A 243,793-nucleotide genomic window follows, 5' to 3' on the forward strand; every position below is an offset into this window, starting at 1 on the left:
TTGTATCTCCTCGGCTGGAACTGCTCCTGATGACTGCTCTAAATGAAAGCGTATGTCAGGAATTGTTTTTAACTGAGCATATGTTAAAATGTGCTCCTTTGGCTGCCCCAAGACAAAGACTAGGGTAGGTGCCCAGGCAGCGGCTGGGAACAGGCTGGAGGCAGGAGCCAGAGCAGGGCCTGAGGGCCCGAGGCTGGAAGCAGGCCGGGCAGGGGCTGGGTGCAGCTGTAACGGAGCCAGACCGGATCCCCGCACTCTCCCCTCAGCACCAATCAATAACTATTTGAATTTCTTTCATCTGAGCAGGAATAGCAACACAGGCAAACACAGAAAGGGAAAAGGCATTGATCCTTCCCAGCTGCTGCCAACCCCTCCCACTGTTCTCACACCCCCACCCCCATCTTGCCATCTGGCCTCCCCTCCCCCAGCCCTCTCCGCTCCACATCCGCTCACTGTCCCACACTCAGACATCCACAGGACCTTCAAGGCAGCTGGCAATGCGAGCACAACAACCGAGTCCATCCAGTTGGTGTACATAAGTCTCCACCTCTCAGCTTGCCCAAGACTGGACAAGCCCGGTCTTCCGTGGGTGAAGCCCACCTCCCAGGCAGCCCGGCCCTCATCCCCCATACCTGCTCCCTGACCCTGCTAGCTCCCAGCGTCCACCTTCATATTCATGAATCCGAGAGACAAAGCAGGGAGTTCATGATCGTTTTCTTGTGCAGAGCTTGATTTCAGATGCAGCCAACGCTGGAGTGGTTCCCTGAGGTGTTGGATAATGGATTTCATGGGGAGAGACTGGTGGCAGGGAGCACGGTTCGGGGAATGAGGCAGAGGGACTGACGGGAGATGACGGAGGCCTGAAACAGGATACGAAGGAGAAGAGAAGATGGATTGAAATGTATTTGTGATGTGAAATTAGCAGGGTGCGATGATAGGATGAGGGCGAGGGAGGACTCTGGAGTGATCCCTGGGTTTCCGGTTTGGGTGAGTGGGTGGGAGGTCACTCACTGAGAGAGGCAGCAGCAGGAAAGGTGGGTTTGCAGAGAAATATGCTGAGCTGATATCGGATATGTTGAGTTTCATGAAATGAAAAGAGCCAGGGGGTTGTTATATGAGTCTAAACCTCAAGGGGCAGCTTGCACTATAAATATGAAACAGACCTCCTCGTTCCTCCCCATCTTCTTGTAAACCCCTCGCTCCTTTGAGACCCTTGCCCTCAGGCTGTACTGCCCTCTCTCTTGTTCCAGTTCTCCGCTGACCATTTCCTCATTCAAGGAAGGCTTCAGACCCTGGGTGCCAGTCTTCTTTATACCCCAACTCATTCTTGACGTCTTGAGGGTGCAGATGGAAAATCCCTCCCACACGCTGGCTTTTCAGTCTTGACCTCCTCATCTCCAGGTTCCTCTCCTCCACACTTGTCACACTTCAGGGCTTGTCACTGCTAGGAACGGCTCCACCTCTGAAATCACTGGTTAAAAATACCTACTCTCTAATCAAAGTGTATTACCATTCTAGTTTCTTTCCATAAGTATCTTTGATCTCATTGAGATTCCAAGTCATCGGTCCCTCCACTTTCTTCCCATCCTTAAGCTCCCTCTATAACTTAGAAATTGTCTTTAGCTACATGTAATGGAAATCTAATTATAATGGCTTAACCAAATAGGAATCTGTTTTTCCTTCCCTAACAAGATGTAGGCTGCTTGAGGAAGTCATCAGACTCCTTTTGCTTTCCTGGTCTGCCACGTTTTGAGGGTAGCTTTTACATCCACTGTAGTAAATTGCACCCCACCTCTTGGCTTTGGGTTTAGCCATGCGTGAACCAATAGGATGAGGCAGAAAGTGACTATGTGCCAGTTCTCAGCCTAGGCTTTAAGAGACTTTGTGCATTTCCAATCGCTCTCTTGGGCTTCTTCCGTTACCCATGAGAAGAACATACCCCAGAAGAAGGATAAGAGACCCGTGGAACAGTGCCACCCCAGCTGCCACAGCCTGAAGCTGAGCTGGCCGACCCAGCCTTGCCTGGATCAGCTGAATTGCAGACAACCAGGAGATTCATGAGACACTAAGTTTTGGGGTGGTTTGTTTTGCAGCATTATTGTGGCAACAGTTAACAAATACACTTAGGATCTCAACATAGTAGCTTCCCCTCCAGCCTCTCCAACTCACTGGAGAAATAAAGAAGAACAAAGAGCAGAAGGCACATCCCAGAGGAGTTTTTCCTCTTTAAAAAGCCCACAAAGAAGCTTCATGCCAAAGCTTCTGCTTTTATCTCATTGACTAGAACTCTGTGATGTGGCCACCCTAAATGAAAGGGTATGTAGGGAAGTGAGTATTTTTAACTCAGCATGTTGCTTCCCTGAGCCAAATCAAGGTTCTTTTGGTACCTAACTTTACTTTCCTCCTCATCTACCTAAGACTTCACTTTCCTGTTCATCGAGCTTAGGTTCCATAGTTTGTCATTATAGCCCTTTTTGAATGTCCTCAACTCCCTTACCCATCTTTTCAGACATTACACTCACATGATAAGAGCCCAACCTTGAATGAGCCAAACTCTCCCTTTTTTTACAACTTGACCCAAGAGGCTGAATGCATTGAAGAAATCTTATGACTAGGCAACCTGCGCAACCTTGAATCAATGACCACTTACCAGAAAAAGCAATGCCTGGAGATCTTACTACGTTTAAACTCACCCTTACATTCTCCACACTCTCCCTTCAAACCTCCAATCTGCCCTCCACCCCTTCACTCTCAGCGAATCAACTTTCCTTTTAGTTCATAGAGAGACAAAAACCATCAGACTGGGAATTTCCTCAACTTCCCACCACCAGATCTTCCAACCTGATGGTATCTGCACTGACTTACCAACTCCTGCTCATTCTTCATGGCTAAGCCAGGCCTCCCAAGCTCAACTAGATTAGATTTCCTGGATTTAAAAATTCATAGCACCCTGTATTTCCACATTACAGCACTTATCATCATTATAATTATGCAAATATTTGTGTAGTTCTTGCTTGTTATCTCTTTACTCCATTTATGCACCCATTCACCAAACATGTGTTGAGTGTCTGGCATTGTTTTAGATGCTCGAGAAACAGCAACGAGCAGGAGTTGTACGTTCCCATCTATGAGCTCCAAGAGGGCAAGAACCACGATTGTGTTTGTCACCTTTATTTTCCCAGTGCCTGGCATCTACTGGGAGTTCCGTAAACAGTTGTTGAGTCACATGGCTTGTAAGGAGGGAGTTAAAACCAAGAGGTTAGATGAGCAGGTAATGAGTCCATGTCATAACCCTAGGGAGCACTAATATTTAAGGATAAAGAGAAAGAAACAATAGCTTACCAAGGACAGAGAAAAGGGACAGTGAGACAGATAAGAGGAGAACCAGTCACATGCAAGATCTCAGAAGCCAAGGGGAAGATAACTCATGAGAGAAAGTGTAATCAATTGCATCGAAGGCAACTGCTCCATCTCCGGTAATGTAAGGACTGAGCTGGCTTGTCTTAAGGAGAACACTGATTGCCTTTACCAGAGAAAAGCGATGGCAGCCAAAGTCAAACTGTTGTCAGGTGGGGAGTGCATGGGACTTCAGGAAGTAGACTCAACAGGCGTGAAATGACAGCTTCCTTGAGAAACTTGTCTGGTTTGTTAAGGGATAAGTTGGAGAGAGGATCTCATTCAGACTCATAGGATCATAGAGCTGGAAGAAGTTGGTCAGTAAACAGTGAGTGACCACTCTAGAGTGACTCATTGGTGTGTTAGGAGATATGGATCTAGTCTGGGTACACAACAGAGATAGAATCCCTGTTTAGTGAGGAGAGAGAGAAAATAAACACTTGCATAAGGAAAAAGATAATTTTAGGCCCTGGTAAGTGCTGTGAAGAAGATAAAATAGAAATAAGCTAAAGGGTGACTGGTAGGCCTTGTTAGTTCAGAGGGTTAGAGAAGGCCTCCTGAAGGGGGCGGCATTTGAGGTAAAGCTGAAACAATTCAAAAGAAGCAAGTGTGAAGACCCCAAGGTGGGAATATGTTCAATATGTCTGAGAAACAGCAAGAAGGCTACTGTGGTTGGGGTGCAGTAGGTGAGGGGAATGAAGTCAGAGAGAAGGGGAGCAGCCGACTCTTGTAGGACCCTACAGGCTGTGGTTAGATGTTGAGTTTTGTTCTAATTGGAACAGAAATATGACGTCAGCTGCTCTGTGGAGGAGAGACCACAGGAGACAAGAGTGGAGCCAGGGACACCAGTGAGGAGATGGTAAGTATATCCAGGCGAAAGAGCTTACAGCAGAAGAGACGGTGAGAAGTGTTCAGATTCTGGATATATTTATTGGCAGTCTGATAGACTGGAGGAGCTGGGTGAAAAAGCAAAAAAGAGGAATCAGAAATGATTCCTATTATTCAACATTGTACTGGACATTATAGCCAGAGCAATAAGGCAAGAAAAAGAAATAAAAAGCATACAGATAGAAAGGAAGAAATAAGTCTGTCTCTGTTTGCTGAGATATGATTGCCCACATAGAAAATTCCAAAAATCTACACAAAATTTACTAGAACATATAAGTGAGCTGAGCACGATCCAAGTATAGAAAGATAATATACAAAAATCAATTGTTGGTCTATATACCAGCAATGAACAGCTGAAAATTAAAATTTTAAAGGAACTGTTTATAATGACACCAAAATACTTAAAATATTGCCACAAATCTACCAAATCATTGCAATATCAGTACACTAAAAACTACAAAAACTGAAGAAAGAATTCAAATATAACCTAAATAAATGGAGAGAGATGCTGTGTTCATGGTTCGGAGGAGTATTGTTACAACATAAATTCTCCCCAAATTTCTCTGTGGATTCAGCAAAATCCTGATGAAAATCTCAGCGAAATTTTTACAGAAATTTGTAAGCTGATCCTAAACTTCATATGGAAAAACAAAGGCACTTGAATAGCAAAAGCAGTTTTGAAAAAGAAGGATGAAGTTGGATAAACGACTTAACATAAGTCAGAGTAATCGAGACGTTTGGTATTGGTGAAAGAATGGACACGGAGATCAACAGAACAGCACAGTGTCCAGCAATAGATTCCTACATCTACGAGCAAATGATTTTTGAAAAAGGTACGCAGGCAATTCGGCGAAGAAAGGATAACTCGACAAATAGTGCTGGAACACTGCACCTCCATATGCCAAGAAAAAATGAAAGAAAGAAAATCCATCTATCCCTTGTGCCATATATAAAAATGAACACAAAATGGATAGCAGAGCTCGTAAGATTTTTAGGGGAGAAAAAAGGGTAGATCTTAGGTTAGGAAAAGACTCCAAAGAATGTGACACCAAAAGCATGATCCATAGAAGAAAAGATTCATAAATTGTACTTGAACAAAATTAAAACCTTCTGCTCTTTGAAAGACGCTGTTAAATGAAAAGGCAAGCCACAGTCTGGGAGAAAAATATTTGCAAAGCACATGTCAGATAAGGAACATAGAAAGAACCAAAGAACTCTTAAAACTTAGAAATAAGAAAACAAATAACCCAATTTTCAATTTTGAACAGACACTTCACCAAAAAAGATATATGGATGGAAAAAAGACACACACACATGAAAAGATGTCCAACACTATTAGTCATTAGGGAAATGTAAATTAAAACTATAAAGAGATACAATCACACACCTGTGGGAATGGCTAAAAGTTATTTTAAAATGGGCAATACCAAGTGCCGACAAGGACGCAGAGCAATTGAAACTCTCGTATGTTGCTGATGGGAATGCAAAATGGTATAGCGACTTTGGAAAACCGTTTGGCACTTTCTGATAAAATTAATAACTTGCCATATGAACCATCAGTCTCACTCCTAAGTATTTACCCAGGAGAAATGGAAACTTATGTTCACACAAAAATCTGCATGCAAATGTTTACCGTGGCTTTATTCATAATTGCCAAAAAACAGAAGCCATGCTCATGTCCTTCAATGATTGAATGGATGAACACACCGCGGTATAGCCATACAAAAGGAATACTATTCTGCAATAAAAATAAACCTACTACTGATGCACACGCCCACAAGGGTGAGTTTCAAATGCATTAACCTGAGTTAAAGAAGCCAGACTCAAAAGGCTGCACACTGTTTGATTCCATTTATATCACACTCTAGAAAAGGCAAAACTATAAAGAAAGAAAACAGTACAGTAGCTATCAAGGGGCCAAGATTAAGGGGAGTGGTTGGTGACAAAGGAGCCCAAGAGATCTAGAGAGACGAGATGCTGGAAATGTTCTGTATCTTGATTTTGGCCATGGCTACACAGTTATATGGGATGGTGACAGTTGATCAACCTATGTCCTTAAAAGGGTGAACTCTGCTGCATGTTAATTTTACCCCAATAAACCTGACTTTTAAAAAATGATTTCTAGGTTTCTAGATCATTTCAACCAAATTCAAGCACCCAACAGAAGCTGGTTTCTAAGGAAGGGAGGAAAGGAAGGAAGAAAGTAAGTGGATACACACATGGAAGAATTGATGCATGAGCGGTGACTGGCTGACTAGCTGACCAGCTGGCTGGACAGACACATGGGCCATCATCAAAGTGGAGAGATGGTTTGGGCAGCACAGGACAGGAGGCTGCAGAGGACAGGCAGGGGGAGCAATGGCAAGAGAACTCACTGGACTTAGAATGACGCTGCTTGAGTCCGAGCCCCAGGAGTGTGACCTGGGCACATCCCTTACTTCCTCTCATATAAGTGGGAATAACAACCATCCCCTCCCGGCTGACCAGATTTATTCACTTAACAAATATTCATTTAGCACGAACTTGAGCCAGGCATTCTTTTTTCCCTGTATTCATTCATGTACTCCACACAACACTTTCATATTCCTTTTTCACAGAGGAGGAGTGGAGGTACAGGCAAGTCGAGTGACTTGCCCAAGGTTATCCAGCCAGCAAGTGGTCAAACTCTCAAACTATCCCACAGCCCCATCCAGAAACATGGGTCACCCCACCCACTGATACTAGGTTAAACCAGATGAAACTGCTCATATTTAGCCGCTTCTGACTTAACAAAAATGGCATTTTTTTTAAAGATTTTATTTTTTTCCCCTTTTTCTCCCCAAAGCCCCCCGGTACATAGTTGTATATTCTTTGTTGTGGGTCCTTCTAGTTGTGGCATGTGGGACGCTGCCTCAGCGTGGTCTGATGAGCAGTGCCATGTCCGCGCCCAGGATTCGAACCAATGAAACACTGGGCCGCCTGCAGCAGAGAGCGCGAACTTAACCACTCGGCCACGGGGCCAGCCCCATAAAAATGGCATTTTTATCTGGTTCAACCTATTAATACCGCTAATAACCACTGTTGACGGAGGGCTTCCTGGGCCAAAAGTGCCCCTACACGTCGCATTGATTACCTTATTTAATGTCCCCAAAAACACTCTGAGTCTTAATTAGCATCCGCATCGCACAGAGGAGGAAACTGAGGCTTAGCGAGGCAGGCGCCTTGTATACACTCAAACTGGCACAACTGAGATCTAATCCCGTCTGTGGCCTCAGAGCACAGAGCGCCTGTTTCCTGCTGGGGAAAAGCCAGGTGCTGAGTCTCTTGCCTCCCATTCTAGTTCCTGAAAGTCCTAGAATGTATGCTTAGTTCCTCCAACCTTCCTCCACAGGCCCACTCCCCACAGGGCTCAACAGATAAAGGAGCTGTTGGGCTGGTGGGTTCCTTCTTTATAGAAGTTTAGGACTTTCTAAATTCTTTGGCCTCATCTATATTTCAGGGCCCAATAGGTCCGGGATTATTGTCCCCTCTTTCTCCTCCCCACATCCCTCAGCCCTCTCTATCACTTCCTCCAGGGATCCCTAGTCCCTCTGAGGGCAGACTCCTGTGCCAGCCAGGCTATGGAAGGTTTAAGCATCCAGGGAGCCCTGTTTCAGCAGCTGGGACCCCAAGCCCTGGCCCCAGGCCCAGCCCCTGGCTACCCCCCCGCCCAGCTTTGGATGATGACAGGAAGGCAGCCTTGGTGACTGCCAGCTTCTTGTTCCTCTGCTGGTGCATTGCTGGGGCCTCAGTGACTCAGACCCCCCGCATGCAAGGCTGACCTCTGCTCCCGGCTGCTCAGGGCCCGAGCCCAGGCCCAGCTGAGCTGCTGCCCCAGCTCAGAGCTGGAGGAAATGGCTGCTGCTGCTATGGCAACGAGGCTTTGTACTATCTGCCCAGAACAAAGAAGGTTTTCTCATCCCCCTTTGGGTCCCAGGGCAGAGGAGCCACTGCTGTAGGGCGGAGGCTGGGAGGAAGCTCCATGGTGGCTGACAAGCCCTTTGCCCAGCATGCTGTGATCACCAGACAGCTAAGCAAAGCCCACTCCATCCCAGCCACTTTGGATGCTCAGAAGCTGGGAACGACAAACCCCTAGTCATTTGCTCTCTCCTGTGGCAGACCTCTGAGTAGCATTTTCCATCTGGGGCATGGGGATGCCCCCTAAGGTAGATATGTGAAAGAGAGTGCAGGGAATATAGAAGGCGGCCCTTTCTCTCGTCCAGAAAATCGAAGACGTGTGTGCTTGAAAGTATCCTAGTCCACCCACCCAACATTCAGAGAGGGGCAGGAATTCTCCTTAGGTTTCACAGCCGACTTTTACCAGGCGAGAACTGGCAACTGTTTCTCCTAACTCGCAGTCCAGTCCCCAGCCCAAGTACCCCACCATCTCCTGCCAGGTGCTGAAGCCTGGGATTCAGCCTCAATGTCCTTCTTTTAATTGTCACAGCAACCAGGCGGCTCCTGGGCACCCATTCTGACACCAAGGGTCCCAGAGAGGCTCACGGTGCTGGATCTGTAGCCAAATGGTGACCTCTGAGCATCCAGCAGAGGCCCAGCTTTGGAAGGGCATCAAAGTTATGGGGCAGTGATCCCAAGGGTGGGACAGCCAAGAAGTTCTTGGGTACTAAAGAGTCACTGAGGCAGGGGATCAAAGATATGGGTCAAACTTCGAATTCAGGACTGGCGGAAGGATAAGATGCACAAATAGGGTAGAAAGTCAAAGGCCTGGCAGAAGCCAGCACGAGCGACAGCATCCTGGGCCGGAGGCAGGCTCCCACTGCGCTCCAGGCCTTCCCTGGTTGCATCAGCCACCTCCAGCGATGACGCTGCTTCCTTTGGGCACCAATCGAGGGAATGCTGCAAGGAAGGCCATGCAAGTGTCTCATTTGGAATGCATGGTCAGGAATTGATCCTCTCCTAGGATGTTGCTGCTGTTTCTAAGTAAGCTGCTCAGTGAGTTTTCCTGAGCTCTCGCAAAAATAGCAGACGGCTGTGAGACGGGAGAGCGAGGTTCCTGCAGCGTCTCATGCGTGCCTCCGTGACGGCAGCTCTCCCACGCACTGGCTTAGCGACTTTGGACAAGACACTTCTTCTCTTGGGCTCATTTTCCTCATCTGTTAAACGCAAGGGTTAAGCCAGGAGATCTCTTAGTTCCTTCCCAATTCTGAAATTCTACAGGACCAAGATTCCAATTGTTTTATTTGCTGTTAAGATTTAAATGATTTGGGTTTCGGAGGGACCAGTGTGTAAGTATTTAGCTAGGCTGTCTCAAATAATTGTATAGACCTGGGCTTTAGGAAGGAAAAGAAATAGATATATATTCTCCATACCTCTGCTCTCAGAGTCAACAGCCCACTGACGCTGGAGTCTGAGTTCAGATCCTGACTCCACCACTTTCTGGTTGCATGACCTTGAGTAAGTCACTTTCCGAAACTCTCTGGGCCTCAGTTTCCTCGTCTTGTAGAATGCAGCTAATAATGGTACCTATGTCACTGAGTCATTTGTGTTTTCAGTGTAGTAAAGCATATAAAGTTCTCGGCACACTGTTTGGCAGATAGTAAATACTGAATAATTAAGAATGTGACAATTAATCCATGTTGAATGAATACATAAGTGAGCGAACGAATGAATGAATGAATGAGTGACTGAGGAAACCGCAGAGCAGAGGTGCTTGCTTCTAATGCCCACACCTGCAGCTTGGCTCAGGCCTGGAGCATAACTTCCACTCCAGAGCCACTCTGCAAGATCAGACTGAAGCCACCTTCTGTGGATTTTGCCTGAAGTCACACCCTCTGGGGACCACCTCCCCTTCCTCGCTCTGCTCTCCCCGTCCCTTATTGAAGTGCTCAGGCTTGCTTCTGGATTCTCCGACTGAAGACATCCTCTAGCTGCAATCCCAGAGCAGTATATGGAGGGAGAACCATGGAAGCAGGACCCAGCAAGGAGGAGGACGTCGGTGGGTGGGTGGACTGTGTGGGGCCAAAGCCACAGAAGTCCAAGTAGGATAAAGGAAGCCCCTTTCTCTGGGACTGTTCATCACCCTGTGGGTGGGCTACGCCCGATGACCCTAGGGGCAGTCACATGATCCAAGTTCAGGCAAATACTTCTCTCTCTTGAGAATTGGGACTTGGGGCTCAGGGCCAGCTAGTCAGTTTCTTCACAGGCCTGGAGCCATCCCGGGGGTAGATGAACAGCAGGCAGGGGTCCAGCAGGGTGGTCAGCCAAGGCCAGAGCACTGAGGCAGGGCTCCTGGAGCACAAAGTGGTGGAGGCCCAGGGAGCAGGTCAGGGCCTCAACACGCGGGCAGGGGATCAAGGACAGGATCCCGAGCCCAGGAAGGAGGAACGGGCAGCAGACTGGGAGGTCCCCAGGGACATTGGGCCAAGGCAGAGTCTCCAAGATGGGACTGGGAGAAAATGCCTGGCTCATTCAAAAGCCCAGGGACTTGAGGTGAGACACAGGAAGAGCTTGGGGGTACCCATGATCAGGGGACAATGCATGAGTGCTAGTACCCAGCCTCTGGACGCCTACAGACCCCGTCTTGGGGCAGAGCTGGGAGCAGAGCTGGGAGCAGAGCTGAGTCTGTGAGTGGGGACGGAGCAGCCCCCAGTGTAGAGAGGGGGCTGGAGGGCCAGGACAGGCCAGGAGACTGAGGACCACCCAATCCGAGCGAGACAGCCTGGCCGCCTGGCTCGGGCTGCCTCCTCGGCCCTCCAGGGTCCTCAGCCCAACAGCCTCAAATTATCCTGCCATTAGTGGTGAGCCATCCCTTCTGAGCACCGTGCCATTTCATCACACCATCTCAGCATCCAACATTAGGAGATAACTGCGCTCGCAACATATGTCATTACTCATTAAGGGACTTTTTCTGGATTATGGCTGGGGCTTAATGACTTGTTAAAGATGTTTAACACTTACAATTTTGTTTTTAATTTAGGAAGCAGCATGATCAAACTGCGCCCTGAGACTCACTCCTCGATTTGGTGAAATCTGGAGATGGGCCGGCTCCGAGGCTGTCTGTGCAGGGGAGGTGATCTTAAATTGAATTGCAGCCCTCCGAGGGGTGTTTGCCCCGTCAGCGGCTGCCAGGAGCTGACATGTTAATGGGGCTGAGGAAACAATGGGTTTCAGAGGTAATTGCTGAAGCAATGACTTCCAGGCAACATTTGACTTAAGAAAGAAGTGTTGCTGCTGCCTCGGCTGCCAGGAGGGGCCGGGCTGGGGTTCTGCCGCGGGCCTGTCTCCCGATTCCAGCCAGGTTTGCCTACCTGCGGAGCTCAGGTGGGTCTGCGCACTGCCGTGACCCCAGGTGCTGACAGGCAGCACCCTTCCCACTGGCCCTGGGTTCTGCCCATTGTCTACACTGGGAGCTGTTTCTCAGGGGGAGTGCCAGGCAGAGGGACTGGAAGAGAGAGTTCCTGATAAGGCCCTCCACGAGAAGAGAGCTCTGGAGGGACGAGGGACTCTTGTCCCCACCCCGCAGGAGCTGACTCTGTGGTTTGGGGTAAGCTGTGTTCTCTCCAGGTCTGTGGCCCGACCTGTACCACTGCTGCTGTGAAGCTTCAAGGAGATGCTCTAGAAAATTGCTTAGCTCTCAGTCTGGGCCATAGTTAAGTACACAGCATGTGACAAGAGTGGGCAACACTTAGTGAGCACGTTCTAGCTCCCAAAGTCCCTTCGAAGCCCTCCACACATATTAACTCATTGACTCCAGCCAACAACCCTCTGAGGTACGAGATGTTATGTCCATTTTATGGATGAAGAAACTGAGGCTCCAAGAGCTGAATCCGTACTTAAACAACTGCCTCCCACATTCTCAGCCAGCGCATTGCAGCCATTACTAGCCACTCACTGCTTACTGGTTGAGCGGCTCTGGGTAAGCCACTTTGTCTATGCACTGGGGCAATGATTACAGCATGAGCCGGTCCTGCTCACTGTAGGGTTTCAGATGGGCTTCTTGTAGAGTCCCCGGCCAGCCAGGAACACCAGACCTTCTGATACGGAGGAGCAATCTGAGGTCCCTCCTACCTCCTTGCTCGCAAAGAAAAAATCTAGGGAAGCACATAAGAAATTTTAGCAAATGTGCAGCCACCTGCAATAGGAAATAGGTGAGAGGTACATTCTGGGCGGGAGTGAGTTTAACTTCAGCCTTGGACAAAGAAGTAGGAAAGAGAAATGGCCCTTGAGCCTGGCTACTTGGAAGGACATGCCAGACTCAAGTTCAGAGAAAGGGACTCGGTCGAGAGGGAGGCCCTGAGTGAAAGCTGAGGCTCAGTGGAGGGATGGAGGCTCAGTAAATCATTTGCGTATGCATGCACGCACTCATTCAATAAACATCCATCCAAGCACCTCCGAAGCATGTGGCTCTTGCCGGGCAGTGGTGGAAAGACAGAGGGCCCTGCCTTCCTGGAGCTCACAGGCACCATCAGCCAGGGCTTGCTAAGCACCAAACTCCACCTCGGCCTCCTTCCGACCCTTCATCCTGAGTCTGCCAGAGGCCTCAGGTCTTGTTGAACGGCCATGGATTTCACCGGTCACGGGTCTCCTCACTGAACAGAAAAGGAGGAAGTCACCTCTCCATCACAATGGCAGCAACTTCCCAGGCTCCGGGCCAGGCCCAAGGAGAAGGGAGGTCAGCCGCCCAGGGCCCCTCTGTCCCGTCTTCTGCCACTGCAGAGAAGCCACCGGGAGCATCAAGGCTGGGAGGGACCCAGTTCCAGAGTCCTCCGGGTGCGCCGTGCCTCTGCCCTGAGCTGTTCTGGGAGGAGGGAGACTCAGGAGGTGGGCAGGCCCTTACCCACTGAGGATCACGGTCCACGAAGCTGGCACAGCTCCTCCACTGTGGGAGCCGCCAACCCAGGGATGGTCCCGACTGTTCCTGATGAATCCAGTAGAATTCTCCCAGGTCTCAGGAGACACCGCTATGTGAAACTTTCCATGACAAGAGTCACGAGCGGTGTCTTCATGTGGCCTGGAAGCCCTATGCCTCTGTCCTGGGCGCACAGCAGCCCCAAGGGAGGGGAATCCAGTGGAGGGGAAAATCCAGCTCCCCAGTCTAGTGTAGGGACAGGAAAGGTCCTCGAGCCATGGCCCAGCTTGCCACGCCAAGGCCTCCAAGGAGAGGTGTCCCCTCCGTGTTGATGGTCCCGCTTTAGCAATAGGGAAATGACTACAGGGAACCCAGACAGAGCAGAGCTTCCTGAGGCAAAGGGTAGGGCTGTCCCCATCAATATTCCCACCTCTTCAGGCCCGCGCCCTACCGTACACACGCACACACACATACAGGCACACAAACAACACCAAATGTACAAGCCAAACCTCCACGCCTTTCTCCCTGCTTTTCTTTCCTCCTAAAAAGCTTCACCATCCCCTCCCCAAACACTCACCCCTCCCGTCACAACTCGAGTCACCTCCTCTGGGAAGTCTTCCTGGCAACCTCCCTCCTCTGGGTTTTCACAGAACTTTGCACAAACATCTATTATAGGATGTGGCTGTTGGTTCACAAGCATGCCCCTCCCACAAGACTCAAGCTCTTTGGGATCAACTCTCTTGTTGTCTTTGCATCCCAAGGGCCAAGCAGAAGGTAGGGCATCGCAAGTATTCGAACATACTTGAAGAAGGAGAGGGAGGGAAGAAGAAGAGATGGAAGGAAAAAAAGCGAGAGGAAGGGAGAGGAATGGGAGGGAGAGGAAGGGAAGCGATGGGATGGGCAGAGAAGGGCAATCTAAGCAACCCGTTGTAGCCATCTCCTGCTGTAGAGGTCTACGCACCATCAGCTCAGGATGTAGTAATAATCTGACTACATTCCTTTTTTATGGAGAGAAGAGCCACTTGTCACTCTTCATGGCTCCGATTCTAGTTCATGGGTGACTCCTGTTCAGCCACTCACAGTTTTGCACAGTTTTTCTTTGTTTTCACTTTCCATCTTGACAGAAAAAGAATAAATGTATACTGTCACTGAGCAAACACAACTATGACTCTGTTTCGCTGGTTTTTTGTGGGGGTTGCAATTTAGAGGGAAAAAGTTTACTTAAACTTGCCGTGTTATGACAATAACGTCCCCTCAAAGAAAAACAAGGCCTTCATTGTGCACACCTCCATCAGGAAAACGTCAGCGCTGCAGCTGCAAGCTTCCGGATCACAGTAAATTGTTCTCATGTATATCTTATTGCTCTTTCCTGATTCTTCCTTACTAACCATTAAAATCACCAGTTTCACTATTTATGAAGCAAATTCCTTCTTTCATTCTGTTGCTATTCCCGTCATTACAGTTTTTTTCTCTCCAGGAATCTGCAGGGCAGGCGCGGACCTGTGCTTCCCCACACCCCCAGCTAATGCTATGCTTATGGCCAGAGGGATCCTGAAAACCAATGCTGCTGGGGCAATCTTCCCACTGGACCTGTGATGGACAAGGGTGAGGCTCCAGGGGAGGGGCTTGGAGACCCCAGACACTTTGCCCCCACCCTCTTTGCCCCCAGGAAGCCAAAGGCGCCAGAACATCAGCAGTGTCTGAAACGAGGCACAGACCTCAGAGAGGAGCCGGAGTCCTCACGAGAGAGGGAGTGGACATCATGCCGCCACTAGTGCGGGTGTTCAATTATGTTAATTAATCCCCCACGTAACTCACTTCTACAGGTGAAGAAGCCAAGGCTCATAGAGGTTAAGAAATGACAACTATTTCACAAATATATTTTGATGTCCGCTACGGACAGGCATGGGGGATGTTCAGAAAACAAGAAGGCAGACTTCTGTTCCTACGGAGCAGGCGTTCTAGCTGGAGGTGAGGGGCAATAAAACAATAACATAATCAATACGTAAAATAAAGAGCAAGTTGGAGGGGATCAGCGCTGAGAGCATGTGCATGCACGTGGTGTAAGAGGGCTTGGGAGTGTCTGCCATGGGATCGGGGGACTTGGGCCTTGGGACGGCCAGGGTAGACCTCACTGAAAAGCTGAGGGATGGAGTGAAGTGTGTGAGCCCCGTGGGTATCTGGGGAAGAGTGTTCTAGGCAATGGGGCATAAGGTGCAAAGGCCCTGTGGCTGGAATCATCAGTTAGGGGGAAGCCTCTAGAGAGGGAGTCAGGGAGGTCAACGGGGAGGCTGATCACAGGGGGCCTCATCATGGGGGTCTTCAAGCCATTGTAGACTTCAGCATCTACTCTGAGTGAAATTGGGGCACCACTGCCAGGTTTTGAGCACAAGAGAATTATGATACGAGTTGTATTTTAAAGGCTCTCTCTGGCTGCTGGGTCGAGCTACACTCTAGGGGGCAAGGGTGGAAGAAGTGCAGTGAGTTAAGAAAACTGTTGCAATAATCCAGGTGACATAGGTTGGTGGCTTGGACCGGGGCGCGCCCGTGGATGCAGCAAGTGAGAGAAGGAGAGGGCCAAGTCTTTTTGGCCTGAGCAACTGGCAGCACAAGTTCCTTTGAGAGGCTATTAGGCACCCAAGAGGAGATTTGGGGGCACACAGACATGAGTGTGGGGTTAGGAGAGTCTGAGAAGGACATCCACATTCCGAAGTCATGAACCCAAGACGGTATTTAAAGCCTTGGGAATGGATCAGAGCCCGGGGGAGGGAGGGTCATAGAGACATGATGGGGAGCTGGGGCTGTGGCACTCCGGGGTCAGGAGGCTGGAACCCCAAAGAAGACCCAGGGAGCATGGTCCATGAGGTAGGAGAAAAGCCAGAAAGCAGCGGAGTTCTGGAAGCCACGTGGAAGAAAGGGTGTCAAGGAGGAGGAGGAAGTGGCCAACTGTGCAGGGCTGTGAGGAGACCTTGTGAGCTAGGACCAGGAAAGGACCGGAGGGTTGAAGCCGGTGCGCCAGGTCCCCCAGCCAGTGAGCGGCGGAGCTGGGATTCGAGGCCAGGTCTCCCCACTACCACCCTGCAGGCTTTGCCTCATTCCCACCCTTTCAGGGAATCCGTCTTTCTCACTTAGATATTCTCACTCACGGCTGCATGGGGCTGCCGACATCTTGGCCAAACCCCAAGGGAGGCAGTTTAACATAAAACGTGGACTTTGGCATCAGACGTGTTCTGTTCAAAGCCTTACTTCTCACTGCGATGGGACCTCAGGAGGTCACTTCACCTCTCTGAACCTTGGTCTCTTCATCGGGAAACAGGAACGATCAGACCCACCTCTCAGGAGTAGGTGAGAGGGTGGCATAAAATACTCAGCACGGTCTCCAGGCACATGGTAAACAAGAATGGCTGGTGGAGGCACGGGCATCACCATCATCAGTAGGGCTGAGGGGCCCCCTTCCTCACCCCCTCCCTCCCTTTGTGAAATGAAGAACCCTCTTGCTTCCATTGACACCCCAAGTCACATGTGGAGAGCGCATTGGCCATGAGGAGTTTCTTTGCCTGGCTGAGCAGGGCGTACTTCACTGAGGCCAGTGGGCAGCAGCAGGTCAGACCCAAAGGGGCGTCTGGACCGTGGGCAGGCCCTGCAGGGATTTCTGTTCAGAACCACGCCTGGACCATTGCTTTATGAAGGTGGCAGTGAGTGGCACTCGTGTGCATTTCTTGGAGGGGACAGAGGCAGAGGGCAGCTTGGGTTCCTGCCCCCAGAAGCATGACACACTTAGCTTCCCCCCAGGATTATCAGGGGCTATGGGTTGGTGGCCTGTGTTTCCAGGGAACAATCGCAAGGGTGCTTCCAGCCTGAGAGCCATGTGTAGGGGCGGACGAAGATGTATGTTCAAACACGGGTTCAGGCACGTGTGTTTTCACATCTACACAAGCGTGGGGTGTACAGGGAGCGGCTGCACATACATGTGACTATTCATGGGCACCCATGGGTGTGCAAGTGGCTCCGAGTGAGCATGTGTGTGTGCTGTGCCACACTGTATTGGCCAGTCCTTGCACAAGCTGGTCTCTAAAAGAAATGATGGACAAAGGCCAGCGGTCTGAGGGCAGCACCCCAGAAGGAGCAATCTGGACCTGTTGGGAGAAGCTAAGTGCCCAGGGACTCTGCTGGCTGGGCTGTCTCCCACATCACACACAGGAATGAGCCTGTCACCTCCCCTGGCCTGAGCAGCGCTGTCCCACAGGGATAGCAGCTAGTGGGCAGAAGGTTCCCACCTAGGTTTCCGTGGCCACGTCCCAGGGGCCCTTTCTCCGTCTAGACCTGGTGATGGCCTCATGATCTTCACACTGAGGACGCAGGGTTTGGAGGAGCAGGAAATACTGGGCCACAGCCAGGGGCCAACCAGGGCCATCGAGGCAGAGCCGCCATTTCTCCCAACAAGCCCGGAGCTCTGTGCTTCCCTCTGCAATAAACCAAAGTCACAGCCGCCCACCTTCTGCCCTTGGAAATGAATCATTTAAGATTCCCCTTTCGTTCCGGAACCTCTCGAACGGCCTCATGAGCTGCGAGCGTGTCTCCCAAGGTAGAATTTAAGGCAGCTGCAAAATGCCTCGATATTTTCAGGGGCCTTATTGTGCTTAAACTCGTTAGAGAGGCCATGGAGTTAATTAGTATATAGATTTTCCCATAGAAAGCTAATTTCCAGAATGATTTGCAGCCACTGGGTCTGTAACAGGCTGCAATCTATTTTCTTCTCAACTTTTTTTGCCCAAAGAAAAGCCCAAATTGCAGTGGCCAGATGACTTCCAGGCCTCGGGCCCAGCCCCCTCCCTCAGGGGTCCCTGGAGCTCCCAAAGGCTGGCTGCTTCCCCCCAGTCCTGTCCAACTCACCAGCTCTCAGCCAATTGCCTTCATTTCCAGAGATGCCAGTCCTGGCCGGCCGAGCCAGCTTTGAGCAAGGAGTGTAGAGTGAATGGCTGAGGGGTTCTTGCAATGGTGCCCAGTGCACGAACCTGGGGTCAGATAGACCCGGGGACAGCCTCTTATTTAACCTCTCTGTGCTTCATTTCCCTCATTAGCAAAATCAGGTGAGTGGTCATTACTTCATGAGGAATATTATAAGGATCGTTATTAACCATGATTTTTAAAAAGGCAACATTTACTGGTGCTTCTGGTGTTCTAAGCCCTGTGCTATCAGTACTTTATATCATCTCATTAAATTTTTATTATCTCCTTATTTCCCGGGAGGAAATTGAGGCTCAGAGAGGTTAAGTAACTTGCCCAAGGACACACAGCTCATTGGTAACACAGCAGGGCTTCAAATCCAGGTCTGTCTGATTCCAGAGCTATACATAGGTGAAATAACGCATGAAAAGCAGTCGTTGCTATTATTATTGTCCCAACGAGTACAGCTACTCCTGTTACTTTCTTCCCAACATTCTGAGCCCTCCCTGACATTGCACAGCAATGAGATTCTGCCATCCCGTGCTCCTAATGGCAGAAAAGTAAGAGACTCACAGAGTCTTGGAGCCAGAAAGTCCCTTAGAGATTACGGAATCCGTCCCTCCCCCATTGAACAGGTTGGGAAGTTGAGACCCGGAAAGGTCACAGATCCGCCAAAGTCACCCACAGAGAGCAGGACAGGCCCCAGGACTGTTGACCGCCAGCCAACCGTCTTCTTTCATGCAGAGCCGGGGTCATGGCCATATCGGGACTCAGAGCTCCTCAGGGGGCCTCTCAAAATGTGAAGTCAGAGGATGAGCAGACCCCTGACAGCCGGGTGATGGTTTGGCTGGTTTCTGAAGCCCTCCGCTGAGTGAAGGCAACATTAGCCATCAGAGATCTGCGCACCTGAGAAACCTTGTCAGAAAATGTGACGACTTAGTGGGCTGAAAATGTATTTCCCTGCCTTATCACACATCTGGAGTTCCAGCAGAGTGGCCCCTGGGCTGGGGGTGCAGGCAGCCTCCAGAATTTGCACAGATATTGGTATTTATCAGAAGAAGTCCAAATGGAGGCTGAGCCAGGAGGGCAATGGGGAGTAAAAGCTCGAGAACATGCCGATAGCGATAAGGAAACAGAATCTGCTCATTCCCCCACACACCTCTCCCTCCACCTCAGACCTGCAGCCCTGTCTACTCCTGGCTTTAGGAGGTGATTATGTTTGCTCTTTCGACAAGTGATGAAGGGAGGGAACGTACTGGTTTCTTGGACTGGGGAAGCTTTCCCAGGGCTGGGCTTCCATCCCATGGGAATTCCACTTAGCAGACAATTACTGAGTACTCGGCACTGGGTGAGCTCCCACTATGTGCCACGCTCCACAGATGCCTCCTGTGTGCCTTGGCTCAGGATGGGGGATCACGTACCTACGCTGGGACCTAGGCTAGGCAGGCACCTACTGTGTGCCAGACCCTAGAATGGCTGGGCTGCCACAGTGTCCCAGGTCCTGTGCTGTGTGGGCCCCTCCAGCACGTGCTGTTAGAGCTGAGTCCTGGGGCATATGGCTCATTCAGGTGTCATCCCTGCCGATAAGGCATTGCAGTTTGTCCGGGAAGAAAGAGATAGGACCCAACAGCTAAAATACCCTCTGGGCCATCTTTTTCCAGGTGGCTTACACAGTCCTGTAGGGACGTAGCCGGGGGAGAGATCCATTCTGCAGGAGGCACTCGGGGAGGATCCCTAAGAAGGTCGCCTTTGAGGGAGCCCTTGAAGGATGAGCGGGAGTTTGCCAGACAGACAGAGCAGGAGCATTCCAGGAGGAGAGGTAGGGAACAGTGACAGTGCATGGCACATTTGGGGACTGGCAAGCTGGCCAGTGTTAGGGAGGAGGGGACGGGTAAGGCAACAGCAAGCGATGGAGCTTCAAGGGGAGGCTAAGGCCATCTCAGGAGGGGTCCTCCATGCTCTCAGGAGCCTGATGGTCTGCAGAGGGACCTTAGCGGGGTGGGTTCCGGGACCCCACGCATGCTTCAACCAGATGAGGTCCATCTTTATTTATTTCCTAAATTAGCCATCTGTGTAAGAGTACACTTGAAAATAGGATTCGGCAGCTAGAAAGAAAAGAAGGATGAAAGGAAAGAGGGAGGAAGGAGAGAGGAAAAGGTAAAGTGTGAAGTCCAAATTCCGTAGGCTGTAAAGATAAGGAATCTGAGGCCCCTAGAGGTGAATTGACACACACAGGGTCACACAGGGAATTCAAGGCCAAGCCGGGGGCAGAACCCAGTTCTGCCAGCTTCCAGCCACCATTTCAGTGTTTGGCCTTGAGCCTGTCCATGAGTGGAGCCCAAGAGAAGCATCTGCCAACCAGGGATGCCCCACAACCTGCAGGGATGCAACGGCTGCCTCTCCCAAGTCCCGAAAAGCACTAAGGCAATGGGCAAAACGCTTTCCATTTACTATTCTGCCACGAAAGTCTCCTAAGCCTTTGTGTGGATGTGCCCCCGCATCACGCAGGCCTGATGGAGACGGCATCCTGATGGGCAGTGAGCGCCCTGAGTTTTCCTGGTGTCTGAAGTACTGACTTCCAGCTACTCGGTCATTTTCAGGTGAGGAATCTGAGAGCAGAGGGAAGGGGCATCACATCCAAGGTCCCACTGTGGCAGCACGAAGCGAAGGCTACAGGCCAAGTGTGTGGGCCTGACCCCAGGCTGCCCCACTGTGCCTGCCATTGCTGAGTCCTATTGAAGGCTAGTGATCATGAGAGTGAATATGCCCCATGCTCGTTGTTCAGCGTGGCTCAGGGTGGACCCCTGTGTGAGTACCTTCTTGCTACAATCGGAACTGAACCAGACACATGAGCACTTCAGGCAAGTCAGGATTTGACCCACCTTCCATCTGACAGACTCGAAGGACTTGTTCAGCATTTAGGATGGGGAGAAACTGAGTCCTGCCTGATGAAGGACAGACAAGGCAGACGCTTGGCCTCTTCCACTTTGTGCCTTCTCCATCATTGTCCCAGCAATTCTGCTCTGCCCCAAACGTGCATACCTCCACTCAGTCCTCAGTCTGAGCGCGCAGTCCAACGAGACATCTTATCGCTGAGCAGCTTCTGTTCAGCCTCATCCATTGTCCTCCCTAGGATAAGTTCTGGCAAACATAATTGTCCCCATCTTACTACATTTCCGGTGGATTTGGTGCCCTGGCCTTGACCGATAGCGTCTACCACAGCACATAGATCCAGCCCCGACCTCAGGAATGAACATTTATTGAGCAACTACCCTGTGCCAGGCACTGGCCATCAGCTTTCCTCTCGGTCCTCTTCAAACTCCCACGACGGCCCCAAGATATAGGCATCATCATCCTCATTTCACAGATGAAGAAACCGAGTCTCAGAGGGATGTCAGCACTTGCCTGAGATCCCACAGCTCAGGATCTGGGTTTATGCCCAGTTCTGCCATTTCCTTAGCCTGCTCTGACCCAGGGGGTAGGACTCCTTTCTCCCTCCCTGTAGGGGCCCCATCTCCTGGGTGACCCAAATGGGCTCTGTAGCTACAGACTTGCCTTGAATCTCTTTGTGCCTGGGTACGCAGGAAACCGATCCCTTCTCCCACGGTCACTAGAAAACCCCGAGGTGGGTGTGCAGCCCTCACAACTGCAACCTGGGTGGGCTTCGTGGAGACCTCTGTCCTATAAGCCCCAGCTCCCCGCGGCACCCCTCCATTCCCAGACACTGGCTCCCTCATTCCCTTACTGCTCTTTAGCACCAGTTCCCCCAAGGGTTAAAAATGGGAGCCAAATAATTTATTTCAGGATCTTCAAAAACAAATTCAAATTTTTTTTAATTATGTCAAATTAAGGCCATTAAAAGTTAAGCTGTGTACCGAGAGCATTTGCCTGGGAAAGGTGCTGTAACATCATTATTTCTCCCCAAAACGCACTTACTGTACATTTCTCAAAGCCATCAGCCTTGATTGAAGGCTAATGAAAAAGCTGTCCTGCGTCAGTTTATTCCTTGTATCCATTAAGAATAATTACGGCTGAACAATTTTTGATGCCTGTAACCTTCGAAAGCGTTGCTAATGGCATTATAAATTGCTCCTTGTCCAATGACTACGGCGAGATGCTTAATTCAAAGGCGCTCTGTCAACAGGACTGATTTGTGTGGCTAATGAGCGCGTTTAAAACAACAGCCTCCGCTCATGCATCCGAATGTCAATAAGAGGACGAGGTTCAATAAGGAGGCTTGTCCGTAATAATTAGCAGGGACAAGTGCTCCGGATCAGGCCCATGGTGGCTTTCACAGTCCTGTTCTCAAGAGATCACGAGCATCCCTGGGGCCCTGACATGACTCTTCACTCCCCGGGGTTGGAACCAGGACCCAGAAGACCAGGGCAGAGGACAATGGCAGAGGAGGCGATGTTGACCTGAAAGAATGTCCGAGGCGGTGATAAGAAGTCTAGCTACCATGTGTCAAGCACTTAGTCATTCTTTTTGGAAACATTTATTGAGCACCTACTGTGTGCAGGTGCTGGGGAATACAGGGTAAACAGACCCTGGCCTCCCTGAGTTGGCTAGTTAGTGGGGCTGGCAGACAACCATAACCATAACCAAAACTAAGCCATAACCAGTGAGGCTGGTAAGTGTTGTGCTGGAGAAGCAGAGGATGCATGGAGAGCAACAAGCAGGGTGCTCCAACCAGCAGGAGCTGGGGGCAGTGGTGCCTAAGCGGGGACTGCAGGATCGTTAGAAGCTAGCCAGGCAAGGAGGGAGAGCATCCTGCCGTCAGAGGAAACAACCTCTCAGGAGGAAAAGATACAATGAGGAAACTGTAGGAAGCCCCACCTGCTGGAGTGGGAGGAGATAAAACTGCAGGGGGTGGCAGAGGCCCAGAGAGTGGGGGGTGGGGGACATGGGGTGTGGGTGTGGGGTCGACCACAGGGATAAAAGCATTTTAATGTGCAAGTCTCTCCCCAGTCTCAGAATGCCCTCTGCTTTCCCAGTCCTTCAAAGTCTCAGGGTCAACGCTATCTCCCCCAGGAAGTCCGCACTGATTTCTCCTTGTTTTCTTACCAAGCTACAACCTCCAGCTAGCATTAAAGCTGCACTTGTTAGCATCTCCTTGTTTCCTGTGTGTCATACAGACGCTCCTCTCCTTGAGAGTAGAGACAGAGTGTCTTGCTTCTTTCTTGCCCCGAAGGGCCAACCACAAAGTTGGGTATATAGATGGCCCTCAGTCAGGGCTTGTCAGCTGCTCCATTTAACCTTTCCTGGTATTCCCACTGCTAGTACTATTCCCATGTTAGCTTTTATTGCACAAACATTCTCAGCTAGGTGAAGTTGGGGACATGTGGGAGGGTCTCTGGGAAGGAGGAGTGGGAGAGAAGATGCCAAAGTTGGAGGAGGTGCTCAGAGATGAGACAACGTGAGTCCTGCCCCCCAGGGCCCGCCACCTTCCCCCTGGACATGAACGCACACAGCGCGTTTGTTAAACAGCACATCTTGGGGCCGGCCCCGTGGCCGAGTGGTTAAGTTCGTGTGCTCTGCTTCGGCTGTCCAGGGTTTCACCGTTTGGATCCTGGGTGTGGACCTGGCACCACTCATCAGGCCACGCTGAAGCGGCGTCCCACATGCCACAACTAGAAGGACCCACAACTAAAAATATACAGCTTTGTACCGGGGGCTTTGAGGAGAAAAAGGAAAAAAAATAAAATCTTAAAAAAAAACAGGGGGGGCCGGCCCAGTGGTGCAGCGGTTAAGTGCACACGTTCTGCTTCGGCGGCCCAGGGTTCGCCAGTTCGGATCCCGGATGCAGACAAGGCACCGCTTGGCAAGCCATGCTGTGGCAGGCGTCCCACATATAAACTGTTGGAAGATGGGCAAGGATGTTAGCTCAGGACCAGTCTTCCTCAGCAAAAAGAGGATTGGCAGCAGATGTTAGCTCAGGGCTAATCTTCCTCAAAAAAAACAGCACATCTTGCTGGGTGCCAGGGTCCAAGTCTAGCTCCCCGGGTTCTAGTTCTAGCTCCCATCCTCGTGGGAGGATGAGAAATGGGACCTTGGAGGCCCAGGAAAAGCATTTGGCTTTTACTATGCAGCTGAACCACTCCTACACAGGGAGTGACCTAGGCAGACAAGGGAAATAAAAAGATGCCTCTGACTACATGCGCAGAGTGGATTGGAAAGAAAAAAATCACAGGGAAAGAAAGTGGCCGAAAGCTCAGAACCCAGCGGCCTGGGTTCCATTCCCAGCCCCGCCTCTTACCGGCTGTGAGATTTTGAGCAGGAGTTACTTACCCGCTGTAGCCTCAGTTTCCTCCTAGGCAAGAGGGGAATAATAACAGAATCCACCTTCTGGTGATTATGATGAGGATCAAATGAGCAAAGGTGTGCAAAGTGTTCTGCATAGTCCCTGGCACTTAATTTGTGCTGTTATTCCTATAGTCACTGCATATCAGGCACTCAGAGAAAAATGGATCCTCGTTTTATCAAATGAGGAAACAAAAATGCAAAAAGGTGTAGTCACGGGCACACTTAGCTAGTATGACGTGTGAAAGCGTGGATCCCAAACCAGCACAGTTTCTTCTAACCCAGTTGCCTCTCCAGCACAGTGGGGGATGGTACACAGCAGCCAGGGGTGTGCATGTGTGTACACGTGTGCATGTATGCGTGTGTTTGCAGGTGGCAGGGTGCCTAGTGTGAGGACTGAACAGAGTGCAGCCACACACCACCGTCAGATGTGGGGCTTTATCCCGGGACAGCCCTGGGCCTGCCAAGAGAGCTCCAGGTGTTTGCCTGCAGGAGCCGAGGGGAGCAGACGCGGGGGTTGGGGGGTGGCCGCTCCCCCACCCGCCGGCGCCCCGGGCCTCCGGGAGCTCTCCAGGTGCGCAGGCAGCGGGCAGGCTTCAGAGGACAGGCTGTCATGATCTGTCTCCCCGTTTTGATGGCAAGCCTCAGATTTCTATCTGAGCAGAGAGGTGCTAGGAAAATCCCGGGAGGAAATGATAAATGGGGTGTTTGTTCCAATCAATCTCCAAAGAGATATTTTGTTCCGAAAACCCTTCACTTCTACTCCTGCCAAGAGAGAGAGTGCGGAAGCCAGTGTTCGGATCTGCGCTTGTCTTCCGTTTCCTCCAGGCAGTGGGTGCTGGGCAGTCCGTTTTCCCCCCCAGCGAAGGGAGGACGACTTTTAGGCCTTATCTTAGTGGCCTTCTCCACAACATCTGACACTTCTAACCTTAAAACGTTCCCTTCCTCTGGCTTCTGGGAAAACTCTTCTGAGTGGTTTCCTCGAAAATCTCTGGCTAATCTTTCTGGGTTTCCTAGGCATTGAGTTCTTTCTCTGCCTTTCTCTTAGCTTCCACGTTCCTCTCACTTCCAGCCTGTGTTCTCTTCTCACTCTGAGACTTCTCCTTGGGTGAGCTCATCCGTCCCCATGGCTTCATTCGTCACCTAAAGGCTACTGGCCCTCAAATCTCTCACTCCCGCCTGCGCTCATCCAACCTAGACCCACACAGCCAACTACCCTTTGAATATCTCTGTTCAGATGACTTACAGGGAATACAGGGTCAACATGTCCAAAGCAAATCTCCATCATTCTCCCCAACCAGCTTTCCTCCTGTGTTCTCCATCTCACTAAACAGTACCATCATCCATCCAACTGGCTGAGCCAGAAATTGGGAAGCAAGAAAGTCTGGCTTTAGATCCAGGCTCTGCCACTTACCAGCTGTGTGACCTTGACAAGTTACTTAACTTCTCTGAGCCTCAGTTTCCTCATCTGCAATATAAGGATAATAATACTTCCCACTTCCTGACTCGTTGTCAACCGTAAATGAGTTAGTATAGGTAAAGTTAGAGGAGTAACAGCCACATCCAATTAGTCACTAATTGGATCAGTTCTTCCCCCTGAATGCATCCTGACCCTTCTTCTCTTCCACCATATTGTCAATACTCCTAAGTTCAGGACTAACTTCAAAAATCGCCGAACTATTCCAGCTTCCATGGATCTCGCCCTCTTCGTTATAACCAGAGTGAATCTAGAGGACAATGACATCACAAGCCTTCCATGGCTCCTCGTTGCCATTGTGAGAAAATTCGAGTTTCTGAAGCCGGTTTTGTCAAACAAGGCCCCTCAGGGGTCCTGCCCCCCCCCGCTTACTTACCCAGCCTCTTCTCTTACCACCTGCTCTGAGCTCTGGGCTTGAGCCGTGTTACCTGTTCTTTTCCAAAACAGTCAGGCCTCTGGACCTTGCACATGCTGTTCCCACTGCCCTGCCCACCTCGTCTGAATTGCTCCTGCTCACTGTTCAGGTCTGGGCACAGGTGTCTCCCCTCGGGAAGGCCTTCTGTGGGGATGCTGTGGTGCACCACCCAGAACCCCTCTCAGGACCAAGGCACTCATGCCCCAACTACCGGGAGCAGGAGCACCGGCTGCTCCCTCAGGATGCACCCCTCCCTGGGGCCGCCCACGGCCAGTGACTGGTCAATGTGAGGGACAAAGGCCCAGCTCCCTTGTCTAATTCTGGACAACTCTGACCTTTCCAGCTCCAGGGCTCCTGTGGGATCAGCCGAGGCTTCCGGTGCAATGCTTGGCAGTCAAACCTCCTCCTTCCAGTCCTGCTTCCCTCACCTCCTCACAACTGTGGTTCCCAAGAACACCGCCCGGAAACTTTCTGCACACAAATCTCCATCTCAGAGCCCTTCTCCAGGGAACCCCACTTGGAGGCCTCCTAGAATGTCCTTCGACCTAGCCTGGGTTAGGGTCCCTGTCCTAGGGCCCTAAAACTCCTCTGCCCCGCTCTGTCAAAGCGCCTGCAACATGGAATAAAGTTACATGTCCTTGTGCAACCCCCACGAAGTGGAAGCTACCTGAGAGGGACCACACTTCCTCATCTGTCTCTGTAGTGTTTGGTTTGGTGGAATGGCCCCCTGATACTTAGACTCAGAGGTTTTTATGGAGCCATTTCAAGCAAGACTTTTGATGTGGCTTATAAAACAAATCCTGGAACCTTCCACTCTTCGTTATTAGCAAATAATGAGTAAGATAGACCTCCCGAAGCTTCATGCCATCCTTGAGCCTGAAGGATAGGGAGTCTTGGGGATAAGAGATGAGAAGAGACTTGAGAAGAGATGGGAGAGACCAGCGATAGCATAGGGAGCAGGAGGAGATGCGGTTTGGCGGGCCATGCCCAACAGCCACATGACGTGGTAACAGGAAACACCTCCTCTGCTCTTTGAAGGCACATAGGCAAATCAAACATGTCTCCGCGTTAGCCTGGCATATGCTGGCTGCTCCTAAAGGTCTGTTTAGTGGCTTCCAGTTGCCCCCAAGATAAAGCCTAGACTGCTTAGCAAGTCCCATCACGGCCCTCCCTCAGCTGACCCTTCCCTACTTTTCCCTGCCTTATTTCCTGCCATGCCCCCTCATGTATCTTCAGCTCTGACCCCCTCCTAAAACACATCAGCCTTGTTCACATCCTCCTGGCCCCTATCAGGCAGCTCCTGCCTGCCACACCCTTCCCCATTTTTGCTGTCCAGAGAACTCCCATTCAACTGAAGCCGTCCCCGGATTTCTCCAGGAGGTCAAAAGCCTCAGCTCCTGGGACATGGATCGAGAAAGTTTAGAGCACCCCAGTAGCTCTGGAGAGCATGGAGTTAGGAGCCCAGCCAAAGTCTCCAGAGATGAAGAAAGGAGAAGGTTCCGTGAACTGGGTGGTCAGAGCCTCAAGTTTCCATGTAGACCCCACTTGAGGGAGGTGGGAACCAACAGTCTTGACATCCACCTCACATCCGCAGGGTCCACAGGGCATCTGCCCCAGCACCAGCCCAGTCACTAGTATTTCTACTTCACAACCACCCTGAAGCCAGTGTGAATAGCAGCCCTAATTTTACAGATGGTCACTGAGGCCCCGTGGTCTCCTAAGTTCCTTCCAGCTCCAACATTCCTGATTCAATGACTCTTCTTGGACCTTACGCATGGGGACCAGCCATGCCTCTGGCCGTGGAGAGCCATGGAACCCAGGGCTGGTCCTAGCTCTGTAGTCTTCTGCTGGGAGCGCAAGACCTGCCCAAGGAGAGGCAACAGGACAGGGACAGAGGAGACAAAGGACTCACCCTGGCCCTTCAAAGCTGGTTGGCACTTGGAGACCCGGCCTGCCTTCTCTTCAGTTAGGGCAGGGCTTAAGCCACACTTGGTCCCATAAATCTCCCAGGGGCCCTAAGGCCAGCCTTGAGATGCCATGTACAGGATAAATGACAAAACATGCATGACTGGGCCTTTGCAATTGCAGTGTCACAGATACGGAACTTCTTATTATCGCTGCTATTGTTACTCTTGTGTTTTTTATTTTTTAAGGAAGATTCCTGGCATTCCCTTTATTCATAGAAACAGATTCAAGAGTCAGCCTGAATATAGGAAATTTCAAATAATCCATTAAACAGAATCTGTGATTACTTTTAAAAATATTGGTTTTTAGTCTAGAAAAATCTCAGATTTGTCAGGGATGAAAATAGAAAGAGAAATGATGAGGATGATTTTGAAGTTTTATTTTTTAATTAGCAAGTGCACATATTTTAATTCATAAAGCGTGTGTGCGTGCCAGGGGAGTAGTGTGTATGTGTATACACAGGTGTGCACACATATCTGAATACTTGTGTGTAGACACACCTCGGCTGTGATGCCTAGATTTTGAGTTCCCCAAGGGCAGGGACTCTGTCTTCTTTCCTGTCCCCCGCACAGAGCCTGGCACATGACTGATGCTCAATAATTACTTGTTGAGTGAAAGAAAGTGAAGACAGTCAGTCAATAAGAAAGGGCTGATGTAGCAGCCTTCCCCTGGGCAGCGTCTTGACGGGCCGTGACCTTCTGTCAGTTACCAGCAGCGGGGGTGGGGCAGGGGAAAGAAAGGGACTGAATTGCCAAAGCTATGATTCCACAAAAATCCAGGAACTATTTCCCAGGGTTGTCACTGCCACCCCCACTCTATCAGAGGTTGGCATCTTCTCAGTTCCCTCACACTTCACCCCCACCCCCAACACACACACACACACACACACACACGTGTGCAGCCCCTCCTTTAAGAGCCTGAACCACCTCTGTCCTCCCTGACACTGTCCTCTACAGTGCTCTGTGTCACTCCTCCTCACTCTGTGAAGACCTTAGCCCCTGGATCTTGGTCTACGTCCTGGAGGAACTCAGTGCTGGGACTGAACACCTAGCCAACCCCTTGAACGCTCAGGGCCTTAACTGTGCTGGATTGGGAAAATGGCCACACTTCTTTTCAGCTCCCCCCACCAAGAGGAGGAGCCCATTGGTCCACTCCTTGATTCTAAGGGGGTCTTATGACTCGCTTTGGCCAATAGAATGCAGAAGAGGCGATGCTGTACACATTCTCAATCTGGGTCTGAGTCAGATGATGAGAGACACAGCATCTGGTCACCCCCAACACCTTAGCCAATGCCAGTCAAACCCCAGACCTGTGAGTGAGGCCATCTTAGACCAACCAGCTCCAACCAACATGCCAGCTGACCTCAGACACATGAGTGGGCCCAACCAAGACCAGCTGAGCCTGGCCAAGATCAGCAGAACCTGCCAGCTGACCCTAGACTTGAAAGGAGTAATAAATTACTGTTATTTCAAGTCGCTAGGTCTGTGAGTGGTTTGTCATACTTCAGTGATCCCCCCGCGCTGCATCTCAGCCACTGCTCCATGACCCTTGCACTATGTCGTTACCCAGAACCACACTCCTCTGAAACGGGCAGATAGTCCAGCCACTCTCTGACCTGCGTCTGCCCATCCTCCAGCCCCTCACCCTCTTATTTCCACTATGCCTGATCTTCAGTCTCATCAAAACCACCAACTCTTTCTTCCCCTTGTATTTTCCCAGTCTGCCCTTTCTGTCTTTCTTTCCTTCCCAATCCCACCGAGATCCTATGGTCTGTTACATCATCCACTCTTTCGCTAAAGTCTTTAATTCCTTTAACTCTTGTCCTCCCCCCACACCCTTAGTGAAGCCCCATTTCTGGGTCAGTCCAACTGTCTACCTCTGTGCTTCGGCACCCGTGCCGGCAAACACTAGTGCAGGAAACCATCCAGCCACACGGGCATCTCTCCCACAAATTCATGGTCATCACCTGGGGCTCACTGTTGCCCAACAGGCCTCCGGTGTTTGCCTGGTTGGCTTCCTGTCATATGACCCTCTGAGACCTGGCCAAGCCTTCACCCTTCTCCTCCCTCCTTAATGCCCTACACACTCCACAGGCAGAGGCCACATCTCCCACTTCACCAAGAAAGGGGCCACCAACATCTTATAGCCACCTGTAAACTTGCCTCCCTGGGCCCCTGTCTTCTTCTCACTTTGCACAATCAGAAAGTCCCCCTTCTTCCTCCCTAAGGTCACTCCGGGGCAGTCAGTGTGTCAAGGTGGTTAGAAGCACAGCTTCCAGTGTCAGATGATCTGGGCAGGTAGAAAGGCCCTGCCACAGGCGAACGGCCTGGAGAGCGAAGAGCTGAAGGACCCGTCACTCTTCCAGCAGAGCATCTCCTTCTGTCTCTCTCTGTCTCTGTCTCTCCTCTTTCTCCCTATCTCTCTTGTCTCTATTTCTTCAAGTAAGTGTGTCTCTCGCTGAGGGTCTCATTCCATGTGTGTGTTTGTGTGTTTCTCTCTCTCTCTCCACACATACCCTGTAGAGTGGAGCCCAGGGTGGTGAAGGGAGATGAGTCTAGAAAGGTGGACTCAGATCTGATCAGGGCCTCACACGTCTCAATAAGGAGTCTGGGATTAATCCTGAGGGCAGCGGGGAGCCTTAAAGGATTTTAAGCCAGGGAAGGACACAGTCCAATTTGCATTTCAGATAAATCTCTGTGAGAGCAGAGTAGAGAATGGGATGAGAGTGGAGACAAAGAAACAAGCACAGGGCTGTTATGGGGATCCCAGCAAGAGGTGATGGAGCTGAACCAGGGGGGGCAGGCAGATGGCGGCAGGGGATAGGTTGGGGGTGTATTAGGGACTAGAGAAGACAGAGATGGAGAGACAGGGAAAAGATGCATAAGAGACAGAAAGGAGAGGGACAAAGGCACAGAAACAAGAAAGAGTCCATGGGACACAAAGAGAACAGAGAAAGGAACAGACAAATGGAGAAAGGAAGAGAAAGAGAGAAATTCCATCCATAAGAGGAAAGTGTCTAAGAAACATAACAGGAAAGTGGGGGGAGGGGGGCAGGGCTGCACGACTCTTGGCTCTCTCCCCATCTGTGCCAGGCCTCAGGTGCTGAGCCTGAGGGAGGAAGGGAGGCAGACAGAGAAGGGAGACGAGGAGTGGAGGAAAGGGACGCGGTGGGGAGGAAAGGGCCAGGGAGGCCGCAAAGCCCAGTGGCTACAGCCTCAGCCCAGCTCCTTAACGGGCTCATATCTGCAATTCCAGCCTTTACATGTCCAGAGACAGACCTTATAACTAGGAGCATATTTGAGTTTATTGAGCAAGGGAGCAGGCAGAGTTGGATATTTCTCGTTGTGGCTGTCCCCAGAGGCCCGTGTCCCGTTAGTAAACTGGAAAGATTCTTGGGGATTCATTCCCCTCCCTTCGAGATAAAGGGGTAGGAGAAAAAACTGAAAGAGAGAGAGGCTCGCCTTGGAGAAAAACACAAAAATTCAGCTGGAATGGGGCAGCCCAGTTCTCAAGAGGAAGGCCATCAATGCAGCTGAGGCCAATGACGCGGACCCCCGCCCTCCACTCCCACACGCCCTCCCCAGCACGGCTTCCCTTCCTCAACTCTCCTCCGGTCCACAGGAGGAGAGACATTCCAGTCCAGACCCTCGCAGACTTTCTCTGCTCCTCAGAGAGAAACGACAGCGCTGGGACCTCCTCCGGGAATGCAGTAAAGCCCTACCTCAGAGCCAGGCCGGGTCTGCAGGCTCCGTCTGCCTTCCACTCACGGGGTGACCCCTGGCAAAGCACTTGCCCCACCCTCCAGTTTAATTTTCTTCATGTCTAAGAGAAGGACGAACCTTCGTGATTGAACCCCTAGTTGCCACGTGCCAAACACATCTGCTGAAAATCATCTACGTGAAAAAACCTTCTGTAAACTGAAGAGTGCAGTGCACATGTGATCTGTCTGGGCAACCGAGGAGAAAACAGACCCCCTCCTCCAAAGAGTGCCTGTCTCATCCCCTGAAATGTATGCTTGGGTACCAGACCTCAGGCGCTGGCCCCTGACTTACGCTCCCCCTTGTTCTCTTTGCGCATGCCTTGTCTTTCTGCACGGCTAGAGATGAAGGGTCAAGGCTCTGGGAGAAAGCCCAGAGGCCAGGAGGAAATATACGTCTGAGCGGCCTCTCTCAGAGCTGGTCGATGCAGGAGCCCTCTGCCAGGCCATTGCCAGGGCTGGAGTCAGGGCAGGCCTGGGGGAAACAGACAGGGCGCTCCTAGGAAGAACCCAAGGGACAGACACTTGCCTGGGGAGAGCCTGGGCCATTTCACAAAGGAGAATGAGCCTTGAGACCATCCACTGGGAGGAACATTTAACTGCGGGCCTCTGGCCTAACCCAAGAGGGACAGCAGCCAAGGAAGGAGACCCGGCTGGTCATTGGAGGCCAGAAAAGGGGCCCTCACTCAGCTAGGAAGGCAGCCTCCTCAAGCCCCGGGGCCGCACCCACCGCACCAGATCCTTGGACAACAAAAGGAGCCGGCCGGCCACCTTTGGGCTGCTGGGGGCCCAGGGCCTGAGACAAGTGCGAGGAGGAGCGCTATTCTGTCCATAAACATCTCAATAGCGTGATTAACTGAGCATCGCAAATTGTAACCCCTTCCTTTAATGCACTTTCCCTGAATTACCGCGCGGAGCCGGCGGCCGAGGAGCCGTACAAATTGCTGGAATGGGCAGTTAAGCGGGGAGGTCGGAGGTTAAACGAACACGGTTGTTTATGAAGACACAGCCCGAATCCATTTGCATTTTAATATTCTCTCAGTGAGACGGAAAGCCACTTTGCGGACAGCTTGTTTGGAAATCCCATTAACGGGTTATTTATGGGGCTCGTGGCTGTGTGACCCTTGCCCTTGTTTTGTTAAACATGAACCAGACATGAATCAGACGGGCAGCGGGCTAGCTGCTATTGTTTCCCGTAGCACGAAATGTCATCCGATTCAATTATTCTGAGGCTGACACTTTCTGAATTATCACCCTCATAATGCTCAATTTTCCCTTTTTTCCCCTTTGGTCAACCTGATTATTTCTGTCTTTGTAGAAAGCTGACTCTCAGAGCAGCCATTTCACTGCCATTGGCTGTCCAGGGGGCTGGGGACGCCGCAGTCCAGGGCTGGATGTGGCCCCGGGAGGCTGCCAGCCTGGGGGACGGATGTTCAGGTGGCACTGGGAAGGGACCGACATGCTGGACTGCCGGCAGCCTCCGCACCCTGCTTTCTGGTCGGGGAACCAGCTCTGCGGCCCTGCACTTCCTTGAGAACTGAATTCTTGGGCTCTGTTGCCCAGGTCTCTGAAAAAGCCTTTTGATCAACACTGAAATCGATTTCTCTGAAAAAATGGACTGGAAACTTATCGTAAAGGAAAAAAGAGAAAAGCCAAGGAATATTCTGGCACTTGAGGTTCTTCATGAAAGTGTTAGTAGATTAAAAAGGCATGTAGGGCCTAAAGGCAGAATCTTCTTTTAACCTCAATGATATGGGGTAGGGGGCAGCGGGAAGTACTCAGAAAAGTGGGGAAGCACCCAGTGCAGAGTTTAGTCTCGTGCTCAAATATTCGCCATGTGGAGACAAATTCGTCAGTTCTGTGGTATACTTGCCTTAAAATGGATGTCATTTTGAAAATAAGGGATCCTGGTGTCCTGGACCCCAAGATCAGGCCTATGGCCTGGGGCCCTCTCTCCCCAGCACTTTCTGACCCCAGCACCATGGGCACAGGAAGAGCCAGCAAGAACATCCCACGGGCATGGTACCCGAGGCCTCTCTCTGGTTCGGGAAACCAAGAGCCTGTCCACCTGGCCAGAGCTCTGCTGCTCAGCCCCACAGTCCAGTTCCACGCAGGAAAGACTTGCTGGTCTGCTAGGCCCGAGAGCCAGAGCTGGGTGCTGGCAGAGGGGTAGAAATGGATGCCCATCACCTGTCCACTCTCCTGTCATCAAAGTTCTTATTTCAGAGCAAGGAAGGACTTCAAAGGGCATCCCAAAATACTGGGACACTGTGACCCAGGGAAAGGGACAGAAGGAGCTCCAGTTTACAGTTTGCTAGGGAAAGAGCTGAGACACGAACATAGAGCTTATCTCCTTGGTGGGGCCCCTGGAATGACACAGACACTGGCGTGGCACCTGTCTGTCTGGAATAAAAGAAAAGCTAGAGCCCAGGGAGGAGTCTTGGGTGGGGCCAGGAATAAGAACGCCAGCAGCATGGCAGCAGGTGCTGTGTCTCTAGCCCGCTGCCCCACCACCTGGCTTTCCCTGCCTGGGGGCTTTCTCTGGCTTCTGGAGCCCACTTTGACAACTTCCAGATAGAGGCCAGAAATGCCAGGAAATTAAAACCACCTGGAGCAGCACCCCCATGAATGACGTTTGGCCTTTGGTGTATACATACCCCAGCTCCATCACCCATCGTGCAGCCGAACTCTAAGATGTGTTCTCTATGCTGCTCCCAGAGTTCCTCTGGGTCCAGTTGCCCACAGAGGTGGCTGCCTTGCCTTGGGCATCTTGTGTCCCCTCCCCCCCCCTACCTTCACCTGGTATTCAAGTCATCTTCTGGGGGATCCCAAACTAAGACGGTTATCCTATCTGAGGGCTTCCTACATGTCAGGCTCTTAATTTGCATCTCCTCTCAAATGAGCCATGAAATAGGTGCTATTATGACTCCATTTGCAGATGGACAAAACAGAGGATAGAAAGTTAAGTTCTTGTTCAGGGTCACAGACCTGATTGGTGGCAGGGCTAGCACTCTAATCTAAGCAACAAGACCCCAAAATCTGTGCACCTAACCATTTCACTAGACAGTAGGTCCAGGGTCACAGCACTTGAAGGGGGTGGGCCCCATTGTCTGGGGGGCATCTGAGCTCAGCAGTTGGACCACTCAAGGCTGCACCCACAGGGGGTCAACCCAGGGAGGGCATGTGTGGGCCCCGCCCTCGGTGCCCAGGTGTGGGGACTGCCTAGGGAGCACCTGCATCTCCTTGGGAACTCTCTTCCCACCACTTTCTGCAAAAGCCTTTTGACCAAGTTTAAAATAGATTTCTCCTTATGAATTGGCCGTCTGAGGAATTCTCTTCCAGCGGTTAATTCAATCTTAATAGAAGCTGATTTTTTTCTCCCAGAAGAAAAGGGAACAATACATCTTTAGAACGGGTTTATAAGTGTCATGATTTTTCTACTAATTTACACTGCATTCTCTGCTTTAAAATGTGAAATTACCTCATTGTGTCTCTGAATATCCTCCGCGCTTGGGCCTGAAATTAAGCTCGCCGTAAAGAAGCCTAAATGACCACAATTTGCTGTGTGAAATGCCCTGATTGCAAGTGCCATCCTGAGCCCCAGCACAGCCCGGCTCACTCTCTCTTGCTGATTGCCCTTCCCCGGCGCCTGTGCCAGATACACCTGGTGCTACCTGCCTCGTGGGGAGGGGTGGCGGGGGAGTCACAGCAGGCAGATCTCCTGTCCCGGCAAGCAGACGTTGCCCCCCACCCCCCACCTCCCAGGAACAAAAGAGCATACACTACCTGCTCAGTCACCAGAACTTGTGTTGGGTAAACAGGGTGGCCCTGTTACCGCACAGAATTGGAGTTCTCTGCCTGATGCACATAAACAAGCTAATTAATTATGCATCAGCCTTCGGGGGAGAAATCAGCTTTTATTCTTCGAGATCAGTCTGCAGGAAGGCAGGGAGCTCGCGCCCTCAGATCTGTCTCCCAGATTCAGGATTTGGGGTGAAATTTAAGAGGTTGGGGAGAACCGGCTGGCACACGGAAACACTGGTGGGACAGGTTTTGATCAGTGGGCTTCAAGCATTTAGGGTAAGGTTTTCAATGTTTATGACAGGATGGGGAAGGAATTTAAACGCCGGATCTTCCTGAATGAGGGATAAGAGTCCAACTTTCAAGTTCCGGTCGTGTCCAGTCCTTGGGTTCTGTGGGAAGGACAATCTTTGGTCTGGATGTCATTTCAGACCACAATTTCTTCTTTTGCACATGCCCTGGCTACGTGACTTTGCAGTTTTTCTGAAAGACAATTCTTAATCACTCTGTTGATAAGAGATGAGGTCAGTCGAATGGGTCCTAGAGGGCCCACGGCTACAGCCCCACGATAGACGTGGTCCGTATGTCACCAGGGCGCTCTTAACCAATGTCTTATAGCCAGCACAAGTTTTTCAAACGCTCAATGACACCATGATTGTCCCTCATCTGTTGCTCTGTGGTCCCCAGCTCGTAGCATCTCCTGAGAAGATTCAGTGTCATCAGGTTCCAGGCCCTTGAGGCACCGGCCCTTGGGCACTGTAAGGTCTGGAATCAGACTCCCCGAGTTCAAATATAAGCAGTACCACTTGTCTGTGCAACTTTGGGCAAGTCACTTCGCTTTTCTGCGTCTCGGTTTTCCTCACCTGTAAGGCGGAGACAGTAATATTACATACAGTTAACACAGTTGTCAATAGGATTGACAGAATGTAGTTACCACGTCTGGCTATGCTGGATACTCAGTAAAAAAATATTCATGGGTATTTCAAGCCACATATTCAGGTATGCAATAATTTTAACTTTATTTTTCTATAATGCACACTGATGTCTACTCCAAGTGGATAAGTTTCCATGTAATTAAAAAGATTCTCATTTGGGGGAAAAATAAGTTGACCTGGGAGTGTCAAGAAGCTGAGGTTGGCCCAACACATCCACTTCGTCCCAAGTGTCTAGAAGCAGACACCCCTGCTCCCTGCTTCTAGTTTCCAGGTGGGGATTCCAGACTCCCATCCTGAGATCCGGGTAACCTCAAACTCAGCGCCAGACCTCTGCCTGTGCTCCTGTTCTTGGGCAGCTGCCCCTCCTCCATCCAGCTATTCCCCAAAGACCAGCCGATCCCTCTGAGCTCTGGGGGCTTTCTAACCATTTTAGTTTCAGGAACAAAGTGGCTTCAGCTCCAAGGTCCTGGGGCAGCAGAGAGCAGATTCACCCCCCTGCCCCTCCTCCTGTCCCAGCTGGTACCCAAGGCTGAATCCTGGAATCAAAGACTCAGGGAACATCAGAATGGGAGAGGCTTTAGTTAGTGTGTTAGTTTCCTAGAACTGCTGTGACAACGTACCACAGACTGAGTGGCTTAAGTAACAGAAATGTATTGTCACAGTTCTGGAGGCTGGAAGTTCAAGAGTTGGTTGCTTCTGAGGGCTGTGAGGACGAGTCTGTTGCGTGCCTCTCTCCTAGCTTCTGGTGGTTTGCTGGATCTCTTTGGTGCTGCTTGGCTTGCAGATGCAGCACCCTGATCTCTGCCTGCGTTTACACATGGTGTTCTCCCTGCGTGCCTGTCTGTACTCGAGTGTCCCTTTCTTATGAGGATACCAACGGTATTGGATGAGGCCTCACTCTGATGACTTCATTTTAACTTGATCGCCTCTGTAGAGGCCCTATTTCCAAATAAGATCACATTCTGAGATACTGTTGGGTCTAGGACTTCAACATATGAATTTTGGGGGAATGCAATTCAACCCATAACAGCTAGCCACCCCCTTAATTTCATAGATGAGGATGCCGATGGGCAAGGGGGAAAGACCTCGCCAAGGTCAACCAGCAACCTGGTTACAGAGGTGAGAGTCCAACTCCAGACTCTCGTACCTGTGTTCTATCTCCGAACTCTTGACAGCATCAACCCAGGGGAGGTTAGAGAGGCCTAAAAGAAAAGACTTGGCCATGATCCAATAGGGCTGACAGTGACCACATCTCTTACGGGTCCCATCCAGACCCAAGAGCTGGGCCATGCATCCCAGCTCCAAGCTGAGTGTTCCTAATGGTCAATCAGACCATACCAAAGAGCTTTTTAACAAACATGATTCATCTTATTCCAGTGCCAGCAATGGGACTGGCTCACACACAGGGAACGCAGACCCTAAATGCCGTCTTAAAATGATTTTAATGCTCACCGTCGAGTGCCAAAGCTCGGGTCTCCCGTCTCCACCGCAGCCCATCTTGACATGGGAGTTGGGATCCTGAAAGGCAATTTTGTTAATGCTACTGGGAGGAGCATGCAGGTCTGGAAGCTCATCCATCATCTTAACACGCTTCAGGATGGACTGGGAAGATAAAGCTTTCATCTTCTCTGCCAGGGGGAGCCTCTTCAATTAGGCTCTGAGGGATGAAGGGGAGGGTGGGAGCAGGAACAGTGCCCTGAGGGTGGAGGGAAGGAGACGCAAATTCCTCCTGTGCAGAAGAGCCGGGGTATTAGGGGGTTGGCCCAGGCCCTCCATCCCATAAAATAAGGAAGCGCAATGTGGAAAATGAGGGGTGGGGTCTGCCCCAGCTCTGGTGGGGGAGGCACAGGGTCTGAGTTTCAGAGCAGTCCTTGGGAGAGTGAGCAGAGGAGACAGGAAATGATAACAGTGGGGGAAAGTGTCTGCCTTCAAGGCACCCAGAGTTCACTGGGGCCCCTTCCCGCAGGAAATTGATGGGTGAGGAGGGGGCTCTGCCTTAGGAAATCCACTAGCCCCAGCCCCCTCAGAGACGTCCCTAGTCTCAGGGAAGGAGGCAGGGCTGGGAGCAGGTGACAGCTCAGTGTCCCCCTGCTGAAGGGGGATGCCCCGCTGACTGGCTGCAGAGAGAAAAAACTCTAGACCACTGGGGTGGGGATGGAGAGGTGATAGATTACAGCAACAGGGCGCAATGGCTTTTTAAGAATGCCCCTGCCCCTCTGTCACTCTCCCCTCAGCCCACAGACCTGCAGGAGAAACCCCCGTCCTTGCCCAGTTCGTCACAGCCAGTCTAGACACGCAGGAAGTCAGGCCCAGCTCCCCAGGCCGCCCCACCTAGTCCATGGCCCTTACCTCACCCCATGGTCACCGGGACTTCCACAGAAGGGATGAGCAGAAGCCTTCTCTCTCTTCTTGTTTCTCTTGAGTGCAACCCCCTCTCCAGGATGTGGACCAGGGGAGGACACAGCTGTGCCACAAAGAGAGGCCGCCAGAATCAGAAGCTCCCAGGGGTGGGCTCAGGTGCACCTGAAGCAAGGCAGGAGGACATCTTCAGAGGAGGAGTTAAGGAAAAAGCAGTGTTTACCTAAACTTGAACTTGGGGCACAGTATTTGTCCTGCCACTTATGTCTTTATTCTGACACATTATCACCCGCCATAGCTGGACTCTCCCAGAGTCAATTGATTATTGATCAAGCTGCCAACAAATCGACTAGGGATTTGCTGGGCAGTAACCACTAGGTACTCAGTGGGCCTTGCCTGCTGCCAGTCAGCCGAGAAACATTTATTGAAACTCTCCAGTAATAATAATAACAGTAATAATAACAATATTGGCAGCGACTATTTATCAAGCACTTATTATGGGTTCTAAATGCTTTACGTGTTCTAATTCCATCTCCCAGCTCTCTCTGCCTCCTGTTTAAGCTCCAGTGATACCCATCTGCCTTCCATGTTGCTTCATGTCTCACACCCAGGCTGCTCCCTGCCCAGAGCCCGGCCCATCCTTCTTCTCATTCTGCAGATGTCAGCTCAGGGTCACCTCCCCAGGAAGCTCACCTGAGCCCCGCCTTGAGCCCAGAGTCCCTCCTACATGTCCCCAACTGCACCCAGCTGAGAAGGCAAATGGAGTCTTGACATCCCTGCGGCTTCACCCAGGGCAGACATTGCTAATGGATCATGACACTTTCCGAGAACTTTCTGGGCTCAGTGGGAAATGCCTGACGTGAGTGCACCAAGGGGGAGATTAAGTCAGGCAACTGCTGTGCAGAGCTTAGCATAATACCTGGCTCACGGTAGTGCATTCAGCACTGTCGCATTAGTGTGTCCCGACCCTGCCTGCCCCCAGTCCCACCATGGTCCACATCTGTCACCTTCTTGGGATGGGTGGGTTTGGGGAAAGAAGGAATTAACAGATCAAGAACAGAACAAGAAGAGAGGGACCATTTCCAGAGAAGAATGTAAACTAATAAAAGCAGGGGGACGAATGGTCTACATCCTCTGCCTGCCACTAGGGGCGAGAGTGTATCCGTGCCTGAGTCAGAACAAGAGACAGGGTTTCTTGGAAGGATGGGAGAGGAGGCCAGGATGGGGCATGCGGTTGAGTTTTTCTGTTTCCTAAACCTCAATAATGTAACTATTGCTTCTGGATCCTTTATCCTCCACCCAGCACTGCACAAAGTCCCTTACAGCCACATGCTCACTCTCCATGGAGTTCATATTATTATCCCCAGTTTACCAGTGGGGAAACTGAGGCCCCGAAGGAGTTTTTCATCAAACATGGCACTGGGATTCAAACAGGGGGCTTCCTCACTCCAAAGCCTGGCCTCTTCCCCAATGCACACGCCTCCTTTCTGCAGGGTGATGGCTAGCCTTTGAAATAAAATCTGTGCGAGGCAGTGGGGGCGTGGGGGGCTGCCCAACAAGCGACAGGGTAACATGGAGGAGGGTGGGGGCTGGCCGAATGAAAAAACAGGCCCTAAAGGTTTCATAAGGGCATATGTAGATAAGAAATAAAATTGTTTTAAAAAAACAAATAAACGCAGGCAACTAAATAGCATCTGCCTGTCCAACACCTCATTTCTTTCTGTTCAACTGGATTTCATCCTCCTCACCCCCACCCTTGGCCTGAGGGCCCATTCAGAGTTGCCTAGAAAGAGGGAGGAAGGGCAAGAGGCTCCCTCATCTCAGGATTCGCCCGGTCTAGGTGACCCGGAGTCTCCTGTTTTCTGAAGACAGAAGCTGCTCCCTTGTGTTCTATGTAAATGAGCTGTTTGTCAATGTGCATCCGTAATGGGGGAGCTGTCAGGTCGGGCTGGGGATTGGCTGGGATGGAGTAGGACAATGGATTCCATGCTCTGGGGTCAGGCCTGGGGGGAGGGGACCGTGGGGCTCAGGAGGCAGGGAGAGAAGGAGCCAGACGCTGGGTGGGCATGAGCGGGGTCAGGGAGCGGGGGTGTGAGGCCCAACCCAGAGCTTGGCTGAGACCTGGAGCCTCAGGCACAGAGGTGACAAGGAGCTGGGAGCCTGTGCTGACAGCTGGGGTAGGGGGGTGCCATGTGCCAGGGTAAAGAGGAGAGGCCTGGGGCTCCTGGGCAGCTGGGGCACCCCCTGGGTGCCAGGAAAAGGCCTCAGGGCAGCCTCAGAGCAGCCGCAGTGGAAATTGGCAGGGAAGACTCTCCCGCATCAAGGGCCGTGTGTTAACCGTGGCGCTGTGACCCAGTGGCCCTGCGTGGTCCGCGCCAGCAGGAAGTGGCCTGCTCTGGCCTCACAAAGCATGATAAGGATCAGCACAGCTCCTGATACAGATCATTCTCAAGAAATAGTAGTGTTGATATTTAAGACTTTAATTTCAGACAAAAGTAAAACCACTCCAGTCAACTTGAGTAGAAAGGAAGAATTTATTATAAGGTCCTGGACTATCTCCTGGACCCCAAGTGGGGAATAGAGCCAGCACAGGCCCCTCTCCATTCTCAGCAGGGCTCCTTATATCTCGTTTCTGCAGACCAGCTCCTCCCGCTTCTTTGGCACATGGTGCAAGGTGCCGCCCTGCAGCCCCTGAATTCACAGGTTGGAATTTCTGCCCCTTGCAGAACCTCGCCAGGTTCTCAATTCCAAATTCCAATTCCAAAGGATCTGGAGAGGACATGGGATTGGCCAGCTTAGATCAGCGGTTCCTTCTGGTCTATCAGTCACGGTGGGGGAGAATAGAGATTGGGTAGTAGTCATTCATTTACTCAATCATCCATTCATTTGACAAAAGATTTATGGAGCACCTGCCATGGTGCTGGGGTAACAGAAACAGTCCTGCCCTCGGGGGGCTTACATTCTAGTTCAGGGAAGACAAGCAAGAAACAGCCAACTAAACATGAAGTTGTCAGGACAGCACGGCAGGGTAAAGGGAGAGAGTGTTGGGGAGGGCGTAGGAAATAAAGTGCTCTTTTAAGTAAGATGACCAGAGAAGGGCTCACAGATAAAGTGACATCTGACAAGGGACCTGAAGGGAATTAAGGAAACAGGCAGTCAGATATGCGAGAGAAGAGCTCTTCAGGCAGAGAAAAGCAGGTACCAAGGAGGGCAGTGTTCCTGGACCAGTAAGCCATGTGGGGAGTGGAAGGAGCAGGGTCGGATTGGATAGGGTCTGTGGGCCACTGGGAGGTGGAAACTGTGGGGATTCTGAGCCAAGGAATGGCGTAATGTGACTTTGCTTCTCAGGGTGTCTCAGGGCCTCCTGCGCGACCTCAAATCCTCTTGGTCACGGCCTCTAGCATCCTTGACTCCTCCTTCTGCCTCAGCTGCTACCACATTGACGGGCTCTCCAGGTGGGCGACGTTCAGCACAGCTTCAGGGACCTTGCAGCTCTGCAGCCAGAGAACTCCTCCAGGGCCCCAGGGCCCACAGAGCACGATAAGGCTGGACGCGGCTCCTGACATATACAGCGATGCTCAATAAACAGTAGCGTGCCCTGAGTCCCCTGACCTCCCTCCATTTCTGCACCCGGAGGAAAACGTCACACCAAAACGCATGGTTTCTGATTTCTTCAGGGTCACTGAAGGGATGGGTGACACCATCCAGAAGTGCAGGAGAGTTGACATCCCATGAGGCAAACGTTGACACGGGATGGGAGGGATCCTGAGGATCAATTGCCTCCCTACCCCCTCCCATCACTAGATGTTCACCAGTCTGCTCAGACAGCATGTGTGGTCCTGCACACAAGAAGATATACCTCAGACCATCAGCCACACCTGTCACAAAGCTGTGTTTTGCGAAGTTCAGCCTTGCATTTCCCGGTGTCTGCTCTCCCCATCTCCCTGCCTCACTCTCCACTTTCCTCACTCCTGTGACCACTGGATCGCACTCTCCATTAGCGTGATAAGACAAGCTTTTTCCTTGGGCTCTGCTTTCTGGGAACCAGGCCAAGGCAGTTGGTACTAAGCATGGTCCTAGAGAGCAGATCTTCAAGATGGGACGTAGGAGCTGGGTTGCCCATCTATCTGAAGACAGTAGGGACCCCATTGCCGTGGAGAGTGGAGTGATGATCACTTCCGGCATGCAGGGCTCCACATACACTGAACTTTAACCTGTGGTTAACGAAATAAGGCACAGCAGGAAGGGGAGGCATTGGGATATGGCGTGGCTTTGGGCCTTGATCAGTCTGGAGGAAATTATAATGGGAAGGATGGTGGTGAGGGCTGGCTGCTTTCAAGAGGCTTGAAAGCCTGGCAAAAATAAAATGGTGGACCCAGGGAAGCTAACTGACAACTTAAGGTATGTTTTGAAAGGCAGAAGGTCCCTTGGCATCTTTAAAGGATGAAGCCACAGGGCTGAAAACTGGACCCAGGGTTTGCTTATTAAAGGGCAGACCTGCAAAGGAGATGAATGCATAGTCTCACAAGTATCCTTAAAGTCTGTGGCAGGGAAAGAGTGGGACCCTGAATGTCAATTGAGCACATTTGTGGACACAAGCCTAAAAATCTTGAACCTCAAATTCTCCCTGAGCCTTCTGTGCCAGAAGCAGCAGCCCACCCACCTCTGCCGGTGGAGAAGAGCTTCCTCTCTCCTGGAGACCATGCGATGACACCACCCGAGGCAGAGTGAGCTGAAAAGGTAAGGTGGTCTTCAGAAAGTAGCATGCTTGGATTCAGAGGATACAGTTACCCTTAAAGGCAAGCACGAATGTAGGACCTTGGGACTGAGAGGTGGAGAGAAGATGTGAGAAAGGAGGTCCAGGAAGTGAGAGCCAGGCTGCTGGAAGAATTATCTCTGTGTACACTGAGGTCACCAAGTATGGTGATGGGGCAGTGTTGGGGAAACAGTGGACCAGGATTTTCAAATCTTCATGGAATGAGAGTGAGGGGGGTGACTAGGGGTCCATAGAGGACTGGAACGGGAAGGAGCATCAAAGGGTTTGATGGCATCACTTCAGAGCAGCGGTTTGCAGAGAACACATGAGAAGGAACAATCAGAAAGTGTCGATGAAGAGCCAGGAGCATCCTCCTCCCACCTGCCAGGCCTGGTCAAGGGCTGCGGTTGAACAAGGAAGGCACCACTGGAGAGGCTGCGGGGGAAGTGGTGTTCTTGGAGGGAAGCACAGTTTCCCCTTGGGTAAGAAGGTGAAGGGGATGGTTCTGGGACGAAGGTGAGGATACAGGGTGTCTGAGGACTAACCACAGAAAGCGCAGTGGAAGAAGTTCACGAGGAAGGAAGGAGAGGGTCGGAGTCTTATTGGTGGATGTACGGAGCCAAATGAAGATTAGAGGGCAGAGGCTGAGGGGTAAACTGGGAGTTTGGGGATTTTTGTGATGATTACCATGAAAAAGGATAAAGAGCATGGGGTTAGTGGGTGGGCTCCAAGGCTGATGGTGTGGCGAGCGTTGGGAAAGGAAAGGAAGAGGGCCTTCAGGAAAACGGGGCTCCAGGGGCCCTTCTTTACTCTTGCCAAACACGTGCCAGCCTGGCTGCTAGGACCCAAGCCCGAGGATCAGAAGGAAGAGAGGGAAGATTCCAGAGAAAGTGTGGTTAATTAGGACCTGGTGGGACCTGGGCTCAAATCCTCACTCTGCCTTAGCTGGGTGATCTTGTGCAAGTCCTTGAACCTCTCTGAGCCTGTTTCCTCTTCCATAAAATGGAGGGATAATACCTACCTCATGGAATCTTTGCGAGGATTCTATGAGATGGGGCATGAGGAGCCCTGAGCACAGAGCTTAACTCATGCCAAGCCCTCAGGAAGACGAGCTATTTATCTAAAGGGGCTGCACACTTGGACCATTCTGGTCCAGAACCTCGACTGCAAATCTCAGAAGGTCTCCCCAGTCCCGACCCCTCTTTCCTCCGCAGCGTCTGGTGGAGCTGTTTGGACCTCAAATATTTATTTTAAAAATGGACGAGCTGAGAAGGGATGGAACCCACATCGTGGAACGAACACATACCATTTTCTAAAATGTTAATTTCTGCACAAATGCAGAAATGGCACACTCCCAATGCTCTATAGAATGGGTCTGAAGTCGATCCCTGGCTCACTGAGGTCCTATTAAACCCCTGAAATAGACGGGACTGAGCTGACAGTCTCCAGCCTCTGAGGATGATGCTTTGTATTTAGTATGGATCCATTCTGGACCAATCACTTCCTTATATCAAGATTTGTTGATTCTTCGATCATATTTATTGAGTGCCTACTGTATGCTGGGAGTTGTAGCAGGTAGTTCTGTTAGGAAAACAGAAACCACTGGAGGAATTCCAAGGAAGAGGTGGCTTACAAAACCTTTGGAAAGACACACATTAATGATGAAACCTACTGTTACATCTTAGGAAGTTGCATGAAACAAGGAAATTGCCAAAATGGCTGTAGGACTCAGGGACTAAGGTGTATGGTTTGCAAGAAAACATCCAGAGGCCACAGCAAACATCTCAATTTACCAAAGCCCAGGCATCAGCCCGTTGCTGCTGGAGGAACAAGAATATAGATTCTGCTTTTCTTCCACCTTCCAAATCTTATAGGTGTGCCACTGGCGGAATCAAACCTGGAGTCATTCTGTGCACGGGGGTTCTGGAAAATGTGGTTCCCAAGCTTCTAGCCCTCATGGTTCCCAAGTTTCTAGCCCTCATGACACAAGAGTGTGCAAAGAAGAGGGGAAGTGGTACTGACTGATAATCCAGCATAGCTCTATGGGGAAGACAGGCATTGAACAAACCAAATTTAGTATATGTAATACCATTAAGGAATGTAATGAAGACAAATCCGGGAAGGGGAGAGAGATTAACTGGGATGTTCTCTGTGTTAGGGTGGTAAGGGCCATGAATAAAGTGAGGAAGCCTGTGGACATCTAGGGACATAATGTTCCATGCAGAGGGACAGCAGGTGCAAAAGCACTAAGTCAGAGGGATTTTTGACCTGTTCAAGAAACAGCAAGACCACGGTGGACAGAGCAGGGGAAGTGAGGGGCACAGGGCCTTGTAGGCCATGGTAAGCATTTTTCTTAAAACATGAGAGGATGACATTCGAGCAAAAGAGTGGTAAGATCTGACTTAGGTTTTAACAGAACCACTCTGGCTGCTGTGTGAGAGTTGGGCACGGGGCAACAGGGAAAATGGAGGGATGGATTCCAATGCAAAGGCTACTGCAATAGTCCAGGGATAATGTTGGTGATTAGACCAGGGGAGTAGTAGAAGAGGTGGTGAGAAAAGGTCAGATTCAGGATTTATTTCAAACATAGAGCTGAGGGATTTGCTGATGGATGGGAGGTCAGGGCGTGAAAGAAACGTGGGAGTCAAGAATGATTACAAGATTTTTGGCCTGAGCACTTGAGTGATTAGTGGTCCCATTTACTGAGGTGGGCAGCTCTGGGGAAGAGGGAATAGGGGGCAGATGGAAATAAAATGTCTCATCCTGACATGTTCAGTTAATATCCCTTTTACACATCCAACTGAAGACGTGAGGTAAGAAACTGAATACACAGGTATGGAATTCAGGGGACATTTCAGAGCCAAGGAAAGACACTTGAGAGTCATCAGCCAACAGATGATATTTAAAGCCACAAGACAGGACACAGCCACCCAGGGAGTGAACGTTGACACACGAGAAGAGGTGGAGGACCGAGCCCCAAGATTGATATCAATGGCAGATTTCTCAGTCTCTCCAGCTGTAATTGCTCCAAAGTCATGCTTAAAGCCAGCGTCCATCAGCTCTTCCTTAGATCAGTTCACAGCCCTGAGTAATACTGAACAAGCCCTGGGGTTCCTACTCTTCCAGGAGTAGATCTGTGCCAGCCAACTACTGGTTTGCTCTCAGATCCATCCCCACCCTTCTCTGATCTGCCCAGAATCTCAAGAGACTACATTTCCCAGGCTCCTCCACCCTCTAGCTTTCTGGTATGTTCAGTCAATGAAAGGCACTTGTAGAAGATGGGAGGGTAGGAAGAGGGGAGGAAGCAGGATGTTTTCCCCCCTTTCATTCTGGCAGTGTCTGAGTCTCTGGCAGTGGTTGTGCTCCCAAGAATGCCAGCTGTCTAGCCCCCACCTAGCAGTGCCCACTGAGGCTCCAGCTCCCACTGGACGGCCTCAGTTTCCCAGCTTTGGTTACACCACCTCCTCTCACTGTCCCTATATCCCTGAGGGTGGGAACAGATTCCAGCTGTTGACAATTTCAGCATCTGCCTCATAGTCCCCTGCTCGGCTTCTCAGATTTCCATCACCAATTCCCTGTATTCAATTCCCTCTGTTCAAAAGACCTAGAGTGGTTTCTGTCCTCCTAGCTGGACCCTCACTGATACAGAGCCCTTTGGCAAAACACTGGCAGCAGGTGTCTGTTATATACAAATGGCTCCTCTCTCTGCCTGTGCTCTTTGGTGCCGCAGGAGAAGAGAGACACTCTGGACCACCTAGGCTGTGGGCTGAAGAACACAACTTTCAAGTCAAGAGCAACTGAAAAGAGTCTCCCCTATCACGCACAAGTCATTGACTCTATGTTACTTGCTATGCCTCTCTGTCGCCACACTTCCTGCCTTTTATCCATCCTATGCCTCCCTAGAGGTGGGTCATGCAGCACAGAGGAAAGAAGCTGAGAAACCCTTCCTCCGACATTTACTGAGCATGTTGCTTATCCTCTCTGAGCCCCAGTTTCCTTACATCTATAAAATAGATGTCATGATCTCTTTCTGGTACAGCTGTGGGATTGGATGCGATCATGGAAATGAGAAGTCCCAGTGGCTGGCATACAGTGAACTCGAAACATGTCAACAGTCCTTCTTAAGGGCAATCCCCACACTCCTCAGTATTCATTCCCTCACTCATCAATCCGTCCATCCCTCACTCATTCATTAAGTTTACAGGCATTTATTATACACCTATTACACATCCAACAATACTGTGGGGGGTACACAAATGAATCAGAAGCGGTCCTGCTTCAGAAAGTTCAGAGTTTCCTGGGGGCAGTGGTCAGACATGCCCATTGATGACTGTCCCACATGCAGAATGAGGCACAAGAAAAATACCAACTGGACCTATGGTAATGAGAGGGGGGGAACTTCCTGAAGGGGCAGCAAAGACTCCATGCAGGGGTTCTTAACCTTTTATATCCCATGGGTCCCACTGTGAAGCCTATGAAGGCTTCTCAGAACGATATTTTAGAATGCAGAAAAGAAAATCCATAGGATCACAATCAGAACCAATTGTTTTTGAAATATAGATATCAAAATATTAAAAATCAAATCTGTGAGATAGAAATATTAGAGCTTCTTTATTACTGTAATAAACAGCAAGAGCTAGTGGCATTCTTAAAACAACTATAATTTCTAGGTAGTATAAATGATATTTCAGGGTATTTGTGACAAGTGTAATACCTGTGAATTCTATTGGTGCCCAAGTTCTGGAACCACTAATTCACTGTGGTCTGTTGCCTGCATTCATTATAGAAAGAAATGCCGCATTTCAGTTAGAGGTCGGAGAAAATAAAGATGTAGCTGTTTCTCCCGTTCCCACGCACAAACTCCATGGACCGCATCTTAAGAAGCCCTGCAGATGGAGTGGAATATTACACAGTGGTCAAGAGACTGAACTTTTGACTCAGACAGCCTGGCTCCCAACCTCGGCTCTGGCACTTGTTTTGTGACCTTTCCAAGTGACAGTCTCCTCATCTGGAAAATGAGGAGCCAGCCCGACATCCCCCAGCTGTCCTGAGGACTAAAGAACTCCTGTGTGTGGATTCCTTAGCCCAGCACCCCAAACCTGGTGTACGCTCAGTGGGCAGCTGTTCCATTAACATGGGAATCAGTAATAGGGAGCCAGCCTGTGCTCTGGACGAGGTTCTGGGCAGAGAAGTGTCATCTCGTCTCTGTTCTCCACAGGCAGGGAGGGTCTCTCAGCTACTTCGGAACTCAGAGAGATGCCTTTCTCACGCTGGATTCTGAAGCCCAGCCAGGGTCCTAGCCTCCATGACCAGAGAGACAGAGAGTGGAAGGGAAAAGCCAGGCCCGAGGGAATAGGGCCTTGCGGTGACACACTGGTCAAAGGATGGCGCTATGTGAGGAGTGACAAGGGCAGGGACTGGCCAGCTCCAAGAGGTGCTCCCAGGACAATCCAGAAGGGCCCACAGAGAAGTGGAGATGGTTGATAAAGTTCAGTGTTAGCATCACAGATATATTTTTCCCATTTTTGAATGCTTCTCCAATAATCATTAATATCTCCCACTTCATCCCCTACAGAGTGACGTCTGTTCTCCTTAGAGTGACATTGAAGGCCATTTTGATCTAGCCCCTGCTACCTCTCCAGCTCCTTCATAATTTTCCCCGGCACACGTTTTCTACTTCCATGAAAGGAAATTGCCAGGATGTCCCAACACACACCCACTATGACGCCCCTGGGCCTTTCCTCACATTGGTCTCTCTGCCAAAAAGTATCCCCAATCTACTGGTACAAAAACAGATGCACAGATCAATGGAACAGAATTGAAAGCCCAGAAATAAAACCACACATCTCTGGACAGCTAATCTTTAACAAAGGAGCTGAGGGCCTGCAATGGAGGAAAGAAAGTCTCTTCAACAAATGGTGCTGGGAAAACTGGACAACCACATGTAAAAGAATGAAAATCAACCATTCTTTTTCACCATTTACTAAAATAAACTCAAAATGGATCAAAGACCTAAAGATTAGGCCTGAAACAATGTCTCCTAGAAGAGAATATCAGCAGCACACTCTTTGACATCAGCTTCAAAAGAATCTTTTCGGACACCATAACCCCTCACATGAGGGAAAGAATAGAAAGAATAAACAAATGGGACTTCATCAGACTAAAGAGCTTCTTCAAGGCAAGGGAAAACAGGACTGAAACAAAAAAACAGCCCACTAATTGGGAAAAAATGTTCACAAGTTATTTATCCGACAGAGGGTTAATCTCCATAATATACAAAGAACTCACACAACTCAACAACAAAAAAAATCAAATAACCCAATTACAAAATGGGCAGGGGACATGAACAGACATTTCTCCAAAGAAGATATACGGGTGGCCAATAGACACATGAAAAGATGCTCATCATCACCAATCATCAGGGAAATGCAAATCAAAACTACAGTAAGATATCACCTTACACCTGTTAGAGTGGCAAAAATATCCAAAACCAAGAGTGACAAATGTTGGAGAGGCTGTGGAGAAAAGGGAACCCTCATACACTGTTGGTGGGAATGCAAACTGGTGCAGCCACTATGGAAAACAGTATGGAGATTCTTCAAAAAGTTAAGGATAGAAATACCTTATGACCCAGCCATCCCACTACTGGGTATCTATCCTAAGAACCTGAAATCAGCAATTCCAGAAGTTCCATGCACCCTATCTTCATTGCAGCATTATTCACAATAGCCAAGTCATGGAACCAACCTAAGTGCCCAGCAACTGATGATTGGATAAAGAAGTTGTGGTATATATATACAATGGAATACTACTCAGCCATAAAAAAGGACAAAGTCGTCCCATTCACAACAACATGGATAGACCTTGAGAGTATTATGTTGAGTGAAATAAGCCAGACAGAGAAAGACGAACTCTGTATGACTCCCCTCATAGGTGGTAGTTAACATATGGACAAAGAGAACTGATTGGTGGTTGCCAGGGGAAAGGGGGGTGGGGGGAGGGCACTAAGGGTGAAGTGGTGTACCTACAACATGACTAATAATAATGTACAACTGTAATTTCACAAGGATGTTAACTTTTATAACCGTAATAAAAAAAAAAGTGTCCCCAATCTTCGACCTTCTCACCCCATCCAGATGACCCTCTTCTGGGAATCGCTCTGCCTTCTTTGGAACCCCTAGCTGTGCCTCTCATGGTCCTGACCCCACTCCGCATTACCCTTATGTGCAACCAAGTCGTATGTCCCCACTCAAGTGAACACCCCTGGAGCAGGGTCCACAAGTGCTGCGGATCCCCCCCAACAGCCTCTCACAGAGTGCCACACCCAGGAGATGCTCAGAAAAGGGTGAATGAAGGGACCACCAGGCCTGAGACCACCCCAAGGGCCCTAAACCCAGGGCACCTGGCTGGCTCTGCAAGTTCAGACCTTCCCCCTTCCAAGGGGCCTCTGGCCATCCATCCATTTATTAATTCATTCAACAAACATTTCCTGCACTGCTTACTGTGTGCCAGGCACTGTCCTGGGGAACACAGCAGTGACTAAAACAGATAAAGATCCCACTGTCATTGGAACTTACATTCTGATGAGGAGAGGAAATAAGCAGGTAAAATAAATTAGTAGAATATGGTGACTCAGACAGTTATGAAGTTCTCTGGAGATAGGAAAGCAGAGAAGCGGGAGAGAGAGTGGCAGGGTGCTCTCTTAAACAGGGCTGTGAGGGAGGCGGCCAGCCCCATGGCTGAGTGGTTAAGTTCGCACGCTCCACTGCAGGTGGCCCAGTGTTTCATTGGTTCAAATCCTGGGCGCGGACATGGCACTGCTCATCAAGCCACACTGAGGCGGCGTCCCACATGCCACAACTAGAAGGACCCACAACTAAGAATACACAACTATGTACCGGGGTGCTTTGGGGAGAAAAGGAAAAAAATAAAATCTTAAAAAAAAAAAAACAGGGCTGTGAGGGAAAGCCTCGTTGAGAAGGTGACAAATATTTGAGCCAAGCCATAAAGGAGTAAGGAGGCAGCCATTCGGCTCCCTGGGGGGCAGCACTACAGACAGAAGGCACAGCATGTTAGTTTCTTGTGGCTGCTGTAAAAAAACCTTACCACAAACTGAGTGGCTGGAGACCAGAAGTCTGCAATGAGCTTCCGGAGCTAATATCAACCGGCTGGTTCCTTCTGGAGGCTCCAGAGCACAGCATCCTTGCCTCTTCCGGCTTCTGGTAGCTGCCAGCATTCCTTGGCATTCCTTGGCTCATGGCCACATCATTGACAATCTCTGCTTCCATCACGATGTTGCCTTCTCCTCTTCTGTAGTCAAATCTCCCTCTGCCTCCCTCTTACAACGACACTTGTGATTACGTTGGGTCCACCCAGATAACCTCTCCATCTCAACATCCTGAACTTAATCACATCTGCAAAGTCCTTCCTGCCATATAAGGTGACAGTCACTGGCTCTAGGAATTAAGACATGGATATCTTTCAGGGGGCCATTATTCAGCTGACCATAAACAGCAAGTGCAAAAGCCCTGAGGCAGAAGCACACCTGGGCTCAAGTGTGGCTGGAGTGGAAAGAATTCAGAGGAGACCAGTAGGGGATGAGGTTGAAGTGTGGCAGAGGCCAGAACAATCAGAGCCTTTGGGTTGATCAGGGTCACCACTGGCTGCTGTGTTACTAACTCCTCCAAAATCTCAGAGGAGCAGCAGAGCAAAGATGTGTCTCTTCTCGCATCCCAGCCTGACGTGGGCCCAACTCTTCTTTCTAGTGACTCCTGCGTCCTCCAGGCCTCAGAGCTGCTTGGCGTCCTCCACATCCATCTGGCAATGGGAGGAGAGAAACAGTGTAGATCCCTCTAGAAATTTTAGGCCTCAGGCCTAGAAGAGGTGGATATCACTTCTGTCTACTCTCCAGTAAAGTAAGTAAGTAAAGTAAGTAAAGTAAAGTAAAGTAAGTAGCCATGTGGCCCCACTTAGATGCAAGGACGATGGGCAGCGTGGTCTTCTTTTGTGCCCAGGAGGAAAACGAAAGGTTTGGTAAACATGTCGCCTTTCCTTTGCCACAGCACTGTAGGACATTAAGAGAATTCTGACTTTTACTTAAGGGATATGGGAACCCTTAGAAAATATTGAGCAGAAGAGTGACATGATTTAACTTAAAATTTTTATTAAAAATATACACACTCATGGAAATGTTCCATATCTTGATTGTGGTGGTGATGAACTCAACTATTTACGTTTGCAAAACTCATTGAATCATACCCTTAAAATTAGTGAACTATACAGACTAGTATTTTGAGAATCAAATATGGCGGGAGGTACAGGATGAGAGCAGAGAGAGTAGTTGGCAGACTATTGCAATAATCTGGGCCAAGGGTGGAAGCTGTGGAGGTGGAAAGAAGTTGCATTTGGGGTGTGGATTTCAGGAGGAAACAAACAGGATTTGGGGAGACAGCAGATATTGCGAAGGGGATTAAGGACTCAGGCTTCTTAGGGCTGAAGGGTGGCTCCACCACTTAATTGAGATCTCGAGCACGTATCTTAATATCTCTGAGCCTTAGTTTCCTCCTATGCAAAATGGAAATAATAAGGAAAGAAATGACTTCATAGGGTTGTTAGGAGGTTAAAATGAGATAATGCATGAAAAATACTAAGCACAGGGCCTGGTGTGAAGTAAGCGCTTGATACATTTCAACAGAGATGGTAACCAACCCGGGATTGAGGGCATAACACACCAGGTAACACACAAACGCTCTACATTCCTTATCTCGTAGTGTGACGGCCAATGGACTGGTCCCCATGTTTTTCTGGCCCTGGGCTGGAGTGACCAGAGCTGGTGGCTTCACTGGCCAGAACCTGGGGTCAGAGTCCCCAGCTCAGACGCCATGAGGGCCCACCATAGAAAGCACTTCCAGAGAGACGCAGACCCCCTGCCAAGGGCGTAATTTGGACCAGCCACCCAGCTACGAGGGCCAGAGCACTTCCTTGCAGGAAAAACCCAATTTTACAACAAACTCTTACAGGTTTGAAAAAAAAAAGACAAACCTATAGGAGACGGTGGGAACTTGTCACTTCAGTTGCTTGGACAAGGCCGTCTCTTTGTTTCTCAGCCATCCCTAGATTCTTTAGAAATGACTAGGGTGGGGGCGGCAGTTGGCATTCTCTGAGCTCCTGTTATGCGCAGGCCCTAAATAAGGTGCTTTCACACATCACGTGCAGCCTCACAAGAGCCCCACATGACAAATATCATGATTCCCATTGTCTGGCAAGGAAGCCAAATTTCAGAGAGGGTAAGTGAGTTGCCTGAGATGACACAGCTGGTGGGCTGTAAGGGTGGGATTTCCCGTATTGTGACATACAGTAACTTACTCAAGGTGATGTAGCACATGACAGGCCATATAGTGGCTGGGAGCCCAGACTCTGAAGCTACACTGCCTGGGTTAGCAGCCTGGCTCTCCGTCTTACCAGCTGCATGAACCTGTGTGAGCTACTTAATCTCCCTGTGCCTCAGTAGCTTCATGTATAAAATGGGAATAATAATCATGCTGGCACTCACTTTACAAGATTTTTGTGAGGATTAAAAGTGATAATATATAAAGAGCTTGGAAAGCTGCCGGGCACATAGTAAGAAATACGTAAGGGTCAACTCTTTGGTATTGATTATGGCAGGCCCCGATGCCAGGGCTCAGCCCAGCACGGTGACTAAAAAAAAGGGACGAGAAAATAATCATCAAGTTTCTAATCGGAAGAGCCTACAGCAGGGTTCGGCAAATTACGACCTGTGCTGGCCCTCCAGCTGTTTTTGTAAATAAAGTTTTATTGGAACACAGCCCCGCTCGTTTGTCTACGCACTGTCTATGGCTGCTTGTGCACTGCAGTGGCAGGGTTGCGTAGTTGGGACAGAGATTGTATGGCTTGCAAATAGTTACTTTCTGGTCCTTTATAGAAAAAGTTTGCTGACTCACCCAGAAGATAGCTAGTCTAATTCTTTATCATCTAAACCAGCTCCACAACTGGTCTTGATGGAACACTGCCAGAACGGGGCATTCTCTCCCTCCTGAGGCAGCCCAGCCGTTTTCCAGATAATTCTGAGGTTTAAAAGATTCTTCCTTAAAATGGTGTAATTGATCTCCCTATAACTTAAAATCACAGGACATCACAAGGGCCCGCCCCTGACAGAGAGCGGGAGCCTTGCCCACAGCACACAGTACCCGGCACCAGCGCCAGGATATCAACTCACTTCTCGTGTTTTGTCTCCCCTGTTAGACTACAGATTCTCCACATCAGAGTAGTCTGGAAACTAGTTCTGAGTCACTAAAAAAATCTAAATTATGTTCAAGGTACTTTGTTTCCCAAGACAGAGAAGTATGCAATATATTTAAAGGAAACTTTTATCCTCCAAAACGGTTAAGTTTAGTTTCAATGCTCATAGGAGTAAAAAACTTCTGTTATTGGTAAAGCTAACCTCTCAAGAATGACTCATAAAAATATAATAAAAGACATTTTCTAAAGAGGTAGATAGAGAAGATAGATAAATAGAGTAATTAAGAGCTAGGGCTGAGGGTCAGACAGACCTGGCTGTCAATCCTGGCTCCACCATGCAATAAACATGAGACTGTGGGTCATTATCTTCTCAGTGTCTCAGTTTTGTCATCTGTAAATAGGGGCCACAGGAGTGCCAAGCTCACCGGGTTATCGGGAAGGTTTGGGGATATAACACCAGCAAAACGTTTAGCACAGTCCTGACGCTACGCATCGGCTCAATAAATATCTGCTATGATTATAACCGAAAAGGCACTATATGGCTTTCTCTCGCCTTCTTTCTCTCTACTTTCCTTCCCCAACTTGGCATAAAAATTATTTTCCGTTTCCTCGCCTCCAATTAGATATTGATTAGACTATCTGATTGAGAAGGAGCACTTAATAAAAGTAAATAAGTTCTGACATTTTATTTTTACTCTTGAATAAGAATGCTCACCATCCTCCTGAAAATGAGCCGTCACATTTTATTTAACAGCAGAAAAGATTTGTACATTTGGCCCTGCAGGAGCTGAGGAATCTATTTTCATTATAACAAACATTGATTTTGCATTAAAAAGTCTCATTATTTGAGATAATGACTGCTGGGCTCCTTAGTTATTCTTTTGGTTCCTAAATCATTAAAACTCTAACATTTAAAGAGCCAGTGGGACTGCAGTGGCTCCCAAAGGATCGCCAATGAGGGGTTCCCTCCATGCCCTGGTCCCAGACAAGATTCAAGACTAGTAGAGACACTGAAACCCACATGGCCAAGCCCAGTCCTTTCTCTTGAAGTTCCAGAATTCCAAATCAGACTTGGTTCCTTTAAAACCTGTTTACAAAATAAAAAGAGAAGGGGAAAAAAAATCTGAATTTGTGTTCATGTTCAATCAGTTCTTTGAACAAATCCTAAGTCTAAAGGAGCTGGAAAGACGGACAGAAGAGTTGGGTAGCACATTGGGCGGCCATAGTGGTGGTAGAGGTACCTGGTAAGCCATCCTTCCACTACCAACAGGATAAATTATCGACTCCAGGAATATTCCCTATTGGATGGTTTTCCACCATTGTACTCTCTGATGCTGGGCCTTTATGCTGCCTGAGACCCCGCTGGACACCTCATTGGCAAGCCACATGTGACACAACTGAGTTTCGCAGAATTTCAGCCATGTGCCCCGATTTGGATAATGTATTCTTTCAGAAGCCAAGGCTGAGCTTTAAACAAAGCATAATCCTGCCTGCATATCAATTTCCCCAGGACTGTGAGGAGGGAAAGGAAAAAACCCAGAACCACAATGCTTTCAGCAGCAGCATTTCCATTTGGGGCTTAGCAGTGGGGACGTCCGAGCAGTCTTTGCTGTCTCCAGGTTCATTAACAGGAGCATGAGGAAGGAAGGGGGGAAAAGGTGGGGAGCGAATCATAAAATATGAAAGGACTTCCCTGGAAATTGGCATCAATGTGATTTATTCAATCCAGACCCGAGCTCAACTATTTGAAAATAATTGAATAGTTGATACCCACTGCCACTTGTAAGCGACGGGAACATGGGCTGGAGGTGTAATGAACAGAGGTGCCGGGAGGAATTTGTGATGTCCCAGACCTCAGCCCTGCCCAGCCTTCTGGCAGAGGAAAAAGAAATCTCTCGGGACCCCGCCCTAACCACCAGTCACTTCTTCTAGAATGCTCCTTCTTATTCCATTCCTGTCCACCCAGACGCGGGTCTCTGTGGAGCTCTAAGCACTGTGCGTAAACAATTCTGCATCCTACCATTTGTATTTGGCATTGTGCTGTAAGCATTTTCTCTTTGCAAAAATTATTGGTTTTTTAAAAATCATGTAAGCAATACAAGCTCATGGTAAGAAATTAAAACAATACAGAAATACACAACACAAAAAGGGAACAAGTCTCCCACACAGAGGCACCCATCCTCCAAGATTGACACTATGAACAGTTTAAGGCTTGTCCTTACAGATACTTTTCTCTATCTATAAACAGACACACACACACATATATATGTATGTACACTTCGAAACTTCTTTACAAAAAAATGTATGTAAATCCCCGTTTTGCAACTTTTCCATTTAACAATGTTATGGGCATAATTCCTTGTCAGTACGTAGAGAGACCCACTTCTGTCTTTTTATCAACTATATACATCCCATTGCTTATTTTACTTATGCCTCCATTGCCAGGCAATTAGAGTATTTCCAATGTTTATCACAAGTCGTGCGACAGTGCCACCATACATATGCATTCGTACATCTGTGCAAATGTCGCTGTAGGATCGGTCTCAGAACTGAGAGGGCAGGATCTTAGCATGTGACCTGTAAGTGTTCTCCATACTGTTTCCAGCATCCCAATGATCATTTTTAACATTTGCACAACCGCCTTTTGAATCCAACTGAGTCGACTCGCATAGCAGAAAAAAAAAATCTACTTAAAGCTATGGCATCTGCAGCAGCCTTCATGTAAAAAAAGGTGAATTATGGGCATGGTCTGGAAAAAGAAAGTAAAACCAAGAAAGAGTTGGACTGTGCGTGAAATTTGGAGTTTTCAAAGGATCTAGGATAGCTGGGAATACATGTGGAGCTTACGGAAGGAGAAGGATGCCGGCAACATGACAGAGAACTTAGGGTCCTGTCGCTTACAGAGCGTGCCGTAATCAATCAGTGGGGTGCTGGCAGAGGCTTAACAACCAAATGATTTGTCTGCTGATTTCCCAGGTGTAAATACTCCCACCTTGGTGTGCGCTGGCTCCAGGGCACCGATAAATGCCCCACAACATTGTCCCCTAAACCCTTGATAAAAGGCTGTTCCGCCAACAGCCCTGGGCCAGGGGAACTCTCCAGGAGCAGAGGCAAGCGGACAGGGTCCACCTTGGAGTGAAGCTGTCAGCAGGAGAGGATGGGTGATGCGGGGTCTGGGAGTGGACTCAGAAGCCAGCTGCAGTGTAGACTGAAAAAAGGATGGTAAGCCTCCCTTGGGAATTCATGGAGATCCTTAGGGGGACTTCATTATGGGGAAGGGGTTTGAGATACCTTTTTTAGATGTGAAAGAATGACCCCAGAAAGCTATACTTCTGGGAACCCCAGGTGCCTCGCTTTGGGTGCTTCCCACTACTTGCTATTTCAGTTAACACCGGGGGAACATTGTTAGCAAGTATTCAGACTCTGCAAGCTAGCCCTCACTCCTTTCCCACCACACCCCTTCCTCTCCTTACTGATGCCTCCTCTGTTCCATGCACCGCACTCCTTCGCAGTCCCCAAACACCCACTGCGCCCTCCCAGCCACAGCCTTTGCCCCGCCCATGCCTCTTCCAGAAGGCCCTTCCCCTCCATCTAGGCTATCACGGCCATGTCCACTCCTCAAGGCCTGACTCACTTGCTCTTTCCCCTATATGCCTTTGCAGGTGCAACGTGTCTCCTCCTCCCCAAGGCCCCACAACCTTTTGTGGAAGTGGCTTCCATAGCATGATCTCTCTTGTCTCCCTACAGGCTGGAGAGCTCCCTGGAGGGGGAGACCCAGACTTAACCATCTCTATCCTCAGCACAGCACAGCGGTTCCCACAGAGCCGCCGCTGAGTTGCCCTCTAAGAAGTCTGTCATACACTCTGAGCCTTGCCCAGCCTCTAGCAATAGCTATCTGATGGTCCCCTGGAAGGTAAGAAAGAATTGTCCCTATTACACCAGTGAAGAAACCCAGGCTCAGAGAGACTCGGTGCCTCACCCAGTCACCCAGCGAAGCTCAGGCTCAGGTCTTCTGACTGGGAGCCCAGCGCATTTCCACTGTCCAAGGGAGAAGGCATGGGATCCGAGGGGTCTGCAGACTATTTCCAGGAGACCTCACGTCCACGTGCTCACAAAGCCGGGAGGAGGAAACCCAGGCCTCGAGCCATCTTTTTCTGTTTTTGACTTTTGGGGGTTTTTTATGTTAAAAGAGGAAGCAGTGTGGAGTCCATCCTCTCATTTTACAGATGAAGAAACTGAGACTCCGAGGGACAAGGATGTCGCCAAAGTCACACAGTGAATGCGTCGACCTCGTGAAGCTGGAGCGCCCCTTCCCAAATCCCTTTCGTGCGTGGTCCCGGGCTGGGGAGGCCCCAGGAGGACTCCGCGGGAGCCCTGGGAGGTGGCAGTGGAGCGGCGGCCACCTCTGCGCTCAGGCTTGCTGCTCACCAGCGGGCTCACCTTGTTGGCTCGGGCCACCTACCAGACATACGGCAACTCCACACCCCCCTGGATTTCCTCCTCCAGCCTCTCTGAACTCTGGGCCAGGTTTGCGTGCAGCACCACGTGAAGCAGGCCAGCTCTTCTGCAGATCACCCATCTCATCCGCTGGGCGCTCGGAAGCACTGGGAGACCAACCAGGTCCCAGTGAGACACAGAGACGGGTCCCAGTAAGTCATCCTTTCAGGTTCCACTTTGTCGCTGCTCACCTCCTCTTCACGTCCATCTTCCCTCCCTGACTGCCAGCCCTACCGACTCCAGGCCTGGAGCAGACACATGGGTGCAGATTGACACCACCATGACCACAAAAGGCCTCATTCCCAGCAGAAAGCCCTCATCCGATCTGCTTCTTGGGTGAACTCGAACCAATACTGTGAGCTCGCTGCAGAGCTGAGTCCCTGGGGCTCCTGCCCCTGCTGTGAGCGCCTTGCCACTCTCGGGAGCCAGAGACGCAGCCTGAGCCCCAGGCCCCAGGCCCACCCTGGGGAGACCACTGCCTCTGTCACACAGCCGTGTCTCTCAGAGCTGTTTCCCTAGGCCAGTGACCGAGGGGGAGACTTACGTCTGACACAGCCCTCAGACCATCAGTATTGTCCCCACCTGGCTCCAAGGACAGCAGTCCTGCCTACTGTCCTCGTATAGCCCTCGGAGGACTGGGGGACAGACATCTTGCCTTGGCCCCACTGTCCCCCCACCACACTGGGGCCTTCGAAGGCTGTTTATTTCTCCCGGTCCCCAGGCCCATAACCCTGGAGCTGCCTCCGATGCCTGCTGTCCCCAGGGTTCTATTAATCAGGCAGTAAAGATGTCACACTAGCAGCTTGGACCATTGCCCAAGCAAGCCCTGGGCTGGCCCTTCCTCGTGGTCGCCGCCTCCCGCACGCTGAGCTGGGTCTTATTACTGCTCGCCGCATCCAGGACTCCCGCCATCTGTGTCGGGACAGCATCTCGCCACCCCGTGGCACCGAGTGATGGATTTCAGGACCAGTTGTTCTCTTTTCCTCCTCAGTCCCTTCCTTCCTCTGGAAAGTCCCAGGGAGCCCAGGAGACCCTCCATTTTCACAAGCTGCTTCTGAGGAAGGAAGTCGTAGTGAAGCTCTGGACACAGATGGATCTGGACTCAAGTTTCCCCACTGCCGCTGATGAGCTATGTGACCTTGGGAAAGTCACATAACCTCTCTGAGCCTTAGGTGCCTTGTCCATAAAATTAGGATATTAACCTCATAGGAATGTAGTGAGGATTACGCAGAGTACTGTTTGCACAGGACATAGCCCAGGCTCTGCCACATTACAATGTGCTCTGTAAATGGAAGCCATTATTATTATCATTATTATTATTATTGTTATTATTGTTGTTGTCGTTGTTATTGCTATTGGTTTTATCGTTATAGCCGCTAACCTGTATGCTCCATAAGGATGGGGCCTATGTCTGACTTGTGCTCTCTACTGTGTAGACGTGACGTGGACACAGTAGCATTTAATACCTGTTTGTTGAATGAATGAACTAACAAATGTTTATTGGTTTGGCCCAGTGTGTGTCACGGATAAAGCATCTAGGACAAAAGAACATTTAGAGATATCAGCAGGAAGGGCTCTGTTAGAACTCTACCTTTTTGTCAAATCTCACCCTCTGCGTCGTCTGTGAAGTTTTCCTCTGATCACTTGCCGACAACTGGTGCATAGGCAGAGACTGCACTGGAGTCCCCCATGGGGTCAGCACTGGAGTCCCCCATGGGGTCAGGACGTCCACGCCTGTGGGGGGCACAGACCCAGCCAACACTCCAGGTGCTGCTCCCACACTGCGGCAGCTCTGACCCAGAGCACAGCTCTCCCGCACAGCAGAGCGCCAACGGGGTCTCATCCAGTTGAAAGGCAGGCTTTCTTAATAGCCGCCATTTTACAGGGAAGGCAACTGAGCCACAGAAGGAAGGAAGGAAGGAACTTGCCCAGGTCTCATGGCTAGAAAGTGCTGGAAGGAGAATTCAAACCCCTCATATACAGATGTGCTATACTCTATAAAGTAGCTATTCATATCTTCATATACAGAGAAGGATACTGAGGCTCAGAGAGGGTTAGTAACTTGCCCAAAGCCACACAGCTGGCACAGTGAACTTACATCTTATACAGGCATTAGGTTCTAAAATTGGTGCATAGGCAAAAATTGCACAAGTTCAAATTGCCCTTAAAATCCCTTGACTCATCTACAAGCTTTTCTTTTTTTATAGCCCCATCCAGTCATTTTTACCTAGACGCATTCAAGTTTGAGAACTGACGATCTGGACCGAGGGGAAGACCAGCAGGAAAGTCTGCGTGAAGATACCAGGACATCAAATCATTAAACCGCTCAGCCGCCTAGATAATTATTGGGCCTCTGGCCCAAATGAGGCAGAGAAGAGGGTGTGAGTGCTCCTGCCAGCTTCACTCAATTGCGATTTAATGTTCATGCCCTTTGGTCCTGATATCTGTGAATAGACTGCACGGTCAAGCTGATTAAACAAGTAATATATAAAAGCACCCACACGGCGACCGGCCTAGAGTAAGGGCCCAACAGACGTGTTAGATTTGAATCTAAAATAATTAATTCTCTCCATAAATGTGAATCCCACGTCTCCTAGGTGCTGGGCAACCACCAAAAGCAGACGGTCAGGATTGCCGGGCTCACCGAGCCGACACTCTGGCCGAGGAGACACGGAATGAGCCAGTAAGCCAATAGGTCAGAAACAAGACATCAGGTGGTGCTCAGGGCTGGGAAGAAAAGTCAAAATGGATAGTGGTAGAGAGTGGGTGGGGGCAATTTTTAGATAGGGAAGCGACTGGGCTTGGACCCCAGTCCTCCCGACTCCGGGTCCCATGGTCTGTGTGCCACAATGCAGCTCCTGTGCTAGAAAAAATCCACCTTTAGCTGCGGAGACAAAACTTAGCAATGACTTGAACCAGAATAGTTGATTCTAGAATCTCAGGATGCTTCTGTTCCTTGGGAACCTAGAGCCAGGAAGCGCCCCCAGACACACCTAGCACTCTACATTCACGAAGCAATTTGTATTCATCACCTCAGTTGATTACCTCCCTTTTACTACAGGGAGGGAAACTAAGGCCCAGAGGCCTCGGGACTCTCCCCAAACCACAGAGAGTCAGATGTCCCTCCCAGTCTGGTGCTCAAATGCCTCAGCACTGCCTTCCAGTCCATGGGTAATCCAAAGATTTAGTTTGGTCTGGAGTCATCTACACGGCAGACACACAGAGCTCCGCGGGACCTGGCTCCCCGGGGGAACACGGTGATGATGGAGAAGAGGATGAGGATGGCCTGCAGGATGAAGACACATTGAAGAAAGGAGGCAGGATGGTCAAATGTGCCCGCTGAGCCCAGGGGGACAGACCGCAGCACAGGGCAGCTGAGTGGGGTCCCAAGGGGCAAAGCTGCCTGTAGCGACTGCAAAGCTAAAAAGGGAACAACGTGAGGCCACTCTGTCTTCACCCTGCTTTGCCTTTGCACCACACGCATTAGGGGCCCAGCTTCTCACATCAGACCCTTGGCCCTGGAACTGCCTGGGGGGCGAGGGTGGGGGGCATCTCTCATTCTCCAAGAGCACTTCTTCCTCCTTCCCTTTCCTTCACAACGTGACCCTGTGAGATGATGGCTCTTGTCCTCATTTTATAGATGGGGCCCCAACACTCGATGTGGGGCAGCTTGCATGCATCTAGCCCCCTGCACCCCCCACCCACGGTCACCACTCGGTGGCACAGCTGAGAGTCCAGCCCAGTCTAGAGAGAGCAGAAGCCACGCTCTGAAAGGCAAGGTCTCCCCGGCGGCCAGCAGGAGGCTCCCGATCCAGGGCGGGCGAGGCCGTGCAGGGAGTCCGGATGGATGGCGAGTTCCCTGCACCCCGTGACCCCTCCCTGCCAGGCCTGTGCCCGCTGCTCTGGATGCAGGCCTGAAGCAGCCTGGGCGCTAATTTACACTTGTTTAACTACAGCTGCCGCCCTCCCGCCATGTGTCTATCCGCCATTTATTGCGCTTTCCAAAGCCCTGCCCGGCACTCAGGGGCATTTCCTGCCTGTTCTAATGGAGGAGAATAGACGCATTATATGTGAATAATGGATTATGATGATACAATTTGGGTCTCTTAGCTCTCACCGAGCCTAGGCTGGCCTTGCATTATTGATAACTTACACACACCTTCCCGAGCGTGTTTATGTAAATATTTAATAGGGAAAGCAAGTTAACCCATTGGTTTCAGCCATTTCCAGAGCGTTGGAAGTAACGGCTGTGAGGGCCAACGAGGGGACCCCCAACAGGAGGAGAAGACCAGTCAGATCCCTCTGGAAAAGCGGGAAACTTTCCAGGATGCTCAGTTGGTCCCAAGAAGTTTGTGGCCTCAAGGTTCATGGCTTTCCAAGAACCAAGAGAGAAGGGTAGGTCAGCTTCACCATGGGAACCCCGCTGGGGTCAAGAAGACAAGTGGTCAGCCCAGGTAGGGCACGATGAGAATGTTGGGGGGCACATCGAGATGACCGGACAGCAGCAGTGGCGGGTCTCCCCATTGAACAAATAGGACCATTGCTTCCCATTTTACATGGCTGATTCTCCTGTCCTTTCTCCGGCTTCCACGTTTCACACTCCATTTCCTGTCGGAAAACAATGCTTAAGAGACAGCCTGGGTAGAAACCTGAGCTCCCCCACTTCCAGCCGGATGCAGAGTTACTTAATCTCTCCACATGCTGGGTGTCACCTCTATAAAAGGGGGAAATCATGTTCTTCTCTTACAGGTACTCATCGGCTGGTGCAAGAACTCAGGGAGAGAATATATCTTCAGTACAGGGCCCAGCCCATGGTGTGATCAATGCTACCTGCAACTGTACAGCAGTGGCTTTGAAACGCACACGTTTTCACAGGAGTCTTAAAATAAACGCTGTGGCATACGTTAATTGGCAGCGTTTCTTAGTAGTATGGAAAATAGTTGTGCATCTTTGAAATGTAACTGTTGTTTTGCTAATATCGCGTTTCTGGCAGTTAGACCACTTTCTCCCCACTGGAAGTGGCGAGGGTGGGCATGTGCCCCATCTGCTTATGCTGAGGGTAGAGGCCCTTGGCAAAATCTGGAGACCTGAGAGGCCTCCCTCCCCGCCCCACTGCCAGCACCCTAGCCCCATGCATCACCTTCTCTCTGGTTCATCTCCCCAACGCCCCCCTCCTCAGGTTGCCATTGACAACCTGCCACTCTCCGAGCTCACTTCTAGAGTGCTGCCAAGCCTCTGTTCATGCTGCCTCCTCTACCTGGATGCCCTTCTCTTCCTGGAAACTCCAATGGTTTCAGGATGTCGTTCAGCCTCACCTCCTCCGCAGAGCCTTCCCTGACTCTTGACTGAGCTCATCTAAAAGTTGAAACGGCCAGTTCATTCTTCTGCCTGCCCACCCAACTTGCAGGGCCAAGGGCCGGGGAGGCAGAGGCTCTGACTGCCTGATTCGTCCCTTTGTGCCCGGGCCCTGGTACCTAGGCAGTCAGCACCTCCTCCAAACGGGCCCCATGCTGGGTGCTGTGGGAATGCAGCAGCGCACAAAGCAGGTAACAGTCTGTGTGCTAGAGGGAAGGAACAGACAATAACACAAGAAACAAGAAACTGTGGTATGTAAGAAGATGGGAGGCGCTATCGAGGAGGGAAGGAGCAATAAGGAATACCAGAAGGGACTGTACTTTTCAATAGGATGGTCAAAGTCGGCCTCATGGAGAAGGTGACCCTAAAGCAGAGATCTGAGAGGAGTGAGACACTGAGCCAGGACGAGAAGAGTGAACAGCCAGTGCAAAGACCCTGATGTGGGCATGTGCCCTGAGTGTTCAAGGAAGGGCACAGAGGGAAGGAGGGCTTTGTAAGGTGGCCTTTGTAAGGACTTTGCGTCTTGCTCTGGGGAGACGGAGCTGCTGGAGGGTGATGATCAAGGCCTGACGGGATCTGCCTTTGTTTTAAGGGGATCATCCTGGCTGCTTTGCGGAGCACAGAGCATAGGGGTACAGGTACCAGACAGGGACACCAACGAGGAGGCTGCCACAGAATCCAGGCAAGACAAGATGGTGCCTTGTCCCTGGGTGGGGGGTATAGGAGGTGGGGAGAGAGGACCAGGTAGTCAGATTCTAACAGAGGAGGAAGGGAGCTGACCAGATTTCCTGATGGTTTAGACATTTGATACAAAAGAAAGAGGGAACCAAGAATGACTCCAAGGTATCATCCTTGACCAGAAGGATGAGGTAGCCATCACCCAAGGTGGTGGGGGATGACCATGGGTGGGGCAGGTTTGTGGCAGGAAGATCCGGAATTCTGTTTGGGATATGTTATTAGACATATTGGATTTGAGATGTCTATTAGACCTCCGAGGGGAGGGTTTAAATTTGAATCCAGAGGAGTCTGGATTTTAAGTGAGAGGTCCAGACTAGAGTTACAAATGTTGGGGTCATCAGCACACAGATGGATGAGATCACGAGGAAGAGAGTGTAAAGAAACACAGAGACACCAAGGCCTCAACCCAGTGAGTCGAGGAGAGAAGGAAGGAGAACCAGCGAAGGCGGCGGTGAAGAAGCTTCCTGTGAGGTAGGAGGAAAATGCATTTGTTGAAACGACAGTGCAGGAGAGATATAATAAACAATTATAATAAAACAGCTGCCATCAATTGAGCACTTACTCTGTGTTAGACACTTCACATATAGCTTCTCCCTTGATCCTGAGAGTTAGGAATTCTCATTCCCACTTTACAGATGAGGAAACTGAGGCTCAGAAAAGCTAAGCTGACCAACATTTCAAGGCTGGCAATTGCACAGCAGCAAGAAACCCAAGTTTCAGCTCAGCTCAGCTCAACTAACATCTACGGACCATCTACTAAGAACTGGGTGCTCTTTATAGACATTGCTTTACTTGAAACTCTCAACGCCCTTGTGTTGCAAAGTAGAGATCATTTCCACCCATTTTACAGATGTGGAAACTGATGCTTAGAGTCTCATTCAGTGAGTTACCCAAAACTACCAAGGGAGGAAAGAGCTGGCAGGGATTTGAATCCTGGTCTCCTGCCTGCCTTTAAATACTTGCGCTTTTCCCAAGTCCACATTTGGAGGAGGAAATAGGGTTGGGGGATTAACTGTGGCTTCTCAGCTCCAAGTCCTAGGCCTCTTCCAGGGACCAGATGTCGGGCTGGTGCCACAGGGCTCTCTGCTGAGTCCTAGGCTGGGGGCAGGGAGGGAGGGGTGTCTGGTACCGGAGCCCAGGCTGGGTGCTCCCAGGGAGTCCCCTTCCTCCCCGCCTGCCCAGCATCTGCCCTCTGCCAGCCCCTGCCTGGCAGCCAGATGTGCCAGCTGTGGCTCTTCTCCACAGAGAGCCTCGCTTTTTAATTAACGTGGACGCCAAGGGGGCAACTTCTCGGGCCCAGCCTCAGAGCAGATCTTGGCACATTTTTCAGACTTTGTTTAATAATTTATCATCTTTTAATCATAAAAATAATTAGCACAAGAGCGATAATCTGTGCTCTGCCGAGAGCAGGGCGGCGGCGGCGTTTTCAGACAGTGCCAGAGCCCAGGGAGCTGAGCTTGGCAGAGGCGGGAGTGGACAGGCTGGCTCAGAGCTCGTTGTCCACTCCAGGGCTGGCCTCTGGAAGTCAAGGTGTCAGAGACGGCCCCTGGCTTGGGGATCTACATTATTTTCCCAGGAATTTGAGGTTTCTGCTCCTGTCTGACCTGGCTCACTGACTAACCTTCTGGGAAGTTCCTTCTCCTCTCTGGGTCTTAATTTTCCCATCTGTAAAATGGGAGGTAGATCAGATGATCCTGATGGGCTCTTTTGTTCAAGATGCCATGATCCGATGAGGCAGCAAATGTAGGAGCAATTCAGAGGGTAGGCTGGAGAGTGCACAAGAACCACACTGTGGTCCCCTAGACACAGTGTGCGCCCCTTCCTCTGCCTCCTCCCGCTTCTCCCGGAGCCTGGGAACAAGATTCAGTTCTGCCAAGCATGTGCTGTGTGGCCTGGAGCAAGTGCCTTTCCTTCTCTGAGTTTACCCATTTGAAAAGTAGGGGTGATAATTGACGTCCCACGGGTCTCCCAGAGAAGATCCAAGCAAGGATGGGACAGGGTTGTGCCTTGGAGACATTGACCCCATTCTGCCCTGAATTTAGCTGCCACTCCCTGTCCAGATTGCTGGCCTGGGGACAGGGCAGGGATGTCCTCGCCCTCTGTACCTGTTACCCCTGGCAGTGAATGAACAAGCTGAAGTTTCTGCTGATTCCTGGGACCTGTCTAGAGGTTGTTCAGCCTGTGCGAGCAGACACATCCTCCCCAGGGTGACAGCAGAGTCTGGTGGCTCCAGAAAAGACCGCAGCGGTTCAAGAAGGCAGCTCGGCCTCTTCCTGGGGGGCCATGCACACACTGCTTAGCCTCCAGGTCCCTCAGTCTTTTCATCTGTAAAATGGGGCACCTGTCTGAGGTTGGGGGCCCCAGAAACAGACCCTGAGACAAGAATTCAAGAGCGAGCTGTTTATCTGGGGAAAGATCCAAAACCTCCAATAGGTGAGACAGGGAAGGAGAGGAGGCCAATGAAGGGGGGTCGATGAGCAGGTGACCACTGTGGGCCACGGGGGCTCAGGCCTGCTGGGGACATCTTGGGGGTCGGCAAACTGCAGCCCATAGTCCCAGTCAAGCCTGCATCCTGTTTTTGTAAACAGAGTTTTAGTGGCATCCACGCAGCCAGGCCCGTTCATTTATGTGTTGCCTGTGACCACTTTTTCACCACAACAGCAGAATTGAACATGCAATTGCCACAGAGACCACGTGGCCCTCACAGCCTAAAATATGTACCATCTGGTCCTCTGCAGAAAAAGTTTGCTGGCCCCTGGTCCAGGACATAGTGCAGAACTCACTCCAGAGTTGTCTGCCTTGAGGGAGAAGAAGCTGGGCTATTTCTCCACAAAGCCCAGTTGGTTGTTGGCCACTCCCAGGGGCCCTAACAACCACACACACCCACACACACACTCAGTTCTGCGGCGGCACACTCCTGCGGCCAAAGGGACCCCTTAGGCAGAGTCAAGACTGAGGGGAGACTGGGGACCCAGGCTTCTAGGGCATCTGCCCCCATATCTCACCGAGCCGTGACGGGGACTAGGTGAGGTGACACTGGAGTATTAAGAACAGGAAGGGCCCTCATGGGCTGCCTCGACCTTGTCACCCGGCCGCTGCCTGCCTGTCTTACTTGGGCTCCACTAGTTTCTAAGCCCAGGGTGACTCTGGGCCTAGGTGGAGAGTTCCTCTCCAGGCCCAGTTCTACCTGTCAGTCAAACTGCCCCAACATTGATGTCCCCGCCCAGCTCTGGCTCAAGAAACCCTGCCTTTGCTGCTTCTCCGCGAAGCCACCTGTGCCTCCTGCCGCCCCCGGCCCTGTGGGCCCATGCACTCAGGCTCTGTCCCTAGGCCTGAGTTTTGGACCTGCCCTGGGGAAAGTGCCCTCTGGTCTACCATCCTGGTAACTCTCCTGATCCTGGTCAGGCTGCCACCCCCAGACTCCACAGTGCTCTTGGTCCTTGCTGCTCTGCTCCCCTCTGCCTTCCAGAGACGGTCAGTTTTGGCAGGACCCCATCCTTCCCGGGGACTGTCCTGGGCAGTTGGCTCTGGCCTCCTTTCTGAGAGGAGGATTTTGATCAGAAGGCATTTGAAATGATCAGGGCTCCGTGAGGGCCTGGGATCAGGGCTCAGTCTGGGTTCTGGATCAGGATTCAGTGTGAGGCTGGAATCAAGGAAAAGCCTGGAATCAGGATCAGGGCCATACACAGCCAAAGTCCAGAGGTCAGTCTAACTGTGGAGCCCTGCACACCCATCTAACAAGCCAGCCCAGGCCACAGCATCAGCCCTTGTCTCACCACACCGGCCGTCTCTGGGAGCCATGCCTCCCCACGGGGGCGCCTACATTCCAATTCATGTGTACACCCTCCTGGCCAGGCAGCGAGGCTCCCCAGGTCCATCTGTCTGCTGAGCAGTCGTGGGAGCCGAGCTCGGCACATGGGCCCGAGCCTGCCTCCCTCCGGAGCCTGTCTCCAGACTGTTGGCGTTCACGGCTCTGCCTCGCAGCCTCCGAGCTGGGCTCCCGCTGCCGAGTCCAAACGCCGTCCACTGCTCAGTTCCAGCCAGCCACCGAGCACTCCCCAGATGGGCAGGGACCGCGCCATGCCTGCCTGCCTCCTGCCTCAGGCACTGCTCGCTTCCTGCCAGGGACCCAGGGGAGGTGCCCATTCCCCGGGCTAACAGCCCCAAGGGCCGTGCAGGGCCTGGAAGGGCAGCGACCCACCATCGCCTGCTCCGAGGCCCTGAGCATCATCGAACCACTGATTCCCTCCAGCCCTGCCCCTGGCCCTGGTGAGACCTGGCCTCCCTCCTGCCGGGAGCCCATTGGCCTCCATTCTCTGCCCTCAGAACTGCCTAGAGGACTTGGGGGCTTAAGGGGAGTCATGGTCAATATGCTGCCCCAGGGCGTCTGTCCGAGAAGCTCCAGGCAGCCTGGAGTTTCAGAATGAGGGGGACCTGGGTTTGAATCTCAGCAGAGCCACTTCAAGTTGTGTGAACTTAGATAAATGCCTCTGTGCCTCAATTTCCTCATTTATAAATGGGCATGATAACCTCTAGCACACAGATTGTAATGAGGGTTAAATAAATTAAAATATGTAAAGCCCCTGGCATGGGGAAGGAGCTTGTAGTGACATCCGTTGTATTTGTCTCCTCAGCAGCCCTGGGTCTCTTCCTCTAGTCACAGCATCCCTTCCTAGGCTGAAGTGACCCTTCTCCACAACACACGGGTCTAGTGGGCCGGCCGATCCTGGGACCTGCCCCCTTGGCCAGAGAGTGGACACAAGCTGCCTCACAGATGGAAGCAGAACAGAGAGAGAGTGAGAGAATGACTGAGTGGCAATCCTAGTGACATCCCTGGGAACTTCTGGAATCCCTGGGCCAGACCCCAGCCTGAGGCACCCTGCGATGTGCTCCACACTGGGATGTGCTAGTGAAAAAGGTGATGTGGGCTCTGGCCTCCAGGGGCTCCCTTCCAGTGAGGGTGGGTGCCCCAGGGACAGCTGCTCCAGGACCACCCAGATGAAGCTGCTCCCCAGCCCCACTCAGCCCCCACTGCACAATGAGCTGCCCTCCCAGGAAGCTGGTCAGGGTGGTGAGCCACAGTTGGGGTCCAACACAAGTTTGGTCCATGTAACCGTCTGATGCTGGAGAACTCTCTCGGAGCAACTGGGGCCTCGAGGCTCTGCTGACCAGGCCCCCTGAGAACCCCACTCATCCTCCCCGAACCTGACGTCCCGGCTCTCACTCTGGACCTGGGAGAACACGTGTGTGTGAACACATCGCGGAGGGAATGCAGAGACCTAGGAGGAAGAGGGTGTGGGCTGCGGGGATGTGTGACAGAAGAATCTCCTTGGGACGGCCCCAAGGACAGAAAGCGACTTTGCGATCAAGACAGGAACCACAAACCAAAAGGAAAGAGGGAAACCAGGTTAGAATCTTAAGTGCCTGTAATTAAGTACCCCAGGCCACATCAAGAGAGGGTACCTCGCCTCTGATGGAAACTCAGCCGGATGGACAGGAGACCTGAGTCAGCCAGCCAGTGACTTCCTGGAGAGCCAGACATCCAGCCTAAGCTACCTGAGAGGCAGATGGGCTCAGCCCAGCGGACAGGGGAGGGACGGGTCTGGGGAGCCCAGGAAGAATAAGGGTCTGCCTGCCACGGCCAATGTAGTATGCACACGAGTCCCAACTTATGCTTAAAGTTTGCGATATGATTTTGGAGTGATAATAGCTAGTAATGGCTACCATTTGCAGCCTACGGAGAGGCCATATGGCGTGATGGTTAAAGATGATGGCTCTGTACTCAGACTGCCTGGATTTGACATCAGTGTCACCACTTAGCAGTTGATTCCACCTTGAACAAAGTACTTCACCTCTCTGTGCCTTAGTTTCGTCATCTGTAAAATGGGAATAATAGAATAGTAGCACCTACCCCATAGAGTTGTTAAGGAAATTCTGTGAGTCGTTACCTGGAAAGTCTTAGAGGAGAAGCTGGCTCAGAGTAAGTGCTCAGTAAATGAATATTGCTCATTGTTGAGTACTTCCTATAAATCAGCGACTGCACTAACCTCTTTATTTGCATCGTCTAACGTAATCCTCACAACAGTCTAGGAAGTAGGTGTTTGATAGCCCCGTTTTACTAATGAGAAAACTGAGGCACAGAATAAGTGATTCTGTCTGAATTCCCACAGCTCTTAAGTGGCTGAGCTGGAGTCCAAGCTTAGGACTGTTTGAACTCTTAATCAGGGGTCAAAAACACAAATGGGACCAGACTGAGAACACAGAACAGGGCTGGTATATACAACAGAGACTGAAGGGGCCCGGGAACCGCAGCCCTCACGCCGCATCTAAAGGGAGCGGCCCGCTCAGCTCCAGCTGATCATTGCCCTGCGAGGCTCAAAGGGCTAGAATTGCAGTCTTGCCCCAAGCTGAGTGAGCCAAGTGCCCAGGCGATGGAGCCTGGAGTCCATCCTCCTCCAGAGACACCATCAGAACCAGCCTTCCACGCCCAGGACCCTGTGTCAGTGCTCATAGTGTGGGCCCCTGGCCATCAGTCTTTCTCGACACCCATCAACTTCATAATGCTGTTCCTCCTTACCCTTTCTCCCCGCCTCCCGCCCCAATCCGCAAACTCTACCCGGCGCTACAGTCCACTGAACCCTCTCTAGGTGGCCCTCCATCTCCTGCCTTAACGGAAACCAGGCTGTCTCCCGAGGACACCACTCCCCTCGCAGCCCACTCGAGAGGTTGCCGTTCGCTCTCTCACACTCAAAGGGTTGGAAGTGGGGCCAGTGTTCGTCTTGCTCTGCATTCTGTTCTAAACCACTGCTCCTCCTCTCTTGCCTAGAAAATCATGCTCCCTGGAGGGCCATGTCATTCAGCTCTCCCACCCTCTGCTCTTGTTTTTCTTGCTGTTGATACCCTGATCAGCCTCCACAATCACCGAAGACTTTGATAACTGGCCCAAGTCTTCCTTTCCACTCTAAGCTGTGGCTTTATCCTGGGTGAATTCAACATCCAGAGGAACTATCCGTACAACACGCAGGCTTCTCCGGTCCTTGACCTTCTCATCTCCGGTGGCCTTCTCTCTCACTTCCCCCAGCCACCCATTCCCGTGCTTCATCACAAGCCTGGCCATTACCGCCACTGTTCCCCTCCAGCATCACTAACTCAAGCATCCCGCTCTTTGACTACAGCCTCCTCTCCTTCTTTGCCAGCTTTCATTACGGTCCTTCTTTACCTTCATCAAGACCTCCAGTCCAACAACCTCTTGAACTTTCTCCCAATCCATCAGCCCTCTCCTTCATTCCCCCTCTATCCAGCATGGATTTCATAGATTCCGTCATTTTACTAACACCTGTGCCAATACTCCAAACTCTCTGCCCCTCTGTCTTTTCTGCACCTGTTTATCAAAATCCCAGTCTGAGATGGTCCCAACCCTCCCTCTCTCTGTCCTGCACGCAAACCCACAAATGCATCATCACCAGCTTTCCAAGACTCGCCATTTCTCCATCACTTCCTGCTCTGCTCTCCACGACTATTTCAAACACTCCCCCGTCTCCCCAAACCTCTGAGAGGCCTTACTCCCCCCACCGTCAGAAGACCTCACCGCCCCCTTGGCAGAGAAAGGGGAAGTCTTCCCAAAGAAACTCACCTACAAACCTACTGCATCTGTACCCATTCTCTCCCCAGCTCCTACGCCGGAGGAGGGGTCCTTCCTCCTAGCTCCTCCTGTGTTTTTAAGTTCATCTTCTGCCATCTTCGCAGGAACCCCACTTGATCTGTTGTTCCTTCTCTCTCTTCTGTATCCATGCACTTCCTTTTAAGAGGGTGTTTCCCACAACATTTAAAGCTTAAGTCTCTCCATCTTAGGGTAAATCTTCCATTAGCTACACATCTCCCTCTAGTTGCAGGTCTGTCTCTCTCCTCACCTTCACAGCCAAACTGCTTGAAAGAGTCATCTTTATGTATTTCCTTAGCATAGGTTAATGGTTAGGAATATGGGCCCTGGGCTTGAGTTTGAATTCTACCTCCACTCCCTACCAGCTGTGTGACCTCAGGGAAATTACCTAACCTCTCTGAGCTTCAGTTTTCTTGTCCATAAAATGGGAATACTGTAAATATACCAACTTCAAAGAACCGTGCTGAGGATTAAATGAGTTAATACACATAAAGTGCTTAGAACAGGGCCTGCCCATAATAAGTGTTCACTTCCTCTTCGCCATTGTTACTATTATTATAACTGCTCTGATCGTTTCCTCACCTTTTTGCCCCTTCCCACACCCACTAATCTGACCTCTGCCCCTTTACTCCACCCAAACAGCTCAGGCTAAAGGTGCTAAGGATCTCCTTGTGCTTAAATCCAAAGGGTACCTTCCAGTCTCCATCTTACTTTACCTTTCGGAAAGTTGACCATTCCTCCCTACTTTAAACATTCTTTTCCTTCTACCTCTCTGAGGATTTCTTTCTAGTTTCCCTTGAAGGTCCATCCTCCTGTTCCAGACATGCTTTTAGGTGTCACTGGCATGGGTGACTCACCACCCTCCATGAGCCAATGTCTCCCCAGTTTCTATCTCCATCCAGGGCTCTCCTCTGGGCTGACAGTCAACACCATACTCAACATTTCCACTTAGACTTCTCACCCACCCTTGGAATCCAGTACAACCAAAATGAACCCATAGTCCTCCTCCTGCCCCGTTCCACCCAAACAGACCTCCTTTTTCAGATATCACCACCATCCATCAGTTTTGCAAGCCAGAAATCTGGGAGCCATCTTTCTCCCTCCCTCTTCTTCATCCCCACCAATCACTCTCCAAGTGAATAGAAATAGCCTCCAAAACAGCCCTCACCATCTCCACTGTGAGAACGCTAACCCAAGCAACTCTCATCTCCTTCCAATACTTGCTCACTACCTGGTCTCCATGCTGGACCCCTCTTCCAACTCCAATTTCCACACAGCACCCAAATTGATCTTTTCGAAAGTCAAACCTTGCTTGTCTCCACCTGTTGGCCCTGTTCTCTTCCACATTGACTTCTCCTTGGGCTCCAGGTGGTGGCAAAATGGCTGCCACAGCTCCGAGCCTCACATCCTCCACCTTTGAGTCCTATTATCTCTTATCCAGAAATCCCTGCGAAGTCCCGTAGCATCTCAATAGCTCTGATTGGACCGTGCCTGCCCTCAAACCAATCATTGTGGCTGGGGGGGTGCAACGTCATGAACAGCTTAGCATGAGCTATGTGCCTACTTCTGGAGTTGAGAAATAGATCCCCAACTAAACCACGCATACTAAAAAACTGGGGAGGGGCAGATCTCCGAATGGCTGTTTCTGCAAAGAGAACCAATGGCTGCTGAACCACCAAAAAGCACTTGGTCTCCACTGAAGTCGCCAGTACAAACACCCGTCGTGGTATATCCCAGAGTGCACTCGGCTGAATACTAACCTCTCAAAATCCTCCAGGTTAGGGGCTGGGGGAAAAAAGATATTCATGGGTAAATAAGTTTTGGACCCACAACTAGAAGGACCTGCAACTAAGATATACAACTGTGTACAGGGGGGTTTGGGGAGACAAAGCAGAAAAAAAAATAAGTTTTGGAAAAATTGAATTCTATCCCCACTTCCCTTAGCGATGCACAGTGCATGTTAGCATATTAAAGACACTGAAATCCCCTATAGCCAAGAACCCTGTGTGGCTTTCTTTAACCCCGCGTCTCCTAAATACATTTGGAGTTGATACCTCTCTCCCCCAGGTTATGTTATAAAATTCACTTTGGAAAACCTCACTGCACTGAGTTCTGTTGTCTGCTTCAGAGTTTTCCTCTCTTCCCTCACTTTCAGCTGTGGCTGTCTGTGCCCTGGATGCTTTTGCTTCTAGAAGCCACACTCCACTTCTTCTTTCTGCTTCTAGATCCTCTGTAGGCTGGACAAGAATAATAGAGACTGTCGAAACCATTTGTAAAGTAAGAGAAAGGAGCTCCGAGTGAGGTTCTGATCCCTCCTTTTAGGAGCAAAGTGTGGAGATGCTGAGGCATTTGGTCTTTGTGGTTCTGATTAGCTTAGCTCCTGATCCTTGACCATGTTCTGGAAAGATAGAGCTGTCGGAGAGCTGAGTTCTAGATATGAGACCGCTATTCCGCACTGACTCCTCTTTGTAACACCGTCCTCAGACCCAGCAGACAGGACAGTACTGCAGGGCAGGGAGACAGCAGGGCTGGCCTGGACACCTTGGGGTAGGTCCTATCGTGGAACACCTAGGCGGCAGTCAGAACAGGCCCAGGATACCCAGGCAGGTTGAACGCTGGGTGCTAAAAAGGCGTTTCAAGAAGAGAGTCCTCAGTCAGGCTCAGGAAAGATTTATCTGGAAAGGAGACAGAGCGGCCAACCTGAGGAACAATGGTAAAGCAGAGGCCAAGAGAGATTCTGGAGCTCTGGGTGTGTGTGTGTGTGTGTGTGTGTGCGAGTGTGCATGCATGTGTATGCATATATGAGAAGCACACGGACCCACATAGGGAGGGCTAGGTGTGTAAGAGAAAGCCAGAAAAACGTTTGACCCAATTTGACCAGAGGAAGAATCCTCAGATAATCACAAGGCATGCAGCCATCGTGATGATATTTCCTGAATCCTAAATCGCGAGTCGTGGACTTCTCTGTGGTCTGATATGTGGGTTTCTCCCTCATCTGCCTCGTGAAACTATGCATGATCTGATCCATAACCTGACCCACAGGCTGGCCTGTGGTCTGACTTGTGGTCTGCCAGTGTGGTCTGTCACAGTTCCACAAGGAGACTGCACGTCCAAAATCAGGCCAGGCACAGGGCCCGCACTGCCTGGGCTGGGACGCACAGTCCGTCTGCAGTCTGTCCAGGCTCCCTTTCAGGAGAGAGGGGTTGGCGGCCTCTGTGAGTTATGACTTTTATTATGCAGAAAACAGGCACATTAACTTCAGGTCCTTTGAAAAATGTGGTCCTGTAATCAGAGGCTGTGTCTGTCCTGATGCACGGTGGCACCAGGCCAGGGAAGTGCAGGGATGAAATAAACATTCAGAAAGACAACTGCATTTGCAGATCTAAGAATTGAGTTATATTCATTTCTGACAGCTTCCTGAATCACAGCCCACATCTACGCTCGGCAAAACTGGGACCTGGCCCTTTAACTAGACTCCATTTCACATAATTAAAGACTCACAAAATTAAATGGCCTGCATGGAAAGTGGCTTTCAGTGAACTAAATGCCGGGAGCAATCTCCTCGCCAGAGTGGAGAAGTGACACTAGCTTGCAGATCAATATCATCTCTGTTATTAATATCAAAAGCGCATTACTTTGTTTTTGCCTGGCTCCCCTCCAAGCCTCCGGCCCTGCCGCGGAGCAGCCATTTGCTGGGGCCATAATTTACTTTGGTGAGTTTTTAAGGTATTGTTTTGTCAGGACCAATCACCGTGACGTTATAAATGGCTGGGAGGACTTGTACCCCCCTCTCCGTGGCATATGCAGCGAAATTAATTTTTAAAAGTTTCACGTCAATTACTCCTGTCCTTGAGTTATGCAAGGGGACAAAGGAGCAGAGACGTAGGGACGTGAGTGATCTCCAACAGATGAGGTAACAACACACAGAAGCCGGGGCTGCAGACCACAGCAGACATTACACTATCTTTAATTGATGCATTGAATTAAACAATGCTAAAGCCAAATAAATATTGACCACTTAGCCAAAGAACCATTGATTTCTATGATGGACAAAATGCCATCCTCCACTTTGCTGGTTGGGGCTTTCAAGCTGGGGTCTTACTGGTTCCAGAACAGCCACTTGGCTGGACTGCACTGTGAGATGCCATAGCTCCTTGGTGGGACTTTGTGAAGTGGGTATAAATGTTTTCGCTGTTTCTTGCTTTGTCCTGCTAATGTTCCCACACTCGGGTCTAACCACGTCTTCCTCCTTTGGCTTACTTTTAAGGAGACCCCAGGCTGGGCGCTGCCTCCCTCTGCTTCCGTGTCGACAGGCAGGACAGAGGCACTAGACGTCCGTTCCCCAAGAGCTCCAAGTATCTCTGTCTTCCTCTTACACTGCCTCCCGCAGCAGGTTGTCCCAGAATCTAAAGAAGTGGCTCACCTACAGAGGACTTGTAGGGCAGTGAAAATAGCCTGTATGATACTATAAGGACGGGTACCTGTCATTATACGTTTGTCCAAACCCATAGAATGTACACCACCAAGAGGGAACCTTAAATGTAACCTATGGACCTGCAGTAACTAGGATGTGTCAGTGCAGGTTCATCAGTCATAACAAATGCACCACTCTGCTGGGGGACGTTAATAATGGGGGAGGCTGTGCTTGTGTGGGGGCAGGGGTTATATGGGAAATCTGTATCTTCCTCTTAATTTTGCTATGAACCTAAAACTGCTCTTAAAAAAATAACAAAGTCTTAAAAAAAAAAAAAAGTAGCTCACCTTCAGCCCTGAGGACAAAAAGGATCTCTCATGTTTGACTCTGCCTGAAAACCAGGACAGGGAGGGGGCCACAGGAAGACCTGTGTCTGGAGAAAGAGAGAGCTCCAATATATTGAGCACCAGGGTTGCACCCAGCGCCATACCAGACACCGTGCAGACATTTTGATGTAGTGCCATCGAGTTGATTCTGACTCCTAGCAACCCTGTGGACAGCAGAGCAGAACCCTGTCTGGTCTTTTTGTGCCATCCTCTCACCTTCCGGCGCTATATCAGACAATGTTCTGCTGCTATTCATAGGGTTTTCGTGGCCAACTTTTCAGAAGTGGACGAGTCCTTCTTCCTAGTCTGTCTTGTCTGGAAGTTCCACTGAAACCTGTCCACCATGGGTGACCCTGCTGGTATTGGAAATACCAGTGGCATAGCTTTCAGCATCATAGCAACATGCAGACACCACAGTGTGACAACCAACAGAAGGGTGATGTGGATCCCTGACCAGGAAACGAACCACGGGCCGCAGCAGTAAGAGCGCTGACTCTTAACCCCGAGACCACCAGATGCAGACCTTATCTTCATTAATTCTCCCAGAGATTCAAAAGGTGGGTATAGCAGGGTCAGACCTGAAGCTGGACACGGACTTTCAGGAGTGGGCATCTAAAACCTGCGGGCCTTCGAATCGGACTCCCTCAACCTCACCAACCCAGCTGCCTGTGGGTCTCTACCCAAAACTTCCACCCTTCTCCTGCTGGAATGCAGGCTCCGTGAGGGCAGGGACTCGTCTGTCTTTCTCTGCTGTATCCCCATGTATAAGTAGCCTGGCACAGTACTTGCACATGACAGGTGCCTGGTGACTATTTGTGGAATGAGTGAATGCTACAAGAGAGGCAATGAGAGGTAACATTTAACATCATTATTTGAGAAGGATGGGTCACCCTTTGGCCCCCAATCACGCAGAGCCACCTGCCAGGATGCCTTCGACCCAGAGCCGGGAAAGCAACGAACAAGTCAGGGAGCCGTGGGGCTCCAGCTGGGTGTACACTTCGTTTCTCTCTGGGGTTAAGAACTACAGAAGCTGGTGTGACCTCGAAACTGCCCATGACACTGGGCCCTGAGTGGTCCTAGCCAAGCAATCGTGGAACCTAACCAGAGTTGCGACAGGTCCTTTTTCTTGTTTCTTTACTCAGATGTCAGAGGCCAAGGCAGGATGAAGGCAGTCAACTGTCACATAGGGCCGGCCACTGGGCTTTGGAGAGCTGCCTCAAATGTATCATGATCCCTGTTTCACAGAGGAGGAAACTGAGGCTCAAAGAAGCTATATAACACGTCCAGGGATTTAGCATCTTTGCCCAATAGTCAAGTGAAAATTGCACATTTCAGTTATCCAGTTATTTCCCCATATCTCAAAGCTGGGCATTGCTGTGATCAAGGATCCAGATCTTGGGACACAGTTTTCAGCATGTACCCAGAGGTGAGCAGGTCTTGCACATATGGCCCAATCTGTGTTATGCCCACAGGGCTGCCCTCTCTAGTCACTTCCTGGAGACAGCTGGTGTGCAGGTACTCAGTGCCCAGGGCGCACTGTGGGTGAGCTGGATGCCCCCTGCAGTGAAATCCACAGGCTTATTCTCTGCGCATGGTAGGAGCGGGGGCAGTTGGGTTTGGTGGAGGGAGTTTCGGCCTGGGAGTGCCAAAGGCTCACTCATTCACCCATCAACAAGCATTTGATGCCTGCTCAGCAGCAGCAGGCTGGGGCCACGCTGGGGATGCTTCAGCAGATAAGGCTCCATGTCCTTGCCTGCATCCAGCTTACAGTTGGAGGAGAACGAGACGCTGCAATGTCTCAAAATTCTTTAGGTTTTATTTGCATAAATCTCAAAAAGGAAAACAGCTTTTAAATACCTTCCTAGCTTAATAAGAAAATGCACAATTCTTCTACATCGGTAGGTTAATCAGAACCCAATCAGGCAGCCTAGGCAGCGTTGAGTGACAAACACGGGTTTACAACTGAAAGCAAACCAAGTATTTCCAGGAAGTATTCACACAAATGCATTCTTTCAAACACAAGTATTTCTAAGAGTATTTTAACAAACGCCTTCTTCTTCAACAAGCATTCATAGTCTCAAGGGAACAAGGGAACAGACCTTGAGAGATAGCTGTTCAAATGTGGACGATCACAGACGACTGCTGCTTTTAGCAAACACTTAGAAACTTAACCTCCAGATGCCAAAATTCCTAGTAAGTATAGATTTAATTAAATGTTCTGGTAAATAGTGTGTTACCATACTTCTAATCTTATTATCTTATTATCTATTTGAACAAAGGATGCTTGCCCATCTACTGCTTTTCTCAATGACTTGGGTGCTCAAAGAGTGCTTATCAACCAGAAAGCACTTGTCAGGCGCTCACATTGGCCCGGGCTGTGGGCTGTGCGCAGGCCCTGGTTCTCAGAGCTCAGACAGCTGCAGTCCTGGTGCTCGAGGAGCTATTTGTCCAGTGGGGAGAGGGACACAGAAATAGACATCACGGTGTCTGGAATTGGGCGACGGCACTAAGAGCCTGGATTTGCCCTGCCTGCAGGAGAGAGGGAAGAAGTCACACAGAGGGTCTCCAAGAGCCGAGTCCTGAAGAGTGAATCAGACACTCTAAGAAGGAAAGGGAAAGGCATTCTCGGCAGAAGGATGTGCAGGTGCCGAGACCTGGAGGGATAACAGGATACAGTGTATCTGGAGAGGGGTCCAGTCTGGGTTAGGCTATGGCTGTCTGGATAATCTACTCTCTGCTCTCAAAACAGAAGTCAGAGTGAGGCTCCACAAATGTAACCTGGATCTTGTTTCTTCCCTGATCCCACCCTCCAAGAGCTTCCTGGTGCACTTGGAGTAAAATCTATAGTCTGGCCATGGCTGCAAGCCCTGCCCACCTCGCCCCCTGGTCACCTCCCACTCTGCCCCTCACTCTCTAAGCTCCAGCCTCATTTCTCTTCCTTGAGTCGGTACAGCTCCTTCCTACCTCAGGGCCTTTGTGTTTCTCGCTCCCTTGGTGTGGGATGGTCCTTCCTCCAGATCTCCCTTTGGCTGACTTCTTCTCTTTCAAATCTTGGTTCAAATGTCCCCTCTTCGTAACAGATTTCCTTAGATACTAACCAAAACAACACACATACATGCCCATGCCCTGTCATTTTCTGTCACACAACTGACATCAAGGCACATGTCACTCTCTGAAATTATCCATTTTTTCATGGTAAGCTCCATGAGGACGATAGCCTGATCTGCTGTGTTCCCAGACCCTAGAACAGTACCCAGAACATACTAGGTACTCAAAAAATATTAGTTGGATGGATGAATGAATGAGTAAAGAGCCTGGAGAAGTTGTTAGGCTCCAAATCTTGGAACATTTCAGAGGCATGGAAAGCAGAAGAGGAAGCTCCTTCACCCCCATGCCCAGGCTGTAGGGCAGAAGGGAGAGAACCCTAGGAGATAGATGGAGGGACAAAGGAATGTTTGAGAGCACTGGATCAAGTCCAAGGGGAGCCCGATTCATCCATCACGGGCCAACAGCAGGCAGCTGCCCACTTCCCTGATGCTCAAAGGAGGGGAGTCGGCCTGATCAGGAAAGAGAGGAGAGAGTGTGGGAGGAGCTGATGGACCTTGGGGAGCAGCCAGCACAGTCTACCAGCTCCTCCCCCATCTCGAACATCTCTGCAACCTGGGCAGGTGGAGTTACCACTGAACCATGTCTGAGGCCAGAGGGAATGCAGGACCACCTCCGGCCAGACGGAAATGTTCACGTCCTTCAAGCAGCCTTCCTCTGTCTTGCCTCCACACTTTTCCCTCCACCTGCAACGTGGCTGCCCACGGGTTATCTGGCAAATCCCTACTCATCCCACAAATGGCAGCTGAGAAGTCACCTTCTCCAGGAAGCCTTCCCTGACACTCCTCTGCCCCCGCCAGGCTGGATTTGGAGATATTCCCTCATTCAAACAATCATCATCCTATATGACAATTGCCCGCCTCTGGAGTCACACATATCAGGCTTAAGTTTCAGCCAGTTGCTGCTCAATCTCTTCGGGCCTCAGTTTCCACATCTATAAAATGGAGGAAACAGTATATCTGCAAGTATGTTGGAAGGATTATTTGGCATGTTATTGATAGCTGATGAGTAATAGGTATTTAATAAATATTAGAGAAAATAACGATGAAGAAGAAAAATTTCTGACTCTACCCCAAATCCCGAATAGGTGGGCAGCTGAGCTGTGGTGAAAAAAAACACAGGACTTGGAACCCAAAATCCTGGCTCTATGATTTGAGTAGGTGTCAAACTCCCCTTTAGCTTCCAGTTCCTCTTCTGCAAGATGGATTCCTAATTCCTTCCTCATGGAGTTCTTGTGAGTATTAAATTTCTTCCGTCATTTTTCAAATACGAAAAGAGCACCTCTTTACACGCCCAACACTGGCTCAGTACTAGGGTTAGACATCAGGTGGACAGTCTGACCCTTGCACTCATGGGGGACAGGGGACGTTAGACTGGCAATGACAACGGCAATGAGAATAATTCATGCATACATGCATTCAGCAGTATTTATCAATCGCCTACCATGTGCCAAGCTGGGAGCAAAACAGATCATCTCCTGACCTAATAGTATTAAAAATAATCGCTAATATTCACTAAGCATTTATTGCATGACCTTGGGCTGAAGTTCTTTAAGCTTCCTAAAACACAGACAAAACTAATGCCTACCTCATAGGATGGCAGTGAAGACTATATGAATTCATGCACCTGAAGCTCAGAGCAGAGGTCCTGGCACCTCGTACATGGTCAGCAAATAGGAGCCCTAATTCTATTTATTAGCTCGCTGGGTAGCCGCCTCTTGTTTAGAGCTTTACAGGTTTTATCTCATTTAATCATTTAATCTGGGGTGAAAATCACTAAGATACTACACATGAAATCGCCTATAAATGTAAAAGCCTGCACACATGTATTTGTTATTGTTTCGGGGGGGCCAGCAGAGGACGGTGGGATGGGATGGAGTGGTCAGCGTGGGACGAGATCAGGAACTGCTTCCAGAAGGTGAGCATGGAGGGGGTTCGGGGGGAGCAGGGGTGAGTGGGGCCGAGCATCAGAGGGCGGGGGTGGGGGGGCAGCCCCTCTCCTGCAAACTGGGCCGCCGGGGCGTTTCTGCTGCTGCAGAAGGCCGGATTCAAACAGGGCAATTTAAAAACATGTAAAAAGCATAAAGCGAGAGCAGCTGTGCACAGCTGCCGCCGAACGCTCCATCGCTGCCTCGCTGTGGACTCTAAATGACAATAAACCTTCCACCCCTTATAAATTAAGCAGACTTTCAAAAAAACCATATCTCCTCCTGCAACTTTTTATGGCTGTTTGGCAACTTTAATCATTTTGCAAAATGCAATTCCTGGCCATAAATTCTCTCCCAAGTACAGATTTAGGGAGATCTAGAGGACTGCGGCGGGTTGATAGGTAAGTTTTAATCTGACAAGGCCAAAAAGTCTATTAGATTTATGGGGAGGCAGCAGATACCCTGTAATTACACCAGGCCCGACCTCCGGGGAATCTCGAATGCGAGGGGGGAAGAGATGGGGAAGGAAGCAGCTGGGGCAGCAGCAAGGGCAAGCCTCCATGGGTCAGCCCCTGGCCCCGGCCTTTTGGTCACAGGCTATAGTGAATTCCCGCAAAGGTGCAAAGACCTTGGAATCCAAGCCATTGAAGCCCGTGATTGATGCACGTGACACATGCATGCATGCCCACACTTGCTCTGTGCCTGTGGCCGTGGCTGGTGCCTGTCAAAAGAAGCTGAGCTGGGGGCTGGCCCCGTGGCCGAGTGGTTAAGTTCACGCGCTCCACTGCAGGTGGCCCAGTGTTTCATTGGTTCGAATCCTGGGTGCGGACATGGCACTGCTCATCAAACCATGCTGAGGCAGCGTCCCACATGCCACAACTAGAAGGACCCACAACAAAGAATATACAACTATGTACCGGGAGGCTTTGGGGAGAAAAAGGAAAAAAAATAAAATCTTTTTAAAAAATTAAAAATAATAAAAATAAATAAAAAATTTTTTAAAAAAGAAGCTGAGCTCTTTGGGAGAAGGTCACATATCCCTCGACAAGGTAGAGAGTGAGCCAAAAGGCACTGGATTTCATTCAATTACGCACCCAACAAATATCTAGTCCACATTTGTGCTGTGGATCACGCACTGTATGAGGTACCTGAGACAGGACCATGGACAGCATGCGCGTTGTACCCTGCACAGGCACCTAAGAGAGCCCAAGCGGGGGTGTCATATGGCCCAGCACAGGTGGCTTCGGCCCAGAGGAAGAAGGGCCTTTCCTCACCCGGCTGCCCCAGGCGTGCCTCTGCCTCTCACCGAGGTGCTAGCCTCCCCGCAGCCTGGTTCTGATTGTGGGGTGCTCACAGTCTAACAGGACCCCCAGGAGCACACGCAATCTGCAGGCCGAATGTGGCCACAGAAAGCTTTATTTGGCCAGCACAGTGTTTTAAAATTTCTGAATTTGAAACAGGTTTTCCTTTGCCAGAATGCCACCGCTCCTTACTATCTTATACTCAGAGAATTTATTTATGTTAGCTCCTGGCCCCTAAGAGCATGTGAGTTTGAGACCCCTGGAAGAGGGCTAAGGGCAGTGATGGAAAAGTGAAGGAGCCACAGGAGCACCGGGCATAGCCCCCAGCCCCAACCCCCTCTGGAAGTGTGGTGGGCAGAAGAACGGCCCCCAAAGACATCCACATCCATCTTAATCTGTTTGAGCTGCTGTAACAAAATACCATAGACTGAGTGGCTTAACCAACTGAAATTTATTCCGCACAGTCCTGGAGCTGGGACGTTCAAGATCAAGGAGCTGGCAGATTCGGTATCTGGTGAGAGCTCTCTTCCCGGTTCATAGATAACTGTCTTCTCACTGTGTCCCGTGTGGTGGAAGGACGAGGGAGCTCCCTCAGGTCTCTTTTATAAGGGCCCCAATCCCACTCATGAGGGCTCCATCCTCATGATCTCATCTAATCCTAATTCCCTCCCAAAGGTTCTACCACCTAATGCCATCGCACTGGGGGGTAGGGTCTCGAAAGATGAATTTGGGAGAACATAAATACTCAGTCTGTGACAACATCCCAATCCCCAAAACTGTGACTATGTTGTTATGTGGCCGATGGGAAATTCAGGCTGCAGGTAGAATTAAGGTCATTTGTGAGCTGACTTTAAAGCAGGCAGATGATCCTGGATGAGCTGGTTGGGCCCAGGATAATCACAAGGGTACTTAAAAGTGGAATCAGGAGGCAGAAGAGTCAGTGTCAGAGGGATGGGGCGTGAGAACAACTCTACGGGCCACTGCTGGCTTTGAAGATGGAGGAAGGGGCCACAAGCCAAGGAATGCAGGTGGCCTAGAAACTGGGGAAGGCAACACAAAAACAGATGCCCCCTTTAGATCTCTAGAAAGGAAACACAGCCCCGCTAACACCTTGATGTCAGCCCGGTGAGACCCCTCTAGGACTTCTGACTCCCAGGGCTGTGAGAGAGTAAGTTTGCGTTGTTTTAAGCCACTAAACTGATGGTAGTTTGTTACAGCAGTAATTGGAAACAAGTGATTTTTTTTCTTTTAATAGAAAGCCCTATGTTTTTTTGGTTTTAGGGTTTTTTTGTTTGTTTGTTTTTTGCAGGGAAAGATTTGCCCTGAGCTAACATCTGTGGCCAAACTTTCTCTCTTTTTTTTTTCTCTCCAAAGCCCAAGTACATAGGTGTATATCCTAGTTGTAGGTCATTCTAGTTCTATGTGAGCCGCTGCCACAGCATGGCAACTGACAGACAGGTGGTGTGATTCCGTGACCAGGAAATGAACCCGAGCCGCCAAAGCCGTGAAAGCACCAAACTTTAACCACTGGACCATCAGGGCTGGCTCGGAAACATGTGGTCTTTAAGTTGGGGCCTGAGAGAACAATAGATTTGGGCTGGGAATGTGTCAGGTGAAGGAAACACACACACAATGTCGTTCCTCTGTCTCCCCTTTTTGCTCTCCTGTGCTCCAGGGTTTGGGTCTGGTTATTTGAGGATGAGAAGCGTTAGTGCATGTGGCCTACACCCAGGTACAAGGTGTGATCAGAGCCTGCCAAACGAGGGTAACTTTTGGGGGTAACATTTTTTAGACATTCTACCAGGACCTGTACTAAGCATCTTCTGTGTGTTACCTCCGCAAGCAGCCCCATGAGACTGGACCTCATAGTGGCTAGGAGCCCAGAACCTGGAACCAGAGTACATGGTCCACGTGCAAATGCTACCTGTTACTTAACTTCTTGTGTTGCCATTTCTTCACCAGAATGGTGGTCATCATTACAGGACATCATGGCTTCGTTCTGAAGATGAAATGAAATAGTTCATGGAAAGGACTTAGAACAGTGGCACTCAGCAGATTCAGGCTGCCACTGTCAGATGTGGTGGACAGACTCAAAGGTGATGCCCCCTCCTGGTGTTCACACACTTGTGCATTCCCCTCCCCTGAGTGTGGGCAGGACCTGGGACTTGCTTCTGACCAAAAGATCACGGCAAAGATGCTACAGTGCCGCTCCCGGGATTATGTTACGTTATCTAAGACTCCGTCTGAGTAGGCTAGACATAGAGGCCCTCCTTGCAGCCTTGATGAGGCAAGCAGCCATGTCAGAGAAGCCCATATGGCAAGGAACTGCAGGTGACCTCTAGGAGCTGAGGGCCGCATCCAGCAGACAACCAGCAAGGAGCCAGGGCCTTTGGTCCTACAAGAGCAAGGAAGTGAATTCTGCCAACAATCCGAGTGAGCTTGGACCCAGATCCAGCCCCAGCTGAGGCTCCAGATGAGAACACATCCCACTGACTCCTTGACTGTAGCTTTATGAGACCCTCAGAAGAGGATCAAACTACGCCATGCCTGACCCCTGACCCCCAGAAACTGTAAGAAATGCATCTTGTTTAAAGCCACTAAGTTTGTGGCAATTTGTTAGAATTTGTGCAGACATACAACTAATATATCAGTGAAGTATTATTATTTTTACCATTTTACAAACGGGAAACTGAGGTTTGGAGAAGGTGAGGTGCTTGCTAAGGTCACAAACCAGTTAGAGGCACAGCCAGAACTCAAGCCCAGGACTGTCTAATTCCAGAGCCTCACTCTTAATCAGCACGCCAGGCTGCCTCCCACGCTCCAAGGAGCCAGCCCATCCCGCACCAGCCCCTTCAGTCCCCTTCATCTGTTTCTTGCCTTTCCTCTTCTTCCTTGTCCTCTCCCTCCTCCTCCAACCTCTTATGCTTCTCCCTAAACTTCCTTTACTCCTTCTCTCCTCTTTCTCCTCCCTTGCCCACCATGGGTAGTTCCTTTGTCACAGTCCCAGCCGTCCCACACCTCTCCCTGCAGGGCCTTCCTTCTGGGTGCATCCCTAACAGAAATAAGTGGGAAATCCACTGCAGCTTCAACCCAGCTGGCCAGGACCTAGATGCCCACACCGCTCTCCACTGGCCCCAACTGAGAGCCTGAGTTCTTCTTCCGAAGAGCCAGGAGCAGACTCCCCGAGGCAGGGCTCCAGGGCTCAGGGACAACGCACCACACATGCCCCAAGCCCACGCCTGCAGCTCAGGGCACAGAACAGGTAAGAACCTCTGACCCCTCTACTCCAGCTCACCTACAGGTCTCCGGCCCCACCTCCCTTAGCAGGAAAGAAAGAGGGACTTCTTTAAAGTTGGAGCAGAGTAAAATATAGATAAGCATTAGTCAAATGAAATGAATGCTTCCAATATTGTTTTAGGCTTGTTCATATGCATCAAGCGTTTACAAAATTGCAGTTTATCACGTGGGGATATTGCAGTTATATATTAGCTGACTGTCTGGTGGCCACTCCAACAGCTCTCTCTGGACCTCGGGTTGCCTTTCAAAGGCAAAGTCAGCCTTGCTGACATCTATCTCCTTCCTCTGCCGATGCATCCCTAGACGCTGATAAAAGGCCTTGCCCCCAACAACATATGAATATTTAAATGACAGCTAATTATGCAGCATATAATGATATTATTAGCATCCACTTCATGGCTGGCTGTGAGCCCAGCTAAGTCTTGTCCCACACTAAGGGGAGCCACAGAAAAGCCAAAACCCAGGCAAGCCCCAGGTCTGCTGCATCTGCAGGGGCCCATTATTATTTGGGGGGACGTCAATTCATAAAGGTGATCTCCAGTATCTCGCTCACCTGCTGTCTGCCAAGCCATGTGCTGGGTCTAGGGAGGAGACTTAACTAACATGGTCGCTGCTCACAAAGTGCTCCCAGCATGTGGGGAATTCCCAGTCACCCCGCCAAGCACTTCCTGTGAGCATCATTGGATTTGTAAAACAAATTTTTGAAGTCGGGGCTATAATTATCCTCCTTTTCTTAGAAATAAGAAAACCAAAGCTTACAGAAGCGAAGTGGCACGTGCAGGGTCACACCCTCGGTGAAGGAGCTGAGGCTCACATCTGGACAGCCTGCCTCCAGAACCCTCACCCTATTAGCCATGAGCAAAGGTTATACTCCCAGAGCAACAGGAAAACAGGGCTGCAACAGAGACCCATGCAAAAGGCTCTGACACCCGAAAGTGAGGGCGAATTCAGATGGAGATGAGGAGGAAGAAGCTTCTAGGAAAAGGGGGCATTGGAGCTGGACCTTGAAGAATGAATAGGCGTGAGGCTGGGATGGGTCGGGGGTGGGTAGTGGAGAAGGTACCCCCCGACAGAGGGAACAGCACATGGAAATGTTGGAGGAGGAAAAGTGCTTTGAAAATAGTGAGATTCTGGAATAACCATAACACAAGTCTTGTCTTGGGTTCGTCATGGGAAGGCAATTGGGGAACAGATCACAGAGGGCAGAGAGAGCAAGCTGAAGAGTTGGGTTTGTCCGGAGAGCACTGGGGAATCGTGTACAGTTGTGGTAGACTGCAAAAATGGTGACAAGCCTTCCCCTGCCCATAAAGAGGTAGGGTCTGTTTCTCCACCCCAGTCCTCTCTTTACAGCTGGGCTTGGCCACGTGACTTGCTTTGGCTCATGGGACGGTAGCAAAGGTGATGCAAGCAGAGGTTTGGAAAGTGCTCCCATTTGGGGGCTTGCTCTCTTGCTATTCTTGCAACCCAGAGACCACCATGGAAATGAGGCTGAGAGGCCACATGGAGAAGAAATGAGGTGTCACAGCTGAACCCAGCCCCAATTACTGACAGCCTGCCAACAAGCAGAAATGTTAACAAGACCATCCAGGATTGTGCAGCCGCCAGGAGCCACCAGCCAACCTGTCAGCAGACATATGATAGAGCCCAGATCAGCCAAGCTGGCCTAGACCAGAACGACCACCCAGTGGACCGAGAGAATCATAGCTAAATAAAATTGTGGTTGTTTCAGCCATCATGTTTTTGGGTAGTTTGTTAGGCAGCAACAGCTAACTGATACAAGAGTTTAAACAGGGATGACCTGACCAGAGATTGTTTTAAAAAGATAGCTCTGGCCATGATGTAGAGGATAGCGAAGAAGCTGGAAGCCGGAGCCCTTCCAGGAGGCTGATGTCAGAGTCTCAAGTGGGAAGATGAAAGTCCAATCAAGTCAACGGGATGGAGAGAATGAGAGTTGTCCCAGTGTCTCCCAGGAAGGCACAATGACGTCAGGGAAGCAGGTCTTAAGGATACTCCTACACACACACAGATACACACCCCCCCCCAATACCTACACAGGTGGTTACCTTGGGGGCCCCGCACCCAGAGACTCAGTCTCCTCCAGCCTGCATTATTTTCTCTCTGCCTACCTCCACCTCCATCATCTGCCCCACCCCTCCCCTCCCTTAGCCCTCCTGCGCCAGCTCCTTGTCCCCTCCAAGAAGGAATTGCACAAATCACAGAGGCGACAAAGTGGAAACCGTGCCAAGAGCACTGGACAAGGAATCCAGACTCTCACCTGCGCTCCACTTCCAGCTTTGCCTCTGACTGGCGGTGTGACCTGAGGCAAGCCTCTGCCCCTCTTCGGGGCCATTTCCCAAGATGCCTTCTGCTCTGACTCTAGGTTTGTGACCTGGCACTTTGGACTCCCAGGGTTAGGAGCCCTCCTCGGGCCTCACTGCCACACCTTGTCTCATCTGTGCCTGAATTCTCAGGAGAGGGGGAAGACATGCCCACTCACCCACCCCACCCCTACCCGAGTCCTGGTGATGTCATATCATGGGGAGAATGAAAGAGACAGCCACTGACCAAAAGCATCTTCCTCAAAGGCCTATCCCAGCATCCAGCCCCTCAGAGTCACTGCTCAGGGCCTTCCAGGGGCATGAGCTCACCAGGCTTACCCAGCACAACTGAATCTGGGCAGCAGACTGCTTCATCCATTGGATGAGCAGAATTCTGAAGATAGGGGATCTAAGCAGAGGGGGCAGCACGGTTGGCCAGAAAGAACTCAGGACTTTCTGCAAATGAAAGATCTAAGTGTGAAGCCAGCTCTGTCGTTTAATTGACTTTGTGAACTTAGGCGGCCACTTAACTTCCCAGAACTCCCCTTGCATGAAGTGGTAGCATGGATGGACAATATCCAGCTCCTTGCCTGACCCTCAATAGTTATTTAGCAAATGTTCATTTCTTTCCCCACCTGTCACCTCTGAGCCTCAGTTCTTCATCAATAAAATAGGAGTGTCAATTTCCTCTCCTCAAAATTGTTCTGTGAGTCTAGATAAGACAGCTCTGCAAAGTACTTGGCAGATAATACGCACCATTAACCTTATCTCATTCTCTTTTTTTCCCTAAGATTGGCACCTGAGCTAACATCTGTTGCCAATCTCTTTTTCTTCTTCTTCTTCTTCTTCTTCCCAGAGCCCCCCAGTAGGTCCCTCTGACTCTGCTATGTGGGATGTCGCCTCAGCATGGCTTGATGAGCAGTGCCATGTCCGCACCCAGGATCCAAACCAGTGAAACCCTGGGCTGCCGAAGCGGAGAGTGCGAACTTAACCGCTCAGCCACTGGGCCAGCCCTTTATTTCATTCTTTAAAAGTGAACTCTAGGGACCGGCCCTGTGGCTGAGTGGTTAAGCTTGCACACTCTGCTGTGGCAGCCCACTGTTTTGTGGGTTCGAGTCCTGGGCGTGGACATAGCACCGCTCATCAGGCCATGCTGAGGCAGCACTCCCCTGCCACAACTAGAAGGACCCGCAACTAAGAATGTACAACTATGTACCTGGGGGGTTTGGGGGAGAAAAAGGAAAAAAATTTAAAAAATTTTTTTAAAAAGTGAACTCCAAGAAAAGTTCAAAGAAACGAGGATGCATTTCTGATGTATTGCAATATGCACTGTACCTGGGACGTATTCTGTGAACGATGTTTAATTTGAATCTAATTACACATCTAGGACTAACTTCCAGTTATAGGATAAACAGGGGAAGGAAGAACACATTAAATGACACCAGGAGGAAACAATCAGATAAATTTATCCTCTAGAATTTTCTACAAGAAAACTGGCCTCTACTCTTCAAAAAAATTAATGTGATAAGAAGAAAAAAATGCTAAGAGAACTATTGTAGATTTTAAATGACCAAATGCAAAACATATACCCTGATTGGATTCTAGTTCAAAATTTTTTTTAAAAAACAGCTTTCCCATTTTAGGACAATTGGGAAATATGAACTAGAAATTGACCGATGTTATAGAATTACTGTTAATTTTCTCATGCACAATAATGGTACTGTGGATATGAAGAATTTCCTTATTCTTAGGAGAAGCATGAGAAGTATTTAAGGGTGACCTGTTATGATGTCTACAATCTATCTGCAAATGCTATACCAAAAAGAGAGAGAAGGAGAAAACAGTAAAATGTTAACAAATGCTGAATCTAGATGGAGGATTTATGGGTAATAATTGGACTATTCTTTCAACTTGGCTGTAAGTTTGAAAACTTCCAAAACAAAATGTTGGAGGTGGAAGGAACAAAACCAGACAGTGGGTCCAGAGCTGCAGAAGCAAGCCCAGCCAGCTGCAGGGGCCCTGCCTGGCCCTGTGCGGCCGGGCCATTGGAGACCGAGGGCTGAGTCACTGTTGGAAGTAATCCTTCCGGCTCTGGCTCAAGCTGGGAAGAACAGGAGGGCAAGGGTTGGGGGCCCAGCTGCGGCCCCATATCCACCACCCGCCTCTTGGAAAGGTCAGCTCCCCAGGCATCAAGGAGGGCCCTGTCCTTGGGGAGGCTGGAGCAAGGAGTCTTCTGTGAAGTTCACCGCTCCCTGGCCAGGAGGTGACCATGGTCACCAGTCCCTGGGGACAGACACGCTTTTGTTCTCATCCATCCAAGCTTCTGGTCCCTTGTGCGAGAGCTGCTGTTGGTTCCCATTTCCAAATGCCCCCGTAGCGACTTCTCCCCAACTCCTTATTTCTGCTGGATGGTGGAGGAGCAATTGTCTGGGCCAGGGGATGTTTGCAGAAACTGGGAGATATTCAGGGATCACAGAGGCTTACAGACTACATGGGCTGGGCCAGGCAGAACAGAGCTAACAACTTGGGGACATTCAGGGAAGGGGGCCTCCAGAAAACAGGACTGGAGAGCTGCTCATACCCCCAAAGAGAGGGCAGGTGGGGCCTGGATAAGCTCTGAGAGGGACAAAGATTGTCATGGGCTTTAAACCATCCAAGAGGTTGACAGAGGCTCTCACGTAGCATGGATCACTGAGGCACTGGCCAGATCTCAGAATCCATGGGAGGGAACTGTGGGACCCACTGAGTCTGGAGTAGGTTCTAGCACCCTCGTCGATCTAAGTGAAGACATACAGAGACTGGATCCATGCAGCAGAGACCTCATGGCAGCTTGGTATTTACTGAGCCCTTCCCAAGTGCCAAGCACTGTGCTAAGCACGGTCCATGCATCACTCCATCCAGCCCTATAGAAGTCCTGCTTAAGCTCCTTAGTTATAGTTGGAAGATGTGGACCATCTTTCTCCTGTGGCTGGGCATAGAGAAGCGAACACGAAAAAAATACTAAGGCAATAAGAAATGATGTCCAGCTCATGGAGCACAGTGAACCAGGACCTGTACCCAAATGAATGGTCACTCCTGTCCACACAGAGGACAATATTTTTCCTCTGAAAACAGCACTAGCTCCAACCCAGCACATGGACAAATGGGCCATCAAAAACTCAAGTGTGGGCCATACAGAAGGTTTTCCAGAGTAGGTCTGATCAAATGCGTTTCCATGAAAAGGGGCTTCTGAGGTTAACTGAGCTTAGGAAACTCCACCAACTACATTCCCCTCTTGGAGAGTCACAAAAGGACCTTAGCACCTTGAAGGCTCTGACAAGTCCTGGAGCAAAGAAGGTTCCCCATCCTGTTTACTTAATGCTTCTCAAAACTTTTTGGCCCTCCAAACCCTTTTCCTTACACAATGCTTATTAAAACTCCAGCCACTGTGCATTGGAACACTTTTACGAAATTCTGCCATGGAACCATCATTTCAGCCTGTGGGACAAACCTAGCTTTTGGAAAATCTCATTCACTTAAATTCTTCCCCAAAACATGGGCCAAACTAAAATTTGTAAGATGCAGACTTGAAGTCACCCCAAAACCCTGGAAAGGGGAAACATGGAGAAAAGAGCTCTTCCAAGACAGAATCCTGAGCTGGGATGGAGAGAGGAGGTGGGTTATTCTGAGGAATTATTTAGTCATGAGACCAGTTTGTCTCAAAAGATCCTCCCCTTTTTAAATCAAATTCCAGTTCAAGTGGAACAACAAAAATGCTTGTATGAGCCAGAGTCTAACCAGGGAAACAGAAATCACCTTAAGAATTTATAACAGGAGGAATTTAATGCAGGGAATTGGTTACGTAGGTGATAGAGAAGATGAAACCCAAGCGGGAAGCAGTGAGGTGACCAGAAGTTTGCAGGAAGCCACTGTCACTTCTAGATTGGGGAGACAAGAAAAAAGAGGAGGTGGTGTCCCTGGAGCCCAGGGGCCAGGGCCACCCTGCAGAAATGGAACCCCAGAACGTAGAGGAATTGGAGCCATGGAGGGCAGACAACTTCTGCTACAGAAACCATTGAGGCAGAAAAGGAAAGGGACAGATACCCTGGATTCTCTACTATCCAGGCTCCCACCAATGCCTCCTCCTGGCCCAATCCAGAGGAGCTTGAAAATGCAGGCTGCAGGGCTCAGCTCCCCAGCATGCAGAGTGGGGGAAGATGACAGGAGAGATCTGAGTGCAGACGACATTGGATCGGCTGACTTCCACAATCAACATCTCACGTGACCTCTTGAGCTTCCTGTCCTCCTCCCAAAGGCCTCCTGCAGCCCCAGTCTGACTGCCCCAGGTGCAGACAGGTCACTCCTCTGAGCACAGGCAGAGATGCTGAAGACAGACCCGCGTGAGAGTCATCATGCCCTTGGCAAGCCTTACCGTCCCCTGCCTGCCATCCAGAGCTTGGAGCTCAGTGGAAGTCATGGGCTGGATTTAAAACCCAGCAAGTTCCAGGCAGAGGTCATCTGAAATCTGACCAGACTTGAGCCCAGAATCCCAACTACCCAGGACCAGTCAAGGCCGTGACAAACTTCATCAGTATGAAACATAGTCTCAAATGTTCACCAAACTAATGTGAGCAGTGAAATGCTGAAAAGGGCCTTGCTGGCTGATGTAAGCTGGATTCTCCAGGAAACAGACCCTGAGATGGAATCCAACACCTGCTGGGAGTAAGGAAGCAGAACCGAGCAGAGGGATAACTTGAACTGTGGGGCAGTCTCCACAAAGGCCTCCACCGATCCCACGGAGAGCTCTGGGGTCTAAATCAGAGAAGGCTTGAACTGAGGCCTCTGTACCCTCGCACAGCTAGTCATTGGATGCGGGCTGCACCCAAGGAGGAGGCATAATCTTGAGCAACGCAGGTGTCTGCAACCAAGGGCAATTCCTAGAAAGGGACTCGGCTGGGAGCAGCCAACACCCCAGAATCTAGGGGAATGAGTGCCTCCATCCTAAAGAAGGCTTTGAGCACCACACCATAGCATCCACTACCGTTGCACGGGTCCAAAAGAGTTTTCCAGGAAGGGCCCAAGGCTGATGGAGGTGTTTTGAGAGCTAACTTTGCTTTATGTTTTTCTTGTTGTTGTTGTTGTTGTTTTATACATCCTATATATAGTCACACAGCCATAATGACGTTTCGGTCAACAACAGATCACATATATAACAGTGGTCGCGTAAGATTAGTACCATGTAGCCTAGGTGGGCAGTAGGCTATACCATCTAGGTTTGTGTAAGTACACTATATTGTTCATACAATGATGAAATCACCTAATGACGCATTTCTCAGAACATCTCCCTGTTGTTAAGCGACACATGACTGTAAATTGAAAGGAGAGAGTGAGGGATACCACATGAGCACCTGAGTCAAAGATTCTCCCAACCATCCATAACACTGGTGATACCTGGAAGTTCATCTTATGCGAAAAAACGAGGCGTCCTGATATGCAGGTTTCTAAGCCAGTTATGTATTGGAAGGGTTGTGCCAAGAAGGCGTGATGTGGGTTTTAGAGCTGCTAGACAGAAACCCTTCTTTTAAATAGTAATTAGCCAACAAAACCAGCTGTTTATTGAAGAAACTCCTGGTTTGTTAAAATAAAATCGTGTCAATGGCATCTAGGAAACTGCCGCTCTTTCCTTTCCTTTGGAGGTGAGGGGACAGGCATCCAGCCAGCTCAAGCCAGAGCAAGTATTTTGGTAGAAATTAGCATAATAAGTGGGTCAGGACTTATTGCTGTTATAGACCTGATCAGTCAAGAGACCGGACCTGCCAACCTCCCCTCTTGACTTGTAGCAAAAACTGTCAGGCTTCACCCAGTGCCATGGTTGAATATGAAGGCTCCAGACTATGGCTTTAAGAACACGCAGTTCCTTCCATAAGGATATTTTTCAAGCCAGACAATATCTGGAAATGACATTGTCCTATGAAAACCTAAACTGGTCATGACTCTCCAAACCACACCCCCCACCCCCACAGCCCCATCAGGCCAGCCACAGTCCGAGCACGAGAAAGGAATTCGTACACGGACTAGATCCCCAGGTAAACAGAGAGATGCCACTTCCCAGTTAAACAGGCCACCAGCCGCACAGAGGAGGAAAAGCACCTCATTAGAAATGGAGTTGACGTCGGGGCTATATCTGAAATTTGAACTTTTCAGCCTAAGCCTGGGAATTCTTGGCTGTTAGCATTCAAAGAAGTGACCCTCCTGGTGCCGAGGGGTGAGACTTGATTGTCAAGCAACACAGAGAGGAGACACAATAGAAGGAAAGGTTCCTGCTTCTTCCAACCCCTCTTTACTGAGCACCTGCCATGTGCCGGCACTCAGAGTATGAGGGTGAGCCGAGACACGGCCGTTCCCTCACAAAGCTCACAACCAGCGCAACGGAGACTGGAAAAGCTCACAACACAAACGGAGGTGGAACGACAGCTGTGTAAACGCTTCGAAAAGGAGCACCAGTGGCTCTGAGAGCGTCCAATAGCAGGCCTGACCGAGCCTGGGGAGTCAGGGACCAGGACAGACAGACACCCATTACCTGAGGGCTTCCGCATTTATTTTCCTATTTGCATGCATCATATATGTTTGTATATGTATTTATATAAATATACATATATTCACTATGCATAGATGCCTGAGTGAACCATGTAGTAAATTGTGTGTTTCTCTCATTCCACAGCAGATTGTGGCGTCTCAGTAAGTCCTGTTGTTGACTTTATAAATAGCTTCATATATACCAAGCCCCTTCAATGATTGTGTGCGATCGCTGGTGTCCAGAGCCAGCAGAGCAGGTAAGAGCCCCCATCTAGAATAGGACCTTAGCCAGGCAGCATCCTGTCCAGGTGCACCATATGTTACACCTGCTTTGGAGAGCATGTATGCACAAGGATGTGCCTGCAGGCCTGTGGGAGGCCACCAAGGCGTGCAGGGTCTCAGTGTGCCTCACTGTGTGTGTATGCATGCACATGTGCGTGCATACATATGCATACATGTGTCACGTGGGCTCGCCGGTGTGTGTGTGGATGCTCTGTGCTCTGCCGAGGAGGGGAGCGGAGGGGAGCACCTCATTTTCCTGGGTTGGCAGGTTTGTGGCTCAGTGCCTCTGGGAGTCGGGCGCTCACTGCACGTCCTGGTGTTCCTTACAGCCGTTTTGCCTGCAGCGGTCACACAGTTGAAAAATCTGGGTCCATGTGACTGCTCAGAGTGTCTGCAAAGGCAAAGGAGTAGGATCCATGGCCATTTTGCAATTCCTGCTCATTAGACATGTCTGGGGCCTTGCGAGTGAGCTCCGAGGATAAATAAGTATAAATATTATATTTGCCTCCAGGTTATCTTTAAAAATGTATCTCCCTCTCCCTCTCCCTTCCCCCCTCAGCCCCCAGCAACAACTGTCAGTGCCTCCTGAAAACTCCTGGGTATCGGAAGTGCCACACTGAGAGTCTAGGGTCTGTGCAAGTTGTTCGCTTCCCCTAGGCTGGTCCCCATCACCCAGTCCGAGGGGTGGGCAGAGGCAGGAGGGCACCGAGTAAGCTTCTTGGTGTCCCCCTGGGTGGGAAGGAAGGGCGTGAATGTCCCCTATGTGCTGGGAGCCTGAGCTACCAAGGAACACCACACACAGAGATGAGAAGGGGCTTCTTCCTCAGCAGCTGTGCCCAGCCAGCATGGCCAGGGTCACAAAGGAACTAGGTTCAGAGCCAAGGACTCTGTGTGCCAACCCTCAGCTGGCGAGATGCCATCCCCTACATCAGGGAAGAGGAAGTCCAGGCACTTCCAACTCTGGGGTCATTCAGTTTTAAGAAAGCGAAACCTACTCCGATAACTTAAGGAAAAGGGGGGATGTGAGGGAAGCATATGGGGATTCTGTGCTTGCCCCCCGGGATCTACTGAATCAGCAGTGTTGACATGGGTGCAATTCAGGAAGTGGTATTTTTAGAAAGCTGTCATGTGACTCTGGTGCTCAGCCGGAGTTGAGGGCCACTGGCGTGAAGTGAGAAGAGAATGGAGGGCAGAGCCCTGCTCATCAAGCTTTGCACGGCTGTGAGCATCAGGGTTGTCTGTGGCAGAGAGCCTTCTGTGACTCCCTCCCTCCCCTCTGGGGTTTCACAAAGTGTCCGCTCTCTCCACCCATCACAGCCTTTCAGTGGTCTAAAGACAAAGAGAGTCTCCTGCATGGATCTTCTCCAGACGGAGCTGCCTCAGCCCTGCCTCATGGGACGATATTTCCTACCCTTCCACTGACCCCAGCGCCCAGCCAGTGTCCTCCAAGTGAGCCCCGTGTGCCACTGTCACCCAAAATACAAGACACAGGGGGATCTGCTCAGTGTCCAGCCACAATAGCTGGTCATGGGCTGCCCCAGCTATCTTGGGAGACATCCTCCCTCCCTCCTGTCTACCCTGGACTCAGGCAAAGAGACTTTCTTGGACTCTGTGTATAGGAATGTATTGCACCACCCTAACAACATGAAAAATGTCCCCCCCGTGTTGCATAACAATAATAGCTACCATTTGTTTAATACTTCCTGTGTATCAGGTATTCAGCGATTGCTTTACACCCATGATCTTATCTAATCTTTACTGTGGTAAGGTAGCATTATTATCATCCTTTGCAGATAAGGAAACGGAGGCCCAGAGTGGTTGGATAACCATCCTAAGTTCACACAGCTGGGAAGAAGTAAAGACAGGCTTTGAATCCAAGCTTTTCTCTTGACCACAGCTCTATAGTGCCCATAGACTCTTCATAAAGTGAGAGTCCAGCTGCCTGTGCAGAGCCCTCTCAGCAACACCATGGGGTTGGGAGCTTCGAAGTCTCCACATGGAGATCAGGGCTTCTCCAGAATCCTGTGATGAGATGAAGCATCCCGACTTACTGGAACATGACTGGTCTACACCTATTACCTACAGCCAGAATTCTGAAGCCATATCTGGGTTTAGTGGGAAGGAAGGCTGTAGTTAACTGGCAATGACCACTGTGGCTTCAGGAAGACGTAAGAGGAGCAAGCATGCCAGGTAACACCATGATTAAGACTCAGGTCTCCTGAGTGCAAGTCCACTGCCCAGCAGGCGCAAGCATTCTAGTCAATTATGAAACATTCTAGAAAATTCTATTCTTGAAAATTGTGAAACAAAAGTATCTCAAGGTGTCTCAGTGATTGTCTTAGGCATAATACATTTGGTTGTCAAGACTAGAAACCCACTCAAGTTAGCTTAAGTAAAGGAGAATTGGCTGTCAGGATATGACAGACGATCTCACAGACCTTCAAGGACAGGAAGCAGTGCCTCCAGCCCGGAGCCCCAGAAGAGGAATTGTAGCTTCAGGGACAGAGGCCATTCTCTTTGCCTCTTAAAGACATACATGGCGGAAACGACTGGCTGCCCACACAATAGCTATTCCCCCCACTTCTTCTTCAGCAGCAGAACACAGAGTTTGTTCAGAAATCAGGCAGTATTGCCTGCAGCCCAAGGAACGCATCATGACTGGTCTGAACCAGTCTTGATAATCCTGTTCCCCTTTGCCGGTGGTTGACATATCCCAGCCCTGGGCAGTGACATAGAAGGAAAAGTCTGCAGGGAGCTCAATGAAAGAAAAAGACAAGAGGTGAAGCTTATCCATTCCTTCCCACCTTAGATGTGGCCATGTGACCTTGTTGCCACGTGGCTGGTCCAGATTGGTCAGGTGTTTACCCCTGGTCCAGTCATCCGTGAGCAGGTGTGGATCAGCTGCTGCAGCCGTCTTGCCAGGACAAAGGAGGCATCACCCACATTCTGAGGGTCCCCCAGTGAAAAGCTGGAAGGAAACGAGACTTCTGAGCCACCAGCTGCATGGTCCCTGTTTTGCCTCACTGTCTTGTGTCCCTGTTCAGTGAGAGAATAAATGGGCATATGGTTTAAACTTTTTTTAGTTGGATGTTCTGCTTCTTGACACTAAACCACCCTCCGTAATGTCTTTCATCCTCTCCACAACTCAATGTCCTCATCTGTAAAATGTGGGTAGTAATAGAATTGTTCTGAAGATTAAAGGATACAGTGCACGTAAAACACTTAGAACGGCACCTTGCACAATTGTTAGCAATCCTTACCGTTGGAAATCACTATTATTTGTGCTAGCTTGTCTCCAAGATGGCCACCACCAAGTTGTTCCATCCCTTTACCACTGGCATTTCTCCATCTAGAGGTAAAGTCTATGCCTCCTGCCCCTTGAATCTAGGCTGGCCTGTGACTGCTTGGAGCAATAGACTAGGGTAGGAGCGATACTGTGCCAGTTCAAGGTCTGGCCTTTAAGAAGACTGGCAGTGATTGCTTCCCTTCTCTTCAGACACTTGCTCTTAAGACAGCCCACTGAGTACCCAGCCACCACGCAATGAGAAGACCAAGCCACATGAAGAAGCCACCTGCAAGAAACAGCCCTGGCAGAGCTCCTAGCCTACAGCCAGCGTCAACTGCTCGCCAATGCGGGCACCATCATGGACATGCAGCCTAGTTGAGCTTTGAGACGACACCAGCCCCTCCCATACTCTGATTAGAACCGCATGAGAGACCCGCCAGTGAGAACCACCTAGCCAAGTCCAGTCAACCCCCAGAACCACGAGAGATAATAATAAATTGTTTTAAGCCACTAAGTTTTGGGCTGGTCTGTTACATAACAGTAGGTGACCAAAACACTATTCATTTACAGTCATATGTCATTTAACAATGGGGTCATGTTATGAAAAATGCATCATTAGGCAATTTCATTTTGATGTGAACATCATGGAGTGTACTTAGACACACCTAGATGGCATAGCGTCCTACACACCTAGGCTGTATGGTACTAACCTTATGGAACCATCATTGCATGTGTGGTCCATCATTGACTGAAGTGTCATTAGGCGGTGCATGACTGTAATGATTATGTGTGCTTCTCTGTGCTTCCCTGGAACTCTGACTTGCTTGGGAATGGAGTGTGTCCAAGAGCAAGTGGGCAAGCTAGAGCATCCACCTCTGGCCCCCACTCTACATGACTTTTCAGTTCCAGTGCCCAAGTAGTACCATCTTCCTGATTTAGTCCCTGTGTCTCAGTTCCAAATGCCTAGCAGAAAGAATCTGATTGGTCAGGTTGAGTTAGGTATTCACCCCTGATAAAATCACTTGTGATCAAGAATGAAGGTCACACGCTGCCTAGTACTGTATGGGACTAGAGGGCAAAATTCCCTAAGAAAGTCTGTGGGGATGGAGGAAACAATGGGTGTCTCTTGTAAGGTGTCTCTCAGCTCACTTCTTCTATGTTGGCTTTTTTCTCAAGCTCCACATGATTGCAAGATGGCTGCAGCAGCTCCAGCTACTACATCCTCTTGAGTTCAAGTGCAGTGAAAGAGAACCAGACTCTTCTGGCAGCTCCTCCAAAAGCCCTGAACCAATTTGCAATCAAGGGCAAGAAATACTTTAATCGGGCAGGCCTGGATCATAGACTCCACACGTGGAATCTAGAGCTATTTCCAAAAGAAGGGTGAATGGATGTTGGGGTGGAGTGTGTGTGTGTGAGTGTGTGTGTGTGTGTTTAGGGGTTGGAGGAAATAAATAATAAATCTCCACCATACTCGCCAAACACCAACAGGGATCCCCAGGAACCTCAAGAGGGAGAAGGGGCTGTACTGAGCAACGGACATTGTGTTCCAGTCACTGGAAGGCACGCCTTCTTTGTATACAAGAGTTGGTCATCTCCTTCATCTCTTAGTCTTAGGCACATTCCACCAGTCTGAGTCTTCTCTTCTCCAGGCCATAAGTTCTGGCCACTTCTACCCTTCCTCGTGGACCCCTGTCACACTGGGCCATGATTGCCAGGCCAGCATCCTGCCCCGACAAGGGGCAGCTGCCAGCTATGCTGCCTGGACACCTCTTCAACACTAATTATAGCAACAGTAATAACTTTTCTAGAAATCCACACTGTCCTGTCAGGGTCATTTGTGGGGGGGGGGGGGAGGGCGCAAGTCCCTACTTTCCCAGGCCCTACCTTATCCTCTACTTCTGGCTCTTTCTCTTTCCCTCAAGGTCCTACTTCTACCTAGAACAGGTTGTAACTGCCCTCCAGTGAGGTCAGTTGGAAGACTTGTCTCCTTAGACTGACAAGCATGTTGCAGGAAGCAAACAGGCATCCCCAGCCCCAGGATGACTCTGGCTGGTGGGAAGCAGCCATTTTGGATGGAGTAGGGAGAAGTGGGCATCAGAAACCCCGAACTTTGTATTGGCCTCAGAGCCACTCATCAGAGGCCAGCACTTCCTTCCTTGCTGGCCCAGGGCCGGGGCAGTGAGTGGCTTATTTCTGCTGTATTACAGTTTGAGTCCATATGCAAACCAGAGGGCCATGTCTATAAATAAGATGTTATAGTTAAATCAATATTGATTATTAGGAGTTAGTGTTATATTTAAAGCCATAAAACTGAATAAATATTATGGCAAAGTGTCCTAAATTTCATGGGCAAATCATTGAGCTAGGCAGAGACATGCCTTGGATTGATGGAGCTGTGATCCTGTTTTTCCACCCACTAAAAGGGACTGTCAAGCAGATGGCTGTCCCCAATAGGGGCAAGAGAAAGGCAATCTGGGGACAATGGAGATGTTCTCCAACGCTTTTCTCAGCCACATTCTTGACTTTATTCAGACCTTGCTATGTGTCACTCGGTAAATGCCCAGCTGATTCTCATGACCGGTAGTAAAAGGGTAGCTTATTCATAATAATGACGATTGTACTCACCAAGTTTATTTTTCTAAGAAAAGCTTTCTTTTGGTTAAAAAGTGTTTCAGGTTTATTATAGAAATGATAGAAAAGTCATGATAACAAAAAGAAGAAAATAAAATCAACCCAGAACCCTACTCCCCAGAGATAATCACTGTTAACATTTTGATATATCTCCTTCTAGTCATTTTTCTGCATGTGTGTGTGTGTGTGTGTGTGTAAATTTTTTAATAGGATTGGAATAGCCAGACTGTTTTGCATTCTAGACAGATTCTTTTCTATTGTATGTATTAAAATTTATTTAATCAATCCCTCATTACTATATATTTACAGATCTTCCTCAACTTACAATGGGGTTATGTCCTGATAAACCCATTTTAAGTCGAAAATACTAAGTTGAAAATGCATTTAATACATCTGACCTATTGAACATCAATAGCTTAGCCCAGCCTACCTTAAACGTGCTCAGAACACTTACCTTAGCCTACAGTTGGTCAAAATAATCTAACACAAAGCCTATTTTATGATAAAGTGTTGACTATCTCCTGTAATCTATTTAATACTGTACTGAAAGTGAAGACAGAATGGCTGGGGACAGATGGATGTAAGTATCGGTCGTTTACCCTCATGATCGTGGGGCTGACTGGGAGCTGCGGCTCGCTGCCACTGCCCAGCATCCTGAGAGAGTACCATACCACATGTCCCTAACCCGAGAAAAGGTCAAAACTCAGAATTCAAAGTACAGTTTCCACTGAATGGTCTCACTTTTGCACCATCATAAAGTCAAAAAATCGTGAGTTGAAACATCGTAAGTTGGGGACCTTCTGTAGATTGTCTCCAATACCAATTAAATTACTTTTTGGTTTCGTTAACTCGCTTTATAAGTAGAACTCAAATGTGCTTCTCTTGAGGAAATAAGCCTTTATTTTTCCCGTTGACTAAGAGGAAGAAAGCCTGAGACCAGAACAAAGTGCCGTGTCCAGTAGAACACGGGAAGTCACCGTGCTTCCGCTGGTGGCATGGAGCAGAGGGAGATGCACGAGGTGACGGGCTCCAGTGGACACAGAGGTCAGTAAGACCTCCTCCATCAGTCTCTGCCACACAGCTCCTCACCTGGCAGACCCTGGAGCCTTCTCGAGGCCCTCCCCTGCCCCATCACAGAACTGCTCAGTCTGGAGAGTCTGGGGCTGTCCTTCTCCTGGTGAGCACCGGATGGAAATAGTCATCATTGCGTAAAGTCATGGCAAGGACTGGGTGGAGACATGACCTAAAGTCGGCCAGTCAGTCACTGTCTCCCAGGACACTGAATCTTGATAAAGTGCCACAAGGATCACGGGGCCATTTGGAGGTTAATTTCAACAGTGGCAGAAACAGCCACGGCACTGGCAGCTGTGTCCTCTCCCGCCTGCTCCTGCTGAGAACCAGTTTCTCAGCGTCCTGCTTCCTGAATCCCGGGCTTTCACAGCCTCCTCCATTCCCGCCTTCCCCAGGCCTGGTCTCCCAGCCTCCTGTTGGTTAGTTATGCTGAGTTAGTTCTGTTGCTTGCACACAAGAATCCGAACTGAAACCTGCTTTGTCCCCACTCCACTCACTCATCGTTCAAGGCTCAGGGTAATTGTCACTTCCTCACTGAAGACTTCCCCAGATGCCCTAAAGGCACTCAATTTCATCTTTCTGCTTCACTTCCACAGCCCTTTGCTCCTAACTGTTGCAGCACATATTTTATGCCACCTGGTATGATAGGTAATTTTAGCACGACACAGAGCCAGGTTGTGTCTTACACCATAATCATAGGAGCTTGTCGAATGAATAAATAAACAAACATGCATATCTATGAGAATAGGAATAACATACTTTGTGTTCAACCATCAACTGACTAACCGATGTTAACAGAGACCCTGGATATTGTTCACTATTTAGTTCAAATGAAAAGCATTTCTGGGGCCAGACCGGTGGCATAGTGGTTAAGTTCGCATTCTCTGCTCCAGCAGCCCAGGGTTTGCGAGTTCAGATCCTGGGCGTGGACCTACACACCACTCATGAAGCCATGCTGAGGCGGTGTCCCACACAGAAGAACTAGAAGGACTTACAACTAGGATATACAGCTATGCTTTGGGGGAAAAAAAAAGTGGGAGATTGGCAATAGATGTTGGCTCAGGGCCAATCTTCCTCACCCCCACCCCCCCCGCCCCAAAAAAAGAAAGCAAAGAAAAGCATTTCCATTTCTGCAACTGTGAACAGTGAAGTAGTCCTGGTCGGTTGGGAACACAGGGACATTAAGTTGTAGGTGTTTCCCAGTGCTTTTTGCTTGCATTCAGCCGTCGTTGGTGCCCTGGCCATTGTTAGACCCAAGGGTACCTCAGGTCCCTCTGTGGTTCTCTGTCCAGCATCACAAACCAGCCACCCGCGGCCAAACGCCTCCCGCAGCTTTGTTTGGCCCACACTGCTATTTTTTTTTTAATTGATTAGTTGCCAACATTTAAAATTCAGGAGATTACATATAAAATTCCAGATTTCTGACTTTTTTTGAAAATTCAGAAGGTCCAGCAACACCAGTGTCAACTGCCTCCATGTCAACAGCCTGCTGGAGTGAAGCAGTGGCTAGCCCACCCCACCTTTGTACGGAACGTGAGCTCCCCACAGTCCCCACAAAGCCCACCTCACTTATTACCTGCCTGGTCCCTGAAGACATGACTACTCCTGGGCTCTGCTCCCCGAGGTTGGTCATTAGAGGTGGGAAGATGGCAGGATGGGGGTTACAGAGGGCGAGGTCCTCCTGTTGAGTTGGAGTCTCCAGCATGCCACGGTCAGTCATAGTCAGGAGAAGATTCTATCCTCCTCCTTTCCATCCTCACCTTCCCCCAGGGAGGACTCGCCTGCTTCTGTGAAACTGAAACCAAGCTCCTCTTTCGTCCTTTAGCCTCCGGAGGCACAAGTCTGTCCTTCCCAACAGGCCAGAGAAGGGAATTCTGACCCCCAGGGTCTCCAAAGTCCAAAAGGGCACCGGTTCAGGCCAGCCTTCCCGTTCTGCCACATTGTGACATAAACCGCAGCCTAGCGGGCACCACAGGACGACCCAGCCTTCAAGGCCGTGAGAGGAACATCTCCCACCACCTGCCTGGATAAGACAGGGCGACAGGGATGAGGGCTAACGGCTCTCAGGACAGAGCACGGCTGGGGTGGAAGGATGGGAATAAGCCTGGCTGGGCTTAAGCCCCTCCTCGTAGCTCAGTTCATGATCAAGGTTCACCCACTTGGCTCAGCCCCAGGCCAGGCTGCCCCTATGCAAGACGAGTTGGACCCCCAGCCTCTCTCTGAGCCGGCGTTGTCAGAGCAGGGGGGTTGGGAGGAGATGGAATTCTTGTCCAGGGGCATCTCTTTCCTCCGCGACAGAGGCACAGAGAGGCAGGAGGGGTGAGGTCCCGAGGAGACATCGTTGCTTCCTCTTTCTCTCACCCTCTACATCCAATCCGCTAGCAAGCCTGATGGCTCTGCCTCTGAAACAAACCTTGACTCCAAGACTTCTCTTCACCAGTGCTACCACCCTCCTCCCAGCCACACGATTGCACTGGCCTCCTAACCATCTCCCCATCTTCACACTTGACCTCATGCAACCCGTTCTCAACACAGCAGCCAGCGTGAGCTTTCTAAACTCTAAATCAGATCTCATTTGCTTAAAACTCTCCCAAAGGCCTCTCATCACCCTTAGAATAAAATCTAAATTCTCTCCCACGGCCTAGTATGCTATGGCCCTTGCCTGCCTCTGCAAATGCCTTTCCTTTTGGTCTTCCCCAAATTCGCCACACTCCAGCTACAATGGCCTTTTTTGTTCCCTGAAGCTGGTGAGTCCTATTCCCACCCCAGGGGCTCCAGCCTCTGCTTGGAATGCTCACACATCTTTGTGTGGCTGCTCCTTCTCATCATCCGGGTCTCAGCTCACATGTCACCTCCTCAGAGAGTTCTTCCTGACCCCCAGTCTAAAGGAATCCACTTCTGGTCACCTTCGTGCACGTCACCCAATTTGAATTTCTTCACAGGACTAAAATATCTGAAATTATCTTTTTTTTTTTTTAGGAAGATTAGCCCTGAGATAACTACTGCCAATCCTCCTCTTTTTGCTGAGGAAGACTGGTCCTGAGCTAACATCCGTGCCCATCTTCCACTACTTTATATGTGGGACGCCTACCACAGCATGGCTTGCAAAGCGGTGCCATGTCCACACCTGGGATCCGAACCAGAGAACCCCGGGCCACCAAAGCAGAACGTGCACACTTAACCGCTGTGCCACCGGGCCGGCCCCTGAAATTATCTTTTTTAAGTATGTGTTTTCTTTTCTATTGAGGGCCTCCCACTGCTTAGAATCTGAGTCCAAGAGCTAAGCCAGTGTCTGGCTTGTTTGATACTGTTTCCGCCAGTGAGCAGCACATAGTGATACATAATAAATTATTGTTGAATTAATTAACTGGTTAATTATCCAGGTGAGAGCTGATAGGGGCGTAAAGTAAGGCGGTTGCATCGAGAGGGAAATAGAGAGAATAAATGTGTGAGGTATTTAAGAACCAGAATCAACAAGGCTGATTCTAAATAAGAGATGAGACAGGAGAAGCCTCAGGCTCCAACAGCTTTGTGGGTGGTGAAATAATTCGAAAATATTGGTAATTTATGGGGAGGAGCAGGTACGGAGGGGACAATAATGAGTTCAGCATTGGGAGGTTGATTTTGAAGTACCTGAGGGACTAGCAGGTAATGTCCAGTTGTGCACACGTTTTGGAGTCCAAGCAGGAGATTCAGGCAGCTGGTTGAGATCTGGGGGAATAGACGGTAGGTAGCCAGAGCTCTGGCTTGACCTTGAGTGCCATAAGAGGAGGACCTAGGATGCAAACCCAGGCAACTCAAAATTTAACATGGCGGACAAAGCAGAAGCAGAAAAGGATCCTGAGAAGAGTGTTTGGAGAGGTAGAAGAGCCAGGAGAGTGTTGCCAGGGAGAAACAGTTCAAGGAGAAAGGGAGTGGCCATCAGTTTCAAAGGCAAGAGAGATCCTAAAAATAGTGACCTTGCAATTTGGGGCTCATTAAAGGCCTCCTTAAATCACTCAGCAGTGGGCTCTGGAGGGACCTAGATTGGAGTGGGTTGAGGAGTGAACAAGAGGGAAGTACGTGGAGACAATGATGAAGTAGAAAATCTTCCAGTCTATCTGGCTTCCAGTGAAAGGTCAAAGATATGGTAGCAGCCAAGGAAGACAAAGGGTCAAAGAATGATTTTTAATTGGAAAAGACTGGCATATTTGTAGCCCAAACCTTTGAGTGTATGTGAGTCTGTAAGCTCATTCCCAAAGGGCTGCTAACGACCATGCAGATCACTGAATGCAGTGTGTTCCAGGTACACAGCAGGGTTTGTGGTATGAATGAATGTTGAAATTACCCAAGAAAAGAAGGCCTTGAGCCAGGTACCAAATTCCTCCACCAACATGGGAGGGTAAAAGGAGCAGATGACTGTCCTAAAATTCATATGGGGCAACAAAAGACCACGAATTGCTAAAGTAATCCTGAGCAAGAAAAACAAAGCCGGCGGAATCACAATCCCCGATTTCAAAACATACTACAAAGCTACAGTGATCAAAACAGCATGGTACTGGTACAAAGACAGGTCCACAGATCAATGGAACAGAATTGAAAGCCCAGAGATAAAACCACACATCTATGGACAGCTAATCTTCGACAAAGGAGCAGAGGGCCTACAATGGAGAAAAGAAAGTCTCTTCAACAAATGGTGCTGGGAAAACTGGACAGCCACATGTAAAAGATTGAAAATTGACCATTCTTTTTCACCACACACCAAAATAAACTCAAAATGGATCAAAGACCTAAAGATTAGGCCTGAAACAATAAGTCTTCTGGAAGAGAATATAGGCAGTACACTCTTTGACATCAGTTTCAAAAGAATCTTTTCGGACACTATAACTCCTCAGTTGAGGGAAACAATAGAAAGAATAAACAAATGGGACTTCATCAGACTAAAGAGCTTCTTTAAGGCAAGGGAAAACAGGATTGAAACAAAAAAACAGCTCACTAATTGGGAAAAAATATTTACAAGCCACTTATCCGACAAAGGGTTAATCTCCATAATATACAAAGAACTCACACGGCTTAACAACAAAAAAACAAACAACCCGATCAAAAAATGGGCAGAGGACATGAACAGACATTTCTCAAAAGAAGATATGAATATGGCCAATAGACACATGAAAAGATGTTCATCATCGCTAATCATCAGGGAAATGCAAATCAAAACTACACTAAGATATCACCTTACACCCATTAGATTGGCAAAAACATCCAAAACCAAGAGCCACAAATGTTGGAGAGGTTGTGGAGAAAAAGGAACCCTCATACACTGTTGGTGGGAATGCAAACTGGTACAGCCACTATGGAAAACAGTATGCAGATTTCTCAAAAAGTTAAAAATAGGAATACCCTATGACCCAGCCATCCCATTACTAGGTATCTATCCTAAGAACCTGAAATCAGGAATCCCAAGAGTCCCTTGCACCCCTATGTTCATCGCAGCATTATTTACAATAGCCAAGACGTGGAACCAGCCTACATGCCCAGAAACTGATGATTGGATAAAGAAGATGTGGTATATATACACAATGGAATACTACTCAGCCATAAAAAAAGACAAAATTGGCCCATTCGCAGCAACGTGGATGGACCTCGAGGGTATTATGTTAAGCGAAATAAGCCAGTCAGAGAAAGATGAACTCTATATGACTCCACTCATAGGTGGAAGTTAGTGTATTGACAAGGAGATCTGATCGGTGGTTACCAGGGAAAAGGGGGGGTGGGGGGAGGACACAAAGGGGGAAGTGGGGTACCCACAACATGACTAACAAAAATGTACAACTGAAATCTCACAAGGTTGTAATCTATCATAACATTAATAAAAAAAAAAGGGAGCAGATGACTGTGAGAAAGAAGTAATGAGTGATGTCGTGGACAATATAACCTCAAAGTCTTGACGGGGCGGTGGATGGGGAGGGGGTGATGCAGGCCTCTGCTTTAATGGTCTTTGAATTCCCCTGCCTGGCTCTAATAAACAGAAACTGAGCAGAATAATGTAATAATAACAACAAAAAGACATGTCCCTGGAACTCTCATCTGGATTCTACTTTCAGCTTTATCACCAACTATATGACCCCTCTTCAGGCCTCAGTTTCCCCATCTGCACTTTAGGGACAGTGATCTCTGAAGCCAGTCTGCCTAGATTTAAATCCCAGCTCTGCTATTTTTCTACCTGTGTGACTTCGGGTGAGTTATTTAACTTTTCTGTGCCCTGTTTCTTCATTTTTAAAACAGAGTTAATAATTGGCCTACCTCCCAGAGTTGTTGTGATGAAATGAAGATTAACATATATAATGTCCTTAAGATAGTGGCAGGGACATAAAAGAGCACTATGTAGGCCTTGGCTAATGTTATTATTATGCAGCCACTCGGTCCAGGAGAGACTGCCAAGTGGGTGGGTAAAGCATGCTGGTCTCATCTAGAAGGGCAGGAGAGAGAAGATTCTAGAACAGGGCCAGGCAAACTTATTCTGTAAAGAATCAGATAGTAAATACCTTAAGCTTTGTGGTCTGTCTGGTCTCTGTCCCAACTACTCAGCTCTGCCATTGTCGTGGAAAACAGCCATGGACAACATATAAACAAATGGATGTGACTGTTTTCTAATAAAACTTTATTTACAAAAATCGGCCGTGGGCCACATTTACAGATCCCTGTTCTCAAACAAGGGACCCTGGAAAGAGAGCTGATGGGTTTTCCTCTCTGATGGGTAGAACTAAGAAATCTGATACCTGCAGACCCAGGCTAGAGGTCTGACCGCTCCTTGTTGCAAACTCACCAAGAAAGTAAAACTCCCAACTCACAGGACAAGCAAATAATAAACGAGTTTTGAAAATAATTAAAATTGAAAATTGATTGTCTGGGCCGGAGCAGATTTATGCAAAGGGCCCCTGCTCCACAGGGAGTGGAAGGAGGGTTTCCAAGCTCTGTGTTGAACAAGCTAAGCATTTTTTCAGATTATTCCCAGCATAATATGCCAAAGGGAATAGGCTCCATTTATTATTTCCTTAAAAAAATCAATGGGCTGAAACATTCCCTCTAGACCTATAATATTTATTTCAATGTTCTGTCAATAAATATAACAAGGTTAGCTTTCTATCAGTTTAGTTGGAAGAATCATTTGAGGGAAGTTCTATTTGTTAAGCTCGATTACAGAAAGCAATCAATAGGGGAAAATTCCCCGGTCACTATAGGCAAGAAATATAGAGCTCAGAGGAGCCATCCCACGGAGGAGATTGATGGGCCTGCCCAGTAATCCCTCCCTCCTTCCCCCAGAAGTAGGAGAGGTGGGTGCAATGTTCAGTTACCGAGCTTCAGTCTGGGGCAGTCCTCATCTGGTGCTGATAGGGAAACTGAGGCCCAGAGAGAGAAAAGGAATTATTCAGAATCATGGAGTAACAGAATCGGAACTAAAGTCTAGGTATTCTGATCTCAGATTTCTCCCAGGTCTTGAGTTGTTTGGTTGGCTCCGGTTGGACAGTGGGATACAAAGACCCATGGAGAAAGAATGTTTTCTCTTTCACGTGAATTCAACTTCATGGAATAAGGTTCTGAAAGACAGATAAAGGTAGGAGAGCTCAGAAGGGTCTGGAAGGGACAGAGCGCAAATACGCCCTCTATGAGTTGGGAATTCCCAGGAATTTGGAAATTTAGGAAAAATGTTTCACCATTTTACGCTCATCCTCCAACAGACACACACATACACACACACATCCCTGGCTGAGTTGGCCAGTTTGTCTTCTCTCCTCGAACTTGACTCTCACCTTTTGGCATTGCTGCTGGGCTTGGCTGGCTGGACCCACTCAACTATACCTAAGCCTTCCATGAGATGAGTCATGGGAAACATGGATTTGGGGTCAGAAGACTTGACAGGTTGGCTCATCTTCACCATATTCTTGGCTGGGTGAAGTCATTTCCGCCTCTCCAAGCTTCTCTTTCCCATTTGTAAAATGAATAATAATGACATCACCTTACTCATGAGGTAGAAGGAATATAAGGAATAGATGATATTGCCAGACAAATAAAAATAATTATTAGTATTATTGATTGTTGAATTATTAGTAGCATTTACTGAATGTTTCCTATATGCCAAACATTGAACTGATACATTTCAGTCTCACAACAACACTCTGAGGTAGATAACTTGAATACCTTCATGTTACAAATGTGGAAAATAAGGTCTGGAAGTTAAATTGCTTGCGCAAGGTCACAAAGCCAGGAAATGGTGGAGTGAAGATTTGAACTCAAGTTGTCCAACTCCAAAGGCTGTGCTTTTAACTTGTATAATCAGGATTATAGTAGGTCCTGATCCAGAAGGAGGAAGTTGCCTTCTCCACCCCACCCCATCCCCCAGTCACCACCTCACGCAGGAAAGCTGGGTCCCAGGATGTGTGTGGGTCTTCGTCTCCCACCTTTAGGTCTTCATCACCTTGAATATCCAAACAAGGCTTCAGCGAGTCGAGTGCTTAGTGGAGACTGGCCAAAGCCATGCCTCATCAGTAAAGGTCTTGAACTTTAGCTAACTTAGTCCTTCACTTAGGAACTAAATTATCCCAAACAGAAAGTAACCACAACTGTCCTGAACCGTCACTGAGGTTGGATATTGCCAGAGGAATTGGAGGAGAAGAATTTAACTAATGTGGTTGTACAAATATTGATTGAGTTCTTAACATGCCAGGCATTATCTTAGACACTAGAAATGCAAATACATTCAACACCCTGCTGAACGTTGCTACCTGGATGTTTCCCAGTGTATCTAACATCGAATTCAATATCCCACCAACCAGGCACCCAGGCCAGAAACCTGGGAATCATCAGACTCCGCCCCACCTGTCACCTGGCCCAGCACACATTTACTGCCCCTGAGTACAAAGACAGTCACAATATGTTAACTTGGAGCCCCCAGAAGACTGATGACAGGAAATCCAGTCTTCTGAAAAGTTTTCTTCCACCCTACTTCTTGGCACCTCCCCTACCAAGTATTTCTGGAAATCCTAAGGGCTGCCATCGTGTTCCCACAAATCAGTCCTGACTCCTGCTCATCACAGGGATAATCAGCCAAACACCATGGCCTTGGACCCAAGAGTTTTGCAAGGTACCAACTGAGTGGCTCTAACAGAACTGGAACTCAAGAGTCTGCGCTCTGAAGAGAGGAGAATGGTCTCTCTGTGTTATGCTAAGCTAGAAAGGTCCCATAACAGGGTTCTAGAGCATCATATTGCTTCAATATTCAATGATAAAGCTCTTTGATTCATACCTATAGTCCTTTCCTTCCAGAAAATGGCTGCCAACAAGAGACAGGTCTTGTCCTAAAGCATCTAACTGACCTTAAGAGGACAATGGGTACACAGAAAAATATGTGTGCATACACTGAGGCAAAGCTCTGAATGGATTGATCTGAAACAGATAAAGGGAACTCTTGTCTTACTGATTCTGTTCACTAAATATCTCGAGGCATCTACTTCTCTCTCCGTCTCTACCACCACTAACATATGAGTCCCAACCACTACCATCTCTTGTCTGGACTATTATAGTTGCCTCCTAACTAGAATCCCTAAGTCCACTCTGGACCCTCCAACCTCTTCTCCTCATAGCCACAAGAGTCATCTCCTTAAAATGCAAATCTGATCACATACCACCCTCGCTTAAAACCCTTCAATGGGTTCCATTGCCTATAGGACAAAATTGTAAATCCTACTGCTTTACTCTGTTTTTTCAAAAGCAGACCCTGAGACATGGACTTGGAGCAGGAGATAGTCCCAAGGAGCACAAGTAAAGTAGGAAAAGGGGAAAGTTCACAGGGAAGAAGAAAAGTTCTAGACTTATTCGTTGTGTAGCAGCAACTCTAGCCCCTTCCGTGTATGCTGGCCTTCTAGCATGAGGAATCCCAAACAACTAGCTGGTGATCTTTGTTTTGGGGTCAGTGGAATCCTTATTGTTTCCCCTGGTGGAAGTACCTCACCCCCTAGGGACCAAGACCTCTAGTCCCACAGAACTTTAAGATTCTAGGACAGGAAGCACAAGTTTCCCCAAGTTGGTCCCTGGAAAGGATGGTGAGAGGACCCAAACCCACAGTCACCCCTTGGTTCTCAGATCCATATGTTCTAGCTATTGCAACACAATACCACTTAATGGCCATTAGTGTAATGTACATACTGCATCCTGGAAAACAGAATCCCAAAATTGCAGGGTACCATTTATCAAGCTGCTACCTTGCTGAGTTTTTAAAGGGCCATGACAACATCCTATCAGGCCAGAAGTTTCCAAATGATATGATATATAGTAAGAGCAGTGAATCCCAATGTCATGAGTCCGTTGTCACATCTCCTTTTCTGTAAAGTGAGTCCCTTGGTCTGAGATGACGTTATGTGGAACCTCATGTCAGTAAACCGAACACTCTGTAAGCCTTTGGATGGTGGTACTGGAATAGGAACTGCAGGCAGAGAAGACAAACTCAAATCCAGAGCATTTGTCATTCACATGAAGGACAAACTGCTGCCCTTTGCAGAGGCACTTGCCACTAAGCGGCCAGTCATTCTCTATAAGGATCAGCATCCTCCTGAGGATTCAGGAGGTTCAGGTTCAGTGTTGGTCTCTGCTGCTGACCAGCCCTACATTAGCTAGATCAGCCTTGGTGAGAGGGAGCCCATGTTGTTGGGCCTATGCACAGCCTTCAGCCCACCACCCTGCCACTCTTTGCGTGGGCCCATTGTGCATGTGTGGGATGGCTGAGGACAGAGTCTGGCTGACATCCAATAGGTGTCAAAAACATCCAATGTTTTGTTGTTGGGCTTTTCTTCAAACAGTAAATTATACTTTACTTCACTTGCAGAGACCTTGGGGCAAAAAGGTAGTGTTTGGAAAACAGCACAGAGATGAGAAGCACCAAGGAGAAGCCTGTTATAAATATAGCAGTGTGCTCTAAACAGAGTGAGTGTGGGGTCCTGAGAGTGGTCATCTAGGAAAGAGCATCTCTCTGCTACCCTCTGGGCTTGCACCAACTCACCAGCCTGCCAGCAGCAGCTGCGTCCACATCACGGCGGCCAGAGCCAAGAGCACATCCTGCAAACAACACTACAGGTAAGTACAGCTCCCTTCAGGAGTCATCGTATCCCCTGGTTGTTTAATGCCTTTTCTACACTGGATGCTCCCTCAGGAGCATTAACGTGAGACACAAAAATCTGAAAACTTTGTGTTCATTTCCATAGGGCCATCCACGCCCTTATCCCAAGATTCTTATCTCTCATGGTTCAATCTTGCTTCTTCCAGGCCCTTGACCAATTAGCCAAGCAATTCACCACTGGCCAATAGTCTATGTGTATGCTCACCTCAGACCACATTACCCTCCGTAAAAGGCTGACAATCAAGCTGTACTATTTGAACCTCTACCTAGTGGAAGGTTTTCTCTCATCACTGTCCTTCAGGGCCACCAACATGTTAAGCTGATCCATCTGTGAACCAACCCGGGATTTTTCCTTCTCCATCAGCTGGTCTTGGGAATCTCCTCACAAGGTGATAGGAGCTGAGAGGAAGGTGTTGGCTCAACCAAGATAGACGATATGGGAGGCTAAGCCACCAGTGAATGTACTTACTTGTGCCCTCTTGACCTGTTCAGATCTGAGTCCAGTGTACCATTTCCACCAAACAATGGGTTACTGATGCGTCCACCCAAGCTTCTGACTAAGATGTGATAATAGCTAGCTCATGATGGGCAGCCCTGGCCATACCGTCACTTGCTGGTCTACAGTCAGGGGGTTGTCTCTGCTAGGGCCCAGTAACGCTCCAGGAGCTTGTTTTCAAGCATTGAGAAGTTCTCTGCTACAGAAGGCATAGCCTTGCTCCGCAACTCTAACCCTGTGAGTCTCCTAATAGGCCTTGTCAGATCCTGCCATAGGCACCTCTAAAATTCTTGTAGTTACCAGGTCACACAGCCCAAGTGCTCAGGCAGGCTATGCTGCCAGTAGACTCGCTGCTGAACCCTCTTTTGATCTAAGACCCTTTCAAAACCACAACCTTGGGCCGGCCCTGAGACGGAGCGGTTAAGTTCGCACGCTCAGCTTCAGGGGCCCAGGGTTTCGCCAGTTCGGATCCTGGGCGCAGACACGGCACCACTCATCAGGGCATGCTGAGGTGGCGTCACACATAGCGCAACCAAAGCCACTCACAACTAGAATAGACAACTATGTACTTGGGGGCTTTGGGGAGAAAAAGAAGAAGAGGAAAAAAAAGATTGGCAATAGATGTTAGCCAGGATGCCAATCTTTAAAAAAAAACACACACAACTCCTTGAGCCCCTCAATAAGTGGGTTAGAACACTATTTCCACATGTAGTACGCACTGCCTCAAAACCCCAAACAGGCTCACCAAGCACCCTGCCTCTTTCTTAGTGGTAGGAGATTCAAGGAGCAACACTTCTAAAGCTTTACTGATGTGTTGAGCCCTAAATCTTTGTGGGGCTTTCCTACCACCTCCTGACACGCTTGTCTCTCACTAGGGCACCCAGAGTACTTGCCACTTACTGTTCATTGAGTTCGATGAGAATCATGCCACCAATATAGGGGATCAGCATGATGTTTTGCAAATGTCAAGACAATCAAGGTCCTTTTAGGCTATACTGTGACAGAAAGCAAGAAAATTAACCTAGCCTTGGGGCAAGACAGTGAATATATATTGCTATCCTTCCCATGTGAATACAAATTGCTCCTAATCCTTTTTCCTGGTGTGAACTGAAAAGATCAAATGCTACCTATCAAATGCTGGAGGCTATGTTGATCTGTTCTAGTGAAGATACCGTATCCAGCGCAGCAGCCACAACTGGGTCTTCAGCTTGTTATGATAGTTCGCTGTCCTCCATGACCAGTCTGGACTTTTCAGGGGCCATACCAATGAATTGAATGGGAATCTAATGAGGGAAATCAATCCTGACTCCTTTAAGTCTTTGATGGCAGCCCTAATTTCTGCGATGCCACCTACGATGTGCAATTGCTTCAGATTTAACACCTTGGTGAAGCAGTTGGACAGCATTTTCAAGGGCCTCCACTTGAGCTTCTTGCCATAATGGTCAGGGAACCAATGTGAAGGTTTTGGCAAATACTAAGTATATCTATTCTAATTATACACTCAGAAGCCAGGAAAGGGAATGAAGAGTCGGTGTGTGGATCCTTTGGACCCACGGTGAGACAGAGTTAAGCTAGCGCTCTCAATGCCCTAACTCTAAGATGGGGGTCGGTGTGGTGTTTGGGTGCTCGGCTCAGACCCTAAATCCAACAGCCCTCAAAAGAGCTTCATGCTCTCCTTTCCCCCAATGTCACTCTGCAAAATAGCCATGGGTCCCTTTAGAGGAAGAGTGGGGAAGTGTTTATTGCATAGACTTGAAGGGATGTTGCAGGGTCCTTCCTCAAGGGGACTTGGCCTCTCCTTCAATCAATGGACGTTGGGTCTGAAAAGTGGCTCAGGTCTGGAGAATAGGTAAAGATTCATTATTTTCTATTGCAGAGGCTGCCATAGCCTTTGGTTCACCTGCTCTTTATCTTTTTTGGCTACTTAAGTCAAGAAATATCCTTTTGGCTGCCCATATATCTAGCCCCTAGGAACATGGTCTATTAGCTATCAGCACAGATCCCTTTGGGTCAAGGCCTCTAGCTGCCACTCCAGCTTTGCTGCTCATTGTGGTAAACAAGTCCACCTTTCCTCTGTCAGTTACCTGCTGGCACGTGGTCTCTGCTATTCCAAAACCCTATCATCCCCATTGTTATCAGGAGGCCCAGTTCCACAGCAGCGTCTCTTACAATCAACACTTACCTACAGAGGAGGGCCACCGCTGAGCCCTTGAGTGATGCTGTATACCCCCGTCTAGCACAATCCATATTGCTTTAGTAAAGGGAGCATCTTCTGGACACTTCCAGGGAACATAGTCGGCTGGTCTCATTGTCTTGTGCCGCATCTCATAATCCTCTGACCATTTAGTCAATACTCTACCAAGGCAATTCCAGCATCTCCACCTAATTTACTGCAGGCAACCATCATGGCCAGGCTTCACAGAGACATCCCAACAGCATCTGATCTCAGGTTTATTAGCACTGGCTCTAAGTGTCCCTGCCAGACGTTATACTCTGATTCCCAGGAAAGCATTCCTATATCAATAAACACCCCCCAATCTAGATTTATATCGCCCCACCCCACCACCCCAGTCCAAAACCTTCAGGATCTACCGCTATGCGTGTTCCCTTGGTTCCTACTGGTACATACTGACAGTCCATGCAGCTCGTCTGGTGCAAAAGCTATTTCCTTCTGGAGCAGGGTCTGTACTTCCCTATTTAAGCTATGTTGAGACCTGACCCCAGTTAGTTTTTCTACTTCTATGGTGAGCTTGGGAGTCACATGTTAAAGATAGGGGAGCCACGAGATGGAAGGGGCTGGGTCCCTAATTGCCACTTGGGAGAAAGTCACCAGTGATTGGGAATGTCTATTTTGAAAGCAAGAAATAAACTTTTATTCTAAGATACTGAGCTATCAAGGGTGTATCTATTATAGCAGATGGCCATACCTTAACTAATATAATGCTCTAGTTACCTCCATGCTTTAGAATCCAGGGGAGACTGCCCCAAGGCTCCAGAGAGAGGAGGGAAATTTCCCTTAAAGCCAAATGCTACCTCATACCTCCTCATTTTCCGCTCCAGGATTAACCTCCGCCCAGGATGATTGAAATTGGGAATGTCAGTCCCTTCCAAAAGAAATCGCTGCTTCCCGCGCCCCCACCACCACCACCATCCACAGTGATGTTATCAGACCCTAAAGTCCCAAAAAAATGTTTAAACAATAATCCAACATTAACACATTTCCCAAAGTCTGCGCTTTCAACCTTAATACCATATATAGGTCCTCACCGGCCCCACCCATTGGGTGAAGCTGCGCTCAGCTCAGTTTCTTTATATTCTCTCATCAACGTTTTAAAAAGTCTTACCCATGCTCATTTCATCCCAAAAAATTACTTTTGAACCAAAGGAAAAGGAAGAGACGGAGGAGGAGAAAAGAAGGAGAAAGAAGAGGAGAAGTCAGAGAACTATTTGTAGAAGATGCTACTGTGTTATCTCTGGCCCACAAATTATCCACACTGGAGACCTCAGAGGACAGCTCTTGCATTGTCAGAGTTGAGGCCAAGAAGCAGCATTGTGTCTGAGAAAGAACGACCTGGAGTCTGGAGGACAGGCTCTGGACCTGACTAAGCCACTCACTGACCCTCAGTCTTGTCTACGCCCTGGGTCTTGGTTTTTCCATCTGGAGCTAATTCCTATTTCCCAGGCCACACAAGCCTGAGATGAGAATTAGAGCAAATAATAGCCCAAAAGAGACAGAAATGGGTGTGGCATCACTGCTAATGCCACCGTCACTCTTGCTGTCACAGAACCACTCTGAGCACCATTCAGTCATTCATGCAGCACACACACATTGAATGAGCTGGTACACAAGAATAACAAGGATGTCACAGCCCCTGCTCCCCCAGGGCTTGCCTTCTAGTGGAAGAAATAAGTTTTCATCAGATAATGAAATAAATTAGTGTATAATTACAAACCGACATAAATATTCTGAGGGAAAGCAAACCATTCTATGAGAGCAAGTGAAGAATAAGTTGGCTTAAATGCTTCTCTGAAGACATAACACTTGAACTGACATCTGAAGCATGAGTAGGAGTTAATCAGGCAAAAAAGAGAGTGGAGGAGGAACATTCTAAGTAGATGGTACAACAAGTGCCAAGGCTCCGTGATGGGGGGAGAGAGCCGTGACAGTGTTGGTGGAAGTGAAAGGCCAGCATGGAGGGAACACAGAGGAGGCCGAGGGGGAGACTGCCATGAAATGAGGCCGGGGAAGCAGGCAAGGGCCAGGTCCCGTGGGCCTTAAGACTCCACTAAAAAGTTTGGTCTTCCTGATAAGACCAATGGGAGGCCAGTGAAGGGGGAAGTGACATGACCAGGCCGGTGTTTGGAAAGGATCACTTTGGTTGTGATGAAGACAATGGATTGGAATCAGCAAGAGAAGATGCAAGGAGACATGGTAATCCAGGAAGAGACGACGGAGGTGTAGACCACGGGTGGAAAACCAACAGACTGGAGTGACGGGTGGATAACGGGCTGAGAGCAGCTGCCGCGGACATCCTGCGCTCTCAGCGGCTCATGAAATTTGCAAGGTGCCTTTGGTTTTCCACAATGGAATCTCATTTTACCGAGGGCTTAGATTTTGAGGGCTGTGCGTAAGACAAGAATTGCGTAGAGTCAAAGTACCCTTGAAAAGCTCATACACCACTCCTAAAGTCCAGTATCCACGGGTTCGTTTACACGGCCCTGAACAGGGATTTTTAGGCACACTAAAGTTAGAGAGGCACTGAACTAGAATAAAGAAAGCCACAGAAGGAAGGCCCATATGCAAATATCTGGGCATTCAAGTCACTGTGCTTTTAAAACTACTATTCAAACCCCTAGCAGTGAATGAGGGGATTTGGGGAAGAGAGGGAGGGGACGGAAACAATACACATAGAGAAGCAGAGGGTAAGAATCTTTAAAATGCTCCCAACTTCCTCAACATCTATTCCATTCAATTTTAATACGAAGCCTTTACGACTCTAACACATACTAATGATTACTTTCTCACGTCAGGGGGCCTGTGTGTAGGATTCCCACTCCAGCGTCTACTCCAGCCCCTGCTCCTCCTTCCCTGAAGGGGAGTTCTTTCCCAAGAGCCCTGCCCCCACCCCACTCCAGATCTACCTCAATGCTGAGTTCAGCTTGGCGCAAGCCAGGACCCTTGTACGGGGTACCCTTGTATCAGGATACAAGGTCGTGCTACTGTGACAAACAACCCCCTTCATCTCAGTGGCTTCAAACAGCAAAGATGACTTCTTACTCAAGCCACTGGCACATCATGGGTTGTTTGGGGCTGTGCTCCATGTCTCCTCACCCAACTGATGGAGCAGACCCCATTTCCAACCCTGCCTGTCACCAAGACAGAGAGAAAGAGAGCTCTGGAGGGCGCTTCACACAGTAATTAAATGCCCAGACGTGGCACGAGTCACTTCCATTGACAACTCATTGGCCAGAATTAATCACCAGGCTTCACCCAAGTATAAAAGGGCCAAGAAGTACAATCTTTCCATGTGTTCAGCAGGTGCATAGCCAGAATTATTTGACAAACAACACTAATGACTTCCACATGCTCTAAATGTACAATGACAAGAGAGAGGAGAGATGAGCTTTAATTATTAAATCTGTGTTTGGATCCTGGGCCCTGTGCAACCATGTGGCTGAATAAAATATGCCCCACTCATGCCCCAGGGGGCAGAGTAGGTGCCCAGAAATAGACTCCCAGACAGCATTTGGACCAGCTATCTTGGAAATTAAAGTGATATTCCAATAGAGGCAGCTGACAGCCTAGGACTTGGCTCCACTCTCTACCCGCTCCCCACGCTCTATGGGGACCAAATGCAGCATAAGGCACATTGGGGCTGGAGCTCTCTCTGTCACCAAAAATCTCTGACAGTCCCTGCCAAGTGCCTGGGCTAGGGGCAATGGATATACAGCTGAATTGCTGCCCTCAAGGAGCTCCCCGTGCAATGATTGTTAAATGCTATGTTTGATGGTTTCCAAATACGGTCGCCAACCAGTCCATCTCATTCCTAGACAGAAATGATGCTCTTCCCATCAATAGGTGGAACCCGTTTCCCCGCCCTTTGATTCTGACAAGCCTTGTGACTTGCTTTGACCAATAGAATGCAGCAAAGGTGAGGTTCTGAACCTTCTAAGCCCAAATCTTAAGAGGAATGGCCATTTCCAGTTCTTCCTTCTTGAAGCCCGGCCACCATACTGTAAGGAAGCCAGAGCTAGACCACTGAATGATTGGAGGCCATGCAGGAGGGGCCCTGGAGGGTGAGTGGCCATTTTGGACAGTCCAGTCACCGTGGGGCTTCCAGCTGAGTGTAGCCACACAAGTGACCTGAACGACACCAGATGGAGCAGAACTGCCCAGTGGAGGTCGGTCAACCCATAAAATCATGGGAGAAAAGGCAGTCGTTACTGGTAACCGCTAAGTTTTGGGCTGGTTTGTTACACAGTAACAGATGCGTGAAAAACACAGAATATCAGATGTATGCCCACAGTTCCCAGGGAGCCCAGAGAAAGAGGATCTAAGAATACCCTAAGAGGTGTTTTAGATTAGGTTCTCTGGAAACCGACTTTGAAATAGCTTTACACGAGCTTTATTGGGAGGGTGTGCTCTGGAGAGATGGACCCATAAAGAAGTGAGGATTGAACCGCAATGTGGCTGCATCTGAGGCCTCAGCTAATCCTGTGAGATGCTCTAGAGGTGGAAAGAAACTCAAAGTTGTCCCAAATTGAGGCAAGGGGCCTGGGTCTTTGTATCCCTTGCCCCAGCAGGGGGCATAACCTTAGGCACGGTCGCTCTCTGTGGCTGAGGACAGTCCCAGAGAAGGGATGCAGCTGTGAGCCCTGGGTCAGTGTTCTGAGTAGCTGAGGACAGAGACACCAGCCCTGGAGAGGGGAGCCGGGAGGAGAACGCAAGGTCTTCCACACGAGGTGAGCTGTGGTGCTTCAACAGGGGCGGGAAAGTGCCTGGTGAGTGAGGAAGGGGAGAGAGCCTCCAGCCAAAGGGAACAGCAAAAACAAAGGCTCGGATGCAAGAACTTGCATGGCAAGTACAAAAAGAATACATAGAAAAGCAGGTAAGAGATGAAGCAACATGGAGACATGTTTCAGAAAGATTCCTCTGTGGCAGCATGGAAGGTGGACCAGCAGAGTACAGATCAGAGGTGGAGAGACTGCCAATGATGCGGGAGAGAAAGCAAGTTAAACTTCGGGCTCCTGCTAGTGCACACTGGCTAGATCCTGAAGCGACTTCTTCCCTGAACAGGCACGTTCTATTGGGGTGCCGGAAGGGGAGGGGGAGTAGATCCTGGTGTGGTGGTTGGGGGCGGGGCGTCACGTGATGCACTACACCTTGCAAGGTGGACGGCTCTGCATCTCTGCATCTTCTTGAGGCATGGGGAGGGCAAAGGACACCCTGCGGCCTCGGAGGGCTCACGTGACCTGCGATTTCAAGGCATTCAAGTGCATGCGCCCAGACGTCCCGTCTCCCAGTCAAGGCCCTGACCAATCAAGCAGAGCCAGCTTGCTATGTTGAGAATTCAATTTTCTCTGGAAACCTGCTACTCAGAATTAAATCCTGGGCCCAACTTCCATTTTTTCTGCCCTCCAGATGCTGAAGAAAGTCTCCTTATCTGATGGCAAGGAGGACCCCCCGGCTTTCACCCTTCACCTCAAATTGGTGATCAATCACCCTCAGCCTTTCTTTGTCTTTTTCCAAAGCACCGATAGCTCCCAGCAACAATGGTCTAATTCCATAGTCTTTATCATTCCCACTTCCTCTGAGCCTCTCAGATGTCTGTGATGCCGTTCCCTCTAGTATGTTCCGTTCCACCAGTATGTTCCCTTTCACCAGTACATTCCCTTCCACCAGTACGTTCCCTTCCACCAGTATCCCATCCCAGTTCATCACTGGTGAAAGTTTTAACAACTACATTGCTAAAGTATGTCAGGGGCTATTAGCACTTCCACCCACCACCAGCGATGGAGTTCTCATTACCAACTGGCCAGTGGGTGATGCAACTCCAAAATCCCATTGGAGAACCTGTTTCCTAGGAACCACTCTTAGCACCAACTGTAGTCATCAGTCGGATACCCTAGAAACACATCAGGGATGGAGAGTTGCATGCAGAGGGCTTATTAGGGAGTGAGCTCAGTAACGACATCTGTGAAAGAGGGCAGACAGCAGGACTGGGCAGAGCGAGAAGCTGAACTCTGGTACATCTGTGACAGAGGCCCCAGTGAATCCCATGGAAAGCTCTAGAGCAGGGATGGCCCTTTAGAGATGTCTCAAAATGCAGCAAGAATAATCAGTCAGCCAGTGAGTTCAAACTGCCTCCGGGGAGGGCCGTAGCCTTGGGAGAGGCAGTTCCCTTTGGCCAAAGACAATTCTTGGGGAGGGACTCAGCTGAATGCTGTTGGCCATCAGTACTCCCATTGGATGAGAGAATGAGTACCTCAGTCTCAAGGGAGGGTACCTGGGGTTCATACTACAGCATCTGCTATACCCAGAGAGTGATCGTAGGCAACACAAGATGGAGAGTGGTGGTCAGTATCAGCCGTTGCTCAAGTCAAGAGGCGTCCACTGGATTTGACCACAAGGAGGTCGCTGGAGACCGGGAAGCAAGTTCACTCAGGGGAGCAGCAGGGACAAGCCCATCAGGATGCAGAGTAGCAGAAGGTGGGGAAGAGGAGATGACTCTTTTGACCTCTCCAGACCCTGCTAATATCTGGCTTCTTGTGTGGGTCGAGTTGTCCTTTAGGAATAGACAGCTTTGAGGATGGCCTGTACTATCTCCATACAAACATATAAACAGATGCACACACACAGGTACACGCTGAGATTTCCTGCGGCAGGGATCCAACCACAGGCTGTGAGCAGATCTCTATCTTCATTAGCCAAAACCTGAGCTCTGCACGTCGACTTGCAGAAACAGAGCCCGCCTCTCCCCGTACACCTGGAAGGTCAAGGTTCCCCAGATGGGGTCTCAGCTTTGTCTTTAAGTCTGATCAGAATCCTGGCAGCAACCCAAAGCAAGGAGAGCCAGGACACGAACAGCATCATTGACGACGGTTAATATCTATTGATTACCAGCTTTGTTCCAGGCACCTGTCAAGTAGTTTATACGCACTAGCTCATTCCATCCTCTCCAAACCCTGTGAGATGGGACTATCTACTATCCCATTTCACAGATGAGGAAGCAGAGACTCCAAGAAGTCAGCCAACTTGCTCACGGTTGTGCACCTGCAACCACGGTTGGCGGTAGCACCAGGATTTTGATTCCAATAAAGTTGACGACCTTGAGACGAGCAGGCCATTGAGAATGGGCGGGCTCATTCACTTATTCAGCAAATATTTATGGAGCACCTATTATGCGCCAAAACTGTCGCAGGCACCTAGCAAACATCAGGGAGTTAGGCCACAGACAGCCCTTCCCTCCTGGGGCTCATTTTCTAGCAGGAGAGATGGATACAAACAATAACTATCGTACAGATACATTTACTCATTCAGGTGTATTTAAAGGTTAGGGCATGCGGGGGTGTGGTGCCCAGATGGCCCACTTCTGAACTGAGGCTGGGAGTGCCGGCAGCCCATGGCATTCAGCAGAGTCTCTCTCCTCCAGAATTGCCCTCAGAGAAGGCAGTTGCTCCACTCAAGGTCACCACCCCCTGGGGCAGCCCACATCCCATAGCTGGTCCATCTGGGGTTATAAAGGCTCCAGTTCCCTCTCCTTAATGTGGAGCAACTCTGAAAGCCATCCTGTCACTGACTAACTGCCCCAGGTAACTCAAAGGAAGTTTCAAGCCATGCTGTGGCAGTGTCCCACATACAAAATAGAGGAAGATTGCTGCAGATGTTAGCTCAGTGCCAATCTTCCTCCAGCAAAAAGAGGAAGACTGCCAACAGATGTTAGCTCAGGGCCAATCTTTCTCACCAAAAAAAAGGAAAAGAGCCTTATTAGCATAACGTGAGATGTATGTGAAAGCATGTTTTCAGACTATACCTGTATGGGCACCTAGCTTCCCCTTGCTTGGGGGCCACAGCTTTGGAAGTGACTCCCCATGGTCGTCTCCTTATTTGCTGCAAATAAATTGTACTTTGTGTGACTACTACTTCTGATGAAGGCTTCGATGCCCACTCACCAAGAAGCGAACCCACTTTGGCTCGGTAACAATCCCAGCTCCACAGCTCCCCAGGGGGTCAGCTGAGGGCTCTTGACTACCTCCTAATTCAGCTCTTCCCTCTGCCCGGTCCTGCTTCCTCCCCTCCCCCCAGGTCTAGATCTGAGAACCCTCCCCAATAAACTGCTTGCAAGCAAAACTCTATCAGAGTCTGCTTCCCCAGGCACCCAACTTGTAACAGAAGGTCTACATTCCACGGGGAAAAAAAGACAAAACAGAGCAGAGTAAGGGGCATTGGGAGGACAGAGGCTGAAGGGGCAGCAGACTGTAGAATTAAATAAAATAGTTAAAGTGATCTCATCAAGCAGTGATAATCCAGCAAAGACTTGAAGAAGGGAAGGGTGTTATCCAAGTGGAGATCTGGCGGGAAAGCATCCCGGGGGGACGGGGAACAGTGAGGACCAGAAGGCAAGAGCACAGCAAGGAGGTCAGCATGGCTGGAGTGGAGGGAGGGAGGGAGGGGAAGACATCTCAGAGGGACTTGCAGCCACCGTAAGGTCCTCAGCTGTTTCTCTGAAAGGAGCAGAGAAGTGGCATGACCTGACTTGAAACATCCTCTGGTGAGGGCCGAAGCAGGCAGACCTGTCTGGAGGTCACTGCAGTAAACCAAACAGAGCTCTTGGCCAGGTCGACCAGGGTGGTGGCAGAGAAGGGGGTGAGAAGTGATCAGGTTAGGAATGTATTTCTAAAATCCAGCCAGCTTGATTGGCTGATGGACCAGCTGTAGGAAGTGAGAGAAAGAGAGGAGTCAAGAATGATGCCAAGGTGTTCGCGACACTGTGATTTATAACAAGAAGTATACATTTGGTCTTCGTACCCATTCCTGGCACAGAGCTCCTAAAACCCTGGGAATTTCCTAAGAGATGAGAGCAATTACGGTGTCTTTTGTTATGTCAATGGGGTGACTTCTGGAAAGCCCCTAGGTAACCTAAGGATGGGGGCTTGTTGCCAGGGGAACCAACCGCGTGATTAAAGGGTTGGAACTTTCAGCCACCCCCACCCCCCAACCTCCTGTGTATGTAATGAGCCCTCTATCCAAAAACAAAAAAGGATGAGGTTCAGAGAGCTTCCAGGTTGGGGAGCAGATGGAGGTGCTGGGAGAGTGGCGCTCAGAGAGGGCATGGGAGCTCCAAGCCCTTTCCCCATACCCTGCCCTGTGCACCTCTCCCATCGGGCTGTTCCTGAGCTACATCCTTTTATAAGAAACCAGTGATCTCGTAAGTCAACTGGTGTCCTGAGTTCTGTGTAACTGAACCCAGAGAGGGGGTTGGGGGAACCTCGGATCTATAGCTGATTGGTCCAAAGCACAGGTGACAACCTGGACTAGGGGTTGGCATCTGAAGTGGAGGCAGTCTTGTGGGACTGCATCCTTAACCTGAGGGACTGGATGCTGTCTCCAGGTGGACAGTGTCACAAATGGGTTGAATCGTAGGACACCCAGCTGGTATGGGAGAATGGCTTGGTGCTGTGGGGGAAAAACCCACACGCTGTAACTGGTGTCAGAATCGGAGTGTTTTTGTTCTGAGCAATGGAAGGAAGGACTTGCCAAGAGCTGAGGTGGGAAAGACCGCAGGCGAGGCAGGGTTAGGGAAGACCAGGAGTTCTGCCTTGGACGTGTATAGTCTGAGATTTACAGAGTAACAGCTCTGGGACTGAGTAGCCCCAGCTGAGCCTGTGACATGGTCATCCAACTGGTATAACAGATGGGGCTCAGGGACACAGTGGAAGTGGAAGTCACAGGAGGCTCCACGGAATAAGGGCCTGAAATTCCAAGACCCACTCCAAGCTCCTGTGGCATTCTAATTCTGTGAATGACAGACAGATGTCCTGACAGAGAAGTGTCTGTGCGACAATAAAGAAGAGTCACACTGCGTGCCGTGTGGGACTGAGCTGAGAGTGTATTCGGGGGTACTAGGAGGGGATCTGTGCAAATAGAGTGTGTCCCTGTGTATGGAGGTGTTGATTGTGAGTATGTGTGAGTGCTTGTGTGTGTGTGCTTCTGTGTGTGCATGTGTATGCATGCTCCTGTGAGAGTGTGTGCACATGTTTCCGTGAGGGTGTATGTGTGTGCATGCTCCTGTGTGTGTTTGTGTGTGTGCATGCTTCTGTGCATGTGTGCATGTCTGCATGTTTCTCTGAGTGTGTCCATGCATGTATATGCTTCTTTGAGTATGTGGACATTATGTGCATGTTTCTGTGCACGTGTGCATGCTCCTGCAAGTGTATCTATATGTGTGTGTGCATGCTTCTATGAATGTGTGTTCGTTTGGCAGTGCAGGTTCAGGGGCTGGACACACCCTGGAGCATGCAAGTGTGAGTGTCACAGTGGCCCTGGCAGCTGGGTGCACACTGATGTGAGTGACGACATGATGCCAGCTCAGGGCCTGACCCACTGTAGACACCTATGTGTATGTGAGGAATAAACAAATAGCTGCCATCAGCGTCGGAACAGAGCACATGGATCACCTGGAGGTGGGTGGGGGAATGCCCCCTTAGCCACCCTGAGCCACACAGGTCCCCTCGAAGCCCTGCACCGACTGTTCCGGGACATGGAGGTCCCCGCAGCTCCCCCAGTCCTTGTCCTTCTGCTCCCCTGGGCTGCTTTCAGGCTGGGCTGGGGAAACCACCGGCACAGCTCAGGCAAGGGAGGGTGGTTAACTCTCCATTTGCCATTAAACATAATCAGGGAGAAATCTGTGTGGAGCCCGCTGCTCTGGCCGATAAGTGATTCCCCAGAACAACAGATAAAAGCCTGGCACTAAAGTGCAGCCAGAAAAGATGTGTAATTGGGATGAAAGAATCCTTAAATCTGCACACTGCTTTTAACTTAGGAGGCTTAAATTACAATTAATAGTTCCCTTGAAGGAGGCGGGAGGGGAAATAGAGGAATTCCAAGACCTTGAGCTCAGAGCCCCGGGCTCCGTTCTCAGCTCTTCAGTGTTTAGGGGGGTGTTGGGGGTGGGGGGGCGTGAGGAGGGAGGAGAAAGCTGGCGATGGGAGGGAAGCCTTTTCAGGGTCTCAGCCTCCGGATGGGTTGCCAAACCCACCAGTTCCCAAACGAGCTAATCCAAACTCCTGGACCTTTGCCAGCCCCCGTCAAGCCATCCCTGGGACGTTGCCAATGTCAAAAGCCATTATCCCCATTTTGCAGATGGGGAAACTAAGGAGACACAAAGGCCCTAAGGCTGGGGTGCAGCTAATCCACCTGCACCTCCAAAACTAGGAGGAGTCTGAGAGCTCATCCTTCCTTATGATTCACTGGGGTGCAGACACCCAGAGACGGAAGGTATTTGCCCAACATCACACAGGGCAACAGAGTTTGCACTGGGTCCCAGGCCTCCTGGCTCCAGGGGCCATTCCCTCCTTTGTCCCCCTGGTCAGTGAGCCCAGAATCCTCTGAGGAGAGCATGGTTCTCTGGCACCAACCAGGCAGCCCCATCCTTCCCCCACCCACTCCCGGGGGCAGGGACTGAGACCTGACTACACTCACCTGGGGGAGGTTGGCGGTCCTCCTCCAGGCCTGGGCCTGCCCCTCCATCTTTGGTCGGCCCCATCTGGGCTACACCCTTCACGCTGGCACACAGAGTTGCCGGCTCTCCTCTGCCCAAGACTTTCTGCTTTCCACTCTAGTGTCATGCCCCAGGCTCTTCCTCTGGGGTCCTGCCTTAAGGGCAAAGCCATTGGCTGCAGGGCTATGGACAAGTGTTCAGGTGGGCGGCAGCCAGACACAAATCAGAATCTCAAAGCTGGCTGGCTGCCCTCCAAAAATGAGGGCTTGGGCCCTCAGACGACACTAGCAGACAGTCAGTGGGAGCCCTGGGAGCCGCCTGGGCATTCCCAGCGCTGGCTGAGCAGCTGCCCCTGCCGCCCGGCCAGGAGCACAAACTCCTGTGCTGGCGGGAGTTCCAAAGCTCCCTCACATGAGCTCATGGGTGGCTGGGTGCCCGACCCCACCATTCATGGCTTTGGAATGTGTTCCCTGGGCTGGCCGGCTTCAGTCCCCCAGCTCACCATAGCGGGTGCTGCCGCCTGCTCTTGGCCCTTCAAAGCCAGGCAAATTCCATCAAGGGCCTTTATCTAAGCCTGCCAAACTGTGTAAGCACATACATGCACGTGCATGTGTGTGTGTGCAAGCACCATGCATACAAGCATCCTGTGTGCATGGGTGAGTTCGCATGCACCTGTCTCTATGCCTGAGTGGGCATACGTGTGCACACTTGTGTGCATATGTGCATATTTTGCGTGTGTGTGTTCCGTGCATGAGTCGTTTTAAAAGAACGCAGCGGGATCCGCTTGGGGCCCTGTGTAGCTCACGCTTATTTATAGCTCTCCTCTGTCTGGTTCGTTTCCTCTAACTTCCCTGCAGAATGATATGAATGAAAATGACACTATTGACTATCTTGGTAACCATAAAAGACCTTATAGAAATAAGATTTTTATAGTTTGTGGACTGGGAGAATCAAAAGACTAAGAGTTATAGACTCGGAGGATAGGAGAGAATCAAGCTGAGGCGGTAGGAGAGGTCCCTATGGTGGATCGTCGGTGGGTTTTTTAAAACAAACTCATATAAATAAAGTGATTGTCTTGAAAGAGTTATGAGAGCCCTGAAGCTGGTGGGCAATATCTCCATGGCCTCTGCAGAGGCGGGAGGGTGGGCCTGCCGTGTCTGCCAGAGAGGAAACCCTCACTTTTTCTGAGTTCCTGCTCCCGGCCTCCCAAGAGAGGCGAAGGAGGCCGCAGCAGGACCTTCTTTCTCCTGGAGAGCTACTGTATTTGGCAGCCTTGGGAGAAGAGCCCCAAGGTGGGGCCCCACTAGCTCGTGCGGGTCTGTAAACCCTGCCTGGGGAGCCGGCGCCTCCGAGGCTGAGCCTGCAGATTCGGGGTCGGCAGCCCCTCCAATGTGAATGGAAATGAAGGCTGAGCACCCAGCCCTGCGCAGCGAGTCCCCCAGACCCTTCATGGGAAGCCGCACCACCACCAACACACCACCACCCACAACACCCCTGCAGGGAGGGCGCCTGCTTCTCCAGGCTGAGCCTGCGGCGGACTATTTTAGCAAAGCCCAAACCCAGTCCCACCATCTTCACCAGCGCCCACTTTGCATGTGTGCCTTCAGAAATGAGACAGACTCCATCCAGCTTTCCAGGTGCTCCCAATCTGGTCAGGAGGATGGAGAGGGGAAGCGTGGACAGGAAGATGTGCCCATACAGGTACACAGGGACACAGGTATGCAGGGACACAGGGACACAGGTGTGCAGGTACAGACAGAGAGCAGGGTTGAAACTTGGCAATGAAACTTCTGATTTTACTCATCTCAACACACGAGGTGCTGGCCCTGGACACACAGAGCTAAATCAAACTCAGTCCCAGCCCTCGAGGAGAAGCTTGTGCCCACTGGGGATAGGGACACTGACACAGACAATCACGGTACAGATGTTAAGGGCTGAATTGTACAAATTGCCCAGGGAGCATGGATTACCTCTGCCTGGGTGGTCAGGGAAGGCTCCTCGGAAGAAGAGGCATTTCTGCTGAGGCTTGAAGGACAGTGAGGACTGCACTAGAAAGATAAGGAAGAGAGGGCATGCCTGGCAGGAAGAACAGAGGATGCAAAGGCCTGGAGGTGAGAAGACACCAAGTGTATTTGGGAAATGGCTCAGGTGTCCAGAACATTAACAGCTGAGGGGTCAGGGTGGGGGGAGTTTGAAAGGAGTATTGGGGGCAGGTCTTGATTATTCACCGTGGTCCTAGGCTTCGTTCTGTGGGCAAGAGGGGAGCATGGAAGCACCTTAAGGAGGGGAAGCTATGGTCAGATTCACATTTCAGAAAGGTCACAGTGGACAGAGAGAGGTCAGGGAGGAGGGGGTGACCTGGCCCAGGGGTTCAGAGGGTGACAGCGTCATTGGAGAGCATCACATCGGAGTGTAAAGTCAGGGGAAGGTGAGAAGTGTTCCTCCCCAGCTTTGCATCTGCCGACTGTTCCCAACCCAGCTAACGGATGTTCAGACAAAGAGCGGGGTGGCACACTGAGCAGCCCAGCAGTCGGCAGCCCAGCTTCTCTGGCGCATCTCCTTCACTCTCTCCTCTCATTCTAGCCACCACCTCCCCACCCGCCCCAGCCTCCTGCTTGTTCCCAGCCCTCTGGAGCAACACCAGGTCCATGCCCTTGTCTACCACGAAAGGGACAATTCTGAAAACCAGACAGAAGCCATGCCACCCAGTCAGGCGGCCCGTTGGAAATAACCACCAGGCTTGAGAGACCATCCTGCCTCCTCTCTCCTCTCCCTGGGGAACTGGGGACCCGGGGTGAAGATCAAGGAGCGCCCACGTGTCAATGACCTGATTCCTTGTCTGCAGGTATCGATTTCTCTCCCTCCTGACCTTTCTGGAGAGGCACCCTGAATTCCGGGCCCCGTCATTACAGAGCCCAGAGCCGACGGTGGGGCCTTCAGGAGACCCAGCCCCCCTTGCCGCAGCCCCTCGGGGATGGGATGCGTCTGGGAGAGCAGCCTGACCACCGCTGTCAGCCGACCCGAGCGTGTCTGAATCGAGGCAAGCGGAGTGGGGCTCGATTCACACCGACTGGAGGCGAGCGGCGAGTTTATGGATCTTGATTACACCCAGCAGGGAGGCCTTCTTAGTGATGAGAGAGAAAATATTCAACAACCTGTCTTTGCAATGTGCTGATCTCTCGGAGAGAGGGAGAGCGGGAGGGAGTGGGGGAGGGGTTTGAGAGAAAGAAGGAGAGTGATTTACGATATAGGAGAGAGGAAAAGGATTTTTTTTTAATCCAGAGCTCCCCAAAACCACCTCAATCGTTCCTCTTTCTCATCATCTGTTTTTGCCTCGGTGTAACTTGGAGGCAATTTGATCCCATCCCTGTGGGCCTCTGCAAGCCGGCGCAAAGCTAAGCAGGATGTGGACCTGGGAACCCTTCCTGACCATTCGCTCAAAGCTGGGAGAAGGGGCCCAGCATCCCTGCCTCTTCCGAAGCCCCCTCTCTGCTCTGCCTTTTCACATTCTGCTTTATACTCAAACCGCATCTGCTTGCGCTCGGCCCCAACACAGGGCCTGGCTCATAGTTGCTGCTAATAAATGAGCAAACAGAAGAGTGGGGATGTATCTGGTTTCCCTCCGCCGGCAGAGACCTCACTGCCTGCCACAGCCCCAGCCCAGTAACTTGTACGAAGTCAGCCCTGGTGACACCTTTTGCATAAATGAGGGAGTGAATCACAGATCCCACACCCTATAGGGCTTCAGCACTGGCTCTAAGCTGCCCTTTACTCTGCATGCTATTTCTGGAGCTCATTCTGGTTTTAAATGATACATCATAGGCCCCCAGAAAAAAAAAAGATGTGCGGGGCGGGGGGGGGGGTGCTTTTTTGGAGACTACATTTTCAGTTGCTTCTTAAGAAATCATGGGAACTACAGTTGTAAATTGTTGGAGCTGAAAGCACTTCCCAGTGGACAGCCACGGGGGGCAGGGGGACAGGGTCCCTCAGTTTCTGCAAGAACCGCCAAGCTCTTCCCTCACGAGCCATCAGAAAGAAGTCCAGGCACTGATCTGATCACACCCTCTTCCTCCTCCGCCCCACGTCCTCTCTCCACCCTCCTCCACTCCCGGGGGGCTCTCCCAGGGCCCAGTTAAGACCTTGCCACGTCCCTTTCTGCCTCAGTCTCCTTACTTGAGGGATGGAGAGAGGCAGCTCGGAAGGAGAAGAAGGCACACTTGCCTTTACGTAAACAAGCAAGATTCCAACCTCCAGTGTGTGTCCTGGGATCCCGTGGGGGGAGGGAGCCGGACGCCCAGGTGGGGAGGGATGGGTGGATGCCAGGCCTGCCCCCACCAGCAGAAGAGGGGAGACCCTCATCTAGGACCAGCCTCCACCTCCCCCTCCCAGGGGAACTTTGCAAGATCTTCAAAGCCTGCGAATTCAGGGTCTCCAGGGAAGTCAGGTATTGGGCATCTGCTGACCCTGAGGCAGGCCGGGTCAGCAAGCTGGGCTCTCCAGGCTGCCAGGGGCCCCAGCGGGGACCTCTGCCCCCCCTGCCTTCCTTTTCCAGTGCTGACCCCAGCGGCTGCTGAGAACCCGTGTGGGCCAGCCCCCCTGCCTCTGGCTCTGTAAAGCTTGGTACCCACCAAGAGAGGACGGGGGCAGCGCCACAGGGACGATGCCCAAGCTCCTAAACTTTACACTGAAAGTTAATCCACTGAAGCGTAGCCCAAAATAAGCGCACTGCCTAATGTGCCGGGAACTGCCGGTCGCGGGGCCAGACTGCTAGCGGATGTCTGTGCATCTCCGCCCGGAGCCTGCATTTAGCGCCAGCGAGGGAGTCTGGGCTGGAGCGCCGCTTTCACACCGACTCGAGCCGCGAGTTTATGGATCTTGATTGCACCCAGCAGGGAATCCTTTTTAGTGATGAGAGAAAAAATATTCAACAACCTGTCTTTGCATTGGGTGTGTTGGACACACTTCCCTGCTTCGGAATCAGACATATGCAAGCTGTGGGAGTAGAGCCGCTGTCAGCAGGCCAGAAACACTCCTCTCCTCTCCACGTCCCCGTGGAGGGGGGCGGGGAGCCCAGAGGGGCCGGCCGGCCCCGGCTCGGCGGGGAGGGAAGAGGCAGCCCCCCCAGCGCGGCTCCCACCTCGGCGTCCGCCTCCTCCCCATCCACAGCCGCCCGCCTCCCTCCTCGGCCTGCGGAGCGCCTGGGCGGTCCTCCGGGGAGCCGCTCCCGCGTGGGGCCCGCTGACAGCGAGCCCAGCAGAATATTGTATTAGTTGGTTGTGAGCTGTGTTCTCGTCAGGGTATCTGAGTTTCACAGAACAGACGGGGTGAGAGTTTTTGTGCTATATCCAGATTGGCTTAAAATAATGTCGTTTTTGTAGCTTATTAAACCACAGAAACTACACCAAAGTCATGTACGCTGCTGCCAGCAAACTTGCAGAGTTGGGGTTGGGGTAGGAGCGAGCTCAGCCCAAGGCCCAGGCCCCAAGGCCAAATCGCAGAGGAGAAGGGAGGCAGCCATCTTCTCCCGATGCCCCATCCTTGGGCAGCAGGCTGAGGGGTCTGCAGCAACCCCTGCCCGCCCAGACCCTAGAACCCCCTCCAGGACACCTGAGAGAGCTCAGGGATGGGGGCCCTGCAGGCATAGGGGCTGCAGGGGGCTGAGGCGTGCGCTGCCTGCAGCCAGAGCACAGGCTGAGAAACGACAGGTCCAGACCCTATGTGGGGAGGCGGGGTCCAGGCAGGGTCCAGGCAGGGGGGATGGACATCCCAGTTTCAGCCTGTATCTGGGTTTGTCGTCTTTTTCAGGACTGCGGGAGAGAGGCAGGGCCTGGGGCACTGGGAACGGGAGGGGCCTGCAGAGGAGCACCAGGCGGTAAAGACTCACCGGTGCCCCTCCTGGTCAGAAAGGCCCCCCCCTTCTTGTCTGACAGACCCTCTCCCTCCCAGTCCTGAAGGAATGGCTGTGTCCCCTACCTGTGGGGAGGGTGGAGACAAGTGGAAAGGGCTCCTAGGAGACTGGGGCAAGGAGCAATGCCGCAGCAGCCCTTGCTCTCTGTCATCCTGCCTGAATCTGAAGAATCATGACCAGAGCTGCCTGCAGTGGCCTATCTAATGGAATCTTCACAACCAGCAGAGAGGCGTGTGCTGTAATGATCCCTAAGTGTCAGATAAGGAAACTGAGGCTCAGAGAGGTAGAGCGATTTACCCGAGAACACACAGCTACAGAATGGTGACGTTCGAATTTGAACCCCCAATTGACCACAGAATGAGAGTCCTAACCCCTGTACCGTGGGCCTCGCTGGCATCTGAGACTTAAGAATGAATGACGTGCAGCTCCATTTCTCGTACAATCTCCTATGTGAGCTTTTTAGAAATGGAGACACTTAAAGAAAATGAAAAATATTCAAGGGGAAATCGATACCCACCCCCCCCACCTTTTCCTGATGTGTCCATTGGCCGTCCCTCTGACCTTCTGCCTCCCCAACCTATGTATCCATCAGAAGAGAATCCACGGCCAACCCAAACCTCCCAGAGCCAGGCAATGCCCTGGCCACTCCATGGGCACGTGTCTCAGCCACCACGGCCACAGGCTTCCCTGGCCTCCTGAGGGACCTGGGTGTGTGGCAGGAGCTGCTCTCCTCCCGTGGTGTCCATCCACCCAGGTGTCTGGAGACCTGGGAGCCATTCTCAACAAGCCCCTCAGGTTCCCCTATATTCAGTCTGCTACCCACTACTGAGGCTTCTTCCTTCTAAATCTCCTCCCCCCCCTCCCCCGACCCCAACCCTACCCCAGCCCGGGCCTTATCACCCTTTTACGTGGATCCTTGCATTCCTCAGGTCACCAGCCCCACTGGCTCCGGTCTCTCTCTCTGCAATCCACACTGCAGCCAGAGTGACCCTCCTAGGGTGACCACGCCACTCTCCCCATCTCAAGGGCCCCCACCACCTGTGCTATAGAACAGAGGTCTCACGCCTTAACCTGGCCTTCGAAGACCCTGCACAAGCCACCCGTGCTCGCGTCTCTGCCTCACCCCTGTGCCCGCCCCCACCAACCACCCAGAAGGAACGGCCCTCCCAAACCCAAGCTCCCTTGACGCCCCCCTGCTTCGGCTCAGTTAGGACCACCTGCCTGACACTCGGGCTTTGTGGGATCAACTTCACATTCCCCCCAAAAAAAGTCCTGCTGGGAACAAAGAGCATAAGACAGAGAGCATCAAAGCAGTGGTCCAGAGGCCCTGCGCAGAAGTCAGAGACCGGGGACACAGCTTTGAGTTCGATACACAGAACCTGTTGGTAGTTAAGATTTGGGCCTGGGCCCAATTCTTAGCTCTGGTATTTGGGCACATTGTCAAAAAAAAAAAAACTCTCTTGGTGCCTCAGTTTCCCCAAGTGTAAAATAGGGTAATAACAGCACTTACCTCCTAAATTGATTGTGAGGATTAAAATACTTAATATACATAAAGGGCTTTGAGCAGGCCTGGCATACAGAGTTACATAAATGCTAGCTGCTATTATTAATCATCACCATCATCATCATCATCTCACACGGCCCATCCAAGCCACACTTCTTTTGACTTTGACCCCTTTGATCCTTGATGGCCCTAACAAAATCCCCCTGCCTCCCTTTTTCTCCTCTTCTTCTTCCTCCCCCTCCTCCTCCTCTCCTCTCTTTCTCTCGCATGCACATCCTTACACACATATATGCCAGATTCATATATTCAGATGCATATGGGCACACATACCCAGGTACACACACTCGCACATGCACACACGCATGCGTACAAGCACCCACATGCTTTCACATCAGCCTCCCCACCCTCAGAACTCTTGCACCTTGGGGTCCTCTGCAGCCGCAGTGTCGGGGCCCTGGTCTCTGTCTCTCTACCCTGTTGACACATCAGAATCCAGTCGGGAGCTCCCCAAGAGCCCTGCCCAGGTTCCTCCTACCGCCCAGAGGACCAGGCCCACTTCATCCCCAGCCAGCACCCAGTCCCTACACTGCTCGGTGGCTGGGGTGCTGGTGGCTGGTGGGGATGGGGCGAGGCTGGTGCCGTGAAACCAGCAGGCATGTGGGCAAACGAGATGGTCCCTGGGAGGATGGGAAGTTCCTTCTATATCCTGACTCAGCAAAGTTGCCGCCTTTCTCAGCTCCTGCTCTGGCAGATCCCAGCCAGCCAGCCACATCATTCCCATGGGCAGGAGGTCCCATCGGAATTAGAAATGTTTGTCTCCTGAGTAGTTTGCTGTCGTCTCCTCTGTAAAGTGCCCAGGGTGCTCCAAGACTTCCCTCACAGCCTCACAGAAGCTTCTAGACAGGGCTCTTTCACACCAGGACCCTTTGGCAACACCCAGCTCAGGCTAGCACTTTTATGCATCCAAGCCTCTGTTTCAGGGTGGGGAAGGGGAGATTTGGAGGGAGGAAGAACTGAGTTCAAATGCATAACCTCCCTACTGTGTGATTTCAGGGGCATGGCTCAACCTCTCTGAGCCTGTTTCCTCCTGGAGACAAGAATCTGTACTCAGGGCTGTTGTGGGGAGTGAGAAGGACAATGAATAAGAATGCACTGGAGAAATTCTGAAGTATCAGACAAGGAAAGGTTGTTTACCATCACCTTGCGGGCTGTGCTAGGCTTTCTCCATTGCTTTCTCCCAGATCTGTTGTCTGCTCTGCTCTGTGCCCCAGGACCCTCACCAACACAAAGGGCGTCCCCCAGGCTCCCCGACACCTGGCTTCCAGTCCAGCTAATGCGCGACACCAGCGCAACAGGGCAGGAAAAGAGAGAGGTTGGGAGTACATCCTCATCTCTTCCCGGACTCACTGCGTCCTGGCACTGCTGTCACAGTCTGTGGGCACAGCTCTGTCAAGTGGCCTCTCTCTGTCCCTCCTTTTGCCCCTTCAGGCCTAAGAGGAGCCACAGCTTCCTCTCTCTATCACTAATGTCCAGAAGCTTCACCATCTTTTGCTGTTTCTCTTACCCTGCCTCTCCCTCTCAGATCAAACTGTCCTCAGTTATGCCTTTTGGGTCCACCAGCCTTCCCAAGCTGACCCTAGTGCAAATCATAACTGGACCTGCCCGCATCTTCCATGCTCACCCGGGCTGTTCTGTGTCTCGAAGATGCCATGGGCATCCAGCTCTGCCACCCCTGCTTGCTGAGTCTCTATGGCTGTGGGTCACTGAGGACTCCCAGGATGAAGCTGGAGAAGACAAGGAGGGACAGGAATGATTCCGGCTGCCCCGCTGGTCCCTGAGCAGAAGGGGCCTCGTCCTGTGCCTCTTGCTGTCGACACTCCCTCCACATAGAGCGGGCAAGCTGTCTGGGTGAAGACCTGCCCAGTCCCTGCAGCCCGGGGCCCCGGGAGACTCAGGGAGGGCCTTTGTCCCCCACACCTGGAGCTCAGCGCCCGCTTTCCCTGCGCGGTGCAAGCTCTGGTTTAATTAAGGATCTTCGGAGAGAATTCTCTCTTGTTATTTTCTGAATAAATTAAGGAAGTAACTTTGATGCAATATCATTCTCATCTAATCAAGAACATTCTGAAATTACCATATTGTTTTCCATTAGAAACCCCATCAGCCCCCAAATCAGATAACCAGGCTGGAGGCTGCCAAAGCCCCTCTGTCCTGGGGCGGGTGTGGGCTGTGGGGACAGAAAGGGACTCCTCGCTCCTGCCACAATCCCTGGTTGAGTTCGTGAGACTGCTCAGGGCTCTCAGCAGGGCTCCTCGGCCCTGGTCAGGTCTGGGGAGGGGTCCCCCAGGCCAAGGGCAAAGGGGAGGGGCCAGAGAAGGCCTGAGGAGTGGGTTGAATCTGATCAGAACCCGCCCAGGAGCTTCTTGGCTGTTCGGCTGGGAAGGGGAAAAGGTCAGGCTCTTGACCTCCAGCCGTACTCCCCACCTAAGGCAACCTCACAAGGACAAGAGGAAGGGGTCTCACGGGTCCCAGCTGGCACCAGTGGGCAAAAGAGGGGGGGCCTGGGGGTCCAACATCCGAGAAAAGGTGGAAGACCGCCCACGAGAGGTGAGGCCAGAGGCTGCTGGGGATTTGCAAAATTTCCCTGCGAAGCTGACTTCCCATCTCTGACGAAGCCCCTTGAAGGCTTCAGCTGAGGGTGTCAGGACCACAGCAAGCCCGGGGCCCATGAAGGGAAGATGGGAGGACGCCTGGGCTGGACCATCCTCCAAGGAACCTCACTGCCACTGTCCACGGTCTCCTCCTGGAGCGTGCTCTCCAATCGGTCACACAGGTGGGAGCTGAGGCCAGCCAGAGTCCAGGGCATGACTCCAGGCCCCTTTCTGAGGTCCGTTCCAGGGCTGTGCAACCTTGTACTGAAAGAGACCCATGTCCATCCTTAAGAAAAGAGGGTGAATGAAATTGTTTTTAGAAGTGCCCGGTGATCAAGTCAGAATCTCTTTCTGTTGGTCTATTTGTCCCTATTGTTTTTTTCAGTCTCTGTGACTTTCTTTAACTCTTGTTTCTCTCTCTCTCCCCACTCTCTCTTGCTTTGTCACTCTCTCTTTCTTTTTTTTTTTTTGAGGAAGATTAGCCCTGAGCTAACTACCGCCAGTCCTCCTCTTTTTGCTGAGGAAGCCTGGCCCTGAGCTAACATTGTGCCCATCTTATTTTACTTTATATGTTGGATGCCTACCACAGTATGGTGTGCCAAGTGGTGTCATGTCCGCACCCGGGATCCGAACCAACAAACCCTGGGCCGCCGAGAAGCGGAACATGCGAAATTAACAGCTGCACCACCAGGCCGGCCCCCTGTCACTCTCTCTCTCTTACTCTCTGTCTTGCTCACTCTCTCCTGTCTCTTCTCTCTTCCCTTCCCTCCTCCTGTCTCCTCTCTCTCTCTCTCTCCTGTGTCCACTTCCCACCATGCTTCAGGCCTTTGAGAAGCCAAGAGCCTTACCTAGACCCAGTGAGGACAACCTCCCCCACCCCCCTACACACACACACTCCGGGTTCCGCCTGGCTCTGCATCTCCCAGAGCCAAAGCTGGGCAGTGAGGGAGCAGCAGATGCCGGGGAGCAAGCCAAGGCTCTCCACAGCACTCCTGACGCGGCCCCGGAGCCAAGAGGACACGACCAGGCGATGCCATCGCTCCAAAGTCAGTGTGAAGGAGGACACCGAGGGGGTGAAGGAGAATGACAGGGAGAGGGGCTGACACGTGGCAGAGAACGGTGTGTGTGAGGGCGGATGGGGACTGAACAGTGCGGAAGGGTCCAGGGAGGGCGGAATCCCAGGACAGAGTGGGAGCCAGCCCGAGAGGCTTGCTAAGCCCCAGATATTCTTTGCAAGTGGTGAGTTATTCTCCTTGTCTCTGGGACCCAAAGCTCAGCAGAGGGCCAGGCATACAGAAAGCCCAGGAGACATCTGCAGAACTGAATAAATAACTCAGAGAACAATCCACACTATGGTGTAGGCATGTCCCCCCTACGCACATGGAGGAAGGGGCTCTGGACAGCAGCCTGGATCCACGAGGCCCAGAAAGGCAGCCACCAGGGGGCACTCTGGGGAGCGGGGTTTTGGCCTTGGGCATGGGGGGGGGGGGCGGCGGGGGGGCGGCGGGCCAAGGGGGGAGCCAATGCTGTCTGCCCTGCTGGGTTTGGGGCTGGGAGCCCACAGACACCAAGCACAGCCAGAAAAAGCCAGCAGCTCACAGGTGGATCCATTTATTCATTATGCAAAGGGGTCTCAAAGTGGCTGTTTGTGCCATGCTCCTGGGTGAGGTACACTTGCCTCCTGTGAGTGTGGGTGTGGGATGTGCACGGAGGTGGTGGGCACAAGTGTGGGTAGGTCTGGAGTGGGTGAGGTTGTAGACCGAGCAGGATGGGGCGGGATGAGCATGAGTGGGAAGGACCTGCTTGCAGGTCTAGGGGGAAACAGCCCATGAACGGACAGAGCCTGGACCGTGGGAGGGGTCCAAGGGCAGCACCCAGCCAGAAGGCGCAGGACCAGTTCCACTGCTGCTGCTCAGCTTACTTTCTGCTCTAACCCTCAGGGGTGGGGGGTATTTTCTTCTAGAGACCTTGCCCACGGATTTCCAGGACCCCCACAATCCCTGGGGGCTGCCATCTCCCCTGAGCCCACAGTCAACCGCTTGACGTTGACAGCCTATCTTACCACAATGGGCTCAATCTGAAGTCACTAAGAGGTGTTTTAATATATTTGGCTTGGTGAATACTTCCCACAGTCTCTTCCAGGTTTTTCTGGCTTTGATTTCCAACTCAGCTCCTGCTAGCTGGCTGCCTGACACACAGTAGGGATCCCTGCTGGCCCACACTGCTGGAGCTGCCTCTTCCTGATCTCCACCTCCTGTCCCAAGCTGAGGCAGGTCTCGAACCTCCCTTGGTCACTGGGGATTAACAGCTGCCTTTCTTTCTAGACTACAGGTCTGGCACTCAATTTCAGTTCTGAATTGCTCTCCCCAGCCCCCACCTTCCCTCCCTGCTGCTCCCCCAAATGCCCAGCCCCAGGGAGCCAGAGAAGGGCTGGGATCCCCTTAAGGACTCCAGCATTCACCCCCAGGCAGCCTATAGGCTGCTCCCAGAAGACATACCCAGTTCCTGGCCTGAGCCCTGGCTGGGACCCAGCCCAGCGCGTAGGGACGCCCCAGCCATGGCTGGCTGAAGCTTGTTGTCTAAGCTGGCCTGGGGGTGCCTGGGAGTGAGTGGGAGGGTGGCCCCACGGGGCTCTGAGAGCAGGCACACCCTGGGTGAGGTCATGCCTGCTTCACACCTCTGGTATTCCGGCTGATCGCTATCTCCTCCCCCAGCCCTCAGGTTACTCCGCAGCAAGAGGTGGGCAGAAGAGATGCTGATCCTGCAGATCAGGCCTGAGGCAAGATGGGGCTGTGGCTGAGTGTGGCCTGCCCGCCCGCGGCTCCCAGAACCACCCCCGCCTACCTCCTGCTGCCCCACCAGATGGACAGACAGACAGAGCTGGCTGCCCCATGGGAGAAACATCTGCTCCCCAGTATCCCACCTCTACCAAGCTAAACCCTGTCCCACGGCTGGGCGTCCCGGGAAGGACGCTCCCCATTCCTCACCCAAGAAGCCAGCCCCCAGGGGGAGGGTGCCTGAGGGAGGGGGCAGGTTCCCAGAGGGCTTTCCCCTTGGGAACACACTTCTTCACCTCCCACCCCGCCCCCTGGGCCTCCTCACCTCTGCCTCAACCAAACTTTCACAATTCCAGTAGCCATTTTCAATAGGGGAAGCATATTATTTATCCTGCAAACTTTTGAGAATGAAAGGATGATGATCAGATGCTGAGAGTGTCCCAGAAAAACCGGATAGATGGCTGCCTTAATTATGGAGCCCCCAACCTGTGCTGGACCCCCAAGAAGGCACGTGGGCATTCTGATGGGCTCCAACTCTGAGAAAGCCTGACTCCTTGGCCTGGGGTTCTTCAGCAGAGAAAGGTCCAGCTTTTTCTCAACAGGATGGCAAGGGTAGGGAAGGGGTTCCCGAGGGATCAGGAATGGGGCCCAAGTGCCAGCAGCTTTCAGAGACTCGGCGCTGATGTTTCATATTCTCTTCACTCCCCTCATCCGTGGTTTGAGTCAGGGAACTCGAAGCCCTGAGATGACGGCAGGCCACACTTGTTGGGGGGAAACGGGATCTTCCCGGGTGATGAAGACATCCTCTCCCCTTCCATCCCTCTTCATGCGCCAACACACACCCCTCCACTCCCTCTCCTCCTGTCTGCCTCCTTTATACGCTACAGCTAAGCCAGTGCCTCTCAGAGTGTCGTCCTCAGACTGGCAGCATCAGCATCTCCTGGGAACTCACTAGAAAAGCGCATTCTTAGGCCCCACCCAACCTACTGAGCCAGAAACTCTCAGATCTGAAGCAGTTAAGAGCATTGCTTCACTCCTCAGACTTTAACGGATGTACAGATCACCTATTAAAATACAGATTATTGGGCCAGCCCGGCGGCACAGCGGTTAAGTGCGCATGTTCCAGTTTGGCAGCCCGGGGTTCGCTGGTTCGGATCCCAGCTGCGGACACGGCACCGCTTGGCAGGCCATGCTGTAGTAGGCGTCCCACATATAAAGTGGAGGAAGATGGGCACGGATGTTAGCTCAGGGCCAGTCTTCCTCAGCAAAAAGAGGAGGATTGGCAGCAGATGTTAGCTCAGGGCTAATCTTCCTAAAAATAATAATAAAATAGTAATAAAATATAAATGCAGTTTAGGATTCCAGAGGTCTGGGAGGGGGCTGATAGTCTGCGTATCTTCGAAGCTCCCAGATGAGGCCCTGGTGCTAGTCCACAAACCACACTTGGAATAACAAGGCCCTGGACACCCTAGTTTTCTCCACCCTGGCTGCACTTTAAAAGTGCCTGGGGAGCCTTTAAAAATGCCAATACCTGGGCCCTGGCTCCAGACATTCTGATGTAATTGATCTGAGGTGAGAGTGGGGCATGGGCGGGTTTTAAAGTCTGGCTGGGTGATTCTAAGACACATCCAAAGTCCTCAGCCGGGGGCAGGCAGACGTGCTTGACCTGCATGCACCCCGTGTCCCCACTCGCCCTCTGGGACCCCTTTCTCTCCTCGGTCCTCCTTATCCCCTTCCACATCTCCTCACCCACATCTGCAGGCATGTGACACCCATACGTACAAGTACATGGACAGACAGAGCCTCAGACACACACAGAGCAGGCAGGCAGGCATGATTGCACACGCCCAGGCAAACGCAGACACGGACAACCCATTTGTATACATGCTGTGAACACCCTCAGGGACGGATAGCTAGATGGACAAATGCGAGCAAACAGAGCCTGCAGGAGCACACACCAGCCATGAAGGAGTCAGACCTCCTCCAACTGTTCCAGTGGTGTGACTCTCCGTCCCATTGCTCCAGACGACGGGAGCCATCAGTGCCCGGTGGCAGGCCAACCCAGCCTCAGGATCTCCCAGGGGCCTTGGGCACCATGCCTGCCCCACTGCCCAGGCAGGCCAGCCACGGAGGGGCACGCTTCCCGGGGGGCTGTGGGTGTCTTCAGCCCCCAGCGCATCACAGTGCTGCTGAGTCCTGGCCTCCTTTGAGTTTACCGTCCCGCGCCCCACCCCCACCCCGTGTGCGGGGGGCGGGGGGAGGGGGGGCCTCCACAGACAGGCCTGATTGATGGCTCAGGGGGCCTGTGGCTGCCGCAGGCCTATTTTATGATGTCATTAGGCAGCTTCGGCAGCGGGAAGGAATCCCTCCTGACATCATAAAGAACTTGATATTTCGCTAATGTTATCTTGGCGGCGTGTCGCCCTGACATTTTCTCTCAGCAGCGCTCCCCCCAGGACCTGGAGTTGTCTAACTACAGCCTGGAAAAAATGCAAAATAGGCAAATGCCCCCTCGGGGGACAGCGGGAGAAAGCTAATAGACCAGGCCGGTCTCCCCACCCACCGAGGGGGTGTAGGTGGGAAGCGCGATGTGTTTGTCAAAGGGGACCCAAGGCTGCCTTCCTCCCGCAGCCTCCTCGCAGCTTGGGCCACCTCTGCCCAGCAGTGGGAGGAAGTCGGACGCTGAGGTTCCAGAACCAGCTGGCCACCCAGAGGCTACAGGACTTGGACAAAGCCCCTGACGTTCTGGGCCTCAGTGACCCCATCCACACCACGGGGGATTTGGCCCAGACAATTTCAAAGACTGTCTCAGGCTCTGTTGAGGGCCTTGAAGCTGCAGGGGAGGGCGCTGGGGTCACAGAGGTAAGAAGGGGAGACCCCATCCTAGGCTGGGAACTGGAACTCTATAGACAACTGCAGAGAAGCTGGGTGGCATGGTTTACAATCCCCCACCCCCAGGAAGGGTTTGGGGGGACAGACACAAAATGCCAAGAGGTTTCCCCAGCCTGAAGCCCCATGTCTTCAAAAGACCAAGACCAGCCGCTGATTCTGAGGCAAAACTGAGGTGGCCCTGGTGCAAATTCCTTGCGCTGGCCTGGCAGGCAGTAGCCAGCAGAAAGTGACCATTCTCTCCTTCCGAGGGTGACACGGGTGGCTCAGGGCTTGGTAAAGGAGAAAGATCTGACAGCCATGGGTGCCTCCTAGATCCACTTCCCAAAGAGCCTCGGGTTAAATCAATCTCCAAACCCTCTTCCACCCCAGCAGCCATCACCCACCCCCACCCCCGACTCCAGAATCCCTGGCAGATGGGCCTCCAGCTGACTACCTCCAGAGATGGGGAGCTCACTCCTTCCCCCAGGCAGCCCAGCCATCCCGCTCCCTGTGGCTTCCCCGAAGGGGTTAAACTCCACCTCCTGGGCCTGGTGGGATATGGCTGCTCCCACCCCCCAGGACAGTCCTGCAGAGACACCAAATGCCTCCCCCAGCCCCACCCCTGCCCCATCCCCCTGCAAGAGTGCAGGAGGAGCCAGGGTCGTGCTCTGTTTTCAGAGGGGGAATATTTGTCTTCAAAGAGCGTAACTGGCCATTTTAACCTGGGGTCCATGGTCAGAACTGCAGTTGAATAGAATATGTCCCCTGTAATCCTCTGTATCTGATTTTATGCCTTGAAAAACACTGTTTGAGAAGGGTCCGTAGGCTACAGCAGACTGCTAAAGAAGTCCATGGCATTAAAAAAAATAGTTAAGCAGTCTGCTCTGGAATCCAGACAAAGCCCCTTTTAGCCATCAATGTGTCGGGTTTGGGAAAATCATCCTGGCCTGGGCGTGTGTCCCAGCTCTGGAGAACCCCTCCTCCCCATCTTTGAAGAAAGGACTTTAAAAGTAAAGGTGGGTAAGACCAAGACCCGCTCCCAGGTCTGACCATCCCCCTCGTGTTTCCTCTGTGCCCTGAGGTGACTCTTCTGCCCGACCCCTAGCCTCCTGGATCTGAGCTGAGCAGGCCACCCAGCAGACAGTGATGGCCCTGCTGAGGGTCAAGCATGGGTCTAGGGGGCAGGCAAAGATGGATTGGACCCAATCATGGCTTCTGGAAGTTCTCAGCGTGTAAGGTAGACACCCTTTAGCACGCCTGCCTGTCCACCCTTCCCCAGCAGAGCAAGGGCTTCCTGCACGACCCCTCGGCCCAGGCTGCCCCCTGGGTCTAATCTCTGGGCTCAGGCCCTTCCAGCACCTAACTGGACTACCTACCTTAACCTGAATGCCCTCACTCCCGTGGAGAGGCTCGCTGAGCGCGAGCCCCCAAGAAGGACCACCTCAGCCTTAGATGCGCCTGCAGCCCCACTGCCTCAATAGAAAGGTAATGGCGAAGTAAGGCCCCTCCAGAGCTGCAGGAGAACAATAACCTCGGCTCGCCCCAGTGGGTGGACAGCCACTCCTCTGCTTTGGTACTCTCCAAAATGATGAGCAGTTCTTCATTCCACAAAGATTGACTGAGCGCCCACGATCTGCCAGGCACTGTTTCAGACGGTGGAAACAAAGACAAAAATCCCTGCTCCCAAGGAGCTTACATTCTCCCGGGAAGACACCAGCAGCAGAAAGTAAATAAGTAAAAATCATGGTATGGTATACCAGAGGATGAGAAGTGCTATAGATAAAATAGATCAGAAAAGGGAGCGTGTTCCTCATGAAGAAGGTGGCATTTGAATAAAGACCTGAAGGGGGTGGCAAAGGGAGCCATGAGGATATCTGGAGGAAGAACATTCCAGCAAAGGGCACATCACATGCAAAGGTCCTGAGGCAGGAATGTGGCCGACACATTTTGGGATCAGCCAGGACGGCGGTGTGGTTGGAGGGAAGTGAGATGGGGGAGAACAACAGAGACAGTGACAGGTGGGGAGGTGGATCACACAGGGCCTTCAGACTGCTGAGAGGACCTCCGCTTTACTCCACGTGAGATGGGAACCACGGGAGGTTTTGAGCAGACAAGTGATATGACGTGACTTGAATGTGAACAGGATCACTATGGCTACAGTGTAGAGAAAAGATCATCGGGGAGTGGTGGGAAGATGATGGCGCTCCGCCCGCTGCCATGGCAGTGGAAGTGGAGGGAAGTGGCTGGATTCGGGGTGTGTTCCGTTAGGAGGAATGACGCACACCAGGCATTGCCCCTCGCCCTGCGCACCATCTTCTCTCAGCCTCACAACCACCCTGTGGGGTAGATGCTTTATCCCCATTGTACAGATAAAGAAACCAAGGCTCAGAAAGGTCACACAGCCAGGAAGTGAGAGATTCGACCAAGGCTTATCCCAACCCAAAGTCCAGGTTCTTCACAGTCCACTTCAGTGCCTGCCTGGTCAGGATCCCAAGAAGGAGAACGCCTAGCCACGGACCCCAAGAGAGGGGAACAAAGGCAAGACACTTACCAGCTGAGAACTTCATGCTAATTTGGAATTGTCCACAAACTGTCATCCTAACATGCTTTCTTTTTACATCAAAGCTCAAATGATACTTATTGGTGTTACAGGTGTCTTTATTTTCGTGTATACGGTTTCCAACTTTTTTTTTTTGAGGAAGATTAGCCCTGAGCTAATGGCTGCCAATCCTCCTCTTTTTGCTGAGGAAGACTGGCCCTGAGCTAACATCCATGCCCATCTTCCTCTCAGTTTCCAACTTTGAATCAATTGTTTTATTTTAAATTCCATCCAATATCATCAGTGAAGGGAAAAGCCTGCAAGGAGAGGGAAGGCATTTGATAATGGCGAGATCTGAACGGGGGCACCTCATTTCTCCCCAGAGTCAGGCATCAGCGCTCATGTTCCAAGCACCACTGCGGGCAGGGAACCTGGGCAGACAGGAGTAACGCTGCCCCAGGCCCTGCAGGATGAACCGGAGAGACATTTGCAGCCAGCACCGGAGAGGGACCACATCCAGGGGGAGGCTGCCTGGGGATGAGCCTGGGACTGAGCAGGGTGGGCCAGCCGGGGAAGGCTGGAATCAGAACCCAGACGGGAGGAAGAGCAGCGTCACATCAAATCCCAGGAAAGGTCCAGCAATGGCAGAAGGGACCGTCCGCAGACAAGCAGTTGAGCTGGGGCAGGGGGGCTCCGAAGTCCGAGCTAGCGGGTCTTCCAGCCGGCCGTGGGGCCACCCTTCACCGGCACTGTAGGAAGCCGCAAGAGGGAAGGAGAAAAAGTCGTGGGGTCTCACTCTGAGCTACTGCCGGGGGCGATTATTAAAATGCAGTGGGGTGCAATGGCTTTAATTTAAAGAGCCCCAGGAGACTGCGTGGCTCTGGGGCTGAGTCCACATGGGGGATGGGAGTGGGGAGCCCTCCCTAGAGGTTGAAGTGGGGCTTCTAAGGCTCATCTGTCACCTCCAGAGCAGCCCAAGGCCAGGTCTCTTCAAGTGAGTTGTTAGAAGGAAAGGCGGGAAGGACAGAAGGATGGAGACCAAAAAAAGGAGAAAGGAGGGGGAGTGGAAAGAAGAATAGCAAAAGGAATGGAGATAAGACAAGGAAAGAGAGGGAGAAATAAATAAGTCAGAGCAGGCAGGTCCTTCTGCAGAAGCCCCAAGCCCTGCTCTGGCCGGGGCAGCAAAGCTTCCCTTCAAACACAGCAAAGGCTCATGAACGTCCAGGAGGCTCCAGCCACTGGGCAAAGACTGAAATGGTGACCCAGAGCTGCTGCAGTGACATGGAAGGTTCCATCCTGCTCACCTTGATGCAGCTGTGCCTGCATGCTGAAACAGATACTAACACCCTCACATGGAGATGTGCACACCCAGAAAAGCACCAACACACGGGCGCAGCCATGGAAATGCTCACTGACGCATGTCCGTGGGCAGAGTTACAGATGTGTACAACACCCAGAGAGGCAGAGAGGCGTTGGAAAGGACACAAATGCTGTCCAGTGATGCTTGCATGGATGCCAACAGAAAGGCGTGGACCCACGTCCCCAGATACCGACAGAGGTGGTCAGATGTGCCAATAGGGATACACCTGCACAGATATTGAAAGATACATACACATGGACATCCACAGACACAGGCAGAAATGTACACACACACAGAGACCGACAGACGCATACATGCCAGAAGTTCACTTACACACAGATGTGGAGGCATGCATACACAGGTACGCACTGACGCACAGGCACACCTTGACACGTACATGAGCACAACTACATAGATGTACTTAATTCTTGCACTGACAGGTGATGCATATACGCACACATTTATAAGGACACAAGCTCCCAGATGTATCCTCAGACACATGCACATGCACAAAGGTACACTCAGAGACACAGGCTGACATGCTCAGGTATTGCCAGCAGCCAGGCAGACACACACACCTCTGGGCTCTGCTCTGAGCTCAAGCCCCAGGTCTCAGCATCATCCCTGAGCTGGCTGTCCTCAAGCCAGGTGCTCTCCTGCCCCTCTCCCGCCAGCTGCCCGGCTTTGACTAGCTCCCTGGCGCTCAGGCCCTCCCACCTCCCTTCATCTGCCCATTGGCCCTGGCCCAGGCTCCAGGATGGCAATGGCCCCATTCTCCCAGGTGCCGATTCAGCCAGATTTCACACCCAGAAGTGGAACCAGGCCAGCAGGGCTTGTTGCAGCACGCTTGGGGCATCGGTGCGGGGGTGGCGGGAGGGAGCCAGGATCCTGTAGTAGCAGAGAGGGGAGCAGCCCCAGCTGCTGTGCAGGCCTGCCAGACAAGGCTGCCGGCTTCCTCTTCTCCAAGTCATCCACCCTCTGCAGGCCTCAGGCTCCCCACCTCTGAAATGGGACAATATGCCTGTCTAGTTGACATGTCAATTAAATGGACACATCACCTCCCAGATGACAAAGAGATCTTGCCTAACCTTCTGTTGTGTCATCTTTATGAGAACCCTAAGACGGGGTGTTATTTTCCACGTTTTATACTAGAAAGCTGAGCTCAGGAAGGTTACCCAAGGGAGCAGACAGGACTGGAACCCAGATTCCGCCTCCAAATTCCACATCTTTCGTGGCCAATAAATATGCAGAGCATGAGCTGCCAGAGTCCAGTGACTTGCCCATAGCAGACATCACTAACTGATCACAGTCTCTTTTTTTGGTGAACTCAGACTTGGCCTCGGAATCCTTCTCAACACACCACTCCAGACAGACATTCATAATTGGCCAGAGTTGGCACCCAGGATGAAACTTACTGCCATCCTGTCACCACATTTAAGTCATCTAACTCATAAGGTGGACGTCACAATTAAATAAAACCAAGGGCAGAAAGTGCTTTGGAAGAGCACAAGTGATGTGCCTATCAGATGAATTTTAGTACAGTTTCCAAAGGCTGTTGACATTCAAGTCCTCTCAAGTTTCACCACACTGGGGTGGAAGATTAGGGACAGGACAGCCAATGTCATTGCTCCATTTCACAGAGGAAGAGACTGAGGCTCAGACAAGTGAGTCCAGGATCACACCACTAAGAGTCAGAGGTGGGACCAGGAGTCAAGCATTGATTCTTGTTTCAGTGCTCTTTGAGCATGCACGGCCCCAGACCGGCCAGGCCAGAGTGTGTGGGTACGGGGGAGCGAGGGCTGGGAGGGCAGCAGGCGGACCCAGTGTCCTCCCAGCAGAAAGGAATCGACCCCACGACTAATTGGTTCAGAGTGCTTCTTTTGACCCTAATTAGCTATTTGTCATGTCTCCATTTGCATACCAGAAAAGATGCAAATTTGCATATTTGTAAATGAGGCCGGGCCTGGATGTGGGTTCTGGAAGAGCTTGGCAGTTGCTGGCAGGCAGGAAGGCAGCTGGCTCCTGAAGCATGGGCCACGCAAGGAGGAGATTTGGAAGACAGTTCCTTGGCTCAGGGCTGCAAGGTGCTCTCAGCAGGGGTCAGACAAGACGGCCCACCTCGCTCCCTCCCCCAGGGCTGAGTGGTGGGCAGGGAGAATGGGTGAGCCTAAGGCTGCTATTTTGATTAGATGAAACAAGGGAGGGGGGGAATATAAAGTAATTTCAGGACGCTCTGTGCTGGGAAGCCTTCTGTTCCCGTCCTTGGAGAGAAGCTGTAACACTCACAAAGGGAGGGACGTCCCCCTCCACCTCGCTGGAGAGGCAAAGGTTTGGGAGGGAACCGGGGTCAGGGGGAATCGACCCCCAACACACACACACACTCTCTCTCTCTCCTCGACTCTCAGAGGCACACCTACACACTCACACATCTACAATTCACCTACGCATACACACACACACACAAGCCTCAGCCCCCCGGCAGCACCCTGACACACAACACCCCCAGACCCACAAAGACACTCCAACAGGCAGCTCTAACTGGAGAGGCACATTCGCACATGCAGACATGCCCAGACTTCCCGCCACATACACATTCACGCCCTTACACATACAGACGCACACTCAGACACTCGAACACAGATGTAGGCATACAGACTCATTTAAGCTGTGCGTAAATATTTACATACACGCACACTCAAGACATACACGAGCACATCCTTGCTAAGGCCAAATTCCCTGGCAAGTTCTGGAAATTCTGACCCCTCTGCCAGAGTCTCTCGTGCCTCTTTGGGAAGAGACAAAGGAAGCTGGGGAGCCACCCTTCTTAGAAAAGGAACAAGTGTAGCTCCAGGGAATTGGACCCCAAGTAGGGAGTGGTCCCTTCTCTAGGAAAGCAATGAGAAGCAATGCCCCAGTACCCTCTGGGCTTTGGCGTAGGGCTTGGAGCAGGGTCTGGGTGGGCCTTGACAAACAGCAAAGCATGGTGGACAGGGGACACGGGGGACAAGGGAGCAATGACACATTGGTAGGGCCTGGCCCGCGCATTAGGCAGGAACACATCAGCGCCTCCAGAATTCCCATGGCGCCAGTGTGGAACGGGGTGGCGCCAGCTGCTGCACCTTTAGGCACGCAGGCACCAAGATGCCAGGCTCAAAGGGAGCCCCAGACTCATGGGACTTCCCAGGATCTGGGGCCTGGGTGCTGGACCCTGGGGTGAGGGACAAATGCCTCAAGTGCTGTTCTCATTCCCAGCACGTCCTCCCCAATGCCTGCACCTCAAAAGGCAAGCTCAATAGCTCCGTATTTGTAAATTAAATATAGCCGCACTCCAGCTTTCCAAAGAACTGGGAAGGAGAGAAGGAGAAAGAAAAAGAGAGAGAGGAAGAGAAGAAGAGCTGCCGCCCTCAGGAAAGTCTGGCTGGTACAGATTGCCTGAGTCATGAATATTCATCTGGCGAATGAGGAGAGCGGGAGTTTGCATAACAGCTCCACCCACCCAACTGAAAGAAATGTCACCGCCTTTGCCAATAAAGTGCCAAAGGAAGCCGGTGGAGGCTGCCAGCCAGACGGTGCCAAACTGCTGACTTCCACTCCCAGGCGTGGAGAAAGCACATTGTTTCCGGCCCAAGGAGCCGCCACTTGGGGCTGAGGGAATGGAGCTGGCTGCAGGGAGAGAACCAAGAAGAAAAGTTTCACTTGCCACCCACGGGAAGCCTGGTGGGCAGAGCACCTGGGTCACAGCCCTGCCCAGAGCCCCTCCAAAGAGAGGCTCAAACCCCGCTGATGGAGGGCACCCACTCTGGCTGACCACCAAGGGCCCAGGTGCCAAGGGCGGGCTCCCGGCTGAGAGCTCCATGCTTGGGACTCCCTTAAAGAAATCTCAAGAGGGTCCTCATGAGTCCTGGGTGTCGCTAGAGACCAAGAGGCAGAGGGACAAACTAGCTGTCACTTCGGCGCCGAAGTCCATAGTAACCTTGGCCCCATTTTGCAGGAGGGAACACCCAACTATGGTGACTCTTCCCTCTCTGGGTCACACTCACTTCCAAGACCCAGTCCCACTCTCTCTTATTCCAGGAAGTCTTCTCTGAGCCTTTTCCCCAAGACAGAGTCCGTCTCTCCATCCCCAGTACCCACCAAGGCCTGAAAGCGTGCCTCGATGCCAGCCTGTTTCCTGCCATGGCTGCTTCCTCCCCAGGCTGAGCTGGGAGGGCAGGGGCTGTGGTTGATGAGTGGTCTCAGAGTCCCAGCCCCGCAGGAGATTCAGAGAAGGCATCTTGAGCAATTTGTGGAACGGAGTCATTGTCTCCCATCCCTCCCCATCCCTGTGCCTGTACCTGGCCCTGGGTCCTTCCTGCTGCCCCGAATCATGCTTGTCAAGTCCCCGGGAGGGGACGCATCCTGTCTCGGCAGCTCAGTCGGGGCCCGTTGGGATGGGCGCTGAGCGGCTGGCCTACCATCCTCGGGCCCCGCTCCCCACGGAGAGAGTGGAGAGCCTAACCGCGGCATCCCATCCTCGTGGCGGCACCCACTGGGTGGTGTTACGAACCCGCCTGTCTGCCCGCCACTCCGCCACAGCTGGCTCCCTGCAGTAATTACCTCCATGAATGGAAGACGCAGAGCTGGAGGGAGGACGACGTTCTCTTCGTACAGAAAAGCAATTAGGGCTGTGGGCGTCTCCAGCTGCTGTTCCTGTTACGTAAAGTTTGGGATGTGTATTTGGGACTTAATGAGGATATTTATGTGTTTGCATCTTACCTTCACAGACTGTTCATTTCAAGCATCCCAAGTATTCTCGGGCCGAGTACGCAGCAGTACAAGCCAGGCGACAGGCTCCAAGGGAGCAGGACCACCTCTGGGTACCAAAGAGCCCTCTCCCAGAGCTCACGGAACCCCAGAAATCAATGATGACACATACCTGCAGCCTGGCTCCCTTCTGCAGCATCCCTGACAAGTCCACACTCCGCTTGAGGTCTCTGGGGACTGGAATTCCTTCACTCCCTCTTTCACGGTTAAAACATCTGCAATTGTTGCAAAGTTCTTCCTGGAACTGAGCCAAAATCTGCCTCCTTGCGGCATCCTTGCACTGGCTCAAACACGGCCCCAGGACCACACAGGACATGTCGCTCCCTCTGCCCCAGGTCAGCCATTAGTCCTGCAGGAGGTAAATGGGTGTTAAATTGAAAACATTTCTGGGGTCGAAGAAGTTTGGAAAAACTCTGCGTCGAAGTTTGAGCTGTGGTTCTGAGCTGTGAGTGCAGCATTTCATGAACGTGTTTGCTCACAGAACCCTTTTCTGCAGAAAAACCTCAAAAAGCTAAGTTTCTAAGGAGCACGTTTTAGGAAACTGCTTCTGCAGGTGAAAAACAGGGGCCTGATTCCTTGGCCTGAGCTCCTTCAAGCATTTCTCCTAGACTGCACATGACTCCTGGGCTCTCCACAGCCTGGTCGTTTTCTGTAGGTGAGCCCTGTCCACGTGTCTGTGTTCCTCCATGCTTCCTGAGGAGCTCTGGCCCCTGAGAGTCCAGAAGTTCCTTTATCTCCCCATGCTCCCACTGATGCGATCGAAACACCATTGGAGGCCTGGCAGCTAAACCAGAATGTCTTCCCCAAATGTCCTTCCCACAAGCCCCCACCGAACCTCAGTCCTTCTGCTGCTCTCAGGCCCTACAGCTGGAACCCACAGACAGACCCCCTCATACCAGGGGCTCCAAACAATGGGGTGCCTGCTGTGCCATCCCCGGACAGCCAGAGGGTGGGCCCAGGTGAGCCCCAAATATCTGTGCACCAACTAGTAATTCACACCCACCTGGGCTTTTTCACAGCATCACCCAAAGCATGGATTTGTTCTGGCATCTAGTCACCTCAGACTCGCAGACAGAGTGTTCCAAGCCCCCAGGTTCCAGGCCCGGAAGTCATCCCAGACTGAGGTTCACACCTGCCCCTGGAGGCCCCGGCTCCACCAGGCCTCTTCTCTCCTGCGCCTTTAATTGCCCCTCCATCCCCCGTTCTCATCATCCTTCAAGTATGTGTTCAAGCCCAGGCAAGGAAAAGAGCTTCATCTGACTGGCCAAGTCCACTAGATTGCTAGTGGCTCCCTGGCCTGGCTGTGGGGAGAAAGACTCTAAGGCCTCCTCCGGGCTCGGCAGCATGGTTAGTGATGTCTGCCAGCGCTGGGGAGGGGGGAGGTGGCACACATGCCAGTTATTGCCATCCCTAATCAAGGCTCAGTTCCTTGCCTCAGATCTGCATCCCCAGCTATAACCCTCCTTTCTCCCACAGCAAACTCCCCCACTCCTCCACTCACCCACGTACAGGCCCTCTCTCACCAAAACGGCCTGCTCTGAGGGCACCAACAAACCCCTATTTGTCAAGTCCCATGCCCTCTCTTGGTCTCAATGCCTTTGCAGCATTAGACATGGTTGACCTTTCTCTGGAAATTCACCCCCGCCTCCATGGAATTCTGAGGCCCTTGATGCCCCTGGGAGCCCCTCGCCTTCCTGACCACTCAACCTGTTCATTCTCCATCGCATAAATGCTGCCGTGTTCCGGGGCCCGGTGTTCAGCCGTCTACTGCGCCTGCCGGGGCAGCCCCTCGCTGCGAGAGCTCAAACACCGCTTTGCCCCTGGGGAAAAGACCCCCGTCGCCTGTGCCTCTATGCCCAGCAGCCACTATCACAAAGCTCTGACAGCCCAGCGCCTCCTCCTTCCTCCAGAATCAGTCCCTGCTGTTGGTTTCCCACCACCCATCATCCTCCCAGGCTCCAGGACCAAATTCTTGGCTTGCGTTTGACTCCTTATCCACATCCATTAAATCACCATGTGCCAATTCCTCTTATTTAATATTTATCTAATTTACGAAATGAAAATAGCTTTATTATTTGTTCTGATTGAAAGACATGATATACGCTCAATATTAAAAAAAAAAATCAAACCAATGCTTAAAATTATGAAAAAGAAAGTAAAAATCACCCAAAATCCTTCCGCCCAGATATAACCACTCCTAGCATTTTGGTGAACAGCCTTGCAGACATATCCCTATGCATACATACACATAGAGATCTATGTATATAATTTTATAGACGAAGGATTGTATTATACATCCTGTTCTCGCGGACACCTGCTTTTCTCTCTCAACAATATGTCATAGACATCTTTCTATGTCAATATATAGAGCTCTACAAAATTATTTTAATTACTTCATCATATTCCATTGTATGGATGTGTCACACTTCAACTGGGTCTCTATTGATTGTTTAGACTGTTGTCAAGATTTTACTCCCATAAACAGTGTTGTGATAAATAGCCGTGTGCATATGTCTTTGCTCGTTTTTGCAATCATCTCCTTAGAATAAAACCCCACAAATGAGATGGCTACAATAAGGGTATGCTAGTTCTGATTTTGCCACCCTGCCCTTCCGGAAACTTGCAACAATGCACTTCCATCTGCAGCACTCCGGCTCCTTTCGGCCTGCGCCCTCGCCAACCCTGAGTGCGAATGGTTGGCGAAATGACAGAAGGCAAACGACACTCACTTTTATTGGCATGGCCTAGATTCTTAGTAAATGACTATCTTTTCACATTTGGGGTCATTTGTAGTTATTTTCTTTGTGAATTGCTTGTTCACGTCCTTTGCACATTTCTCTAATGAGATATTTATCATATTCTTAGTGAGTTGTAAGAGTTCTTTGTGCATTTGAGATCAGATTAAACGCTTGTCTACAATATATGTTTTCTCTTTTTCCTTTACTTTTCCTTTAATGGTCTTTAAGGTATTTAAGTTTTTAATTTTCATATATTCAAATGTATCAATCTTTTATGATTCCGGGATATCACCTCATGCTTAGAAGGGCCTTCTTCACTTTCAGATAACCAAAATATTCATGTATATTTATGTCACTATGGTCTTCGTGGCTTGATCTTGGTGGAGTAAGGCAGAAAACCAGCTTTATCGCAACATCATTTATAAAATAGCCCATGTTTTTCAAACTCAATAGAAATGCCATTTTATCATATATGAAATTCCCTTAAATACTTGCATCCATTTCTAGACTCTCTTTTCGATCCCAATGATCTCCTATTCTTACATAAAAATTTTCATTTTTGTCCCGTTAGAGAACATTTTAATATCTGCTAGAGAAAGCATCATTTTTCTTTTTAGGAATTTTCCTGACTACTGCTATTTTTCATTCTTCCAGATAAGCTTTATAATTATTTTTTCTAATTCAAAAGGGAAAAAAGGCATCCTGTTAGGGTCTTGATCAGATTGTCTTAATTTTGTACATTCGTTTAACGAGAACTGAAATCCTTATAGTATTAAATCTTTCCACCTAAGAATTAGGTGTCAGATTTATTCAAATCCTTTCATACCCCTCAGAAGATCGTTCTGTTTCTTCATGTAAATTCTACATGTTTCTTGCGAAGTTTATTTCCAGGTATTTTGTGTTGTTGTTTTTTTCCTGACAGTGTGAATGAGACCTTTCATTTTCCCTTCTAGATGGTCATTTTATAAATAGAAAAGCTATTTGCTTTTGTTTATTGTTTTGTTACTGGTCGTTTTACTAAAATCTTTGTTTTTTCCAATTGTTTTTGGGAAATGGGTTTTGGGTTTTCCAGATAAATAATCATCTTATCTGCAAACCATGATTATTTGCTCTCCTCCACCAGTATTTATACTTTCTATTTCATCTTCCTGTCTAATTGCAATGTCTAGCACTTTAGGAAAAGTATTTTTTAAAATATTGATAACAATAGCTACCCTGGTCTAGTTTCTGACTCTAACAAGAATGTCTGTAGGGTTTCACCAGCCTAATTCTCTCGTTCCATCCCTTCCAACCCTGTCACCACTATCCTAGCCTGGCCCATATTAATTTCTCAGCTGTGTTATCACAAACATGAGGAATAAGGATACAGGGTTTGAAGTCAGATGACCTGTGTTCAAAACCTGATTGCCATTTACTAACTACATGGTCCAGGCAAGATCTCTGAAATGCAGTTTAAAAAAAAGGGAGGGGGGAGAAGAAGAGTCATTGTAAGGATTAAGTGAGATAATACACACACCATGCGCATTATCAGTAAATGATAATATTTTTTTAAGTCTCAGCCCCCAACTTCCCCTTCCAAACCAACCTATACCTGCACTTAGGCTGATCTTCCCAAAACACCACTGTGTTCACACGGCTCCAATACTCCCCTCCGCTGCTTACAGCTCTTCAGTTAGCCCCCATTCCCAACAGAATCAAGTCCAAATTCTTAAACTTGCATTTGAGTCCTTCCATTATTCAACCCCAAACCTCCTTCCAGCTTATTTCCTGCAGGCCCCTGCCACCCCTCGCCTATCACACACCACCACCAACCCTTTAATTCCAGCCTAGATGTTCTCCTCCTTATTGGCTGCCTAATACCAAGCAGGTTCTCACTCCCCACTCAGACCCCTCTGTCAGCCCATGTATCAGCTTTTAGTTGAAAGGAATACAAAAATAAAATCCAAACTGGTTTAATAATAGTGGATTTATTAGCTCACTTAACTGAATAGTCCAGATGGCACAGGCTTCAGGTATGGTTCGATCAAGGCTGAATGCCATTTTCCTGAGATTTTCCAGGATCTTCCCACTTCCATATTTTGACAGTAGTCTCAGGTTGTGTTCCCAGTCACCAGATGTCTGCCAGGAATCAGGGCCACAAGCTTGTTCATTTGAATTCAGATAGAGAGAGATTGGATATGTTTCTCCAGCCATCTAACAAAAATTCTGAGCTTCCGTCTGATTGGGCCAACCTAAAGCAATCCCTGTGACCAGAGGAATGTGTGTGCTGATTAGTTTAGAACAAGCCAATGTGCCAAGGTGTGTGAGTGTGGGAGGGTTATCTGGATTGGCTACACCACTCAGAACTTATCTGCACAGTCGCATACACTGCTGGAGATGGATGGGGTGCTGACAACCTCGACTGCACTACGACCTCTTCCAATTTGCTTTCCTGGGACCCAGGCTTCCTTAAAGGCCCAGACCTCTGACAACATGCCCCTCTCTCTTACCTCCCAGAGCCCTTACTCTCAGCTCCACCCAGGGGAAGCACAGCCATATATGATTTATTTATATAGTCATTTGTCCGTCCTTCCCAGTTAGTAATCACAGAACTGATTAAAGCCTGCAAACCATTTTATACAAGCTAGCCCTTTTGACCTTCACAACAATCCTCTGAAACTCAGAGAGGTTAAGTGACTTGCACTATGTCACACAGCCAGAGATGGCACTGCCCCAGAGGCCTCCAAAGCAAGATCTCTCTTTCCCTTCTGTCTCTCTCTCTGTCACACACACACACCCACGCACACACACTCATACACACACACCACACTCCCTCCCTCAACTCAGACCTGACCCGAAGGTGCAGAAACCCAACTGGCACCACTTCCTTTTTCCCACTTCACCTCAATTTCTAGAGCTCTTAGACTTCTTCCAAAAAGTACAGAGAAAGTTTCTTGCCAGACAGCAGTTTCTAAGATTTGTGTGACAAGGCCGGGTAAAATTCAAATGACTCTGGGTGATTTAATCTGCTTGGGGCCGGGTGGTAAATCAGAACAGCCCGGGCTGCCACAGCCGCCCCAGAAACCCACAAGCCGCGCCGACGCAGGAGTGCATCTGCAGATCTGCAGGTGAGGCCCCGGAAGCGGGAACCGCGGCCCGGGGAGTTCCCCTCCACTGCCCTCGGAATCCATTTGGAGGGTCCTCCAGCCCACAGCCTCTCCCGGCCTACATGTTCCACCAGAAAACATCTTCCCCAAGGACGCAGCCCCAGTTCCTGCCCGCCCTGCTGCTCCCCCACAGTCAGGGCTGCCTCCCCAGCTCACAGCGGACTTTCCACAGGAAAGAGCCCAGCACTGGTCAAGCTTTCACTGAAACTGCTGCCTCCCCGCCGGGCCCTTGCACACCCACACGCCCATTACCTCATTTCATCTTCACAACAACTTAATGAGGGAGGCATGTCCACCCTCAGTTTATGGGTGACTTAACCGAGGCTTGGAACGATTAAATAACTTGCCCAGGGTTGTTCCATAGCTGGCAGGAGGCAGAGCCAAGATTCAGACCTCGATTCACAAGCCTCCAAAATCCTCAGCCTCTTGACTCTATGCCTCTGTGGAGGCCGAGGAAGGAGGAAGACAGGAGCTGTGACCGGAACCACGTTGTCCGAGGAAAGAGCGGGAGCGGTCCCCGGCTGAAGGGGAACTGCTGTTCTTGAGCAAATGAAACAATAGTTTTTTCAAAGGAGAAGGTCATCACACTTACTGCATCCCACGCTGTGCCACGCACGTGTGTGCATGTGGGTGCCGTGTGCCCGGGGCTCCATATCCATCGTCCTAACCATAACCCTGTGAGCAGTGGGGTGCTGGTAAATAGTCACCAACCAGGAATATGCAAGAGAGTAAAGAGCCCTGATTTGTAGCATTTGCCAATTTCAGTGGTGTAAATCCTCCCACCGTGGTCAATTTCAAGCTCCCCGTCGGATGTCACTGGACATGCAGGTGGGAAGGGATGCCCTCAGTGGATTCTGTAAGCCAGGAGGAACCCCCCACCAACACACGGCCGCCGGTCAGAGAGGTTTTGTTAAAGCCACTTCACAGATGAGATGGTACCAAAAGGCGCTCGGGCTGAAATGCGCTTCCTTACAGTTTTCTCAAGTGCATGTTCTCTTCACAGCTCCGTGTTCCCTGAGCAGGAGGCGACTTGACGCAGGGAGCCACGGCCACTGACCTCTGACCTCCAAAGGCAGGTAGACGCCTGGGAGGTCCTGGAGGGCAGAAGAGGAGCAGGGGGTAGGAGGGCAGCAGCTCGAGGTTCAGCATAAGGAAGAACCTTCTGAAGGCCCTTCTAGGCTGACGCTCCAGGAAGACGGCATCCAGCTGCGCCTGGCAAGCGGTACGTGCTCCATAATGAATGAATGAAGGAAGGAAAGGAAGAGCCATTACATCCACGTTGCATTGGCACCTCAAACTCACCAAATCCAAAACTGAATTCACCACCTTTCCCAAAAAAAACCCATCCCTCCTCTTGGGTTTCTTGTCTCAACGAATGTCACCCAGCTGGAAACCTGGGAGTCCTTGGCTCTCCCTCCTCCTCAGTCGCCGCATCCAGTCAATCAACAAGTCCCATCTCTCCCGCTTCCCAGGTCCTCTGGAACAGACGCTGGCCTCAGTATACCCACTCCGCTCCCCTGGCTCAGACGGTCGCCGTCTCTCCCTGAGCTGACCCCACGCTTCCTGACTGGGCCCTCGGCACTCGCCCGGGCCCGTGCCCTCTCCCAGCCCCTCTCAGATCCATCATCCACAAAGCTGCCAAGTGATCTTTCAAAACGGCCCCTCTGAGCGTGTCCTTCCCACTCTCTTCCATGGCTCCCCATTACCCAAAGGACAGAATCGAAGCCCCTTGATCCTCCAAGGTCTGGCCCCATCTCCCTCTCCTGTTTGATCCCTGACCTCTTCCTCCAGCCTGTGTTGGTCTTTATTCGTCACCGACACCAAACATCTTGGTGTCCCCCAGACATCTGCCTCTTGCGTCCATCCAATGCTGTTGTTCACGCTATACCCGCTGCCTGGAACGCCCTCTTTTCCCTCTTCCATCTCCTTTCGCTTTACCTCAAAAACTCCTACTCATCCTTCAAGACCTAAAGTCAGATGGTTTAGTAGCTGATTCCTGGGGGCCCTTTTAGCATTAACGTTTCACGACTCTAAGGCCAAGTCTTGATATTCAAGACCCTCTGGATTGTCTAGTCACTTTCTCTCTTCCTAGGGATCCTCGAGTCTAATCCCACCATTTTACGGACAGAAAATCTAAGGCCCAGAGAGGGAAAGAGATTTGCCCAACATCACACAGCAAGTCAGTGGCAGAGCCAGGACAACAAACAGCCACCTGCCTCCCAGCCCAGGGCTCTTTCTTTGCATCACACTCTCCAACCTGACCCCGTCCTCCAACACAACCATCGCTACCCCACCCTGAATCACCTCCTCACACCCACACCAGACTCGCACCCTTCCTGCCTTTGCACACGGTGGCAAGGCCATTCCCTCACCTCCATTCAACCTCCAGGGCCCTCCACCTCCAGGAAGCCCATCCTTGTCATCAAACCCCACACCCTTCCCCAAACTTCCCAGAGTTGTCAGAAGCCAGCCACGAGGTCACGGTTCACTCCCGGGGTCAGGGGCATGTTCCGGCTCGCCAGGTAGGACGCCCATTTCTCAGAGCTGGCCCAGATCTCCTTACTTCCTTTCTTCTTCTCCTTCTCCTCCTCCTCTTACATCCCCCAGCTTGATATACAACAGCTCAGGGTAACAAAGTATAGTGAAAAGAGCGTGGCCTCTGAGGTCGGACAGAGGGAGCTTCAAATCCCAGTTCGGGGCATCCCTGACTGGTTGGCCTTAGTCCATCCGAGGCTTGACTTTCCTCATCTGTAAAATGGGTCCTGCCCCGCAGCGTGGTCATGAGAACTGAATGAGCTCACCCATGTTACAGGCCTAGCACGCGGCAGGGTCCTGATAAATAATAGTTCCCTTCCCCACGGCCCTTCTCGGTGAATCCCCAGGACACTCGGAGAAAAGCTCCCCTGGGCTGGGAGGTGGGCAGACTCTGAGCACGCTCTCTCCCTGCCGTTCCCAACAGGCTACAAGCAGCCTGTGTGCAGAGACGCGGGGCGCATCCAGCCCCCTTCCCCACCCCCAACAATCTGCTTTAACCTTCCTACCACAAATGCCTTGTTTATTTCAATAGCATCCGCTTTACTTTTCCGTTCACGCAAAAAAAAAAAAAATGCAAAAACAGATTTAAGAGGAAAAGAAGTATTTAATGAGGAAAACTGTCTGCAGCCCTGTTTCTTGCTCAGGAAAAAGTGCCTGTGATTCTGGCAGGAGAGAGGGGAGTTCAACAGCTTCACTCACGGCAGCTGCCAGGAGAAGTGCATCGCAGAGGGGAACAGAACCTCCGCGCTAAACAGCGCATCTCCCAGCCAGGCGCCTCCCAAGCCGAATTCAGCCCAAGCGGGGTTCCAGCCCTGATGTGAGCAACTGTAAGCTTTCTGGTCCCGCCCACCTCCAGCCCAGGAGAACCGGCCCTGCCAGGCCCTGCAAACCGCTGACCACCCACCAGGATAAGGGCTCTGAGAGGGGAGGGAGACGGCTGGGGAGGGAGTGGATACACCTGACCAGTGGCCAAGGGGACCAGGACCCCTCCCTGTTCCAGAGCATTCAGGGACCAGCACTTTCCTCTCCCCCAAGTGAGGGCAGTGTGGCGTAAAGATCAGATCCAGGACTGGCTGCTCAAACAAAAGTTCAGGAAATCTGCAGCTTCTTTCCTGCCCTCCAAAGTGTCATTTTGGAGGCCTCTCTGGATGGAATCCAAGGGCCAAACTCCGGAAGGGCTCTGTTCCCTTTAAACCGCCTCCCCTCCCAAAAAGGAAGAAGAGCTGACAAAGCAGAAAATGGCACATAACCTTCAAATATATACAATAGAGACTGCCCCAGGGCAGAGAGCAGGCTGGGCCAGGACAGTGGTCGCCTCCCTTGACTCAAACCTCATACCTCTATTAATGTAGCCCGCTGGCTTATACTGAACTTATAGGCCCTTGAACGCCCAAATCCCTTTGTCACGATCTGCTGCTCCTCTCTACAATTTTTCCTGTAGTCAAGATGGGCCCCAGCATTTATCCCTGTGACATTTCTTCATGCCTCCTTGTCACTCCAGCCAGTTGAGATCCTTCTGGATCCTGATTGTTCTATCTGGGCTTTTCTCTGTCCCATTTCTCTGTTCTCCTACCTCCTTCTGTTACAGGCCTGCACTCTCCATGTCTTCTTCTGGGTCCTCGGCACGTAGTGGTCAGAACAGGGTGGAAGGCAGAGCCCCAGAGAAGCCTTTCAAGACCTTCGCAGACCCACCTGGTTCCACTTACATGAACATTTCGTGGCTGCTGTTCAGCCAGATGGGAGCCCCCTCTGTGCCCTCACAGCCATCTATTACGTCCTCAAGGGTCATGAGACCCTCTCCAGCGTCTCGGAAGGCAGTGTGACATGGCAGAAAGGACCCGACAGCTCCAGGCTTGAATCCCAGCTCCGCAGATCTTGGGCAAGCCATCTAACTTCCTAGAGACTCAGTTTCGGATCTGCAGAATCAAGACAGCCACAGCCGGCGCCCAGGCTTGTGAAAGTTAAGTAAGGCCATGTCTGCGAAGTATCCAGCACCCAGTAGGTGTGCCACCAACAGATTCCACTCCCCTCCACCCCAGCTCATTCTCCTCATCCCCTAGTCGTTAAGCTGTCAGAACCTACGAGATCTGCCTGGTCTTGGTGAACCCACGTTGGCTCCGGGGATCACTGCCTTCTTTTCTAAGTGTGGCAGCTTCCACCATCCATACTAGACCCTCCCACTAATTTGAGCACAGCCAAAGATCTGGATCTTTTTCGTGGGAAATCTTGTCCAGGCAGCCTTCCTGGCTCTGTGCAGTTTTTTAAATAACAGTAGCAATAACCTTAATCCTTCCAATTCCACTATGAAATAAAAAGTATCTCCACTTTGCCTATGAGGAAACTGAGGTTCAGAGAGGTTAAATAACCTTTCCAAGGTCACACAGCTGGAAATTTTGAACGCTGAGCCAAGCTCTGTCTGACTCTGAACACTGCATTCTCGCTATTAGGCAATATTCCCTAAATGCTGGCCTAACGGGGGACTTGCTCTCTGGCCCTGCTGTGCTTTTCTTTCGGCATCAACCCCACGTTCACTTGGTTGAGCACCTGTTGGGTCCTGACACTGTCATCCACAGGGCTGGCCACTCCTCGCCCCCACCTCCCAGCAGCTCTGTGCCCACCACCTTCACATATAAAGGGGCTGGGCTGAGGCACAGACCCCGCTGCTCCCTGAAGACTGGCATCAGTGGGTTCCTCAGGGGCTGATCAGCACATGCGCGTCCTGAGCTCCTTGACCCCGGGGCCCCCGACTCAGCCTGGGCCCTCTTCCCAGCCCTTCATCAGGGCGCAGCCTCCTGCTGGCAGACCCTGATGCCTCTGAACAGACGCTGCCTCCTGAACCCCCACTGGCCAGGACCCCCACTTGCCCGAGGAGCATCCCAAGGCCCCTCCTCCCACCCACACGCCCAGACTGTCCGGATGCTGGGTCCAGCCACCCAGCACGGCTGTCCCCCACCACTGACCATCAGCCTTCACCCCCCTCCTGACTCCCTCAGCCCAGAGGTCAGCCTGGGCTGCAGACTGAGGGGCTTCCATAAGCCAGGGAGGGAGTGGGCCCGGAAACCTGCTGGGCTGGGGCTCAGGCCCGTGGCCACCGAAGCGGCAGCCAGTCAAGGGATCTCTGAGATTCTGGGAGAGGCCATCTGTGGGTCTGTCCGCAAAGCCTTGACAATGTCCTGGCAGGATGCTCAGAACTGGAAGCCTCTGTCAGAGGACAGGCCCCCGGGGCCTCAGAGGACGGAGCTCTGGAGCAAGGCCACCCGCCTCCCCAACACAATCACCTCACAATCAAAAACACGGCCCCTTGACCATCGCACCCGCACGAGTACTGGCTTTCCAAGCCCATTCGCACAGAAGTCTACCATCCCCTCACGACACAGACAGAAGCCGGTCCATTCACTCAATAAATACGGATGACACAGCTGCCACACGCCAGGCACTCTTCCAGGCACGTGGGACACATTAGAGCCCAAACCAGACAATGGCCCCACCCCTCGTGAGGGCTTTCATTCCAACAGGGACACCAACAGTAAAAAATAAACTAGTAAATCATTTAGTGTATTGAAAGGCGAGAAGGACAAAAGAAAAATGAGAACAAGACAAGGAGAACCAGAGCGCTGGGAGGAGCAGGGAGCAATTTGAAGGAGGGCGGTGGGGGCGTCAATGAGAAAATGACCCGGAAGTGCTCAACGGCCACAAGGGTACGGCCAGCGGCTCCTGCACCAGCCAGCACAGTCCCAGACGTGCTTCCGGTCGACATTAATTCCCACATTGTTAGTTACTCCCTCTTACAAACAGTTGAAGAGCTGCTAACGCACTCAATATCGTGAACCGGGAACACTCCTGGGAGTGTCGATAAACGTCATCAGCTCGGAGGGAATGATTATGGGACCCCACCGCCTCTCCCAGCTCATGTGTTCTTTCCTTCATCCTCCAAATACTGTAGACCCACCGACTTTCCCTCGTCTGCCCCACCTCCCTTCCTGAGACCCTGTGCTCTGTCCTCCCAGCCTCCGAACCCACCGGCACTGCTCTTGGAAAGACGAGCAGCCCTCCCTTTCCCAAAGAGGAACTTTCCCCTCCACCTGCCTTCTCAGACTCCATCTGCACCTTGGTGATGTCCACTCAATGGGTTCACAGATGGTACTTTATGATGAACAGTGTTTTCAGGAGGAAAAAAAAAAAGCAAGTGACACTTCAGGGGACTCTTGAAGGAGGTGATAAAGTTCTCCATTCATTCATTCCTTCATTCAATAAATATTTATCGAACATCCACCATGCCACCAAGGGCCAGAGATGGTTCTAATAGTGGGGATCCAGACATGAACCAAACAGCTAAAATTCCTGCCCTCGTGGAGTTTATGTTCTGGCAGGGGAGAGAGGAGCCATAAACTAAATAAGTGAATACACATGGTGTTCCACGGTGATCAGTGTGATGGAGAAGATGAAAGCAGAGGAGTAAGGGGGAGGGGTGCATTTGAAGCAAGGACGGTCAGGTCCTCACCCACACAAATTCTTGCACTAAGCTAAAAACACCCACAGACCATTTCCCAAACTCACTGTCACACTCGCACTAGACTCGCACGGACTCACGATACAAACGTAGGCCCACAGGTGCCCTCTCTGCTGTGAAAAGTACACTCCCATGAACACGCACACAACCATATTCAGCACAAAGACACACTCCCGCCCCCCAAGCCCATCTTACTCAAACCTCAGAGAAACACACCCTCAAGGTCACACAGAGAGACCAGGAAGTCAGAACTGGTCGGAACTGGCAGGACGCTCTGCAGCCAGAAGGAACTGAAGACCACAGAGGGCACCAGCTAGCCGGACACCAGCATCGGGCCAGCCTCGGGCCAGCATCAGTGGCCAAAACACCAGTGCTGAGTTCTTCACAATACACCCCACTCTCCCCTGCCCACGGACCATCGACCTCAGCACCCAACAAAGGCACCCACACCTGTGGACGCCCACAGACAAACACACAGACTTGCGTACAGGGGCGCACACACGGACACACGTTGACACAAAACACGACCTTCACTCCTCTCTTCCAGGCAACACGGTGGGTGAGACTGGCAGAGCTTCTTGCAATTTCGGCGTCGCGTGTCTGCTTTATCCTGCCAACCGACCCCACACGTCCCAGCTGTTCCGACCACCACCTTTTCCTCCTGTCCTAGCCTGGGGCAGCGAATCCCCTGGATGGCCTGTGTGTGCACGAGAATGCATCATACGTGAATGTGAACACGTGTAGTTTGCACATGGGGTGGGGACGTTCGTGTGTAAGTATGGGTGCATGGGGAATTTGCAATGTGTGAGCGCCTTTGTGTGCGTGTGTGCAGGTGCGTCTGTGCACATCTGTGTGCACGCTCCCGGGAAGAGAGAGGAATTGATCATCTAAATCTTGCTTCTCGGGGGGATGAAAGCAAAGCCAAGTTTGGTTTTAAATCAGAGCAGCCGGGGCAGGAGGGGTTCCCTCGCCTTACGCGGTTATCTGCGGCACGCAGCGGAACAGGCTGGCAGGCAGGAGGCAGTGAGCAACCCATCAGCGGGGAGTCGTTTGTTGTCTCCAGGCCCCTGGGACCTGCTGTGGCTGCTCCAGGAGCGGGAGACCCAGAGTGCAGCAGCGACAAGCACATGCCCGGCCCGAGTGCTGGGGGATGGGGGGAGGAGGAGATGGCATCCGGCTCAGGCTTCCTCGTCTGTAGAAAACAGAGGGAGAAGAGGCAGGAACCTGCAGGCCAGAGAGAAGTCCAGGCACTTCTGGGCCTGGATGGAGAGAGAGGGTCCAGGCAAGAGGTAGCACCGGCCCCAGGACAGACGCTGCCCTGCCAACCTCTTCCCTGGCAGGCAAGCATCCTCGAGCCTCCAGGAAGTCAGAGCCTTAGGCAGCCTGAGTTGCCTGATTCTTTTCTGCCCGTGACAGTCACCTCTTCCCTCCTCTCCAGCCCTAGCCCTTTCTCTTTGTCCCTCCCTGCCTCTCCATCTCTGGATTCTTTGATCTCTTTGTGGCTGTCTGGCCTTCTCTCTCCATCTGTCCATCTTGCCCTCTTCTTTTCAAGGCCCTCTGCCAGCCCTAATCTCAAGGCTTCCCTCTGCTGACCCCGTCACCTGTGGCCTTGCTTGTAACACGTCACACACCTTCCAGAGCCTCTTACGCGATTCCAGCCTCCTGTCATTTGGAGGACAGGCTGGGAGAGTTGGGATTAGAAACCCCATTTTACAGACGAGGAAACCGAGCCCCCAGAAGCTAGGAGGCTAGCCCAAGGCCATGCAGCTGGCACAGAATTAAAAATCCAGGTGTGTTTCCACTGCCTGACCAGCCTCCCATAACTCCACATCACCTGGAAGCATGAGCAGTTCTCCTCGGTACCCCAAACCCTGAAGTGAAGAGAATTTAAGAACCCAGTGCCAGGGCTGGCCCCATGGCACAGCGGTTAAGTTCGGCACACTCGGCTTTGACGGCCCGGGTTTGTGGGTTTGGATCCTGGGTGTGGACCTACACCACTCGTCAGCCATGCTGTGGCGGCAACCCACATACAAAATAGAGGAAGACTGGCACAGATGTTGGCTCAGGACTAATCTTCCTTGAGCAAAAAAAAGAGGAAGATTGGCAACAGAAGTTAGCTCAGGGTAAATCTTCCTCAGCAAAAGAAAAAAAAAGAACTCAGTGCCACAAAACAGCTCAGCCCCAGCCCAACCACTAAAACTGCCTTCAATTCATTAAAAGTCCTGGAAAATCTAAGGACTGAGCTGCAAGGCATGGAGACTCTGTATGTCCTCCCAAGATGCCCCACCCTAGCCCCCTCTCCCTCCAAGTCTGAAGTGTTTGCAGGGCCCACATTCCCCAGGCCCACCTGGGACGAATGGGCTCCCTGCTTCTTGCGTAGGTGCCTCCTGTGGTCTCAGTCTTCCCATCTGTACAATGGGGACAATGAGTCTTGCTCACGATGCTGAGTTAGGCCCCGCCTCCAACAAACACAGCCGCTCCTCTCCCTCTCCAGGACCCCAATCCCGAAAAGACCTCTGACTTCAGCCTCCGAGAGCCCTCAGACCCCTCTGGAGGATGGCCGTGGTTCCGGGGGTCCCACGCTGGCTTTAACCGCACCGGCAGCTGGGCCCCAACCGTGATGCCACGGGGCCCAGGGACACAGCCCCCTCTGCAGCCAGGTCCAACAGCCTCCTGAAGCCTCGAGCGCTGCTTCCAGCCCCCCACCGAGAGGCGTCAGCACCAACGACCCGCCAGGGCCTGCCCATTTTCCTTTCTTTTCATTGCCGGCTCCGCACGCGGTTATAGAACCAGGTCTCCACAGAGTAATTTACTGGCAGAATCTCTCCCAGAATCCAGCTTGAAACCAAGCTGTAAAAACAGCTTCGAGTGTAAATAATTCATGCAGACAATATGACTTTTTTATGTAAATTCGGTGCATTAACCCTCTATTATAATGATGGACGACAGATAGGGGCGACGTTGCCTTGGTAAGGGCTAATGGATGGCCGCCATAAATTCACTGCACATTTTATTGTGTTGCTGGAAATTGTGCCTTCAGGCAATGCTGTTTACTTTTATGTAAAACTCTAGGTTCCCTAAATATTACAAATATTTTACATCCAGCTCCTCAGCATTTGGGCTCTGCCCACAAATCAAGCTTTCTCCATGTGAGTTGTAATTAAAGGTTTGTTGTTTTTTTTTTTCCTGGGACAATTATCTCCAACTATAAAGAGAAATATTTTTCCCCTTTAGATGTTCCGTCATTGACTTATTAACAAATCCTTGGAAGACGGAGGTTGTAAGCCACTCGCTGTGGTACTTGGCACGAGTGGGGCTGTGGAAAAGAGGCGCCGTGGGAGCAGGAGGTGGCGGCTGGCTTTTATGTCTGGCCGCCACTCAGGTTTATTTACACATATGATCTTCTGGGCCTTCCTCCCCCCTCTTCCTTTCTATAATTCATGACCACTTTAGCAGGGTAATTCCTCCAGCCACCTTCGCAAGAGATTGGCCCCTTGCAAGCCCCCTGCCCACACTCCTTCGGGGATGTGGATGCTGGGCCTAATGCCTGAGAGGGTCAAAAGCAGAGTCTTTGCAGCTGGCTGCCCATACACAAGCCGATTCATCCCTTCCTTGTCCCTGCCACTCACGTGGCCCAGAGGACCTCGGAGGGAAACTCGGGGTTTCCTGTGCAGAGTGTCCTTCAATCCAAAACGTTGGAAATGCCCCTTTGGCTCGGTCCCTGCCCAGGCAGAGGTCATGAAGACGCCATTGAGTCTTGCATGAGGTTTGGAAAGAGGAAGGCTGAGAACTTCAGAGGCATCTTAACGAAGGGAGGCAACAGCTGGAGCAGCAGCCCTCTTTAAAAATAATCCTCGCACTTGTTTACTATCGTCATTAATATTAATAGCCACTCCGTTAATATTCATATAGCTGCATGAATATCATCGGGAGCACCTGGGATCTCTAAGCACTCCTAATGGCATGTGGATTCTGCCTCCAGGGCCCCACCTCTCCGCCTGTCCCTCCCCGCGGGCATAACCCCTGTCCGACACAGGTTCCCAACCGCCCTCCTCTCTGATTGACACATGTCTTTGGAACTCCAGAGCCACACAGGGATTTGGAGTCACCTCTAAGGCCCAGGGGCTTTGCTGGAAGGATGGGACTGCAGGCCAGAGACCCTGGGCGCTTCCTGCCTCTGCAAAGGGCACAGGAAGGTTCTGACAAAGGTGGCTTAGAAAAGAAAGATAGTTCATTTCCCCCCCAAAGGCTCAATTTCCGCCAAAGTCGAAAAAAGACACATTGGTTAAAAACAAGGAGGAGATATCATTTTTCACCGATTAGATTGGCACAGATAATTAGGACACTAATGGCAACAGCGGCGACCAGCTCGCTTCCTGCACGCGAGCGCTGTGCTTAACCGCCCATGCCTGCTGGTCCTGAATCTTCACGACAACCTCACCACGTACCCTTTATGGGGCTGTAACATAAATTCGTAACACCTTCATGGGGAGCAGTTTACAACATGTGACGAAACGCAAACTCTGCTTACCCTCTCACCCAGCTATTCCATTCGGAGGAACTTTCTGTAGGTTAATAGTTGAAAATACGGCTCCCTCTAAGTGAAATCCTCTTTTTTTTTTTTCAAAGATTGGCACCTGAGCTAACAACTGTTACCAATCTTCTTTTTTCTTTTTTTTTTTTTCTTTCTGCTTCCTCTCCCCAAATCCCCCCAATACACAGTTGTATATTTTAGTTGTGGGTCCTTCTAGTTGTGGCCTGTGGGATGCCTCCTCAATGTGGCCTGATGAGCGGTGCCATGTCCACGCCCAGGATCTGAACCAGTGAAACCCTGGGCCGCAGCAGCTGAGTGCGCGAACTTAACCACTCGGCCACGGGGCCGGCCCCTGAAATCCTCTTGCTCTTCCCCTCCAGGCCCACCCATCCTTTCCCCTTCCATCCCCTGACCCTGTCTCTTGCCTATTCATCTTTCCCAACCTGAATGTCACCTCCTCAGAGAAGCCCTCCCTGATTCCCAAGTCTAGCTAACATTCTCTCGTCTGACTCTCTCACAGCTTGTACTTTTCCTTCGTAGGCTGTGTACTTCTTTGTACTGCATATCACCTGCTCATTGAATAGTTATTTGTGTAAGTGCTTAAGACATAAGCTCATTGCAGAAAAGCGCTGTCTTCCCCGGCTGTCAGGGGCTGGGCGTCCTGTCTCCCCATTGCATCAGAAACTCTGTAAAAGCAAGGACTGACCATGTCGCTTTATCCACCATTTCTATCCCCAGCCTGGCACTGGGCTGGTGTGTAGAATACACTCGATAAACATCTGTGGCATGAGTGAATGAATGAATGAATGAGCGAATGAAAGGCACAAAGATCTGTGCACACAGATGTTCATTGCAGGGATGTTTATAAGAACAAAACAATTGGAAAAATATATATTGCCGTGAGCTGGAGACTGGGTAGGTCAAGCGAGGAGTGCTCATAGCCGTAATGCAGGCATGCAAATGATGAGGGGGCTCCGTATCTGTGTACATGAAGGATGTCCGTGACATATTGCTGAGTGGGGAGAAAAAAAACAGGTGACAGAACAGCCTGTGTCGTCTGACCTCACTCAGGGGGGAACTGCATACGTGGAATCTATTTGTGTATATTTATGCACAGGGAGAAGTCTGGAAGGACGTTCACCCAAATGTTACGCGGTTATCTCTGGGTGGTGAAATCTGAGGTGGTTTTTACATTTTTCTTTGAACTTTTCCATCTTGTCTGAATTTTTTGCAATGAGCATATGTATCCTTTTTTACAAAATGATAAAGCTGCTTTCAAAAGACAAAAAATAGGATAGGTACCCTGGGAAAGGATTGGGGGGATGGGTGCCTTGTGAGGGGCTCAATTCGAGGCCAGGCGAACTGGACAGAAGCTGGGGCCCGAGGGGCTGGGGGCTGTCTCCCCTCTGCGTGGCACCCCCCACCGAGGCCACAGGAGAGGGACATCCGGGCCCGGCGCCCCTGCCCGATCCTCTCTCCAGGCACATCATGCGTGTCCAGAGCGGAGCTTCTAAATAGGGATTTCCGCATTTGATTCTTCTGACATGCTTTACCGCCTCAGAGCTGTTTTGCAAAATTCATAGCGGTTTGCACAGGCTCCAAGCTTCCTGGGACCAATTCCATTTCGAACAATAGTGGAGTGTCTGCTTGCAGGCGGGGTCGGCCCACCCCAGAGCAGCGTCCCAGCGTCTGTGAGCTGGGACTATGGGGCTGAGTGTCGAGGCCACAGCATGAAAATACATGAGCTCGTCCTTGTCCTCGTCCTCACCCTCCTCCTGTCAAGGAGAAGGAAACAGGAAGACAGCTGCCTCCCTCCCGGCCCTCCTGCGCCCAAGGGGACTCTCTCCCCCCAGGAGGTGAGTGAAAAAAATCCCTTCCCAACATCCCTCCCTTTCTCTCTGGATCACCTCCTATGGGTCTCCTTACCCAGAACCACCTGCAGCCCTGAGAGGCTAACTGGCTTGGTGGAGCCAAGGTCTCAGGGCAGGATCATGGCCAGGCGCAGGGTGGAAACCAGGGTTTCTCCCGCTGGCCCTGTGCATGCCTTAGTTTAGAAAAAGCTTGGTGCCCCATTCCTTAAGATAAACCTATGGCAGCACAGTCACTACCCCAAACTAAGCCACAGAAGACCCCATCACTGGCCTCCCTGTCCTGAGCCCTGCCACCCCCCCCCCACCCCCAGGATCCAGTACCCAGTACCCAGGGTGATTTCTCTAAAACTTTACAAAACTCACCAGCCATTCCTCTACTTCTATGGCTCCATATTGCTTACAGGGGAGAAAAGTCTAAGCTCCTTAGCCTGACACTCAAGGTCTTTTGTGATACGGCCTCTGTCGGACTCCAGCCACGCCCATCTCCACTCCTTACCCTGCACACCTGAATGACGTAAACTTCCCCCAGCCCTCCTGCTGTCACACCCCGACACCCCGACACCTTTGTCCATGCTGTGCCCTCCCCTCTTCACTAGGCTAATTCCTGCTCACGCTTTAGGCCACCTCTTCTGGGAAGTCTTCCTTAATCCCCATCTGAAGGCTCAGATGCCTCCTTCAGCTCCCACAGACCCCCGTGCTACTATCCATTTAATTGACACTTTATATGACCAAGATTTATTGAGCACCTACTGTGTGCTGGCCCCCATCATGGCGTCTACTACCCAGCAGCGTCTGCCTCTGGAAGTTTCTTGAGGACAGGGATATACTACCAAGGCCCAGAGTTAGTCTACTTCACAACCGCGTGGCAACAGCACGATCATCAGCCCCATTTCACAGATCAGAAGACCAAGGATCCCTCGGCAGGCTGTGGACAAGGGCAAGAGGAGGAAAGAAAAGGTTTCCTAAAATATAAACCCAACACGGCAATCCCCCACTGTCATTGCCTCCCCCACTGTCTTCCCCAAACCGTTCACCAACGTGCCCCACCCCAGGCCCCTCCGTGGTCAGGTCCCAGCTCTCCCCCTTCTCCCACACTCTCCCACCTGCCTAAGACCTTTATCATTTTTCCCAGACTCCATCTCTCTTGCCACTGGGCCTTTGCACCTGATTTTCCCTCTGCCTTTGACAATGCTCTGTCTTGCTCATCTTGGTCTCTCAGACGCCTGATACATGGTGAATGTATGAGTAAGTGAATTAATGAATGACATCTCATAGGTATTACAACCTCGAGACGTCTAAAACTCATCCTCCCCCCTCCAGAGAGAGCCCTTCCCCTCCTCCTTCCAAGTCTGCTGTCTCAGTGAACAACCTCATCCACCACCCACTGTCTCCAGCTACAGACTGGGTGTCCCCGGCTCGTCCCTTTCCCTCCCCTCACTTCATTGTCTAGTCGATTTCTGCACAGTATTGATTTTGACTCAGCGATGCCCTCTGACCCCATCCCCTCCCCTTCTTCTCCATTGCCTCTGCTCAGGCCTCACCCTCTGGGGGTCATCCCCGGGCAGCCAGGCACCCACGTCTCACCTCCGGTCACCGCCTCCCTCTCCAGTCCTCCCTCCCTGCAGAAGCTAGAGAGATGTTTGCACCCTGACCCTGACCTCCTCTTTGTAAAGGTCCCCCACTGACTCCCCATTGCCCTCAGCATACACGGGCCCGGGTGAGCTGCTCCAGCCCCCGCCCCAACCCCTGCCAACTCGCTCCTGGTCTCCAGCCATTCTGGACGCTCCAGACAACTCCATGCCCATGCTCCCTCGGGCTGGCTCACGCTTCTCGGCTGCTTCACCTGGCTAACTCCTCCTCATCCCCCAAGATTCTGCTCAACAACCACCTCCTCAGAGAAACCGTCCCTCACGCATCCCACCCCTCTCTCCCACTCGGGGCTAAGTGACATTCCTCGCAGCACCCTGTGCCATCGCCCCCATAGCCTGCGTGTCACTGCCTGCTGATGGGCTCACCTCCCCCAACGCACTGGGAGATCCTCGACACCAGGATGTCCAGCGCCCAGAGAATATTGATTATGGTTGTTATGGGCAGGGTAGGTTCCATCAGTCCCAGTACACAGATGAGGAAACTGAGGCACAGAGGGGTGGAGTGACTTTCTCAAGGTTGCAGAGCCAGCAAGTGGTGGAGCCATGGCTTGAACCCAGATGTCACTGTTTCCAGTGGGCTGTTCTTTCCACTGCGTTACAACTTCATTTCAGAACCACTCTAGCAAGCATCTCATACACACACACACTTCAATATGTACAGGAATGCACACGGGTATATCTATAATATACAGAGACACCCACAGCCCTGCTAACACAGAGATGCAACACACAAACAGCAGACCCCATAGGCACTTACCCCTAAATACTCACCGATATACACACATGAACATACATATTTGTGCACATATGTACATGCATGCATAACCCACACAGACACACACGGACATGCACCCAGGCACACATATCCAGTCACAACTACACAGACCCGCGGACACGCACATAGGCACACACAGATGTACACACACACATGTTCAGAGATGTGCACATACAAAACCACACTCGTATGCATCATGCCCAGACCAACACACAGGCACACACCCACACAGGGACGCCCTCATACACCACACATGCCTACTCATGTGAGCGTGGGCAGCACGTGTGCACACACACAAGGACACATATGCACCCCCACAGACCCTCACAAGAAGATGCACATACACTGGCCGGCATACACAGAAACGCACACGCAGACACGCTCCCTGAGATGTGGTAGCAACCGGCGCAGGTCAAATGAGCTGTCTGCTAGGGGTGGGGGCCCGTTGGAGGTACCTCCGGGCGCTCACATTTTTGCAGCTCAGGAAGGCAGCTGACATACCAGCCCGGCTGTGATGGTATTTTGCATAAATGCTAATGTATTAATTACCATGTACAGTACACAGAGCTGCCATTTAAAAGAAAAAGTTAAGACTTTAATTCAAAAGCCCCATGCGGGGTGGGGGTGGGGGGCATGCCCTGCATGGTGGGCAGAAGCCGGCAGGGCAGCCATGCCCATGCCCACTGGCCCTGCACTTGGTCCCCACCTGCAGGCTGCCAGGCCAGCCTGCCCGGGCCAGCCAGCCAGTTCTCTCTGCTCAGGGGTCTTGGTGCTATCAGGGGGCCAAGGCACATCTGGAGCCAGTGGTCTGGAAGAGGGGTAGGGAGACTGTGGAGGGCAGGTAATGCCCAGCTGACAGAGGGGTGGTCCTCTCAGTCAGGGGGCTGGGGCAGGAGCTAGAGCCCGAGATGGACGGCCTGCGTGATTCTTCCCTCGTTCAACACATTCCCTGCACGGCAACTGGAGTAACCTTTAAACTAGTGTATCCGATTATGTCACGCCCTGGCTTTAATCCTTTCAAAGTCTTCCCACGGCTCTCAGAGTAAAGTTCACACTCTTTAAAAGGGCCTGCCATGCCCGATGTGAGCCGGCCTCCCTCCTACCTCTCGATGCCTCTGCCACCATATGCCTCCTTTTTCACTGGTCACCTAGGCCGGCAAGCTTCTCCAGGCTGGCTTCTTCTCATCGGCCAGGCCTCAGCTCACCGGTCGTCATCCTAGGGCACCTCCCCTGACCACCCCATCTAAAGGAGCCCCTCTCCCCATCGGCCTCTTTTACGTCACTGGGGCTTTTGACTTCAGGCACATCTTGTTGTTGCAGTCCTCTCTGTTGGTTTTTTTCACTTGTGACTATCTCCCATCCCCACTGTAAGCGAGCTTTGGAAAGCAGGGACTTTGCTGACCCTGCTTCATCACTGCATCGCAGCCCCTCCCACAAGGCTTCGCACCTCATGGATGTTCAGTTAAACATTTGTTAAATGAGCGAATGAACTGGAATGAGCAAGAGATGCCCATTCTGGCCAGCTCCATTCCAGGTGCTAAATTCAGGCAGCCGCGCTCCCTCCATCTGCCTGGCAAGACGGCCCCGGCTCTTCTACCGCCCGTGGGGGGCTCACGTCCCAGAGCAGAGACCGAGGCCCAGGGCAGGAGGCATGCCCAGCATCATGCGACATCTTAGAGACTGGTGTCCAGGCCTCCTGAGTCCTCCCCTTGTCAAGTGGAAGGAAGCCTCCAATGATGATTTTAAACAACAGCAACGAGTAGCAACTTGGCCCTCTCCCTCTGCAGTCCATGTGCGTATCCTCTGTCTTACACGGACCCTGCGAGGGAGGCATGCGTTCCCCAATTTCGGAAGAAATTAAGGCTCCGAGACAAAGGTGATTCACCCGAAGTCTCCCAGCTTGCCAGAGGAGGCGTCAGGATTTAAATCCACGTTTGATGCCCAACCCAGGGCTTCCTGCACTGTACCACTGACCTTCTCTCCCCCGAGCCCTCCGGGATGCTCCCGGCAGCTGGAGCATGACAGCGATAGAAGGCCCCAAATATGCCCTAGAGGCCTCAGAGCCAAGGGGGTCCTGCCAGGCAGGTGAAGTGGGTACCGGGGACCAAGTGGCTCAGTCCCCACACACAGGGGAGTCCTTCACTCCACCCTCACCCTCACCGCCCCTCAGCTGCCAGGAACCACTGCTGCCGTTCTAGATGCTACATCTCTCCCAAACCCACCCTATTCTCCCCCTGGCCCCTGCCCTGCCCTAATCCAGGCCGCATCGCCGTCATCTCTCACCTATACTCTTGGGACGGCCTCCAATCCAGATCTGCCCTCCACCCAGCAGCCAAAGTGATCTTCCCTAAGCTTAAATCCTATTTCCCTCCCCAGTGACTTTCCCCCTCCCCACCTCAGCTCCCCCTGTGACTGTCCTTGGAGTGGTTTGTAAATGTGCATCATTGTTACGACTACAGGATACCCAAGTTCAAATCCTGGCTCTGCCACTGACTAGCTGTGTGGCCTCGGGCAAGTCCCCTAACCTCCCTGTGCCTCAATCGCCTACTCTGTAAAACGGGAATAAGAAGAGTGTCCCCCTTATACGGTTGTCGTAAGGATGAAATCAGTTAAAATACGTAAAGCACCAAAAACAGTGCCTGGAATCTGAAACACTATGTAAGAGTTTGTTGTTATTCACAATTGTTTTTTGTGATGATTCGATTTGTGTCTTTCTCCTCCGTGAAATGACAAGCTCCCTGAGGAGGGGGCCTTAGACTGAGTTGGCTGCTCAGAGGCTTCTTTGCCCACCACTCGAGGCCCTTTCTGCCTGCAGCCTTTGTTCTGGTTCTCCTGTTCTGGCTGGGTGTTGGCCCGAGAGGGAGGAGAAGGGCATGCCCTCAGCAGGAAATGCTGTCAGCGTCAGAGTTCCAGTCCTGATGAAAATGACAGGCGGCAGCCAGAGAGGACTGCTCCCCGCGGAGGGCTGGGCAGGGGCTGTACCCTCCAGAGCCCCAAGTTCCCAGGGAGCCCCCACAGGGCCAAAGCTCCCTTTGTCCAGAAGGTCAGGAGCAGCTGGCCAGCGGTGGGGGAGTTCCGCTGCCCTGCGCCAGCCCGCAACCCAGATGTGCGTGTTTGCACAGCCGAGTCCGGGCTCTGAAGGAGCCTTGTTGAGCATCATGAAAGGCGGCTTGTGATGAGGCCGACGGCCTCCGCACCCCGGCCTGCCCGCCTCCAGGACAGCAACCAGGAATGCAGCCCACAGGAAGCCCTTCCTACGGGCCTGCCAAGTGCCCTTGTCCTGCCTGAGAAGTCAGGGCCACTGGCACGAGCAGGTTTATTGTCAGCCGCAGACCAGACGTGCGGGTTCTGGTCATCCCTCAGTCTCCTCTTCTGGAAGATGGGGAGAGGCCCCACCTCAGCTCCACGCTGGTAGGCGAGGTGGAGCATGGGAAGCCACAGCCCATGGGCAGAACAGCAGCATGGTTAAGAGCTCCGGAGTCAGACCAGAAAAGAATTTTCACCTCCGGGAGCCTCCGTTTTCCCATCTGCAAATGGCGGTGATATCTACCGCCTCCTGGGCTGTCCTGGGGACGAAACGACATAGTGGGAAGGAAGGACCAGCATACACTGACACATCACAGGTGCTCAGTAGCTCTGGGTTCTCCTTCTCCTTCTCTATCCCCCAGGCTCCAAAATAGGGAATCTGAGGTTGCCTGCACTGTGGGTCGGGGCTCCCTCCTCCCGCTGTCCCAGGAGAAATGCTGTGCCGGAGGCCCTCACACCAGGCACGGGGCCACGCAGCTGGGCAGCCTGTATGCCAGGCACAGGACTCTACGTCCAGGTAGAAGAGTCTCTGCCCCCCACCATAGTCCCTGGGCACAGCTGGTCTCCTGACACGGCTGGTACCCTGGCCCAGGGTCTTACAGTTCCAGACACAGCCCATCCTTGGGCCTCATCCAGCTCTGGGCAGGGCCAGTCCCTGGGCTCAGCTGGCTGGCCAGGTATAGGTGTCCTTAAGCATACTTGGTCACTGGGAGGTGCTAGTGTCTGGTCACAGCTGGTCCCTGGAAACGGTCTCTGAGCACAGTCAGGCTACACACAGTCAGGGCCTGGGCACAGACGTTCTCTGGCATAATCAGTCCCTGGGGACGGTCAGCTCGTGGACACAGATGAGCCCCAGATACAGTGGGTCCTCAAAGGGTGTATGAGAACAGTCGTCCCTGGGCTCAGTCAGTCCTTGGGCACTGTGGGTCCCTGGGCATAGTCCTTCCATGGGCACAGTCAGCACCCGGATACCAGCTGGTTCCTGGGCACAGTCAATCCCCAGGCACAGTCAGCAGCCGGTTGCTGGACATAGCTGTTTCTGGGCTCAGTTGGTCCCCCAGGCACAGTCAGTCTTTGACCTTAGGACAAAGTGGACCCCTGACACAGTCCATTGAGAGCCTCCCCCTTGATTAACATGCAGAGAGCATCACCCTACTCCTGTGTGGCCCCAGTCTCTCCTCAGAGGACGTGGAAAACTGGGACCCTCGGAGGGGATAGGAGGTATCCCCTGGGGTCCCACGAGCCCTGGCAGGGCCTGCTTCATGGCAGGTGGAGGTAGCATGGAAGGAGAACTGAGGGGAGAGAACCAGGCCTGGCTGGAGGCAGGAGACCTCCTTCTCTCTTTACCCTGCCCCCTCTCTGCATACAGAATGGATCCCACAGGGCTGCGGAAGGAGCGGGGGCTGGCCTGCCACTGAGTGTCCACATGACCATGGGCAAGTGTGCTAGACAAGTGTCTTCTAGTTCTAAGGACATAAATTCCCAACTAGGTGGCTGACCCCCTTCTCTAACCAACACACTCACAGCCTTAGGCATGGCACTAACAGGGAGAGGGGCAGTGGCCAGTCCAGGACAAGGGGGCTGACTATCCACTCCAGGAGACAGCTTGTGCTGGGTTTCTGACGCTTCCTGGGTCTGATCAGTCCCATAGCTGCATCACCACACAGTCCAGCTGGGAACAGAACAGCAAGCCCTTGGGTAGGGGTCCAGCCTGCCTAGGGGCCCTGCTCCCCAGGCCTGTTTGGTACTCATTCCCTTTGGCCCACGTTATTCTCTGAAGGGGGCATGGTTTCTGCAGGATGATAATGTAATGTGGCACCCCATTAGCCAGCACCTGCCATTTCTGCCCACCTGCCTCCTCCAGCCCCCATGCACATCAATGTTTAATTGAATTGCCAGTGTAGTGGTACAAGTCACATCTGTTTCAGGGTCTGGGAATGAAGTGAGCAACACCCACCAGTCACCCATTACAGGGGCCGCCACCCACACATGAGCCCTGCCATCCTAGACAAGCCCTACTGCTCAGGGATGGCCCTAGACCTGCACATTTGGATCCCCGGAGTTCACATCTTCAAAAAGAAATTGAAGGCAAAGTCTACTTCTAGGACAGGAAAGGGTGAGGGAAGAGCATGCAGCAAGGGGACTCCACGGGGGCAGAGTAGGATGGGAGGCCCTCTAACAGAGTTGACCAAGCCAGGACTCACCAGCTGAGGTCTTCCAGCTGCAGATCCCCAAGGGTCCAAGGGTGGCCCCTGTGAGGTTAATAATTTACTTAGACTTTCCCTCTCACCAGTGTCCCAACCACAGCCATCCAGCCAGAGAGCCTAAGAGAAGATCATCCACAGGGAGTCAAGACTCTAAGGCTGGAAAGGAAATCAACCTGAAGAGACAGATAGACTTAAACTAGGTCAGTCCAGTTCAGGCTGGTCCCAACTGGCTGCAACTAGATCTAACTGATTCAAGCCGGCTTGAATCAAACCAGACGTGTTGGGGCCAGCTCAAAATGTGTGGAGCTGGTCAAGACTGGATGAAGCTGAATCAAACTGGTTGTGACCTGCTCAAACCACCCGGAGCCATTGGAAGACCAGCAACTCAACACCTACTTGTTGGGGGTCAGCCTTTGCCTGGGATAGCCTTATTCATCCTCTTAAAACTTCCTGAATCCTTTTGTTTCCAATGTGAATTTTGCAATCAATTTTTTAACCCAAGCATCACATCACTGTCAAAGGATATACAACACGTATATCTTCCCTGCTATTAAGGAGATTACCTGGTTAAGTGCAAGGGCTGTCAACAACAGGGGTCGACACTGTAGTTTCCCGGCTGTGAGATCTTGAGGGAGTTACCTGCTCTTGCTAACTCCCAGGTTTATGTGTTAAAAAATTCAGCTCATTATAAGACTTGTCTCGTAGAGGACAGTTTTGAAAATTGAGACTTTATGTATTTATATATGTACTAGCACTGTGCCTGGCAGGTAAGAACCACTCAATAGAAGTAAGTAATTCCTATATTATTGTTATTTCTTGGCTCTGACCTCCTATAGCATGGCCTCAGATGACCAGCATTCAGACTCCCACGCAGTCACTTCCTCAGCGTGTGGACTTGGATAATTCACTTAACTTCTCTTAAGCCTCAACTTCCCCAGCTGAAAATGAGGGGACTAACACCTCCCCCCAAGGGTCGTTTGGAGGGTTAAATAAAATGAACCACATTAAGCACTTCGCAGCCTACCTAAGACATAGTAAACAGTAGTCCCTACATGTTAGCTATTGTTATACCAATGACTTACACTTAAATAATGCTAACTCTGTGCTCAGTGTTCTGTGTGTATTAACTCAACTCAACCCTCACAGCACTCCTAAGAGGTGGATGTCACTATCACCCCCATTTTCAGGAAAGGAAACTGAGGCTCAGAACATCTCATAGTGCCTGGTGAGTCTGAAATATTTTAGGGAGGACCGGAAATTGCACATCTGTCAAGGTGGAGGGCAGTGAAGGAGTGAGCAGAGGACAAGCCTTGGGAGGCTGGTGGTGATTAAAAAGAGGGCAGGCTTTGGAGTCAAGCAAACCTGGACTTGGGTCCCCAGTTCCCAGGCCTCCGTTTCCTCATCTCTCAGATGGGAATAGTAATCTTTATCTCATGAAATTGTGAGGATTAAAGTAGATATCAGTTCCAGCTTGCACACAGTAGGGACTCAAAAAATGTAAGCTCCCTCTCATCTCTTCTTCCACAAGGACATTAGGCATTCAAAATGGTGTGCATTTGCACTGTGACATTTGTCTGGGGTGACTCATGTACGGCACACCGACACTATCTTTAGATGACACCTGCCCATGTGTGCTGTCCATCTCTAATGCGCAGCTGTCCAGAGGCCACCCTCCCACCCCTGCATGTTGAACACCTGCCAGCAGAGTGACATGGCTCCTCAGTACCCTGTCATCTTGCCCAGGTTTCCGCTGGAACCAGGCAGAATCTTACCGGAGGAACCATCCAGATAGATGTCACAAGCTGCACCTCAGGCCAAATACAGCTGTTGAGTGAAAGTCCAGTGAGGAAGGGGAGGGAGGCCTGGGAGTGTTAGCAACCTCGGAGGGATGCTGCTGCAGTGGCTTGGTCCAGGATGTCCAGCCCTGAACCCCCAAGGGTCTACGTGCTCCTGCGTCTGCTAAATCCTCCACCTGTGACCACTCTGGAGCTGAGACTCCTCCTGGGTGACCCTCCTCTCTGCTTCTGACCAGGATGAATGGGGCAACAATGTCCTCTGATCCTTCTGCTGCTGCCGATGATGGTGGTAAGGACACTTATTTACACTTTTTATTACATTTATTTATCTGGCATTTATTTACAACACAATGTACCAGTCACTTTTTTATAAAATATATTATTACATTCTCAAATTCTGAGAGACTGGGACTACTATCTCTATTTGATAGAAATCATAGAGAAGTAACTAGCCACGGGGTACACAGATGGTCAGGGAGGGAGCTGGACATTTGAGTCCACTTTGCCTCATTCCAAAGAGGCCATTTTCTGCCTCCATCTTGAGGGACCCAGCAGTCCCTTTTCTTACTCCCTTCCTTCTGCAAAGATTAATGCCCTCTGTGTGGCCAGACTAGGCCCTTGGGAAGACACAAAGAATAAAATGTGCGCACTAACTTTAAGGAGCTCAAAGTCGATAAATAAGAATCACTTCAAGGTCCAGTTGAGGAGGGATGTGCTTCACAGGAGGTGATACCTAGGTGATGAGACAGACTTGCCACCCAAGTGGAGGGAGCAGCACGATGGGCCTGCGAGTCAGGAAGCAAGCCTGTGCTACAGTAACAGCAACCACTGCAGCAAAAATGTCAGCACCTTAACACATGAAGGCTTATTTCTGTTCATACGAAGTCCACTGTGGGTCCAGCAACTCTTCATGTCAGCTCCCTTTCCAGTGGTGACTCAGAGACCCAGGCTACTTGCAGCTTATATCAATACCACCTAGAACATGGCTTCCAGGTCACCATGGCAAGGGCAAAGAGCTGGAATGTCACTCACTGGTTCTTCAATGTTTCATTCCAGAGTGTCACATATAATTTCAGCTCACAGACCACTGGTCAGTCTGGTCACATGGCCCCACAGAGTCACAAGGAAGCTGGGAAATATGGGAGCACATGAATTCAATAAGAAGTAAACGTCTCTGCTACAGAATGAAGCTGCATCACTAAAGGTCTAATATCCAACCTGAAGAAGTTGATGGTTCTTTTCAGCGACACCACTCTCAAGCCATCTCTGGAGCCCTCTAGCTCTGGGTGTTGCATTTTCAGAGACTCCCAGACACTTCGGATTCCCAACAAAAGAGGGGACCAAGTTGAAAAAGGGACTTGAAATCTAGCCATGTGAGGAAGAGTTGAAAAGATGTTTGTCCTGGAAGAGGAGAGGTCCCAGATATCTAATTTCAGATTCTTAAAGGGCTGTCACAGACTAAAAGAATGAAACTACTCTGTGGGGCTCCATGGGGCAGAGCCGAGACCAGTGGAAGTTACGTGGACAATTCCAAGGGGGACAGTCAGAGCTGAGCACTTTTGAAAAGACAGCCTCAGGAGAGAGTGAATTCCTTGGCCCAAGAATATGCACACAGAGTCCAGAAAGCCATTTAGTTTGGATGTCGTGGAAGAATTTAGGTATCTGATGGAGTTGAAATAGACGTCCAGTGACAGTCCTCACAGACAGAGCTGAGACAGCAGGAGTAGGGATCACAGCTCATCAGACTGTAAGCTTGGTATCATGAGACATTGCGGAGGATCTGGACCCTCAGAGCCCCTGTTAGTCAGGTTAGGCCAGGTTTTGCTACAGTTACAGCAGCAAAAACAAAAAACAGAAGCTCCACAGCTTAACAAATACAGGTTTATTTCTCTGGGGCCTGATGGACTACCCAGACCCGTCCTCCCTGGACTCAGCCTTCTCCCTCGGCTCCTCTGGCAAGAAGCTCTGCCGTCTGGGTGCCTCCCACTCTTGGGGACACTTATGAAGGACACCCAACGTGAAAACAAATAAAAGGAAATCACCCCATCAGAGCTATAAGTAATAATCAATAATTCAAAGCCTTGATAAAGTCTTGCTGGAGAGTGCTTCAGAGAGAAGGCGCGGGCTGAGTTTCATGGTTAATTCAATGTCAATTAGCTGATTGCTAACTTCCCTCCAGCGAAATCGCATGCAGTGCAGGGGAGAGAAATCAAACGTGCTCTCGCTGTAACAAGCCTGGTGTTTCAATCATTCATCTCTGGCCGCAGGCTCAGACCCAATGCCAACAGACGCTCCTTCACAGTTTTATCAACCATTTCTGCATGTCACTGTTTTCTCAGCCACCCTTAATTGTTTCAGGACCATCTCTGGGAACCAGGGCTACTTGAAATCCTAAGTCAGGAGAGCAGCTTTCTGCTTCCTGGAAAATGTGGGACCCACAGTTCCTGAAACTCAGTTTCCCCATGATAATCTCTTCCTCCAAGGGACAGTGTGATCAGTCAACATGACAATGTATGTAAAGTGAACAGCAGAGAGACTGGTACATAGTAGGTGCTCATTCAAGGTAGTTTTCCTCTGCCTCGCAAATCCTGAGATGTGTACGTTGCTCACCTCCACGCCTCCAAGCCCCTGGAGAGGCCATGGCCGCCTTCAGCACCATGGCCAGAGTCTCGGCCCAGAGGTTGGAGATGGTAGGGTAGAAGGATGACGAGATGCTGTGGAGAGCCAGTGGGAAAATCAGTGTGAAGGGATCCTGGTGATCACTGAGGCCCACTGCTTCCCTTTGTGGAGAAATAAACAGGCCTAGAGAGGACAAGGGACCTGCCCAGAATCATAGCGATGCCAGGTGTCCGGGCTCAGCATCTCCACATCTCATGCTGTCCTACAGATGGAAAGGTCAGGATTCTGAGTCCCCTTCTTCTTCCTGGGAACCCCTAGGGGGTGGGACACAAGAGGAGAGTTATTGGTGTACAGGGAGACCCAGAAAGGGGATGCCTCGGGGCAGAGATGGCTGCAGGAGACCTGCGCTCTCCCCGGGTGCTCAGATTTCCTGAAAGTGCCCTTTGCCCATCCCTTCACCGCACAGTTCTGAGCTGGCATTTTAATCTGTCTTCCACACGTCCAGCACTGTGCATAGTACTGGGAGGGAGGGAGAGGCTCCCTGCACACATCCAGCACTTTCTCTGGGCAGGCAGAAACATATCTCTCACAAGTATGTAGGACACTGTGATGGTTAATTTGTGGTTAATATGTGTCAACTTGACTAGACTAAGGAATGCCCAGATCGCTGGTAAAACATTTCTGGGTGTCTCTCTGAGGGTATTTCCAGAAGAGATTAGTAGTCAGTAGGCAGAGTAAAGAAGACCACCCTCACCAATGTGGGTGGGCATCACCCAACCCATTGAAGACCTGAATAGAACAAAAAGGTAGAGGAAGGGTGACTTTGCTCTCTCTGCTTGAGCTGAGACATCTGCCTTCTCCTGCCCTCGGAAATCGGCGCTCCTGGTTCTGTGGCCTTCGGACCTAAACTGAGACCTACACCGTCAGCACCCCTGGTTCTCAGACCTTTGGGTTTGGACCAGAACTACACCACTGGTTTTCCTGGGCCGCCAGCTTGCAGTTGATAGATTGTGGGAATTCTCAGCCTCCATAATCACATGAGTCAATCCCTCATAATAAATCTCTTTCTGTATATCTATATATAGCCTATTGTTCTGTTTCTCTGGAGAACCCTAATATACATGCCCATATCTTGTGGACTGTGTCCATGTGTGCAATGGGCACAGATATTTTGTCCTGTGCAAGACTGAGAATATTCCTTCCATCGCCTGCCAGGTCCCCCAGATCCCTTGTCCTTCCCCTGGGTGTTGAGGGAGGCCACTGTCTCCCATTGTCTCTATCACAGGCCACTCCTTGGGCTGGGACTTGCCTTGTGTGGCCCAGGCCAGGGATGAAGACCTGGGAGCTGTACCCACCAAGCTGAGTTTAGTGAGAGATCAGTAAGGTGTGTGCTTTCAAAAGAAGAGGAAAGATGGGCTGGTTCAGTAGAGCAGTGGTTAAGTTCATGCACTCCGCTTTGACAGCCCGGGGTTCCTGGGTTCTGATCCTGGGTGTGGACCTACACACCACTTGGCAAGCCATGCTGTGGCAGGCCTCCCACATATAAAGTAGAGGAAGATGGGCATAGATGTTAGCTCAGGGCCAGTCTTCCTCAGAAAAAAGAGGAGGATTGGTGGCAGATGTCAGCTCAGGGCTAATCTTCCTCAAAAAAAAAAAGAAGAGGAGGAAAGAACTACAATTTCTGGTCTCTGTTAGGCAACATAGGATATTAGTGAAAACCTACAGAGTCACAGAGACCTGGGTTGGAATCCTAGCCCTACCACATACTCGCTGTGGGATACTGAAAAAGCTACTACCCTCTCAGAGCCCAGTTTCTTCACTTAAAAATTTAGGATCAGGGGGCCGGCCTGGTGGCACAGTGGCTAAGTGCGCACGTTCCGCTTCTCAGTGGCCCGAGGTTTGCTGATTCGGATCCTGGGTGTGGACATGGCCCCACTTGGCAAGCCACGCTGTGGTAGGCGTCCCACATATAAAGTAGAGGAAGATGGACACGGATGTGAGCTCAGGACAAGTCTTCCTCAGCAAAAAGAGGAGGATTGGCAGTAGTTAGCTCAGGGCTAATCTTTCTCAAAAAAAAAAAATTAGGATCATGATAGTACCAAACCTACAAATTGCTGAGGGGATTAAATGAGATAATTCATGCAAAGTGCTTAGCATGGTGCCCAGCACAGAATAAGCATTTCAAAAATAGTACTGATCTTCCTTTAGTCAAAGTTTCTTTTGGAAAAATTCCAAGCCTGAAGGATATTCCAAGAGCCCATCCACAGTAGAAATCGTATGAAAGTACTCAAGGGTATCCTGGGCCCCTCCAACCTCCTGGCCAGAGAGAGTGAGGCTGTCAGAGGCCATGTTCAGGGGTTAGTATTGGGCTGTGTTCAGTATAGGCCTGGGTTGGGGCTCAGTGTGAGGGCAGAGTTCAGGCTCAGTCTGGGCCTGGGTTGGGGCTCAGTGGGAGGGCAGGGTTCAGGCTCAGTCTGGGTCTCATCAAAGCTCTACCACTGACTCATAACAGCCTTGGGAAAGCGCCTTCCCTATGAGCCTCAGTTTCCTCACCTGTAAAATGGAACAAGGGTCTCCACCCAGCTTGCCTCACCGAGGTGTTGGGAGGGTGCCATCTAATCGTGCATGTGAAGGCCCCTGTAAATGTCAGCCTCGCTCTTCTGTGTGATGTGCACTCCTCCGGTGCATCTCACACCTGCTGGGGAGAGATCTCTCTCCTTGTTTCCAGATGCCCACGGTGGAGGCCCTTCCCCAGGATCAGAGGCAGGCAGGGGGCTGGGGGTGGGGAGGTGGGCGGAGCCACCCAAAGCTCTGCTGCTCTTCCCAGGAGCCGTGAGCAGAAGGCTTGGAATTCACTGCGCACATATTTGCTGACTTCTCTGCACTCTGTTGGCTTCAGGCCTTTACTTCCCAGGAGTTTATCTGAGGAGATGCACGTGGGCCGGGTTTGGGTTCCGCAGACCTGCCCAGAGACATGGGCAGAGCCGTTTCTCACTCCCTCCCTCACAGGCTCTCCACCCCCCTCTGCTCCTCTTTGTCTGTCGGTCTCTCCTTGACGACCTGCTCCTCAGTCTTTCTTTCTTCTTGTGCTATTTATTCTCCACTGCATCTCCTGCCCCAGATTCGATCCCTACCCTTCTCAGCCCTTCTCTGTGCCCCAGGAGGCTGACCCCAGGGGGCTGTGCGGCCTGGGTGCCCCTGGTTGGGTTCAGCTGGCCGGAGGCACTGGCAGAGATGGCGGGGAGGAGGAGAGGGAAGTCAGGGATTCCGTCCCCACATCCTCTCTCCTGGGCAACATTTTTAGCAGTGGCTGTGTTTCTCCGTGACTACAGCTTGCACCCGGCCTCCCTCCTCCACAGCACCAGGCCTCGCTGGGCTGCGATACCATCCTCTCCTCGTCTTGCAGCACCAGCCCTGGAGGTGGTGAGGGCTTCCCACTATCGCCAGCCTCTGGGGCCTCACCATCCCTTGTTGCTTCTTAAATTCCACCCATGCCTTGTAAGTAGTCCATCCATTACAGTCTCGATGTGTAAACCATTTGAGGTGAATTGTTTCCTGCCAGGACTCTAACCAAACACTGCTCAATGCCATGCACGCTCTCTTTGGCCTCTTCCATATCTCTTGCCTTCTCTCCCTTACAAGTTCTCCTGAACTCAGGGTGGGAAACAGGAGACCGCTTCTTCCACATCCCTTAGTGGAGACCACCCCAGGATGCTGGCGATGGGGGAGCGGGTGCCTGCTGTTACACACATGCGCACACACAGAACCAAGAACACCTCTCTCTCGTTTTCCTCGCAGGTCAGGGAGAACCAGGGACAGCGTGGAACTCAGAGTCAGAAGAGCTGGGTTACAGCACCCCCTTTGCCACAAACCAGCTAAAGCATTTCATAACCTCCATTTCCTCCTACATAACATAAAGAAATGCATACTTCTTCCCAAGCTCTTAGAGGATCTGGTGGGCTGATGGATGTCAGTGTGGTTTGTAAACCGCAACCACGATAGCCATATGAGAAATTATTAGTGAGTGCCCACAAGGAGCCAATAGGTTCCTGCCCTGTCGAAGCTGGAAGGCAGGTGGGGGAAGGGATGGCAGGCCAACAGGACAGCCGACACTGGTCACCATGGTGCTTCCTGCCCCTCAGGTGAGGAGGAGACCCTGCTTTCCCAAGGACAGGCTCGCGATATCTAGGTTGAGGTCGGAGCTGGGGCTGGGATGAAACGGAATGAGGTTGTGGTTGAAATTCAGGCTGGGATTAGACGTAGGATGGGGCTGAGGCTGGGGTTGGTGGGAAGGTTGGGGTTGAGGTCTGGTACGGAGGCTAAAGTTGGGGTTGGATCTGTGCTCAAGTGGGGGCCGAGATTGAAGCTGATTTGGGGACTGAAGTAGGGTTGGGGCTGAGACTGAGTTGAGGCTATGATGAGCTGGAGCTGAGGTTGGGTCGGGGGCAGAGTCTGGAGCTGAGGCTGAGGTTAGAGCTGGCGAGGGGCTTGAGGCTGGGGCTGAGATCAGAGTTGGAGATAGGTTAGGGGTGGAGGCTAGGGCTGGAGATTGAGTGGGGTCTGGGGCTGAAGGCTGAGGTTGGGGTGGAGTTGGAGCCTGGGCACGAGGCTCCAGAATCCCCCTGCCCACACAGACCTCCACTGGGCTTTGGGAATCTAACTGACCTGCACAGTGGAGGTGTGGACATGTTGACATCTCCTCCTACCCATCTCCGGGGTGACTACCTCATGCTTTCATGTAATATTTCATTCACCCAATCAACAAAAAATTTATTGATCACCTATTACGTGCTAAATACTATACCAGATGCTGGAGATGCACTGGTGAGCCAAGCAGATGTGGCCACTACCTCCCTGGAGCCTACATTTAAGAGAAGAAAGACGATAACCCAACAGTCACAGAACTGGATGCATAATTACAAGTGTGCAAAGTGCTATGAATGAAAGACCCAGGGGGCCGTGTGTTGGAGAGCCCAGCAGATGAAGAGTCACAGAAGGCCACTGGATGTGATGAAAGTTCCCAAAGGGGTTCAAAGTTCAGACAGGGGGAACAGATGACAGAGGGATGGACTCCAGCTAGTAACCAAGGGATGCTTCATGGAAGAGGTGGCATTGTGCAAGATTTTCCATGGTTTTCTCCATCTAGGAAGCTGGGAGGCAGTGGATGCATTGGATTTGGAATCAGATAAACCTGGGCTCAAAGCCAGACTATCCAGGTACAAACAAGCTGAGCTGAGTAACCTTGGGCAAGTAACTCGCCCTCTCTGAGCCTCAGTCCCATTCTTTAAGATAGACATAGTAATTCCTACATTGTGGGGCTTGTGTGAGGATTCAAGATGACATGTGCAAAGTTTCTGGCACAGAAGAGGGGCTCAATTAGTGTTCGCTCCTTTCCCTTTCCCAGGGCAAGAGGAGTAGCAGGAGCTCGGTGCCAGCAGCCAGCAGCCCACAGGCGCCCATTCGGGGTCCAGATCTCCAGGCTCAAGCTGTCACCCCCGCAGGCCCAGGTGTGATTTCTCCCTGGAGTTCACGCTCCCCGGAGTGCAGGCATGATTTACACAGCCATCGGGACAACTCCAAATTGGACTGAAACCTAATGACTGGAAACGAGACGAGTAATGAAATTCCACACAGAAAATTTACAGGAGAGATTTATTAGGTGGGTTTTATTTACGACGCAGAGCACTTAGGGCTCTGGGGTTGGGTGTGGCATTGGACAAAGAAATCCAGTGCACACAGTCCCAGTCCAGACATCCCCTGTGCTGCCACTGCCCCCACTCAGCCATCCTGGACTCCTGACGGACCCCTGCAGCACCCCTGGGCCTGCTGACCTCACAACCCAGGCCCCCGCCAGGATCTTCCCTCCTTTGCCACCTCATCCCCGCACCGCCAGGACCCCGGATCTCTCACTGTCTTTGCGAGGACCACTGTATTGCTCTCGGGCAGGCTGCGCCTGGAAGCCAGACTCAGGATCAGAGGGGAGTGTCTGGAAAGCAGGAGCATCAGGAAGGGACAGCCCAGTGGTTAACACCTAACGAACCTGACGCATGTTCCCTGAAGTGCAAGGTCAGAGGCAGGGAGGGCAGCAGAAACCCAAGGGGAAGGACGGTGCCATTCCAGACCAGCAGTGCCCTTAGGGCAAGACCTTCTTGTGCTAAGGACAGGGGAGCAGCTGATAGGAGTCTAGAGGGGAAACTGAGGCAATTCTGCCCTGCACCAGCATCTACAAGGGGCGAAGGGCCCAGGCACAGCTCCAAGACTATTTTTAGCTACAGAAAGCAGAGCCCTCTCCTGCGGCCTCCCCTCACAGCTGTCCCTCTCCTAGGCAGAGGGAAAAGCAGCAGCACCCCATAACCCTCTCCACCCTCCCCCCATCACTCCCACTAGCCCCTCTTTCTTCTACCTGCTTCTCTTGGCTCCAATAACTCTTTGACCTATTTTCCCCTCCATTCACCTCACTCCAAGCACACTGGCCTCCTTGTTGTTGCTCAAACATGCCAAGCAAGTTCCTGCCTCAGGACCTTGGCACTGCCTACAATGCAACTTCCCCCAACAAACAGCACAGCTGGTTCCCTCCCTTCCTTAAACGTCACCTTCCCAGAGAAGTCTGACAGGTTCCCAACCCATCAACATGTCAACCTTCCCCTGGACATTTCCTATCCCCCTTCCCTACTTTCTGTCTTTCTCCTTAGCATGTGTCACTAAATGCTTTATATTTTATTTCTTTATCTTGTTTATCGTATCTTTCCCACTAGAACATGAGTTTCGAGAGGACGAAGATTTTTGTCTGTTTCACTGTAATCCACACCCCCCAGCATAGGGACTGGTGTATGGAAGGCACGAGTACGAACTTTGCTGGGTGAGTGAGACAAGTCTCTGATCACCCCACTGCCCGTGATGGAGCAGTGTACATATGAGTATGTACGATGTGCCAGGCCCTGTACCAAAGGCTCCCCATGATGAGCCCTGTGAGTGGCTCATTCAGCAAGTGTCCTCAGACTTTGCTCCTGGGCCAGGTACTGGGGGCACCAGATGACTCAGACCCAGGCAGTACACTCAAGGAGCTCCCAGCCTGGGGGGCAGGAAAGACCCAAACTGGGGAAGAGCAGTTTCGTGTGCTCAGTGCACAGCCCCTGGGAGACGACAGAGGAAGTCAGCCAGGAAGACCCAGATGCCAGAAAGGCTCCGGCAGGAGGCACCCCGCAGCCAGGCAGGGGCAATATAGGAACTGGCAGCACAGGCCACAGAGCGAGGTGTGGGTGCCAGGTCTGCCATCGATCAGCTGTGTGACCTCAGATGTTCCTCAACTTCTCTGTGCCTCAGTGACCTCATCTGTAAAATAAAAATAATGCAATGTCGTCTACTCATTGCGTGGTGGCTGTGAAGACGAAATGAATTGAATTTGTAAAGCTCTTCCAACAGACCCAGAACATAACTCATAAGCATACAATAAATGTTAGCCAATATTATTACTGCTTTTATTGTTGTTATTGAAAATTAACAGGCAAAGGGGAAGAGAAAAGAATTCCAGGGAGCAGCCTGGGCAGAGGTTAAAGGCACGAGAAGGGCAGGCATGTCCAAGGTTAGAGAAGAGCCTTCCATACTAGTAAAAGTCTATCGATGGGCTCTGGGGTAGAGGGACCCTGATTTGTAGCATTTGCCAGTTTCTGGGGGGTAAATACTCCCACTAAGGCCAATTTCAAACTCCCAGTGTGACGTCACTGAACAAGAAGTTGGGAAGAGATGCACAGTTGGCCCTTGAGGACACAGACAAATGACCTACAGCCTACAGGCTGGCTCAGAGGTGACGGCCCTACCCACCTCACCCCCTCCAATCTTTGACGGGGCTGGCTCCATCTATAGCCTGCCTCTGGCCCTCAGGTTGGACTCTGGAAGGGAAAAAGATATGAGGCATGGGGTGGGGGACTGGCAGAGACCATTTAGATGTGGCCTGAGGTCCATGTGTGGCTGGACCTCAGAGATCCCTGCCCCAGGGAATCCTGGGAGCCAGTGTCACAGACACACACACACACCTGAATCCTCAGCCCCGAGCCCCGTGGCCACCTGGATATGGGCACATCTGCCTCTGGGGAGGCCAGAGTGATCTGAGCTCTTGGTATCCTGGATGGTGTAAGGGATGGGGCTCTTCCCAGAGTCACGTGCTCCAACCTCCCGCAGGAATCCGCTTCAGAGGGCCCGGTCCCCTCCTGTGGGCTCAGATGAGGAAGCTCTAGAAACCAACTTCAGAGACTTGGGGCTGGGCCAGCCCCGCAGAGCTGCTCTGCTGAGGGGGGAGGGGCCCCCGAAGCTCCAGGGTTTGCCCCCTTGCTCCCTCCCTCCCACCCGCCCTCCCCAGCAGGTTATCAGCGTGAAAACAGGAAGGCTGGCAGTGCTATTAATAATACATGAAGCCAGCTCTGCCCCCGATCAGGCGGGCAGGCAGAGGCGGAGCGGCAGCTCCAGCCCCCAGGGAGGGAGAGGGCCAGGCTGCTGGGGGTCTGCCTGGCTGGCCCGTGGGGCAGGGGTGGGGGCAGCCCCTCTCTTCCTTCTCCCAATTTCTTTGTGCACGTGCAACACTCAAGGCTGGATGTTAGCGCTCCCTCCATTTTGCTGACTGTCATTTCCTTCCTCAGAAACACTGCCTGGATCCTGCAGAGCTGCAGCCAGGACAGAAAATCTTCTGGCCCGGGATGCAGGAGACCTGGGGTCTGGAATTTGGGCGGCCACGGAGGGCAGATGAACAACCCCAGCTTTGGTGTCAAACAGATCTGGATCTGAATTCTGGCCCAGGCTCACCTACTTTGTGACTTCAGAGAAATCGCTTTACCTCTCTGAACCTCAGATTCTTCATCTGCAAAATCAGAGACTACTAAGGGGATGATGGGAATAAACAAAAGAACAGGTGTGAACCCCCGGCACATTGTAGGTGTTCAATAAATGATAGCCGGGAATTATTACTTCTGTGACTATGAACTTGGGCAGGTTTCTGCCTTCCCTGGACCTCGGTCTTCCCATCTATAAAATGAGGGGGTTGAAGCAGGTGATCTCCCAGAGCTCCCAAGTGCCAGGGGGTTTCCATGACCATGGAGCGAGAAACCCCAGGCCAGAGATGGGGTCTCAGAAGCCCCCAAGACACCCCACCCTGCTGGTAGCCCCCTCTCTGGAGATGCCACCCCTGTCCCGAATGCACCTGCACTAAGACCCAGCGTGTCTGTGTGGGTGGTCCTCTCTGGCCTCAGTTTCCCTAGTTATGATGTAGGGACAGTAACCCCGTTTTAGCTCCCTGAGGATGGGGTGAGCAGGAGAGAGGAAAGAGGCAGAGCGTCCTGGGGAGAGAAGAAGCCCTGACTAAGTCATCAGGGCAGAACCACAGCAGGCCCAGAGGTCAGGGGATTGCCAATCCTTTCCACCTCACTTGTTCATTCATTCATTCGTTAGTTCCACGAATACTTATGGAGCCCCCCCAGGTTTTGGCAGCAGCCCTCTGTCTGGTTCTCCTTCTGCCCTCTGTTCATCCCTCTGAGGTTCCTTTGCCAGCTCCTTTTCATCGACTAGCCCTTTTAATGAAGGGTCCCCAGAGTTCCGTTCTTGACACTTTCCTCTTCTCACACCACACACTCCCCAGGACCTCGCCCCACTCTCACAGACTTGTCTGTATCTCCGCCAACAACCCCGAATCTCCTTCCCCAGAGCAGGTTGCCCTCCCACTCCAGACCCACGGATGCAACTGGCCACAGGGCATCTCCATGCTGAGGCCTCGCAGGCGTCTCAAACTCAGCGAGGCCCAAGTCCAGCTCGCTGTCTGCCCCAGGCCCTCCCTGATCTGCTCCCTCTGACTGTTCCACCTCCATGTCCTCTGAGCCCTACACACACCGTGCGCTTCAGCCACAGGAACCACCGAGCTCCCTCCTCCGCTAGCCAGCTCCCCCAGGCTGCCTGCAGACTCACCTGAAGAAATGCCCAGAGAGAAGGCCCTTCACCCCTTGCTCACATAAAGCAAGGGAGCACTGGCCTTGGAGTCAGAAGCTAAGGTGCAGGCCCTGGCTCTGCACTTACTGACAGCGCCACCTTGAGAACCTCACCAAGCCTCGGTTTCCTCAGAGAGGGACAATAAAACACCTGCCCCATTGAGTAGGGTCATTGTGAGGATTAAATGATCTCCTTCAGGGGGAGCATTTCTCACATGATGGGAACACATCAATAAACATCAAGTCCAATGATAGCGATGATGATGATGATGGTGGTGGTGATGATCATGGCCATGATGATGATGGCAGTGGGGATGACAATGGTGGGGATGATGACAATGGTGGTGAGGACAGTGGTGATGATGATGATGGTGGTGGTGGGGATGATGGTGCTGCTGGGGATGATGGTGGTGGTGATGATGATGATGGTAATGATGACGATGGTGGGGATGATGACGATGGTGGGAATGATGGTAGTGCTGGGGATGATAGTGGTGGTGGTGACAATGGTGGTGATGATGATGGTGGGGATGGTGGTGGTGGTGGGGATGATGGTGGTGCTGGGGATGATGGTGGTGGTGGTGACGATGGTGGTGGTGACGATGGTGGTGGGGATGATGGTGGGGATGATGGCAGTGCTGGGGATAATGGTGGTGGTGATGATGATGGTGGTGGTGGTGGTCACGATGGTGGTGATGACAATGGTGGTGATGATGATGGTGGGGATGGTGGTGGTGGTGGTGATGATGGTGGTGGTGGTGACGATGGTGGTGGGGATGATGGTGGTGCTGGGGATGATGGTGGTGGTGCTTGGGATGATGGCAGTGCTGGGGATGATGGTGGTGGTGATGATGATGGTGGTGGTGGTGACGATGGTGGTGGTGGTGACGATGGTGGTGGGGATGATGGTGGTGCTGGGGATGATGGTGGTGGTGCTCGGGATGATGGCAGTGCTGGGGATGATGGTAATAGTGGTGAAGGTCTATTCCCTACCAAGCCTCAGGCTGGAAACCCAGAAATGGGTAAGACAGACCTGCCCTCAGGCTCGCAGTCTATAGGAGAGGCTGTTATACAGAAAAGAACTACAAAGCAAGCACTGAACACTCATACACTTGTAGGAACAATGCACGACCTGGGTGCCTCGAGGAGGGTGGGACAAACCCCACCTGAGAGTCAGGGGACTCTGGACAAGGGAGAGGACATTTGAGCTGGGACTTGAGAGATGTGTAGGAGTTCACCAAGCAGAGAGAAGACAGACCAGCCTCTGAGGCTCCAAAGTCCTGCTCATTCCGAACAGGGTGCCCCACCTAAGGAATACAGCTGGCAGGGAATCTGGTCGGAGCCCAGAGAACACTCTCACCCCATCGTGGTGGGCAGCTGGCCAGGCAGGTGGGGCGAAGGCAAACTCTGCAAGGTCAGAGCTGCCCCAAGGGCACAGCAGCAGACACCCTCATGGGGGGCTTGTGGGGCAGCAGGCTCTGCAATTTTCTCCAGCCCCCATGTCTGGTTCCAGGGTTCCTCTCTCTCCCTTTGGCTGTCTTCTCAAACCTAAGTTCATGAGGTTTCATCTCCCCACTCGTAGCTGTGACCTCCTCCCTGTGCCTCACACTCGGCACTGGGCACAACACTGAGCAGTGTCACGGCCTAAGAGCACAGTGTCTTGCTGAGCCCTGGACAGACCACACCCCTATCACCCAGAGTTACCCTGTTCCCCACCCCTACTCCAGGGTCTTCCTTGCACAGTGAGTCTGGGTGCACAGGTGAGGGAAGGACCAACTGGCAGGTGGGTCCCTGCATGGAAGTCTCCAGCACTCAGAAAATCAGAGACACCAGAAAAGCAGAGTCTGCCACCTCTCCACAGCCAGGTCCCCCCTCCTCAAGGTGACCCCTGTGTTTCCTGTGTGATGGGACCCAGAGGATGGAAAGAAGCTGTGGACAGCACCTGTAGTGGGCAGTGTGGGCGCTGACCCTAGACAGTCCTGAGCTATTCCCTGCCCTGTCCCTGAATGGCTGTGTGACCTTGGGCACAATTTCAACTCTCTGGATCTCAGTTATATCATCTATAAATAGTCACTCGGCCAATATTTATTGACCATCTGTTGTACTCCAGGCCTAGTTCTAGGCACAGGGAGTGTTTTGGTGAATAAGACAGACAAAGTGCTGGCTCCATGAAGCTTACATTCTAATTGAGAAAACAAAAATCAAAACATAAACAATTGAATAGGTAATGTCATGTTACATGAGGATAAATGCTCTTTCCATGAGGTTAGAGACAAACCAGGAGGCATCTATTTTAGCCAGGGTAGACAGAAAAGGCCACCCTGCAGAGGAGACAATTTGAGAAGAAATCTGAATCAAACGAGGGAGTGAACACATGAAGAGGTGGAGAAATCACTCCTGGCAGCGGGAACAGCAGCTGCAAAGGCCCTGGGGTAGAAATGAGCTTAGCAAGTTTAAGGAGTTCCAGGGTGGCCAGTGTGGCTAGAACAAGGGAACAGGGGACAGGATGGCAGGAGGGAAGATCTGCAAGGAAGCAGGAGGGTAGGTTGTGGAGGGCCTTGAAAGCCATAGTAAGGACTCCCATGAGATGGGAGCATTTAAAGGGTTGTAAGAAGAGGAGGGACACAATCCAACAAGATTGTAAAGGATCCCTCTGGCTGCTGTGGAACAACGGACTCTGGAGCAGCACTGCCCAATGGAAATATGACGCAAGCCACACACATAATTTAAAGTTTTCTAATGGCCACATCAAAAAAAGTAAAGAAACGGGAGACACTAATTTTAATAATATGTTTTATTGCATCCAATATATTATCTCAATGTGTCATCTCTATTAAAAAAAATCATTAGAGATATTTTACATTCTTTTTTTCATACCAAATCTTCGAAATCCGGTGTGTATTTTATCCTTACAGCACATCACAATTTGGACTAATCACACTTCAAGTGCCCACTAGCTACAACTGGTTACTGCAGTGGACAGCTCTGCTCTAGAGGGGCAGGAGCGGACACAGGAAGATCAGTAAGAGGCAACTGCCAGGAGCAGAAAGGAGGGGTTTAGAGTTGGGTGGGGATAAGGATTAGGATGAAAACAAGGACGTGGGATGGGGACCCAATGGTTGGAGTCAGTGTCGTGGGTCGGACCCCCCGGAAACGCTCTGAGACTACGAGACGTGCACGAAGGAGGTTTATTGGAAAGTACTCTCGGGAACAACGGCGCAAGGGGGAAGCCGCATCGGGCAAAGGGAGAAGCTGATAGGCCGTGCAGTCACAGCAAAGGCCCCCGGGCAGTCTCACAGTCTCATAAGGAGTTCTGGAGCTGGGACGGCCCTTCAGAAGTCCCAAGTTGCAGCAAGGGGACCTGGCCTTTGCACACCTGCCATCAACTGACCAGCCACTGGATGTAGGCTGTCCCTGGGGACGGGTGTAACTTTGGGCAAGGTGCCCCCCTTACACCAAAGGCAATTCCTGGAGATGGATTCAGCTGTGAGCCGTCAACAGCCTCCACTCCCAGAAGGCGGGGAGTGAGTGCCTTGGCCCTGAAGGGGAAACTGGGCACATGCCACAGAATCCGCTACAGCCAGGCAGCCGGGGACAGGAGAAAGGGGACAAGAGAGAGGCCTCCTGATTCAGACAACTTCTTCCTTCCAGGAATAGGGGTGATGACGTCCTGGCAGCAGGAGCAGCAAGCGCAGGCCGGCCACATCTATCAACAGCCTCTGAGCACGGCTGGGGAAGACTGTCCCTGGGGAGACTCAGGCCCAGTTGGGGGCTCTGTCTCTAACCCACTCACTGCCCCCCACCCTGTGGGACCCTCCAAGCCAGTCCTCAGGTTCCAGTTCCAGCTTTGCAGCTCCCCCTGCCCCCGCCTGCTCCCCACACGGGGCCATCCCTTCCCCCATCCTCAGGAGGACCTCATCCATCTCAGCTGGGCTATTGTGAGGCTTGAATGAGCTTAAGCAAGTGGAAAAGTTTTGTTCCCTGTGGGGTGCTAGCCACATAGGAGGGGGCTGTTATTAAGCATCACACTTCCTGCCTTTGGAAGAGCCATTCCCCTGGGCCCCCCAACCCCGCTTTCTTCCCTGCCCTGCACTTCCCTCTTCCGACCCTTCTCCTCTCAGCCCTTCCAATCTCCCATCTCTCATGTGATTCTGTCTGTTTTTCTGAGTCTCTCTCTCTGAACCTCCATCTCTACACCCCTCTGCCTCTCCATGTCTCTCTCTGGCCCCTCCTTCTGCAGGTTCACCACCAAGCAGGGAAGCTCAGAGCTGCCCCACAGATGTCGGATGCCCCACACCTGCTGTCCAAGCCAGGTCTGGCCTGGGCAGGGAGGAGGGCAGGGTGGAAGGGCAGAGAGAGTGGCCTGAACTCTCAGGCTCCCAGCAGTAGCTCAGCTCAAAGCTGGCCCACCCACCCCTCTGAGCCCCTACGAGGTTCCTGCTCTTCCCAACGTGGCAGCCACCCACCGACCCTGGCTCCCAGCCTGTTTACTACAGTCGTGCGGAGAGGTTCCAGAAGCTTTGTGCTGGGAAGGGGCCAGCAGCCCCTGCAGCAGCACAGGCAGGCTGCCAGGTAGCAAGTCCCTGCCCCTGGAGCAGCACGACATCCTCCAGGCTGGGTCATAGTGAGGGTCACAGGCCTGGCCCAGCAGGGGTGGGAGTGGGATGCAAGATTCTCCATGACCCTGGCTCCCCAGGGTGCCCAAGACAGGCAGCTGCTGCCAACCTCACAGCCAAGATAGAGCCCTTCCTCTCGCTCTGTAGGGATGGGGCCACACTTCTCAAGGAGCTTCTCTAAGAACCAGGCAGAGAAAGGAAATATATAAACAGATGGGTCAGAAATGTACAAATACTGACCAGTCCTCCAACATACACATTCAATAAGCATAACTCAACCGGTGGCTGCATTAGACATCCAGTCAACAGACGGACAGATAGATAGATAGATAGATAGATGGATGGGTTGGTGGGTGGGTGGATGGGTGGGTGGGTAGATAAGTGGATGGATGGATGGATGGGTTGGTGGGCGGATGGGTGGGTGGATGGGTGGGTGGATCGGTGGGTGGGTGGATGGATGGATGGATGGATGGATGGATGGATGGATGGGTGGATGGGTGGGTGGGTGGATGGGTGGGTGGGTGGATGGATGGATGGATGGATGGATGGGTGGATGGATGGGTGGATGGATGGGTGGATCGGTGGGTGGATGGATGGATGAGTGGATGGATGGATGGATGGATGGGTGGATGGATGGGTGGATGGATGGGTGGATGGATGGATGGGTGGATGGATGGATGGATGGATGGATGGGTAGGTGGGTGGATGGGTGGATCGGTGGGTGGATCGGTGGGTGGGTGGATGGATGGATGGATGGATGGATGGGTGGATGGGTGGGTGGGTGGATGGATGGATGGATGGATGGGTGGATGGATGGGTGGATGGATGGGTGGATCGGTGGGTGGATGGATGGATGGGTGGGTGGATGGATGGATGGATGGATGGATGGATGGGTAGGTGGGTGGATGGGTGGATCGGTGGGTGGATCGGTGGGTGGGTGGATGGATGGATGGATGGATGGATGGATGGATGGATGGGTGGATGGGTGGATGGATGGGTGGATGGATGGGTGGATGGATGGGTGGATGGATGGGTGGAAGGGAAAACAGAGTCATGGTTTCCAGGTTAGCAAGCGTATCAGTACAAGACCTTCCCTCTCCTTCATCCCACCCAGAAAACCCCCTTTGTCAGGTTTCTTTATTCACCAAAGACTAACTGAAGCACCAGGTTCCTTCCTTGGCCTCTGAATTTTAAGCAACTTTTCTATTTCCTCTTCCCTGTTCCTTCTTATACAGGAGAGTGTGAGGAGCCCAGGTCCTGGGCAAGGGGGAGTGGTTCAGGAACCAAGAAGCCCGCCTTGGCTGAGGCCTGTGAGCTGACCATCTTAAGGAAAGGACAGAGGGAGCCGGGCTGGGTGAGCATCACCCCTGCTGCCTCCAGCAGTCAGTGCAGCACAGGGAGTGTTTCGGGACAGTCCCACCAGACAGCAGGTATGGAACCTTCTTTTCTCCCTGCCAGGAGCCTCTGCTCCCAAGCTGAGACCAGGTGCCCTGAGCAGAGCCCAGAGGACAAGGCTTGAACTATGCAGGGGATTGGAGGGGGGCCAGGAGCTAAGCAGTGGAGGGAGGATGGGGAAGATGTGACTGGGAGCCCCCGGGGGAGGAAGTTTTGGGGCAGGCTTGGCTGGATGGGATTAACGTAGGCACCCCACCCTCTCCAGCTTCCGTCTACTGGGTGGCTTCCAGGAGTCTCAGGGCCTGAGCCCGGGCAAGGCCCAACCAGGACATGAAAGACTCTGGAGAAGTAATGTTAGCAGGACCACACACCCCACCCATTGTGGGCGTCCTGGTCTCTCTAGGTGGCAGACACTGGATGCCCAAGGCGGCTGGGACATGGGAAGGGGCTGGAGGAATCTGAAGAAACCAAAATGTACCCCCAGGCTTCCCCAACTCCTTGTGATGTTGTAAGGATTCTATGAAGTAATATACATAAAGTGCTTAGAAACCTAAGAAATGCTCAATAAGTGTCGGCCATCAGCACCTAGAACAATGTCTGGCACAAAGTAGGCACTAAATATTTGTTGGATTAATGTACGAATGAACGAATGAATCCTGTTCCCACTTTGCCCCTCTACTTCAAACACTGGAAGAGACGAGTCAATATTGTCTCCATAGCTACTGAAGAAGATGTACATATTAAGCTCATTCCAACCCCAGGGCCTTTGCACTTACTATTCCCACTGCCAGGAGTGATTTCCCACACATCTTCACACAGTTCACTCCCTCAATCGATTCAGATCTCTGTGGCTGGAAATGAGAAAGGGCCCTGACCACTGCCTACTGATAGAGCTCCCTGTTCTCCCCAGAGTTGTCCCTCCTTCCCCAGTCAAAGATGCTCACAAAATACATACACATACACACACAAGTCCAGGCAACCCTAACTAGACAAATTCAGTGTCCGCACCCCAGCCAGGGTTAGGACTTGAGCTGACAGGGGCTCTGGACTGCCAGGTGGTCCCTCCCATAGGCTGATGGCCATCAGTGTCCATGCATGACAAGGGCTCACCCAACCCACAGAGGAGGTCATGTTCTGTCCCAGCCACCCTGGCAACCAGCCTTGGCAAGAACCATGGTACCATGCAAACATCAGAGGCCACTGGACCAGGATTTAAGAATCCTAGTTCTACCACTTAAGAAAAAAAAGCTTCTACTGAGCACTTACTGTGTACCAGCCACTGTGCTAAGCTCCCTATGCACTTGAGCTCGTTAAACCCTCACAACAACTAAGCAGGTTGGATGTTATCCTTATTTTATACCTGGCTGAGGCAGAATAAACCAGCTAAATGCTCGGGCTCTGGAATGAGACAGACCAGGTTCAAATCTGGGCTCCTCCACTCACTTGCTGTATGACCTTGGGCAAGTCACTGCAGCTCTCTGAGTCTCTGCTTCCTCCTCTGTAATGAGGAGATAAGACAGCCACTGCCTTTGATCTTCATGAAGATCAAAGGGGATAATGGATGAAAGTGCTGCATGGTGCCAGGCACACAGCCTTTTGTCAAGGTCGGGGCCCGCCCTTCTCTCCGTATCTTGCCGCCTCCCCTGCCAAGGTTTGCAGGCTAGGACTGGTCTTCCGCATGGTGCCAGGCACAGGGCTGGGCACAGCCAGCACGCACAGAATATTCTTGCTGATTGGCAGATTTTCCCAAGGCCTTGATCGCAGAGAGCACTCCCTCCTGAAGCATCCAAGCAAGGGATTCCTGCCCTGGGCAGGACCAGGGGGAACTCTGGAAGGCGGGCCCTTCCTGCCTCTGAGCGTCTACCTTGCTTAGAAGCCCTCACCACCACCATGTGTCCCACCCTGCACCCCAGATCCTGTCCTAGTTCCTTGGGTCTGAGTTCCTACCTAGAAAGCTTGACCGGCACCCTAGCTTCTCCAAGACCATGGCCACCTATAGGTCCACCAGTCACTCACCCCAGGGCCTGGAGCTCTGATTCCGCCCCAGCCCCTTAGCTGGACCCTGCCGTATGCTGTCAGATGCCCCCTATTCACAACAGCTGCCCAAATCACCCACTCCTGATCTCCAGGCTCCAGTGTGGCCACTGCTCGACCCTCCCACCGCCATTCACCTGCCCGCAGCTGTCACTTTCCCCCACCCAGCAGCCACTGACACGTGCACACTCAGAGCCTGCGGCCAGTCCACACCAGCCATGCCCTCTGCAGGGCCCTGACGCCTGGCAGAAAAATCACAGAGGCACTTTGACATTAATCAAAGACACTCATAAATAAAAACGTGTAAATCATATGCAAACCAAGGTAGGAATTTACATCTTTCACTGCTGAGTCAGCATCCCCACGCACCAGGGAGGCTGCCTGTGGCTCAGGAGGTTTGGGACAAGAGCCCTCCCATCTACAGACCCATCGAATGATCCCAGATTCATCATCGGAGATTCTCGAACTTCCAAGTTGGGGGCACCAACCACCATTTATTGCTTGCCTATTACACGCCAGCTATCCTCTTACACACCAGCTCCAATAGGCATTAAAGGAGGTAACGTGTAAAGTGCTCAGAATGGTACCTGGCATGTAGGAAGCACCCCATATATACGACTATTATTATTAATATCGCTCTGAGCCTCAGTTTCTTCATTTGTAAATGGGAAGAATTGTCACACCTGACTCACAGGGTTCTCATGAGGACGCACCGTGCAAGCCCAGATGGAAGCACTGAGCACAAGTCCTGCACAGAGCGAGCACTCAATAAATCTCAGCTGTCATTATTAAATAGTGTGGTCCATGCAAACAAGTTCTGGGAAGGTATAGCCAATAGGAGCAGTGGCGAGGGGCAAGGCAGAGAGATTAACAGAAGATTTCCACTTTCGGCTTCACATACTTCTGAAGTAAAGAATTTTGACACACGAACCTGTATTGGTTTTATCATCAGCAAAAACAAGAAAGATTTTCCTATTTGGTGGCATAAAAGCCACCAAGGCAGCGACTGTCCCGGGAGCATTAACTCCTCAGCTCCCTCCTCCTGGTTCTGCACCCCTCCCTACACGGCCTCTCTCCTCAGATGCTCTCCTGGGGATCTGTGTGTCCCTCTGAACCTGGCCAGGGGCCCGGTAGGCCAGACCAGGGAGAGCAGTCTGCTCTGGACACGAGGTTTATATTAATAAGACCTTACGTGACTTTCCCTCTCTGGCAGGACAAGCAGAGGTGGGAACCCTGGAACTTTTCCATACAAGCGAAGCCAGGCCTCAGTTCTCCCACCTGCCCTCAGGATTGGGCCTGGACCCAGGCAAAGGTCCTCTTTCTTAGATTTAGTGCCACGCCCACAGCCTACAGAGAGGCTGTTAGGTCGGGATTCGTGGCCACCCCTCGACCTTAAAGCTCCTGCCTGCTCCTGTCAAAAGGGTCGAATCTTTGGATCCTATACATCTTCATCTTGGTCGTGGATAAAGGATGCTGGGCAGGACCAGGCTCCCAAAGGCCCCGTCCAGGGCACTCCCGGCCCATTCCCCAGCACCTTTAGCTTCAGTCAACCAACCAGGTATGAATACGAAGATTGGCCCTCTTCTCTGGAGCCCACATCTTCTGAGACTGAAAGCCAGTGTCCCCCCACCCCACCCATTTGAAAAAAGAAGGAAATGAGATCACAGCAGCACAACCACATGATCATTAAGCAGGCATCCTTTACTGGTGTCACTACAGACCAGGGTGCTGGGGAGACAGAGATGAAATGGAGCCAGCTGCCCCCAGGAGCTCACAGCCCTATGGGAGAGACAGACACGTGGATGGCAATGGCTGTGCATGCCCATAAATGCTAACACAGGGGTGACCTGCATGACACAGTGTGGAAGCAGGGCAGAGGCAGTGGCATAGTCTAGAGAGAGAGTGGAAAGACTTCCCAGAACAGGTGACCCTTGAACTAGGACTTGAAGAGTGTGATGGGGAGGTGGGCATTCCAAGGAGAGGGAACTGCATGTGCAAAGGAAGGGTGTCGTGAGGGCCTGGGGTGTTTGTGGGAACAGAAGCTCAAAGCTGCTGGATTCAGAGGGCAGGCAGGGGCAGGGCCCCTGGGGGCTTTGGACCTGATGATGTCCACAAGAGGGAGCAATGGAAGGCTTCTCGGGAGGCAAGTGACATGTCTGAGTTGTGTCTTGGAGGAGCACACTGATTTGACTCAACAAAGGGACTGGAGGAAGGGAGAACGATCCTAACCAGTCACTACAATTTATGACCTGTTGGCTTACACATTCTTTTAACTTTGGTTTCCCGGAGCACTGGGGTGTCAGCTTTGTCTGTCCCTGGAGGTCCCCAGAGCAAGCAGCCCAACGACCTTACAAGTGGAGGTAAAACGAGGCCCTCTACCAAAGAGCCCTTCCCTGGTAGAGAGGAGGGCAGGGACGTGAGTCTGGCACATACTCTGTTCTCAGCTACAAACCAAAGTTGAAACTCGACGGTGATTTTATCTGCAATGACAAGTCCACCCCTAGGCTCAGACAGGTATTGTTCCAGGCTCAGCAGACGTCCCCAAGTCAGACAGATGTCCAGGGCTCAAACAGACATTGCCCCCAGGCCAGGAAGATGTTGCACCGGGCCCAGACAGATGCTGTGCCAGGTTCAGACACATGTCCTCGGTCCAGACAGAAGCTGTCCCGGGGCCAAATAATGTGCTGGGCTCAGCCAGGTGTCCCAGCCCCAAACAGATGTTGTCTCCAGCCCAGGCAGATGTTACCCTAAGCTCAGACAGATGTCTGCCACCAGAGATACATAAAGATGCTAAGAGGTCCCCGGGAAAATATAATTCCTAAATCCTCTCTCACCACTTCCACCCTCCACCTGCTGCTCCCGAGAAAGCTGAGGGAGGCCAGCGCTGAGCCAGCCAACTGTCTCCAGACCCTCCCAACTTGTAACAGCTAAGGAGCTATATCTTTCTGTCCCGCCCCCTGACTCCAGGCTAGACTACTGCATGGAGGGGAGGAGGGCACATCAGTGGGACGATGAATGAGGCACATGAACAGGAGTACAGGGCATCTGTGCCATCTGTGGCACAGCAGATAGTGATGCTCAGGCTACCCCAGCTGGCTCTGTATAGGGAGAGGAGGCTGGGGGGATCAGAGGAAGGAGTGGGTTGATATAAGGACCAGGTCCACTAAGTCTTACCTCAAACCCCACACTCTAGCACTGGATGGGAGGAGAAGTCCTGTGACCTCATCCCCATGCACACATACCCCAAACAACACCCTAGGAATGTCATTACTGGGTCGTTTGAAGGTGGTTACTGTTCCAAAGCTGGGCTGCATTAGCTAGCGAGAAAGAGAGGAATAAGGAGGCTAGCCCAGTGTAGACATAAAGTGGGAGACAGTCCCATTCATCAGCTTGGTCTTGGCTGGAAGAATGACCTTCCTTCCACAAGAGTCCTCATGGAGCATCCGAGACCTGGAAGGGAAAAGAGCTTCTCACTCGCAGCCACACGGCTCCTATCAGGAGCCGGAGTTGTGTGTACTGCAGCTACGCAGAAGTTGGGGTTCAGAAACCAGGGGGCATTAGATGTTCTTAGTCCATGGGTGGAGGAGGCAGCCACTAGACCTGGGATGAAGGAGTGAGCCTGACCTCCCCACCTGCCCTAAGGGGCCCCCAGGTGGGCTCAGACAGTCTCCTCCAGAGGGGAGCTGGAGAGGCTCATAAATATGTAAATTACCTTAAGCCACGCCCCCCAGCAGGTGCCAACTGGGACTCCCCTCAGCCCTACCTACTTCCCCTCAAGAGCTACCTGCAGGCTGAGGAAGGTGAGGTGCGGTTTTTAAAACCGCTCTCAAACAGAATCCCTGACCCAATTACAGACAGTAATACACACACATTAATACGAACCTAACACAAGCACACAAATGCTTATGAGCTTCCATAAAGTACAAACACACGAACTCATACAAGCATGCTAACACGCAGTCACCATGTATCCAAGTACACCAAGCCCCCCGCACACTGTCGTAAACACCGTAATGCACACAAACCCAAGAGAACTCCCCGCTCTCCCTTCCACGCACCCAAGCTGCCCACTCCCCACCCTCAGTGGGGTCACAAAGTCAACACCAGGCCCAGGAAGTCACCTCACTCTTCTAAGGATGGTGACAAGGACTTAAATTATCATTCCTCCCACCCCACCCTGTGGCGGTGAATTTTGCAGCCATTCAGATAAAAAGTGTGTTAAAAAAAAAAAGGAAGAAAAGAAACTCAAACCCAGCCCCAGCCTTTCAGAGTGATTAATCCCCGCTAATGATTTACCAATTTGCAGAAAGCGTGTTCTGCATAACCGGATTGTGGGCATTAACTCCAGCTCAGAGGCTGCCATTCTGCTAAAAATGAAAGTAAATTTCAAGAGCAATTGACCAGCCCTAATTTGAATATTCTACTGATGCACTGGGAGGATCCTCACCCCTACCCATAGGCCTAGCGGCTGAGGCAGGAAAAGAAAAGGCAAGGAAAAGTTCACCCCCTAAGAGACATTTCCCCTTCCAGCCCGCCTTTCCTTCACCAAGGCTGAGAGATGGGGGACCTTCCATTCAGTAAGTGAGGCTGCTTCTTTCTCCCCTACCAGAGGCAGCAGCGCCCCTCCTGGCCCTCTATGCTAGGTTCCTGCCAGCACAGGAAGGACAGAAGAGGTAGGACACCTGGAGGACACCTTATAGGGGAGGAGGTAGGGGCTCGAGCTCAGAACAGTGATCCCAGCCCATGTGGGAGAGCTTTCTGGACGGTGGAGAGCACTCCGAACCTACCTAGCTGCCACAACTTGCACCAAGGTAGTGAATAGACAAGATGCCCCTGGCAGCTCCCCAGGTAGGACTCTGACAGCCAGAACCCTGACAGATGCTTCAAGGCAGACACGCATTCCAGCCCAGAATGAGCAGGGTCTGAGCAGGGTGTGGTCACTCCTGACACTGCTTAGCGAGAACTGGTTGCAGAGCAGGCAGTTTCCGCTCCTGCGCACGCAGCCTCTTACTCACCCCAGGCAGCCAGGGAGAAGAACCAAGCTACACTTTCCCTTTACAGGTTTCCATCCAGGCAGTGATCTCGTCTCGGCTTCACAAGAATCCAACAGAGACCATCCTGCCCAGCTTACAGATGAGGATACTGAGGTCCACAGAAACTAGGAGGCTGAGACTGGTCCAATGTCATCCCGTGGGCCTGAGTCAGAGCCAAAGTGGAACCCAAACCCTGACACTCTGAAAACATGGGATCTAGGGCTTAAGGAGACAGGCAGAAGGGAAAGGCAGTGGCCTCTGAGTGCTGCCCGCATGCTGGCCCCCCAGACAAAGACTCAAAGTCCACGCACACAGAAGGGCATCTGAAGACACCAGCTCCTCCAGCAGCCCTCCCCGTGAGCCCCGATCTCTCCTCCCTTTAACTCTTCTCAGCACTCCTGACTTCAGGGAATCCAGGTGGAGTGTCCCGGAGCCTGTCTTCCCCCAGCACTGAAAAGGCCATAGGTCTGCAGCTACATCTGCTCTCAGCGCTTCCTGGGCTCCGAGTACCCACTGACTGACCGAAAGACACAGCGCATAGGCTCAGAGTCCAAAGGGGGAAAGCAGCCAGACCAGGCTGCCCTTTCTTCCTCCCTCCCAAATCTTGCTCGGCGTACCATTGTGTAGGTTCACCTGTCTGGGACGTGTGTCTGGAATATAACAGTGCGTATGTGACCACGAGGGTGCTGATGGAGAGTGTGGTTGTGTTCTAGAGGCTGTGCCTGAATCTCCCAGGAGGGAACGTGAATGTAGATGGCAGAGGTTTGTGTCTGCGACTTGGGGCTCTGCAGAGAGAGTATGTGGGGCTGGAGTTTGTGTAGCTGCCGTTCATCCCTGCAGAGCCTCCCCCTGCAGCCCCTCTGGCTCGGAGACCCCCCACAGCGAGGGCCCCATCTGCTGGAGGCTCGGTGACCTGTGTCAAATGAGCAGGCGCTCGGTCACACTCCAGAGCCTGGAGGAGGCTGCGCCACTCTGGGAAAGCCCAGGCAGCTCCTGGCCTGGGGGCGGGCTGGGCAGGGTCCCCGCTGGGGAGGGAGGCCCAGGAGCCTCTGAGCCTGGCGGCGGCCTGGCTGGGAGCTGTCCTCCACAAACAAGGAGAGTGAAAAAAATATGAAAAGAAAGGGCTTTTCTGCTTCCTTGGGACTAGTGCCGCCACCAAACTGTGCGGACCACATTCTGGGCTGGGGACAGCCCCCTCCTCTGCTTTCCGATCCCTTGTGCAGATGTGTCAGTTCCTACAGGGTGTAGGTGTATATGTGTATGTCTGTGTGACATGTGGGGTGGGCCTCTTTGTGTCTATGCATTGGGTGGCAGAGTGTGCGTGGCTGGCTCTGTGTGCTCCTGTGTGTGAACATGACAGTGTGCCTTTTTGTGTGAACTGGCACACCAGCTTGTGACTCCAAAAGCCACTGTAGGTCTCGTGTATTTTTGTGTGGCTGAAGGAATGCCTACTTGAGTCTATTTAAGCCTACGTGTGGGTTCTGCGTGTGTTCCCATTTAGACACATGCCTGTATTTATCATTGTGTGTTGATTTCTGTGACTATGAATATCCAACCTAAGGGTGTGAGTCCATGCATTCCTATCGTGAATCTGTATGTTTGTCCCTGGGCTAAATTGCACATGTGTATCTGAGTGTGGCATGTGTGTGTGAACGCCTAAACCATTCAGTGTCTGCGTGGATCAGGGGGGTGTCTGAGGTCCGTATGCCAAGTCCTCCCCAGACCCTGTGAAGGTAGGGCTCCTGGAGAGAGGGGGTGTTCTGCAGCAGGCCATGTCACAGCCCCCAGCACCCCACCCAGAACCTCGGGGAGAAAGAGCAAAGAGGATGTCGAGACTTCCTTGGGAAAACTTAACTTTCAAATACAAGAACATTTTTACTCAAGACCAAGCCCATATCATTGTAGAGGGTCTAAAACTTCCAAAGCAGGGAAAGCAACGTTATTCTTTCCTAGTTCACACGGCTGCTCACCCCAGGGGCAGCTCGAACATGCAGAGGGTGTCTAAATCACACGCTTTGCTTCCTCCTTGGAACCTCACAGTAACCCTGAAAAGCAGGCATTCCTGTCCCCGTTTTAAGATGAAGAAACTGAAGCTCCAGGCAAAGCAACCAGCACCAAGTCACAGGGCAGCTAAGAGGGATGACGGGGACAGGACTGAGATTTGCTGGCTGACAAACTGGTAACCTAGGAGCCCGGCTTTGCTGCAGACACCTCTCAGTCCAGCCCAGACCCGGGATCACAGCTTCAGGAGTGCCAGCTGGCCCTGGCCCACCCTCCGAGAGCTACCAGAGATAGGGTGGTGGGCTCTCTCTACTGTGACAGCCAAAGCCGCTGCCTCCACAGGCATCCTTCCCCATCCCAGAGCAACGAGGAGAATGAGGAATGGGACCCTCATGGGTTCTGCACCCTCAGACAAGCCTCAGCTCCCTCATCTATGCACTGGGGGTAAGAATCTCATTGTTCTCCCACAGGGCCGAGAGATGCAGGTAAAATGATGAGGGTAAAGCACCCACGAGTCTTCATTTTTCAAGTCTCAGTGACAATTCCAAAGACTGGACATCACACCCGTCCACTGTCCAGACAGTTCCCTTCCTCCAACAAAAACTGAGACAGATTCACAGACTCAAAGACCATCAGAGCTGGAAGGGCCTATGAGGTCAGCTGGTCCAAACCTCCATAACCCCACTCATCAGATGAGATTTAGTTAGAGAGGCGAGTAATTTGCCCATTCACTGGGCACTAACAACAGAAACCAGCAGAGTAAATGCCCTTTCTGAGAGCTTTTCACCCCCATTGTCTCGTATCACCCTCTGACTTACCTTAGTGAGACAGGTGGGCTACCTATGGCACTGTTATTCCCCGTTTATAGGTAGGAAAACCAAGGGCTAGAGAGACAGGACCAGAGTTATTCCTGCCCAGGAAGATAGTGGCAGGTCAGGTTGGCAGCCCCTGCTTCAATGTCTGGTTAGGGCTGGCACGAGAGGAGCCTTCACTACATCATTCCCAGCCTGGGTCCTACCTCCTGGGCCTGGGGGAGGGGCCAGGAAGACAAGAGGACCAGGAGGTCCTGGGCTGCCTCAAAGTGACCCCTTCCCGGGCCAGAGTCCAGGGAAGCTCAGCATTCCTAGCTAGGTTCAGACACAGGGCTCCTTCACAGCTTCTGAAGCAAGGGTGGTACCTCAGGAGCCTGCTCAAGACAGTGGCCAGTGGCCAGACAAGGACCAGACCCTGTCCTACTCCATCCCCTAGGGGCTAGCCAGAGCCTCCTCCTAGGATGTTCAGGGCCTGGATGAGCACAGTCTGTGCCCAGGATGACCCTTGTCACTGTCGACTCTGCCCCAGCCACCCGTGGGATCACCCCACTGCAGCTGTCACCCAAGTCCCCATCACCGTTGTTCACACACTGTGAAGGCTGTGTTCCACAATCTCAACTTGCCCAGTAGGGCTCTAGCTGGGTCCCCAGCTCAGTCCTGTGATCTGGGACCCCAGGGCCCCGGAATCCATGAATCCATGAGAGGCAAGATCATGGGGAGAAAAGAGGTGGGCTGGCAGCTGGATGGCTCCCGGGGAGCCAAGCCCCAGTGTGGGGAAGAGTGGAGACTACACCTAGCTCTGCTCAGCTTCCAGCCCAGTGTGGGTCAAAGGCACAGAAGAGCTGCTACTGGGGTTCCAGTCCACTCAGAATCCTTCAGGGAGTCCTCAAAGAAATGGGGTGAGAAGATACCCGAATTGCACGCCTCACCTTTCCAACAAGGCCTCCTCAATCTCAATTCCCTTTTCGGTAGCCCCAGGCGAGTCGGATTAAACGCCAGTGCAGGACCCCAGGCGAGGCTGGACAGCTCCCGGCCTGCACCCTGGACTTCTAAAGTGCCAACAGCACTTCCTCAAGTCCAGGCCACTCCTCACCTAGAGCAACTGTCTCTGGGGCGTGACCCCGCCATGACCCCGGCCAATGGGCCCTTCAGGCAGAGAGGTGAAGGAGCGAGAAGGCAGCGGCGGCCTGGGACAGACACCTGCCGACCCAGTGAGTCCACCACCCCTGTCGGTGGCGTTTCCCCCCAGAGCCGCCTCCACCTCAAGGTTCTCTCTCTCTGGAACCCCCGGAACGCGGCCTCGTTACAGGAGCTCCCGACTCCCGCAGCATCACTGCCGCCGGCCCTGCCGCCCCGAGCCGCCCGCGCGATACTCACCTGCGCCGCGGTGCCCGGGAGAAGGGGAGCCTGCGCGAGGCGTGAAGCGGGTCTGACTCTGCCCGCGGCCGACGCGCTCTCAGGGCCGCGGAGGTCGGCGGAGTTGCGGCGCTGGGTCTAGCGGAAGGAGGGGGAAAACGAGACGGGCCGGAGAGGCGCGCGGAGGAGAGCTCCGTGCCCGCTGGAAGCTGCGGGAGGCGAGGCGGCCCAGGCGAGCAGCCGCTCTGGAACCGAGCTGGGGACCCGCGCCGCCGCTCGCTCGCAGCCTCCCGAGACCCGCGGAATGCCGGCCCGCCCGCAGCGGCACTGCGGAGGGAGGAGAGCGGGGCTGAGCGGCTTCTCGGAGCCCGAGCGCCTCCCGGAGCCCGCCATCCTCGCCGCCGCCTCCGGCCGCCCCTGCCAAAGACGGGCGGGAATTCAGCTCGCGTGGAGTGTGGGACCCGCCGGGCTCGGAGTCTCCAGCGAGGGGGGAAAGCTGGGCCCACGCAGCCAGGACGAGAGGGGGTGCGGTCCCAGTGCCACCCCCGCGCCACTCCCCACGTGGCGGCCGCGCCCCCGGGGCGTGAGTGTGTACGCGGACGGCAGGGGGGCCGTGAATGAAGCCCCAGCGGCCAATCAGCACGGCCGGCGCGCGGGACCCCGGGAGCGAGGCCCAATGGCGAGCTCTGGGCGGCCCCGGCGGGCGGCAGGCGGACGCGGGGGGCGGGGGCCGGGACCGGGGGGCGGGAGGCGGCTCCGCGGGCAGCCAATGGGCGGCGGGCGGGGTGGGGCTCCGGAGCGCTGAGCGGGTCCCGGCTTTAAGCCGGTGGAGCGCGGCGGCTGGGCCCGCAGACGGAGCGGAGCGGCGGCGGCGGCGCGGTGCGGCGCGGGGCGCTGGGCGGCATGGCCACCACGGCGCAGTACCTGCCGCGGGGCCCCGGCGGCGGAGCTGGGGGCACGGGGCCGCTTATGCACCCAGACGCCGCGGCGGCAGCAGCGGCGGCGGCGGCGGCCGAGCGGCTGCACGCGGGGGCCGCGTACCGCGAAGTGCAGAAGCTGATGCACCACGAGTGGCTGGGCGCGGGCGCGGGCCACCCCGTGGGCCTAGCGCACCCCCAGTGGCTACCCACGGGAGGAGGCGGAGGCGGCGACTGGGCCGGCGGCCCGCACCTGGAACACGGCAAGGCGGGCGGCGGCGGCACTGGCCGAGCCGACGACGGCGGCGGCGGCGGCGGTTTCCACGCGCGCCTGGTGCACCAGGGGGCGGCCCACGCGGGCGCGGCATGGGCGCAGGGCGGCACGGCGCACCACTTGGGCCCGGCCATGTCGCCGTCGCCGGGGGCCGGCGGAGGCCACCAGCCCCAACCGCTCGGGCTGTACGCGCAGGCGGCCTACCCGGGGGGCGGCGGCGGCGGCCTGGCCGGGATGCTGGCGGCGGGCGGCGGCGGCGCGGGGCCGGGCCTGCACCACGCGCTGCACGAGGACGGCCACGAGGCGCAGCTGGAGCCGTCGCCTCCGCCGCACCTGGGCGCCCACGGACACGCACACGGACATGCACACGCGGGCGGCTTGCACGCGGCGGCGGCGCACCTGCACCCGGGCGCGGGCGGCGGTGGCTCGTCGGTGGGCGAGCACTCGGACGAGGACGCACCCAGCTCGGACGACCTGGAGCAGTTCGCCAAGCAGTTCAAGCAGCGGCGCATCAAGCTGGGCTTCACGCAGGCCGACGTGGGGCTGGCGCTGGGCACGCTGTACGGTAACGTGTTCTCGCAGACCACCATCTGCCGCTTCGAGGCCCTGCAGCTAAGCTTCAAGAACATGTGCAAGCTCAAGCCGCTGCTCAACAAGTGGCTGGAGGAGACCGACTCGTCCAGCGGCAGCCCCACCAACCTGGACAAGATCGCAGCACAGGGCCGCAAGCGCAAGAAGCGCACGTCCATCGAGGTGGGAGTCAAAGGCGCGCTCGAGAGCCACTTTCTCAAGTGCCCCAAGCCCTCGGCGCACGAGATCACTGGCCTGGCCGACAGCCTGCAGCTGGAGAAGGAGGTGGTGCGCGTCTGGTTCTGCAACCGGCGGCAGAAGGAGAAGCGCATGACCCCGGCGGCCGGAGCCGGCCACCCGCCCATGGACGACGTTTACGCACCCGGCGAGCTGGGGCCGGGCGGGGGCGGTGCATCCCCGCCCTCGGCGCCCCCGCCGCCGCCACCGGCCGCGCTGCACCACCACCACCACCACACACTGCCCGGCTCGGTGCAGTGACCCCGCGGGCCGGGCTCCCGCCGGCGCGCGGCGAGGTGCCGCGCGGCCTGAACTCTTTTTTGTTCGGTTGCTTTGGATTTTACAAAAAGCCCAGAAACTTTCGAACAAAACCAAACACCCGGACGACCCTCTCCGGCGAGCGGCGAAGACGGCCGATAGGCTGCGTCGCCCGAGCCCCAGGAGAGAGGAGCGAAGATCTGGACCGCGCCAACTCACCCTGGGCGTCCTGCCCGCCGCCTGCTCCCTGCCCTCATTCCCTCGACGACCCCCGCCCCTGCCCCCCGGGCTGTTCGGGGCCGGATCCCGGCAGCGGCCTCCCCACAGCGACAGGTAACGCGGTACGGGGTTAGGGATTTCCCGGGAGAGAGGAGGAGAGGGGGGAGGGTTCCCCATCCCTCTCCCCGGCGCGGACTCCCGAGCCTGCGGGTCGAGGGCGGGGGACTGTCACTTTATTCGCTCCACGCCTCTTCTCTCCCATAAGGATGCGCCCCATCCCCCTTACCCTTCCTCCGGGTTTGGTTTTTTACGATTTTTATTTATTCATGGAGCCTCTCGGTTCCTGGGGTCCTTCTAACTCCGCCCGCGCCCTTAATTTAAATCGCTGTATACTGTATTTATCGGGGCCCCGGAGGGGAGGCCGCGAGAGCCGCGTCTGTGTATAAAGCAGGAAATAGCCAAAGCTTTAATCTAGCCTAATTTATTTTTTCCCTTTACCTTCCCCTACCCTACCCCAAAAAAAGCAAAACAAAAAAACAAAAACTAACAAAAAAAAATTCAAGTATTCATTTTTCGTTTCGTTTTATCCGAGCTCCAGCTCGGTTCCCGGCCACACCGGAGGGGTCTGCGCTCCCACACACACCCCGATGGGGACGGGGCTTGTGCCCCACCGCAGACTGACCACCGCACAACAGAGCCCCCGCTCCCCGCGGGGCCCTGACCCCCTGGCCACAAACAAACGAAACTTGAAAAAGTTGGAGATATTTTTTAACCAGCTGTAGAAATAAGCCGTTCCCTGAGAACCTTCTGCCTAAATCCCCGCGGCTTCCGTCTGCTCCCTTTCCAGCCCCCTGGGATGCGGGATGCTGGGGGGAGGCCTGGAGAGAAATTCCCCAAATTTGGGGTGAGGTGGGAACCATGTAAATATGTGAGATATGTACACACCGGCGGGGAGAAGAAACATTTTGTGCTTGGCTTTTATTTTTGGTTTTCCGGGTTGCCCTCCCTCCCGATCCTAAAGGATTTTGTACACCGACTAATCCGAAAAAGATATTTTAATATGATTTCCAGATTTCTGACCCATCTCTATTTATTTTCCGGATGTGTTTGGAGCTTCCCCCTTCTCCATTTCTTGTTCTGTTTGTTACAGTTTGAATTTAAATTTTGTTATTTTTATTATTTTTTGGAACAATGTTTTGATGCATTCTCTTTGTATCTTTATTGCAAAAAAAATGTAGACTGGGAAGTTCCCTTTATATTTATGTTATAGTAAATATTTTATTACTCACATAAACATGTACCCCAGGGCCGTGTCCTGTCCTCTTTACTACCAGGGCTGGGTTGGTTTGTGGGTGAAGTGACGGGATGCCCTCGCTTATCCCCCTAAAGTTCTGGCCTCACTGTCCTGGAGGAAGGTGACCACACAGACCTTCTTGCTGGCCAGTATCAGGACCACTGGTTACTTGGGCAACAGTTGGGCCCCTGCCTCAGGTGAGTGAGTTTAGGCAAGATGAAGCCGCCTCTTGTCCCCTCCCATAAACAGACTATCCTGAGACCAGACCAGGGCCTAGGACACCCTCACCGAATTGAGTCAGCCATTCCTCAGGCACAATTCGACTCCTCTTCACGGCCAAGAAAGGAGCCTGCTTCAACCTGGACCGCCAGCCTGGCATCTTTGTATCCCCCGCCCGGCACCACAGCTCCTGACTTTGGTTTCACTTTGTACTCCATGTGTGGGGTCCAGGCCAACTCCATCGTTCCAGGTTCTGGGGCCACTGGAAACTGAATCAGGCCCACCAGCCCACTCCAGCTGGCTCTCTACCCGCAAACCAACGGTACCCAAACCTGCGTGGATCCACTGGGCGTTCACACAGCTTAGACAGTGGTCCTGCGGGAGTTGAATGGGCCTGGGGGGAAAGCCCTGCCTGTCTGTTTGGGCAAAGCTAGCCCTACTACTTCTCTGCAGACAAACCACTGTGCCCCAACTTCTCTTGGGGAAGAGTAGGGCCCAGCTCTGAAAGCCCGGGCATCTCCTCTCCAGGGATGAGTACCCAAAGGACACCCTCCCTCCGCCCCAGGGAGTGATGCATATGCCTGTGTGAGGATTCCACGGCTGTGCAGACATGACCTGGAGAGGACACAGACGTTCTCAGACATCCACCTTCTCAAGCCTTCGACAGCAGCATCCCCCCGCTCCAGAAGCAGGATGGGGGAGGCAAATCTGAGCTCCAGAGCCAAAGCCTAAGGTTCCCTGTGTCCCAGTCAGGAACTTCTTTTTCCTTTAAAACAACTCTTCCTAAAAATACGAATAAAACAGCTCCTCCTGTTTCCTCTGTAGATGCAGTGCTTGTCCCTTCTCAGGAGAAGTCACATGAGGTTTCTCTTCCTCTTCACGGAGACAGAGCTTGAAGGCCTAGTCGCTTGCCTAGGGAGAAAGTTGTATCCCTCGTGAGGGTGTACATGTGGCCTTCTCCAGCCAGGGAAGCTGCCCAAGTGCAGGCCCGTGAGAGGCCTTGACTCTAGCCGACAGTGTCTTGGGCACCCAGAGAGGTGTCCCCAGACTCCCCAGTTGGCTGTCCCTGGCCAGGCTGCAGCCTCAGGATGACCCTGCCGTGCTGACAGTTCCCAGTGACTTTCTGGGCTCTGCCCCTCGATCTCAGGGGGAACTACTTCCACAGGTACAAAACCCGCCAGAGTTTTCAGAGGCTCACTCACCGCTCCTTCCCCCCCACTCACTAGTCCAGCCTAGTGGGCGATTAGCCCTATAATTGGCACCTGTGTCCCAGCCATTCCCCATACTGGCAGGCCAGTGAGCCTCTCTCATGCTTCTCAAAGAGGAGGCCAGGAACTTCTCTCAAAGAGTCTGGCCAGGTGACAGTGTGTCCAGGAGCCCCTGGCCACCCTACCTCGGGCTCCCATTTCCTCCTCCACTAAGTACAGAACTTCGAAGCAGTCCCGCACTCCCCCACACTCCCTTGTTATGTCTCCATTCCTGGATTCGTCCCAGCCTCGGGGCCCTGCAATGGAAGCAGATGAAGCTCGGCGGTCCCTGCCGCCTGCGCCGCCACCCGGGGCCTCCGCAGGTTTGGAGGTTGGAAAGGGCGGCTGGGAAGACTCGGGCCTTTTGCTGGCCTCTGCCTGCAGCTGACATCAATTGATTGATTGACTTCCTAATTGCTTAATCCTGTACAAGAGGGTGGATTTATTATCTAAGCAAGTCAACTCAAAAACAACAAAACAATGTTGCCTCCCAAGAACCAGCAGCAGCTGAGGCGTAAAACAAAAAAATGAAAAAAAAAAAAAAGTGGAAAAGGGACAGAAGAAAATCTTCCACTTTGCAAGTATTTGCTTAATGAGACACCAGCCTGGGACAGCTACCCAGTGACCAACCCTTTGGTCGCAGAAGGCCCCAGGGCTCCTCCCCCCAGTTCCCATCCTGGGATGATGGTAGGAGCTGCAGCACATTTGAACGTGTAAGGAGAAGCCACAGGGAGAGAAATATTTGCCCGGAGTCTTACTCCCTGGATAGAATACAGTTTAGGAAAGACACAGTCAGCTGTGAACTTGACCGCGGTTTCTCCACCCCATGTGTATGTGGATATATACCTGCTCACCATCGAGAGCCTCCGGACTTTTTTCATTCAAGAGAGGCAGATGGCCCTAGCGTCGACCTCCGGGGAAGCCCAAGCTTTCCCCTCACAGATCTGGGGTTTTCTGATTCCATCTCCCTCCCCTTCTCATTTGAACAAAATAATTTTCTATGATCACACAGCCACAGATTCTGTTAGAGCTCCACTTTCCCCACGTGCACCTCTGTGAAGTGATGTATGAATCTGCATGCGTGCCACCGTGCCTGCAAATCTGGAGCTGCTCCCAGAGATAGGAGCGGGGAAAGGAAGTCCATGCTATACTGCTGATGCTTTGAGCTGGAAGAACATTTGCTGGCACGGTGGAGGGTCGGGGGGGAGGAGGTTTGGCCAACACAGGAAGAAGGAAGTTCGCCATTGTGGTCACCTGCAGTCATTAAGGCAAACCCAGAAGGTGCCCTGCCCTGAAGCTCAAGGACACTGAGGTTCTCATGCAACTCCTTCCCCAGGAAGTTGCACTAGCTTGTATGTTGCGTGGCTTAGGTCCTGTGCCATCATCCCTTGATGCCGGCCTCATCGGGGCATCCACAGGGCTAGCTGACCCACAACCACAGCTGCCCACTTAGAGCTGTTTAGGATCCAGTCTCCTCTGGAAGGCTCTGGGCTGCATGTGAGATGGTCAAGCCCTTAATGACGCACGCAGGGCCCAGGCTCCCCAGCAGGGCTTGAGCTCCAGTAAGGAGACCCACCTGAGCAGGGAGAGGAGAAAGAGGAGGTTGGTGTCTGGCCCAGCTGCTCTCCCTAAGCTCAGGGAAGAGGATTCACCTGGGGCCTCCTGCTTAGTGACCAAAGCCAGAGGAGCCATCAGTCTTGTCCCTGCCTGGCATATTCAAAGACCCTCGAATTAGTGTTTGGCCAGCCGCTCAGAGTTCCTCTTATCGCCTCTGAGGCCTCCGTGTGGGAGGACTGCCCTCTATTGGTCCCTGAGCTGGGACATGGGAGCAGCCACCAGGGCCACCTCACAGCTGAGTGTCCCCCTAAAAAATTACCTTCAAGTTGGCTACTCTGTGGGGGATGCCAGGTAGAGGAGAGGCTACCGTCACCTCCAAGGAAGCAATCCTGCCTCCCACACACACAGGCTTGCCCGTGACCCTTCCTTCTCCATCTACCGCCCCACTCATTCCCGCAGCCATTCTCAGAAATTCGCCAACACAGCTACCTGCTCTGTCTCTCTCCCACTCACACTCATCTGCATCACTCCTCCTCTCAGCCAGCTAAAACCCCAGTGCACGCTCTCGCCAGCTTGCTCACTCACACACACGCTAACTCACTCATGGTCACACCCATACCACTGTTTGGCTGCCCGATGCCAGCGCTGTGGTCTTTGGCGCTGAGCTCTCCAGAGTCGCCGGGTCCCTGGCACCTGTAATGTCTGATTTAACATGCACAAGCATCCTTTGCGGCATTCGACAGGGTCCCTTTCTCTCAGGATTTCCAATCACTTACCCCACAAGCTGCTTTCCAAACACATCCCTGCCCATCATTGTTCTCAGCTCCTCCCAGATCTCTCCTGCTCCCTTCAGATAATTAAAGTTAGGCTGTGTGTTTGTATGTATGTGTGATGTTATTTTTTAAACACACACCCCCACACGTACATATGCGTGTATATATACAAACACGCACAGCAATTAGATCTACCCGTTTCTTGTGCAGTAAACCCTCGGCTACGCACATGTCCCCACATCATCGCCCGATGAACCCAGCATCACCTAGTCACGGGCTCCTGATGTCACACACACACACACACACACACACACACTGGCACTTTCACACAGTTACACCCACCCCCAGCTCCCTGGTGTTTCTCCAGGAGCACGACCCACCTCCCACCCACCTCCAGGGCATCTGAAAGGGTTCCCCTCAGATGAGCTAACTACCAGAAGGGCTGTTTCAGCACCGCCCCCCACCCCCCGACACACACACAGTGGACGTGTCTCTGGCTGAGCCTGACCAGGGTGAGTCTGGGTATTATTAGGCTGCAGAGACAGCACGGAGGCATATGGTCTCGTACACAAGAAATAATGTTCATGTTAAATCAGACCTCATGCATAATGCATGGTGCCTGATCTCACATTATTTTGGGTGTTCGTCAAAATCAGTGTTCTTTCTTGTGAGGGCTTCTGAAAAGAAGGGGAAAAGGCGTTTGCTAATTGCACCTGCAGCCCAGACCCAGGGAGCCAAGTGTGCCTGGGGAGGCTCCCTCTGGCCCGGTTCCACCCACCAGTGGGTCTCACCCCTCTGTCCCCTCTGTCTTTCCACATGCAAAGAGGGGCTGACTCGGGTTTGTAGCAGGCCTAAGGCCCCGTGTTATTTTTATTTCTTTTCTCTCGGTTCTCTGTCCCTGGAGGGTTCTGGGGAATAGCAGTGGCTCTGTCGTTCTCACACCCGATTCATTTGCCGTTTTATGAACTCCCCGTTGATTCATCGCCTCCCTAAGTCAATGATTCACTCCTGATGGCTTTTCAGAAATCCTTCTTCAAAGGCTCCAGATTATTCAGCTCTGAACAGGAGCAGACCTGGACCCTGCGCTGCTACTGCTCTCCTTGCTTAGGGTGGGAAATTGTCACAGTCCTTGGCCTTTCCCTGGGGCTGGCCGGTCTGGGGAGGAGAGAGCACTCCCCCGACGCAGAAGCCACTAGAGCTGACCCAAGCAGCTCACGGACAGATCTGACCCTCTGGGGAGGCCCCCTCCAGCCACTGAGGGTCACCTGCCTTCTCCTATCGTCATCAAAGTCCTTGAGGAAGCGCTCCATGTCTCCAAGGAGGCAGAGAGCAGAATGGTGAAGTGCAGGGGCCATGAGACCAGACAGTCCTGGGTATAAATTCTGGCTCTACCTCTTATTAGCTGTGTGACTTTAGGTCAGCTACTTACCCTTTCTGTGCCTCAGTTTCCTGATACAGAGACAATGGCAATTCCTACATCATAGAGCTATTTCAAGAATTAAGTGGGATGATGTACATAGAGCGCTTAGCATAAGTAGGTGATGAATGAAGGAAAGCTGTTTTATTGTGGGGCCCGAGCAGGACATTGTACGAAAACAAGTGAATGAGGAAGAAAACCACAGTGTAATGAACTTTTACTCCTGACCCCGCTCTGCCTGAGGCGCTCTGACATAATACTTATCCAGCACTTCCTTTGTGCTTTATTTTCATTATCTCACATTAGCTATTCCTATTTTGCAGATAAGGAAACTGGTGCCCAGAGACTTTTAGTGACCTGCCCACAGTGGCACGACTAGTTAATGATAGAACCTGGGATAAAACTCATTTGATCTGACCCCCGGATCCGTGTTATTTTTACATTCCCTGCTGCGGTGAACAGCAGTGTCCAGTGCTTGGGGTATGTGCCCAAAGCCCAGGGGGTTCCAGAATTCAGGACTGGGCCAGAGAGAGAAATGGGGACCAAGGGTGTTGGAGCTAATCGGCTAGGATCCGCCTCCCTCTCCGCCACTCGGCAATCAGGTGAATCCCGTGAGGCTCGAGGAAGTTGGAAGAGCTGCCTGGGATCACCAAGGTCAAGAAGCCCTCCTGATGCGTCCATTCAGAGCACTGTGTATTGAGCAGCCACACGCAGTGACTAAGAATGCAGGCCCTGGTGTCTGTTCAGGCTTTCGTCCTGGCTGCCTCACCTACTCCCCGTGCGCCCTTGCGCAAGATGCTTACACTTGCTATACCTCAGTTTCCTCATCTAGCAAAAGAAGCTAATGATAGTACCTGCCTGGTAGCATTGCTGTGAGGATTAGGTGAGAGATGAGGTACATAATCACTTAGAAGAGAGCCTGGCATATTCTAAGTGCACATTAAATGTTAGCTATAAAATTAATTTCGTATGTATGACATAGTTATTATATTATCGCTGGGCTGAAGCAGTGCAGAAAAATAATGCATAGGGCTTCCCCCCCACCCAGAATTATTTCTCTTCATTTTCAAAACCATTCTGGAAAGAAAAATTCAAGCTCTCCATCGCCAGTCTACAGACGAGGAGAGGGAGCCCCCAGGATGTTGAGGGACTCACCCAAAATGACCCAGAAAATTCGTAGCAGGTGCAGTCTCCCAACCTATTCCCCACTTCTGCCTCTTTGTGGCAACCCCATGCCCCAAGAACGTGCACTGAGCCCCTTCTAAGTACTTAGGCTCTATGCTGGGTTCTGGGGAGACAGCACCCAGAGGATCAGGGAAGGCCTCAGAGAGGGTGGTACCGTTAAGTTGGGTTATGAAAAATGAGTGAGGGTTTTCCTCAGGGGCTCCTGGCTCGGGGCCTGATCCCAAGGAGGCAAAGCCACTCAGCCCCAATGCCCTCAGACCCCACTCATTCCCCCTTCCTGAACCTTCATGCCTCTTCCTGCCCTGCTCGGGACTCTTTTACCAGTGCTCTCCCACCCCTCCACTTTGACTCCAGCATAGAAGATTCAACTCAGGGTCAAGGCCCCTAGACCTTGTGGAGCCACCTACCTTAAGACTTGTTTGACTATAGATTCCTTCAGGTCCCAACTCCTGGTTGACTGCAACTCTGCCCAGAGATTGACCACCAAACCACACCTCAGGGCATCCCAGCCTCAAATGTGGGGCCCATGTACCTTACTATGACCCAAGTTGGGTCATTTGGAATCCCTGGACCTCCATATATGAAATAGGTATGCCCTCATTTATCCGTCTATCGTTCCATGGGCCTATCCATTCATCAACCCACCCACCCACCCGTGCAAGCATTCATTCACCAATCTACCCACCCATCCACTCATCTATTCATCCATGCAACCCTCAACCACTCTTCAACCACCCATCCATCCATCTATCCAACCATCCACCATCCATCCACTCATCCATCAGCCAACTTAACAATCAAGCCGTATGTTGAGCAGTGGGAACACAGAGGTAAATAAAACCAGTCTCCTGTCCTTTAAACATTCCTGGATTAGCCTCTTCCCTTTCCACCTCTCAGTCATGTAGGGTAGCATGTGAGAGCCCAAGCGAGGTCATCATTTGGGAGGAAACAATGCATTCTACTGCTGCAGCTATGAAATGTGTGTGTTGGAGCACTGGGAGACTCCGTGCCCCACTCATTTCTTCAGGGCCCTACAGAAGATGAAGTCAGTATGGCCTCTTCATGGCCCTAGGACTCTCCCTAGCTCTAATTTCTCATTCCAGGGATGCCAGCTGCTGGACCTAAACTAGAGAGATTTCAAAGGAAGTGGGGAAGAGGAAGGAGCTTATGAACATAACTTCTGCCAAGGGTGAAAATCACCAGTGGGACTCAGTTTTCCTACGAGACATGGCAGCAGCATTTGAGCACCAGAGATACATGGGGAATTTTCTGGACCCAAACTTGTCACCACCTAGCTGTGTGGCCTTGAGCAAGTCTCTGCTGTTCTCTGAACCTCAATTTCCCCACTAGTGCAGTGTGAAGGGTGGTCTACGGGTCCTCCCAGCTCTGAGGTGGCCCCTCTCAATTCTTGCTTCCCTTCCAGCCTGGGTGGGTCTGCCCCTCTGACAATGGGGCCTCTCTGACCGGCCCACACATGAGGAGGGGTAGGGATGACGTGGTTGGTGTCCACAGCCCTGAGTCCTCTGGCTATTCCACCCCCCACCTCCCCTGACACAAACAATCCTCAGTCGCTTCCCCCTCCCGCCCCCCAGAATTTGGGCACAGCTGAGGCTTGCTATGCCCTGGCCACCCCATGAATCACCCCTCTATGGTACCCGGGGGAGTGGTCCAGGGAGCATCCTACACCCTACGCAGGGTGAGGGCCAGAATGGAGGCCCTCAAGCAGGCAGTGTCCACAGGAACAATGGGGGCCTGTGGCTGACAGCCGGAATGCAGCCATTGTCCTGCCCTGGCCCCCAACCCCAAGGCCGCAGGTCCCCAGGCCAGGCAGGCTGGCGTGGGTCGGTGCGTCAGGCGCTCATGTGCCAGGGCTAGGACACATGGCCTGCCGCTTCCCCTCTCTGGGCAGGCGGGTGTGTGGGCCATTGGACCAGACCCCACCTCCACACCCCAGCCTCACAAAGGATCCCGTGCACAGGGTAAGGAGAAGCAAGACAGGACCCAAGGAAGCTAAGCCAGCCTCCGACCCACCCATCCCTGGGGCACTTGGAGCAGACTCAGAGAACAGGCCTTGCAGCTCTGAGACCCAAGCTATACATCACAGTGGGGGGAGGGACCACATTAGAATAATGCAGGATTAGAGTGGGGTTGCTATAGCGACGTATTAGGGTAATACATCTAGGGAGCCCCGGCCCCTTGGTGATGTATGACTCTGCTCAGCTGAGGGGAGCAGGGGGCGGGGCCTGTCCCGCCCCTCTGAGGGGAGAGCAGACACCAAACCTTCTCTCCATGGGGGAGAACATCTGCCTTGGACTCCAAAAATAGGCTTCTCAGAATCCCGTCAAGGCTGAAAGAGATGCCCTGCCAATCCAACCTCCAACAACCTCCCTTTAGTCCATGCTGAGCTCAGCTGCAACTTCACATCCCAGCTCCAACCCAGCCTCAGCCCCGTGCCCCAGGCCAGCCTCAGCCCCAGCCTCCTCCCAGGCTCTGCCCCTCCACCCCATGCCTGCCAGCCTCTGTCCTCTCTGCCTCAGTGCTAAGGACCATTCCCACACTTTATCCCCCAGCATACTATGGGATTAATAGGACTAAATTGGGGGGGGAGAGGGGACACACAAAGAAGGGAATGGAGGGAGGGAGGGAGGAGCGTCCAGAAACACTCCTTGGCCAAACCGTTCAAAGCTGTGTATTTGAGAGAGGCCCGGAGAATAAGTGAGGGGCATGCTGTCCCTTTCACACCCACAGCCCTCCCTATGCCAGCATCTGAGACCCCACTCCCATCTAATGCCAGGTCTGGGAATTTAACTTCCCTCCACATACGCCCAGGGCCACCAAGGGGGTGGTGGGGTGGACTAGCCCTAGAGAAAAAAATTGGATGGGCCTCCCAACGAAGGAGGACCCATTAAAAAATCTTCCCGTAATATTTGCAATGTTTTGTGACAGAGTCAGGCCACAGGTTCCCTTTTAAACAGCTGTGTCAAGTCATTTGTACTGGCATGCCCCATCTCAGAGGCCCTGGCCCACAACCCCCTTTGGGAACCTTTAGGGAAAGATTCTCTTGAGATAAGCCCCTTTGCTCCATCCACCGTAGCATCTTGGTGAGGAAGAGGAGGCAGGCCAGATAACCACCTTCAAGAACCACAGGTGTGCCCAAGAGTGTACCCCATCTCTCTGTATCTTGGCTTGCCCTCTGTGTACCCTTGTCTGTGTGTACCTTTCATTGCGTGTGTGTGTGTGTGCACGCACATGCCTTGCCTCTTCACTGAATGGTAGGTTTCAGTTAATTCAATTGATTACAATAATTAACACAACCCTCAAAAAAGTCCTTTTTCCCTTTGAAAGTGACACTTTGGCCCTGTACCAGAGAGGGGCGGGGTGGCTCCAGTCTGAGCTGGAAGAAGCTGACATAGAAGTCACCCCTCGCACGAGAGGAGGGCATAGGTCATAGGACAAGGCAGAGTAGGAGGCATTGACCTCTACAAGCACACACGTGTCCACCCGTGCCCGTGAAACACACACATGTAGACATGCATGCATGTACATTTTGGCCTTAGCCTGGTGTTGTCCCCACAATGGAAGAAACTGGCTTCATCCTTGATTGGAAAGAACCCATAAAGGGGGCTTCTTCTCTCACTGTCCCTCCTCTGAGAGCCTCCTTGCTCACACTCACACAGACATACACTCTCACACACAATATACACACACTCACACATGGTGGAGCGAAGAGAAAGGGAAGAGAAAGGCTAAAAGAAGGTAGGTGAAGACAGAGGGTGTGTGCCCAGAGGATGGTTCCTGGGGGGGCGGGGGGGGGGGTGGCAGGGTGCCCAGGGCATTGAGTGGGCAGGAGAGCTTCATGGTTTCCTCTCTTCCCTAGCCAGCAACCAAAGGTCAGCCCAGGCGGCTCAGCCACGTGCAGTCCATCCACCCCCATCAGGTCATGTGAGACCAAGACCAAAGCTTCATCAACACGCCATTGTCCTACAGAACGCAGCCTTGGGTTGAATGGGACAAGCCCCCTCCAGCCCAAGACTAGTCAGTGCCCACCCAGAACCTGTGGTCCCCTCCTGAGAGGACCCTCTGAGGGGGTCTCTCAGCCCCTGCCTTGAGGACTAGGTGATGCTCAGCCCGATCCTATCCCTCTTTGGGACTTCCCATTTCCTTCTGAGAAATGGGAAGGAGCCAACTTTCCACTGACACCGAGAGTACTTGAGTGGGAATGGTGAAGAGGGAGAGGAAGGGCCCTCTTTCTCGTGTTCCCTCTCAGGGGTACATACACCATCCCATGCCACCCCCCTGCCTTCCCATTCCCCGAATGCTCTGGAGGGGAAAGAGAGTGAAGCAGAGAGGGCCAAAGAGTTGCCCTGAAGGTCATCTTGCACGTCAGCACTGGGATGGGACCCAGAGCCCCTTGCGCCCTGGCTTTCAGCCTGGACCACAACACAGGCTCCATTGACTCCTGGGCACCCTCTTTTCCAAGATGCACGCAAAACTGTGGGCTCGTGGTTCCTGCCCACGGGCCCCTGAGCCCACAAGGCTCCACTGGGCCTAGCCCCACAGGACCCACCCAGGGAAAGAGGCCAGACAAAGCTGGCTGCTTGGACCGCTGTGGGTGGACGCAGCTCCCAAGTGGCTGGCAGAAGGGAGGAAGAAGGAAGAGACGGCCACTCTTGCACCTACACAAGAATCTCCTGGATCTGGGCTAGAGGTCCTCATGGCCAACCTCTAGACCTCTGTCCTACCCAGCCTGGGATGGAGCCAAAGACCCTGGGGACTCAAATAGGACAGATTCTCTGCCAGTGCCACCTCTACCCACACCTACTCCCTACGTACTCCTTGCAAAAACAAGGACCCCCACCACCGCCACTGGGACTAAACCTGGGGCAAGGCCATGTGGCCCACCCTCTGTCTCCTACAAGGGAAGTCAGGTCGGGGGAAGATGCTTATGTCTGGGGGAGGGGGACAGGAGGCAAGCCGGGATTCCAGCAAGGGGAGGGCTGCCCCAGCAGGATGACAGAGAGATGATTAAACCCACAGAGAAGATTGATAAGGGAACTAAACAGCTGCAGCTCTGCAAGGTGGGCTGGGGACAAATCTCATCTTGTCCTGGCGGCACTCAGAGCACTGGGGGGCTGGGCCAGCCCAGCTGAGCTCATGACCTACACAAGCTCTGAGCAGGGACAGGGACGGGGGTCCCGGGGAGGGCTGCTCCCACCTTCTCCCCCGCAGGCCTCTGACCGTGGCTTCCAGAGCCTCCCTTCCTGCCAGCCCAGAGCTCCCTCCCTGCTCGACACCCCTCTGCACCTGGGCAGTGTGCTCCTTCTCACCGGTGCCCCCTTCACCCACAGCATCTCTGCCACAGCTCTCACTCTCGTTATTATTAGACGTGATTTACAGCGGAAACGCTGAGTCAGACAAACCAAGACTCCCCAGACAGAGGCAGTGGGAGAGGAGAGGAGAGTCCAGGGGAGGTGGCCTGGGACTTCATCTCTCCTGTTTCTCCTGGCTGCTCCAGGCCCAGGATCCTCACCTGGGTCTCTTGGGCTTTCAGATCCCTTTTCTGACCCCCACTCAGCCTCTCAGCGAATCCTGTCCGCCTCGGATCTTCCTTGGCAAGTTTAAGAGAACAGCCCAGGGATCCGGAAGTCTTGAGAGCGAAGCGGTTCTGCTGAACCATTTCCTCAGACCGGGGCTCATGGTTCAGCAGGCAGCCCCTGATTCCCAGCGATAGAGAGAGGCAGGAAAAGTGCATTGCTGGGGTCCCAGCCCCCACGCTGCAGGCAGAAAACACGAGCATTGTGCGTTCGTGTGGGCGTCCAAAGGCACAAGGACTCGTGGGGAGCACACCCTCCTGCTTCCACCTTTCGCAGAAGAGCCGGGTGGGCAGGTCCGTCCCTGCTCCCTGGGTCTCTGACTCTCTGGCAGGGAGGAACTGGGCATTGTTGCCAAAAATAAACGCTCCCTCTCCCGCTCCCTGGCTCCCGGCTCCCGCTCATTAGGATGCGTGGCGTTTGGCTGCGGTCCCACACCTTGCAGCTCATTATAAATATGCAGTCGCTGCTGGCGCTACCCCAATCATCTCTGCAATCAGAGCTTTTAATTAGGTTAATTAAATTGTATCAAATCTCGCAGGGACGCAGTTCACTGATGCTGATGAGGCAGCCAAAACAGACCCCAGCTCCTCCGCTAATGAAGGCCGCTGCCTGCCTGCGCAGTGAGGGAGCCCGAGCGCATAATAAACTGGCGCATCCTCTGGGAGGAGCTGCTGCCCAAGTCACAGCTCCGGGGACCTGGCAGGGGGTCTGCATCAAGCGCACCAGGCTCCAGCTGCAGCAGAGACTCCCACCCCAGGGACCATCCCTTCACTGGAGAACTAACTGGGCAGCTTCGCGAGCCACGGCAGGTGAGCAGTGTCAGGGCCCTGAGCAAGTGCCCCCCTACATGGCAAACTTAGGTGTACCCCGAAGATCCACTGACTCCATCTGGGGGTCCTTCTTTACTTCTCCCCCAGAATGGCCCAACAAGGCCAGGACTCCATCTCCACACACACAGACACACACACTCACACTCACAGCCCTGTTACTGCCCCTCTGGATTGTCTTATTAGCCAGGGAGGCCAGGCTGAGACTAGAAAGCTCACCCAGCTACTGCTGGCCTAGTCTCCATCTGCCACGGAGGCCATCTGCCCCTGTCAGGGGGTGGCTTATAATGCTACCAGCCAGGAGCAGGAGCGAGTGGCACCCCCAGTCCCCAAGTGCCAGATGGACAGTGCATCTTCCCACCTACCACTCCACCTTTAAAGAGCCCTCTCTGCGGGAGGGACGTTTGCCCCCAACCTCCTGGGATCAAATTAGCTAGAGATGCGAGATGGGGGCTTCCTTCCCTGGCCCCTGCCCATCCGGAGCTGACTGTCCCAGTACCCTGGCCATCCACTGCTGGCCACTGGAGACCACAGGCTCCAGAGCTCGAGGGCCCTGCCAAGTCCTCCCCTGCCTTGAAGCAGGAAGGCAAGCGCTGCCACCTCCAAAGGGGCTGCCCCAACACTACTCGACTGGCTCCAACCCCGCCCCTTCACCCCTCCGTCCCTGGGCTCTGCTGCCGAGCAGCTGAGGAGAGAGGATGGGGAAATTTTCAGTGCTCTCGGGACAAGTTGTTTCTGCTGTAGAAGCTGGTTTTTTGGTTTGGAAAGGTTTTTTTTTTCCACCCAGTAATGTGAAAACATGAAACCTGAAACCAACTCCCCACATGTGTCACCTCAGAGAGAAGCCTTTGGGGTAACTTGGAGAAAGCTGTAAATGAGTCATTCTGATTCGGGGCGGCAGGGGGGTGCAGCCCAGCTGCCTCCAGGACACCACAATTTCATTAACACTTATGATCTGAGCAAGGATGTCAGGTGACAGACAACAGGAGGAAAGGGCTTCCATCCCCCCCTCAACCCAAAACACAGCAGTCCCCAGATAAACTCCTGCCTAGAAATAGCTAGGTCCTTGTCTCTGTTCTGGACCAGCCTCCACTACCACCCCATGAAGCCGAGGGCTCAGGACTGCACCACTGCCCAGCACCAAGCAATCTGCTTCCCTCACGTGAGAGAGGAGACAGCCGTTGCCATTACGAGGGCCATCAAGTGAAGCAGACAAGACTGGACAGGGAGAACCAGGTAGAAACTTTGGTTAGGAGAGAGAGAGATGAGGCAGCACTTTCTCACGTGATGATGACAGATCCAGGAATAAGGAACAAGGAGACTCCGTACAGGCAGTCTGAAGAAGCAGGAGAGATGTTTTTCCTCCGACCAGAGCAGTTTAGGAAAGGAGAACAAGCAGAAGCACGACCTGGGCATCCACTTGAGCCTCCTACCTCTAAGAGGGAGACCTGGGGCAGGCACCCCTGCGCCTGGTGGTAGTTGTGTAGCTTCTCTCTGACCCTTCCCTGGACTTCCTGCTGAGACAGACCCATGCAGCTTGGGGGGAGCCCTGCCAGCAGGGAGGCCCCGTGACCTGGCTGGCGAGAGAGTGCACCCTCCTGACCCTAGCAGGCAGCTGCACAAGCCCAAGAAACCCGAAGTCGGTATTTCAGGTCTGCCCCCAATTCCTCCACGCACCTGGGGCTCTGCGCCATGACTCCCACCCAAGCTTTGGCCCGCCCTTCCCCAACACCCTGTGCATGAGGCTCTGTGAACTGCCGTGCCGGGAGAGCTGGAGGCAGGGAGGCCAGCACCATACACCCACTTGCCTCACTCCTTCAAGTCCCAACAGGCCCTGCCCTCACCGGCCTCCACAGGTAGGCAGAGCGAGTCTGCGTCTGCTGGCTGCCTTCCCTGGAGGGTGCGCAGCTCTAATTGCTCACTGTCCCACAGCCAGCAGCACGGGGAGAGACAGCAGGCTGTAAACACTCACAACTGCATGTGGGGAGCCTCGGCCATCTCCACCTTCTGCACATCCTGTGACTCCAAGACATGCTTCCTCCGTGGTTCTCACTAGAAACGTGAGGGGAAAGCCCTTTCGTGCAGTCCTTGTCTTGGGGCCACACTAATCTCAAGCTGGGGGAGTGGGGATGAGGAAAATCTTTTTTTCACAAGAGCTGTCCCCTATGCTTTAAATCCAATAAACAAATACCTACTAAGTGCCTACGGAGTACAGGATGCTGAGGACAGGATGCTTTCGGCAGAAGCAAAGCGTGCTAAGTGGGTGGACACCAGCACAGCACCCTGAGAACTAAGCCCAGCGAAGGGGCAGCAGCTCCACCTACTGGGCCCTTTCCCACCCTGTTGCCGGGAGTCAGTTCCCTTTCGAGTCAAAAGATCTTATTCAAGAATAAAGCTAGGGCTTGACACTCTCCCGCTTTGGTCAGAAGGGCCCCAAGATGTGGCAAAGAACTAAGACTGAGCCAGGCTGGTCAGTTCTCTGCTGGGGAGACTGGGGGGGTCCACGTCATCCACGTAGGCGCTGCTTTAGAGTCCTGGTCTGTACAAGAGGCCTGAACCACACGGGCTCTGACTCAGGGAAACGCTCCACCTCCGTAGGCTGCCCACATTCCCCTCGGCACCGCCAAAGCAGACTGCCCCCGAGAGCCCAAAACACCTGCTGGGACTGGAAGGGGGGTCCTGAGGAAGCAGGTCTGTTCCCCTCCCGAGCGGAGCCAGGAGCCTGAGGCCCCACTGAGCACCACAGCTTCAAAGCCCTGGCCTGTTTTCCGGATCCATGAGGCCTGTCTTGGGTTAATCACAAGGGGCAGCCAATCTCTTCCCTTAGAATCCTTAGGCCTCAGAGACAATCCTAAGTTTAACAGCAACTCAAGACACCTAGTTGCATCCCCATATAGCTCTCTGATTACCTCTAGCCTGGAGCTTACGGCACTCCAAGAGGATGGGCCTTCCTGCTCCATGTGGCCTGGGCACAAGCCTCTGCAAGCATCACTGGGATGTATATATCGTGTAAGGACTTGTGCGGGTATCATCTGTGTATGTGAAACCATGGTGGTGTGTTCGTGTACCAGAGGGTACGTGGATGTGCACGCACCTGGTTTGTGAGGCCTGAGTGGTACATCTGAGTGTGCATCTATTGATGCCAGAGCCTGTAACAGGTGTGTACCTTTGTGTGGGCATGTGCTTCAGGAGAAGGCATTTAGGTATACTCCCTGTCCTCCTCCCACCCTTCCCACCCAGCGGGGCGGGGGAGAGAGTCAGAGCAGCAGCCTCAGCTGTTGTCCCAGGAACAGACTGCTGCTTGATCTGTTCCCTCCCCTGTCCAACACCCTGTGAGGAGTCCCTTCCCCAGCTCGGGACTCAAGTCCCCAGATGCCTCCGTCATAAGACTATCAACGTTTACTCAGCTCAGCCCCTCCTCAGAAGGGAATCCACGCAGAGACTGGGAAGCACCTCCTTCCTGAAGGCAAAGCTGCTGGCTTCTCTTCCTCTGGCCTTTCCTCCTACTTTTCGGGGCCCCAGAGCTGAATCCCGCCGGGGAGGCCCTGAGAAAACAGGCTTTCACTTAGCCTTTGTACAGGAACCTAGCAGCCATGGGAACTTACTGAGTTTTAATGATGACTTTTTTCATCTTTATCATCCACGCACAGCTGCTCCCCTCCAGGGGGAGAGGCGTCAGCAAGCCTCCCAGAAACCTGCTCCTCCCACAGGTGCTCTAGGCATGCTCAGTCCCATCCCGACTGGCCTCGGCCTACCATCCCTATATGGGCAGGGAAGGGAGGGGTGAGACTCTGGGAAGAGAATGAAGCTGCCACACACACCCTGAGGTCCGTATCTGCAGGGTGAAGGTCTGTAGCAAGCCATTTAGAGCCTTGGAATCAGGAGGTGACCAGGAGCGCAGAGGGCAGGAACACAGAGCCAGGTCTGTTCTCATTTGAGCTTCATCAGTAAAGAATCGGTGCCCCTGTGCATTCCTACCTCCAAAGGTTTCTATCTGCAGCTCTGAAGTGTAAAAGAAAAAAATTCCTCCTTGGCTAATTTAAGAAAGCCACCTGAATATCCAATAATGAATGAATGAGGGTAAAACCAGTCTATCCACTGGATAAAACACTATGCAAACATTAAAAATATTTAATTTTTACTATGAGCATATATTACTTTAAAAAAATTTAATGATGTAACAAAATGGAAGAGAGCTAATGATTTAATACTTAAGTGAAAAAAGCAGGATATAAAATTGTTTACTACAGTTACAACTACCAAACACAAAAACCAGTGCATACCTTTACGAAACGGAGCAAACCAACCAGAACGCTCACGGTAGTTGTTCACCTCCAGTGCCCTAGTTCCTAGCAGTGTAAGTAGGTGATAATTATTTGTTGTTCTTGAATAAGTACTGGGATTAGGGATGAACTCATTTATTTTCCAAATTTGCTGTAATGAGATTATTTAACTTTCGTAACGAAAAAAACGGAAGTATATAAAAGTAAGACTGATTTCACAACCCACAAACATTAAGACAGGGAAAGGGGCTTTAATGTGGTTCGTATCAAATGTCAGACCTACAATAAATTATGGTTACAAACAGGAAAACCAAGTCATCTAGACTAATGGAATTTGAAGTTACTGGAAAAAAAAAAACCAGAATTCTTTTCCATGCGGAATGACAAGGCTTATGCATAACCCTTCAACGTTTTCGACGACTCTGAAATTTGTAAATTGCTGGGGAGTTCACTGTTTCTTTCTTCACCTTTACTTTCCGAGTTTTATCCTATAAAAGAGTAAAAAGGTTACCAGTAAAGAGTAGGAGGGGGTTTTGTGAAATAGGAAGGTTCATCAAGCACCTTTCTGAAAGCCCCAAACTCAGCCCTTCCCCAAGGTCACAAGGGGCAAAGCCCTCCGGCCTCCCCAGGCGACAAAGCAACATCTCCCCCGGGCATCTAGAATGGTACTCGCTGTCTAGAAGTTCTCGGGAAAACTGAGAAGCATTCAAATCATTTTTTGTAGGGTTTATTCTCTCACGGAACCCCAGCTGAGAAAGGCAGACCTAGATGGTCTGCAAAGCTGAAGAACCTGACATTTAGAGGAATGATAATAATATGAAAGGGGCATCTTATATTCCTTAGCTCTGCTATTTAACTACACGATGTTGTCTATTTTTAAACACCAATGAGTGACACGCAGTGTTTTGTTAACCTGTTTAAATGTTACAGATAGCTGCTCATAAGCTATAAAGTTCATGTGCTACCCGATCCTACCCTTTGCTGTTCCAAAGCTCTGACTAATAAGCCCCTTATTACCTTCTTAATCAAGGAGCATTTCAACACTGTCAGAGTAACAGACACTGGCTCAAACCACTGCCCCCAAGGAGCAGACATTTTCACGTGGGTTGATTTACACACAGCTGAAATCCAGGCTCAGTAAAGACCTTTACAAGGAGGGGGAAAAAAACCACGCAGGCCTACGGCTCTCTCTCCTCACCAGAAGATCTTTGCGTGTTTGAATTTTCTGTGCGATAACGAACAATTTCTTCTCGCGCTCGATCCTCTGGGTCAGGCAGTCATACTGCTTCTGCCTCTCTTTAGCTATCCGCTGCAGAAGAGAAACACGCATTTTCAATAAAACAGGATAAAAATGAGGAGGAAACGGTATCTTAGATCCACTTAAGCCCAGATACATAATACACAATTCCCTCCTCACTCCAGAATCAATGTAACGAGATACCATAAAGCTGTCCATTTTAGGAACATCACATCCTAGAGCTGAACGGAACCTTGGAGACTTGCCCAGGGCCACGTGGTTCACCTGGAGCAGAGTCAGGACGTCCCGAGAGGCGCAAAGATCCCGGGAAACTTTCCACCACTACACTAAGCTGCCTCAAGCTTTGTGTGAGCGTCCCGGTTCCCTAAGGTGACGCAGGAATAAACCAGTACTGGAAGCCCTACATGACGTGAGTACAGAATAGAAGGGGCACCACGTGATGCACTGGTGTCTGAGAACCACAGACTCCAAAGAGCAGGACAGGAGGCTGGCCCGGTGGCGCAGTGGTTAAGAGCGCACATTCCACTTCGGCAGCCTGGGGTTTGCTGGTTCGGATCCCAGGTGCGGACATGGCACCGCTTGGCAAGCCATGCTGTGGCAGGCGTCCCACATATAAAGTAGAGGAAGATGGGCACGCATGTTAGCTCAGGGCCAGTCTTCCTCAGCAAAAAGAGGAGGATTGGCAGCAGTTAGCTCAGGGCTGATCTTCCTCAAAAAAAAAAAAGAGCAGGACATTCTCAGCAGAAGCTCACGTGAGAATTCTCCCTGCTGATGACTCCTCAAAGACCAGTGGTCCTTAAACTTTGGGGACTCACAAACCTCTGAGACATTGATAAAAGCTTTGATTTCTTGCTTGAAATAAATGTACATGTGTTTGTACTAACTTGTACACACATATATACCCATTTGCACAAAACTTCCGTGTGGGAAGAGAGTGTTCAGACTTCGTAAAGCCCATTCACGGATTGTCACCCCCTCCAAGTTACCGACTAAAAGTTCCCTTGCAACTCCACACCAGCAGTCTCTTAATAAAGATAATTGTGCTTTAAACGAAACAACCGAAAGAAACAACACTACTAGATACAAAGGGCAAGATCCCAACCTTGCCAAACTCTCAAAAGGTGTGCTAGCGAACTAGTCTACACAGGCGTTTGGAACACCAATCTCTTCAGGGACTACTGCAACACTTGAGAAGTGTCGGTGATACAGCTAATTGAAAATACAACTAATTGACAAACAGGGTTATCACGAGAACACTAGTCAGCCGGCTCCTCAGCTGGAAGTGTTATCTACATAGAGGGGAATATTACTGGGCCTCAGACGGAAACAATTCACCAATTTTAGCAGAGTCTCACAGCAGTGGCTTCAGACAGCTTTTGTTTTCACTTTATTGCACAGACTGTCAAATTTATGGGATTACCCAATATAGTCAAACTAATTAGGGGTATTTATATTACTAAAGCAAGTTTAGCTGCCTCTGAGCTAGAGAAACTGCTGTGAAATTAAACATTGGAAGCGAAGCTGATGCGGTGTAAATGATTCAAATCAAAACAGAACAGCTGTCTGCTTGAAACACATTGACAGCATTTTTTTAAATGAATCACTCAGAAGTGAGAGTTCAACTCCAGAAGGCTTTGAGGAAAAGCGTGTCTCCTGCACAAACCCAGTTACGGTCATGGAAAGCACTGTAAGGAAAGGTCAATGCAAAATTTTCAATATGTGTATTCACTACTAAAGGTTCAATATCAAAGCATACCACATCCCTTCATCTTCAGCATCTCCTCCTTTCTCTACATTTCAAAACCACCGGCATCCCTTACAAGCACTGAAAGTCTGAAGCCCAGGGTCAGAGCTGGCATTCAAAGGCAGATCGAAAGGCCAGAACCTCAGCTCCTGACCACTGTGCCACATGGCCTCCAGTCTTAGAAACCAAGGAACCCTCCTCCACTTCCATCCCCATCAGCAAAGCCTCCTTCCACCCTGCTAAGAGAACTTCAAGAGTTTTCCACAAAGAACTACATTAGGAACAGTGGCCAGGGGCTGGCCCAGCGGCGCAGCGGTTAAGTGCACACGTTCTGCTTCGGCGGCCCAGGGTTTGCCAGTTCGGATCCTGGGTGCAGACATGGCACCACTTGGCAAGCCACGCTGTGGCAGGCATTCCATATATAAAGTAGAGGAAGATGGACACAGATGTTAGCTCAGGGCCAGTCTTCCTCAGCAAAAAGAGGAGGATTGGCAGCAGATATTAGCTCAAGGCTAATCTTCCCAAAAAAAAAAGGAACCTTCATTCCCCTAAGCTCAGACCTGAAGAAAAGCAGGAAAATTACCTTAAGGCGAGTCTGATAGGTAACTCCTTTCACTTTCTCCTTCTGCAAGGTCTCTATCGTGGGTCTATTAAAGACTCTGTCGACGAGTTCCGGGGCTGTTCGCAGGTGAGTTGCAACATCAAACTGTTCAACTAAAAGTCAAGAGAATCCTTAAGGCACTGTCTGTCTCTAACACCAACCAACACAGACCAATATGACAGACTGGCCCAGAAAGCTTCAAACATTTCATACCTTCCTTTTTGGTGTCAAAAAAGAACACATGCTTATTCTGTTGCTTCCCCTGGAAATCCAGCAGATGGAGCTCTGATTTTAGTCTTTCAATTTTCTAGAACACAGAATATGGTCTCATTTTATATTGGGTTCTTCTAGGCTAGCCGAAATAAATTCGCAGAAGTGTAAACCATTTCACATCATCAGCAGCACCAAGCAAAGAATATGCTTCACTCTTTTAAAGGAAAGGACCCCTAAAATTTATCAAGCACCAACCACGCCTCAGGGGCTGGGCTAGGCATTCCACGAAACTCAATCCTTACAACAATCCCGCGGCACAGAAATGAGGAAACAGCCTCAGGGAGGTTAACTTGTCCACAATCAGGGGGCTAATAAAGGGCAGAGCCAGAATTCAAACCTAAGTCTGTCTCATTCCCAAACTTGAACTCTTTCCACTCCACCATGCCGACTATACGTCTAAATCATTATCACAATTAAGCACATTTTAAGACTGTACATGCCAGAAGAAAGCAACTTATAACTTGAGATGGGGGATTTATACTTCTCTTAACCGACACAAATACATCAGAACAAAGAGTTTCAGTTGTTACCTTAGCTTCTGCCACCCTTTTCATTTCTATATATTTGACATCCTGAGTTCTCATCAGTTTCAGCTGTTCGGGAGTCACCTCTTCCTTAGTCTCCTTAATAACATGAACTCCATCCTGAAATCCAAATTTAAAAGATACATTTCCTATTAGAGGAAAATTATTAGTAAGCTGATGGCATAGTTTGTGGTTGGAACAAAGACAACCAAGTGCTTTATGCAACAGCAGTCCAAAACACTAGGCCCCAAGGTGCATGCTCAATTTAGCACCTCCAGTCACGCGCCCTCAGAGCAGCTCCAGGCATAAGACAACTCAGATTCGGGGGCAGAAATGCATGCTGCTCATGAGGGGGCAGTTTTCCCCTGGATACTGACCAGGAGCACCTGGACCCAGTGGAGAAATGCTCAATAAAGGCCAAGGATCCACTCTCTCCATCTTGTCCCCCACCTATTTTCCTTACTGAGCTGGAGCTCAAAACACCAGCTGATACATTAGGCACCCACCTGGAGTTTAACTCGAGTCATTTTATAGTAGAATTCATCTGGATTCTTTTCAAGAGCCTTCTTCCGGAGAGTTCTGAGGTATTCTTGCTTTTTTCGGTAGTCACTGAAAAGCAGGTGAAACAAGGTGCACAGCAAAAAAGAAAAAAACTCTCACAACGGGCCAACCGTACAAGCATCTAGAGCTCACACGAAATGAAAACTCAAAAAAGCCAAAGCAACGATTAGATTTGCTCCAGACTCCACTGTTACTGATGCTGAGCTCGGGTCTCTGCAGGTCCTCTCCTATCCCAGCCCCACCAGAAAGGAGCTGTCCCCATCTCACGTTTTAGTGCCATTTATATCATTACAGGAAGAGCCCAAACAAAGCACAAATTAAAACTTCTTAGACAGGGTTCTGATGCAAGCCTGGGCATCAAGTGACCACATGAGATTCAGAAACGACACAGTGCACTACAGCAGAGTGACTAGAATCGTAGACTCGGGAGCCAGACTGTCTGGGTTCAAACCTTGACTCCGCCACTTCTGGCTAAGTAACCTTGCCTCAGTTAGTTAACCACTCTGTACCCCAATTTAATCTGTAAAATGGGTATGATGATAATGGTATCCCAGAAGCTTGTTGGGAGGAATAAATGAACATAAAAATGGTAAATCTTCTAGAACACTGCCTGGCCCAATAACAGCACTCAGTTATTACTAGCCTTAAAAACTCTAGGACCCAGAGGAAATCACTTAATCCATCCCCCTCTGTTCCAGGAGCATAAAAAGGACCTCAGCTGACATGCACGGCTAACAAATAATTATAAAGTATTTAGCAAAGAAAGTGCTAAAGAAGAAGAAGAATGGGGATAACTGTTTTATGAGTTTTCAGAGTTCATTATCACCCACGCTCAGTTTCATGAATCCATCTTTCACATCTCCTCATTCCGCACCACACACGCAGTGATGTAAGACTCAACAACAGGAATCTTAGATTCTATCGTGCACTTCAAGAAAAGGGAGAGAGAAAGGACCCAGCTTTTGGCTCAAACACCAAGGCCAGGGCAAATCAAAGCCACTGTGAGAAGATGATCTGGAGCGACACCATAAAAAAATTCACAATGCAACTACAGTTACATAAATAACACTCTGCCTAAACAAAGACAGAAGCTTGGGGTCACAGCAAAGTGTATGACAGGCTGCCAGAGCTTTGGCCTCTTATCAATGGCAGGAAATTATCCCCTGTCGGACACTCGGGCAATTCAGCCGCAGAGCAAGGAGGCCGTAAGCTTTCTTGGCAGCACCTCCAGCAGAGACACAACTCACTCTGCACGAAGTTTGTAATCTTTCTTTTTCTCCAACAGGCCCAGATGTTTTCGAAAGCCGGGCTAGAAGACAAAAGAAAAAAAAAAGTGTTCAGTTTCCTCAGCAAATGCACACCCACATCGACACGACACCTGACTCAGGAACCAGAGCCTCTGGAGCGCTCAGCAAAGCCTTGTCCTTGGAGCCAACTCGCTACTCTGTTCCCTCCCCTCCCCCAACTGGGCTCTGCCCAAGGACCAGAGGGACCATGTGGCCGCCACAGAGGTCACAAGCACTGCCATAGTAGGTTTCTTGGCCTATTAAGGACAGAGAGAGGCAACAATGACTCGGCACTAAGCAGGCAGTTGCCAGTTGTACTAAAATTACTACAGACTTAATCCAAGGGTTTATAAAATACTACGAAGGGAAAACATAGTAACAGGGAGGCAACTGTGGTAAGGCAACTAAATTTAGAGTCTAGAGAACTGGGTTCAAATCCAAGCTTTACCTCTTCACAATCTGTGACCTTGGGCAAGTCACTTAACTTCTCTGAGCCACTGTTTCCTAACTGTAAAATGAGAATAAGGTAAGTACCTCACATGGTTTTGTGAGGGTCAAATGAGCATCTATAAGAGGTGGTGCCTGCACACGGCTTGGCCCAAAGCAAGCCGCCAGCACATGTTTACTGTTATTATTGTACTTTTGGCACAAGGTCTGAGAGAAAACCAAGTACGACAGAAAATACCTTCTCGAACACAGAACTTGGATGGCATGGAAGGTACAAGGATTAAATCTTGGCATTATCTTTCTACAGCCTAGCATTTGTTGTGCACTTAATATACGTCAGGGTCAGTGCTAGATGCTTTTGCCTACATCATCCTATTAGGCCACATTTAGCAAGCACTTATCCCATTACAAAGCAATCTGCTATGCTCATTACACACAATCTCATTTAATCCCCACAACAATCACGGAAAGTAGGTAAGGCAGACACTACTGTTATCCCAATTTTCCAGAAGGGGAATGGGGTTTAGAGAATGACGTGCCCAAGAACACAGAACTAGTAAGTGGCAAAGCTAGAACCAGAACCCATTCTATCTGGAGCCAGTCTGTGCTCTTCTCCAGCCCACTAGACTGCATCCTCTTCTCCTCTGAACAACCTCCCCGCGTGAGGAAGCACATACATTTCTCTACTGTTTGCCTAATAATTTCGGTGGGATTTTCAACAGTCACCTTTCTCATCTTTTATCCTGCGACAAAATAACGTGATGCAACAAATAACTCCATATTTCAAATAACATCCAAGCCTCTCCTGCTAATTTATAATTATAGCAAACAAAGGGAGGTTGACAGAGTGGAGAAGGAAAACTCAAGGGTCCAAAGACCAACAATATGACACAGAAATCTTGAAATAGCGTTATGTCCGTTTGAATGTACATCTGCAGTAGAGAAGGAATCCTGGCATTGCATCTGAAATAGTTCACATAATTACACACACCCCCTCTGCACAAAATAGGCCAGGAGTTCCCCCACTGCCTCAGTGAAGGACCGAGAGGATACAGTGCAAACTTTCCCCTAAGAGGGAGTGCTCTTGGCAATGTGTTTAGCCACCTTTCCAGCACGCCTCACCTCTCCCACAGATTCCTACTCAGACAGGGCCATGTCCTGCTCACTACGAGCCTCGAAAGCCCTCTCTCTTCTCTGCTAATCGAAATCAACTACTTACAACTGTGACCTGGGACACAGTATTCAATCTCTTTAAGCATCGGATTCCTCGTTCATAAAATGAGGATAGCATCCACCTCACAGGGAGGCTAGAGGATTATATGAGATGGGCCTTGTAAAGCACGCAGGGCTGTGCCTAGCGAGAGTAAGGGCTCAAACGGGACAGCTATTATCATTGACTTCTAAGTCCAGTCAGTTTCGCCCTAACATTCTTTCCCACCATCTCTACTCTTCCCACTCAAATTCCTCATTTGGCATTTTTTATGTGCCATTTCTTATAAAGCTGCCTCTTTATTCATCTTGTAGTAGTCTCTGGATTCAAAGCACTTGGTCTGATTTCTGCCTTTGGTGCCTGCCAGCTATAGTAGCTGGATGTCTTTGAGCAATTTACTTAGCCTCTCTGAGCCTTAGTTTCCCCATTTGCAAATGTGAGAAAATAATAGCACCTACTTCCACACACACTGTTTAGAGTTAAATGAGATACTGAGAGGAAAGCATCTTGCACTGTCTGGCTCTGGCAAACAGTAAGCAGTTCGAGCTATTATTACTTTCAGACAGGTCCAAACATAGTCCCCGACACCAGGTGGCAAATTACACCATTGCTCCCAGCACACCACTGAGCACGCAGCAAGTGCATAATAAATGTCTGATAAATGCTAAGAAGCAGGAAGACTGAATCGTGGTTAAGAGGCCTTGGTTCTATCCCACCACAGTGGGATAGACTGTCAGTGATAGTTGTGTCAGTGACACAACTTTAGACACATCCTTCTCCCTCTCTTGCCCAGCTGTAAAATGAAGTTGGACCAGAGAGCTCTAAGGGCCTTTCCAGACTGGATATTATGTGATTCCTGAGAGCAGTGGAATGGATAAAGGGATTCTGCATATATTAAACGAATTTCTACTCAACCTTCCCACCAGACACACCTTCCACAGAAGTCCTACAACTGTTTATTCTGCCTGCATTTGTTGTTTTTGACTGGGCAAGTCACTTTTGCTCTCTGGACCTCAGTTTACTCATCTGTCTAATGTGAATAGAAAATACCAACGTTACAGGGTGGGCCATAAACCAGAAGCGTATGGGGGAGATCTTCACGGACTACAAAGCCCACACGTAGTGATGATACCACGTTCGTTAACGCCAATCTCTTCGCTCACGGCCCCATAGGCAGCAGGCAGAGCTGAGCATCATTAGATGCGGGTTCCAATTCCAGCCGGGGCATTCACTGGCTATGCGAGCCTTGACCTTGTCAACTTCCTTAGAGAAAATCAAGCACTCTCCACACAATCTCTCATGTAATTACATCTCTGAAACCGTGCAAGATAGCATGGATTATCCGCAAGGAATGGGGAGGAGCCGGTTCTCTTCCTAGAGAGGGAAAACCCCCCTCCTCCTCGAGCCGCGAAGCTCCGCCCCCAACGACGCCGGCGTCATTAGCATGTATTTGCATCTATTTACATAGAGCGTCTACGTTCGGAACAGACTAGGATCCAAAGGTGGCCAAGGGAGTAAGGCGAGAGCGATACACGGGGCCAGGGGCTAGCGCTCGTGGGGCCGGTCCAGTCCTACCTGGCTTCGCTCTCGATGTTCCCGCTGCCGGGACTTGGCCGCCTTCCGAAAAGCCGCCGCCATGTCTGCTCACGCCTGGACAAGCTCAGTACACAAAGCCGGTTCCGCACAGCCTCAGCCGCCGCGTCCACTGATCCTACCGGAAACAAGCCAAGCGGCCGGAGGCTTAGAACCGCCCACTCCCTCTCCACAGCCTATCCGGCGCCGGCCTCTCCGGAAATACGTTCTCTAGCAAAGGCGGGCACCACCGGCTGCTTCTGGAAAGTGTAGTTTCCTATGGCCTAATCTCGTGACTCTACAACAGTCGGGTTTTATTCGCCAGAGCTTGTCCACGTGTATCGAGATCTCGCCTTCGCCTTCGGCTCCGCGTTGGCACCTGGGAACACGTGGCTGGCGCGGCGCTCGGGCTGAGCTGGGATTGGCCTGTGCGCATGCGCAGTCACCTACAGCACCGCTCCGCTTGCGTTTGCGCGGTGCGTTTAAACCTACCAGAAAGAGCACGCTATAGAGAGGCAAGAGACCTTGAAACCATATCTGGCTCTGCCTCTTACTGGTTGTGTGACTTTTGACAGGTCGCTTGACTTTAATGAGCATCGTTTTTCTCATCCATTAAAAGAGGATAATAATAGCATGCACTGATTGCCTCACAGGGCCATCAAGGGGCCCCACAGTTGAATCAAGGAGTCATATCATGACTTAATCTGTGAAGTTATAAACTTCTGAGTCCCTCATACCCTCAAGGGAATGGCTGGCTGGCAGGATGAGTGTCAGAGACAGTACGGTGGAATGATTAGGACCATGAAACATGGAGGCATGCAACCATCCTCACTGCCCCCAGCTAAGGCAATGAGCTTCGCTGAGC

General features: G+C 51.5%; 2 protein-coding genes and 1 long non-coding RNA gene across 3 annotated transcripts; 1 reads left to right on the forward strand and 2 right to left on the reverse strand.

Annotated features, from left to right (window-relative positions):
• Positions 1-35,872: 35,872 nt before the first annotated feature.
• On the reverse strand, positions 35,873-213,089 carry LOC106830591 (uncharacterized). The gene is made up of 5 exons (XR_006527803.2): positions 212,603-213,089; positions 153,793-154,029; positions 39,058-39,231; positions 38,161-38,226; positions 35,873-36,636 (listed from the first exon to the last, which is right to left on the reverse strand). It is a non-coding gene; the product is annotated as an uncharacterized lncRNA (long non-coding RNA).
• A 316-nt stretch (positions 213,090-213,405) lies between these two features.
• POU3F1 (POU class 3 homeobox 1) lies at positions 213,406-216,357 on the forward strand. Its single transcript, XM_014840083.3, has one exon. It carries the CDS (start codon positions 213,485-213,487, stop codon positions 214,838-214,840), a length of 1,356 nt encoding a protein of 451 aa, XP_014695569.3. The 5' UTR covers positions 213,406-213,484; the 3' UTR covers positions 214,841-216,357.
• Positions 216,358-233,683: 17,326 nt separating this feature from the next.
• UTP11 (UTP11 small subunit processome component) lies at positions 233,684-243,309 on the reverse strand. The gene is made up of 8 exons (XM_014840175.2): positions 242,932-243,309; positions 239,661-239,722; positions 238,359-238,461; positions 237,859-237,972; positions 237,269-237,362; positions 237,038-237,168; positions 234,651-234,761; positions 233,684-233,940 (listed from the first exon to the last, which is right to left on the reverse strand). Exons 1-8 carry the CDS (start codon positions 242,992-242,994, stop codon positions 233,857-233,859), a joined length of 762 nt encoding a protein of 253 aa, XP_014695661.1. The 5' UTR covers positions 242,995-243,309; the 3' UTR covers positions 233,684-233,856.
• Between the last annotated feature and the right edge of the window lie 484 nt (positions 243,310-243,793).

This window comes from Equus asinus, chromosome 5, assembly GCF_041296235.1.
Source record: "Equus asinus isolate D_3611 breed Donkey chromosome 5, EquAss-T2T_v2, whole genome shotgun sequence".
NCBI classification, from domain to species: domain Eukaryota; kingdom Metazoa; phylum Chordata; class Mammalia; order Perissodactyla; family Equidae; genus Equus; species Equus asinus.

Coding starts and splice junctions, on each gene's coding strand:
- POU3F1 (XM_014840083.3), top strand. CDS start 213,485: ATGGCCACCACGGCGCAGTACCTGCCGCGGGGCCCCGGCGGCGGAGCT.
- UTP11 (XM_014840175.2), bottom strand. CDS start 242,994: ATGGCGGCGGCTTTTCGGAAGGCGGCCAAGTCCCGGCAGCGGGAACAT. Junction 237,169..237,268: donor TTTTGACACCAAAAAGGAAG/GTATGAAATGTT, acceptor CTTGACTTTTAG/TTGAACAGTTTGATGTTGCA. Junction 234,762..237,037: donor CCTATCAGACTCGCCTTAAG/GTAATTTTCCTG, acceptor TCTCTTCTGCAG/CGGATAGCTAAAGAGAGGCA.